This window comes from Pezoporus occidentalis, unplaced genomic scaffold, assembly GCF_034315485.1.
Source record: "Pezoporus occidentalis ecotype Australia unplaced genomic scaffold, CSIRO_AGI_Poc_V1 ctg225, whole genome shotgun sequence".
NCBI classification, from domain to species: Eukaryota; Metazoa; Chordata; class Aves; order Psittaciformes; family Psittacidae; genus Pezoporus; species Pezoporus occidentalis.
This window is the reverse complement of record NW_026914128.1, coordinates 371,237-656,553: the sequence shown is the minus strand read 5'-3', so window position 1 is coordinate 656,553 and position 285,317 is coordinate 371,237. Positions and strand designations below refer to the sequence as shown.

General features: G+C 47.0%; 1 protein-coding gene and 1 long non-coding RNA gene across 7 annotated transcripts; both read right to left on the bottom strand.

Annotated features, from left to right (window-relative positions):
• Nucleotides 1-55,047: 55,047 nt before the first annotated feature.
• Nucleotides 55,048-180,039, bottom strand: EML4 (EMAP like 4). Of its 6 annotated transcripts, none has more exons than XM_062620919.1 (24): nucleotides 179,889-180,039; nucleotides 114,986-115,168; nucleotides 107,423-107,552; nucleotides 103,283-103,456; nucleotides 101,125-101,253; nucleotides 97,987-98,012; nucleotides 97,559-97,591; nucleotides 87,804-87,927; nucleotides 84,578-84,727; nucleotides 83,066-83,135; nucleotides 81,639-81,749; nucleotides 79,341-79,436; nucleotides 77,303-77,437; nucleotides 76,966-77,101; nucleotides 75,013-75,164; nucleotides 73,348-73,473; nucleotides 73,098-73,229; nucleotides 72,447-72,514; nucleotides 68,854-68,942; nucleotides 67,680-67,777; nucleotides 64,185-64,272; nucleotides 62,838-62,936; nucleotides 58,565-58,695; nucleotides 55,048-57,893 (listed from the first exon to the last, which is right to left on the bottom strand). In XM_062620919.1, exons 1-24 carry the CDS (start codon nucleotides 179,911-179,913, stop codon nucleotides 57,429-57,431), a joined length of 2,970 nt encoding a protein of 989 aa, XP_062476903.1. In that variant the 5' UTR covers nucleotides 179,914-180,039; the 3' UTR covers nucleotides 55,048-57,428. The 6 variants fall into 6 exon arrangements, with proteins under 6 accessions (XP_062476903.1, XP_062476904.1, XP_062476901.1 ...); XM_062620920.1 differs by lacking the exon at nucleotides 179,889-180,039 and adding an exon at nucleotides 152,142-152,273; XM_062620917.1 differs by lacking the exon at nucleotides 179,889-180,039 and adding an exon at nucleotides 131,379-131,484.
• A 41,662-nt stretch (nucleotides 180,040-221,701) lies between these two features.
• Nucleotides 221,702-227,210, bottom strand: LOC134164791 (uncharacterized). Its single transcript, XR_009965267.1, has 2 exons — nucleotides 227,136-227,210; nucleotides 221,702-222,192 (listed from the first exon to the last, which is right to left on the bottom strand). It is a non-coding gene; the product is annotated as an uncharacterized LOC134164791 (long non-coding RNA).
• Nucleotides 227,211-285,317: the final 58,107 nt, after the last annotated feature.

Here is a 285,317-nt window from a genome sequence, read left to right as displayed (position 1 = left end):
TTCAGGGACAGGTACAACATTCCAGCACCACCGTCTCCCAGCATTTTAGGGCAACACCACCCCTGAATTTGCACTAGAAGCAGTAAATGAGACAAGCCAGCATGGTGAAAGCCATTCTGTCAGAAACCTGCCAGAGCAGGTCAGAGCCAAGGCTCACTCTGTCATCTGGTGAGCACTTCCAAGACCATCCTGAGGGAAGGAGCCCATGCAGGCGCCGTCCTGCAGGAGCCAAGCTCATTCGATGGGACAGTGCTGGACAGGTATATGTGAGAACTTCTGAGACACGAGGTGAAATCGTGCCACAGCATTCAGTCACGAGGTAAAGCTGCTTTGACCACAGGAAATGTTTCAGCTCCTGGCTGTGTCGGGTACAGGCTGTGCTATTTGGATCCCTCATGCATGTGCACGGGGAGGAAACTCCTTGTGGTTTAGCGAGGAGAAGAGATTTTGCAAAGCTAGAGACACAGCAAGGATAAGGGAAGGAATATTCTTAACATTCAAAATAGAATATAGAATTTACAACAGAATAAGAGGATTTATAGACTAATGAAGCTGCTAAGGGAATAGATAAGGGTGTTCAGTATTACAGCAATGGACAGGCTGAACCGGAGCTTCAGCTGTGGATTGGCAACTGCGGGATAAAGACGAGTCAGCTTAGTCAAATCAGCCTTTTTGAGGGACACATCTGTCAGAGGTCATAGATCCCAAGAGGATGATGGGACCGGGATACAGGACAACTAGTGAGCAAATGGGTTCTCCCTCTCCCAGCATTCAAGCGTACAGCCAGGTGCAGGTGTCCACTCGAAGGATTCCGAGCTCACAAAAAGGGAGACCTCAGGATGATTGATCATCAGTTTCCCTGGAGAAATGAATGCTGAGGAAAAGGCTGAGAGAAACGGCAATTGCCTCCGTTTCTGAGGGTCTTTTGTTCAAAATAAGCCTGTTTTCCTAGCAAAAAAGCTGACTCCCCATACTCCAGCCTACTCCACCCTCCAGTTTTCATCCTTGCTTTTCTTGATGCCAGGGTGGCTTTTATACACCATCAGCTACATTCAAGTAGCTGAACCAGCTGAAAAACACATGGGTCTTGTTGCCTCAGTTTTCATTTGAGTTTGGGAAAAGAACCATCTGACTCGAACAGGATTGCTGCTGCATAGGGAAGTCAGTGAGGGAAAATGTCTTCTGGTGATCTATAGCGAGGGACGGGAACAGAGCCACCCCATGAGCTGCTGCCAGATTTATGCAGGTTTGGAAACTGCAACCCCTGCTGTCTTGATGGGTGATCCTCAGACAGTTTTGACATCATAGCAGTGATGTTTAGGATGCTTTGCTTGGCAAAGCCTGGAGCATTGGCCCCAGGGGCTTTTATGAGCTCTCTTACGCAGCCATGCCTGCGTCTGACACAGCCAAGAGCTGAAATAGTCCAAGTGTGCACATCAACCATGGACCAGTGCAGGAGACGAGGCAGTGTGTTTGTTATAAAGACAGTAGACCACCCTCCTGAAAGGAGCATCTTTGTTAAACTGTAGTAAATATAGTCCCGAGTTTTCTTGCCTTACAAGACGATGGGGAAGTTGTGGCTGTTTGAAGATGTAAAGTTACATGTGTTAATGCCCCAGCTGTGCTCTGTCACTAGGAATGAGAGTATCTGTATACCATCATCTCAATTGCATTAATCAAGATAATTCACCCCTTCCATTACTGTTTGGCAACAGAGTGTAAAATACTAATTAAAGAATTGCACGCCGTGTTAGCATGAACACAACTGTGGCTCAGGTTTAAAGCAGAGTGATAGAGGAAATGAACCTGATGCATAATAAAGCATACGAACCTTCTGTTCCAAGTGTGTGCTCCTGCCACAGGTTAGGAGCAAACCAGAACGAGCTCAGGTTAAGAGACAGAAGCCCCAGGTTAAGATTCTCAGGTCCGAGCTGTTACTTGCAGGATTGTTTTCTGGTCAGAACATGCCAAAACATGCATGTGGTCATACGTGTGCTGGTCCTGCGCTTTTATCCTTTAGAGGAGTCAAAGAAAGTTGGATCCTAGGAGAAACGTCCTTCATGACTCCTATGATTGTAGCTCTCTGCCTTGGGAATGTATAATAAACAGACTTCAGTGTCTTGCAATTGCTTTCTCAACACAAGAACTCTTAGGTAAGGAAGAAGGCATCATAGAAGTATCGTTTGATGTTTCAAATATTTAAGCCTCACTTGATGATTAAGTCTCTCATTTTGGGACCTGAATGTTTCCAAACCCCTCAGGGAACTACACATGGATCTCCTTGTGCGGGGTTGTATTATTTTCATTCCGGATTGCTTGAATTTCTTCCTCTGACTAATTCTTGTAACCCATCGCTTACAAACACTCTTAGGGGAGCCTGGCCAGTGAGCTCAGTGCAGGGGCCAAACTGGGGCTTCAAGCTGATGGCTTCTGAAGCTCTCTGCGAAGAGCTATGAAATAAAAGCAAACTGACCGGGAGCCAGTGAGCTCCGAAGGTTAGTTCTAATGGAGGCTTTGGCTCCGTTACAGTGCCATGTGATTGTGCTTGAAAAGCATTATTTCCTTGTGTTCCCTTACAGGTTGTGCTCAGAGAGATGAGGGTGTAGGCAGGAGACAACGACTCCCTTTGGTAAACACCCCCCCCAAACTGCATTTGCAGCGTGATGAGTACATTAGTGTCTGCTACATCAGCTTGACCAGCCACGCTGGCTGTTACTCAGCTGGCACAGATTCCTGTATGGGGCCAGGCAGGTTGTCAGCTGTGGGGATGGGGTAGTTCAGTGCGCGTAGATATAGCCACAAATGCCTCATTCGAAAGCACTGGCGGAAAGGTGCTCCAGCTACTCTTGCTTGCTCAGGATACTAGCAAGATAGGAGCGATATTGTGCTCCTGTGTTTCTCATTCAGGCTATGAATCTCATTGGGGTAGTGCCAACTGGGCATAAATTACTGTTAACTATAACGGTCCCATTTAGCCTTTACCCTGAGCAAGTGACTGCACAGGCGCCAGGCTGTAAAGAAACATTGGATGCTTTTTGATGTTAATCTGTGGAGCAGTTACTGTGCTGTTAGAGCTACACAAATGATAAGGGAAGATAAAGACAAGAAGGAAAGTGAATCTGAGGCCGAACTGCAGCACTGCAGATACCTCATCTAAAAGGCAGTGGCTCAGATTTGTCCATAGAGAGGCAAACAGAGCTTTGGGATGCAATTCAAATGAGGCTTTTCTGAAAGTCACAGGAAACCCACTGTTTTCTAAAGGATTTTACGGTCACTATAGCTCAAAAAAGGATCTTTTTATAGTGACAGCGTGCTGGGAAATAGCTTTTAGTACAGGCCTGCACCTTCTGGGTTGTAGCTGTAATTGATTGCATTGGTGGAAGTTACAGTGAGATTGCCAACAGGATAAAACATAAAGGTGCTGAACGCTTAACCCCCCCCCAGCCAACTCAATTGTGCACTCAAACACGCTCTGCTGTGTCCTGGGGAAGGGGCAACCACTTCCAGCACAGCTCACCAGGCCTGTGGCACAGTGCCTCTGCGCTGAGTCAGCTCCTTTCAGCACCGTACAGGCTTGAGGCCGTGCACGGTGCGAGGGCATGCTGCAGAACAGCAGACAGTAAGGGAGGATTTGGGAGCCCGGATTCCCTGTGGACCCACAGATTGTCGCCCTCCACCAACAAAGGCAGCAGATAATTAATACCTCGGGTACACAGCCAGGGCAAATTGCCTCACAAGTCCTCATCATGCATAACCCCATCACTTGAATAGAGAGATGATCTCACAGTTGTCCTTTTCTCTGTAGAGACAACGAAAAGGATCGTAAGCAGAAGACTACAGTGTTTATATCGCATGCACATGCAAGCAGGAAATCCTGACTGCACGCCCTGGCTCCTTGCACACAGCATCTCCCCATGGATGCTGACAGGACAGGAGTATATGTGCCACAGAGGCTGGCAGGCACAGGACAACGTATGGTGGCGGATGAGATCTCAGAAGGGCCAAAGCTTACAGGTGTCAGGTGGCTCAAAGGAAAACACCTGAAATTCATGGATCATTTCACCAGCGGTTAAAGCTTTGCTATTGTTAGACCACAAGAGGTGCAGTTTTTCTACATTAGAGGGAGGAGCAATCTGTAACATAATCTGTGTCTGTCCTATTTCTCTCCTTGTATTCCTGAGGCTAAGACTGTTTTACCTTACACTGGAGCCTCTCCCAGCTGCTACCAGTCTGATAAACACACTGGAGGATATCAGAAGGCTTTGACTTCTCCTTTGCCCCCGTACAAGCCAAGCGCTGCTTCTGGGGAACAGAATTAAGAGAGCGTTAGGAAGAGTGCTGTAGGTGAGATATTTTGGTCACTGCCACCATTAATTATAATATTAAATTAAAACAAATACTGATGTGCAGCACAGGACAAAGTAACGCAACCGAAACGAGCAGTGGCTCAAAGCGAACGTGTGATTTTGCCTCTCAGCAGGCTTTGATAGAGTGATCAAAGTTAGTTTTAAATAGCTAACTAAAACAGTAGAGAGGAACCCCCAAACGGGGTGCTCTACACAAACCTGCGGCGAAGAACAAATCACTTCCAGCTTCAGAAACAAGAACCAGTGAAGATTATACAAGTGAGAGCAGTATTGCCAAGACTGGCAAAAATTCAGAAGACTTTAAGGGGATGATACATTCAGGTCCACAGAACAGTGCTCAGGAGAGCTGGGAAGGGCACTGGGGTCACCACACTCCCCAGAACCAATGTGACAGTTTGATGTAACATACAGCAAGACATCTATGAGAATTACTGTGCCATGTAATCAAAAGTCAATTATCCCGAGATATCCCTCCTAAATGACAGCTGTGTCATAAGACCTAGAAATAGTAACTGATGTGATGGTTAATCACTGGATTGCCTGTTGATTTCCATTATAAATTATCCCCAGGAAGTAACTACTTCAAACATGTAGCTATGTATTAGGTGCTTATGACTTTAATTTTTGGTTATATCTAAGTAAGAATCAAATGCTGTTGGATAAGGGCTGCTCATGGAGATAGAGCTCAGCTGCCTGTAGGCCTGGTGAGAAGCCGTATTTCTTCATTCAAAAGTCTATTCAAACGTTTGAACGGAGCTCACAGGTGTTTCCAACACCTTCACCAGAACAGGGTCCCGAAATGCTTCATTTTCTTCCAAGTTACACTCACAGTAACTTGGCACAGTTGAGGCACTGCATGCTTAGCGTTTATTCATTGGGAAGAGGTGGAATCCACACAGCTGAGAGAGCTCCTTGAAAAGAAATGAGCTCTCTCAAACAAAGGGCCAGGTTTGACACCGACTGAGTGGATGTATTTGTACTGCTTCTTATCTGAAGACGGGGAAGCTTTCATGTTCTGCCTACACGTAATGCAAACACAAATAACTTGTACTTCTTAGTCACATTACAAGCTCCTGCAGTATATTTGCCATGAAAATCATCTTCATAGTTGAAAGCAGAGGCCCGGAACGGAATCAGTGAGATATACGATGGCAATCAGAACAATCTAATCTAACTCCATGGAAATAAAACCTCTGTCAATGCATCCCAAACACTGTTAAAGAAAGTGGTGTGGAGATTCGGCCCCTGTGTGTGCTCCCAGCTCAGCTCCAATCCCACCCCGCTTCCAACAGGGTGCAAACACTGCACATGGTAGGAAAGCAGTATTTCCCCTTACCATAGCATCATCATAGAGACATGGGAGAAGAGACGTTTTACAGTCAGCCTCTGAGCAGAACCCATTCTGCACCCCCAGCATGCAAGCCTAGGAGAAAAAATGTCTTTGTGGTTTTCACTTTTTATGCCCCAAACTACAGTTTTCCTACTGAAATGGAGAAATGAACCATGGTCTTGCAAGTGAAATTCCAGAGTACTCACTGCTACACGTTAATCCGTAGTCAAAATGGCTGCATAAAGTGCACGAGTCCAGGATTTACCCTAAAAGCCTCTCTCAGTTTGGCAGACCAAAGCCTGCGTGTCTCACGTCACAGCCTGCCAGGCTGTTTTAGCTTAAATCTCTGCTTTCCTCAGTCATTTCCACAACGTCATTCAAGGAATGAGCAAACAAGGGCAAGAGGCTGGCGGTGAAGATGATGTCTTTGTGCTTTTTTCTCTGAAAAAGAAAAGAAACTGGAGGGAAAAGGAGGGTTTTACTCCTATGTGTGAGCTACATGCTGCTGGTTTCACAGTAGGGACTTGAAGGTCTTGCATGCTTGTTTGAGAGAATTATTGTGATGACCCTAAAGGTGGTTATGAAAGGCAAAGCATCACAGTAGGGATGCTCTCATACCTTTTGACATAGTTTTTGTTATTACAAACTACCTGAGGGGAAAGTCTCTAGTATTTCTCCCTGGGGTCAAACCTCAGGCCACTGTAAAGGACGAGGAATAGAGGAGACTGACAGAAACCCCAGCCTATTGCCATAAAAAACACCCATATGCTACGATGGAAATGCTGATCGTCTTTGCGATTAAGGACTAGGCAATCAGGGGCCAAACTCCTCCTTGTTCCCCAGGCTTTTTTCCCCTTCTTCTATCTCTCCACCAGCTGCCTTTCTGCATCTTACATTAATTTATCCTGTGCTCTGCTGCACTGACTGGTAAAGATGCATCCCTTTACCCTTCCATCCTTCTACACAGTGAGTTACTGTGCTGGTTATGCAGCCACCCACAAAGGTCTCCCGTCACATAAGAGCACGTGTTCACCAGACACTAGCATTAACTGTGTGAAATAGCGAAAAGATCTATTTTTCTGCCAGCACTGAGGTGAATTTGATGATTTCCTGTGTCACAATAGCACAAGAAATCACTCCTGTTCACTTTCTCTCCTCTGGTGGGCAAGGTACAGCCTTCATCTCGTATTTACAAACACCTCTTATTTCCAGGACATCTAAGAAGATAAGATTTATCCTTCCGTGTCTATGCCTTAGAGCGCAAGCTACAACAACGCCGAGAAACACAAGCGTAACTTCTAGCGCCTGAAATACCCTCTGACATCCTGAGCTGAAGCCGTGATTTATGAGCTGCTACAAAGCAGAAGGAAGGCAGAAGCGCAGCCAGTGGCAGCTGTGCACAGCTCACACTGCTCACGTCGCCTCACCCATCCATGCTCCTCTAGCAAAAGGAGCTTGCTTTATGCTCTTGGATCTTAGTAAAGGTGTTTATTCCCAGCATCTCCACAGCTGTATACACCTCTAGCTGTGGAAGCATGATAGAGGCAGCAGCCTTTGGGGTAATTACATGATGGCTTACAGCTCAAACAAACATCTTTTCATAAGAGCTGTCAAACAATCGCAGTTTATTTGCTTATAAATGAATGCTCCAACATTCAACATGCTCTTATACAACAACAGCATTTGAGCATCCTGTTCCATCACATGCCTATATTTACTCCTAGCAGTTTTGATCTTTATCTATCTGTTCAATGAATGAAGAAGATACGTAGGCAGGATAGTTACTGTTAGGAAGCAACGATGTCCCAGATTAATGCAAAGACAATGGCAAAACACAGTCAAAAATGTTACTGAATGAAGCCGAGTTGATTTACGTGGTGAAAGCAATCGAATGTTAATGCAGCTTTGTTTTAATTCTCTGCTTTCTTCATCTAATCCTTTTCTTGTCAATTGAAAACTGACGTTAAGTGCTCAGGGTGCGGAACTGGAACTGTCAGCATAGTGCAGGTACAAAGCCAAACCACCAGAATTTGTGGGAGCTCTTGTGTGTGGGGCTTTTTACTGGAGTATGACTGTAACTTGCCTTGCAGTTTAGAATAACAAGTAGTATGAGCTTTAGGTTTAGGACCTGGGCATCTAATTCTGCTGATGTCAATGTGTTTCACTGTCTGTACGATCAAAGTGATGAATTGGGAGCACACTTTGGGGTCTTTGAACGAAGAACCCCACATTGTTGCAAGTTTATCTTCATGGTCAGCGAATAACTTTATGCTCACTCTCCCACTAAAAGTAAATCCTCTACAACCTTGTAACTCTCAAGCACAGGGGTGCTGCTGCTCTTTCCGTTCCATGCTGAGAAATCAACAGGATTGACTGCAGGTATAAATCAATTTAACTGGAACTATACGTTGATTTTATAGTTCAGATGACTGACGGTTGCGCTCCTTACAGAGCGCTCTGTACGACACAGCAGCACATACTGCTGGCAGTAATCAACTACGATACCATTTGCAGGCCATTGTATGCTCCTTATTCTCTTGCTTATGTGTTTCTACCTGTTACTGACTGCATTTTAAGGCCTCTCGGCAGCCTCTTAGCTCTGCTAGAAGCTATGATGCTGTTTATGTGCTATGTTTTTCCCCCAAAGCACTTAAAAATAGATTAAAGACTGCCCTGCAGGACTTCAATTGACCTCGAAATTAATGAGTAGTAGCAGGAAGGGATTATTCTGATAAGAAAGCTTTATTGGAGTGGTTTAAATAGACTTCTCTGGCCCAGCACAGCATAATATGACATTGAATGTGTAGTGTACCAGAGCTGTATTAGCTGTTGTTTGTGTCTCCTCCGTCTTGATGCAAGGGTATATGGAGTTTGACACCTCTTCTTGTTTTGTTTAAACATGTTTTCCACACTGTATCTACTTATCACGGGAGAAGGCAAGCCCAGGAAACCTTTATCAGATGATCAGTCATAACACCCCGTTTTACGCTGCAGCGGAGCCTGGAAGATTGAGAAATCACTGCATATGTTACACCGCCGCTTTACATAAATCATACCGCCAGTGTCAGCTCCATCCCAGGCTTAGACAAGCAGCAGAAGCCTTTGTCTGAACCTCACACTAAATACAAGGAATGAGTTCATTTGCTTTTGTTGTGCAGTTTCCTCTGTGTGGATTTATCTGCACTGCTTAAGCCAGAGATTTTGTGTCGTAGAATACCGGCGTTTCTTGGTAGCTGACACATGCTCTTTAGAATTCACCCCTTGCTTTGAAGGCCCGATACAAAGCCACCTGAACTGGCACAAGCTCTCAAGCATTTGTTAATCCTGAGGCCCTTTCAAGCTTATCTTACTGCTGTTTCTATTCAAGGTATTAAAAGCGATTTAGTAGAGCACTGTAAACTATGGGAACATCCATCTGTGTAAGGGTATCTTTATGCAAAACTAACCCCCCCAAAACTGCTTGATGATACCAGCTGCTTTAAAAAATAACCCACAAGACAATTCTCTTAAGCCTGCTCTCTTTACTGCGACTGTTTAAAACCATCTCCTATCAGCTTTTCATTTTCACAGTAAAAACACCTTGTAAAAGCTTCCTGTCAGAAAGAAGCGGTTTCAGCAGGATACATACGGATCCCAATCCCTATTTAGCTGACTACCGATCCTGCTTCTGAGCCCTGCGCTCAGCAATAGTGATAGCAAAGTATCACTTGTTGCATAGTGAAATATGTTCTGGCACGATTTATCTTCACATCTGATTAGCCACTGTGGTACTCAGACCCTGACAGTCTTCAGTCCTCACCTACCTGAGCAAGAAACAGCATGTAATGCATTAGACATGGTATAAACGGTGGCATAAATGCCGCAGGTGGCATGAACGTCTCTGCTTATGAGGTGCTGAATTTAAGACTTTGGGATGAAAGATTTGATTAAGAATTATGTGCTTATCTAAAATTGAGTGGAAAAATGCAATTTTACAGGGGCTTTATTTGCCATGTTGCCATTCTGTCATTAATTCATTTATACATTTAGTAAAATAATAGCCTGTGTCAAAAGTTTAAGCCTGACTACAATAGATGATAACCTCAAGTCTGCCCTGGTAATGAATCAGAATGGCTTCCATGCATACAAATAAGACATAGGTAGCTGCTTGTGTTGCAAACACTGATTAAAACTGTAATTAAAGCTAGATGGAAAAGCCGAGATGGACTGATTCTTGTGTTGAAAAAAGCCTGAACAGACATCAGAGTGACAAAACAGGAACAAAAAGGGTGAGGAAGGTGAGAGTGCAGGCCAAGGAAAGCCACCTTCTCCTTCCTCCTCTTGCTAATACGCAAGGGAAGAGAGGGCGTCTTAGTCTTTAAAGGCTATTTCCAAGTTTCATACAGATGTATTCAGAAATGATGCTGATTATTGCTTATTACTGGTTGCTCAGCCTCGCCTTGAATGTCTCCCTGGGCAACCTGTTCTGATATTTCACCACCCTCATTGTAAAGGATTTCTTCCTCGCATCCAGTCTGAATCTCCCCCCTTTTAGTTTAAAACCATCACCCCTCACCTTGTTGCAACAGACCCCGCTACAAAGGCTTTCCTCATCCGTCTTACAGGCCTCTTTTAGGGTCCTCTCAGGAAACAGAGAGGGGCAGGTTTGGTCTCTCCTTTGTCAACAGACTGCATTCTGGTGGTCTTACTCCTAAAACAGCGTTAGCCTCCTCCAGGGCCTCTCAGTGCTCTCCACCATCTGCCGAGATTGCTCCAGTGAGCTTTATGTATGTGCTGAAAGAACGAGGTCAAAACTGCCGTCTTCACCACGAGGTTGGTGAGGCAAAAGCCTCCATGGGGGAGGCAACGTTCAGCATCGCTTGTGGAGCACAGCAGCGAAGTCTCTGTTTTCAGTAAACATTTGAGAAGAGCATCCTACGTGAGCCCCACAGTGACTTCCAGGGAGAGAGGAAGCGGGGCTGCTGGCTCTCGCTTCCGTTGGATTTCTCTTGTTACAAGGGGGAAATTTGGCCCTAACTATTGGGAAGCGATCTCTGCTGTAACTGAGGCTTTGCGCAAGCAAGAAGCTCAGGCAAAAAGCAGGCAGCCCTCCTCACAACTGCCTGCTGAGCTGTCAGGGTGAGGAGGAGCAGCATAGCAGGCAGCCACTTCATCCCTGCCATCCGGATCCCTACGCCTGGCCTGTCACTTGGAAGGGAGGAGACTTTTTCGACGGCTAGTGTTTGATCTGGCAATCAGTGCCCCAGGAAAGCCGAGACCCTTGTGAGCAGAAGGTAAAAGTACTTACCCAATGAGCATCTCTGTGGCGGAGAAGGCAGGTTCTGGCTGTTGGCTGATCCCAGAAGTTACGATGGAGTCTTCCCAATGTCCCCACGTCTCTCATTCACCTTTATAATGTACTCCTGCAGGGAGTACAACGGATCCTGGCCATGGCATCTCCACTCTGCGTAGCAGGTTGTGCTGCCTAGGGATCCATGCTGGAGTAGATTCCATTCATGCCGACCATCCTGGAAGCGGCAATGTTATTTTACCCTAAAAAGGTTTCTATAATACTATAACTTCTGTTAGACCCCAGTTTCCTCTATTCCCCCCCCCAACAATGATTTTCCCACAGTGGCCAAACACTCCCATCTTGTGGCAGAGCACTTCCCACCCAAACTGACCTTACTGCATCAACCTGCTCTGGGGGAAGCCAATAGCACTGCCCGATGTTGTGCCAGCAATGACTCTTCCCTCCCAGGGACTGGTTCTCACGCTTAGTTTAGATAGCCATGGGTAAAATATTTACTGCAGAGGGCTAGCATCAAGAATACAGGAGGCAGGAAGCAGCTTCACATCCCTGGGAACACATTTAAAGACTTGCAAAATATTCCATCTTATTATCCGATTTTATGAGGCCATGAATCCCAGCAAACACAGTGACACTTGAGTGATACCTTTGCTCTCTATGCCTCTCAGCACACCACAGTAATATTTGCTCTTTCCCAGAGATGAAGATATTGCATCGCTTGCCTTTGCATAAAACAAGAGGAAGCCTGCAATGATTTTCAACACTGTGGGATGCGGACCTCTCTTATCTGATTCTTCTTCAGGGACACATCCACTTCAATAAGAAGAGTAATGCAGTCTGCTATGTGCGGGCATGTCCTGGGTTCAGCAGTAGCTGTCATTTTACTTGCAAGAAGACCACAGACTCAAGAGCAGCGGCAAAGGAACGGGTCAGCTTGGTGGCTGAGCATACAACTTCTGGTATCACCTCAGATGGAAGACCTCAAATCATCCTTTCTTAAGTTCCTGTGTTGTCAACTTGTCTCCGTTCAGAAGCTGAGCAAGAAATAACGCCCAAAGAGCCCTTGCTGCTGCCCTTTCATCTATTTGCAGAACACCACTGAACAACAAAGCAAGAGTTAACTACAGCTGAAGTCTCGACGTTTGTGAGTGACGGTGCCAAAGTCTTCTTTGGCACCAGCTATCAGTCACAGCAGCTTCTGCTGGAAGAGAAGTCTTCCTCCACTGGTCCTTATGGCTTTTTGAAATCGTTAAGAATAAGGTATGGCATGGTCTTTCTTGACCCTAACACCCAGATTCCTCCAGGTAGCAAACAGTTCACAATGGAAGAGCTCCCATTAGTGTGCTGTTAGGATGGGTCTAAGGTTGCCATCTTTAGACATTGCTGCCCTCGTTCTTACCTTCCAGCCTGTTATCATCGTGTTTTCCAAGGCCTTTCCTCCTAGATTCTCTCCTGGATGATAACACTAGTATGAGGTATTTGCCGTGCTAACCAAGTTCGTTTGGTATTTGAGGATCTTGAGAGGTAAAGATCTATAGCACTTGCACAATTTGCCATCTATGAGAAAGTGTCAGAAAGTATTGCCAGATTTCAGGAAAGAATTCTTCTCTTTTTCCTTATATCGATTTGATTTTCCGGAGCCGTTTTCCAGCCTCCCCTCCTGACTTGGAAACGAGGAGAGTTAGCAGCCCTCTGCCAACATCACAGACTTTAGCAATACACTCACTAGATGAGGAGCTCAAATAGCTTTCCTTTGGTCCCCTGGATTTTACAGCTTTCATGCCTGAAGGAAAAAACACACCTGTCTGAAGAAGCTATTTCCATAACACCCTTCAACCCAGATAGGAGAGCGAGGATTTACAGCCCAGCAAAGGGAGACTTAAAGCTGGCCTTCCCTGCTGCTGACTCCAGAAACTCACCTTTACTTCAATAAAGCTCTACTCCTCTTGCTATTAGAACCCTCCCCTGGCAGGATGTAAAGACAGAACTTGCTTTCGCTGTCCCTGGGCATTGCCAGTCACTTGTCAAATCAAGGATTATCAGGTAATACGCCCATTAGGAGTAGTTCTGGCAGCAGCAACTGCTCTCAACTGCCTCGCCCCTAAATATTTTGTTCTATACGCTGTATCCCTGTTGTTCTCTGTGGGATGGGCCTTCTTTACAGAGCAAGTCATCTATGACATTTCAGCAGGATCCTCTTTACTGAAAGCCTTGCTACAGAGAAGGATCTTAAAAGCAGCTAAATAAAGTAGCCACCCCATTTTGTCTAATGCATGAATGATGTGACTCAGCTCTGCTGGCAACAACTGCCTTCTGAAGTCTGAGTCAGTTTATACCTTCATAAAGAGTGACTGATAATGACCAGTGCATATACATTCTGTTTCTCATAGCTTATTGATCAGCGTAGGTGTCTGAATGAGGATTTTCCACTGCCGGTTCCACTGAGTAATAGCTTAAGAATGCTTTAAAAACTAAATAGACCTGGAAGATTCCTTTTCCCCAAGCAGGGGAATCCTATTGTTTCAGCCTTTAGATGGTGATTGTGAATAATTGAAGAAGCTGAATTGAAAGGTTAAGGCTCCAAGCAAGCCTCTTACAGATCTGAGAAGAGCTGGTTGAAACAGGGGGGGGGGGGAAGAATCACCCAAAGTTTGGCTGTTTCTTACATTTGGAATTGCAGTTATTCTCTTCAGCATGCAATAAGCAGATCCTGAAAGCTGATCTGGAGACATGCCACGTACTGATGCCATCGAGATTTCCAACAGTCTGCTTAGTTCCCTTGGCACAAACCCTATGAACAGAAATAATTCTGATCATAAAGGGCAGGGCCATAGGCACAGGGAGACTGGTGAAGCAAGGCTTCATAAGGACACAAAATCCATCTCAGGGCAAGTCAGCTCTTCTGATGCGAACACTGAAATCAACTGGATTAGAAACAGAGAGTTCCAAACATTTCCCAGTTAATTTGTACCTGTTGGCTCCACGCTCGGATCTCTCCCCCCAGTCTCAAATACAAGCCTGTGCTCAGAATCATGCCACTGTAAACAAGGATGCGTTTATAACAGCTTGAAAGAAACGGATTTCACGTTTATCTGAAGAGAGACATGTTTATCTCAAGTAATTTTTCATGTAAGGAAACACTGAACTACCGAAGCATGGAAAATGGTAGGCATTGCCTCTGTTGTACCACACGGAAAATGGTTATGAAGTGGAGACCGCTGGTGGTTTGAGCTTGGCAATAGTTTGCTTCCCAACGCTAAAGCCTCCGAAAGTCCTCTCCTTATGGCAGAGACCAGGCAGTTTTAAACTTTGAATCAGTGCTAAGAAAGCAAACGCTTTGTGCTTGACTGTCATCTGCAAAAGAACCTTTGTGTCTTTCTACCAACACAATTTGTTCTTTAAAATTACAAAGACGGTTCCCATAATGTTCTCCATGTTGAAAAATCCTTGTAGAACTCACAGTAGGATGCGGTGATTTCAACTGCATGCAACTCCTGGTAAAATCCAGCAAACCCGAGAGGAACCAGAAAAGACCATCACACGCAGTTTGAGCTGAGGGAAACTAAACCAGGCAAATATCCCCTCTCCCCCCCTTTTTTTTTAATGTAACTAAAGAACAAAGAATAATGCTTTGGTACAAGACTGTTCCTGTCCATGGTGGGTTTATGAGCAGCACTGTGATTGCTGATCACTAACCCAGGCTGTCCTTCCTGGTTTCGTGGAATTAGCAGAGAAAACACAGTGAGAGATTAATAGCAGCTCAAACAGAATCATTCATCCACCACTCCTGGCCCTGTGGGGCAAGGCAGTCATCCTTCTTTTCCTATTTGGAAGCAAGGCTAGGTGGCTCTGCAGAATAATGAACCTGCATCTTATGGAACATCCCAGAACTGCTCTTCCACAGCCATCCTGTGTGTTTGATTCCCCCATACATTGGGCGATGGAGGGAAGCAGATGGGCTGCACCTCTGTTTTCCCCTGGGTAGACCCGAGATTCAGAGATTTAACATACCTCAGCAGATGAGCAACCCCAGGCCACAAGAGCAAATGAGCATTGCTGAATGCAACTCCATCAATTTCACTTAATATACTGAACTCATGCAAATAACCTGCTGGGATGCTGAGTGCGTAGCTCAGGCAGGGAACAATTCTGTTTGAATAACAACTGTCTTCTTTTCATCTTAATGCCTGAAAAAACAATGATGAAGTAGGCCCTGAAGGCAAAACCCATGGTGGGCTGCCCATGAGCCTGATAGGATGCCATTAAGCTAACTCTTTGCATTTGTGCTTTTGCTTAGTTGCATGAACTGTTTTTCAGCTGACAGCTGTTGGATGCTGGGATTAATTGACAGATGATTATGTGTCCTCACAGCTTTAAACTATTAACCTTGCGTAGCCTTCTACAGTTCATCCCAGCCGAAAAGGAGTACGATTGCATTGCAAATTGTGAGAAAACCAGGTTTTTTCTTCCTTTTCCTTATCAGACACTAAATTAGACAAGGATTACATTTAAAGGTACAAAACCCCTTCTCTTTCATAGAACCACAGAATGGTTTGGGTTGGAAAGGACCACTGGTTAGTGTTTTCTTCCACATGCTGGTCCCCAGCCTGGGAATATAACAAGGTCATGAAGGGCCCCTCACAAGAACAGCTACAGGAATGCAGCTTCTTTCGCTGTGCAGGTTACTGCAGAGTCACAAACAGCAGAAAAGCAAAACAAAGAGTTTCACTGTCAATTACAGGGGGAGGGAAACCACTTTGTGAGCTTAACGATCCCCTCTGGTCCATCGTTTTATCCAAAAGTGTAGCATGGAAAGGAAAGAGCTCGGAAGTACCCACTTGGAGCTTTCCTGTTTGTTTTGATATAGGGACTGAGCTATTGTAATGTTTTATTAACAACTTCCATACGAATTCTGGGAGTGGGACCTTAGGGTCTGTAAAAAGACCCTGTGTGTGTTTTTGTTGGTCTCGGGTGCTCCCCACCAGGGATGTAGGAGAGCGAGTGCTGCTAGGGGCAGGAGCAAGCCTCAGCATTGTGCTGCAGGGAGCTCCCCTGCTGCCAGCTTGGTGTTTGCTTTCTGTGCCTTTTCCCTGTGCTCTGCTTTGGAGTCACCCTCTGGAAAATCCTCCTGCCAGGAAGCCTTGATCCCTCCCTTTCTGCCTGGCCGGCTTGTAAGCATACCTACCGCATGTAACATGGTTTGTAGGGGAGAGCAGAAAAACGTGCTTTTAAAAAGCACGCTTTTAAACTGGATGAATAAATAGGGGAACAAGCTTTGAGCAGACTACCTTCCTCAAACATTCTGGGCGACAGTCTTCCACCAGGCCTTTCCTCCAGACACCATCTAAGTCAGACTGATACCGGGAAATAAAGGGTTAACGTTGTGCCTGCTTCCTTAAGCAGTCGCTGTCTGCTTTAAGATACATAAAACCAGCTTGTACCGAACCTGAGGTTTGGATAGGAGCCAAAACCCTATTGAGTCTGCGTGAAAGCAAGAGGTTACTCACGGTGATGAAGAGGAACTCCAGGCCTTCATCCTCACGACCCCCAACGACCACCACCAGGAGGCACTGCGCAGGCGCACCAATGGGACGAATGCCAGCAAACTAATTATAATCCTAGACGGGAATAGGTTTTGCATATGTATTAGGCGTGAAGCAATCTCATGTTTGGGTAATCATTATATGTAATATAAACTGAGTGGCAAGGGAAAGGTGCGCATGCTTTTGGAGGAGCAATCCCCATGCGCCTCAGTGCTGAATAAAAGCACACCCACTTTACAACTGTAATGAGTTGTGGAGCCTATCCGCGTATCAGGACAGTGCTAGACAAGGGCTGAACATTTCTTCCTAGACAATGTACTTTGTTGTTTTCCCAGTTAGACTGTTCCTTACCGTAATGAGACAGATTTTACTTACATAGGATTCTCAACGATAGCCTGCCTTCCTTTTATGGCTTCCTTTGAGCTGTGCATAGAATTGTGCATAGCATTCATCACAACCCTTCCTTCTTTCTCATGTCTCCCCTGCGAGCACAGTCTTTCTCTGCAGTCAGCCATTTCTTTTCTGGATGTGATTTCTTTCTCTGGACTCTTTACTGAGCTGTTTAACAGCACCACAAAACTCAGATACTCATAGTGACAACTCAGACTGCACATTATCTTTCTCAGTGGAATTACAGGCACCAAATCAAGCCAAAATACGCCCTCCTTCTGATGCTACAAAACTGCATGTGTGACTCTTAAAATAGACCTAGCTGCTATTTAAAGTTGGTACAAAATTTGCTTGGCTTTTGGTGCCCTGGGAAGACAGCAGACTGCAGGACAGAGCTGTCAGATGTGAGCTGATTAGGGATCCAGCTGAAGGCTTTCTTGCTGTTCTTCATGACTGTAGCTGCAGTCTTGCCCTTTTTAACACCTGATATTCCTATGAGACAAACCCCTGGAAAGCTGTCTACAACTGAAAATGCATCCTGCAGGAGAAACAATAGTTTAGGCAAACATTCCTATTGCCCAGTACCTCGAGAACAGAAAGAGAACCTCCTCGTAAAACTTGCGTCTAAGTTATATATGACCAGCAAGGGTGAGAAGACATAAAGAGGTGATATAGACGCAGCCTCATCTCCCTAGAAACTCTAAGCACCTCATAAAGAGAGGCAAGTACTATTTCAGAGTTGCAAAGCAAGAGAAGATGAAGTGTTTCGTCCACAATCTCATAAGGCAGTGATGGAAACACAAACGGCCCTTAGGTCTTCTAGGAATGCTTTCCTTGAGAAAGAGGCAGAGGACCGAGGGCTGTGGTCTCTAGGTGCTCTCCTACAATTGCCTCCATACCTTGTGATTACAACTTTACCCTCTGCTTACACTTCAGTGTTTCCTGTAAGCTTTTTCTTTATAAACGCATTCTATCGTTCAATGCTTTATCGGGGGTGAATGACTTCTGGTGCCTGCCCTTCTCCCTGTGAATTACAGAGAAGCCTCGTAGGCACAGGTGAAAAACGCACTGACAAGGAAACGCTGTCTATAAGGGTGTCTGGAAATTCAGCCAGGTACAATACACCCATCTGCAGGCTCAACCGAAGGAGACCCCGCTTATCCATACAGTCACACAAGTTGCCTGACCATTTGTTTGACAGTGAAGGATTCTGGGAATGACAGCTTAAAACCAGCAACAAGAGGAGAAAGGAGCAGAAATCACTTACAGTATTCCAAGAAAGAAGTGTCAAGATAGGGTACAGTACTGTGAGTACTTACTTGTCAGGCTGGTTTACTCATGGGCAGACTTCACTTTTAAGATGCCTAGCTTAGCAACCAGAGGTGTTTGTGACACCAGCGCTGCTGAACACCCTGCACATGGGGCACAGGGGCACTTTGAAAAGCAGAACATTTTTCTCTATTAGGAGCTACATTTTCTCTGAACTGGCAGCAAAGAGGAAAATGCATCTCTGAACTGATGCTGATGCAATCAGAGCCAGCTCCCATTCTGCATCCAGGCCGGCTTACAGCCTCATTTATGGGGTGCTGTTGACACTTTCAGCCAAGACTGAACACCCTGTGTACGAAAAACCCTGTTAGATAATATGAGAGAAATGCATACAGCGCCAGCATAACCTGTAAGAGTTTGTCTCTGCGGGAGCTAAGGGCACCAAAATTACTGACCAGGAAACGACGTCAGAATATACTCAAATGAAAAAGACTTCTCCACAGTCCCTTTTTTCCTGCTGATTTGAGAAAGCTGACAGGGTCTTTAACTGCTATTGTCTGAATGAGGTAAATCCATTAGAGAAATAGGTCTTTCTGGTTTTGTAAGATCCAGAGATAATGACTTGGCATCACTTTTCACATAGCCAGTTCCCGACACCAAGTTGCCATAATGCTCTCTGAATGCAATTCCTTTAACTTGTGACACGGAGGGGGGTGGATTAAACTCAAGGATCTGGTTAACTGGACACAACTTCCCTGCTGCAGCCACCCGGGTTGTGTCGTTTGCACCCAGCCAGCATGGAGAGGAGGTAGCTGTCTTTACTCACCTGTGCTCAGGTGCTTCCACCTACCCCTCTGTTCACGCTTCTGGGCTGCGAGTGACTTGAACCAAGTACTCCTCAGTGCTGGCCAACTACATGGCTTGAACACACGGATGGTTGATTCCAGAGATGATGGCAGCTTTCTCAGGTCTTCCTGAAGTGCAAAAGGTTGCTGAATTCGGGAGATGGGAAGCTCTGATGCAAAGGGGGTTATTCTGTTGGTTTTACAGAAGCATTTTGTTCCTGTGGACAAAAGAAATGCAGGAAACGTGTCCTGAGGACATTGCTACCAGCAGTACATCACTACTCCTTTTCCTTTGCTGCTATCAAGACGTACCCAGAACGCGCAAAGCAAAGCATGCTTACTTTCATGATGGCACACAGGGCTCTTGCACGAGGTAAATTGCAGCAGGTCTGATGAGCATTTCACAGCCTGCTGCTGCTGCTCCATTAAACCCATTTTATGCCCATGCAACGCCATTATTGGCAATAATGGACCGTAAATGGGCAAATCCGTTTGGAAACAACCTGTTGAAAATGATTACAAGTCCTGCAGTTAATAACCTCGTTACAAATAACACTACTTCGAAGGAAGGGCAGGAATCTATTAAAGAGTTCTGTTCATGCTCTCTATCACGGAGTTACCCTGCTAGATGCTATAGGTCTAAAACAATAACCCCTGCCTCTGGAAACATGCAGCCTAAGAAAGAGGAGGAAACTACGATCCAGGGCAGTGAGGTGACCTGACTGAAACTGCACTCACCGCTGAGCTACCAGAGGCGAGCAGGCAAAGGAAGGGAGCATGAGCAGCAAGCTTTCAAGTGCGGAGGTCTTAACTGTTTGCTCTTTAGCTGAAGCTTTTCAGTTTAATGGTAATGAGAAGGGGACAACTGTTCACTCACAGATGGGTGTAAAGTGCTAGGATCACTTAAAACTAAGAGGGTCATGAAGGACATACAGTTTGCTTTGATTTAATCAGCATAGCTGGAATTCCCTCGGTAAACATCCTAGTGCTGACACTTCTGTCTGCGACGATGTAAAAAAATGATGGCTTGATCAACAACGGAGAATGTGAAGTATGCCAGCACATAGCAAGTAATTAGATTTCTAGATGGGAGTCTGAAGCCCATTAGACAGGCTGCTAATGTATTTGCATTTATGTGAAGGACATTCATTATCTCTGGGCAGACAACAGTCAACTGCATTTAAGCTGATTTTTATTTCACAAGCGGTAAAATATTATGGGAAGATGATAAAATGTGATTTTTCATTCAGACCAATATTTCAGATAAGCCCCATAATGAGAATTTATAAAGCACTGTCTTTTGGCAAGAATCAAAGCTTAAGTTAAATTAATTAACTTGAATGCTTGAAAGGCAGCTGCATGAGCTCATCAGGAGGAGATCCGAGATAGGCAAGCGTCTCAAAACTGAGGAAAGAGCCCATGAGTCACATCTGCTCCTGTACAGTATTAGATTAAGTGCAAGAGGGGAGGGAACCCACGTACAGAGACACTTGAGAAGCTCAGCGGGATTCACCACCCCTCTTAGAGGAGAGGAGAAGACGAATGGCAGGTTTTGTTCCTATACCCTGTTCCATTCTGCTGCTGTATTCCCTTCTGCCCACAGCCACATGTCAGCAGCAAGAAGGGAAAAACCCCATTCCTTTGCCATCCATCTTCATCCAGGCTTCTGCTTTCTATTTCTGTTTATTATTTAAATTCTGCTGTTCCCCCACCATTCTAAATCTGCCGTTTATGTTCTGATTTGGTATCTCCGTGGCACATCTACTCTTTTGTGCAGTCCGTCTTTATACCCCATTCCCACTGGAACTGGGTGATCCTAGGGTCCTTTCCAGCACAAACCAGTCTGGGATTCTATGATTCCATGAGTTGACTTTCTAATTCCAAGAGGCCGCAACAGTGCTGTTTTAAATGTTATTTTGTAGGTGAATTAATGAAGCATTCTCTCACAACAAGATAACAGGAGGGAAGATAAACTAAGAGCATTTTTCTTTGTACCTTCCTAGTCCCTCAGAAACAATAACATGATATTAATTCTGCGAGCACAGTTAAACTCTATCATCACTGTGCTTCAAACATGACATTTTCCCTTCAGACAAAGAATAAAGACAAGGTACCCACTGAACTTCCTCCACGCTCTTCCCCTCCTGGTCCTCTTTTAGGCTATCATCTCCATCAAGCTTTCCTGAAAAGAAATAGACTATTAGCCTTTGGGGAAAGGAGAGAGGAGCACAGATGTTTCTTTCCTTTTTGCCAGTGTTTGTATGTGTTCTAGCCATTTTGAAAAGCAGGGCTCCTGCAGCAAAAGAGAGGTACCTGAGGAGCACCATCCAAACGGAGAGGAAGAAGCTGTATGCTGCCGAAATGACAATGCTTTGAATTCACCAGCGTTCATAATAGGATGTGGAAGGGCTGCTGGAAGAATCAATTACTGCCTGTGGCGCTCTCAGAGGAGCAGCTGCACAAAGAGACTGAACGTTATAGAGATCACAGGTGCTGAGATTTCAAGTCAATCCTCTGTGCAAGCATGAACATGGAAAGCCAGCGTCTCGCATAGCACCCTCTCAGCGTGGAAACAGGCTTCTCACAGCCATTTGAGCCATTTCTTACACCCACAGCCTATGCTCTCTAGAAACCTTACAGACAGAGCCAGACCGTAATGCTAACAAATCTCTCTCAAAATCACTTAGGTTAGATCCTGATGCTGTACAAACTATCCAGCTACGTTACGGCCCCTCCCTCAGCACGAAGAGCCCTCGCAGGCTTTTCAGATACACCTGAAACAAAGCTGTGCATCCTTCAGCTTTAAATTCAGCTCCTATGACCTACGTGCAATTGTGTCATTTCATACCAGTCCTGCTTCAGGCTCTGCCAGCTGGAGGTCTGGTCCAGCAAAAGCTCTTAAACATCATGCTACGAGAGGCCTTTCTCATGTATGCCAGCTGGCGCTCAGAACCAGACCTGGCCATTTATGCACTTTAATTTGAGGGCATATTAAAAATCACCTTGGGTACAGGGAAGATGAGCGTATATGAATGTATATGTATATATGTATATAACAAGATATATCTCTATTCGGTTACACAGGGTTTGGACTGAATTCAGTAGGAAGATGAGTTTGGAAAGGTGAAGTGTAATTTAAAGGAAACATAAGGATTCATTATGAAAAATAAAGGTTTGGGAATGCACTTTAAGGCTGGGCCGTGCTTGCTTTTTGCATGTTAGTTTTGCTGGAGGTTGCACGCTCCCTGCTGTGCTGTGATGGATGGCTGTTGACAACACTAAGTCTAGCTGTTAGAGTGCCAGTTAAAGCAAGGCTGTGGGAAACGTTTGTCATTGTGTGTCACAGGACAAACTGATATCAAGAAACCACTTGGGTGGTTTTGAGCTCGCAGTGGCTGGTGTGTCTTCTAAGGGGAAAGAAGCTCAGCTTGAATGCCATTCCTTTTGCCAGCGTGCACAAGGGTGCAACGTGAAGAACTGAATGCTCCAAAAGCTGATACAGTAAGGCAGCTGCAAAACCCCATAAGAAAAACTCCACAGAGAAGCAGGGAGACGAAGACAGATCGGCCGTACAACAGCATGTTCAGGGTTGGGAATCCAAACTCAGCTGCTCAGCCACAGTCAGCTCATTCAGGTTGAAGAAGAGGATTTTAAGGACTGAAAATCAAAGAACAAAAACCACCAGACATCTTTGCATCATAGAATGGTTTGGGTTGGAAAGGACCTTAAGATCATCCAGTTCCAACTCCCTGCCATGTGCATTGAAAACAAATCAGATACCAGCTCAACAAGTTGATTGCAAAGCACGTTTCTGTTTTATAACATCCTGTCTTTGAAATATTAAAAGGATTCAAGAGGATGCATTATAAAGTGCATCCAAAAGCTCTACAAGCTCATGGTTCTCTTGCTGAATCAGCCAGCAATAGCTTTTCAAATGTCATGTGTCAGAAAAAGCATATTTAACAGGGCAAAACCCTATCTCCTGGAAACGCTGCCCCAGGACCTGCGCTTACAACGGTGCCTGTCACTTCACCTTAATACAGAGATGTGCAACCCAGCAGAGAGGTTTCAGAGAACAGCAAGTTTTGAAAGGCTAGTTCTGCCCCTCCAGGGCCTTCACAGGGATGGGCTTTTTTGTCTTATGGTCAACTGTCAAGTTCAATCACAAGGAAACGATTTCAGTGCGAGTGGTATTCCTGCTCCACGAATCCCGGTTAAGACGTTAGTGACTTGCAGTCTGGCGCTACCTGAACCCACATTCAAGCCATCTTCTATAAAAGTAGCTAAAGACATTTGAAGTTTTTCAAAGTCTTTTGTCAACAGGAACCACAGGATTTAAAGCAGAGGCCAGCTAATGAGTTCGGAATGAGAAACACTGCACTTCAGTTTCCCTGACGATGAATGGCCAAACATCTTAGTGTTATACCTGAGTACTGCCAGGTAGGGCTTATATCTCTATCTGAGTAACAAGCAGAGATATGAAGGCACGTAGCTATTGCACATATGCATATCTTGATAGATTCAGTACCAGTTCTCACATTTATGATGTTCTGGTCCACACGTGAGCATTGTTGTGATGAATCCTTAGGGGAAATTGCTTGTGTCCCAGCCTTGATGCAATTGTAGCACAGGGATGGCAAAAAAACCCCCGTGCACTTGAGTATGGTAAGGTGATCCTGCCCCTCTGCTCTGCTCTGGTGAGACCCCACTTGCAGCACTGTGTGCAGGGCTGGTGCCCTCAGAAGGACACAGAGCTGCTGGAGCAAGCCCAGAAGAGGCCACGAGGATGCTCAGGGGCTGCAGCACCTCCCGTATGGAGACAGGCTGAGAACACTGGGGCTGCTCAGCCTGGAGAAGAGAAGCTGCGTGGAGAGGCTGGAACTGCTGCTGTGGCAGGGGGTTGGAACTGGGTGATCTTAAGGTCCTTTCCAAGACAAAGCAGTCTGGGATTCTATGATTAAAGCCATCAACGCTGGTGACACTTAACAGAAAATAGGAAATCTTTGCAAGGGTAGTGGAAGCGCCTGAATTGAAATAGTAAATAAATACTATGAACAAAGCATGGCTGTGGCATAGATACTGAGCTGCTTGAACGATTCCCAAGGCAGCATCTTGGACAATAAGACTGCTTTCTAGACTGAAGACACACAGTCTTCATGTCTGGAGCCAAAGAAGAGCATCTGAGTCTGAGGACCTTATTATTGAGCGGGGCTTCATCTGAGGGGAGAGAGATCAATAAACTGCAATTACGTTGAACATAAACTAAACTCAATATCCAGAAACAACAACAACAAAGAGCGAATACGCTGCTTGCAGCAAAGATACTACATAACCCCATGACAAATAAAGCAGTCCAACCGCCCCACCTCTTCAGGTTCAAGACACCTGGGAACCCTTCACATTTGGAGGTCGCAAGTAAGGGCAGTGAATGCCCATTCACCTGACCAACAGCTTTAACTGCAGAGCTGTGCTAGAGCATGTTGGTACTTTCATGCTGATTGCCTTACCCCCCCCCAACAGCAGTTTTACTCAGTTTTCAGTTTAGTAAAGGGCTTTTGGAGTCTTCCAGTCAGTATCCCAATACACTATTAGAATGGCAGGATGAAACCAGACCCCAGAACAACAACAGTGATTAATTACAATGGCTCTCCTGGTGCACATTCAGAAAGCAGCTCTTAAAGTGGCTTTAACTTACCAGTGTGTGAAATGCACCAGTAACACAGACCCAGGCTAACAATGCACTGTAACAGGGTACAGACCCTGCTACTTTCTCTGCGTTGGCCAAAACTGCTGCTCACAAATTCTAGCTCAACAACCTCATACATTTTCATCTTTAGGCACCAGTTTCATGCATCCACAGACGCCACCTTCCCACTTCAACCCTCCAGTTTAACCCCGTTCTTGGACAGATGCCCTTTCTTCACAAGACCAGTGCTGAAGCATCGCCAAAATGCAGCATTGTGTGTTTTGTTCCTATTTTATTTTCTTCGCTACGTGCTCCCTAATTTCAACTCTCCTGCAAGAATGAGTGGTTGGTGCTGAAAGAAATAAGGGATGAATTTATACTGTCACGAGACATCCTTTTCATTTCCTTTCAGCAGGACCATGAAGTAACTGATGCCTGTTAAGGCACCTCCTTTAGTCTTGAAATCATTATGACAGCAGCAAAACACTGCTGAAACACAAGAAAAGAATGTCCTGGTACTGTTTCTGATGATTAATGCCAGGACGGAGGAATGCAAATGAATGCTGAATTAAACCCCAAGGAAATGTTCATGTTCAAAAGAACCCATTGCAGCAGAAATAGAGGAAATAAACAGACACGAACGGGCCCAGGTGCACTTGCCAGTGAGATGAGAAGTTCTTTGCCTGCAGATGCAAAGGCTGCAGTACATCAAGTTATCTGCAAGAGAAACTCTATACCTTGTTGAAATATACACCTAAATCCATATTTAAGCAAGTTCGTCTTTAAGGTTGCTAATGAAATGCTGAGAGTTCACTAAACCCTCAGCTTGAATGGCCAATGGCTTGGGCTGTGCAGTCCCATAGGCATCTGAAGTATCCAGAAAACAACAGAAGCCCTGAAAATCTTCTGGGCAAAGTGTTTTCTCACTAAGGCTGTTTATATTAGCCTGTAACATGAGGGGAAGTTCTGAGGCTAATATATGAGCTCTTAGCGGTCTGCTGTTACAGTGAGTGTGATTAATTCAGTTATCTCTTCTTCATTAATTTATCCAGCCACATTAATCAACTTATTAATAGAGAAGGTAAGCAGGACTTTCTGGGATGTGTTTTCTTTTTTTTTCCTCAGGAAAAAGGTCATCTCGACTAAAGCCACAATCCTGCTTCCCAAGAAACTCTTGTGTTCCACAAAATACTTGGCTAGTTGAACCAAAATGCAGATTATACCCCTAGTGAGAAGAAAAGGCAGTCCTGAGCAGCTAAACGACCCAGAATTGCACAGACCTTGCTGCTAGCAGTCTTTTTTGGAGGATCTCACTCTTTAAAGTTCCATCTCATAAATCATGGATTACATTCCTACGCTTTTCACAAGGGCATCCGACGTCTGCAAGCAAACCGTCCCGAGGTTTCAGTGCTTGGCTGGCTGAACGCGCAGCCCCCAGAGTACTCCTATAGCTGCTGAGCACTGAACAACCTCCAGTTCTCTTGCTATTTCTCTGGTGATGGCCACAGCATACAAATGCAGTTAAATATGAGCACTTTTGTTACCCAGAAGCTGATTTCTTTCCTGCAAGAGGGCGAAGTGGTGTGTAACAGCCACAGAAGGCAGGTCACTACTTGTGACCCACACTTTGCAGGGGTAGCTTCACCACACCTTATGTTACTGACTGCACAAGTCCTCAATTTTTGCTTCCAGTTGGTGTCTGATCTGCCCCGTGTAACCAGACCGTGGCCTTGGCAACAGCTCAGTTCCCCCTGGGTCACAGGGTGTTTGCTTGTCATCCAGGTTCTCATCCATCAGCATTTTGCAGCAGCAGGATCTAGCCTTTTCCTGGGTTCCTGAAGTTGTCTCCCAGCCCCTCCTGCAGAATTAGTTCCACATGATTAATTGCAACATATTTCTCCTTTTTTCTGTATGCTTCTTCCCAAAGCAGACAAAGAGCTCGGGGAGGAAATGCATGTTTCCATGAAGGTCAGACACCCTTCTTCTTTTTCTCTCCAAGCCCTTCAGACTTTCAAATGCCTGAGAGGTGAGGTTATACTTGACAGCAGAGCAAGGTCTTTCTGGCTTCTGGGCTCTTTTGTTTTAGAACTGAGGGGAGCATGTTAGAAAGACAACTTGCCTGCCAAATCCACAATCAGAATAAGGTTAACTGCTAAGTCAAGCACCAAAGAGTAAAATCGCATTCCTCAAGCCCCATGCTTCTCCTCCTGTGGCATTTGAAGAGTAGAGAGGGGTTAAGGTTTGCCTCTGGACATCCTACAACGTGACAAGCCAGGGCAACAGAACTTGCAGCTCAATCTTAAGCTCTGCTGAGAACTATGGACTTGTTATTGCTCTGGCTCTTCTGTGAATCCTGATCTGATGGGCACGCTCATAGGACATCTGTTGGGCTGGGCCCTGCACTGAAGAGGAACAGAGTAGACTGCTTTTATAGGCTGTCTTCATTGCCAGCATCTCCTGCAGCTCCCTGCCTCTTCATCTGTGTTCCTTCATCTTTGCCATCTCTTTCTTCCCGTCTTGATTTCTCCCTTCAGATATCAGCCACACCTGTAACAGGTTTACTGCAACTCTCGGTCTCTTCTTTGGAAAGAGTTCAACATGTAAATGTGCCTTTGGACAGGCAGTGATCTTGAGCATGATTTAAAGTTGAGGGAGTTTTCCTTCTGTAGGGCCCTGTCTCCCTGTCACTGCTCCAGCTTCTACATAGGAGTTTTGTTAAGCGTACGTTGGAATTGGAATTAACTCCAGCCCTTCCCCTCCTTGGGCCCTCCAATTACCAAAATCTGTATTTACTCTCCCTAGGCTGCTAGAAAGTCAATCCACTTTTCCAAGTAAGTGGAACCGTGCAAGTGGAGCTTACCGAGCATCATCTCAAACAGACCAATAGCCTCGTAGCGGTCTCCATCTCACAGGAGCTGGGGTAAGAATCCACTCCGTTAGGAAGTCACTTCTGTACTACCAACTTCGCCTCCTAGCTGGGCAACACTTTGCAATGAACTCAACCTCCACTGAATTTCATGGTGACTCTTTGAAATCAATACATCTGGCCTGCATTCTGAGTGAGGATGACCGAGGTGCCGTTTTACTCCGGCAAGAGATTTTAGTTCACATAAAGACCCTAGATGGTACAGGAATATTGGCTTTATTACTTCTATGAATTCTGCTTACTCTGGTAGTTTCTGTAAGTAAAAACACGTTTCATTTGCTGGGTAACTGCATAGCCAACGTAACCTTAAACCACCATGGATTTCAGATTTCTCCAGGAAAAAAAAAGTAATCTTTTGCTTTTGCAAGATTGCTTGCAGCAAAAAAGTAGATTTTCATTAAAAAGAAGCAAAACCGATTGTAATGCTTTTTCACTTGTTTGCTGCAGCACCGAAAGGCTGAGGTTAAACCTGGCTACTTCTATCACAGCTATGCTTTGTGGCAATCCATCATCTCTAATGGGTTGTAAATGTAGTCACGCTTTGCGTTCTGCCCTTCTCTAGGCACGCATGGTTTAAACCTGGTCATTTGAAAAAGAAATCAGAAGATCCAAACTCTGAAACAAATCTGTGTTTCAAATAACGTGCGTCTGAAAGGAAGGAGAAAATCTTGTCTCTGGAGTTGCAAGTTCTTCTGACTCTCACTTCTTAGGAAACATCACTTAATTGTACTAAAAGGCACAAAGAGTCAATAGTTTACATAGACAGAAAATATTCCATGCCTGACACCTGGTTTGTTTAAGAACGAGATCTCTGTACCTCGTATCAGTCCCAAGGGATTCACATGAACTTTCCTACTTGCATCAATTGAACTTTGCTCAAGCTCACACAAAACCTGACTGTTCTATCACTGAAGAATCTTTGACCACAAGGATACCCCCTGTTTTTTTATTTTAGTAGTTAGTGTTTTGTATAAACCGTGTCGGATTCCAGAGAATAAAGGTGCTAGAAAAGAAACTGGAAACTAGATTCAAGTCAGAAGGTAATTCTGTAGCGTTTTTCCAACACCAGATGCAATGCAACACCAGTCAATTGCTGAGGTTCTCAGCTGCTACTATAGTGGCTCACGCACACAGAGTAATAATTCATCTCATTATACAGTTATGACTTTATTCATACCGTTCTGGATGTAGGCAGACATTCCCCAGGGCCCTGAGGACTAAGGCATCATGTGATGACGGTGATGTGAAGGCTTCAGATAGAGCATCCACAAGGAACAGCATGTGGGAAGAGTATCTGCAGTCACCATGGGGCACATATTCTCACCAACCACACGCTGAATGGTACAATGACCAGAAAGAAACCTGAGGGCAATATTCACACCTAAGACAATACCACTGACAAGGAGCAAAAGTCAGCAGGTACAGCCATCAGAACCAGTGTCTAGCTGTAAACCCACGCCCTGCGTGGTAGGAAAGGACATTTGGACTAAATCAGTGTAGTCTCCGAATGTTTTTGTGTATAGCAAACTGCTGGGTTTTAAGGCTGAGGACTGTTCCTTGCAAACTATACATTCTCCTATCACACACAGGATTTCCTCCCCAGTTTGTTCTTTAATGGCAGCAGAAGACCCACGTCTGTCCTAGCTGTAACATACAGGATTGTAAGGGACAGAAACTGGCCTTTTAAATGAAGATATTACTAATAATTCTGGGTTTAGTTTCAGGGAGGTTTGTTTCTCTGGCAGATCAAGCTAATTTCACTTGAAAGCAGTAGAAACTGAAAATGAAGTCCTAAATAGGAAGTGGCAGATGGAGTTGTAGGAAATGCTGACTGCACAGGAACCTGGAAATGATATTGGCACATGAAACACATTTTCCAGGTCTCCTCGGTGAAATATCACTTTTGTTAAAGGTTATTTATACAGAATTTGTAATAGTGCTGAAACTTTGCTTTACAACACAAAAACCCCAGGAAGGACAATTTAACCATAAACAGCAATATGGAAAACACAGAATTCAGCAATATTTTCTTTATTCTGAATTGACCTTATTCTTTTCCAGATGTAGAGCCCAAGAGGGGATTAAGTAGACTCCACCAGGGCTGACAAGCAAATGAACAAGCCTGTCTCAGCTGAAGTTAATGGCAGAACTGCTGCCACCTTCCAGTGAGAGCCAGGATTTCACTGGTAGCATTTTGCCAAGCTCCCTCTGCCTGAATTGCCAAGTGCAATTCACCTGGTTTGAGTTGGTCTAAACCAATACACAGGTTGATCTAAAGCCTCACAGCTCTGGGGGAGAAAAACAGCAGAGCCACCATCTCAAGGCAGAACATTTGACCATAAACCATTACAGGCCCCAGTTCTCCTCTGATTTACACAGATTTATTTCAGCTGTAAAGCCACAAGAGTGCTGCCTGATATAAACTACTAGCTGTGCTGGGAAGCCCAGCACGAGGTTGGGCTGCTTCGCACATGAGCTGGTTGAACCAACTCTGCACTTTGCTATCTAGACAAGCATAAGGACTCAAAAGGAAGGTAGGCTGGCAAATCAGAGCTAACTTTAAAGTAGCGCACCAGGATTTCCAGCAAGATGAATTCCTAATTCATTTTCAACCATAAGAATTGTTCTACCAAACAGTATTTGGTAGAACTGACCAAAGAGCTCAGCAAAGAAGTTTAAATGGACACTTCTCCTGTTTGGTTTAGAGCCTGGTAACAGCCAAGGTGCTGTTATAGGTCAGAATTCTGAACACAAATCACACTGTTGGCATCAATCAGCCTTTGTCTGCCTTGGAAAACTTGCAGGTGATAGCAGTGGTCTTTGCTGATATATATATATATATATGCTGATATATATATATGTGCTGATTGATATATATATGCTGATTTTTATATATATGTGCTGATTGATATATATATATGCTGATATATATAATATCTTTTGCGATATTGGTGGTCTTTCCTTCGCAGGAAGGGTGCCTAAAATGTGCCACCAGTTATGTCAAGTACTCCACGCTCATTGCAGAAGATGATCAGGTTATTTGTTGGATGTAATGTTTGTTGAGCTTTACCTCTCTGTGATCCAGCCTGCAAATGGCTTTCAGCAGCTTTGATTTCGTTGGTTTATGTTAACATTTGGTAAACCTTATTTATGTTGGTAAACCACACCAACTGCTTGTGAGCCCTCTGTTTGTCAGGTAGCGTTGAGTTACCTATGGCACCTGAACCCAGGTCTTGTCTTTCCTTTAATACTGCACACTGGGCCCCGAAACACTATTATTGTAAAAATCAGACAAAAGTATTTGTGATGTGACTTGCCCTAAAAATGAAAACCTTAATGCTGCAATACTGCTACCATCTCTCATAGAAGTTGCTCCTGGCAGTTACGCTTGTGCTTTCTTCTGTGTGGCTCCCTGGCCAAACCACACCACACCACAGATTCTTGCGTATCTCCTTTAAATATTGATTTTGTTCTTGTTGCTGCATTTAAGCCTTTTGGGCCAAGTGAGTGCTCAGGCACACTGATGCCCACTTTCTTCATCTCTCAGGCCTATTATACTGCCAGCGAGCAAAACCGTTTCAATACAGCACACCCATGATGGGAAAAGAAAAACAAGGAAGAAATTCCTCCAGCAATTCAAGTCCAGAAGAGAAAAAAAAAAACCCCACAACTTCCTAAATCAGAATTGTTCTCATTATTGCATTGCCTGTGTGATCTGTAGCATCCCAGTCTTCAGAACGGATGCATCCAGGGAACCCTGGGGCAGCCCCAGGACCACTGCCTGGGCAGTCAGAAATCAAGGTCATCCCACTGTACCTGAGGAGCCTCTTGATGAGCCAAATCTTTGCTTGTAAATTTGACTGTCTCATATACATACAGCAAGTCCTTTTTCCGTTCAACGTTTGCAAAGCTGTAGCCTCCCGAAGGCAGTTTTCTATTGATAGCCAGTTCTGAATGACTGTTCCTTCCAAGACTTAACAACTTCCTTTCATACTGCTTTCACACTTTCCGATTCATTAAAATACATACTCAGCCCTCAATATAGAAACTGCAGCTTCCCGAGGGAAACTTGTGAAGACCCTTAAAAATCTGGATGTGTTAAAGCTCCCATGCATAAGACCACTGGCAAGGCTCATCCTCAGTTCCCAAACACCCTCTTTAGCCCAGAACTTCTGATTTCAGAAAGTTCTGTTAGCACAAAATGAGCTCTCTGCAGAATAGGGAATGAAACATCGTATTTATGGAGACCACAGAGCAGAACACGCACCTTGGTTTATTCAGTGTTAGCTCTTCAAAGTTCAGATGAAAATGGGAAATGGCCCATTCTTCAGACCTCTGGGGAGGTTTCAGACCTGACCTGAGCAGTGTGTGATCACGGTGTCTGTGCCTCAAGCTCACTCACACCATCCCAAGGGGATTCCTGCACACTGCTTGTGCTGTGCTGCCCCACACTCCTCCTCCCTACAGCACAGCTGTGAACTGTCCCAGCACACACAGCAAGTAGTGGCCTGCTCCAGGTGAAGCCCATAGCTTGTGTTCTTGCCCTTGCTTACTTTCCTAATAACGACAGCAATAACAATGGAAAACCTCTCTCGCCTGGAACATTCCCATCTGATAAGTCAGTCATCCATTATAAAGAGAGAAATTTCTTTAAAAGAACCCCAACAACTTCTTTTCTTTGTCTTAGCAGCCTTCTAAAGCACAGCATAAGTTAAGCAGTTCCTCTGTCTGGACCCACATAAGTGCAAGTCAATTCCCTTTGTGTTTGTGGCAAGAGCCAACTCCTCAGTATGAGCTTTGGAAGAACAGCTCTGTCTGTTGTACTTTAAAGACGAACAGAAACTCCCAGCCGTGCTTTATAATCAGTATTACCAGCAGCAATAACACGTTGCTAAGAACAAGCTCAGCTGCTGATTGTATCTCAACTTGAAACTCAGTTTTGCAGCTCCAGTGAGAAAGGCAAAACTGGACTGCCACAATAATAAATTCTTCTCATAACCCCCACAATATTCCTGTGGATCCATAGCATTTTTATACAGATACATCACCGTAGTAGCTACTACTCCATTTGAACATGTAAATCTCCCACCAGGCATTAAGGCTTCTTTCCAAGCAGATGATGCATAGGTGCCTTCCAGGGCTGGTGCTGACTTAATTCATCATCTGGAGATGCTGCGCTATGCTTTGAGCTGAACCACAGCTCCTCGGCAGCTGGCATTGCCAAACCCGACACAGTAGGGCTGCGACAGAGGGAGCAAGGTCTCACGTACTAATAGCAAAGAGCTTAGACAAACAGATTTGGAGCCTCACCAAGTCCGTGACAACCAGCTCCTCATGGCCACGCAGTGCGAGCCATGGAGCAGCTTTCTAAAGCACCCCTGGTGATGGAGGTACCAGCTCACAGAGCCCTGCGTGCACGGGAAGGGGCACCTTGGTGCACGAGGAGTGTTCCCACACAGCTTTTGCTATGGCACATTCATCACGGGTAGGGACCTCGACAAGCTCACTGGAGGGTTGAAGGCGACTTCATTATACTGACGTGATGATTAATGCCTGTGCTGGCCAGAGCAGATTCACACCTGTGTAAACAGCCAGAGCTGTGGCCAGCAGGATCTGATCCTACTGGAGCGTAACCCCTTCGGCAGGTTTGCACTGATGCAGCGTTCAGGTCCTGGCTGCTTTAATAACAACTTCTCTAAGCCCCTGGAAAGTTTGCTTAAAAAAATACCCTAAAACCCCCCCCCAAAACCCCCAGAGATGCCTATCAGTTATTGAGACTGATACTGACACTGTCACTTACTGACACTGTGATATTCACTTAGCCACCTCCACAGAGGCTACAGCTGTATTTCAGCATAGAGAGAGAAATCCTTGCTATTTTATTCAACCTACCACAAACAGGTAACCTACAGGAGTCTGCTGCAATCTCAGCTCTGGTTCTGAACAGGTCCAAGACCCCACACTCCAGCAGCATACATCCAGATTGTGCCTGCGTCTTTCAAATACTCGCCTCTATGTTCTTCTGTGAAGCTGTGGCATTGCTTTTGTGCTTCTTCCTCCTTGTCCCTCATCTACCAGATCAATGCATTCGTTAAGGAAAGCTTCCTTTTACCATCCAGATGATGAACAGGCATCATAAAGCTGTTGTATTTGACAATTCTGATTGCAGGTTTTATATGGCTACATTCCTGTCACAGGAAAGCCTCAGACCTTTCCAACGAGACCAGTGAATGCAGTTAAAGTGAATGTTCTAGAAGTCTCTGCTTTGTTCAGAGACGGAAGCCAGACCTCATTCCTTGCGTTCCCTTGGTTTTATAGTAATTGTGGCAAAGGGAGGCGGGCTGCAAATAACTTTATGATTGTTTTATAGTACTTGGATAGATAATTAGCTGATTGTGCCAACAAATGCATGCTAGGCCTTCAAGCAGAGAAAGAGACGAAACTATTTCTAACCATAATGGTGTGCGGGTGAAAGAGCAAGGAGAAAGCTTAGAGAGCCAAAGTGAGCTCCCTTTGAAAATCGAGACTTTAACTCTTCTCACCCTGAAAGCAAGAAGTTTTGGGATGTTTTAACTGGAAGTTTTAGAATGAAATAAACAACTCTTCATTTCCTGTGTGATTCCAGAAAATTCTGTTTGAGACTAAGAACTAATTTCCCTTTCCTACTGAACAGGGCTCAAGGCTGTAGCTTAGTCCCGTGAAACCACTGCAGCTTCCCATGCCACGGTACAAGGATCACTGCTCTTCCCCACCTTAGAAATGTCAGCCAAGTTCCTGGGAAGTATGGAAAGACAAAAAGCCCCTGGAATGGCTGCTCTGCCTCAGCTGCTTCTGCAGCACTGATCCTCTGGAGCCTTGCCTGGGCCATCTGCATGTGGCATAGTTCTTGTCTATCTCATGGCTATCGTTGCGGTACGCTGATATTCAGCATACAGCGAAGCCCGGATGTCTTGGCTCTCCATACTTTCCAGGACTGCTGTCTCTGCACTGCAGGGGAGGGTACAAAAAGCTCCAAAATCCACAGTCTCTGATGTGCTAAATGTCAGCACACAGTTACAGTACCTCCTCAGCTGCTCATAGCTTACAAACTGGAAAGCACCTCCTATGGTCACCACGGTGGCACCAGAACAGGGCAATCCTAAATACTACTCATTACTGCCCTGGTGTACCACTGAATTACACCTATAGATGGATCTCTGCTTTATCTGTTCCTCCAGCTCCAGGGGACTTAGGTTCTCAGTTTGGTCATATACAACTACGCGACCCAATTGTCCCTTCCACTGCAGGAAAAGGCACTGTATGTCTTGAAACAACACTGGGCAAGGGTAGACCTTCTTTTTCTGTCTGAATAATCATCTCCATATCCACACAGAATCACAGAATGGTTAGGGAAGGACCTTAAGATCATGTAGTTCATGCTCATCTGTGTTTTCAATCATTAATAACAGGCATCTCTGTGTAGTTTCTTATGAAATTTCTTTAGTATGCTATTTCTAAAGAGAGACAACATCATCTCCTGCACTGTCCTGATGCTTCCTGGCTCTGGTAAGATGAGTAAGTGCCCCAACAGAAAAGAAAACTTAGCATAAAACCACTTCAGTGACCAAATCAAGCCTTAGGCAAGAGATGCTTCTCTCTAATGTCATGTGGATGTGGATACGGGTGCACAGATGCTATATGAATAAACAAACCATACTCAAATCTCATTTCCTGACCTGTTGCCCTAAAAAGCCACCCAAAATAGGTTTGTAAAGCAAAGTTTCATTGTACTCACAAAATCCAGTCTCTGAGATGGAGAGCAGGATGCAAAACATCCCAGCCCATGGTTTGTCCGTGGCGGTCAAAGAGCAGTTCTGGGTACCGCATTATCGGGTGTGAATCAGCAGGGTGAGACAGAGCTGGGGCTCATTAACGCCTCACCTGTGACAGGCACCACCTCGAGGCCTGACATCCCCAACTCCTCTGCACACAATCCTCTCCCCTGGCTCCCTGTCGCAGACATAAAGCACTCGCTTCCCTCCCACCCTAGGCAAAGGGCAGGTTTGCTGTACCATTTAGTCATCCCTTCCTCCCCTGGGTCTGCGCTTCATACACGTTGAAGGGAAGAGCTGATGCTGCACACAGGGCAGGTTTAGGACTAAAATTCACCTGCTTTGCTCCCAAGAATGGGACCTCCCATGTGGAGACAGGCTGAGAACACTGAGGCTGTTCAGCCTAGAGAGGAGAAGAGAAGCTGCTTGGAGACCTCAGAGCAGCTTCCAGAGCCTGAGGGTGTGTATGCAAACATGTATCAGTAATCATTGGTTTCAAGCTGTTTAAACTACTAAAATGCAGGATAATGGTACAAAGCATGAGTATGTTTCATGCAAAACAAAAGTACAACGTTCTTCAACAGCGTGTTGTGGTTCTTTTTAAAGATAATATAGCTTAATGGAGCTGTGGTTATGAAAGTAAATCACGGGTAGTCTTGAAATACTATATGTAATGGTATATAATATATAATGGAATACACAATGTTCTATTAGAGCACAAGACCAAGGCAAAGACTGAGCCTCACAGAATAATTAACAAACTCTGGTGTCACGAGGAATGCTTGAACAGCACAATCATCCAAACAGGAGGTTTCTTGCCCGTCCCTGCCTGCAGTCGGTTTAAATAGGATGATATTACAACTAGAAAACCACCAGACATTGTGCAATCCGGGCTTTCCTACTTAACCTGAGGAGTTTCTCAACGTGCTGTGGCTGCAAACGGGCATGTATGTACAGCCTTCACATTGCTCCGCTCACAGCAGTGATATTATGGCAAGGATGGATTTAGGCTAATATGTGCAATAGAAGAGAAAGTCCAAAGCATAGGAAAATATGAGGAATGTCCATCTTAGGAGAGATATTGTTTTACTTATTAAATCATCTCTGTTAAAGCAATACCATCGACATAATAAAAAGTTAGAGCTCAGGAGTCTTGCAAGGACTTCTCCTGATTCCTAATCATTGCTCTCTGCATCTGCGTGTAATAGATCGATTTTATCCCACGTTGGGAATCATCACCCTTTGACTGAATTTGCAGATCTGAATTTCAGAGCTAAATATTTCCATGAGGATTGCTGAGTCTGAGCAGTACTTTTTGTCACTGCATTATGAAACATAAAACATATGAGGAGCCTTTAATGCTCCACAGCACCGAATGCATCCCTTCGGGATTTACGGAGGCATCCCAGAACCTTTCATAGCCTTCCAATCACACAACACAGAATAGTCAGCCTTCCTGCTAAAAATACTATTCACAGCTGTGTTTGGACACACATTTTAGCACTCCTATAGGAAGGGTTGGCTGTAGGTGCCTGTGCCTGCGACGTGGGTGGGAGGCTGTGCAGTAACCAACCGTTGCTCATCCCAGCACTTCTGTGCGTAGCCACAAAGAGGAACTTCTCCCCTTCTCTTTCATTATGCACGTGGAGTACATGGAAGGTGCTCAAGTTAAAGCATCAAAACCCCAGCAGTACCAAGCGCATCCCCACCCCAGCTACCGCACTCAGTCTCTACTGTGCAGCACGACCTGCAGCAGCAGCAGTTTCCTCCTGTCTCCATGACCCTGGCACTTGGGCCCCCTCAGAAATGCAAACAACAGAACATAGCTGTCTAAGGCCCAGTGGTGAAATAATCTACTGTTAGAGCTCTGCTTGCTAGCTTCTGAACACTGCCAAAACGTCAGCGGATGCTCTGCAGAGGCCCCTGTGTCAAAACCTCCATAGCATTTTGTGCCTTTTATAAAGCAATTCATTCATGATTTACACTAGAATCCACCAGGACCATAAAGTTCTGAGGTCAAGCAGAGCAGCAAACTATGACCATATATTAGGTTAGCAATTAGTTGGAATTGGCTGATCTTTAAGCTCCTTTCCAACCCAAACTTTTCTGTGGTTCTGCTTACAGACCGCAGCATTATCAGTGGAGAGCTGATCTTTGGTATCAGTAAAACAGTTAGGGAAACCAAGACATCCACCCCTGACGCTTCAAACTCTCCCTACTGATGCATACTGGATTAAGAGAGAAAGGTTTTTCTGTGACAGGACAGCAGAAGGACGTCTTGACACAGGATGGCACAAGGTTTGCTCACTCTCATCAATGCAAGGTCTGTCTGCTGGTATGGTACAAGCTACCAGGAGTGCCAGGAGCAACTGTTACTGGAAACAAAAAACATCTACCCTCCTTCTCCCCCCCCCCGCACAAAAAAAGCCCCAGTGTAATAAGTAGTATCTATATTTCTCCCTTAAGAATAGCAAAAGGTCAGATTCCATTCAGCCTATGGTAAACAGTCTGTTGGGGATCTCTGACGTACTTACAAGAAGCTACAAAAGTTAACTAAGGAAAGGAAGTTCCTTGAGCATAAGCCTGCATCACTTGCACGGAGTCCTCACATCCACCTGAAAGCTTTAGGAAAAAGCTTTGGAAAACCCTGATTTCCGTAACAGCACCAGCTGGGATTTCTTTTCTTTGTGAAAAGAGCTATAAGACAAGCAAGGTAGGAGAAGCAAATGCCCAGCAGAATAAAAGCTGCTTGAGTTTTGCACGATGTGTCTTCTCAAGCATGGGAAACTTAAAGCCAGCTTTTTTAAAGGCACGAGTTTCTGGTCCCCACTAACTGGTCCCAGAAGCCATATATACACCTGTAATATGGGTTATATGCTGAAAAGAAGTTCTAGAGTCACTCCTTTCTGCAAGGAAGATGCTTTCCTTTCCTTCCAGTGTGAGAAAATACAATTGCGGTTCCTTCCTGAGCATCCGTTTTGACTTCTTTCTACTTAAATTTCCTAGTAGACCCCCCATGGAAGGTAAAGCACACGAAACACAGGCCTCAGTGCTGGCTGGCAGCAGAGAGGGGAGAGCAGAAACAAGCAGTGTGAGGTGGGGATGGGATGTGCGACAGGATTGGTTTGGCAGGATATAAGATAAGCAGAGGATTGAACAGTGTAGAGAGGGAAGGATCCAGGAGGACCGCTGAAAAAAGCATTTGAGTAGGAAAAAGAGAAAATGGACAGGACTATAAACCAGAAAAGAAAGACAAAGGGGGCTGTGAGGTACAGGAGACACTCTGAAGACCACAGAGAGACAGCAGCCTTCTTCGTTTCCTCTGCCCAGATGTCTGTGTTCCGCATTAAGAGCGGGAGAGCCTCATCTCCTTCAAGTCCCACCAAACCCTGTGCGTGTGCCCATGATTTTGTTTTGTTAACTTTAAGCCCCGTTGGCTCTGTGCTGATGGAGAGGCACATCCCACTGCAGCGCTGCTGAGAAAGCTAGAGCGAAAGAGCGGCTATCTTCTTTCTAATAGGAGTAAGCCCGAATCCTCTTGGAGCTCACTGCCTTTCAGGGCCTCCTTTATTCACCACCCATTGCTACGCAGAAATCACACACTTTATAAATCTTGTGAGCATCTCTTGAGGGAACCATACAAGGACTTGCACCCACAATTTCAATAGCCCTTGACCATACTCAAACGTGTCCTGGTGCGTACATCCTCTTGTTCTCTGATTTGAGTCAGAAATGCACTTACCACTCCTCCGTTTGCCAGCAAATTGCTTTAGTAGTAATTTGCCAGTGCAACCCTCAGCTCCTGGGACCTCTGTTGCAGTCGTTTGCTGAATTCCTCCCTTTGCCAGCACTTTAAGCCATAACCCTCTGTTCATTATTAAATCATTCTAAAAAACACATCATCAGCTAAAATTAATCTACGAGAGGCAGAAGAAATAGCCGCAGGATGCCATATGTTATCTGTCTTCATTTTAATCCCTCCCAGTCTCGTAAGCCTCCTTCCATTTGTCCCAGCAGTTCAGCTGAGTTATCAGCTCCCTGGGGGTACCTCAGACTAGTCCCATCTTATCTCTTTACCACACTACTTAAAGTACACGCTTGAACAATGATGTCAGTCACCGTGTTTTCCTCTCCCTTTCTTTGTTACTGCACAGTACTAACTCATCCCACTCTTTTGCACTTGATAGTCTCCGAAATCAACAGTTAACAAATGCAAGCTGTTTTCTGTGGATTTTCGGGAAAAAAACCATAAGTATCTCTCACTGAATCGTGAGGGATTTCAAACTACTTGACTATGGAAAACAAGCTAATATAGAAATGTTTGTTTAGCATCTTTCATGGTCAAACCAGCAGTTTACCAGTAAGCCTGAGAGCAAAGACTGACAGTTACAGGCAGAGCAACTTCTTGTCCCATGGGATTACTGGCAGGGCTTCTGGTGAAAATCACGTTAGAAAACACTCACACACTGAATATCTACCCAAGGATGCTAAACCAGAACACTCCGAAATAGACAAGATGCTTTCAGCTTGCAGGAAAAGGCTTGTAAGGCATCCTCAGTAAAGGACTGCAGCTCTGTGACTTCAAGGCCCAGATGGCAAATAAGAGCAACATATAAACCAGGACTATTCAGCATCAAAAATGATGACATGGGCATTTATGTGACCCACACATTTCGGTAACACATTTGTTCTGCAGCTTGCAAGGAAAATGAAAAGACTGGGCTAAGAGCATCTGTGAATGAAGAGCACATTGAAAAGAGCGGACCAAAGCCACGATTCGGAGAAGGCATGAGAAAAGATAAGGCTGTCTAAGGGAGGAATAGATCAAGAGGCATCAAGCATATGATGGCTGATGAGGAAAACAGGAAATCGAGGCCTTTTAGGGAAGCAGAAGAAGAGGAACCAAAAAGTACTGGTAGGGTCAAGCTGTAGGGCTGCTTTACCAGCAGAACACCAGTTAGACTCCAGTTATCAATGTAATGCAACCACATGGAGCTGAACATTGTGTAGGGTTTGGTTTGGTGTTTTTTTTTCCACTGATTTTCTTTTCTGAAATCTTTTTCCGATTTTTTTCTCTGAATTTCTTTCAGAAAATCCACAATTTAAGAGAGTTTAAAATCTTTCTGATCCTTTCCAATTGTCTTCGTGTGATTTGGTGACCAGGAGCTAACAACATCATTGCTTTCTAACTGCTACCAGTTGAACTCTGAGCTGCTTTACCTGCAGTTTCCTAGAAATCCTGCTTGTTTTGAGCCGTATGCTTACAGAGCAATAGGTAACCCTTGACAGACTGAATCCTTTATTACCTGCTACTTGACCAGTGTTTGCAGACCACCCATAGGAAAATAACTTCATTCCTTCAGCCGTGGTGAAACAAATCTGTGGGAGATGGGTCCTTGCTTAAGCAGTGCACCACTCCTGGAGCAAAGAACAGAAAACAGGTGGAAATGAAGACCCTGCACAGGGAGCACACCATAGGTTTTACTGGGGATAACATTTTATGGTGAGCCTTTTGATTCTTACCTTTTCTTGCGTCAGGGACAGAACCTCCTCTCTGTGCTTGTAGCAATCAGCACAAGCAATGTAATCGCCATCAAAACTGGGTTTGAGCACAATAATGTAAGAAAGTGTTTACTGGTATTGACAAGCCTGGAAAATACAGCCACCAAACAGTGAAATGCAATTACTGGGGGAGCAGGGGGGAAATTGCCTGCCTGCAATCGTTACATTCCTCCTCAGAAACGATCGGAGTTCTAATCAGCTCTTGAATACCGGCTGGAAACAAGTTCTCAGGTCAAAGATGTCAGCTTGTCCCGGGACGGGGATCCCATTTCCTCGGGGATGCTGGGTGCACCCTGCCCTTACCTTACTGACTCAAAGGTCCACCTAAAGTGATGGAAACGAAGGTCAATGGCAAACCTGGGGAGGCACTAAAATTTAGAGCTCCATGAGCCGCCCAAACGAGCCCAGGAGCTCTTCCATCTTTGAACTGGGATACAAACCACACAGCCTGTGTTTCCCAGCTCAGCGCAGCATTTACTCCCGATTTCATACCCGAATGTCCTTTTCCACATCTCCCTGAGCCACCAGAGATTTCTCTTCCTCTGTCAGCGCCATGCACCCCCTTACGGCACGCACGATTACTGACAGCTTGCTTTGTGGTCTGGGATGCTTTCATTCCCACCGTGAAAAGCAAGAGCAAGTCTTACCTGGCTGAGTGTACCCTATGAGCATCCCTTCCCAAACCATGATTAGCTGCTTCAGCTCATGGAGGGCACCTCTGACAAACCCGCAGTTAACCTGCTCGTTCTTAGTGCACGCTACAAAGTCTCTTCTGGCAAAGTCAGTCTGTACTTCAGCCTAACATACGTAGCATATTACGCAGGCTATTTTAATTCCTCGATTCCTTAATATTTAGTTCTTGAATATATTTAGGTCTGTTTTGTGGCGTTCTGGAATAACTATTTTATTTTAATACCAATATTAATGATTGTTAAATGCAACAATAATGTAAAGTTTGATTGAAAATGTACAAAAAGTATTAAATAGCTGAAATTACTGGTTTTGAACTGGAAGAGAGGTTAGAGTGATTCAAGTACATCCCCACAGCTTACCAATAGAGTACAAGCAACTGCCTCAGCTGTGTTTTCAACTTAGCCACTAGGATTATATCTGGCTGGACCAAATCCCAACTATAGCTCTGACATGGTCAAGTAAGGCGTACGTGTCCCTGCAGCTTAGTGAGCTGCGGACACTTAAACCTGACTGAAGCTTAAGCAGATCAGGAAGATGGTCAGCCTGTGATACATTCTCAAATGCCAAATATGCAAAGGGGGGAGAGAAGCCCTTAGATTTTGATGATTTAAACTGATTGACTACTCAGTCCAAACCCAAGTGGGACAGAATTGCGTGCTTCTTTTTCTTCAGGATGCTTTAATGCTTTTAATCCTTCATTACGCAAGAGGGCTTTAATCCAAAATAAATTGCAAGAGAGCAACAAACCCAAGGACCTCGAGGGTTTTGACTTTGAGGTCCAGTTTGGCCTAAAGGCACCAATGCTTTTAGAATCACAGAACCAACTGGGCTGGAAAAGCCCTTTGAGCTCACCCAGTCCAACCGTTCCCCAGCCCTGCCAAGGCCACCACTGACCCATGGCACTGAGGGCCTCGTCTGCAGGATGTGTGAACACTTGCAGAAATCATTACATCTCAGTAGAGATGACCTGCTTCAGAAAGATCCTTTCCAATTCACTTGGCCTCAGCTGAGACTGCAGCAAAGTGACAAGAAAATGTCACAGGCAGCAGACTACGAGTCATTCCTTTTCGGAATAGAATGGGAGGCACCACAGCACTGCTCTGTAATGAGACCTCCAGTCACTCGTCATTACGATGACAAATGTAAGGCACTATTCACCTGAGCTGAACGTAAATGGGTGGCTGCACTGTAATAAATCTTGGCTAAAATATTAAGCTCAATGGAATTACATGCATTAATTCAAGAAATAACTTATCCCTTGGCATATGGAAAGCTCTGTGCTGTTACCTGAGAGCAGCTGAAACCTTTGGGAATGGGTAATGGAGAACAACAGCGTCTTTTTCATGGAAGGGTGGAAAGTCTACGTAGAGAATATTCTCCCGGGACGCACCTGGAAATGGGAATAAATAGTTTTATATTCATAATTTACTGAACGGTTTTGGATACAAATAGGTTGTATTTCGTGAAGTTGTAGCTCCTCATAAAGAAGGGAGAGACATTTATTGAAAGAGCATGCTGACTCCCAGAGGATACTAACAGTACCCCCGGTAAAGACCGCAGCCCATTGTGAAGCCTGTCCTTAGCATGGGTTCTCCTGCACAGCCTCCTCTTTGAGTCCTTCTGCTTTCTGCCAGCTTTTGACCTTGCAAGCACTCAGGAAATGTCATGTTATGCACGGAGCTGGTGAGGAATTTTCCTCTGACGTTCCCTTACTCTCCAGTTCCTCACGTGCACCCCAGGATGCATGCACCTGCATCATTCCAGCAGTAAGCTTCCCGAGGCTTGCATTAGAACGCCCAGCTGAGGAGATTACATTTGGAGGGGTGTCCAGCTTTGATTTCTGCTCCTGAACCTTACCTATGTTTGACATGAAAAGGCAAGGAGGCAGCACCCACGGCTGGGAGAACCGACCCCAGCTCACTGCAACCTCCATTTACACAGCAGACATTATCCACTTCTTACTTTGGAAAGGCTCAGGAAGCTGGCCAAATCCAACCTGATTTCCACTGAAAGTCCCCACGGTCCTTCCCAGTGAAAGCTGTGACACCTGCCAAGCATCACTTCTCAGCTGTGTTATCCAAATATTAGTTCTGAAACCTGTCAGGGAGGACGGAACCACCGTTTGTTTTTCTTTCTGCACTTACAAACACAACACAGACGTTTCATCAACATTCAGTGACTGTCGAAGAAGGGCTGCCTTCCCAAGCAAGGTTTTAGCCACGGGCAGGGGCACCTTCCACTGGAGCAGCTTGCTCCAAGCCCCTGTGTCCAACCTGGCCTTGAGCACTGCCAGGGATGGGGCAGCCACAGCCCCTCTGGGCACCCTGTGCCAGTGCCTCAGCACCCTCACAGGGAAGAGCTTCTGCCTTAGATCTAACCTGAACTCGCCCTGTTTCAGTCTGAACCCATTGTATGATCACACTCCATTCTTGCAAGATCCTTGCAGCAAGCTCTTCATCAACAGCATTAATGCTGATTCCCTGACAGAGCAAGGTCACACCACCACATCGTACCTTGCCCAGAGCATCTGCCTGGGCGGGGGAAGCAGCAGCACTGGCACCCCAAGTGCTGATCCCACACTTCTGCTCAGCTTGGAAGACCTTATAAATTAAAGCAATAAGCTGCCAAATCACATCATAACTTAGCACTAGATCGTTCAGGAAAGGAGAAGCCCAGCAGAGTGCATCATGACTCATGCTCCGTTTTGTGTTTGTTTTTGCAGGCTCCCAGAAGCCTGCCAATAGTTTGCTGCACGTAGGAATACTCTCTACTGCCCACAAAGAGATGCACAAGCCACTTTATAATTCATCATTTTTACTGCTATGCTGACAAACCTTTATGAAGCCAGCAGAATAGATCTTGCGCTGCTCACGTTGGCTTTGCCGCAGTGAGGTACAAATCCCAGGTTCTCTCTTTTCACAAAGCTTAGGGTTTAGATTAGAAGAATTTAGTTTCAAGCTTATGTAGTGAATCTTTCTGCCAATCTCAGGGTAAGTTTCCTCTCACATGTTCTTTGAAGGATCTTCTGCTGGGAGAGGAACAAGATTAACTGCTGATATCCAGGGGGAGGAAAGGGGAAATGATCACGGTTAATTTCGTGCCTTGTTGTAAAATGGCTTGCTGTTATCTGCTGGCTTTATAGGCTTCACTAGAACGTACGAAGATGGAACCTCCACCATCACCCCTTCCTTGGTGAAAAAGCTCCCGACTGACCTGCTGCACTGCTGGTATCTCCAGGAGCCACAGGCACGTCATGGTCCTCACCGGCCCACTCCTAAGGCTGCAGTACCATGATCTGGAAGGTGGATCTTCCCTCTTCAGCAGGAAGCCATCTGTGGAGGATGGAAACACCACGCAGGAAGACAGAGCCAATTCTAATCTCAACCCCTTCGGCTTTCGCTGACTTTTTTACACACTGAGTAGGCAACATCTCAGTGTTGTCACCCCATTATCACCCTGCGGCTGAGTTTGGAATGTCCCTAATAAAAAGCCCTTGTATCTGCACTTCACTTCCACACTGACATGACGTTGCTGACTGTCAATCCTAAACCCAGGAGAAAAGTTATGTTCTGTCTTCGTTAAGACTACAGTCAGGGAAATCCAGATCAGCTAGCTGTTTAGCTACGGGATCACGGCCAACCTTAGAGATGTACTTGTGCAGCTTGGGCTGGAAAATGATAGGAGCTGGCATCAGACTTATTTCATAGGAGATTGTCTCTAAACATGCCCCGTCGTTGCAATCGCATGAGCCCACGGTCTCTTGAAGAGCTGACAAATTTGCTATGGGCAGGAAAACCAGCACCTTATAGACGATGTATTCCATTAATTACATCCTTTCCTACATGAAACAAAGTAAAGTAAAGGCTAGGGAAGCTAGGAGATAACTTCTGCTCCTAACTAAGCTGGAGGATGCGCCCTTTAATGCAAACACGAGATCCTCCCTCCCCAGGTACGTAAGTGTCATCCCCTTATCCCCTTTCCTCACTGCACCCGGCAGTCTGACATCCTGGATATCAAATCCTTTGACCACGTACAGGCAATTCTCCTCACTTGAATCTCCAAAACCCTGCAATACATGTTTCCAGCCTGTCAGAAATACCTCTAGTCTGGGAATGGCTGGGCTAACTAGTGCTCAGTCCATACTGAGAAGCATAATTATATCCAGTTGACCTCCCAAAACCTCAATAGATTCAACTGACTGCCATCCTCTCTATTTCTTCTCTGTTCCTTTCCCAGCAGACCAAACCCTAGGCGCAATAGATAGACAGAGGAATGTATGTGGAGTTCATTACAGGCACTGGAGAACAGCCAAGGAGATACACTGCTATGAAATATTTACTCACATTCCAGAAGTCACGTGAAAAAGTGTAATGGGATTCCCAGCTTGGAAATGAGAGTGGGGAGCTTCCCACAGGAATAGAAGAATGTAAGCTAAAAATGGCAAGTCAGACAACAGGGAAGGAAACTTCAGGACTTAACGCACTGTGCTGATGGGCAGCAAGTCCAGGGCATGAGGCTAGAGCACACGCTGCAGACACCAGGCTCCCCAGCATTGACTGTTGCACCTTACGGACCATCTCCTGCTGCAGAGCATCTGCTGTTAATACCAGCATAACCTTAGAGGAGCAGTTACCTCATCTCCACCAATCTGAAAAAGGAATCAGTGAGACCTGAACGGATTTATCCCGCATTCAGGGACATTATATATTCCTAATTCACCTTCCCTTGACTGTTTTCCAGCTACATCTCACCTACAAATACACCTACCTCTTTCTTTTATACCTCCCAGTGTTTGTTGTAGTCACAGTGAGTACCATGACTGCTATGAGAAGAGGTGGGTCTCGGCAGAAAGATGCTGTTGAGGGATGAAATCAAATCCTCACGTCCTTCTATACTTCAGAACTGCTTTACCAGCATGCACTCGGTAATCCACTGCAGACTACTCAAAGGCTGGTCAGCAGTCCTTCAGGAGAGGCAGGTTTGTTGAGATGACCACAGTTCAAGCTCCTCACTGCAGCTAGCACAGAACTTCCACATTAGAAAGAGAAGCCACAGAGATTTCATAACTCGATGTTGAAGTGCTAGAAACATATTTAACCAAGTTGCTATCAAGTTAGTGAGCTTGGATCACATCACCTGGTTTGAGTAGGCTCACTCTGTAGAACGTTCTCTGGTCCTTCGAAGCAGAAGTGAAGTGATGCATTCCACAGCGGGTGGAAGTTGCCTTCCTCTTCTCACTATCGTTCTGATGGGTGCTTGGCAGTTTACACATCCCCTTGTCCAGCTTCCTTTGCCTTATCACCGTGTTCTGGGAAATTGTTAGTCCCGCTCAAGGCTCTGCTGACACTCAGGTCATAGCTCATTTGCTCATGGTTTAGCTTCTATAGAATAACAGCAACAACAGCGACATGAAGAGATGCTTTATTTCACCGTTGTCTCCTCTCGGGGTCCTGTCCGTGGGCTCTGGGTATCGGTGGTCTCCTTGTTGGCGCTTCCCTTCAAGCCTCTTTCAGGAATCACCGACTCTCATCTCCTGGGGAGATTTTCACTCGGGTTTGAGGAGAAGTGTCTAGCCCAGGTTGCTGTAAGGGAAAGCTCCATCCTGCGATCCAGGAGCAGCAATTTGTGAGCCAGGAAAAAGATCAATCAAACATACTTATTATGGAAATATATTCTCCCTATGGCAAACTAAATGGGGGCACTGGGGGAGAAGGCAGGATGAAAAGGGACTAATGCTTAACCTGTGAATCCTTGCGGCTGACAACTCCATCGTCCAATCCCCAAGCTGACACAGCCCCATTACAGCATTTACGCACGGTGGGACCTGTCCCCTGCGTGTGCAAACCACAGAGCTCTCTCTAACCGCACAGAACTCAGAAGCTGACCAAGCATGCTTTCAAGAACCCCCAAAACCTCCTTACTGCAGGTGTATGGAAACCGCATCCCTTCTCAGACACCCCAGGCTGCAGAGCAGCCATGGGTTTCTCATCTTCTCAACTACAGCGTGAATTCGGGATGAGCTAAATTCTCCCCTGTGAGAACTAACAGCAGCTGGTGAGCACAGGGGCTTCTTGGGAGGTTCACAGCCCCATGGACAGAATCTCAGCAACACAAAAGCACTCTGTGCTTTGGTTCAGATAACGAAGAACGCAGAATCTCTTCACGTGCATTACAGCACAGTAACACCACTGACTGCAACAAAGCTGCTGCTGCTTCTGTGTGTGTGAGAGGGACGAACCTGGCCTCTCACTCTAGAATGCCTGGATCTTTCTTCTGTCATCAGCCAACAGCACTTTCAATTCGTCTTGCTGGCATCCCGTAGCCACAACGTCCATCCATGCCATACCGTGCTTTCCGATCGGACTTGTGTATGTGTGGGGTGCAACTATATCCCTAGTGCAGGCCTCCAAGAGAAACACAGACTATTAAAAGCATTCCTTCCAATTTTAAACAGGATTCTGCCAAAACATTTCACTATAGCTGGTCAGCAGACTGCACAGTGGTTACTGTGATGAAGTGAGACACCAGCTCAAGCTCTGTCTACGGCACAGATTTAACCAAGCTGCGAGCTGGTTAGCAGGGTAGTCTGTTGATCTGGGCTCGTCCTCACTACAATACATCCTCAGTCCTATTTGCTCCCATCAACAGAGCATCCCAAAGTGCCTGTGGGTCTAGGAAGGCATGTGGGGGTATGTGCGTGCTATTCACGGGTGCGATGCTATCGCCATGCAGCAGAAGGAATGGGTGAGGGTTGTTTAAACTCTGATTTAAGGCCAGGATTCTGAAGGTGAATAAAACGAAAGCCTGGCTCCCAGCACTGCTTTGTGAGGCGAGAGCAGGTGAGTTTGTCTCTGAAGGGCTGATGATTTACTTTCTGATGCAGATCCCTGGATACTCCTTCTCTCCTTTCTTTTTTCACAGCGCTGACGCAAAAGAGCACTAAACCAGCACCAGAGCCAAAGGATAATGAACACTTTCCATCACACTGCACTGACTATCAAGCAGTGGGTGGATTCACTGCCACGGTAGTGGCAGTGCGGCTCAGCATCGGTTCCATTCTTTAGACATGCAGTGCTGCTGGCACGCGTACAGGAACGCCTACAGCTCTTGGGAGAATATGAGAGTTGACCTAAAATATTTGTACACACTGGGTTATTCAAACAGTTTGCAAAATCCTCCTGAGATCGAGCCTTATTGCAGCTTGATCTCTGGCTCTGGGCTCCAGAAACAGCTTGCACTTCACATGGAATTTGCTGGGAATCTCAATTATATCCCAGCGCTGAATGCTTGGCCAAGGAGAGCTGGGGTCCCTGCCAGCAGAAATACACGCAGGGAGACAGGCTGCCTCGGTGTGTTTTACCAGTGCCCCAGCACTCACTGGGCTGATCTGAGACCATGGGCTGCAGCTGTATCCCACCACAAAGAACAGCTCCATCGGGCGCGTTTCCCCATGAACCACCTCAGAAGGATTTGCATCTATATGGAAATCTTTATCGCGTGACCTTTAAAGGGAGGGAAGGAAAGGAATAGATGAAAGGAAAGGAAACTAACCTTTACATAAGTGTGTCCAGGCAGCCACTCAACCTCATCTGGTTTCACCTCTCTTTGCACGCAAGCCTTCGGCTAGAGATGCAGAAGTGTTGAGATTTCCTTCCCCTTAGAAGAGATCTACAAAATACTGCCCTTTTTCGCCATTATAACAACCAAATACCTGCAATGGAACAGAAACCGGGGCGAACGATCTGCAAGTGTTTGAAGGTGAGCAAAGAACAAAGGCATTCCACAGCACAAAACAAGCCCTGGGCTAAAATTCAGGGGAAAGAAAACCACCAAGTAAACTGGAAGGAAAGCTGTGTGCCCAGGGAGATGAAGGAGACGACACCGGTCACTTGGGGTGGTAGGAACTGCTCTACACAGAGCACAAGAAAAGGTGTGTCAGGAGGAGCCTTTAACGCTGGGGAGAGGACTGAAACCACGAACGTCACAGACTAGCATGAAAACAGCAGTGTTCACCAGCAAGGGATACCCAGGCACCCCCTGCTTTGTAAGGGACACCCTTGCTCTGTTTGCTCTCATCGCTTACTGGCTGCAGAGCCTTAGCTCCCAGACTCTGTGGGTCAGGCTAAAGCAGCCGAGCCTTTGCCTGAATCCAGCCTTCACGTTCACGGTCGCATAGGAAGTCTGTACCATCGGACATCAAATATCAAAGCAGCAATCCCAGGGCTGGGTTTGTGTCCTGAGCAGTAGCTCACCCTTCCCCTCAAGTTGCCCAGAAACAACACTGACATCAGAGCAAGGGTTGACAGACATGTTCCAAACCCCTGCTTTTTCTTAACAGCGTTCCCAAGCTCAACGTTACTCACTCTATCCACTGCTCCTGATGAGCAGCAGATACACAAGCTCTGTTCCATGCAGGGATAAAAAGGATGTATGCAGAGAACGAACATAGCATCCATGCTACTGTGCCCAGGGCTGGCCACTGGCACCGACTGATGGTCTAGGACAGTGGTGTGAACTCACCTTCCAGTGCTTCCATCCCCTCCACGGGCGGCAGGAGGACTCCACTGCCGGATGCTGCCTGCCTCAGGGCACATTCTCACTGCCTCTATGCTTTTAAATTCGTTTCCTTCAGCCTGGATCAGGAGCCAACACTCAGAACACCTCTCCTGGCTGTCATCACCTCGGTGTGCTTTGGGTTCACAGCCCCGGGCAGCGGCACAGCGCGCAACCCACGCTTCCTCCCTCTGAAACCTGCTAAGAGGATGAGCTTGGATGGACCTCAGTGCCTCCCTCCAAAGTTCCTGGGTTATTCTTTGTCACTAGAAGCTGAGTCGCGGCGCTCAAGCCTTACATCCATCCTTTAATGGTGCGCTTTGCAAACATGCCCACACTGTTACCTGCTAGCAGGACCCTCCCCTCTCCTTGGACCCATAGCTGGCCCTGCAGCCTCCCAGGCAGTACCTGTCCCAGACACCTACCTCTTCACAAAGTCTTCACACCCCCCCCACACTGAGTCCACTGAACCAAAGCAACGCTGCAATGCAAATCCATGGAAATCACAAACAGCAATAGCAGAGCTTCCCTGCTCCCAGCCTCCAGGCCACGGTGGATGAGGCTTTGGGTAACCTGGGTCTAGTGGGAGTTGGAACTGGATGACCTTGTAGGTGTTTTCCAACCCAAACCAGTCTGGGATTCTATGATGGAAAACATACTAAGAACAAGTAGGGCCGAAGAGCCATTTTCTTGCAGTAGGCGTCCAGAGTCCACGTCCTTTTCTCTGCTGGTGTGGCCTTGAACGAGTTCAGATTGGAAGCCTTTCCCCAAAGGGCACCATGTTATTTACTGCACAAAACCCAATTGGATTCTCCGCAGCTAGTGCAATGAAAGGCACTACTGGAATAAGCACATGGATCTCATTTCCTCCCTGCTCTCTCATCCAGGGTGCATGAGAGAGGCCCGCAGAGCTCCACAACCTAGTTCGGATTCCCCTCATGTCGCATGTGTGCCTGTGCTGGTGACCTGTGGATCAATTTCACCTCTTTTCGTTGTTCCCATCGCTCAGATGTTTACCAACCTTCGCAGCGAAGGCAAACTGGTTTAGGTTATAGCAGAGTGCCACCTAGTGCCAGGCAGGCTTGGAGCCAAAGATGGGCTCTTCATCTGCAAGCAAGTACTGACCACACATCCACTCCTCACTTGCACTGGCAGCCCCCTCGGAACGGGTGCAAGGAAAGCCCATGAAGTGACAGCAGGAAGATTATAGCAGAGCCCGAACTGATTACGTTCTTTGTAACTCTGACTCTTCACCATCTGCCATTAACAAAGCTCGGCAGTCCAAGGTGAGGCCATTTAGACTGTTCCACGAGCTCCGGATCTTGGCACGTGGCATGATGGATGTGAGTGGAAGAAGAAAATGTGACCGAAATAGGTTCAAAGTGCTCTAGAAATGCCAAAGAATGGAGGGGATGGGGGGACGTGTGTGTGTATGTGTATACACACTTAAATATAAATATATGTGTGTATACACATACATACATACATAAAACATTGCTTTAGACCAGCTGAAGTGTTTGCCTTTAGCAAGGCAGAAAAACCAGTTCTCAATTTGCTGGTGAAAGAAGAGGGAGCAGGCAGAGGCGTGCAGTGATTGCCAATGGGAACAGTTACCTCTATGCCAGACTTGCTCTTACTGCTCTTCTCCTGGTGCGGGATGGGTATGAGCTGCACCCGTGCCGCGGGTGGGCACTCTCTGTCCTGCTGACACTGCGGATTCCACTGCGGGCAGAATTGATGCAGAAAACCTGGATTTTAGCACTGCACTGGTTAGAATTGTTCCTCAAGGAGCTGGGCAACGCAGAGCGAAGAGCGGACGGAGTCAGCATCCTGTGCACATACAGGCATTACTGCTAATGCTAAACAGAGACTTGCCGTGAGAGTTCCAGGGTGGATGGCTGTGCTGCAGACAGGGCTCTTAAAAGGATCCCCTTTGTCCCAGGTTTGGGAAATGGAGAATGGAATGTCAATGGAGCTCCCATGTCAGAAGGCAAGTGCATGCTCTGACTGATTCACAGAGCAGGGGATCTCCAGGCCTGTGGGTTTCACAAAGGGGGAACCCTCAGGAAGGGGGGGCTCGTACACACATCCCATTGAACAGGGATCAGGTGTTTTACAGAACAAGAAGCCTCAGCTAAAATGCTTCATGGCTACTGAAAGCCGTTCCCTCCCCTCCAGCTGATACAACTGGAACCAGTTTCCACCCGTCCCACTTCTGTCTGCTTCCCTTCAGTAAGGTCTGAGCAAAGCATTTCCGCTCCCTCGCCCTCCTTAAGCTTCAGGCTGCCTGATATCCCTCTGACCCATGATTCTGAAGCAGCAGCAAAAGCAAATGTCTTGCTTCCAGCCTGTGTGGTCAGCGACGCACAGAGCATGGGGTGTGCTCTGTGACAATGAGGATTCAGAGCAAGGCAAAACAAGAGAGGTGTGACACTAACAGCGGATGATGGAGCATACCACAAGAGGGGACAGGGTATTGCAAGAGCGACCTGGAGCACTTATCAGGCTCATCAGACAAAAGCATGTCCTAGAAATGGTAACTTTAAGGCATTTTATGAAAAACTAAAGCTGGGACAACGTGACTAACTCAGTCATTGAGAATGCACTAAGAAAGGGTGTTTTTACAGCTGTCCCCAAAACCAGCGGTCGAGGCCATGAGGATGCTCAGGGGCTGCAGCACCTCCCCTATGGAGACAGGCTGAGAACACTGGGGCTGTTCAGCCTGGAGGAGAGAAGCTGCGTGGAGACCTCAGAGCAGCTTCCAGGGTCTGAAGGGGGCTACAAGGATGCTGGAGAGGGACTCTTCATCAGGGACTGCAGTGGTAGAGCCAGACCTGCACAGGAGGGTACCAAGGAACCACTGTCCCTCCACCGCACCTCTCCCAGTCCTCCTGCCTCACCATCCCACTGGGAACGCTCCTAAACCTTCTTAACTCACCGTGGCCTGAAGTCATCCGTGTTTCCCTTCCAGACAAAAAGGCCCAAAGCTTTGAGCAGCCGCGTGTTTGCTGCTTGCACGCACACGCAGACACACCACGCACATGCACGACGTTACTGCCCAGTCTCCTGTGCTGTATAATCCTCCTGTAAGCAGTTCTTCAGCCTCAGCTGATTAAAGCATTAGTAGAAAACAGCTGTCAGAAACAGAGCTCAGGCAACGGGCTGAGGCTTGCGCGGGAGGAAAGCAAACACGCAGAGCAAACACCGCCTCGGGAATAGCCACCTCGTGTCACATTAATCCTTTCACTGCCAGCAACCACGGGCTTGCTGGCATGAGGCACCGGAAAGGAGAATTTGGTGTTTGTTTGGCTCAGCCGACCTTAAACTTCACTTACAGCCTCGTTCAGCCCAGGCACCGCGCCGAATTGAAGGGGTAAACGTAACACACCTGATGGGGTGAGGCAGAAAGTACAACGTATTTGACCAGTACAGACTGCGACCAATGTAACAACCAAACCCGAGTTGCTGCCGTGCTGTCAGAGTGCAGGCGCTGTGGGGATGACTGGAACAGAAAGAAGCTGGGATTGACTTGCAGCATAGGGAAACACTTGCTATTTATGAGAGTTACAGCAAAATCTCTTGGCTCATCCCTACCCATCCACATCCCAGCCTCCTCCTCACCCCCATTCATGTTACTTTGCATGGCACGTGCCCACCGTGGACGCTTACTTGAGCTTGGCGTTTCATAGCACTCAAGTGCATCACTGTGCGACCTAAAACGGCATCTTTTAAGGCAGGTGTCGAATGTAAACGTCCAGTGCCTTAAATGGGGTGCTGCGAGTCTGATGCCTTCAGTGAGGTTTCCACCCTCACCTTCAGCCCCACATGGCCGGCACTATCACTGCCACTACCTGAAGGGATGCTGCCCTCCCAAAGAGAGTGGGCTCTTGGAGCCCTAGCCCGCCTCTACCACACAGGAGGCCCCACAGAAGACCCCTTACCTCCTGCCTTACCGAGCATCCCAGGGGAAGGGGTGGCAAAAGCCTTGAGCTGATTCTGGAGAGCCTGGAAGAGCACAGCCCCACCTCAGGCCATCTGCTTGGTGCTCCGGCTGGAACAGCAGCATTCTCCTGGTGGGAAATGAAGAGCTGTTGAGGTTTCCATTCAAACGCAGGGGTGACGGTGATGGGGGTTTGTTGGGTTCTTCCCTCTAAGCAAGGAACACGAGGTCTTCATCTCCTGCGGGTTTCTTTCTTCTCTCCCCCACCCTCCCTCTTTGTGAAGGACAGAAACCAGCTGCAAGAAATGGAGATGATTCAAGGCCTTTCGAAAGACCGAGAACCTTTCACAGGGAGCCTCTGAAGCATGTTGCGACCTTTCGCATCTGCACTCGGACAGAGACTACCAGGAATGCGGAAGTATCCCGGTATTTAACATGTCACATCCAAAGTAAACTTGGCCTTTTTGCATGGCTTCCAGAAGGAAACTTCTGGCAGAACCCCGGGAGGCAGCCACAGAATCACAGCCTGGTTTGGGATAGAAGGGACCTTAAAGCTCTCCCAGTTCCAATCCCCCTGCCAGGGGCAGGGACACCTTCCACTAGAGCAGCTTGCTCCAAGCCCCTGTGTCCAACCTGGCCTTGAGCACTGAAAGCACATGAGATGAACCTCAGCACTGCCAGCATTAGTCCTGGTGCTGAATTAACTTAAGTTTTAGTCTGGGAGGCTATGAAAAAGGCACAAGGTCTGAAGGTTCTTCTAAAGCCATAGTCCCAGGCATGACGACCCGGGATCCCAGCACACGCTCTGCACACAGAAGGAACCAGAACAAAGACACCGCAACGTATTATTTTGATGATTTTATTATTTAATCTTCAAAACTTTCTGCCTTGAGACAGGAATGCATGATAGATAGAAATGGCTCAAACATCTTCACATGAAACACTCGGAATCAGAACTCATTCACAATTAGTTCTCTAGAACATCTACAGGTACGTAATCCCACCCATTTCCATCCATTATCACAGATTTCATTATTTGTTAAACAGTAGTTGCCAGCAATGGAAAGCTGTAAGGCTTTTTGCATATTAGTAGAGTCTTCTGCACTACAAACACAAGAGTATCACAACTATAACTCTCACTTTACGTGGCAACCCCAGGTGACGGATGTCCCAGAACGAAACGTGTTGCGTTATGTGGCGTTCATGAAACCAACAGAGAGAGCTCTGCGCCTCCTCAGCTCCACAACCCTTCCTTTCCTAAGGGCATTTCCTAGTCCTACAGCATATTCCTCACTCGGAACCAAGACCTCCGCTGAGTTGACCTTTCTCTCGAACTGCTGCTATTTGGCAAAGCTGCACGTCAGGCAAACTCGAGCTCTCCAATACAGCTCTATCTACAGAGCACAGTTTGAACAGATGGGTTGCTTGGAATCCACATCTCCCTCCATCTGAAGGGAATTACTTTGAGGTTTTCTGGAACTGTTGTAAACAAGAGGATAATTTTTTATATATATATATATGTGTGTATATATATATTTATATATTTTATATATAAATGTTCTAAATGTCCTTTGGGAGTCCATTTGTTTTTTTTTTTTTTCTTTCCAAATGATGACTAAATACCTGATCTGTAGCATTTCTCCTGAGAAGATACTAGTAAGGGAATGACAGTTTTGATGCACTTTGGAATGGCACAATCACGTAAACGCTTGCACAATTAAGACTTATGAACTCATCCAAAGTTTCTAAACATGATATCCTACCTAAGAACTAAAATACCACCAGCACGATGCAGCGAGTTAAAAAAGAAGAAGAGAATTCTATGTAATCAAAATATAAACAAGTACATAGGAAATGGCTATCTGTCAGTAAGTCTATAGCTCTTTTAAAGTAGGAAACGTATGTACTTAAGGGAAAACTGCAGCTATCTGACAAACTCGGTAAAAAAAAGGTACTTTCCAAATGCATAACAAATGCCAAGATATCCCATAACTGGCCAGGTATAGCCACGTGAGAGCTGCATGGCTTAGAGCAACCCAGGGAGGGGGTGGAAACAAACAAACGAACGAGCACAAAACCAAGAAATCAGCAAGTCTAGGGGAAAGGAAAAAAAAAAAAAAGAGAAAAAATCACATCATCATCCTCATCTAAATTCCTGTGTGCTTCTATTCCAACCGAAACGGAGCCAGCGGCGGGGGGGAACCAAAAGCAGAGATTGCAGTTTAATGACTCCTACGAGTTCTCTCTATGAACGCAGAAGAAAGAATTATCAACTGAATGCACTAATCCTAAGCACCAATTTAATAATTTAACTGTTACCTATAGTTCTCCTACTAGGGATGGAGCAAGTTCTGACTGAAGGCTTAACGTGTAAGGCTGGAGCCCATCTGACCTGCGTGTTCTTGTCCTGCTTCCTCTGCTGTTCACGTCAAAGTCACTATAAAGGTCCTCTCGAAGTCTCGAACTCTCCAGGCAAGCAATTCCTTGAAGAGACAAGGACACCCTGCAGTTTCAGGTCATGAAAAGTGAAACACAACAGCACTGCGTTAGCCTGTTATTAACCAGGCTGAAAACGGAACAGGCAGCGCCGTTCCCCGACAGGATTTGCCTTGGAACTAGCAGCACCCAGGGCAGACCAACTGCCAACACATCCAGACTCCACTAGGATTTAGTAGTGTTAGAAAACTGCATATGCGTTAGGTCAAGAAGGCATTGCCAGACACGTGGCATCACGACGGTGTTTTTCCTCTCTTTTTCTCATGAATTAAAACCAAAGGAAAATAGCCCCACCAAGGAGCTTTTTTTGGTTGTCTTTTTGTCACAGTGCTCCCCAGCTGGAGCAGCTCAGCGCTTCCCAGCAGCTTAGCTCTTTCAGAAAGCACGTTCACATAGTCGTAAGGTGGTCTACTTAAGCTAGTTCCCAGAGCTAACCTTTTTCTCCAGTATGTACTTCATGCCACTTCCCGACAGCAATTTCAGAACTGAAATGGATCTATGGTAATGTCCACTACTAACTGTGACCGGACCTTGACACAAGACCATCAAAAGCCAGGCCCTTGGGATGGTTCCACGCATCGAACTGAAGCTCAGGCTATAAAAATCTCACTGAAACTCAAAAAGCTGGAGTGGTCATGAATCTCAGCTACCTCTCCCTATTTGAACCCTCACCCTGTAACGAAAGCACGCACACCAAAAGAAACCACGACCGCCTGGGCTGGGAGCGTTAAGACACCGGTGAGTTCTCCTGCTGCTCTTCAGCGAGCGTGGACTCGCTGTGCTCCTCGCTCATCTCGTTGGAGGGCTCCTCATAGGCTGGCTCGGTGGGATCCAGGCTGCTCCCCTCGCTCTGCTCCTCGCTCTGCTCCTCGCTGGCCTCCGCAGACCGCTCCAAGTTGCTCTCCAAGGAAGCCGGGGAGCTGCCAGTTACGCTTTCGGTTTGGTTCATGTCACTGAAAGGCTGTGGCAGAGGAGCAGGGGACTGGGCAGCGCTGTCACCGGCCGGGATGGGCACTTTGGTGGCGCCGATGTCTACCACAATGTCATTTTGGGGCAGAGTGACCTTCTCCACGAGTTTCCACTGGATAATACTCGTGTCTTTCCCTCCGGTTGAGATCAAGTGACAGTCGCTATGGGTGAAGCTGACGTTTGTCACATGGCTGCTGTGAGCGCTGTATTTGTGACTTGGAGCCTGTTGGAAACAAGCAGAAATACAAATCATCAAATCCCAGACTGGTTTGGGTTGGAAGGGACCCTAAAGCTCACCCAGTTCCTACCCCTGCCACGGGCAGGGACCCCTTCCACTGGAGCAGCTTGCTCCAAGGCCCTGTGTCCAACCTGGCCTTGAGCACTGCCAGGGATGGGGCAGCCACAGCTTCTCTGGGCACCCTGTGCCAGTGCCTCAGCACCCTCACAGGGAAGAGCTTCTGCCTTAGATCTAACCTGAACTTGCTTTGTTTCAGTCTGAACCCATCACCCCTTGTCCTGTCACTGCAGTCCCTGATGAAGAGCCCCTCTCCAGCACCCCTGCAGCCCCCCTCATCTATTGCATTTGTATTAGGTTCAGCCAACAATATATCCTCTCTTCTTAAGGCTTGTAGCCTGGGACTGATTTAGACCCTTAATGCAAAAAAGCAATGGCCTTAACACCAAGGCCAGCAAACAGAACGTGTCAGGTCTCTGCTGCAGAACTTAAGGACAACTATTGTCAGTTCACTTTCAGGGACAGTATGTGATATTTTATATATTTTCTATATAAACCTAATGGGGAAAACCATGCTTCTGTCCCTCGCACTGCTCTCAGACATAAATGAGCTGTAAATTTGGCTGCCAGCTTCCGCAGCGACTGAGCTGGAGACTTACCTTTGGCTTGGAACAGGGATACTGAAAGAGATGGACCTTACAAAAATCATCAGCAACTGCTATCACTTTTCGGTTCCGGGACCTGACAAGGGCATTGATGTCTGTCCCATCTGATCCCTCAGGCCAAACTCCTAGGAGAGAGCAGAGCAGGTATTTAGTGATGGCAGTGTTAGAAAGCGGTGAGAAAAGGGAAGCTTAACAAAAGGCATTCAACTGAAAGCTGGAATACGCATTGCATTAAGTGGTATTAATCCTTTGCTAGCCTCATGCTGCTCCCCCAAACCCTCTCAGCCTTGGCCAGGAAATCCTCTTGGACTTACCCTAAGTTTCCTGTTCAAAACCTTAGTCTTGTCTAAAGCTTGTTTTAAGATTAAGTTTGCTGCTAAAACTGCGTAACACGGAGCATGCGGAGGTTTCTTTTGGCTGTCTTTTAGATCTTAGTATGTGCATGATTCAAAGGAGCCTGATGACACTCCGTGCAGAAAGCCAGCCTGCAGGAGTTTCCTGGATGTAAGTGCTGTCAAGTGCTTAAGCACAATTCAATATGCTTTCAAGTGAAAAGAATGACACAGATATGTCTAGACAAAAGAATAACAACAGGGCCTGGATGAAATGCACTGAACAGACTGGGGAGGGGGAAGGCTTTAAGGTTAACCGTAAATAAAGACCCTAGAGATCCCCACAGCAAAACTGCCGCTTCACAGCTGCAAATAAAGCTGAGCAAAAGGCAAGCAAGGGGTTGTAAGGCAGTAACTTGTGCCAAAGGTGCCATACTTTCACGGCTCAGATTTGGGCTTCTGAGGGGCTCAAGCATTAGAAGGAACTTTCCTCCCTCCGATTTCACACCCTGAATAATTGTGTCCCTGACTCACTGAGAGGGATGCTCCCTATCAAACAGGAAAACATCTTCTTCCTCCCTTATAATCACTGACTTTGGTTAAAGGAAACCCCATGTGCTGTCCATGTCACGCAGCACAAAACACCAGCTCAGAATTGCCTGATTCTTCTCAAACTCCCCCACTCTCTTGCCTTGTTTTTATGCAAAATGGCAAATATCCTTTAACTCGAAAGTTGGGTTTTTTCCCATTCTTCAGTGGGTGGAGCGAGACCTTGATTTTCTCTGCAGAATAACAAAGGCAGCTTGTTTCAATGCCAGTAAGCTACGCTGTGGCTAATGTACCAAGCAAAGACATGAAACGCTAAGGCACATATTTAGGATCATTGTAGTGCTCTCACCTCAGTGAAATCAATCTGAAAAACAGGTATTTAAGAACCTCCCCAATTAATGCATTTTAACTTTCTCCTGCATTCTATGTATAAAATACTGTCATCAGGTGGGAGTCATACACAAACTTCTAATCAGATTCCTGATTCCACCTACCACCGCTCGCACGCTGTGCCAAACAGCTACGCCATCGCCTCTTCTTTTTCATTTCAGATTAAAGAGACTAATATTCAAGCCTGCATTTAATCTTTTGGGTTCACCAAGTCCTTTACCAGCTCTAAAGGCAAGGCAGCCCTTTGTCATAAGACAGCAGGATTTGCTTTCAATGCAGCAGACAAATGTGGAAAACCTAAGCCGTTTATGCGACCAAGTTCTTGACTTGAAAAGCAATAAAACCCACAGGACTCTGTTATTAGGTACGAGGGCTATTTAGGGACTGCGCTGCCAGCAGCAAGCCTCTTGAAGGAATCTGCTCGGATGGAAGTGTGGGAAACGTGCAGTAAATGGGAGAGTGCCTTCAAGTGCTCGGGATGCAGATTAAGGAGACCGCTGAGCCAACGCAGTGATACCAAGCGCCAAAAAGGAGTGATGCTATTCTCATCTGAAGCAGGCATTTCAGTCCTTTCAACCCCAACGTCTGAGCCTACGGACGCACGATTCCCCAGAGCTAAATCAGTAAAACACACACCCCGAAAGCCCAAATCCCATAAACTGAACCCTCCTTCCTGAACATCAAAGTGAGCAGCAGCCCTGCCCCGTTTGGATCCCTGAGCCAGCCGACCCTCAGGTCAAAGCCAGACTTCTCCTTTGGGCAGCAGATTGGCTGAGCTGCACTGCCTGATTTAATGGGAAAAGCCTTGCCTTTGTCAGAGGCCGAGCAGCATTTGAAGTCTCTGCAAAGGGTGTCAGCCTCCCAGACAGTATAAAACTGAACACGACGAATTCTGGCTGGAAGGTTAAATACATTCTGTTCTGCCCCAGAATAACATCCATCACACTATCTGCTTTGTCTGCTTCGCTCCCAGCCCCTCTGGCACACGGACGATTCCAGAGCAGCTGAGATTGATTCAGAGTGGTTGAAGTCTGTATGAATCCAAAAGGGAATGCCGGCAGGATCAGCTCACCGAGCCACTCGTTGGAAACAAGTAGAAAGGCTTCTCCAAACAGTGCTTATGGGAGCTGCCCACCTCCAGCCTGGCTCCAGTTACCACTTAGCTTCTGTCCGAGAAGTGCTGAAGACACAAAGCCAATGGTCTCTGTGAAACCAGACTCCTTCTGCACTCCCACACCTCATCTCCTTAGGTCAGGAGTAAAGGACTGCTGGGAAACTGCTGGGATTCAAAGCAGCTCCCTGTCTGCTCTAGCACCAAATGTAATGGTAGAAGCTCAGTGGCAGCAGAGCCACTGTCTGCTTCTGGCAGATTTAAGGACTCTGCATGAAATGTAAAATGGCTTCAGCTCCAAGGCTATTCCAGAAGGAATATTCAGTCCTTACAAAGTTTCCTCATTGCCCTTGGAGAAAGGCACTATATTAGCATCAAGTTTGCTTTTCATTTTCCTCTAGCATCTCCTGAACCTTCTGATACTCCCTTTAAAGCAAGGCACTTGTGCTGCTCTATTATTTCAGTCTCAGAAGCAAAGGCAGTGAGGAAATAACTGCTGTAGACCAGTCCCCTGTCAGCCTAGGCTCACATCAGGAGGGAACAGCCATTCCCCTTCTACTTCAACCAGGCAGACTGAATAAAGGCAAACCAAGCACGTACACGACATGGTTCACAGTCCTCAGGCTAATGGGAGACGTATTTTTCATCAGTACACGACAGACAAGGAGCTGCTGGAGAGGGTCCAGAGGAGGCCACAAGGATGCTCAGGGGTCTGGAGCATCTCTTACTGCAGGAGCTGGGCCTGGTTAGTGCAGAGAAGAGCAGCCCGAGAGGGGATCTCATCCATGCAGATCTCAAAGGAGGTGCCCGGAGGATGGTGCCAGACCCCTTCCAGTGGTGCCCATCGACAGGACGAGGAGCAATGGCCATAAACTCAACAGGAGGAAGAGCTCCTTTATGTGAGGGTGGCAGAGCCCTGGCACAGGCTGCCCGGGGGGGCTGTGGAGTCTCCCTCTCTGGAGCCATCCCAAACCCACCTGGACACATTCCTGTGTGCCCTGCTCTGGGTGGCCCTGCCTTGGCAGGGCTTGGACGGGGTGAGCTCCAGAGGGCCCCTCCTGCACTGATGGTTCCAGGGTTCTGTGATCTAAGCAGCAATAAGCACATCAGGCCGCTTGCTCATGAAGCACAGGACAGTCCTAAAATCTGCATGATAGGTGTCAGAAAGCACTCGGACCTACGGATAGTGTTCTACCCTGCATATAACTGCTATTCGAAACTGAACTCCTAGCCAATGTGCAATAAAGAGATGTAGACCTAACCCTTACCTCTAAAGAATGCAATGATTTACCTGCTTTTGATGTTTCCAACACAAAGAGCAGCGGCAGGTATGTGATCTCTGCGATGGAAGCGAGACACTCCGCATCCTGCTCGCACAGCTTGGCTTTACAACACTGCCAGGCTGAATCCTACTTTGTAACTCCCAGGGGAGCTCCTCATTTATGGCCAACAGATGCCTTCAGCAGCGTGTATTACTCACCTCTGACTACAGGTACCAACGTGCTGTCGTGACTTTAAGTCATGAACTATAACCTACACTCACAGAGTCTTATCCCAAGATAAGGTAAGCAAAGGAGAAGGCACATGTGTCATACGAGCACCCTGAAATACCAGCTTTTTGCTTCAGTGCCTCCAAAGCTGGTAGCCTAAAATGACAGGGGGAAAATCAAATCCCAAACTTCAAGACTAAACAGAAATCAACTGTACATTTTCTGTAGCGCATCCAGCGCTCTGTGTCACAGACAATACTGTGGCCAGCCTCTTTGGTGTGTCATCTCAGCACCATCCTCAGCAATCATTAACTGGCTTTCTAATGACAAATTGAAGCAAAAGCAAACACAAAGCACAGCATGAATAGCTTAAAAGCAAGCTCGATGGTGCTTACCAAACACCTGGAAGCCTAGCACACAAGTGTATGTTGTCCAATCTATATCCTTACAGTCAGAACGATTCCTGATTAGCTTACAGCCACTTGGAATGTCCCCTGCAAAAGAAGTGAGTGATGAGTTATGCCATACAAAATCATAGTCGCACAAGTGCTCTTTGAAGGTGCTAAGACAGCAAATAAGTGCATCTTCAAATCAATCTGGAATCACATCGTAGAGGCAAAGACAGAGCAGAACCTTTATCACAGTGCAGCTACTTGAAGCTTTGCTTCATGCATGAGTCACATTTTACTTCCCACTTCCCTCTTCAGACCAGGGTGCCTCAAAACCTCTTCCCTACAGCCTGAGTCCCCTGCTACCTACTCTACAAACTGTTTTAATAGACACTGCAAAGGACAATGTCTCCTTCCTACCAGCTCCATGGATGTGCTAAAACTTAACCAACGATTCAGGAAGCTGTGCTTTGAAAACAGTGAGCAACTGCTGCCACAGGAGCCTCAGGCTGCTCTTCAGCTTCTAACCAGGATAAGAAAGGTTGTCCATCTTGTAATACCCCAACATCACTAACGGGTCACAGCTCTTTGCTTCCCCATACAGGCAACTGTAAGCACCAACACTCCCTTTTGGTACACTGCGATACTGCACTACCCAGATCTGAAACCTAAGTTGTGCCAGGCAGAAAGAACATGTTAAGCTGAGAGACAGTTGAACTGCTGCCTCTTCTTGCCTGTCCAGGAACAGAGCTACAATCCTCTTGGATCTACTTAAAGCCACAGGAAGACAAGAATACAAAAAACAATGGAAAACCAGAGTGATCTGCTCTGCGCAAGTCAAACACACTTTTGACATAACCACTATACGTTAAATTCATATTTCCACACATTAAAAAAGACAAACCCATTCTTCATACTAACCCATTAAAGGAGAATTGTGGCTTTGCTTCGTTTTCAACACCACCAGCTAGGAGAGGGCTTAAGAAAGGAGAGTCCAGAAGAGGACAGCGGCACTGATTTCTCCCCCCAGAATAACTGGTTACTGTTGACACTAATTAGACACCTGTATACATTATGTCCAATCTATGCAACTTCGGGCCAACATCAAAACACAGGGCCACTTGTTCTGGACATTCCATGCTGTGAAGCTGATTTATGACCTTGTAAAGAAGTAAGCTATATTTGGCATTGCCATTAGGTAATACACAGCTCTGAATAACACCGAGATATCTGGTTACACAAGTTCAGACTGGCTCCTTTGTCAGCAAGCATTTTGTACAGTCCTGGTGCAACACCCCCCTCTGGCAGCTAACACACGCTTTCTGTTTCCAGCGGATTTCATTTCATACTTACAGTATAGTATTTCATAGTCTCCTGAGTTTGACATTATATACTTGTTGTCCGGGGACCAGTCAAGGTGTGTAATATAGCTGGAATGTCCCTGCAGAGGAATGCAGCAACACCAATGTCAAACACCGCTCTCCATTCCAAGCGAAGCAGAAGCTGCACCCACAGCTGGGACAGCCAAAAAGCCTCCTCCCCACCCACCCCGGTCTGCTGCAGTTCACTTGTGCTCCTTTCAGGGCTCCTTACTGGGCAGTGCCACAAACAGCGACGTTCTGCACCGGTAAACCACGTCCTTCTCCGAGCCCAGCGTGATTTACTCCTAGCAGGCTGCTAAGATATGGATGAACCCGCATTTGTGCTTGAATTCAAGTGCACATTGCTACTAACTGAGAAAGGCACTAACAGAGATGGGACTCTGTTTCTTCAGCCATTCAACAGGATTTCCATCAAATACAGGCACATTCAAACAACCTTTGCTCACCCCCAAAACTTGGTTAACCACATTAACCACCACCATGGAAAACTACAAGATCAAGGACTGGTGTTACAAGAATACCCTCGCGAGGTATCCTCCTGTGCTTCTTCCACTGCACACATGTCAGTGCCAGCTTTGGAAGGAGCCTTCCCTATAGGCACAGGTAAGAATCAAACCACTTCAACCTCATTGTGAGTTCCAAGCATGGAGAGCACACTGACGGCTAAAACCCCGTCTTGGTTTTGAAGGGAGAAGCTAAATGCAGCTGGCCAGAACACAGTCCCCTGCATGAACTTTTCTGTAGTAGTAATAACAGTAATAATAAAACTATGCAGAGACTCCAGAGAAGCCACTGATTTGTGTAAGATTTGTACAGATTATTTCCCTGAGGAGGAAAGGGTAGGAAATAAACCAAAGTGACACCCCTGTCACACTATGCTTCCTCCATCCTCCCATTGCTTCTTACTGCTGCTCTAGCTCTTGTAAGACCACCCATTTCCTCCCCTTCCTCATTCTGCCAGGAAGCAAAATGCCCCTTTCTTGACTGGTGGATGTCAATTCATCCCTCTCTCAGTGGGTGTTATGAAGATCCTGTCCCTCAGCACCCCTCCAGGTCCCTCGGCCCTGCCTGCACCCACCATCCCAACTTCCTCTGTAGAGAGCTACGAGATGCTTTGGATTAAAACTAACCTTTAGGATTCATTTACTTCTGAACTAGTCTCTGCTTCAAGCAGAGGAACCGTGCATTGCCATAACTGCTCTGCAGCCATGGTGGAATATATACGATATCAAAGCTCCTCACGCTCGGTGTTTTGAAACAGCAAAACAATGCACAGCTGACCAGGATTCACCCTGCACTTCCCCGACTTCCCCAGTCTTTGCAAGCGAACTCCAACGTGGAAAAGAACTGGTGGGTCATTTCCTAAACCTGCCAGACATTCGGCAGCTGTCAGAATTCCTGAGGGTGGTGGGGAAGGGGCTCCAAAATCCCTTCAGGCAGCAACCACTGAATGATGAACTGCAACAGAACGTTGTCACTGCATTTGCAACAGGAGGACCCCGATTTCCATTTCCATCTTTCTTTGGGACCTGCCCACTGATAAGGCAACATTTCCCTCTTTCCTTTTCTGTACCTTTATATAGAATGAAGGTAATTACTCTTCCCTATCTGACTAAATGGACATCCTCTCCTTCACCGGCAGCGTTCATCTGTTCCAGACTTAGGCGGTGCAAGGACTGAAACGCCCGCAGCCTGTAAGACGGGCACATCACGCATTTCAGGTGAAGTTCAGTGCACTGAACACTTCAGCGTGGCTGCCCCTGGGGCTCTCACCCCACAGTGAACGCATGGCACTTGCTTCACCTTTGCTAACAACTCGCTCTGATGCGAGGCAAACGGAGGCAGCGCCAGCTACCATGCAGGGGCTGACATGCTGGAAGTCCCTACCCCGGCCCATACCTTCCCATTGCTGACTGCATAGCTGGAGCCCGCAGGAAACAGCTGCACCACCCAAAACGGTTGTTTCAGCTCATGTGAAATCCTTCCTGATCACAACCAACACTGTCCCTCACTGGAAGCACGCTCTCAGGTCGCAGCTCGCCTCTCTGGCGGCAGCAGCAAGCCTGCCTGTGACTGAAAGGGATTTACACGTAACAGTGGGCACAGAGCCCTCACGCACAAGCTGATGCTGCTGCGGCAGATCAAATCCTCCTGAAAGCATTCACACAACGCACTCAAGTTGGAAGAAACAACCAGAAGTTGACTCACCAGGAGGACTGAGTCATACTACTTGGAGGTCACCCGCGAGGCTACTGAACGGCAGCAGAACGCCAGCAGGATGCGGTGCCAGCACCAGGACAGCACTCCGGGTCCTGGGCATGCCTCCGTGTCTCCCTGCTTAGCATCAAGCTGGGATGGACCCAGTGTGCTGGCAGGCAGTGGCAGGGAGGGTACAGCCATAGGAAATGGGATCGTCATCCCAGTCAGCTAACCACACACCGATACCTTCTGCGCAAGCTGCCGTGGCCAGGGGAGCTCGGTCTCCACCAAAACCAGGCTCTCAATTCTGGCTTCTACATACAGGCACTCAGAATGACAAAAACAGTTAACAGAAACCTGCTTCAAAGCCTTAATGCTTCTGCCCGAGTGTAACAGTGCCTACTGCTCCCATCCCAGTTTTTACAAGCCCCTGGCAAACAGACATAGAGGTGCCGCTTTAAATCCAAATATGCTCTCTCCTGATACATACAGGATGTACAATATACAGAAAGAAATGGTCTCTTACGTCTTCAAAGAGCTCACAGAGGCCCTGAAGTACATAGCAAGCTAAATACTACATACATAGAACCGTAGAATGCTTTGGGTGGGAAAGGACCTTAAGCTCATCTAGTGCCATCCCCTGCCGCGGACACTGGACCATGTCACCCATCCAGCCTGGCCCTGAAGATGAGCCGTCTCTGAGTGATTTCATCTTTCATGGTTAAAGAGTAAGTGAGGGTGTGGAATGCTGTCCCGAGGCGCAGCCATCTGCTGCTGCGCCCACCAGCCCCACTGGGGCCCAGTCTGAGCTCCCTGTCGGCTCAGCCCCCTCCCCACTGCCTCAGCTCCCTTGGGAAGGATGCTGATCTGATCCCTTGTCTCACAAGGGCAGTGCTTTACTCCAAGGAGTACTTCACCTACTGGGGGAAAATACCCCCGGGCAGGTGTAATATTTTCCCCACATGAGTTTCAGCATTAGGTACAAGGCATCACTCCACCTCTCACTGCTAACTTCCCATTGCAAAGAAGTCGATAGCCTGAAAAATAAGCCACATGTGGTGCAGAAGCGTTCACCCAACACTGACAGTTGCAGCACCCATTACGCTCAAGTTTAAGTTCAACCACATGCCGAAAAAGCCTCAGAAAACATGAAGCAAAACCTAAAACCGGAACAGTGTCAGCCCATAGAGTTCCACTGCTCAACATCTCAGTGTCTGTAGAACACCCCAGTACAAGAACTGCTGACTGCGTTTGCTCCCAAACTTACAGTGCATTTTCCGTATCTGCTATACTTTCTTCCGTTTTCCGTTACTACGTAGAGGTAAATGAAGTTGTCGTGGGATCCAACTGCAAGTAAGGTGCCATCTACAACACAAGAGATTTGCTTCGAGTTAACAGCATGCCCGTTTTCCACATGTTAATGATTTCAGATGGATCGCTAAGGCGATCGTCTCAATGATAACAACTGCTTACAAACTTCACTTAAGGACACACAACCTCAAATCAGTTTTCAGTCACTATCTATCCACTTTGGGGGTGCGTTTTTGGAGCGAGTTCTTTCACTTCTGCTTTTTTTAAGGAAGCGTCCAATGGACAGGGGATAAGGCCTCGGATTGCACTGGAATTCCTGTCAACAGCAGGCAGCTTGAGTGTTCTGCATCACACAAATCACTCTATGCTGAGCTGGGGACTGCATGTGAATCAGCACTGACTAACGGCTAAAGATGACGTGGAGCATTCAGACATTATAAGCAGTTTTCTAACTGCGTTGTCCTCACTTAAAACCAGAGCACATGGACACAAGTTGCTCTGAATCATGATCAAATGCCTCTAGTGTCCGTGAACATCAGTGCTTTTAATCATGAACATCAGCGCTTTTAATAGGGAGGAGCCAGCCCCTGATGATCTGTCATGTCATGTCTGAAGAGGACACTCAGTCCTGGCCTCAACCCCCCATAATCCCATAGTGAATACTTAACAACCAGCTGAGCTTCAGAAAGACCCGAGCTCCGTTTTATGGCTTAGTATTAATAAACATGAAAATTAACTAAGAAGGATGTGAAATATCACAGCTTTTGACAGAGTTTTCTGTTAACCCATTAACTATTTAGCTGAGAACTTCTAATTTTTCTGGGAACAATAGCACTAACCTTGCTAATTTTACTTTTATTTACTTATATAAGCTAATATTATTGATACCAGCAGAGGGAAACGTGAAGGAAAAGCTGGAAAAGGCAACTGTAGAGTTTATAGCTGCAGGACTCCGAGATTTAGCATACACAAGCAAATCTTTAAGCAATATTCAGTTAAGGATTAAGCACCTTAAGGATCTTTTCCAAAGCTCTGCCTTTTCTAGTGACGCTGGGGTGCTGTTTAAGACGGGTTAACAGAACAGACATCACATTAATCAGCAATTATCATGACCAGAAAAGGCTGCCTACCTACTGAGTAGCGCATCACCGAGAGCTGCTCATTGCCATCAGTGTGTATTGAAACCAGATCCCTTGTTTCCGCATCCAGAACAAACCACCTAGAGAGGGAGAAAGAGAATTCCTGTGAGAATTTCACTAAACAAAGCAAGCAAAAGAGCAGTAATCACTGCCTGACTTCACCTTCTCATGCTAGCCCCTCAAGGGCAGCACAGCGAACATCTGGTTTTAATGGAAAGCTTTCCTGGTTCAGAAAGTGAGAGGAGTCTCACAGAATCCCAGCCTGGTTTGGGTTGGAAGGGACCTTAAAGCTCACCCAGTTCCAACCCCTGCCACGGGCAGGGACCCCTTCCACTGGAGCAGCTTGCTCCAAGCCCCTGTGTCCAACCTGGCCTTGAACACTGCCAGGGATGGGGCAGCCACAGCTTCTCTGGGCACCCTGTGCCAGAGCCTCAGCATCCCTCACAGGGGGGAAGAGCTTCTGCCTGATATGAAGAATACATCAAAGGTTCTAGATAGGGCCTGTTTTCCCTTGAACACTGCAGCTATCACCGTAATGTCTGCTGGATGATAAACATGCCACCGCACAGCTAACGACCGCCCCTCATCATCCTGAAGCCTTAAGGCTACAGCTGAATTTTCATCTCCCCGTTTTGAAGAACACCTCTGCTATAAAAGCCGATCTTTCAACTCGTATGAAGGGAAGTTAAAAACCCCTAAAAATCAGGAGCAGCAGCAGGGGGTGGAAAACATTTCCATGCTCCTTGTAAACACAAAACTTACTCTAAGCTGGCATTTCCCCCTTCAATCCTTTCCATTTCTGTGCATAATGTTATCAAAGAAGGAACAACCCTCTACTGATGTTCGACGGCTCACAACCATGCAAGCCTCCTGTATCTGACTGAAAGCACAGAGTTAGCACTGTGGTATCAAATCTGCTGCTGCTCTTTAGAGTGCCCACTGAACATCATCTGGCATTAGGAGACAGCCTTTTGTGGCACCAGTCCTCCTCCAGAACTTCCTCTGAACAGGAGACAGCAGCAGCAGTCTGAGCTGGGCATGGGAAGAGCCAGAGCACCGTGACAATCTTGGTAACAGAGCTTCAGAACGGGAGCACAGGTCACATCTAGTCTGATGCAGTGAGACCTGCTCTCTTCAATCTTCCAAGCTCTCCCAGGGCCGTGGCACCTCTCTTCTTCCCTTTAAAAACCACACCAGTAACCTAGCTAAAAACCAGGCCTTTAGAAACAAATACTTTCTGATTAAAACACCAGGGAAACAGATCCTAAAGTAGTTACTACAGTTGTGCACTTACACCTGCCATTCCCACCTTTAATACCGAACGCTGAACCATCAAGGGGTTTATGAGGGAGTGAACAAACCAACCCATCTGACAGCATAGGTTCCCTGGGATACTTAGGCTTCTTCAGCTCAAAACCACAACAGATGCTGAACTGGTGTAAACCTCAATAGCTCTGTTGACTGATTCAACCCCCTTACAGCTCTGGCTTATGCTGGTCTTGTCCTTCACCTTTCAGTTCTCTTAATAATGGTGTATTTAGTTCTTTCTGCAGTGCAGAAGAGAGGCAGAAAATGCTGTTCTCTTCAGAGGTCACAATATGACCCATCAAACCCAACCTTCCTAATGCTCCATTCCCTAGCCCTGTCTTACTGACCTCCACACACTGGAAGAAGAGCACCACTAGAACAGCAACAGATGGACACATCCAAGGGTTTGGTTTATTAGGTCCTAAAGAGATTAGACTCCTTTAATATTTGCTTTAAGCACTTTGGGCTATGAATCAGGTTATTAAATGACCGTTATGGGTCTGAGATTATTTTCTTATACATTAATCGAGATGTATCATGCAGCCCTTTTACTCTGGGAAATAACTCTCTTGGACCATTTGTTCTGGCACACAAAGTACTGTGTGCTGATCCTGGTCAGGCAGTAAATCTGAAACTGCTCTGTTTATCTTGATTCACAACTCCATTTATTCCTTGCCTACTTGTACATTTACCAGGCCTCGTTTCAATTCAGTTGCATTTGTGTATCTCAAACCTAGCACTAAATCACGCCATTTCAGAACTCAGTAAAACATAATAGCGAGAATGGAACTGCCTGGTCCCAAGAAGAACAGATTGAAATCCCAAACAAACCCAAACCCAAGGCCACCACCACAAACTCATCCAACACAGTATAAACTGCTTGCCTCAAGTAACTGAAAAGTAAGAATTGAAACTCAAAACGTGATGTTAAAACAGTCTGGGAAAGGGGTGCGTGCGAGTCAATCAGAAGCAAACAACAGCCTGAATGCTCCAGCCCCTCCATACACCTTGATTGTGCTTTGAGGTCATTTCAAACCTGCCTAGTAACTCATAAAACATGGAGCCTGACCTTCTTTTCCCTTCTCCCCGTTTCAAGCACTATTCAGCCAGGATCTTCTGCCCTGTTTAATCACTTGTTTAATTCAAGGCTGTAATTAGAAAGAGATGAAGAAGGGGAAAGGTACAATGTGGAACCCAAATACATGAGAGTTCAGCAAGATTTTTCTCAGGAAGGTGAAAACTAGGTTCCTAGCCTGCTGTTATAGCTAATGAACTTAGTGCAGACTGCACCTTCACTTTGTAGAATGCCATTCCCTATGAAACTACTTAACATCTTATGTTTCCAGGACAATCTAGGGATGCTGCACACGCTCAGCAGTTTCTAAGAACCAAACTTTCAATGGTTTTTAGGCATGAGGTTAGGTATGAAAGGATTGGGGGGGGATAAGCACACACAAACCACTCCCCATTTTCTTACATGCACTATTAATTGTTTTATCACCGAGTTGTTAACCATAAGGTGTAACTGAAGAACAGGATAAACATGCCAGTAGATTCAGTATGTGCTCTTCTCACTGTTCTAATGCTAGGAAAGCCTGTTACTCCTTTTAGTTACTACTTGCTAAAGAGACACTGCTTGGGACTCCGTTGGTGGGAGATGGTACCAAGCCAGAGCTGGACTCTGAAGTAACACAAGGTTTTTCCACCACTAAAAGGAGCTGGAATTCAAAGATTCGGCTTGTGTTTTGATAACTTTCCAATATGCAGTGATTTCAGGAAGAACAGGAACAGCTCAAGAGCTCTTCCTTGCAGCAATGTGCCATGTTGAACGCTGTCTTACACAAGTTCACTTGCCTCTCCACATCAGTATAGGAGGTTGCAGGTGTTGTTTGGTTTGGGAAAGAGAAAGATCTGAGCTTGACCTGTCTTATAAGATACTACAACATACACACACACTATTAAAATATGTGATACTTGGTGAAGGCAATAAGGGAGTGCTCATGGAACCCTCTACCAAAACAATAGTTCAGCTGAAATCAAGATCTGGGCTTTCATGAAAGAGTTAAAACCAAATCAGACTATCAACAGGCAAGTAACCTTCTGCCTTCATCTAACCCATGTAAGAAAGACCTGCCCTCTTCCCCCAAGCTTTTTAGGCTGCGTAACCTCAAGCACAAACAAAAAGCAAGTTAATTCATATATATACACACCATGCACAGTATCAACTTGTCTCCTTTAAACCTGCAATCATCACAAGTCACTTCAAAGGCGTTTACCTGCCCGAGTGCGTTCCTATCGCGACCACTGCTCCGCTGGGATGGAAGTCAGCACAGTGCCCTGGCTCCTGAGTGGGGAAGCACAGACACATCATTCACCCTTCTGCTTCTTACAGTTAAACAGCTCTCCTTGTAACAAAGCTACCCTGCAAGTCTGAGGTGAACAGACCGAGGCAAACCCAATCAGGTAGCAGCACGCTCACAATCCTCTCTTAGTGACATGCACTACATGAGCTTCCTCGAAGTAAAAAGCCTCAATTTCTGTGTAAAAACATACTTTTGCTTGGGTATTAGGACAGAACTAGGCCAAATGGACAACGACAATAAGGAAGGACAACCTTGCACAACGCTCTGATGCCCTGTTTCAACTGTCTGAGTAACCGGGAATAAAGTTAAACTGAACAAGGACAAAGGACTAAGTTTTATTCAGCTTGGACTGTCAGGATGCCATTGGAAGTGGTAACCAGATTACAGCCTATGCATTGTCTGATCAGCTTAGTTAAGTTTATCAAAGCTTCCAAACAGCTGTTTCCAAAGCCAGAACTACAGGATTTTTGCTCCTCTTGCAACCAGAAGGGACAACGGTGCTGCAGAAACCAATTTTGTTCTCCTATTTTTCAGCTTTCTGTTTAACACTGAAGGGTTACATACATCTAGCAGCCTGGTCCATTCCAGTGTGTGGTCCACAGAATTCCACATACAAACTTGCCTATCTTGGGCACATGTTAAGAACAGGTCTTTGAAAGGATGGGAAGCCAGTCCCCAGAGCTCATCTGTATGTCCCTGGAAAGAAAACACACAGCATTTAACAATGAACGGAATAAAGGCTCTCCTAAAGTAACCCACCGGCAGGGAGAGCCTTTCCACTGCTGGGTGGTAGCTTAAACCAAGTTGTGCTCACCTGTACCTCTACCAGGAAGCCATCGTTAAATGTGCCCCGCAAGACAAAGTTTCGTGAAGTACCCACTAAGAACTGATCTGCTTTTCCTTCTGCTACTGCTCTGATTGTTCCGTACTGGTCAGGAACCTAGGAGAAGAGACACGAGAAACCACATCGTGCATCCTGGGGGGTGCTTATTCCTGAAGGCCACGAACAGTGCAGCAACGACAGTACCAGAACCGCAGCTCTCCCCGTTGAAAGGAGCGATGTAATCACGTAACACTAGACCAGGACTCGACCCAAAACCTACCTCTTGCCTTTGCTCGGTACAAGCGTACAGGATCATCTCTCTCCAAGACAATCACCTCTATGCCATTTTAATGTGTCTCGCAAATTTAATTACATGGATTCTTAGGGGCCAAATACGCTGAACAAATGCACCCCACAACCTCCAGCTCGCAAGGGCAGGAACGACGTGCAACTATTGCTTCCTTTTCAATACATCTTGTGAAAACTAAGGAAGATCTTAGAGCCCACAGTAAATGCTTCCTGGTTTTCCTATTGCTTTCTGATTAGCCTCAAGTATACGCTCCTATGCTTTATGTCAGCAATGAACCTGATTTCTGCTGAGTTTGTTTATTGCATGCTTGAATTCTAAGGCACTGCTTTCTTTTACAGCGTGCATTTGTTTGGTTTTCTGAATCCTCTCTCTTTAGAGAATACACTTCTTTTAGCCACCCAGGACAGAGGAATCGATGCCAGCATTCAGGAAGTTGCCTGTCAGGGTTCTGATAATATTTCTCAACATAAAAAAATCAGCTTTAACATAACATTATTAACAAAAGGAAAAGAGTGGCCCCGATGTGAACAGAGTCTGTTACTTAAGCCTAAGAGCTGTATATGATAGTCACTTCTTAGTCATGTTTTTCTGAAGGTCAATATTGGATTTAAAGTAATAAACTCTAGATGGAACTTAACCTATGTATTAAGTCAAAAATGCTGCTATAAACGGACATGAGGTAAGTGGGGGGAACCATTATTAGGACAACTGCTTGAGAAGAATCTATTATTTCGAGAGCTCATCCTATTATCATGAAAAAAAAAAAGACTTTAAAATCCATAATGTCCATTATTGTTCCAGTCCATCCCCATTTACCTACCACTGCCATACAGCTATATCACAAAGCCAAACGTGTTCACTAACCTGGTTTAGCATAAAGTTAAAAGAAGCTCCTGACATAGCCTATGAATCATTCATTCTTACAGCATGCCCATATGTATTCCCTGGACTGTCTGCCTCATGTCAACCCCCCCTTGGTAACATATTCTTTCTCCAGACAGGCAAACCTAACAAAACCCCAGGCAATACTAAAAGCTGTCCTCAAAAAGGGATGAATTAAAACCAAACCAAAGCCCCAAAACCTAAGGAAGGGCTTGGAGGAAAGGAAAACCGTAACTTTTCTGTTCAAATTAAAGAGAGGAGAACTGTAGCCTCATACGGGCTCACCTACAGGCTGAAAATGTGAACACCTGTATATTGTACATAAGCATTGCCATCCACTTAAAAAGACAGCAATCAGAAGATATCCTATCATCCTACCTACTGATCCTCCGAAGTGTGGGGAGGATCTCTTGCCAGTCAATCCCCAGCTCCTGGCAATTCCCCTGTCACTCTGGCTTTCTTACCTCAATTTCCCTTTCAGGATTCAAATCATGATCCCACAGGATGATCTTCCGGTCTTTCCCACCTCCAGTTAGCAGCATCCCATTCCTCATTTGACAGAGCGTGAACACACTGCCGTCGTGGGCTTTGATCTGTCTGCTTATCTGATACACTCCTACATGCACAGAAAGAAAACACCAGAGAACACTACTTGGTTTTCCAGCTGGGCTTTACAAGAAGCGGTGCCTCCTGGCAGGACAAGGAAGTAACCGTGAGCAATAAATACTACCATTTGGACTGTCAGGCTATTAGTACTGCATTAGTATAGCAGACACAAGGTGGTAGTGTTTTCTTACAGGACAAAATGATCAAGCACATGCCTTTCGGAAGAGAAAGGTTTTTGTGAGCGATTGTCCTACAGGTTGTAAAGGCAAGAACAACCGTTTGCAAACTACTTTCATCTCTCTACCTTCTGAAAGAACACAGCTTTTCCAGACGCAAAAGAGACTGTCCTTTAGAGTTGAGAAATATTCAGCGAGTCATTAGGAGGGAAGAATTAAAGCTATTTTAGTAAAAGAAACTCAAAGACTTGTTGTCTATAATCTCACGGGAATAAAAAGTGTATTACTGATAGTAAAGTCTCCAGGATGTATGAACCTAATACCTAATGCTGGCTATTGCCATGCTTAAAAACAGTAGGACCAGCATTTGACATCCATCAACACAGCAGTCTATGCAAAGGAAAACATGGAAGAGAGATGAGAAACTCAAAACAGGCAGCAAAGGAAGCCTTTAGCGTCCGAAACAGGTCTTGATGCCAAAGGAGCTGCTGTAGGAAAGCGTATGTTTAGAAAAGAGAGAATCTGGTGCTTTGAGACTTGCGTATTTTCAAACTGCAACCACAGAAGCAGCCTAAACCACCCCCCAGATCCACCCCAGGTTAACTTTGCTGCCTCTGCCTATGGCTCAGGTCAGCTCAGGTCAGGTCAGCCTGCTCTCTCCCTGGGCAAGCAGTTTGAGACCAAGTCCTGTGACCAACCTAATGTGATAAAGCCATCAACAGATCCCAATTCATGAGCCCCACACTTAATTAAGGTAATGTAAATTCATGTTCTATTCAGTATCTGTTAAGATTATACTGGGAAAAGGTTACTTTGACACAGGAATGTCAGACAATGTGCTGAATTAGTTTTCCATTGCAGTCAGCTTCAAAGGCAAGAAAAAGATTTACCTACAAAACCAGATTTACCATTAAAAACCTACTTTTGACAGGACTGTTTTCCTGGCATACCCATTTAAACCAGAGTGTTTGAAATAGCCGCCAAGTGCAATAAATTGTCCTCGCATTTATAAGTTATCTTAGGGCTCAGCTGTGCCAGGTCTGCATTTGTTGGGTAACAAATCATTTTCCTCACTCTCTCGCAATAGCTTTGCCCTAAAGAGGATGTTTAACCCAAATTTCAAATCAGATGGATTTTAAAGTGTATTTTACAGCCAAGACCCGAGTATCTGCTAAACCAGACGCTGTTGCTTGTGTAAGTGGTACAACGACATACTGTGTTTTTCCTTTGCATACAAGCCCTGTTCACGTTCAACACCTGGTGGTATCCCTCCGAGGCTACGTGTGGCACAGCATCTGCCTTAAGAGGCAGAGGCAGCCTGCAGAATCCTCAGACTGATCCTACAGCCTCCGGATGAAAGCAAAGCTGATGAACTGCCCACCGTCTGAGATGGGAGACGTTCAAATGAAGCAGGTTTCCTTCCTTTCAGGCACAGCCTCACTAATGACTGACAAAGGAGATTGCTCCTAAGACAACAAACTCATGAGGCCTGAAGGACGTCAGGACCACCAGTCAGCAACAGGCAGTGTACACCCTTAGTCATGCCTGCGCCCCTGTTCCTTTTCTAATGCAATCCTTTATGTTTCTCTTCTACAGCCTAGCTAAAACCCGTGATTAACTGTGAACGGCTCCTACCTTTAGGTCCTTTTCCTGGAGTAGATTCTACAGTAGTTTTGCCCCATATAAGTATTATCCCACCTGAGTCTCCAGTGAGCACGTCACCGTTCCCCAAAAAAGCCAAACACTGAACAAATTTGGGTTTCTCATATTTCTGAAAAGCAAAAAGAAAAGGGATAACTGCTTGGACTCTTTCCATCAGTAGCATAATGTATATCCCCCCCCCATTTAACCTTTTCTGTTTCTTTACCCCCTCTTCTCCAACAGTACATGGGAACAACAGAGCAAATGCGTAGGAAGCATAAGCAGATCATTCTGCTGATTTAAAACTGACCCGCTGTCAAGACATTCTTACCCCAAATATCCCTTGCTTCCTTGATAACGAATTGCCACTCCAGGTCCAGAAAAATATATGAGATTTGCCACATGTTATGATGGTATTTGCATCGGTCGGATGGAATTCTACAGCAAGAACAACTTCATTTGTAGTCTGCAAGAATAACAGGAATAATGTTTATTCAGGTGGGACATTAACTACTGGAAACAGATACAAAATACAGAGGTTCAGAACAGAGATAGGAGGAACTAAACAGCCCATTGTATGCTTGAAAGAATCTAAGTGTTCTGTGCTAAGTCAACTGAATGACCACACGTAACTTTATATGCATGTTGATAGTTTACGTGCGTAACAGATCTTTATAAAACTTCAGTAGAAAAGTCAGGGTTTTGCATTCACTTTTTAAATCACAAAAGCTTCCACCCTCTGCAACAGCTCAGATTTCTGCAATGGAAAGCGAGCGATGTATACAAGATGCTTGCTTAGCCTTCACACAGACTGGTTTTCTCTCCGGGATAACAGAGGCATGCCAGGGGCAAGTGGGACAACGGTAACACAGAAGGATTTTATCTACCATTTTCTTCTACAGTTCCATCAAAAGTCCCTTTGGCTCTTTCCTCCTCTCAACGAGAAGCCTGCAGATCTCAAAACTCGGGAACACCGAGTGCTACCTTTGCATCTTTACTGGCTGCACACGCTGTTACTGAATTGCTAACACACCAGTGAGTGGTTTTCACCCTTTACAAACTGAGTATCTAACTTCTTATGCATATTCAACCAAACTGTCTTTGAAGACAGCCTCCTGGAGCCTCTACAGAACACCTGAAGTAATGCACCAGTGCATTTACTTCTATGGCACCTAAGCCCACGCTTTAGTGAAGTATACACAAAAGTGCTGCTGAACCAGCAGCTGTGGGAGGACCCCTTCCTAACTCAGCATTTCTTGGCTCACTTCAGAAAACAACCTTCATGTTTTGCTGATGGCCGTATCAAATGAATTGTGCTTCTCACACACAGCCTCCTCCACGCGAGCAGATCTGCTCTGGCCACAAATCAGATAGAAACTGAGGGCTGAGACATTTAATGGAGCTCAGCTGAGAACAGGCTTCTGTTCTGCACCTGAGCCCAAGGGAGGAAACTCTGCTTACACAGGAGGTGCTTAAGATATTGCAAGATCAGTCCTAAGAGGGAGGAAGGGCAAGCTGACCCTGCCCTACTCTTTTGATCCAACCTGAAATCCCAAGGAACCCCTGGAGAGTAAAAGAAGTCGAATCGGTGCCAGTAAAATAGGAAATATAACTAGTATGGGTCAAAGAAAATGGGTCAAACCAACATGATTCTGTTACGTGAAGTTGCAAGTTTGCGATCATACAGAGACATCTGCTTGTAGAGTATTCTGCTGCTGACGCATGATTAAGTACTTAGTTCTGCATTCAAGTACCGTCTCCTTGCTTGGTGTGGTGTAAGGTAAAGCAAGCCATCTCAAAATCCAGTCTTCAACAGGAGACTGTCCTTCTAATGGAATTAACTTTACCTGACCACTGAGCACACCACTATGGGCATGTCTCCTGATCGGAAACTGAGGTGGTTAGAAAGGAAACAGGAGAGCAGAGAGGACTGCAACCTGCAGAAGTACCAGTGGCCTTCAGACGAGGAGAGACATGTACCAAGAACCACTGCCTGCAACTGGAGGCAGACAAAGATGAGAAGTAAGGAATGTCTGTAAGTGTTTAGCTTGTTTTAAGCCACCACCTCCAGCCTGAGCCATCGCTGCAGCTTCTGAAAGCTCCCAGCATTCACTGATTTTTAAATCCAGAGCATATTAGGGAATGGATTTGAGCTGGCTCTTAGGGAGAGGCAAGACATCATTTGCAAGCGCTCCAGTACTCAAAACTCCCACTGCACAAGTTAAGCACACGTTTCTCCTGTGCCCTTACACAGCATTCCACAGTTGCTGTTTGCGAGCGAGGTTAAACGCGCCTCTCGCAACGTGCTGTACACACGGGGTTAAACCCACTTTTATTTCAGGGTAGGCAGGAACTTGTGCAAGGCTTACCTTGATTTCTGCTATTTTTGATTTCCGCTGCCAATCCCACACAGTGAGCATGTGCTCATTAGAGTCGTCGATCACACACAGGTGAGTACCAGAGTCCTAGAGGTGAAAGACAAAGAAAGAAGCACTGACACAGTCCTATCACACTGTTTAGAGACAGGGCAGGTCTCTATTGAAAAACCCTTAAAGGTACTAACATGAATTGAGCAAGTCCTTCTAAAGTAAGTGTACGGTTGATATGTGTGGTATGAAGTTAACGCTTTCTGAATACAGTGAGGCTTACAGAGCAGAAAGACTGGCACCTATGGACAAGCAGCAGTATGCAAATATACTTGTCAACGATGAAGGGGAATGAACTCAAAGGCAGTACTTGGTGCTGCATGGGTTGAGGGAACTGTGTGGGACACCTCTCTAGATACTGCATGTTCACTGTTTCATTCTAGTGAGGAACCATGCGAGACTGTAATAAGGTACCAAAATCGGGGTCAGCTGCATAAAGGAACTAATAAAACCCAAAATCCAGCCCTCAAAAATACCTTAGTGATTGTGTTTGTGATGGAACATGTGTTTATTCACCTTGAAAACAGCTGTATCCACAGTGTTACTGGTTTATTGGAGTGACGGGACTGACAGCCCTCCTTTCAAATCATTCTACTTGATTTATGCGACCCTTAACTGTAACACCCCCTTCCCTTCTCTTTACGTACTGAAAGACAAAACCGAGCTCTAACTAACCCAGCAACACCACAAGTGAAGCTGCTGCAAGAGAGAGGCAGGATTTAGTTTCAACAGGTCCCCCTGCTGAATCCCCATCCTTGGCAATCCCCAGAACCCACTGGACCACAGCCCTGAGCAGCGGCTCTGCTGAGCCTGCTAGGGGCAGGATGCTGGATGAGGTGTCCTCCAGACCTCCCTTCCACCTCGGCTCTCCTGGGAATCTCTTCCTCTCCCAGCAGCACCAGGTAAAACATTCTTTTTCTGCCTTTTGCACTTCTTCATGCGTACTACTGCTTCTTGCTGGGATGCAGGAATCAGAGCCTGGGCTTTCGGAAGGTGCGATGCGACCCGGGGCTTTGGCAGAAACACAAAGGCCCCTTAAAGATCAAACAGACACAGATTTTCCCAAAGCAAATAAGCCCCTTGCCAATCCCGAAATGAAATCTTTATCAATGCCAAGCAGAAACCTCCGTTTGCTGCTGGTGTTTCTGATAAATTCTGTTTCTTTTTGGCATATGCACAAGCAGGGCCACAAGTTGAACAAATTATATCTTGGGAAAAAACAACACAGCACCAGATAACATGGGGCTTTTTGTTTATTTCCCATTGGTGTATTGCTCCAGCTGGGCAAGCACAAAAGTCACCTTTCTTATCAGAACTCACTCAAATCTGTCTTCAGGAACCTCACTAACAAGCTTGGATTTAACACCCCAAGCGCCTCACAAACAAAACCAAACCACAAACCAGCCCAGACATCAATATCCAGTTAAGGCTTTTCTTGCCTGACAGGTATTCCAATTTTACATGTTGCTCCAAGCCCCTGTGTCCAACCTGGCCTTGAGCACTGCCAGGGATGGGGCAGCCACAGCTTCTCTGGGCACCCTGTGCCAGCGCCTCAGCACCCTCACAGGGAAGAGCTTCTGCCTTAGATCCAACCTGAACTTGCCCTGTTTCAGTCTGAACCCATCACCCCTTGTCCTGTCGCTGCAGTCCCTGATGAAGAGCCCCTCTCCAGCATCCTTGTCGCCCCCTTCAGACCCTGGAAGCTGCTCTGAGGTCTCCATGCAGCTTCTCTTCTCCAGGCTGAACAGCCCCAATGTTCTCAGCCTGTCTCCATACCGGAGGTGCTGCAGCCCCTGAGTATCCTCGTGGCCTCCTCTGGACCTGCTCCAGCAGCTCCGTGTCCTTCTTATACTAAGGACACCAGCCCTGCACACAGTGCTGCAAGTGGGGTCTCAGGAGAGCAGAGCAGAGGGGCAGGATCACCTCCTCCCACCTGCTGCTCACTCTCCTGTCGATGCAGCTCAGCACACGGGGGGTTTCTAGACTCAAGCACACACTGAAGGGGCTCACGTTCAGTTTCTCGTTGACCAACACCCCCAAGTCCTTCTCCTGAGGCTGCTCTGCATCACTGCTCTGCCCAGCCTGTACCCGTGCCTGGGAGCACCCCATGCAGTGCACACAAACGTCACTAACACACTTTAAATCCCCAAGCAGATCATCTGGACAGCCTCATGGACACACCCCAGAGATTGCCTTCCCATTCACAAGGGGGCCCCCAGCGAGTAACCGCAGCCACCTTACCGCTTTGGAAAAATCCAGACACCCCACTCCACGCTCAAAGGTGCCGAGGCCGATAACCTGCAGCGTCACCAGGCTCACCGAGTCCCATACCCTAACATGGGGCTGCAGAGGCTGCGTGAAAGAGCAAGGGGACAATCAGCGGCATCGACAGTGGAAGCATCATCTGCGGGTGTCACGTTTTGTCAAGCAGATGCTACCCGAGTTGCACGCTGCAGACCGAAATGCAGGATGAGCTGTGCCATGATGCTGCTGCTGGGCAGTTATCCTGAAGCTCGGAAGGCGAGAGTCAAGACAAACCTGCTCCCTGTGCCTGGGCTACAGGCATGGCAGCGGGGCTGCTGAGGCAGGATATAAAGCATCTGGTAGCTGTGAAGGCAAATCTTTGCCCAGTTTAAGTCACTGAACAAATAATGGGAGAGTCATCTTGCATTTCAGACCCCAGCCCTAGCAATCCGGAGCGACAACTGATAGTAATGATCGAACCTTGGGGTTTATACATAAAGTAGGAAAAGAAATACACCCTGGTGCAGCGAGTACCCTGACCATCACCAAGCAGCGAATGAGCATGTCCATGCTCGTGTTTCATACAGATCCCAAACCAGCTTAGCTTCAGAAACGGGAAACAGTCACAAATGAAGTGGGGATTAAGTTGCCTTAAGGACAGCGTTCACCATAGAAAGTGACAATAAATCATCCCACCGACAGAAAACAAACCAACCAGCCCTAAGAAGAGAGGCAGTGGAAATCGTAACATCTCTACAAAGCCCCTGCATTCATTGCTTACAAAACCTAAGAAATCAAGTTGAACACCTGAGTAAGGGTTGCATTTAACGTGCTTTCGCACCTCACAGGCTCTATCTTTTGGTTCCCCGCCCCGTTTTTTCCCTTCTAACTTCATGAAGATTATCCAATCATTCCAATTGTGACAGGTCAAAGACCCAGAGACAAGAGCATTTAAATGCACTTGCTCCCCAATGGACAAGTTTGCAGGAAGGCTTGACACACCCCCCGTGCATTCTCCAAGTTGGTTTCCTCTTCCACGAAGCCATAGGAGTGACCCATAGAACTGGGGACTTGTTCTCCTCTGGGATAAGACTTATTGAAAGGAACGTGACGGAAGTGATGTGGCCTTAGAAATCAATGAACAGCTTCCCGTCTGCTTGCAAATTAAAGCTGAGTTTCCTGCGTCCCAGGTAAAGGACGTTCTGAGCTTCAGCTCTTTAAGGTACGGATAGGTGAGCGCTCAGTTGCAACTGGCCTTTGCTAGAATACAGGCTGCCACCTTAGAAACAGCAGCACAGCTCAGGAAGTGCAGTGCATAAACTCAACTGCAAACAGAAGGTGAGGAGGAGATTATCACAACCAAAACCACACTTTTCCCTGGTGGTCAAAACAAGAGACTACTGCTCAACAGCTCTATTACTTACCCTTCCATCTTTATCCACTCCAGCTAACTGTCCTGTTGCAATTCTAATTTTGTCTGGATGAACTGCAAGACTAAGACAGACAGAAATATGACTTGCTTTTGCTGTCAGAGGTCTTCAAAACTGAGGTTTTTTTTGTAAAGTTTTCTTTCTCAACAGAAGCCCGTGAAGACACTTTAATGATCCTAAAGCCCACTTTCAATGAGACAGCTTGAATGGTTTTCATCAGGCTATTCCATTACACACGGGATGGATGGGGCTCTTGCGATGGGTGCTGGCACACAACCAGGAGCGCCAGAAGAGCCACCTCCACATGTGCTCTGACACATCTAAGGTCTGCACAACACCGGGGAGACCGCCTGTAACAAGATACACACTGACTCATGATGAACTTCCTACACGCAGTTCTGTTCCACATGTGTAAGCACCACAGCAGAGTTTACCCCTACACCTACAGACAGCATCAGTTTGGGGAAAAAAAACAGCTGAAAAGGTGGCTTGTGCACCCAGGAGTGAGGAATTACTGCCACTTGCAATGAGTTACTGCTGCAGCTGTAGTAACCGAGTTCCCCACGTGGTGCACTACAAGTGTAAGTAAAAACGTCTGCTTTCGCTTATTACATTTTGCTTTGGAGCTGATGTGAGAAACCCGATTTCCCAATACACACCCTCTTAGTACTAGTGGTTTTCTGACTGACCTTCTCATGTGCTTTCTCTATTAAGTCACAAAGGTGAAGAAAGCCACTGGGAGCAGGGGAAAGCCTGCAGTGGTCAGAATGCTGGACACCAAAACCCCTTAGGAGTCAGACTGGCTTTCGGAATGGAAGTGCAGAACACGAGACTGACAGTGTTCCTCCCACAGGAAGCAATTGCAGTCATCAAAGCACAGCCAGAAGAGGTTTAGATGGCAACTCTTCTGCACTGAGGTACAGCAGGGAGCTTGTATTCACCACTGCACCAAGTGCTCTACTCTTCAGACTCCATAAAGTCAACAGCTGCCCCCACAATAACATGGCCTTCAATTTCCCTGCTTCTCTGTGTTGTTTTACAAATGTCTTTCTGATTTCCCAGACAGTCTTAATACGTGGATGGGCATCTATTAAAAAGGGAGAAAATTAATGCTCGGTTTCCCCTTTGGTTTTCTCATCTTTAAGGGTACATCTTTGCCATACTGCTGGTAAATCACTGCTTTAGGATTAGGCTGACATTTGTTCATTTCTGGGATATCCATTTAGAATAATTTAACTCAAAGGTCTTTTCTCTCATCTGGCACTCTGACATCGTCCAAATATGCTGCTGGTTTACATTCAAGGCAGAAAGCCTAAGCTAGCATGGGCTGCTCTAGCACCATTCATCTGTGCAGTGTTTACTACAGTGATTTCTACCGGGACTGATGGAACAGAAAATAACTGCAATTATGATGACACTGAGCTCATACAGACAGCAGGGGAGCACAAACCCAATACATTTCCGCACGATTACACACATACTTACATGCAAATGTTCTATACTAACCATTTAACACAGTCTGTGTGACCCAAGTAGTGTCGCTGAGTTCTCTCCTCGTAGTTAAAGAGTACCACCACTGATGCTATGAAATACACGATTTCTCCGGTAGGGAGGAGGTAAACGTTGGCTCGACAGTCTCTTCCACGATACCCATATCTACACATGTATTTTTGCTCAAGTCAAGGTTCTCATAATCACTCTGCGGCAGGAGAATAAAACCAACACCAAACCACAGCCTTCCCCTTAAAGGCCTCCCTCCCTGGGAGCTCTCATGTCACCAAATGCATTTGACGCTTTCCCTCTGGACCTCCAGCGCAGTTTCAGGAGCACAATGGTAAAAACCAACCCCAACCCCATATAACTGGAGCTGAGGAAACCAAATCCCTTAAAAAGCAACGCTCAGTGAGGTAAGCAGTAAAAAAATATAAGTAGAACAAATACAGTGTTGGCACTGTGTGATAACCCTCACGTGACGTTTCACTGGGACTCACTGCTCTGGTTTAACGTTTCTTACAGCAACAGAGCGATGCGTCTTCACCCGGAGCACCAGAGCATTCCTCTCCTTTGGCCTCTTAGAAGAAGCACATGAACATTCCCAGTGTCCTTCACAGAAAGGCTTCTGCACTGCGGCTGCCAAGCGCAGGCAGCATTTCTTTACGCCGTTTTGGAGTGGTTTTAAAGCAAGCAAAACTCAAAAGGCACCAACGCAGCGAAAATTGCTCTAGTTGGGTCTCCCAGAGCTTTATGAAAGGGATGAACTGTGGAAGGAAACCCACTGCTAATGACATTCAGAGGCTTTACGCAGAGAACCAGCCTTGGTTAGCGCTGATCAAAGGTTATTACAAGTCATTATTTCTTTGAAAACGGGAATTTTCTTCCTCTAGACTGAATTTTCTTCCTCTAGGCCCCTTCCCAGGGTCACCAGCTACAACTTAACAGCTCGAGATTTTAACAGTTGCTCTGTAGCTTCAAAAAAGGCCATTTTCCTGTTACGTCCTGCACTTCAGAGAGCTCTGCACTCCCATGCCAAGTAATGCACCTGCAGCAGCAAGGAAAATATGGGGATTATATTAAGCAACTTAAGCTAAAGGGTTCCAGCCTGAGTTCCTCAGGAACACGTGCAAAATTAAACACATGCTGCAACTAAACAACAGGTCAGAGGGGGACACTGCATTCAGTCATCAGTTAAATCTCTGCACAGTATGGAAAGCCAAACAGATTTCTATCTCGCTGTCTTCCGTTTGTTTCAGAACACAACGGCTCTTCTGAAGCTGAGGTTATTCCCTTGCTCAGCAAATGGCATTGAGAAGAATGCTGATACAACACAATGCTGCAGGCAAGAAAAAAGAGGTTGCCTCTGTTTCTTCTCCATCACTGTTTACTTTCCCACTAAATTTTCCTCTTTCTTCTTCTTTTAAACACTGACAGAACAAAAAGAAACTCCAGAATGGCCTTTTATTAAAACCCAAAGCAACCAGACCACTGAGCTTCCAAAAACAATGGGCTGCAAAGCAGTGAACATCTTTTGTCTCTCCAGAAGCACGAAGAATGCTATCCTAAATCCCTTCTCAGAGAAGAAAGGCAGATCTCGTTAAAGTTCTGCGTACAATAGGGAGTGTGTTGGTAAGGATTTAGTAAGATTGACATCTTTGAACATCCAGCCTAGAAAAGTATTAGTGATTTAGGCAAACACGCCTTTCCACAGCAGAAGTCCCCCATGCAGAGCTAAGGCTAAAACCCAACACCGCTGAGGTTACGTGTTCTCAGTGCATCCCCTTTCCTTTCCCCTGCTCCGTAACAAATGGCAAAGAGCGGCTGCGTTTTCTAGGAGCGTGTTTTTAGGAGCGTGCAAAGGAACTGCTTTGTGGCAGAAAGTTTCTGCTTTCTTCATTCTCCAACCCAGCCTCGCTCGAGAGAAAGCACGTGGGGCTGCAGCTCCCCAGCAGTTCCTTCCTTCCTCACACGCTCAGAAGGAAGCGGCAGACGTGTTAATACAGTAACTGTCGATACAGTAACTCTCCAGAAGTAGGGGTGGCACAACGCTGATGTTTAATCTCCACTGAACTTCGCTGTTTATAGAATCACAGGATCCCAGCCTGGTTTGGGATGGAAGGGACCTTCAAGCTCATCCAGCTCCATCCCCTGCCACGGGCAGGGACACCTTCCACTGGAGCAGCTTGCTCCAAACCCCTGTGTCCAACCTGGCCTTGAGCACTGCCAGGGATGGGGCAGCCACAGCTTCTCCTTTATGGTCTAAGCTTCCACACCCTCACTGAGAAGTTCAGAGGACACGAGCTCCGCAGCGGCTCTTCAGAACCACGTACCCAACATCTTGTGCCAAGCACCCATCAGTTAATAAAAGCAGGAAAAATAACAGAGGAATCTTCTTTCCTAAAGCGAGCAACAAACGTCTGTGTGCCTTCGTGAGTAACGGGTGTGCTTAGAGGCACCGGCAGGCTCTGTCTGCACACATCCTGGCACAGGACAGCGTATCATCAACACTCCTGCTGATGCCTTCAGCAACATCGGAGGGATCAAACCTGGGATAATTCCATGAACCAGGTGCTGCTCAGACATGTTATTTCACTGAAGTACTGAGACACTTACACCATCACATCTCACTGGAAGAATGCACAGACGGGGCGGTCAGGAAGACCCAAACGTGTGCAAACCCACATCCCTTACAATGAACTTAACACCTCATCTACTAACCCTGGAGAGCCCTCACCAACCACACCCCAATTCCGCTCTTCAAATGATAAATGTGTTTAGTGTGTTTAATGTAAACTAGTCTCCAAGACATCAACCCCTTCAATTCAGAGCTGAAACACAGAAGCAGCGCAAGGAACGGCTGCTTCTGCAATCCTCGCTCCATAGGCGAGGACAATGAGAAATTCAAGATCCTCCATAGCTCTAAACCCCCCTCAAAAGGATGTTGAAAGCGTGCTCCTGAAAGCAACACCTCCATTAACAGGGCAGAGGGGGACATCTCTGAAGCTCTGTACCCTCCCAAAGACACTTCCTTTCACACTGAAACTAGACTGCAACTGGTTTAAACAGCAAAACAAAGCGTGGCTTTCCTGTGCCTATTTTGCAGCTTAAACCCCATTTCAATCACAGCTACAAACCATTTCAGTTGTTGTATTGCATTGAATACCAGAGTTGAAAGGGGGGGGGGGGGGGAAGGCAAGACCAAAAGGGACCAACAAGTAGCTCCTGATGTCAAGGATACACCCACTCCAGTTTTAACTTCTCAGGAGGCAGCTCTGTCCTAATATCGTCATAGTTTTCTACATCAGAAGGAATGAACATTGTGATTGGTCGGCCTCGCATGAACATCTTGATGTATTCTCCCTCTGTAGAGACAAAGAAGAGGATTAATCACACGGCAGGTTCACACAAGGAGCAAGCACAACAGGTACGAGCACAGAGATGCAAATAACACGTGTGATAGAGCAACTGCTTCCGAAAGGCGAGCTTGGGAAAGGCCCCGTTTTCTCTGGCACAGAAAACAACCCAGCACACTGAACACACACACACACATGCACAAGAAGCATTAGTTGGGTTTGAGATAGAACAGACTCAGCATGTAACGTTTTACACATGCAAATTCAATTGTAAAGGCAAATGTCAGATGCAAATTCAATCCGAAATGGAGTAAGTAGTCACACAATCACAGGGTAATGTATTTCAGGTTGAAGGGGGCCTCAGGAAGCCTTTAAGTCCAACCTCTGGCTCAAAGCAGCCTCAGCCATGAGGTCAGACGAGGGTTGCTCAGGGTTTTGCATACTCCAGCCTCAAAAACCTCCAACGATGGAGATGGGACCACCTCTCTTGGCACCCGCCAGCACCCCCTTTCCCGCAGAGCAGCCCCTCTGTCCTCAGGCCGTATCCCTGCCAGGGGCCCTTCCTTCCTTGCCATTTGTCCTTGCTTAATTCTGGGAGGTTCCTGCCCAGATACCCCTGGCTGGCAGCTCTGCTCTCCAGCACGAGAGCTGCTGTCATCTGCACACCTGAGCGTGCACTGCGCTGTCTGCTCCACGTCACTGCTGAAGATGCTGAACAGGACAGAGCCCTGCAGACACCACTTGTACCTACTGGCCACCAGGTAGAGTATGACCCTCCCAAAACACCATCCATCAAATGGGTTCCTTTACTCACCTACCCAAACCACAGCAGCCAAGCTGAGAGACAACGATGCTGCAGGAGTACTACCTGGAGTTACAGACCATCACAAAGGAATATACTAACTTGAGCTATTCGTTCACTGAAATCATTCACCATACGCTGCCGCATCTTGCATTATGTCCTTAGGAATGGAGAGAAGCAAGAGCTCCTTATAAAGACTCCAACGCTGTCATTATAACACTTAGTTATAATTACTTTTGTATTTCTCTCCAATGACAAACATGAGACAGACTCCCCTGTCAATATACAGTGTCTCCCAAGTATTTGCTCCTTTGATGCTGGACTTGAACAGCTCAACTCGCATTGCACTGATCTTCTAAATAAGGCAAAGCCTTTATGCATGCGTTACAGTGCTCCATTAGAGGAGATGGAAACAGTCACCCCACTGCTTTTCAAGAACAGATACAGCTCCTTTTAGTGAGAGCCCTGACAGCAGTGGAAAACTTGCTCAGATCAAGCACCAAAGAATGAAAAAAAATCACTTCCCAGCAGCTAATTTTGAGGTTTTTTTTTTTTACCAAAGGTGCATTGCTTCACTGCATGCTAAAGGCTGGTCTTGTCACCAATGTGTAGACAATTACCACAAACTGGTAACACATCTCATTTTCAACAGTATGTGTTTCACAACACTGGCCAAACTAAGAGTAAAGTATTAATAATGACCTTCTTATTCAAATCTGGCACTCACCCTCTTATAAATCAAAGCACAGCACAGCCTATGGGTGTTTAGTGAAGACCGGTCTTCTGTGCAAGTCAAATCCTTGATTTAACCCCAAGCTTGGCACTTCTGGTTCCACAAAATCAGTGCAAATTGGTACCACAAAGTTAGGATCCAGTTTCTTAGTGCTGCTGACAACAGTGGAGACAAGCTGCAAGTGAAATCCCTATGGATGGAGGCACCCGCTGGACTCTGCAGATGAGAGAGATGCAGAGTCCAAGGGGAATTCAGTCAGGGCTTTGGCTCTCCTGGAGCTCAGGGAAAAGATTCTCTGCTGGGCATTCAGATACAAATCAGCTCTTGGAACTTGCTCTGTTTTCTTTGCTTTGATTAGCTAGCTGCATGTTATTGAAGATTACCTTTGAAGATACATATCCAACAAGCTTGTTAGAGAGACACAGGCTAGGCATAACTTGATTAAGCCTCTCCTTACAGAAGGGGAAGGATTGAAAACGAAGAGACAACCTACTGAAAGATTTTTGCCTAAGACTCTGAATTTCCTTTCATCACATGAACCTGTAGGGCAGATATAATATTAATGTAAAAGTCTTTTGAAATACTGGAGAGGATGGCAGCATATCAACAAAACCATTCTCAAACAGCAACTAACTGCCTGAAGCCAAAGTCTTGTATTTGCAAGTGAAGAAAAGCAGCAATTTAACTCTTTCAGAGCATACTGGCTCAACTGAACGCTCCAGAGCATGAGACTCTGTTTCCTTCCTGCATTTCCTGACCTTCAGTGTTCAAGGCCAAGGCGGACGGACTGTGGGCAACACGGTCTAGTGTGAGGCATCCCTGCCCATGGCATGGGGTTGGGACTGGATGATGGAGGGAACTCAATCCATTCGATTCTCACTGTTTCCACGTACAAAGCAATACATCAAGATGTTTTCTTCCTCTCGCTTGATCTTTTAGAAGAGCCTTGGTCATCTCACAACAGATTTGTTGGTTGAGAGGGTATAGAGGAAATAAGGTCAGGAGGGTGAGTGTGCGTGAGGAAACAACAAAGAAAAGTCCTCACCAACACTGGTATCTACCAGCCTGAAAACACGAGGTATGAAAACAGAACTCCTCTACCCTCTATAAAAAGATGCTCAGGCCCACTAGCCGCTGTGCAGGAGTCCTGCGGGGTAGACAGGGGGAGCAAAGGACACACCTGAAAGGCCTTCAGCACTTGCTAAGCTAATCTGCAGCTGTAGGCATCCCATAAATCCTTTCCAAAATGAATCAAACCAACCTGAAAGCACAGCTCAAGCTCTGGAGATGGCACACCCAGGCACTGTGGATTACCCACACCACACCAGAAGGAATAGCTCAGGCCTGGGGATGCTATCAAGCGGATGCAGCGCTCTGGCTTCAGGGGCCGGCTCTGCACCAGCAGCAGCTGTAACTGCTTATCTGCAGCTCTGAGCTCAGATTCACAGCCCTTGCCAAACTCTGCTCGGCTCCACAATAATTCACCTCTGCAGCCTCAACAGTTCCTCTGCACAAGTGCCAGGGGACACAGGACCTGACTCAGGCTTATTCACCTCCCATGGGAGCCCTCCGGGTGTTCTGGACCCAAGCAAACTCCATGCAGGTCTCAAGCTCTCTGTGGGATCTATCACATCAGCTCCAAAGATGCAGAAACACTTGATCTTACTACGCCTTGGCCCCTGTCAGCTGAAGGGACATAAAGCATTGCTGAGGAAGAGTGACACAAGCACAGAGCCCATCGACTTGGCAAGGATGGATGTGAGCACTGATCAGTCACCAGGCTCTGCAACCCCATGTCACGAGCTGGAGGAACAGCCTGACAGATGCACACATGGCCCCTGGTGAAACTCTGGTTTCGACTCTGCCACTGCAGCACTCACTTTGGGCAGCAGAGACTGGGCTATTGGAATCAGAGATCACAGAATAGCTAGGGTTGGAAAGGACCTTAAGATCATCCAGTTCCAGCCCCCTGCCATGGGCAGGGACACCTCACACTGAACCGTGTCACCCAGTTTGTGTGTATCTGTTGTTGAGATACACACAAACACACTCTGCTGCTCTCAGAATGTCACCCAAAAGCCTCCTTCTCCCAAGAGCTGGGAACCTCTCCACCTCCAGACTGTCTGCTCTTTGTGCGTGTGACAGCGCGGCTGTTAACTTCAGCACACCTCTGCCCATCTGCTGCCTGCGAATGCATCGGGTGGGCATGAGAAAAGCAACCGTGCCCTTCCTCCTCCCAGCCTTCAGTCTGCCACAAGAAAACCATCCAGTTGGTTAAGTCCCTTTTTGCATGGCAAGGTCCCAGTCAGTCAGCACACCACCACAAAACTCACCTTTCGTGACTGTGGGTGCCTCTAACCGCAGTGTTAACAGAGGAGAACCTACCAGGGGTTTGATGCATTAATGTTTTCCATAAGGTTAGAATTCCTTCTGATACATCCTGGGATTGCACTGTGTTCTGAGAGCGAGTGAATGGTTCAATCTTAGTGTGATTAACTGCCATGTTAGAGCCCTTTTCCTCACCAGTTAATTGTGGTTTTACAGCTAAAACATTGCTAGCACCTCCTGCACGTGTGTCTTTCCCTTTGAAAGACTTCATTTTGGCTTATCCCTACACTCCAGGCCCCAGGAACATCTCAGGTTTACTGTATTAAAACGCCAGCTTCCACTGTACCAGCTGGGTCTCTCAGCTTCATGTCATCAGGGCTCCTACTTTCCTGTGTGAAGTTCATTAGTGCAAACACGAGGCCAAACAGGTCCCAAGAGGCTGGAGGCAGATGCTAGCAACCAGGGTATCTATTGTGGGTTCTTGGTATGTTTATAGTCTGCTAGAGAAGAGAGGAATAAAGAGGTCAGTAAAACAAGGTGCTGCTACTGAGAGGGAGCCCTAGCAGCCTGCCTGATCTGCAAGGAAACAAGTGCATCTTCTGCACTGGCACTCGCCATACGGCGGCACGCTTACCCTGCATGGAAGGACCCTTGCTAAAGCAACGCCAAGAAGACAGGACTGAAACTCAGGGCGAATGAAAACTTGGAGACGAGCAGCAATCAGTGGCAAAGCCTCCATCTAAAGGAGCTTCCCATTAAAACAAATGGGCTTTTAATCGGGCCTCATTCAAGGGAAAAAAAGAACAACCCACAAAGCCAGAAAAAGCAGCACAAAGGTACCAGTAAAATTTACCTTCAAGCAACACATCAATGCACATTAATTCACCCTTGGAAGAGAGCTTCAAACCCAGTGCTTCAGGGAAAGCAAGCTGGAAGGCAGGAGCAGTGAAAAGCACAGCAGGTGACAACAGACAGCAAAGACCTGGCAATACCAAACCATTGGGAAGGGTGAAATGAGTGCTTCCATGAAGGCAGCACAGGAAGGCTCGTGCACTGACACTTGAGCAATTTATGACTTTCTGTAAATCAGGCTCTTAGGGGTATATGGAAGGTTTCCAGGTGAAAATAACACAAATAATAGGAACTGAAAGGAGGACGAAAAGAAACAATCAAAGAAGTCTTTGTAGATGAACTCGCAAGAACCTACAGAGAAGAGCAATGCAGGAGACATGAAAGCTACTGCTCAGATCCGTCAGGAATGTGAAGACAGGACATAACGAAGCCGAAATCCTCCTGCTTTCCAGAAAACCATCCTCCAAATGGGATCGCCAAGGAAGACACAGCAGTCTCCAGCAGGATGTGAGAAGCCCTCACCTACTGGTTTCTTCATCAAAACTGGACAGAGTACTAGGAGAACCCATTTTATATCACATTTATATCATTACTGAGACAGACCCTGAGGTCTGTGCTGTAAGGAACTGCTCTTTAGCTAGCACGTATATGCATAGGCAGTCTAATGAGCATACAGTCGATTACACATATGTATATACACACACACTCTCAGAGTAGGTAACAGTGAATAAATACCCAAATTATCTGTTTTCTGCATGGTTAGAAGTTCAATTCTTAATGCACCATTACAATAATCTTCTATTGCAAATTATTAGTGACTGCTTTCCAGTAGGATTCCCCCATCTAGTCTGGAAGAGCAACACGGACTGACGCATCAAACCCTCGGCTCAGTTCTACTTGCGTTTAGCATCTCAATCTGACCCTTGAAGTGAATTACAAGCAAGTGAAAAACCCCTGAAGGCTCCAGCTAGCTTGGCCAAGCAGAACTCTCCAGTAATATACAATCAACTACCACATCCAGAGTACATTTATTAATCTGTCTCCACCTTCCAGTGGCTTGACCAGTGAAGTTATGCTTTTTAATACTACAAAGAGCTTCTTTCCCACTAGCTTTCTGCTTTCAGGCCTGTGTCCAAGAACTCTGCAGGACCACGAACCTGGGAGACAAAGGCTTAGAAGCCTGTTTCTAATTTAAGCAAGTGCTAGCAGCAGAGATGAACACAACCAACCGCGGCCACCATGCCCAGACCATTACATCTTCAGTTACAGTGGAATGAAAATGCAGCTGCGGGTCTGCCCCGTCTCACCCCGAGCTCTGTGTCCGGGCTTGCTGAGCCTCACAAGTGGACGTGCGCTGTGGCTACTGAGGGCTGGTGCAATGCAAATCGAACAGCCAAAGAATAGCAGATGAGAGGAGAGATTTGGAATGATTTTACAGCTTTGCCTTGTGATTTCTTAACAGATCTTTGGTTATTAATTTTATACAGTAAGTAAATCACAGTTTAACTCCTGGTTTTGCATGCATCAGGTGATATTAAGAATCTAGGTATTAACAGTTACCATTTGAATTGAAATAACTCAAGGACTCAGAAAGGGGCACTGGACACTGGCTTCCTGCTTGAATTACAAAATCCCGACCTCAGGAAGCATCAGTGATAAAAGCTCACAAATACAGATTTGTTTTCCTGACGGTGCCCATGGTTTCCAGTAACATCCCTGAAGGAGAGCAAGCAGCCCACTAATAATCACTGGAAGCTGCTCTGCTCTGAGGTCTCCACGCAGCTTCTCTTCTCCAGGCTGAGCAGCCCCAATGCTCTCAGCCTGGCTCCACACGGGAGGTGCTGCAGCCCCTGAGCATCCTCGTGGCCTCCTCCGGGCCACAGACCATGCCTCCATGGGAGCTCAGGTACATAAGCACCTTCAGTGAGCATCAGACAGAAATCTGTGCCTAGAGCAAACCTCACCCGAGGCAGTTACTGCACGCAGCACTCTCAGTGGACATGGCACACTCACGCTTCACAACTGACCTGTTCTGTGAAGCTACGACTCTAGCACAGTTAAACTAAGAGAAGAAGGAGGGCTGGAAACTAATAAAGCACCATCTAAAAAGAAACAAACTTTGGAATGCAGTGAATGGTTTTCATTAATTCTTTCACATATGGTTTTTATTGCCAGCCCAAACCAGCTAAGTGCCTCTTATTGCTTTATAATAAGTAACAAGTGATTCCTATACTGAACTGCTATCACTGAAACCCAAACTCCAACATGGGATCTCAGTGCAAAGACATTACCTTTCATCTTCAAATAAGCTGTGTCTTCTGTCTGTGCTGAAGTGAAAAGCAAGATGGCTTTTACAGGCAATTCTAAACACCTGCTGGTAAGGAATAATCTGAGCTAGTGTCCTGGTAAGGCTGTAATAAGCACCTGCTCATTTCACACACAGCTTTATTGGGTTTCCATGGAATTTTAATACCTCCTTAATATCGGACTCAATTGTAAAACGTTGTCCTGGGTTATAAGGACAAACAAACAGATGGCTGAAAATAAGCTGAAAAACCTAAACCTGAAAAAAAAATAAAAAAATCACATCAGCAAAGGGATGGAAGTACATAGATCACTTCCCTCGTTGGACTGGCATCACCGAGTGCTCCTGGCTATATTACCTCTGCTGCAGCACGTACTCAGCTGCATAAAGCTAAGGACTAACCTCCACGTGGCAAGAGATCCAACTCAACCCCTCTGAGAGAGGCAAGGGTAGAAGGCAGGTGATGAACAGTGGTACCATGCATGGTGCATACTGCAGGGACCTCAAGTGACTGCCCCAAGGCGGCTCAGGGCTCGGCTCCCCATGCTGCTGCTGCTGCAGCAGAGGACAGTACATACCAGCAGCACAAATCACAGTGAACATGCACAGCTGGACACAACACAGGTAACACTACAGTAACTTCTGCTGCTGGAATAAACACGATCCCAAGAACCAAACGTGCAAACCTGTATTTCTCTCTATTTTGTGGTACTCTACCATAACAACACATTTCAAAGCAAGTAAACAGCCGCATCGAAACAAACCCATTCCAGGACGTTGAAAGCTGCACAGAACTGGATCTTCTACCCTATTACCCCATGCAAACACCTTCTGCGAGGATAATTTGCAAGTTCACTCCATTTCCAAGCTTATTTTATGGGTATGTAAAGACACTGGAGTGTTTTTAGGTAGATTTTCTCTGACGCTTGACAGTTTGCACTGCAAGAGAATTGGCTCAGTGTTGCTAAGCTTATACTGGAAAGGATGGCAGGACCCTATGCAACTGCAGTAGCTAAGAGGTGGTTACCCCCGTGGCAGTAAATACAATACAAAACCTAACACAGCCTTACACAAAGCACACACTCAAAGCTGTCAAAAATACACCCCCTGCTCCATATAAAAACATAATCTTTGGAGGCTGAATCCTGCTAATTGCAACTGCACCCATGGCAAAGGCACCGCACATGTTTCAGCAAACACATTTTCCACGACGAGACTTTCTCTCCATCTCCCATACACGTGGGGCCACTGTTGTCTGCATCACATTTCTCTTTCATTCCCGCTGGGCTGAGAACAGCCTGTGGCACGACACACATGGTGGACACCCATTCACCCGTCTGTGAAAGCTCACACCTGCAGAGTAACCCAACAGACAGCAGGGTACAGACACATCAAGGCCACGTAAGTTATAGGTACCAGGATGAGAGAACTGAAGGATGCTGGGCAGAACACAGACAATTGTAGAAGCACGCTGGCAAGAATTAGGACTGAAGGTATTGAGCTGTATGTGTTTGATAGAGAGGGGTTTATTTAATTCTTGCGGAGCCACACTGCAGCTGGACGCTGAACCATTAGTTTGCTTTTTCCAGGAACATACAGGACCACCACTGGTGTTAAGCAACCTGGCAAAAAGAAACATCTCTCCTTTGTACCTGATGCTCATGCACCTTCTATCACCCCTCTAGTCTCTGAAGGATGCTTTTGGCAGTCATCAATTTAGAGTATTTTTAAATCTGCAACCGAATCTATGAATTAGAAAGGATGACACCAATTGAACTGATGCTGATCTTGCTTTCACTACGATTTATGTATTGACTTCCAAAACAATTTAGGGGTTTATCTTTTAAAAAGAAAATCCAGAGGAGACCCGAAGTAATCAAAGCGTATATAACGTCATCTTGCTTACAGCACAGGATTTGGAGACTGCAGATTGGTTAATGAGCAGCCAGAAAGCATGAGACAGAACCTCTGCACACAGATCTACGTTGTGTACAGCATGCACTTGGGTTACATGCTTCAGCTTGAAAACTGCATGCTCCACTAGACTGTGCAGGACGTTAAAGCAGAGTAGGTTTGCAACACAAGAAGTGGATTTCCTCTGTTGTTATGTCCCACCAGGTTCACAGACGGCTCCTTTTCCTGTCGGAACAAGCCAGCAGCAGCAGGCAGCCACAGAACGCAAGGTTCATCAGTCAAAGGCATACGCTTTACAAGCCACTCATTTGTCATTTGAGGAGCCTATATGGAAGCTTTCAGCCTCCGTTCGTGTCTGATCAGGGTGTGCATGTTATAGTATGTTATAATATTGGCAAGACAGAAAGCTGAGATAAAACAAATCTTTTAGTTGGCAGTTCTTTGTAGTCTGACATCTCAGGCAACAGTGCAGGAATTCACACGATGTGTGGAGCAATTTAGTTAAGACTACCCCCGAATAACCCCCACATATGCAATGCACATAAGTACACGAGCTTCCACAGGAAGAAAGTTGAAGCATTTACTCCAGGGCTCAAAGTCGGGAAGAGATCATGCACTGATGCTCTGTGTGACAGCGAAAAGCCAAGTAAAAGACCTGTGCGAGCGCTCAGTTAGGAAGCGACCAGAGGCGTAGCTCAGTTCTTACCTTGGCTGTTTTTTTCTCGAGTTGACATTTTTGCTGGTTATGGGACAGAAATAAAATGTCTTAAAACTATTTCTAAGGCCCCACTCACTCATTCAGCTTGGGCGAAGACGGGCACATAGGTCAAACCCTTACACTGCTGCTTGCAGAACCTCTCCCTATGCACACGCACACGGAGAAAGGGGGAATTCTTGTTTCACAGAAGTAAAAGGAATCCTCCCCCCCACCCCATCCTTCCTAAAGCTCCAATGGGATGAGGCACTCCTCCAGCATTTCAAAGACCCTTATGCAGGTCTTGAGGAGTGTTTGTAAGCAAGTACAAATGCTATTTTAGCTCTCTAGCCCTGGTTCACGAGCATTCGTCCCCATCTCAGTCCAAAGCAAAGCACTTCAACTTCAGCCAGCATTTAGAAAGGAACGTTTGTATTTACCTTGGCTGACGATGACATCTTTGTGCCTGGGGAAAAATACAAAGTCATACTGTTAGGAAGATGGGACACGCTTAGCAAGCCAACAGCATCCAGTCCTTACCCACTATCGCATTTGGCAAGCTCATCAAACTCTGTGCATAGTGTAACTGGAGTACAGGATGCTAAGGAACTATTCTTGCTGCATTTTTACCCAGAGATTACTTTATGCACTTCACTGTCTCTTTTGAGTAACCTCCAGTCCTTGGCCCTCTGGCCAGGGCTCCTAAGAAGTGCTGGGGTAACACCGCAGTACAAAAAGATGTTCAAGATACATTATGCAGGGCATATTCCTTGTGCATGGAAAATTCCACGTGGAGAGAGCAGACGTGGAACACCCAACTGTTTTAAGCTGCCAAGCACCCTGAGGCCTGCATGCAAAGCATTTAACACCTGTCAAAAAGAAGCTGTCAGCACACACCACCACAGATTTTTCTAGGAATTAACCCTAACGGATACATGGATTAAATGTAAGCAAGTTGTAGCTCCAGTCAAACCAGACCCATGGGGAATTACTGGGTGTACAGCACGAAGGAGTGCAGCCGCGATGTCTCTCTTCACCAGAACTACTCACAAAGCTCCTCCACCTCTTCCTCGCAGAGGGAAGAAATCTTCATTTCCAGCAGTAGCTGCTTCTCCCCAGAAAAGCACCCCTTGACAGCAGCGTGTATTGCATCAACCCCCTCCTGAGCTCATCTGAAATCCAGCAGGGAGCTATGAGTGGCATCCAGTATTTTTAGCTGGATGGAGGTCACATTTTTGTAACAGCCACAAAGGTCAAGCATATGCCTGAGGAAAGTCATCCCTGGCTGCTGGGAGAACCAGCCTGCACCACGCTGCCAAGGGCAAAATGGAAGCTGGCTTCCCAGGCTTGCCTGCAGGACCCCGGATGATGGGCTGCTGTGCGCACCCGCTTACTAATGGCTTCATCAGGCTGATTCACAGCTCAGTGCTGGGCTTACTCAACAAAGTTCATATCCTGGGCTGGAAGCACAAAGCACGTGTAAAACAGTTCTGCCCTGGGCCCGTGTTAGGGGCTGAATTCTATTCCCTTGCACCAGACTTGGGTAACTTCAGGCACATGAGGCCAACGTTACTCGACTGGGAACGATAAATGCAATATAACAATATGCCTCAGCGCAATACCAACCAATTCTGTTAGAAACGGGCCACACAGGATGGAAGAAATGAGTATTCAGGTGTGCTCCTGAACGCAAGGAGTGCTTTTATCCTAAATCGGAGCAGAACACGGCACACAAACAATGCAACACCCAGTCTTCAATCAGATGACAGTCCACAAGGGGTAACGCTTGAAGCTTTGTTTTCTCTCAAATACTTTTAAGATACAACAGCTTCAAGTTATGAGGAGACAACTTTATAATTACTATATTATAATACTAATAATTAACCCTAATCTTTCCTTGCCCAGTCTTCTGTTAGATACCCGATTTTTTCTCTATATTGGATATTGCAGAAGGGCAGCACTTAAAGTCTTTTAGAAGATAAGCAGCCTCCCAGGGGACTGAAAGAAGATGCCTCTATTCTGACCATGCCTGAACCAACAGACCAAAGAAAAAGGTCAATGAAAGTAAAATTCATATTTTATTCTTAGGAAATGTGAAGCATATACCACATTGTGAAAGGTATTTTAGCAGCATAATAAACCCCAAGGAAAGAATCTTGGTAAGTAGAAATCGAGACAGAGGGCTTTTCGTTTCCAAGCATTACCCTCGCAAGTCTCCTGCTCTAACCTGAATTGCCACAGGGCTTTGAAATTCCAACAGTGAAAACCAATGATAAAAGGAAAAGAAATGCTTGCAAGACACGTGAGCCATAATCCCTCACGCAGCACTTCCCTGCTCTGCACAACTCTTCAGGCCAAGCAGAAAGCTTTCGTGCTGATATCCACGCCCAAGATTAACCTAAGGTGGTTTTGTCCTTCCCATTCCTAAGAAAGAAGGAACGCGCTTACACTGCTCTTGACTTTGAGTATGTATTTGACTGTCTTAGATGCCAGCTAAGGAGAGCACTACAGACACGGTCAGAAAGAGACTGGAAATCACTCTGAAAGATCCGGAGGGTTTTATTTGTCATAGTGGGAGGGTTTTCAGGGAGCTCAGCCCTGGACCAGTTAATGGCTACTGGAAGGAGGATGAATGAGCACAGGTGTGAAGCTGCAGATGACTTAAAGCTGGGAGAAGCTCCCAGCACACTGGGGGGGGGGATCTCAGCAAACTGAAGAGGGCTCAGTCAGAAAGCCAACACAGCAAGTTCATCAAATCCAGCAAGATTACAACAAGGTCAAAGGGAGAAACTACCTGTGGGACCGTGAAGTGCGAAACCCAACTGGCAAAGAGGGTTAAGAACGAGAAGCCAGTCACAACAGGGGTCAGCAACGCAGAGTTATAGCAAAGAGCAAACTCTTGGCCTTGTGCTGACGGGAGCAGAAGTAACTTATTTGGTGCTTCTCATGGCCAGTGAAGCCTCCACTGATCAAACCTGCTGCTGAAGAAGGGCACGAGAGGAACGATGGGCTACAGCACATCACCTGCTGAAGGGGGACCTGAAGAGAAGATCCCTGCCTGATACCTATAGAGCATGCAGTCAGGAGCCCATTAAACAGTTAACTTGAGAGACCTACGTGAAGTCTTACAAGTAGTTTCACAGTTAACTTCAGAAACGCACACACTGTGTCAAATCCAGCAAATGAACTTCAAGGAAGTACACTTGCCTTTTCAAATCGGTTTTCATGAGGGGGAAAAAGTATGGTCTGCAGCATCACTACAGTGGCATTAAGCTGTATAAATCTTACCTCCTTGTTCATCATTTCACTAACCCAAAGGGGCAACATTACAATATATTTACCCCAAAATCCTGCATTCGCAGTTAGTAACGACTGTTAAGATTCCACAGGCACGTGGAGTGCCACACGGGCAGGTTACGCGAGTAGTTACTCCCGATTAAAACAAAAGATGCAAAAGGTTCTGGCACAGGCATAGGCAGGTTCACTAAAATGAAGCTATTTTATATGTATAGCAATTTATATCTATAACATTTTGACTCTCAAGTTCACTTGCTTTTCCCTACCAAGCTGGTACATACTTATCCGCATTCTTTGCCACTTTTGCTATTAATTTAGATGTCGATGCTACTCTCAGCAGCTTGTTCCGGCTGTCGTCTGAGCTCTCCCACGCACTGTGAGGTTTCTCAGCAGTCAGGGATTTCTTTATGCTGCAAGAAACAGAAAACCATGTAAAAATGACAAGCGAGGTAAGACAAGAGCAAGCGGAACTGGTATGCAACGGACAGATGAAGCAGCAGGAGACAAAAGCAGAGCGAGGTCTTCCTTCAGCTGAAGCGTGAAACAGGGGAAAAAAGATTAGTCAAAAAGTTCTAACCGGATGAATGCGAACAACTGAGCAAGACAGTTGCCAAATGTTTTACCCATTCCTTTCCATTTTCAACTGCTCTTACGTACAGCCTTGAACAATCTCTGCGCTTCATTACGACATCGCTAAGAAATTACTGAAGGAGAAAAAAAAAAATGGGGCTAATTTAAAGAATAAATCGGGAACAAAGTCACTTCAGAAGGTAACAGAGGGAAGGAGAAGTTTTTTCCCCTGCTCAACTGTCCACCCGCTTCAACACACTGATTTCTGAGGCAGAACAGTTCCATCAGCTCAGTCTCCTCAGGCTGTTTTGCAGATCCTACGTTCTACGCCACATTACTGGCTTTAAGCTTTTTGAAGCAACTATCTGCAAACTTCCTGCATGAATCAGGTTTGGCCCAAGGCTACAGATGACTGAACCCATGAATGTGGATTCCTACGTTCAGCAGTCTTAGTGTAGCCAATTGACACGAATGGGAGCCTGGGGGTTTTGTAGGGACTGAATTTCACACCCATTCTAATGAGGGGAAGCATGGTCAAAAGTGAGCAAGCCCAAATGATTCCTCCAATCTGCGTACGCCCTGCTAGCAGTATCCTACTTCATCCCGTCAGAAATGCTTTTTGCAGGAGTAAGTCCCGAGCTGCAGCCTCAGGAACGGCAAGCTCCTTCCACAGCACCGCCAGAGGCTGAACGGTCCTGCGACAAACCGGTTAATCACATCAAGTTAAACCAGGAGGAGACTGAACAAGGCGTTTACTTCCTTCCCCACGCTGCAAAAGATTAGTAAGCAAGGCTCCAGACAAACATCTTCACAGGGAGATACCAGGCAGGAGAGCAACAGGCCGTGAGTTCAGCTTCAGACAACTCGAGAGCGTGGGCAAGACACGCGGACAGAGCCTTTACGGAGTGTTACAACATGCACCAGTCAAGGGAAGGCTTCGATACCGATTAGAGCTGTGAATTTGAGCAATGCAAGACAACAATCTTGTGAACTACAGCAAGTTTCAGAAGAAGAAATGGCCTTTGTTTAAGAGCTTGAGGCTCCTACAAGCAAGACAGCGCAAGAGAATGTCACACCTTCCATAAAGTTGACCATGAGCCAAAAGAAGAAACACAGAGTGATCTGTAGAGTCCTGAAGCTCAGAAGGAATCACCCAAATCTTAAAATCAGTTTCCTTGACTTTAGAAAGCCTCTAAAAAGAATCATTTTTCAGCACCCACTGAAATGAGTGGGAACTTGGAGGCAACTCCAAATATACTTCTATGGTCACTCAAGTATATCTATGATTTGGGTGTGAAAGCAGAACTTCAGTCATGTAAAGAATGAGAACCCAAGTGAGCCACCCTGCAACCCAGCAGGGACTGAAAAAGGAAGTGCTGCAATCAAAAAGCCAAACGCAGCCACTTCATTGAGCAATCTGAGAAGAGCAGCTCCCAGACCGCTGCAGTGATCCCAGTATTTAACAACCCCTGTTACGAGAGGTAGCAAACGGGCATGTGCAAAATACACTCCACGATTTAGCTATGCCAGCCAGAAGCTAGGAAGTGTATTTTGTAAAGGATCGAGCTGTCATTCAGTATTTTATAGTTTATAGTAATGCCCGATTACAGTGTTTCAATCACAGAAAAACACCACCCCCCCACCCCACCCCCCCCCCGCAGTAATCTCACAAGATTTACTCATGACTTCATTTGTATGCAATTGCTCTGATGCAATGCATGTCGAATGCGTCTCCTTTAGCCCCCAAAATCCCAGTCATTCACCACTTGCTCATCAGGTTGGACTAATCTCACATGACTTGTTGTCAGATACGAGCTCAGCATCACTACAATCACTTTCTCATTCTGTACGGTGGTACTGTGTGGAAACCTTTTAGCTGGAGCAGAACTCTTGCTTTCCTGGGTTTGCCTGTGTGTTTGGAGAGGCTGGGAGGAGGGCTGGGGAGAAGGTGATGCTTGAGTTTGTGGACTTTGATCATTAGAATGAGATTCCTCTTTTTTTTCTTTCTGTCCTGGTGCTTTGTCCTTCTTTTTTTCTGTACCGCTGTAAAATAAAGTATAACAGAGGGGGGAGGAAAAAACAAAACAAGCAAATGAATTAAAAAGGCGAGAGAAAAAGCTGACTGAAAAGAAGGGAGAAGCACGTAACAACTTACTATATATCATCACCGAAAGCACACCTCGATTACTTCCTCCCTCTCTCCAGGCTAAGTGTTTGCTGAAATGAGATTTACTCACAATAACGAAGGGGAGGGAGGCATGGAAGGGCACATCCTGATTTTTCCTGTGCAGTTGTACTAAGTTGACTTGGATTTTAAAAGAGGTACAGCTTTGATCTGAATACCCAGGTTCTTCTTAAGAAGAACTTCTTTAAGGCCAGGCTGGATGTGGTTCTAGGCAACCTGATCCAGGTGAAGATGTCCCTGCTCGCTGCAGGGGGTTGGACTGGATGAGCTTTGAAGGTCCCTTCCAACCCAAACTACTCTGTGCTTCGGTGTCCTTCATTTGCAGGTGCTTCCACGCAAGCTGATGCACCACAAGGCTGCCATCCCTCAGAGAAAACCCATCCCCTGGTTTAGCTCAGGAAGAACCTTTCCTTGCTGCCAGCCAAGGCTTAGCACAAGCTAAGGAAGGGCGGTGACCTGCACTCTCTCTGATGAGCTGAAGCCTGCCATGAACCTATACCTCTCTTTGTGTTTCTGGATCCGCTTGGTACCACTTCTCTCTGCCCTGTCACCAAAGAGGGAAGGAAGGAAATGCTGCTGCTGGTCCCTGGCTGTACCAGAGTTCAAAGGAAAACATCGCTGTTTGGATTGGTATCCGATTAACATCACATTGTCCTGCCAATGCCTTTGGGAAATGACAGCTAAGGATACGTCTTCAGTTTCATAGTGCTGTGTTTATTAAGTTACCACTTTAAGAACATGTCATTAACAACCTGAAACCCATTAAGAATCTAACCAAAGGGCCCCATAGCGAACAGAAAGATTCACTAAAAGGTTCCTCTATGCAACAGCATGCTTCGCGATACACTGAAGCACACAAACCTGCAAGAGAACACTATTCTGTACACATGGCCTAATTCTTTTATTTAAGATTAAAACCCCATCTTTCAATAAGTATCTCAGTGAACACATAAAGCAAGATACAAACACTGGCTAAAAGGGAAAATACCAAACAAGAATTAACCTGCAAAGTAAAGAAATACTCTCTTTCTGATGGGGAAAAGCCAGATTTCTATTCCCTTGCGCTAAATCCCTGCTGAGCCATTGTACAACCAGCATTGTATGTGTTCCCCCCCAAACACCCAATACCAGGAAGATAATATTCAAATTAACTAAATAAAAATGGACCCCAAATTTCAATGCAACATTCACAGCACCCTCTTTTTGTTATTTCACTTAGAGCTTATCATCTACCACCACCGAGAAAGAGCCCTCAATGCGTACTTGAGCTCAACTTGCCTAAATGCTTCCAAAGCAGCGCTGCAGAGCAGGCCAAAACATGCAAAGCAATATGAACCTCAACAGGCATCTGTAAAGGATCACTCAGGGTTTCCTCTGTAAGCCTGTGAAAAATGGCAATATAACCCAGTGAAGTTCAATTTGCCTTTCAGACCTACAGATGAACACAAATCAGAGTTTCCTTGTGGATATCTATTAGGATCAAGCAGAGAAAAGCTTGAAGACCCGTGGGGTTTTGGTTAGTAACCCATAGCCAGTAGTCCCTTCTTAACTAGAAACATTCAAACGATTCTTCTTTCATCAGAAGACTTCGCTTGCATTGCAAGCGCACAATGCAGCACAAGGCATAGCTTGGGCTCCAACACAGCACTTTTATCTACCACCAGGCTGCAAGTGGGCTGCTTCTCCTGACTGCTGTTTTAACTTGAAAGTAAATGATGTAGATGTGTGCCAGCCTGAGTATCTCTGTGCTGAATTGCTTCGGTTTGCTCACTTCTGCTGAAATCTTCAGCTTAACTGTAGTAGGACTGACTATTACACAGCGGCTCTCCCACTCACACCTCTTTAACTAGGTCTTGTGCAACAAACGAAACCAAATCAAACCCAGCACCTTTTCTTGGGGGTTTCTAAACAGCAGTAGCTCTGGGAAGCAACCGTTCAATGCACCCAAAAGCTCTTTCCAAATCCCAGCTGGATGAGGGATTTCTTCAGTCCACATGTGAGGAGTTGTCAGCTATTACTACCCATCTTAATTTTGCAGCATCCCACGACCAGCTGATGTTCTCCTTTGGCCTCCCTCCTCTTCACTGTGGCAAGTGTTAGAAATAGGCACGTTCACCCTAACTGTGTTAAGGGAAGGAGACCGCTCCTGACATTCGCCTCCGTTTCTCCCAGGAACACTGTATTTGGTAGTGGACAGTCCTGCTGCTATTAAAACCCTACATGCACAAAGCCAGAGATGAAGCGTTTCCTTTCACCTTTCTTCACCTGGTAATTTTACGAAAGGGCAAGTTTATTTTCTTCCAAATAGCAAACAAATTCCATGGAAGAATGTATAAAGACAGGCGAGTGAAAGGAACTGCAGGAAAGATAAGTAGAGATTTAGACCTTCCTGAAACAAGAGAAGAAGAAGGGAGTCGTGTATCTTCAGCTTCACTGGAAGCACCAAAACATGCCCTGGACAGTGATCTGGGGACCCAGGGAGAGCTGCCCTCTGCATGTTAAGGTTTTCCTCATTTGGCCTCTGCAGGCCTCTAAAAGTAGAGACCATAACTCAGACGAAGGGGATGCTGGCCACTCCGCTCTGCTTTCCTTCTGTCGCTAAGTGCTGAGCAGCCAATGAATCAAGGCGATTCAGCACAAAGGCAAGCTGAACACCACGGGAACTGGCCTGGCTCTCATCAACGTGCCAAGAGCCACAGGGCTAAGATTAATGGAAAAGGGCTAAGTAAGGAATCCCTGTCGTGAGAGTGCCTTTTGTCCCAGTGCCTGTCACACTAGCAACAGAGACACAGAGGGACCACTTCCTGATTCACTGCTGAAAAGTAAACAGAAAGAGTCAATAAAGAGATGCAACGAGACACAGCGAAGAGTGAAGAGCAAGGCATTACCCTTGCTTTCCACATTCCAAAGGGCACTCAAGCTGCTTCTGGCCTGCCCTCATGCGCTTTCTATTTGCATGCAGCATTTTTATTCCCTGAAGTATATCACTTGCCTGCCTGGTTGTACAGCACAGTATTTACATCCACACTAGAAGATAAAGCAGCCACTGGAGTTACCAGAGCACTCCACAGAGGCCAAGAATTTGTTCCCATAATTCACCACAGTTACACAGTAGGGTATTCTCTGCCCTGTGGCTACATCTGGCAGCCTGCTCTTCCCAGCAAGTAGGAGTAAGTGCAAAACCTACTGATGAAAGAAGGCATGCGCTCACTGTCTGACAGGCCCACAGAAGAAAGCAGTTATACAAACACTGTGTTTACCACGTGCAACTGAAAACATGACACAGCGGGGGGGAAAGGCTATTGTTTGGTTCTTAACCCAAGCAGTGTTATTTCTATACATCTGAAATCCAATACAGACACCCTTCATAAAGCTTAAGTAGCCATATTTTGGGTTAAGATGTCTACGCAAGGTGGCAAACTTTTACCTTAACACAATTCACTATTGTTTCACAGCTCTTTTGCTACCGCCTACTATTTACCCTGCAGGCAACGAAGTCAGTTTTGCCCTTTCATTCCTGGATAGAAGAATAAAGATGCAGATGAATACCAGAAGCAAAACTGTTCCGTTTGTACTGGAAATACCTTTGCCTGCTCCGTCCCTTGTGCATTTTGGATTCTGGACCCTACAGAAATACTCTCCAGTTAGGAATTGTTTTTAGAACCCTGCTGTAAGCTGCCTGAGAGCATGGTGCAAGTCCAAAGGGTAGTTTGTGCCTTACCAGACTTGAGGAAGCTCTGCTGAGGGTCACGCAGGGGCAACACTCGAACCCTTACTCTGTCTGTTTAAAGACAATGATTTAAGCGTTAAGAAGAAGCCAGTACCTTTTTGCAGCAGACGAAAGAGTTTCTTTTCTGGCAACAGAAACAGATGAACTGTGGCTTGTTTTCCTGCTCCCTGTACTCCCATTGGTTATACAGGACATGGAGATCGCTTCTCGGAGGCTTGGCTGACCTAGGGAAGAAAAGAGTGAAGAACACAGGGTTTTACAGCCGTATCCAAGGATCCACCTGAACAACCAAAGCTTTCAGATGTGGACCCAATATCACAACGGCAGCAGCCCCAGCACTCAGGACAGCTATCCAGCCTGCATCCAGTGAAGATGGGAGAGCTGCGGTACTAAGACAGGCAAGAACCCATTTTGAGAGGGTTCAGTTTCTTTACTGCCATGCTGCCAGAAAGGACTTCAATGCAGTGAGGTAGCACATCTCTTTCCCGTTGTGATCCACAGAGATTCTAGACTATGGCTTAGCCTTGGGAAGTTGGATAGCTCCAGCAGCTGTGGGGCAGCAGGTCTGGTTACTCCAACTCTGTTGTTCAAACCCACCACAGCTCAGACAACACCACGTGAGGTTTCTTGCTCTCAGTTTGGTCTTTTTCTCTTTAGTAAAGAGGAAGGCAGCTGCAGGCAGAAGCCCTCTCTGTACTTAAAGCATCAGTAAGTTATTTCAGGGTTGTGATCCTAAGGATTCAGAAATCAAGCTTTTTGGATGCCTCTTCCATCTTGAAGAGGTATCGCCCCACGGTACAGGTCGGTACAGAACGATGGCATGAAGCTGCTGATAGAGCTCACTGCGGAACATCTGCCACATGCAGTGACACGACAGACTCCCTTGGGGGATGAATCAAGGCTGTGTGTGTGTGTGTGTGTGTGAAGGAGGCTGTTGTCTGTCAGATGCCCACTTCACTCATTGCAGAAGTTTGGAACTATGCAGTGAATGTGGGAGGGGACTGCAAGGAAGACTGCGGGAGCGAAGGCTCTTCTATTTAAAGAGCTGAATGCTCGTCTGGCAATTGGTCCCAGACCTGCCTCTGCCCCAGCCCATCAGGGAAATACAAGGCACTTAAACCTGACATTCCACCCTTTCCCACTGCCTCCAGCCTTGTGCTTTTCCCCTCTGAAGCATTACATCCTGGGCTAATCTCACATTAAGTATTCAGAAATCAACAGTCGCTTCAGACCCCATCTCCGTGCCACATCCCCATTTAACAAACAAGTTGTTACTGCATCTCATGGGGTCATGGTGTCCAGTCCCTGACTTCAGCAACGAGTACGAAGGGCAGGAGAGACAGGGAAATACCAGGTCTGTGTTCATGGCAGGCTTGGAATAGCGTGACATAGATAAGGCATGAGGCCACACATTAAAGAGAGGAATAAAAAGCCAGTGGGGGAGAACTGACTGCTCTGCACACAGGGAGCAAACTCACACCGATGTTTCATTTGAGCAACACCAGCATCCGGTCCATTTACCGCATCCCATTGGAGCAAGCAGGCTGAGAGGCAAGCGCTTTCCATACGAGATGCACCCGTTAAGGGTACATCAGATTTCAGTACCATGTGATGAAGGCAGAACCAGGCTGACCTGCACTAACCTACAGTGCTTCAAACGCACCAGGCAGCACGTGAGCACATCTGGGAGGAAAGCCAAAGGAGCATGCGGAATACACCAGGCAGGAATGAGAATAAAGGAACCCTGAATAAAAAAAACCCCACGCTTAGAATCCCAGACTGGTCTGGGTTGGAAAGGACCTTAAAGCTCCTCCAGCTTCAACCCCTGCCACGGGCAGGGACACCTCACACTAGAGCAGCTTGCTCCAAGCCCCTGCATCCAACCTGGCCTTGAGCACTGCCAGGGATGGGGCAGCCACAGCTTCTCTGGGCACCCTGTGCCAGCGCCTCAGCACCCTCACAGGGAAGAGCTTCTGCCTTAGATCTAACCTGAACTCCCCCTGTTTCAGTCTGAACCCATCACCCCTTGCCCTGTCGCTGCAGTCCCTGATGAAGAGTCCCTCTCCAGCATCCTTGTAGCCCCCTTCAGACCCTGGAAGCTGCTCTGAGGTCTCCACGCAGCTTCTCTTCTCCAGGCTGAACAGCCCCAATGTTCTCAGCCTGCCGCTTAAATACAGGAAGACTGCAAAGGTTCTTCCTAAACTCTGCATAAACCAACCCAGCACCATCCCTTCCAACCACTGACACTTCGAGACCCTTTTGTTTGTAACATGCACGTCTGGAACACAGACTTGACTTTAAAAATGAAGATACTGCACAAAACCTTGAAAGCTGAAGTGATTTTTACCCCTCTAACTCAGATGCAAGAACAAAAGTGCTTAAGCTTAGAAAGCACTTTTAGTATTAGAAGCCTATAAATAAGCTTCTTTTCAGTGTCAGAAGAAATCATCTTCTTTGTGGAGATGTGTAATATCAATGCCTATGATTCACTCCTGAACTGTGGATGACCTTAACATCTGTCTGCTCATCATAACAGATCAATGCCTCTCCAACCAGCACTAGCACAGCTTTCCAGAAACACGGATCAGGACACGCAGTGGCAGCAGTTCCCAGTACAGTGGGGAAGGCATTCAGCGGGGAGTGTAAAGAACACCGATGCTACAGGCACGCTGTGAGGAGTTAAGAAGATGGGGAACAAACTGCTCGGTTCTGTCAAGCACGGAACGCTGCTATTTTCTTCACTGACAACATCCAGAATAACTCCCCCTACCAGCTATGACGAGCGTCAGTTCCTGCTTTACGTCCAAGGGCACAGCACCTCGTGGGTAACACCGTACATCCCTGCATGCTCACGGCAGGAACGGGCGCTGCTCCACGCAACGAGGAACGCAAGGATGATAAGGGATGCGTGCGGTGGCTTTGGGGTTAGTTGATTTTCTCTGGACGCAGAGCAACATCAGGATCTAGGACAAACTGCACGGGCAGACTTCTCCCGCATGTCAAACACACACCAGGCTTTCCTACACCCCAGAACCAAATCCTGGTCAGTCACAGCTGAGCTATGCCACGCTCTGTGCGCAATGAGACGTAAAAAACAACTGACAGGTTGGTTTTAGTATCACGGGTAAGAGCCTATACCCTACCTCTGACCACAAGCATTTTCCTGCCTGCGCTTGTATTTCCTGCTTAGACAACCTAACCGTGTGCACAGTTATTAGAGCAATTCTGCATATGAAAGCATGCTGACCACCACTGCAAGGGCAAGCCTATTTTATGCTTTCAGTGATGAAGCTTGCATCAATGAAACTGAAGTCAGCTCTTGTTAACACAAACCCAAATGCCTTAACGGTAGTGATGTGAAACCAGTGCAATGAACATGCCACCTGAAGTGCTGCGCTTCCATTAACGCAGGAAGGTGGAGTTCGATGCAAAATGCTACTTAGGATTTCTACACTGCTTCCCAAGAGAGAAGGGAGCAGGAAAGGAAGACTCTCCAGATTCCCATTATGAAAACACACTGCGCTTCAGTACAGAGCTGCTTCTGCCCGTCCCAAACATCCCCGCTTTAACTAAGCTGCCTCTTGGTCTGCCAGCCTGCGCTCTGGGGCAGCCTCTCTGGAAACTGCCACCCACTGCTTCAGTTTTCCTCTGTGAGCTGAATTTGTGTAGGGGCCATCTGATAGCTATTCTTGCCCAAGCAATGGGGAATGCTCCTCCAAAGGTTTAACCTGGGACAAGGCTCCCCATCCCTTCCGGGTCCAGAAAAAGGACATGAACTCCGCTTCTCTACAGGCGGACATCAGAGGTGCTTTAGGTGGATGGGCACTTCTTCAGGCAGGAGCTCATGCCCCACTGATATCATTAGTCTGAGACATTTCACTGGTGCTATTGTGTGCCACGAACTTGCCTCCACACCCAGAGCCCGAGGGATGGATTCTCCTGTTACACGCATTTTGACACCCTGGAAGACTGCAATAGGTTTTCCATTCACCAGCTGTGAGCCAATCCATCTTGCTGGCAGCCACAAGTACCAGAGTGCTTTATGCTTTCCTTTCCTCTGGGGTCCAGGTAATCTTTGGGTTTGGAGCTTTCTGTGAGCGTTAACAGCATCAATCATGCAGCAAGAACAGAGACATGTGGCAACACGAGCACAGAGCAGCCAAAAGCAAAGACCTTCCCACCAGAGAAATCCTCCTTACCAAGCCATCTACTGGAAGAAAAGAAAGAGAGAAAGATAGAAAGGAAAAAGGAATCCAACCAAGCCAACCCCAGACACTACACCCCCCCCCCCCCCTCCCAACCCTGTAGCTGCTGGGAACCTGTTTCCTAATCAAGCTCTTCCCCATTTGCAGTCCTCAGGTCCTGTTAGTTTCTCCTCAACTGTGTGCAGAGATGGAGAAGCACCACCGTGGCCTTTTTAGCCCCAAAAGATTTTCTCCTTTTAGAATGACTTTGAGAAATACTAAACAGGGAAACAAGCCCCAGATGAACACTCCCAGCCTGCTTTCCACTACGCAGTAACAGACAAGTGCCGATTCTGTTGCAACCCCTACTAAAGGTATTTCCCTCACAGAGTATCTCCACTTCATGCTTTACTATGGAGCACTGAAGGGGCTAAAAATTCTCACCCTTTACATCTCATACAGTTTGCAAATCACCTCTCCCTGTACAGAGAGCAGCTTGCTTCTGAGACAGGGCTCCAGAGAGAACAGAGGTAGGAACCTCCTGCCTGGCAGCCCCTGGGTTTGAACAGAAATGTACCCATGCCCGTGTGAGTTTTTCCACTGAAGACACGACTAAGCTCAAAATAGGCATGCAACAGGAACACAGGAGAAAAGACAAACGCAGACAGACTACAAGGATAATGCAAACAAGTTCTCTTCATCTATAGCTGCGTCAACCTATCAATCTAAACTAAAGGGACAGGTAAACTCGGAACAGAATGAGCTCTCCAGATACGCACTGCAGACAAACTAACACAAGGGATGAAGAGATGTCTTTTTGCACTAAGTTGAGCCATAAGCTGTGTGAGAAAAACGAGGGGACTTCATCCCTTTCATCACAACTCCTGGTCTGTTCACAAGCCTTACTTTCAGCTTACGGAAACGCTCTCTTCAAAGGCACTGCTGGAGTGGCAACAAGAAACAAAACAGAGGTGTCACTACACCCTTTTCGGCAGCAAGCAGGAAAGACTTGTTCAGACTGGGTTAGATATTGCCCCTCACTCCAACTAAAACCCTTCTGGCTGATGGGAAGATTCAAGATGGCTTTTTCTGGTACTACGATTCCTGTGAGCTCAGGCTATTTCAGAAGTATCTATCTCACTGTGTTGCCAACCTTCAAATGAAACATCTTTGGTGTTCAGAGACAGCCACAGCTATTCTCTTTACTCCTTATGTATTTAAGGGCTGCTGGAGAGACAAACACTGCCGTGAATCTAAGCCTCAGCAGCTCTTCCTCTTAAGGAAACCTACCTATAGTATTTACCAGGAACCTGCAATCGCTGTAATGCAGGTTCTTAACAGGATCGTGAACACCAAAAAGAGACTGGGAGGAATACAGTTACCTCTGCAGCAGCCACGACGTGACCAGGAGAGCCCGTTACGTACCTGTACGTTACTCCAAAGTAACAACTACTTCCTTGAGGATTATTTTTGCCTGACAATTCAGCTCTCCTGCCAGCCCTGGTCGCTCATGAAGAGAATCCCTTTCCTTTGTCAAAGCACTTCAACAGCTCTTCCTCTACTGAATGAACATAACAGAAATCAAAAGTACAGCCTAAGGTATCTCAAGAAGCTATGTGCGAGCTCGGTTTGAAATATTCATTAATGTATCGATGCTTAAATCAATGCTCACCTCAAACTTCTTCATCAAGCCTCATTTTAGACTTGTAAAAACAGCAGTGACTGTGAAACATTTTCCTTTGTGACCAACTACACGGAGCTGATTTCGTTATTAGTGAATTAGTATCAATTTATTAACAGTGAAGTTAACGTGCTGCCTGTTGCTAACTGAACGCAACGGGGACACATCCACCACAATGGAGATACAGTGCCAATTAGTTAGAACTCACTGAAGTTCAATATATATATATACACACGTGTACATCTCTGAGCCTGCCCCCATCTCTTTCCTCACGGTTCCATGTTACTGTCATTAACTGGTAGAGATGGAATAGCCCAAAGCTGAAGATATTTAGACACTCCTCCCCCCAGTAAATAATTCAGTTAATTTTCACTGAATAAATCCACCTGGAGAACCTGGCATGGCCAAAGACCCCCAGAGGCCCAGGGAGGAGATAGCTCCAAGGCATTCTGCAGAAGATGCCGAGTTTGCACTGCTGGTGCATGGAGTTTGCTGCGTACGAGACAGCTCCAAGCCAAAGGTCTTTAGCCATGTGTGCATATCCCAGCTCTTCTGCATTTAAATGGGAGGAAGAGGGTCCTATGTCACATGTCTTTTGTCCAGAGTTTTCCACTTGGATATCTTCTTCTTGTCATAACGGACAGCAAACAGCAAAGAACGATTTAGTCACAACCCTTGCTAGAGCTCTATTTCACACCGAGTTAGAGAAGGAAGTCTCAATCTCAATGAGACTGCAACTGCATACTGAGTAGATAAAAGCAGTATTTGTAAGCAAGGATGACAACAGCCTACCATTTAGCAAGCAAGAGAGAATGGCAGGATTCAGAGCCCAAGCATCACTTCCTTTCCTTCCATCTGGCAGAGAGACTGCAGAAACACTTCATTAAGGAATCTGACCTCTCTGCCACATCTAAGATAATTCAAACTGCCAGCATTCGCATCTCTTGCGCTTTCAGCCTGCACAACGCAGCCACCCAGAGGAGCACAGGCTTTGATGTGCTCAGTGTTACACTGCTGGTGGTGGCATGGGTGTACTTCAAGGCTGAATGTAGGGATGGAGCCCAGAGAACTCCACGCTGCGTGACTTGGTAGGGATATACAAGCACTTATGGTGAATTACAGCCGTGAATTATCTGAAATATGACCTAGCCTTGTATCTGATCATCTGGCTTCTTTACTTTTAAACAACCCTGTATGTTTCCGAGTTGCAACGCACAACTCACTAGCCACTCAGCAAAAGAGATATTGCTCAGTGGCTACAGGGCTGCTTCTTCCAAGGAACCAACTGGTGATGATGAACAGCAGATGAACAAAAACTAACCATAGTCAGAAAGCTTCCTCATTTGGTAGCAGTGTGTTCTGGGCTATTTGCTTTGGTCTTCTTTTAGGAGCAGAGGGAAACGTAGCCTCTAACATGCCCCTTCAAGTGAGTAACTTGTAGGTGAAGTCAAAAGTTGAGACTCGGAAGGGCCCGTAAGCCCCAGAGCCCCTGCGGCAGATTAAAGGCTGCAGCTGTAAAGCCTTCCACCATTTCAATTAAACCAGGAACCTTTCAACAAGAAGGAAGGTAGATGTTCAGAGGTGTCAAGTACACATGTTGGCAAACGGTCAGATTAATACGGGATTTCAGAGATCAGAGCCATACACCATGAAGCCACTCTAAAAACCCCAAGTCCTTCAGCCCCAAACATACCTACCTTTGCAAAGGAGACAGAAGAGGGGAAAAAAGAAGTGACCAAGGGAGAACATTCTAAATGACAACATTCTAACCCTATAGAGAACTCAGCCTTACCTTTGCTTGGTGCCGACTTCCTCACAGAAGCTACATGATCTTCCGAGATGGCGAGACGCCTCAGCACATCAGCCAGCGCTGCCTTCAGCACAGTGATTTCATCTTCCTGTTGCTGGACTCTCAGCTCCAGGGCTGAAAGGCGGTCCTGGACATCAGACGTGCTCGCAGCGGAGATGCTGTCATCTGTACAGAGGGAAAACAGAGTAGGAAGAGGCATTTACCTGGTGTGCTCTAAACGAAAAGCCACCTAAAGCGTGATGTGCTGCTGCACGAGTACGCGCGTCCCACCGTTCTGCAATACTGAAGGCGTTCAAGCAAACGTGTTCAGGCAAAGAAGGAATGGGTACCCAGATAAACTCGTCAAATTAATGCTTCAAGACAAAAACTGGCTAAGATAGAAGGCTTACGGAGCGTGGCTCTATTACAGTCACCAAAGGCAATGTGCTTTCTGTTCAAACAGTGCTTACCATTAGAGGGAAGACCAGGATGAAGCTTATTTCAACAGCCAAGTGAATGAACTAAACCTGTCCAACTGTGGTAAAGTTTCACTATATATTCTGTGGGATCTGTTGAAGATTTTTCATTATGATGGCTTACTATTAAAGCAAGCTGTAAAGTGAAACAAATAACTATATAAAGCCACAGTTTGACCACACAAGTACTGCAGGCCATGACCTAACTGCGTCAAGTGGCAACCTCAGTTTCAGTGGTCTGGATTCAGAGCTCTTAACTTCAACTTCTTCCCTTTAGCTTTTTTCACATCACCACCCTGGACGTGCCAGAAGAACCATGACCTTAGAACAGCAAATAAGCAGGCTACAGAAAGGTTCCAGAAATCTGTCTGGCCACACAGAGCTAGGCTAGCATGGAAGACACAATCCAGCCAAATCGGTTCTTCAGTGGTAAAAGGGAAATTACAGCTTCTGCATACCCTTTGCCTTCTGCCAAGCCAAAACAACACAGAACAGATCCTTTTTATTTGGCTGTTCCAATCCGTTCCAGGCCAACCACTAAAAGAGCCTCGTAAAAGACTCTGTTGCTCAATCACAAGGGACTGAGTTCCTCCCCCAGCCTCATTTAGGGCTTGCTAAATACTCCGGAAGGAACTTTCTGTTGCAGGTTTACAAAGTTTACCTGTGCTACCCTCCTACAGACAACACGAGCTCATGGCCCATGAAATACAGACAGGCAGGGAATTTACACTGAAGGGTAAATAGCTGGTGTTATTACTGTGATCATACGCAAGCTAAACTTTGAGCTCGCTGATCTTATGAGCAACCACCAAGGGGTGGGGGAAAGAAGTTAATGCAAGCAACAATCCTAAAAGTCTATTTTTCACTTTAAAAAGCCTTACTCGTTGACACAGCACTCTTAAATAGATGTAAGTAAAAGAACCACTGAGCCAAAGCCCCCCCCAGTGAATTAAATATGAAGGAGGTTAAGCAGTTCAATGCCACCTTCCATCGAGGTAAAACACGACACTCGCTACTCCAGGACCAAGAACTGAGCCGACCAAACTGAAAAGTCACAGCCATGTTTTCACAGTGCTAGCAAAAGGGATTGGTAAAACCCCCTGCTGTGAGCAGTGCAACGTATTCACAGTTATTACTAACCTGGAAGGGACAGTTAAGTTGTCATTGGTAAAACAACTGCTACAAGGAAGCAGTTTTGCGTATGAATTTTAAGGAGGTAGCACAAGGACTGATGGAGCACATAAAAAGGAACTTGGGTAAAGGTACCTTAATTGATGAAGGAAACCTTTGCCTTCAGGGGAGTAAACGGAATGTAGGAAGTGCCATACAATTCATACTTTTGCTATCCTTACAACATGAACGTACGCAGCGGACCAGTCAAAATGGATGCTGCAGACAACAAGGACAGTTCTTTCACAACTGCTGTAACATTTAATCCTTATAACTCATCTGACAGCCTTGGCAGTGCTGGGCAACAGATGGACTGGATGAGCTTCAAGGTCTTTCCCAAACTCGTTGATTCTAAGATACTTTGAAGCCTGCACTACGCAGAAGTCCACTTTTCTCACAGAAGCTTTCCAAATCCCTTCCCTTTAAAGACCTACCCCTAAGCAGTTTAAACACAAAGCTCCCTTCGAGGGCATGCCCTTCCCTCCTCAGCAGGGAAAGAGCTCTTATGCAAGTATGAAGTCACTCACTCACTGAGAAGTGGGAGAAGAGCAAGGGAGGAGATGGACTTCTGCTTCATACCCGGTCTTTCCCTCGCGCTGTCTCGCACCTATCCAGGCCTTCCACGAGCCACTCTCAGTTCACTGCGTTACAAGGAGGTTTATTTATGTAAAGACAGGAAACTAGTCAAGGGAATACAGCAGGAACTTTGCCAGCGCAGGTGACCGCTGATCAGCCATTCACTTTACAAAGACCTTTTCCCTTATCTGGGTATTTTTATGATAAACGAATAGCATCATTTAGAGTGGTTCAGGGTAAGAGCACTGGTACTCAAATGACAGCAGAAACACAGTTAAGTGTACACATATGGTACTGTCATTCTCAAAACAAGACCTCCCACCAGAGCAGCTTGCTCCAAGCCCCTGTGTCCAACCTGGCCTTGAGCACTGCCAGGGATGGGGCAGCCACAGCTTCTCTGGGCACCCTGTGCCAGCGCCTCAGCACCCTCACAGGGAAGAGCTTCTGCCTTAGATCCGACCTGAGCTTCCCCTGTTTAAGTATTCCGTGCTCCTGAGACATCTGCATGACCCCAAAACCAGGGTCCATTTCTCACAGCCAGTGAACAGCATTAAACAGCAGCTCTAACCATCCCTTAGGCTCTCACTCGGAGCTTCAGCAGGGGTATCCCATACATAGCGATGGCACTTAACAGACCTCCCAGCCCACGTACCGCCCCTCACGTGTCACCAGCCAGGCACGTGAGCGTAACAGCATTTGAGAAGGATAACCTTTCATCACTCACTGACTAGGAGAAACTGGCTGCAGTTCTTCCCACTGAACCATCTATTCTGGGGCCCCTCACCAATTCCAGAGCATCCATTATCCCGTCTCTGACTCAGTTCCTCCCAGTCCCGACTAAACTGAAGGGCTCCATGTGAGACATAAGCAACAGTTCAGAAAAACAAATCCTACAAACTCCAGCAGATGGAAATTTCAACCACAGGGTGGAAAATCCTGCACTTGATCCAATACAGCCACACAAACCACAGGTATTTTTAAAGCCCTGTCTGCGAAGGCACCCACACGGTGCTCTGTTTTCTCCACATTGGCAGGAGTCTTTTATTACAGAAAAGCAATAGAAACTACTTGGGCTGGTATAAAGATGGGGCTGAAAGCGTCAGGAGGTAACTGACCCCAAAGAACCCTCTGTCACTGGGGCTGTGATCTATCCTCGTGCGCACGGACAGCGTATTTGTACAACTTGGCATTTGTATGGACTCACAGAATTATTTGGGCTGAAGGGACCCTAAAGCTCATCCAGTTCCAGCCCCTGCCACGGCCAGGGACACCTCACACTGGAGCAGCTTGCTCCAAGCCCCTGTGTCCAACCTGGCCTTGAACACTGCCAGCAATGGGGCAGCCACAGCTTCTCCGGGCACCCTGTGCCAGCGCCTCAGCACCCTCACAGGGAAGAGCTTCTGCCTTAGATCTAACCTGAACTCCCCCTGTTTCAGTCTGAACCCATCACCCCTTGTCCTGTCGCTGCAGTCCCTGATGGAGAGCCCCTCTCCAGCATCCTTGCAGCCCCCTTCAGACACTGGAAGCTGCTCTGAGGTCTCCACGCAGCTTCTCTTCTCCAGGCTGAGCAGCCCCAATGTTCTCAGCCTGTCTCCATAGGGGAGGTGCTGCAGCCCCTGAGCATCCTCGTGGCCTCCTCTGGACCTGCTCCAGCAGCTCCATGTGCTTCTTACACTGAGGACACCAGCCCTGCACACAGTGCTGCAAGTGAGATGTCAAGTTGGTCACTACTCTCAAGAGCAGTGAATAACCTGACTCTGGTTGATGCTTTCATTTCCAGGGAGATAACCGACACCTCTGTTTTTCCTACCACACTGAGAGAAAGAACAATGCCATTTTCTGCAGCTCAGTTAAGACAAGCTTCTAAAAAGTGCAAAGGTCAGGAACTCTGCTCCATCTCTCCAATACACAGTTGAGTAAGTAGAACTGGACTCCACACTTTGGCCCACAGCATCTCCTTCCCCTCCTCCGAATGCCAACATACATTATCTGGGTTTTGGAAAGGACGTGGCAACAGGAACTAAACCACACAACACAAATGTGGAAGATTAAAAAAGCTCCTTATCCCCAACTAATTCTGTATTAAGCTCTAACGTGCTCCCAGAAGCTAGATCTGGTGGCATGGAAGCCGAGTGGGAAGTTCTCCCTTCCAGCAGTTGCAAGACTCCCCTTTAACACTCTCAATTACTCCAAGTATCCCTGACAGCCTTTGCTACCTGCTCATTCTCTCTCCCTCATCTCCCAACTTTCCCATTCAGAATCAAAACCAACGCACAGACTTCCCTTTAGGCTTCCAGGAAGAACACGCCGTCACACACCACTCTGCTCAAGGCTGATGCTCAACATCCAAAGCGATCACCCCGATGGCTTCCCTGCATTTTAATCATAAACCATGTAAAAAGGCTGCTTATTATTCCCTGTAAAGAACTCACGCAGGACTTGAATACGTGCCCACCTAGCACAGATCCATACAGATCAGCTCATCGCACACCCCAAACCTCAGTTAAAAACCAGGGGGGCACAAAGTCTAACTTTAAATCCTGACAACACTGCATTACTGCATTGCATTTTGACAGAACACCACCACTACGGCACTGCTTTGGCCAAAGCTTCCTTAGGACTTCCCAACTGAGCACGGCATCCATGCACTATCTGACTGCAGTACTGTGTCTGCACACGATCCACGAGATGGTTTTCCCACAGCACATGGCTGTTCTGCAATGCAGTAGTTGCTCCTGCTCTTTGCTATTTGCAGGCTGCTTTAGGGTTTATGTGAAGCAAGTTCAGGTCCCCACCATTACCTCGTAAAGAACAGCACCCATGTTTCCAGGCCATCTCATTTCAAACGGCTGGCGTGGCACAGAAGAGGACCTACTTCACCCCTAAGAATTCACAGCTCTATTTGTTCATGCTACACAGACATGTGCACACAGGCTCCTTTCCTGGATGCAACCAACCTGTGCTGTACTTGACCAACACAAGTGTTCTGCTTGCCTAGCCTTCCAGTAAGTGCATTCTTTACAGGGTGAACGCTTTAAGAAGGAACAGGTCAGATTCTAAGCCTGCCAATACTAGTTTTGATAGCTAGACTGAGAAAACACAGCACCTACACACACTGCTCGTATCTGACACTGGCATCCATGCAGCCACTGAAGAGGCAGATAATTACGTGGGTGCTCTCATATATCCTTCCCCAGCTGCACGCTTCCCATCAGCTCGATGCATCTCAACAGTAAGGCCTTTGATGGGATTTTCACCACCCACTACTTAGAAAGCCTTGTGGTTTTCAAGTACGTTTCTTCCCCTAATGTTGCTCAGCTCTTGATGCTCCTGACAGGGTTCCACAGCTCCAGACTCCTGGACGCTTGGCCTTCAACCAGCGGGACAAGCCTTTCCCTTCCAAAGAGGTGTTTCTGCTAAACACAAGTGACCCCTACACCCCATGGACAGAATTCACCTCCCTGGCATGCCCCCGTAACTCCCTCAGCAGCAATCCCAGTCACCCCAAGCTCTTTTTAAAACCTGATGCCACCCTGTTTTCGTATCACAGTAAGAGAGAGGGGGGCAGAGAGCACCCTTTACTCACACCTAGATCTGGAAGTTCCCATTGCAGCTCTCCTGCACTCCCCCAAGGCACATGGAAGAACCTGCATGTTCAGCCTAACCTGAAACCTCGGGATGGGGAAGCGCTGGGCTCCCGCAGGTACCTCGCACCAGATGTGCCCAGGGCTGCAGGGTGACGGGCAAGTCTCCCAAGCTTTAAACTGGGCAATTCCTTCATGAGAAAAATCAGGTATTTAGCTGATGCTTTTGATCTTAACCTCTCTTCAACTTCGCTCTTCATCTGCTACACGCAAGCACCATCCCACGCAGCAGAAAGGTGCGTGGCTACTGAGGCACTATTGCAAGAGCTGCAGCAAAGCAGCACTTTCAGTTCACCCGTTCCTTCAAAAAGCAAGACTCAAAGCTTTGCGTAAAGACAATACAGGGAGACACAGAAAGAAACTGAGAGCAACTCAAACCCCTGAACGAGTGCTTTTGAGGCAGAATCGCCCTCTCCAAGTTCCGAGTTAGGGGAGACTATGACCAAGCAAAGGCTGCATTTTAATACCTGTATGGTCCAGAAGAATAAATACAGGCTTGAAGCATTCACCCGACCCTGACTTTTATGTCCAGCCTTTGACTTCCCACCGGGAACGCTTGTCTTCAGCCGTATGTCATGACTGCACCAAGGTACAAATGACAGCAGCACTGACTGTCACGGACCCGCTCAACACAGCGAGCGACAGTAACGCCCGCATTCAGACCCAGCTACCCAAAACATCACCAAGTCCAGCAGAAGCTGACTGCACAGAGAACAACGGGACCATGGGGAACACCGGTTTTGCTGGAGTATTTTATAATGGGCAAGAAACAACACAGGAGAGAAGAGTACTCTCAGTAAGCTCAGACTGCCCACGTCTCCCTGGGGCCAATGATGTCCCAGCTGCTTGTGTCGGTGATGGGGGTAATTCCAGCTCACAGACAGGGGAAAGCTGTTTCTACTCTTTCAGCTTGCCACATTCCCATCTATTCTAGGCTATCATTTCAGCAGCAGGACAGAAAAGCACTGCACTCACTAAGAAATAAAGCAGGCAAAGCAACACCCCTTCTTCTTTCATGGATGCAGTTCATCTTGCACCACGCCACGTTTACTGGCCGATTTCGCTGCTCTCAAACCCTGAAACACGAATGAATGATCTCCAGCTCCTGTTATCTACCATCAAGTGAGACGTTACTGCTGTAAATCCAAGCGTTGGAACAGCTCTACGATCTGTTGGACTGACTGCTGCATTGTGCTGCTGTCTCTGCCTTCCCCCAGGCCCCGTAAGTACCTAATCTGTACCATCAAAAACACCACTGTGCAAACTGAGTTTCTTTGATGTCATTCCGTGCTATTCTAAGCCAATCCATCAGGAATGCCAGTAAACACAACTCCATCAAGGCAGGAAAACGACAGTCCTGGCCCATTTCATTCATTTCCTTTCCCAAAGGAACGTGGTCTGTGTCCATGCTGCCCAGGCTGTACAGGCTGTGCAGGTGGCAGTGGCTGCTTGTGTTTAACAGGCAACAAACAGGATGTTATCTTGCAGATTTAGCACTGTGTTTACTCAGCAAGAATAGTCTCCTATCGAAATAATGGGCACGCATATAAAAACAGCTGCAGGAGTGCACTGCCACATTAAAGAGATTCACTTCCTGATACTGCTATCAAACACCGAGCACAGTGTCTGCTGTTCTTGCCCATCTTCATCCTCCTTCATGCTTGAGAGAACCTGCTCAAGCCTGTCCTCTGCAGCATCATTTCAGGCCCCAAATGCAGGCACCCTTGTTCATTAGCACGACCCAAAATCCACAGCGAACCCCTCATGGGTGCCTACACAGCAGGGCAGGATGCCACGCTCCCCCCACAGCCCCTTCCCAGGGAGGCTGGGGAAGCACAGCCCCACTGGAATTTGGTTTCACGGTGCTGGCATCCCCATGGGCGCTCAAAGCTCCCCCTCCCCAGCCACTCCTCTACCCTGTGAGGGCATCACAGCATCAACCAGGCTGGAAAAGCCCTTTAAGCTCACCCAGCCCAACCATTCCCCAGCACTGCCAAGGCCACCGCTGACCCATGGTGCCTGCAGCCCTGCCCTGGGCAGCCTGTTCCAATGCCTGAGCACCCTCTGGGGCAGGAATTGTTCCTCGGCTCCATCTGAACCTGCCCTGGTGCAGCTCGAGGCCGTTTCCTCTTGTCCCATCCCTTGCTCCTTGGAAGGAGAGCAGCGTTCGTGGGGTGGTTGTGCTCAGCAGAAACACGCTTACACAGAGGAGGCACCAGAGCTGGAGTCACTGCGGGGTATTTGAGCTCTTATCTCTCCAAGCCACAGGACACAGTGATTCCAGATAAAGCCAAATCTGTTTGGAAAGAGACTAAACAACTCTGCTGCCTTATCTTCGCTTTCTGGTATTACAGGTATAGGAGTTCCTTCCACTTACTCACAGCCCTATGTGGCCAATGCTTCGTCACCTCCCCATACCAAAGCCCACTCAGTAAAATGCCAACTTGCTCTCCAACAAGCTAAAGTGACCCTGAAAAGTTGCCGTCTTCCTTTGCGCTTTCTTACCCAAAAGCTAAGGATGGCAATAAGCTCTATCAGGAGAGAAGCCTTCTAGAGGGAGCACTAACTCCAGGGTGAAGATTCCTCCTGCGACCAGTGCCACAGCAGGAGCAGGATGGTTGTGCTGTACCAGGATGGATGCCCACCGCGCTCCACCCCAGCAGCATCTACTGCAGCAGGCACCCCTTATGCCAGCTCTGCACCGAGATGTTGCACTCACTGGTGCAACAGGGGATATTAAACCTCTCCTGGTCGTGTAGGTGAGAACAGACACGGGGTTCGCTTGTGGTGTTTGTTAAAATCCACCTCTCCAACAGCCAGTGCTTACTCCAGGTGGAACGAAATCAACAGCAGATTTGGGTTTTACCTAGAAGAGAACTAAAACCTCTCCGTACAGGCCAGTCAGAGTACAGATGCAGCTAAGCTGTCTGCTTAGGGTCCCGGATAAAGCACGAGCTGCTGACTCCCACGCAGCCACAGGTGGTTATCTGCAACCACTCGCTGCGCATTAGTCGTCATCTCCATTTCAGTTACTATAGAGCAGCAAGCACTGGGAAACGAAGAGAGTATCTGTGTCATAGGAAACGCTGTTCAGACCAGACAGCGAGCAGAAACGTCTGTGCGGGTGCAAGTCAATAGCCACCCTCAAAAAGGGGAGCCACGCATAAAGACAACTAAGAAAATGCCTAGCTCTTTAGTTCAGCTCCTTTTGGTTTCTTCTGTTGGCAATTAAACAGCTCCAGCCAAGCCTGGAAGTTCCCACCTCTAAACAAGGGGTGGGTGGAAGGCATTGCTCACACCTTCCCTGCTGCTGCCTGACTTGCTGTGTGCGTACCAAGTATTAACCTTGATGATCCTACACTAAGCTACACTTAGGCTGCTTCCACAGAGCTGAACACAGTACAAATGAAGCCAGTTTCAACGACCATTTCCATCGTCAATCCTGGCGCTGTTATGCCTCAAATGGAAAGCTCCACTGAAAAGGAAGGAATTAGGTCTCATCTTTAGGCTAATCCACAGAGCAGGTTTCAGCATTGATTCCCCTACAAGCAAACACAAGCCCCCAGGAACAGCGTTAGGCGATGCTACAACTTCCCAGAGAAAGAGCAATCCCTGAACAGAACACTTGAGATGTGGAAATCCTACACGAAATTGAAGTCCCACAGCTGCTATTGGTAAATCACATGAAACAGCCATGAATGCCTGTATGGAATCTGCCTGCATGGGAAAAGCACACGCCTTTTCCCAGGGATAGCTTAAGCCATAAGCTGCATTTCTCCCCCCGTTTTCTTCTTCCCCAGAATCATGGTGCTCATTCATCAAGAGCTGACATCAACCAAAGCCTCCTCAGAAAGGGGATTCTGTATGGGCTGAAGTACCCCCAAATAAAGCAGGGATGTTTTGCTGCCCGTGCCCACCAGCACCAACGCAACCACCCAGGCTCTGCATTGCCACCCAACCGGCCACTCGCAGAGCCACACTGGGTGTAGCACTTCCAGCTTTCCAGACCAGATCAGGAACAGCCATGCTAGATAAAACCTGCCTGTATCCATGAAGCTTACAGTTTCATACCAATACACTCCAAACTCATGAAGTGGCAAATAAACTTGGAAAAGCTATATATTGTTTCAAGTTCAGTTCTCTCTCGTTTAAAATCCTGGAGATTGCTACAACTTTGGGGGGAGGAACAACCTAAAGCCAAAAAAATAGACTAGTTACTCTGAAAGCAGCTATCATGGGATGCCACAGATTACCCAGTTTATTCCTTTAATGCTTACGTTTTAAGATTGATTAATTCCACATACACTTATTAAGCATTCACATTACTAATCGAGCTATTTCTACGTATTAAGGAACCACCCAGGAGCATGCTATTTCTGTGGCCTACTGCCAGCCAAAGTAACAGGACCCTTCATGCACGAGAAGAATCCACCACCGCCACAGCAAAACACATCAATAAGAACAAAACTGGTTTATGTGTTTTCTGCCTCTTCTAACCTTTTTCTGCTTGCCTCATTTCCAGTGTTAGCGGGAAAGAACTAAACCCGAGTTAGGATGCGCACGTTCTCTGGGCGATGACCCAGGGTACGGACACATCAACTAGCAGGGAGCGAGCCCGAGATGGAGCTCACAACATCACAGCTTGCACGCAGTAGCCACTCAAACGGACGCTTACTCCAGACTAATTGCCAGGCTGTTTAACCCACTAATCCACATTTCCTGACCTAGCGTGGCAACATGCTCCAAGCTTCCACCTCCCCTCAGCTCCTTGCAACTCAAGTGTCACCGTAACCCCAACGTAGAAATTGCACTCCATCAGCACAGCTCTTTTACCCTTTATCAGCTAAGAAAACCAACCCCCCAAGCCCCAAACCATTGAGCAACTGAGTAAAAGCAATGGCAGCAGATGCACGGAGAAACCTGTGGGGCCAATTCAGTCGGCTTCTCGCTCATTTCAGGGATGGCTGTGGGTATCCTCATGGTTTTAAACGCTTCTGAGCATCACAGACAAACAGGGGCAAACCCCAGCAACTTCATGCAATTTTAGAGCATCTGAAGAACAAGAAAGGTGCCGGGAGAGAAGAGAAAAGGCACCTAAATTCCACCTGGGTTTTATGCCTGTATCAGAGCATCTTCTCATTGCCCAATAAGCAACTGTGACTAACGACCATCCTTGTCTGGTCATTCCCTCTCCTCCGCAGCGGCTGCCCGGGGGTTTTCCTGTGTTTCTTTGCAAGTTCTGCTCTCAGAGCTGCTCTGGCTCAGTGCAGAGGGAGCAGGCTGGAGCAACACTTCAGTTGTGCATGCTGCAGGAGGGAGGTCTCCAACGCTGCTGCTTTCCTGACTCATTGTAAATGTGCCTGTGCGAAGCAGAGGTGCGGCGTAGGGTTCATAAGGACTCTTTCTTAGGTTTCTTAATCTGGGCATTACTCAGAATTGGAGAGCAAAGACTCAGTGCTGAGAAAGTACGTGCAGTCCGACCCCTTTTAGCTGACCTTTAATGCCAAGTCTGCTGCACCAACCAGACCTTTGGTATTTCGTTAACTTTGACATTCAGCAGCTTCAGCTGTGCCTTGCAGTTACTCCACCTTGCAAATACTTACTGCAACTGCTAAGAAACTGCTAATCGCTGCCCTGCACAAGGCATTATCTTCTCAACCCCCTTTCGATGAGTAGTAAGTGTTCCTAGAACTGTGAGCAGCGAGGCAGAGCCCTGGCCAGGCCGAGCAGGAGAAACACTACTAGAAAGGTTAGGTACCCCTGTTAAAAGTGTGGTTACAAGTTAGAGGAATGAGACTTTGCCATTGAGTCAGGGGAAGCATTAACCTTGTAAACAGCAGGAGAGGAAACCCCTCGGGACCTTTACGGTATCTGTAATTCCATGTTGTGTCTAACCAGCGCTGCTGTTGCAGTGCAATCCTGCAGGTATTTAGTTCCATACTATAGGGTAATAATGCAGCTATTTACCAAAGCACGGTATTTACCAAAGACTTCTTGTTTCGTTTCTCAGCAGAGGCATACACCCAATTCCACATAATGAAGCCTGGCAACAGCTAACCCATCTAGCTCACAGCTCACTGCATTAAGCACCGACTCAGCTAACTCACAAAGCAAGCAAACACTACTTAGTCCACCTGTGCTTATAGTGACTCAATACAACCACCCCATCAAAGCTTGATTTAACTCTGGTGGCGAGCAAAATTACACTAACCTCATAAGGAAGCAGAACTTGACAACAAGTGTACATTATCCTGCAAGTGATGGTAGACTTCTGGGTGCATAAGCAGCAGCAACAGTACTTTCACAGGCTGTAAGGAGATGGGATTTCACCTCTCGATGCAAGACAAGGATCCTAGCTGAAGATGTGGAAAATGATGCCGGTAAAGAGTAGTGGCTGTCACCATTTCCTTCTGTCAAGTACAGTGTGAGCAACAAAGCACACAAAAGGAGATTAATATTACCCCATCTGTCCCTACATTCAGAAAACCCCATTTCCAGGCATTTAAGCCCTTCAGTTACAAGCATGAATGGCCACATACACAAAACCACAACCCTTTCATATTCATTTCTTGGTGACTAATGTTCCTCCTGCTACTGCTAGGGCCCAGTTTGTCCTACTGCTTGGGGATCGATAGGAGGCAGAGAGAATTTTCCCCAAATCCAGGCTAAAGCATCTGGATTACCTTGGGGAGAGGAGCCCCGGCTCTTACGGAATAGCTGGGGTGCACTTCATTAGACCTAGAAAACAAAACACACCACCTCCTTTCCTCGGGAAACTCACTGTGGCTCTTTAGGCACGCTACTGACGAACAGGGTTTTGCCTGGAAAACGGGAAAGCAAGCTCAGAGAAAGCAGTAACACATTCCTAGCCCAGGACTCTGGCCAATCCTATTCCAAACCTGCTTTTAATTCTTCAAACCTCCTCAGTAACACAACTTCCCAACAGCAGAAATGCTGAGATGAATCTCGGGCCACTTTGATGCAAAGGGTTACCCAATGCACAGACTCCTTTGCTTCACCTTGAGACCCTCGCCCACGACCACCAGAAGGCACTGCGCAGGAGCAAAGGACGTCTTAGTTCATTATAATACGAAGCAGGGATAGGACATGAATATGTATAGGTGCGTTGTACAACCTCATGCATACGTATAACTTTAGAAGATAAATATAAAGGGGAAACGACGCTGAGGTGTGCATGCTTTTGGAGGAGCTATCCCCCATGCGCCTCAGCGCTGAATGAAGCGTACCTACTTTACAGCTTTAATGAGCTGTGGAGTCTGTCTGCGCATCAAGCTCAGCATTCCTGACCCTCATTCCCCAGGGCAACTGCTGCTCACCGAGCACTGGATTCAGACACACACTGTATGCCAAAAGCCCTCGCTGGTCTTGCCACTTGGAATTCTCTTCCAGGTCACGCAGCGCAGGTTTATAAGCAGGCGGGTGGGAATTCTCCCCTCCTATCAGCTGAAGGGAAGAGCTTGCTCAGAGGCTGATACATTTGGGAGATGGGAATGATAATGTGGTTGATTACTTAACAACTACTCGGAAGGAGTCCTTTAAAGCAGCTTTAAAACTGGCTCCGATCGCACTGACTCCCACACAGTCAAACCGTGGGTCAAATCCACTGAAACCTACAGCAGGGAACCCTGATTACTGTAACATGTCAGGTGATACGGGCTTTTTCAGGCTGCTTCTTAAATGTGATTTCTTCAGAAGCATTAAGACACCGAGATTCATGCTTATCACCATCACTGGCAGTGTGCCTGGAATGCCAGCTCAAAAACTTCCAAAGCAACTACACCAGAACTTGTCTCATTTCAAAAGGCTTCACTCCACCAACACAAACACTGCAGCCGGGGCAGTGCAAGGCTCCAAGAAAAAACCCTGTTCAGGGAGAGGTAATCTCCTGAATGGGCTGATCGTTGGTTTATTTAACTCGTCCCCATTCAGTCCCTAACAATTTTAGCTAAAATATCAAGCTGAAAGTAGGAGTTTTATGTCAAATTTGCCTGGCTTTGCCTACATAACAGGCGCTAGGAAGAAGAAAGCTGTTTTAACATCTAAATCCTTAAAGCAGAGCTTCCCACTTGGGAGAACCAAGCCCAAGGGGGGCCCAGTCTCACCCCTACAGAGCCACTGTAACACCACTACCTCTAACACCACCGCCTCCAGTGACTGGCAAATCCCCACCTACGCATCCTCTCTGCTGGTCTTAACACTTCTGTACCGAGTTGTGTCACCAAAGCTATATTCTAGTCCAGATCTAAACTGATAGCCAAGATCTTCCCGAAGAACACATTATGACACAAGCCCTTGCCTTAGCTTTGTTATTTGACTAATGAAATACAAGTAGTAAATGACCAGTTATCCCTACTGACACCAAGCAAGCCCCTCTAAAAACATGGTTAAGCTGCTCATCAGCACTGATACCCCACCTGCCAAAAGGGAGGGCTAGTTCTTTACGCTGAATTGGGGATTCATTCTTCGCTTTGGCAAGAAAAGAGCAATTGGACATATGGACACCTGCATGCATACATGCACACAAAACAAACCACAAGGTAAGGCAGAGAAGTTCCTATAGGAGGGTGTTATCACTGTAGGGTACAAAACCTCACCTGAAATGCCCAGCTGTTAGTACAGAGCCTTCATCTCCTTCCAATACAGCAAGGATGAGCACGTATGCCCTCCCAGCCCCCAAAATCAATTGTTTCTACAGCTCATTCTCAGGCTTCTTCCTACTTGTTACCACTGCAAAGCTGCTACAAAGCCCTCACGGCAAGGAGCTCTCAAGGATGAGGTCAGAGGTCTCATGTGAAGGAAGCACTTGTTGATTCTCCAGCACACCAGTTTCTTATCACTGATTTGCCAGCCAATGCGTTCCTCAGAGTTTCATATGAAGGTACATTAGGTTTAATGCCATAAGTAGGAATCAAGTTTTCAAGCAGCAGAATACTGATTTAAATCAGCAGAATTCTTAGCAATACACTGCTAAGAACATGCAAAGCCGCATCTGCTTTGAGTTGGAAGTGCACCTTAACGAGAAATGCTCTTTTATTCAGCAAAATCCTCAGCCCTGTATCCAGATTTTAGTAAAACTTCTAAGATGAAGGGAAAAATCAAACCAACCAAAGAAGAACACGTGCATTGGGAAAGAATGGGTTTGCGTCCACCTCCTTCTGCTGGAGTTACAGGCAAATCCCGAAGGGAAGTCCATCATGCCGCACTCACTGCTGCGACTCGAGATATGCATCAAGCTCAAGCCTGAGACACTACTACATTCTTTTACAATCACAGAAACTCTTGCTATGCTTCAGCGCCAACGGAAACGTCTGTAACATAAACCTCTCCTGACGAGTAACAAAGCTGCAAGTTACAACCGCCAGAGACACGGCTGTTCTTCGGGATTCCGAGGGTAAAAAGCCCAGCATTCACCTTTCTTTTCGACCCTAAAAATCCCTGCAAACGGCTGCATGCAGGACTCGTAGTTTCACAGCTTCCAACTCGCCCTACCTCTTCCCCGGGGTTGCAACATCTCGGATTCTAAACCGAATGCTTCGAATTCTGAAGCAGATAAAGCGCAGCGCATTGCCTGCTTTCAGAAAGCACGCTGTAGCAAGGTCATTCCTTTCCCCCAGCAAACACACACAGAAACCCGTGCATTAAGAAACGCCTTTTGCACCATTCTTTTCAACCAAACCTTCCCGTTTCAGGCCAGAAGTGCAAGTTTCCTATGCAAGATGCTGTATGCACACCAAAGCCGCACGGCATGACCCAGCAAACAAAGCCGAGCCGCTCGGCGAGGCTCGTTTCCTTCCTCCGCCGCACACAAGAGCAACCCCACATTTAACCTCTGATGCCTTTTGTTGGGGGGTTATTTGTTTGATGGGCCTTCGGCAGCTTTAACTCGTATACTTTGGGCTGATACGGCCAGGACGCTGCATTAATTACGTGATTTACGCGGATTTGATAGCAGCCGTCTAAAGAAAGGAAACGGGTGTAAATTAGCTCATTCTCCCCACAGCACTGGTAAGAACAAAGCGGGGCGAAGCAAACCAGCTCAGTCCCGAGGGGCACACGCATGTTCGACGCACACACAAGCACAGCTGCAGCAACAGTTATGAACGAGGCTTTGCTGCCTCCTGCCCGCACGTCCTGCGGCGCCTTCCTCCAGCTTTTCCTTTGTAAAACTCAAAGGAGAGGTGGGGATTGAACGACAGAACCCCTTCCCAAGGGTCCCTACGCGCAGGGCAGGAGCACCCACACCAGGAGCCTTCCATGCATTAACTCCGTCACTGCCGCCCCGTATCACAGACATTAAAACACCGGTTAACGTTGTTACTCTGTCTCCCCGGGCTTAGGGTGCTGCTGAGAGCGCCGCAGCGCGCCTTGCCGCTGGAAGCCAGGGCTCAGAGTCAGCTTCCCCGCACCAAGGGGTCCCGACCGCCGCGTTCCCATCCCCACTTCCCCTCCCGTCCCCGCAGGGACGGGCACCGCCGAACGCGAAGGCGGCCGCGGGCGGGGGTACTTTACCCGCGCAGCAGCTGAGCGCGGCGGGCTCGCAGCCCGCGCCCAGGCACGACAGCCCGTCCTCCATCGCTCTCACCGACGGCGAGCCGGCCCCTCCGCGGGCCCCTACCCCGGCCCGGCCCGCATGGCCAAGGGAGAGTCCCTCCGGGCCACAGAGCACGGCCGGAGCCGCCGGTCCCCGCAGCACAGCGCGGCCCGAGGGGGCGGGATGGGGCCGAGCCGCGGCGGCTGCGGCAGGGAGGGGCCAGCGCCGGGCCTCCGCCGCCCGCAGCACGGCGGTACCCCCGGACACCGCGGGCCCCGTGGCCCTGCCCGCAGGAGCCCGCTGCTCCCAGCGCCAGGCACCGCCGGTTGGCTCCGGAGCCCCGGCGTTGACCGTATGACGCCAACCGGAATCAATTCGCCCTCGGACCGGGCGCAAGGACACGCTAAGGAGAGGGGTTCTGTACTTCACATAGACCATCAGTGTGTCGGGAAGAGCACGGCTCTACTGAAAACAACGCGGCGTGAGCAGTTCACACGGGGGGAGGAGGGGAGAGGAAGGCGGAGGGTGTTTGTTTAGCGTTATATCCGAATGCTTTTCGTCTGACATCGCTCGAGACGAAAAAGCAATGACATCACTGGCAATGTACTCACAGCCGCTATGTTAAACCCGAGCGAAGTACCGCGGCTCCGCAAAGCGGGCGTCCTGTTCAGCGGGAGGCAACTCCTGCGACAAACGCACTGCAATCCATCTAATGTGGCCGTGATTTCGCCTGTCTTGCGAGATGAAGCGCAGCCAGATGAGAACTGATGAATGCAACATGTGTTCATTCTTTTGGTAGCCGTGCCTGAAGCCAATTGGCAGGACGACTGCAGCGAGATGAATGTCAAAACAAAACTATTTGTGAGTACGTAGTGCGCGGCGTTTGCCTCTCCTCTCTAGCATACTTCACATAGCTCATGATTTGCAAGCTTTGCAAGCATGTTAAATAACTCTGAACCAAAGTTTTGATTCCCAGACAACAGCGAGATAGTAAGAGGAAAAAAAGCACAGGGAAGCCCATGTGTTCATTGAGAAAACAAGGAGGGGCAGGGCTTTTTTCCACTGTCACACATGGTTGATGAGCAGGTCCGTAACGACAACATACGCAGTTAAGAGCGCATACAACGGGGTTTGTGTGTTTTCCCCAGGATTATCAGCCTACATCATCTCAGAGCTCTGCGGTGATTTAAGGGAAGAGAAAGGCAGCCAGGTGAACACAGCTCTGCAGCCACACAACTACCACCGTCGAGAAAAGGAAGGGACTAAGAGCCTGAATGGTGGAGGATAATACAGGGTGTAAAAGGGAAGGGCACACCATTAAGGAAAGGGGCCTAATGAAGCCGTACGCCTCAACACGCAGCGGTGGCATTCGGACTGACCAAGACCCCATGCTCCCAGCTTCTCCCAGTCTCTACTTGCATCACACTGTCAGATTAAACGCTCTTGACTGCAAGCTGAAACACCGAGTCTTACCTTGGGTGGGCTGGACACAGGGAACTATCAAGCATGCACAGACATACATCACGGTATCCCTTCAAACTCAACATCCTCCCTAACACAACCATGAAGCCCTGAAAGATACTGCTGGCAAAAACGCTCCCCGAGGCCAGGCAGGCATTGTACAATCTGATAAAGACCAGCACAGAGAGCAGAAAGAGGCTTGATTTGCCGTTTTAAGTGGTCTTTAGTGCTCTAAACAATGAGAGAGTACATAAAACTGGCAAAGCAGCCAAAGCAGTTCAAACTAATGAATGTTTTTAGAATGCCTCATTTTCAGAGCAAGTAAAACATTCTGTATTTAAAAGAGTTAGGATCTCCTTAAAAGGCTGTGAAATACTGGTATTCCCAGGTAGCTAGGACCCTAATTTTTAGCTGTAATATAATGGATTACCTCAGCATGGAGAAATAGAGTAAAGCTGCATTACAGCACAATTTTAAACGCAGCTTAATGCCTGCTGAATAAAGAACATGCAGGGGGAGGCAGAAGGAACCCAAGCAAATGTCGGAGCACCTTCAGAATGATGCTCTTACATCTGAAGTAGGACTTCAGGAGGCCCACCTTATACAGCTCACCCTGAAAACAGCAGAACCGGGCTCAGCCCTGTTCCCTGCTGGGCGAAAGGCTTGCATCCAAATTCATGGATCTGCCTTTAAACCTCTCTTTGAAAGCCTGAACTCCTCATCAGAATTTGCCACTCTTCCAGCTCTGGCCCATACCCACCCTTCTAAGCAATCTTCCCATCTTCAAGAGCTGTCTACCTCTAACCTTAACCACCACCTCAGGTTCCTCCTCTTCCCCTTAACATGAATGGTGGGGGGATGACGAGATACTCTTCTTACATATTTCAGACGGGCACAAATGATGAAACAAGTACTTAAAATAGGGCTCAGGCCAAAATAAAACACATATGACACAGGCAAGTAACCTTTGCTTAGAAAAAAAAAACACCCTCTTGGAATGTTAGCAGTACAAAGTACGTTACACCAGCAAAAAACCAGCCCTCTTCAACCTAACATAATAAAGCCAGTTAAAGATCAGGGACAGAGCTCTGCATGTTGCCCAGGTATGTATGCATCCGTTGTTTGTGTGCCCCCAGCCTACGGGTACTCAGGAACATCAGCCATCTGGTAAGAACAGTGGATGTCTCACAGACCACAGCAGCAGCCATGTTATGGACCTACGAAAGGAATCATTTCAGACACACCTCAGGTTTCCATGCACCCAAACCCACTTGAACCCACCTTCTCTTCAGAGGTGGGAGCAAACAGTAAGCGCTCTGGAGTCATCGCTTCCATACGGAGAGGAGCAAGGGGGTCCCCTACCCCACGTCCCAAGTTAAGGTGGTTCCAGTGACCCAGAGCTGGCTAAAGAAACTGGGGGTGCCCGTGCCAAAGCCATCACACACACACCAGCAAAACAGATTCCATATCCCCAGGACACCTTTAGTGTCCAGAACTGTGCCTGAACGATGTGAAGTCCTGAAGCTAGTTTACTGGCTGCCTTGCTGTTGCACTGCAAGAGGGCAGCACTAGTTAGTTTTGTTTCTTCACAAGTCTAAAACTAATTGTCTTTCCATTGGCAAACAATCCTTCAACTACCTGCCTTTTCTCTTCCTGAAGAGAAACTGCAGCCCTGTTTCAGTTAGCAATTAACCTCGTGGCCAAACAGGATCACCTTTCAGCAGTCGCACGCATCTGTGATCCAAGTATTATCCATACCCCATGGAAAAGAGAGAATAACAATGACTGCTACCCAGTTTCTAAAGACTTCAAACCTTTTACTCCTTTTTCCTCGGTGGGGAAAAAAGCCAAACCCAAATCCTTTCCGATATCAACAGTGTTTTTAAGGCCATGTTTTCCCCGCAAGCACCTAACTGGTACAACCAACCTCACCACATCAGACAGAAATACACACTTTGGTTAGGGCCGCTCATCGCATCAGGCCTGTTTCCACTTGTGAGGTGCACAGAGGTTAGTAAGCTACGGAGGACAAGGAGAGCCCCAAGGGATCCAGGGCTCCCATTAACTGCAGGATGCAGCAGCCTCAGCTCACTCCTCCTCTTCACTCCAGCTGCTGGCACTGTGATAAAACCTATTAAAGTCCCATTCTCTGGAACAGTAATACCAAGAGTGACGGAAGATGGGACCTTTGGCTACGATTAAGGTCGCTTACAGTTGGCATATGGCAGCGCTACTGCTAAAATAAGCATCCCTGCCCTTCTCCTGCATCCCTCCCATCCTCATCCTGCTCCTGCCATTGGCAGGACAGCTCGCGGGGCTGCACGGGGAAGCACGCTGGGAGCCTGAACAGCATGAAAACTAACCCTTCACACCAGAACAGGAAAACTCACCTGGCCAGTCGTATGGCATATGGCACAATGAGCAGTGTTGCAGCACCCTCTGGGAAGCGTGGTGGGAACCATGCCCGTCCCCGGCAGCTCTGCCCGTGGATGACGGAGGGCGATTGTGAAACAGCTACACTTGTAAATCACGTTTCATTGCCAGAAACCGGGTGAAACAACTGATAGAGACGAGCGTGAAGTCCCCCACTGAGCAGTGCCAGGCCAAGACACGGCAGAGAACACAGGGCTGTGCCAGCGGCTGTTCCCTTACCACCCCTTGCAAACTCTACACCGAGCTCCTTCGTCCTACAGGCGTTTTGCTCAGTCACAGACAGCACGCAGAAAAGTTGATGAACAATCAGATCCATGGAATGGTTTGGGTTGGAAGGGACCTTAAAGCTCCTCCAGCTCCAACCCCGAGCCACAGGCAGGGACACCTCACACTGGAGCAGCTTGCTCCAAGCCCCTGTGTCCAACCTGCCCTTGAACACTGCCAGGGATGGGGCAGCCACAGCTTCCCTGGGCACCCTGTGCCAGCGCCTCAGCACCCTCACAGGGAAGAGCTTCTGCCTTAGATCTAACCTGAACTTGCCCTGTTTCAGTGTGAACCCATCACCCCTTGTCCTGTGGCTGCAGTCCCTGATGATGAGTCCCTCCCCAGCATCCTTGTATGTTCCAGGCCACAGCCCAGACCGTGTATCCCTACATGGTGGCCCATGAGAACATGCAGCTTCATCCCTGAGAAAAGGCAGAGCCTGAAGAGCAGCATCCTTGCTGTTTTCTGTGATGTTTTGCATCATTTCTGTGGAGAGAGCCACAGTTTTGTCTCTCTTCAAGCACCTGCACAGCTTCAAGCACAGGAGCTTTGCACAAGTGCTATGTTTAAAACTACAGGTCAGTCATACAATGGTTGTTTCTGTTTCCTGAAAGTGATCAGCAGAAGTTTAAGTCCTATTAAAGACAACTGCTTGGGATCTTAGTTTTATCAAGGCTATGGTTATGGAGTAGCTGTGATTAAGTGACTGCTGTCTAGTCATTTAGCCCATGCCAATAGAAAGAAAAACGTTGCTTTTGCCATGCAGAAGCGGGGAAAGAGCAGGGGAAAGCCCAACTGCAAACATGTTTTCAGAATAAAGTATCTGCTTCTAGAAACACGACACTGCTCAGGAGCAGCGTATTCCTTCAAAACAGGATTAAACGTCCTTCTTGCGTCTCAAAACATCTCTGAATGTTGCCCATTTCCACCACCAGACTGCTCTGACGGTGACTACTTTCACTCCTCTCAGGAGCATTAAAAAATAAACCCAGTTAAGGGCAAAACCCAACAGAATCTGAGAGCCCGCTACTTCTGAGAGAGACCAGAGAGCTGCTCATTTACCATCCGCTTTGAGATGCTGAGGAAGTGGAAAAGCCTTTACAGAAACATCCCCAAGAAGAAGGGCAGTCCCTCACACAGCACTGCTCTGCATTACAGATGTATTGGTACCGAGGGTCTACTGGTACCGAGATAACTGCCCCACCTGAGGAGCGAGGTGATCATCTCCATTTGTGACCACACAGCATAAACACAGTACCTCTGGTTTAAATATTACTTAGTGCACACCAATGTGATGTAGGTGTCAGGCCTTCAGCTCTTACAACACTTGAGGGTTTGACCTTATCAAAGGATCATTTATAGCGACACAGTTGTGACATTACACATAACAGCTGTACAGTCCCTAAATCAATCGCCCTTCTGATGGCAGGCTCCTAAACAAAGTGGGTTAAAAGGAATCTATCGCAGAGAGACCGTTTCATACCCTTGTCACTCCCCTTTAAGCTGAGCTGATGGCAGATGCTGCACTGCCAGTAAAATGGGTCACTATAATAAACATCATGGCTTATTTACAACTATAGGGTTGAAGTATTGCGAAATCCTCTGGCAGGGCTGATGAGCTACGCTGTTGTAAGAATATAACAGATACACACAGCTATTTTCTTTCCAAGACAAAGACGGAAACCTCTGCTTACTTTTCTTGTTTCTCTGTAGTGTTCTCAACATCCTATTTCAGCTTCACTTGAAAACTCAGTGCACATAAAATGGGGAGAAGAAGGCCCCACTGTTTCCATGACAGGTTTGACAAAGAACTGGCAGGAGGAGGAACGAGCTTGGTTCACATGCAGAAGCCAAGAGACCTTTCAGCTATGTCAACAAATGCAACCTGCCACACTAGAAGTCACACCTACTCGAAAGCCTGGATAACATTTATTGATCCAAAACTAGGTACTGATTTCCAATTCATCCTTCCTGTAGGAACAGTAACATTACTAACAACTGGCATACCTGCCACCTTTGCCAGCCCCTCTGGAGTAAAACCAAAGGGCAGCAAGAGACAACAAGCAGCCCGCTGTTCTAACTGGTAGCTCTTTCACATGGCAAGACCAAGGGCAACGTCTGCCTACAGAAAAGTCTGTTGATATTACCAGGAGAAAAATCATTCCATAGGTCAGGAAAAAGACCTCTTTCCTCTGGCTCATCAATCCTGTTATGAAGCTAAAGGTCACAGCCAAGAACGAAATAGCTGCTTAGGGAAAGGGAGAAGGAGAGGCAGGAAACAGCGGTGTGCAGCGGTAGAGTCCAAGTGAACTGGCAGCTTAAACGGCTGTGGTGTCACCGAGGACACGTCGTGCTAGGGGGGAAAACCACCCCACAACAAGGAAAATGGAGAAGGTCCTGGGTGGCTTTAAGAAACGCAGTTGTATTTCCCAAGAATCCAGCTTACCAAAGCTTCCCAGACCTACTAAAGGTCAGAAGCGGCAGGAATCCGATGGTATCCTATTACCTAAAGGGGCATTTTCATACACTGCAAAACCCCCACCCCGCGGAGCTGGGGATGGTTAGGGCAGTGTATGGATCAAGCTCACTATGTCCTGACTTCGCCACAAGACGCTTCTGCACTCCAGATCAACCCAGTCATCTTAAGTAGTAAGAGAACACAATCCATAACATATCGAAGGCACAACTTCAACAGGAAGTAAATCAAGCCTCGAGTGAAATTTACCCATCTCTCCTTTGATAAGGATGACAGTCCATGACCTAAGGGAATAACTAAGAGGCTACTTCTTCCCTTGCAGAGGAGACGAGAGCACTGACTGCTCTAAGCTCCCGAGGCCTTGGGACAAGGAATAATCTATGTATGCATTTGCACAGGAAATGAACTACAAGAATAAAATCTATTTCCAGCCCAGCCCTGCACCTTTCCTTGAAACACAGACTATGGCAGCATCTGTATTTTAATTAACAGAAGAGGGCATCCCCAACCCATGCTCAGCAGGCTCCACGTAACTGCAGCTGCTTGCGTGCAAATTGTCACCATCAAGACAACTCCACCACAGGATTTGCATAGGATCCCAGCCTGGTTTGGGTTGGAAAGGACCTTAAACCTCATCCAGTTCTAACCCCCTGCCACGGGCAGGGGCACCTCACACTCGAGCAGCTTGCTCCAAGCCCCTGTTTTCCAGCCTGGCCTTGAGCACTGCCAGGGATGGGGCAGCCACAGCTTCTCTGGGCACCCTGTGCCAGCGCCTCAGCACCCTCACAGGGAAGAGCTTCTGCCTTAGATCTAACCTGAACTTGCCCTGTTTCAGTCTGAACCCATCACCCCTTGTCCTGTGGCTGCAGTCCCTGATGAAGAGCCCCTCTCCAGCACCCATCTTCCCTGGGCACCGCTTGAGGATGCAGTCAGTTTGCAAGGTAACAGATCTGAAGCAATCTTAAGTGTCACCGCCCCATCAAAACCTCTGTTTTTCACTCTTCTGTCAAACTGCTCAATAGTCTGCCACCCCTTGGGAAAAGAAAGTGTAAAATTACACTACAGCAATCAGGAACTGAGGAATTGGGCAGCTTTCCTGCCCTTGAATCCCTGGGATATTCACATTTTAACACCAAACACGCTCCTATCGCAAAATTTACCCTCAAAATAGCTGCTCTGCCCTTTCTTCCTTGTCATACACCACCTTCTCGACAAGCGTGCATCACTGCGAGAAGGATCACTAGGACACAGCTTCCCCCAGCCCCTTTCAAAGTCAAGAGAGAGCAGTTGCGGACTGCACTGTACTTCACAGCTTGCCAGCTTTTCTTAATGGAGGATTTAGACCTCAGTATTTTTCTTTGCTAGTCTTCTGAAAGAGATCAAATCACTCACTTTGTTTCCCCAAGGGAGGATTATTTGATTTAATCAGTAACGCACTTGATGGGTACTCAGGCACCTGATTTTATCTGCTTTGTGGTCAGCCTCACCTTCCATTAAGGCGAATTACCCGTTTGAAAGCATACCTGCAACCAGAGGAGATCAGTTTGTTCCTGCAGCGTCTTCCAAACGCATGGAGGATACGTGCGGCACTGGGGGAGTGGGAAGTAGTGCAGAGGAGAGGATTAAATTAAGCTACAATTCGGAGGAGGCAGCTTTCTGTCTCCACTGATAAAATCAGGTCTGTGGCATTAAAACCAACGGGAGAGAACACTGCCGATCTGCACTGCCTCCTTCCTTTTCTCATTTAGGAGTCAACTGCTCTCCTTAGGCAGCACACGCACTGGAAGGAGCAAGCCAGCAAAGCTGCATTTGCAGCTCGATCCTGATCTCCCACCCCAAAAACCAGACAAGAGATGGGCTGCATCCGAGACCACCGAGCACAAGCTTCACGTGTCAGTGTGCGACCAACATCTGCTCTACAGAAGACCAACAATCACAGCAGCACAGAACGCTCTGGGTTGCAAGGGACCTTCAGAGCTCATCCAGTCCAGCCCCCCTGCAATGAGCAGGGACATCTTGGGCTGTCTGTACCACATGCAGGCGTAGGTGGTGTGGAGCACTTTGATGCCGGTGGGAAGAGCACGGTGGCTTTTCAGAGCAGGTCCCCTTTCCTGCAGACAGGATGGAGCCAGGCTGTGGGAATGAGTCAGCCATCCCTGAAAACACACCATAAACCACTCGTAGGTAATTGCTTTCAAGGTGCCACTCTTCACTAATAGGGATTAGAGTGGAAATAGCCTGTACTTGGCAGGAGCCTCCTGGGTGAGGAGTTTGGTTGAGACCATTAGCGAGTGAGCAGCTCGAACTAGATTCCCTGTTGGAAGGATTTGATGGGGTAAGGAATTGTTGGCTGCTGCTGCCCAGCTCTGCAGGAGGAGATGCTGGGCAGCTGTGGCGCCGGGTGGGAGAGGACACAGCTCTGAGCACACTCCCAAGTGAGGTGAGGCTAAAATCAGTGAGGAACCCCAGCAAAGGGAACCGGGACTCGCCTCAAGGTTGCTGTGCCCTTCACACTGATATCCTTTAACGGAACACGGGAGTTCTGACAAGTTATTAAAACAAGGCAGCCGTGCAGGTACAAAAGCACTCTGAAAAACAGCACTCTAATAGAACTATTCATAAATGGCATTTGGACAACTTGGGCTATAGTAAATACATGATACCGTCATTCCTCCTTTTGTGGCATCAAGTTCCAAAAGATTACCAGGGGTACCTTTGTAAAAGGAGCGGCTAGTAATGCCGTTACTCCATCAGGTAACACCAAAATTGCTTCTGCAAATTATTCAAGTGCTTCGATTTGCATCCTTGCGTTTTTAATACATCTATAAAGACGACAAAACCAGACAGAAGGCCATTGAAGCAACTGCTTTAGAGCACCCCATGGAGTAGGACCAGCACAGGTATCACCGACTTGCTTCTCCACCAGATGACTTTCACTGCTGTTCATTAAGAGCGAGTCTATGGACTATGATTCTGTATAACACAGTGCTATGTTAAGTACAGTTTTGCCTCCCAGGAGGCTGCAAACCTGAAAATTAGCCCACACCATTAATCACTATTAAAATCTGGAACACCAGTTACTACCACAGACGTTCTCCTTAGAGGAAAAGCGGCACTGATTTGTCATTTATGTTTTAGCTCTATCTTAAAAGCAAGGCGGTGTTAACTGAAGTCTGAAAAGTAACTCTCTCTGCAGTTAACAATGGAAAGCCATCTTTTCCCCTCTAGGCTGCTGCCCTGGTACTGCTGCAGATACCACCCCTCATGGTATGGAACAGTATAAACTACCTCCCCAAGCAAGGCATGCATTATTCAATCCATTCTATTTTCCAGATGTTCTACTGCTTTGGGGTTCTTTACAATCTAACCTAAGCAGGCAGAGCACCGTCCTGCACACAGCATTAACGTGCTCAGAGCCATCTGCTGGCTTCACAACACACAAAAGGGATGGATGCGGGGGAACAGACAGCAGGATGGGTTAGTGAGATAGCAGCTCGCTGTAAACAGTGCCAGTTCAGATTCAATGTTTGTTCAAACCAGGTGTTGTATGACAGCTATCTGCCATTTCTGAGCCTTTGCAGTTCACGAAGCAGAGCTGAATTACAAGGCCAGCCTCAGAGCGCTGAATGACAGCCGGGGGCAATGCTTTATCAGACTAGGTATTTATTCCCTTTGTGCTGCACACCTGATCTTCATGCTTTTTCCTCCTGCAGCCTTGAGGGCCGCTGACTTCCCACTGTGCACAAAGGGGGTAACTCCATAGCCCTGGGAACAGAGATGTGAAACGGGCATGTTTGACACTAAGCACCAACCAGGAAACTGTATATAGGGGAAGCTGGCAGTGAGGGGAGAACAGAGGGCCAAAGTACTTGAATTGCCTTTAAGCATTTCCTTTTAGCCTGTTTTTGCTTTTCTTGCCTATTTAAGCAAGAGTTGTTGACGACAGGAACTGCCCAAAGGCTCCCATTATGCTGGGAGAGGTGCTCAAGTGTATTATGAAAGGATGTTTTCTTAACGTCTCAATTTGTTTCTCTTAGGACTGCTTCTGCTTAGAAACACACACCCTCCCTCAGTGCAGGATTCCTCGCAAACACACACAACTCCAGCCCCCTCTGCGCATCAAGAGGGCAGGCAGAAAGCAGAGATTTACCAGTTACACTTCATTCCATTCCCCAGAAGGACCCTGACAAAAATGAGACCTACAAGTAGCACCTAACAGCCTTCCCCATTCAAGTAAGAGTTGAATGCAGCCTGAAGACGCCCCTTCTTGACAGAGTGGGACTCGGTTCTAACAATCCCCAGACCTCAACATGCAGTCTTCTTAAAAATAACCTGCTTATGGGGTGAAGCAGGTCCCTTAGTGATAGCAGCAAACAATATCCCACCTACAGAGAGGACAAATGAAAGTGGCCTTTGAAATGTGGCTATTCTAAGAACACTAATATGTATATATTATACATATGTATATGATGTGGCTATAACGTGGCTATTCTAAGAACACTATATATGTATATAACACATACTGTTTAAGAAACAGAACGTATTTTATTCCCCCACTACGGTTACGGGCACCCTCCCTGAGCAGCACCAACAGCGAGCAATGCGCTGTGCTCAGTACAATCTCAAACCACCACAGCTCTGGAGCAACCTGACACCAAATACAGTTAAAGCAGCAAGTCCCCAGTGCATATCTACGTGTGTATGCATGCATCTGTGACCCACAAAGCCTACCTGGCCCCGCAGAGCGGCTCGTAAAGGACAGACCTAGAACCAAGGTAGGGAGTGCTTGCTCCAGAATGCGCCTCAGTGATCATTAAGGAGAGGAAGGAAGCTCTGTGTTAACTGAGAAAACAAAATGGTGTTTATAAATGAGCTGGTGTGGGGTTCAAAGCTGTCGAGATCCTTTTCCTGGTACAAGTCACTCCATGACACCCCTGGAGAGCTCTACAAAGACCTTGTCTCACCCTGCCCCTTCTGACCCGCTCAGCATCCTTCCCTGGGTGTGCTGGCATTAACAGACAACATGCTCCTATAGAGCAGCAGCAGCAAGATGCCTGAGGCTAATTGACTGCAAAGGTTTCTTCTTCTGCAAAGAAGAATCAAGCCTGGAACTGTCCCCTAGCACAGAGAACACGAGGCAGAGATCTCCACAGCTGACAGTACAGAACGTTTTCATCCTCATCTGAACAGTACCGCTGCAAATACACATCACAGAGCATCACAAGCAGCCGTTAGGCAGGATGTGCCCCGCTTCCGCTTCCTCCTCATCAAAACCTGAACAACATAAATCATAACTGGTGCTTTCAACTATAACCAAACCCTGCCGGGTATCGCAGGATGCTAATGCTTTCCCTCTACTATTAGAGGAGCTGGAGTCGATCACTGGTGTAGTCAGACATTTCATACCTCTTCCCATTCCTAAACCTTCTCATATACTAGAACTGCAACTAAAGGTAAAGGGATCATGTCTGGGAAAGATCCCATACAACTCCTTGGGCTCAGACAGCCCCATTTCTTGTCCAGCAGCTAAAAACCTGCCCCAATTTCCCCTCTAAACGTGTTTCCAGTGATTTCAGCTCTCCCACCCAGCCTCTGCTCCCAGAGCAACAGTCTCCTGCAGAAAAGCGGGGTTCCTTTAAACACACGCACATACAAAATAATACAGGCACTCATTTCTCTTGCTTGCTGAATCGTTTTCCACATGAAGATGACAATGGCAGCACTGGAGTGCCCTGCCACAGAAGAGGGAGAACACTACACATTAGGCTTAAGAGGTTGCGTAGGAGAAAGTAAGCAGGCACAGTTTCAGTAGAGAATAAAATGCTGCACTGAAGATGAGCGTAGGATAATGTTTATTACCACATGCAGTGTGGAAACAAAATGAGACCATTTACAATAAAGGAATGAGGGGATCTGGATAATCTCCAGCCCACAATGCTGAAATAATTGGCACGCGGAGCCAGAGAGACACCCAAAATCATTACAAGAGGGAGGGGGAAAGGAAGTGGCTTGGGAGAGAAGGAAAAGCGATCTCGGTGCTAAGAGCACATAAGCATGACCTTGATAATGCAAGACCTGGACAAAAGAAATCAAGTAAATGTAACTGAACAGTGAAATGAAGGCAAGGCAAATCTGATTCTACCTGGCTAGTTTATTCCTCAGAAAAGGATAATCCAATGAAGGATGATGCAATGAACTTGATCCAGAGCTAAAGCAAGAACCCGTGTGGTGCCTCATGGATAACATCTAAGGCAGAGACCTACAACATTTCACAGATGAACAAAGCAGTGGGTAAGGACCATGATGGATACAGACTTGTGCTGTGATCTGGGACCCATTCGCAGGAGATGAAGGGGAGAGGGGATCTGTCAGAACATCAAAAGGCCACAGGATCCTATTAGCCCTTTCAACCGCTGTGTGTTAGCAATGATTTGCAATAGCTCTACACACACGCACAAAAGGCTTTTTCAGCAGAAAACCAGAATCCACCTGTTATACAAGTGTTGGCAAGGCACTATTTGCAATTTTGTGTATCTAGCTGTGGCTACTCAGAAGGCTCAGGGTAGAGAAAACCTATTCTATAAGGGCATTTACACGAGGCTGATGCATGAGAACCAAAGGCAACCCAAGAGCTCCGGCTTCACTTGGACTGGTTTCCCAAGAGGCAGCTCAAGGCAGGTTCATTGACACATCACAGACTGTATGACAACAGTTTAAACTCCAGCAACCCACAGCCTGGCTCAGGAGCGGAAGGTCTCCCACTGCCCCAGCGCAACAGGCATCACTCCGGGTGGAAAGACTTCAGCACCTTACTCCTATTGGTACTGCTGTGTGAGCGAGTCCTTCTCGGGCCAGATTCCTGCAGCTTAGGTAGGATGTGTTCCCTCCCTCGGCTACTCACTTAAATTCAGTACATTCCCTGCTATAGCAGGGATGTAGGAAAAACGCCTCTGATCTTTCCTGCTGTCTCCTGGGGCACAGCACAGTTTATTCACCCTTAGTCTTTTTATTGAGGCTTTAAATCTGTCTGAGCACACGGAGCCAGGGAGCAACAAGCCCACCTAGATTTAACCTCTCCTGCTTTTACACGACTGCTAGGGGGAAACTGTCCCCTTCAGCCCTCCACTCCCAACCCGGCTGTACTTTAATAGCCCATTACAAGGCGAGAAACAAAGCTCAATATTTACTTTTTGTGGAACTATCAGATAAACGCTGGGGCTATTTCTGTCCTGTTCACATTCTCCCACAATTTCCATGACAAGGTATGCACCGAGCGCTTCGACAAGCTCTCCCCTGCTAAAAACCTCGGCGCTAGAAGAAAAAGGAACTACTGATTTAGGGTTTGCTTTCAAACTGCAACGAAAGGCCTCGCGATGGAAACGCCTACCCCAGCGCAAAGCGGCTCGCACCCTCGCCGTGCTGCGAGGTGAACGTGAAGCCCATTGTAGTGGCAACACCCTTGGTTCCTTTAACTGTCCTGGATGACCAACGAAACCTACACCTCTTCCAGATTCAGGCAGAAATGCCTCACGGTACCTCTTGTTCCCTTGCCAAGTTTGCATGGCAACCCGCAAACAGGGCTACCTGCTCTGGGTGTCGCATGCAAACTGCAGGAGCATCTCTAATGCGTTCTTAGCCATTAAAACATAAAGACACACATACACACGTTGTTTTCACATCCTTGGTGGGGCAGACATACAGCCTAAAAAGGACATCTGCCCGAGACTTCAATAGAGAGCAAATACACACCTCAGAATCACTGGTTTGTAGCAAGTACATCCCACTTTGCATGTCTCACCCTTACTTGAAAGCATGACAGTGCAAGTTCCCTTCAGCAGGCAAACATCTCTGCACCCTACTTAAAAAAGAATCCAGCTCTCCGTCCTTAGTTGTTTCGAGATGACCAATGTTTCTGACCTCAGAGCAGCTTCCAGGGTCTGAAGGGGGTACAAGGATGCTGGAGAGGGACCTTTCATCAGGGACTGCAGCGACAGGACAAGGGGTGATGGGTTCAGACTGAAACAGGGCAAGTTCAGGTTAGATCTAAGGCAGAAGCTCTTCCCTGTGAGGGTGCTGAGGCGCTGGCACAGGGTGCCCAGAGAAGCTGTGGCTGCCCCATCCCTGGCAGTGCTCAAGGCCAGGTTGGACCCAGGGGCTTGGAGCAAGCTGCTCTAGTGGAAGGTGTCCCTGCCCATGGCAGGGGTTGGAGCTGGATGAGCTTTAAGGTCCCTTCCAACCCAAACCAGGCTGGGATTCTATGGAATTATTTGGGGTGAGGGGTGCAGGGAGCAGCCCTGCGTGCTTGGGGTGTTTTAAACAAACAATGTCATGCACGGTAAGCTGTGGAAAATGCTCCGTTAGCTGTGCAGGAGCAGCAGACTGCTGTCGAGTCCAAAGCAGTAAGATGGACTAGGAAAGGAGGAAAGTGCACTGATTTGCGTAACCGACGATGATTTTATCCCTGCTCAGTGACGACTTCACAGTCAATAAAAGAAATGCAAAATGAACAAGATAACTGACAGGAAGTCTAAAGGGCACAGCTCTATGGGGCCTCTTCAGCATTATTTCATTTTCTCAATCTTTCCCCGTGTATAAACGAAGAGGTGCGAACCCCACTGAAAACCCCCGTTGGGACTGGTGCGTAAGAACAGGTACCACAGGCACAATCGCATCACTTGGCTCCTGGCACACAAAGCCACATCACAGCTAAAGCCAAAGCAAAACCAAAACCTAAATCAAACCAAACCAACAAAACCCCCCACAGATGAACAAAAGCAACAAAGAAGGAAACTCCGCTGGAGCCCTCGTGTGCCACCTCGGAAAGCCAAGTGACGCAGGAAGCCCCCACTCGCTGGCCTTGGGAGACAGTATCAACAGAGGAGTGCGTGTGCTGTTACTGCACTTGCTGAGCATCCACCCTCTCAGTTTGATTCCACCACATTTGTAACCCCATCGTTTTCTGCAGGAAGGTTTTCTGGCCAGGCCCATGAACCAAGGACCCGATGGCCATTAGGAACACCACCTTCTCACAACTGATGTAAGCAGCAGCGATTCCATCAGTCATGGCTGGAAGAAACCCATCATGCTTTCTCTGCCCTTTTATTCCCTAACCCCTTTTTAAATACATAAAAGAGCAGTTTTCCCGCTTTTACGTATTCGGGACATACCAGCCTTTTACTGCGCTAAACAGAGTGCTTCCTCACGCATAAAGCATCTCTTTTCTCCTCCTTGTGCTCGCCTGAGCTCTATCCAAACAACCTGAAGAGACAGGATGTTTAAACTCAAGAACTGCTCTCTGCAAGGGATAAAAGAACAGCCTTTTGCAGAGCACTGTCTGTTCCTGAAAAGCAACCCAAAGCGCTGTGCAAGCACTGCCTCCCCTTCACATCTCAGTACAGCACCCAGCCCCAAGCAGGTTTAACTTGGGGCTGCGGTGACAGCCCTGTCATCCCTCAAAACCATTCCTTTAGGAAGTGCTCCAGGCAGAAACAAAGCATCAAGGTATCCAAGAAGCACAGAGCTGTAGCTTTGCACACACTGCAGTCTGTGCTGGACCTGTGCTTCTCCCCAGGGGCCGAGGGCAAAGCTCCCATTGACTCCAAAAGGAGCAGAACCTCTCTTGTTAGCCCCCCAAAGCTGCTTCAACTGAGGCAACCCTAAGGCTCCATCTCTTTAAGTTATGCAGCAGAGAGCTACTCACCTGCCACGTGAATTCATGCAAGTCAGCTTATCGTGGTCGGGGCTCTCCTCTTCCTCTGCCATCCTCACCTTCCAACTACAACTATGATGAAGAGATGCTGCTCCTCCAGATGCGACATTCAAGCCTCAGCCAGGATTTTAAGCTTAGGAAAGAACATTTTGCATCTTGAGCAGTGTAATGCCAGCAGATAAAGGTCCCTCAGCGGCCGTCTGCCACAACACCTCCTTCTCTAGAGCACTCCAGGCTATGGTAAGTTACAGCCACTTCTACCAAGTCTGTAATAGAAGCCCATTCCTTTACTAACACATCTTCACACAGAGCTTCTTGAACAGCCCCAAACTGCATGAAGATCTCTGCAGTCTCTTAAAAGTCACAAACTTAAGAGCTATTAACCAAAACATCAGTAATTCCCATTAGAGAGCATACAAACGTACATCAAGTATTTCTTTAGCATGAAGTCTTTTGCATGCTTGAGCGAGCCCCAATGAATCCTGCCACAGAGCAGGCTTCTTGTCCACGTGCTCTCAAGCAGCCTGCATTCCCCGCTAGAACAGGCTGACAAGATGCTCCTAAACACGTCGTATCTTCATCTTCAGTTTTACACATAGGTAACACGTAGGTGCTGAAGTAAAGGCCTTTTTCTTTGGGGAAATGGAGAACAGTTGTGCTTATTAATTCAGGGCCCTCAGAAATCTGTTCGCTAACAGCAAGCCAGAACAAAATGAGGGCTTCGTCCTGGATCAGGAAGTGAAAAAAACCTTTATTTAAAGGCCAGGTGCATTGTTCCAGCGAAGTGCAAGCCACAAGACTTGAACTGACATTTACTTTGGCAGCCTCACACAACTCAAGATCACCCATTCTGCCTTCAGAAGGGGATCTTGACTTGCCCGCATTAACAGGACATTGTTCATTTCCAAGCACGCCGGTTCACACAGACTTGGGTTTCAATAGGGAATGTCACAGATGAAAACCATTTCAATTCCCCTTGGAAGCCAAGCAGCTTTCTGGGAAAGCCGGCAATGTGCTTTGCCTTTTCTCCAGTTAAGGGAGCAAAGACGCTGCAGGAGAGGTGGAACCAGCTACACAAGAAACACCGTGAGAGCACACACAATCTTTCTGTCACCTCTAACTCCAAGGACCAGCCAACCCTTGTGGCACAATGACACGGGCAAAGCAACAAATACAAAGCGAGGGTGTCTACGTGCAAGGCAGAAAACACAAAAGAAAACTAAAAAGCTCCCAATTCCCCGACCCCAGAGATAACAAGGGGGAAGGCTGTACACAGAGTATACAGAAAACTGCTGCTAAGGAGGAAAAGCAACAAATACCAGCGCTGCTCTTCCACCCAGAAGAGAAAAGACCGAGTTAAGGCATGGAGCTCTTGGAGCAAGCCCAGAGGAGGCCATGGGGATGCTCAGGGGCTGCAGCACCTCCCGTATGGAGACAGGCTGAGAACACTGGGGCTGTTCAGAATGGAGGAGCGCAGCTGCGTGGAGACCTCAGAGCAGCTTCCAGGATCTGAAGGGGGCTACAAGGATGCTGGAGAGGGGCTCTTCATCAGGGACTGCAGCGACAGGACAAGGGGTGATGGGTTCAAACTGAAACAGGGCAAGTTCAGGTTAGATCTAAGGCAGAAGCTCTTCCCTGTGAGGGTGCTGAGGCGCTGGCACAGGGTGCCCAGAGAAGCTGTGGCTGCCCCATCCCTGGCAGTGCTCAAGGCCAGGTTGGACACAGGGGCTTGGAGCAAGCTGCTCCAGTGGAAGGGGTCCCTGCCTGTGGCAGGGGTTGGAACTGGATGAGCTTTAAGGTCCCTTCAACCCAAACCACTCTGGGATTCTGTGATTTTAGGATGAGTGAGGCAACAACCTTGCCTTGCCGTGGTGCCTGACGTGTCCTGGCACCCTGCAGCAGTGACCCACCAGCTGCAGCATGCATCGGACCTGCCACGGATGCCCAGCTGCTCTCTGAAACCTTTTCTGCTTGCCAAGCCAAAAACCATATTTTGCTGCACTTCCCCGTTTCTTAGGAGCTATCCCACAACTGGTCACAGCCCCGAACCTCAGGATTAGAAACACTTCAGAGGCAGTTGTGTCAAGTCTTCCTACCCTCTCCTATGGAATAATCGGCACTAATCACTGCTTATGCAGAGTAAGCTTCATGCAAACGTATTTGGGTGTTCAAGTCTCAGGGCAGGTAACAGAGATGGATGTTCTTCCCATGACTAGAGAGTTTTCCTTGAGCTAATTGAAAACAGGCACACTTTGAGTAACGTCTTCTACTGCCAATAGGCTTGCTTGCAGGGAGGCAATGCAGGAGTGATTTATGGGCTGCGAAGATCACGTAAATCTGTCTTCAAGTAAAACGGATCATCTCTGCGTAGAATAAAGTCAAGTACTCAATTAGCAGCACTCTCCACTTCCCCCAGTCCCTAGCTAAGCAAGCAGCACCCACAGCATACCCAGGCCCTTCTCAGAGCTTGTCACACGCCAAACGAATGGGTATCATTTCTATTGAAATGCAGCCAGAAAACCAACGCTCAATTGAAACATTCGTCAAGGAGATGATTTCATGCTTTTCCCAAGTCTTTTGCCATCCCATTTTCACATCACCTTAGCAGTCACCACTTACTTTGTGGCCCAAGGGGAAGGCAATAGTCAAGTCAATGTCCTGGAAACTAGAAGAGCTTTTTCCTCCCTAACAGCTGTTGTAAACCGCCTCTTTTGCCTCTTCCAGCAAGCAGGCTGAATTCAAGTAAAGTTGTAGTTAGTCTCTCTGGAGCCTGTCTCCTAGACAGATACAAGCTCTGAGCACACTGGATCCCTATTTGCACTGCAGCAAGCAAATCAGCATGTGTCAGTGCCTGGGAATACATTCAATAAGGAAATTGTTTGGGGTGTTCCCCCCCTCAATGGCAAATTACACTAAATACTTTGGTAACCATATTAAAATCTTAACATCTTTACATTAAAATCTCAAAGACATTAGAAAAAGACACTTTCTGAATCTGGTCACCATGTGCCAGTCAGACAGCGCTGCCCATGAAGAAAACCTGGCATTAGAAGTCCATTTGCCTACTCCATGCCTAGTGGAAATGGCTGTTTAGTCTTTCAAGGTACATAATATGCCTATATCCTTCAGCAGTTCCTCCCAGGGCCTTAGGGAAGGAGTAGCATTGATGAGCCCTGGAAGAAGTCAAGTCAGAAAGCAGAAACGTAAGAGGAACGTTGCATTCTTGGCAAGTTAGAGGGAAAACATGTCTGTGTTTGTAGAGGGAGAATTCTGCATGCCCATTTTAACTTGCCAACAGTGGACCATGGTGATGAACATCACGCTGTGCACAGCATGGTCCAATGAGGGTCTTTGTCAGCTGCCCCATCATTTGGTAGTAAATCAGTACAAAGACAAGGCATAGCTGAACACAGAAACAGAAAACCTACAGTCTGCACACACTGCTCCTGTCACTTCTTCACAAGTTGTCTGCAGAAAGATTGCTTTGTTTACTCCTGCTGTAAGCAAGGGTTCAAGCCCTGGCATCACATCTGGTTGGAGAGGAGTAGTAACAACGCACTGAACGCTCCCCAAGCCCGCAGCTCTCCACTTCAGCCCTCTACAGTCAGCAAGCTTTCCAGAAGGGTGCTTAGAGCACTTCTTGGCTTGAGCTACATTAGCGCTCGCATCTGAACAGCAAGCTTCAGAAGTCTCAGTACCAAACTTTGACGGTTAAGAGCCGCATGTGCAGAAACAGGGGTGGCTCCAGGCAGAAATGGAGGGTCTGCTTTTGAAACCCTGATCCTGCAGGACTTGAGTTCAGAACTCTGGGCTGTCCCCGGCGCAGTCAGAACAGCTGATGTGCAACGACACGCTCGCTTTCAGTCTGATAGCGGCGAGAATTCACGCTCACCAGAAACCCGGCCTGCGCGCTCCCCCGAGCACGTGCAGCATGGGAACAGAGGTCAACATCCGCAGCAGGAACAGGACAGGGAAGGGGACCAACCCCAACATGAGCGCTGAGATACGCTGCACAACTGTAATTGCTGTCCAAAAGCTATTCATTTTGAAGGGGTTCTTACAAATCCATAATCACAGAAAAGCAAATCCTCATCATAAAGCAGTGGAAACCAGCTTTACACAGTCCTAGAGGGAGCACTTGCAGCAGCATGGCTCATTAGGAAGGTATTCTTGCATTAAACACCATTACCAAAGACAAATGTTAACACAATGCCCCAGAGGCACACTGAAAACCATATTATGCCATTAATGATGTACCTACTTAAATTGATCCAGTATCCCTGTGCAGTTGGAGCCAAATGATGGCATTCTGCATGGTTTTCCCGGTTGCAAGCATTATGAAATCCTATTCCACAAAGCCCACGTTCAACGCTTCCGAACACTGAACCCTATCCTTACCACAATGATTAGGAAGAGGATCCATTTATCCTGCTGCCATCCAGTCCCTTTGACACAGGGCTACTGCAGACCTCAACAGGACTTGCTGCTGCCTTTCCTTCGGAAGCTCTGCCTCTAGCAGGAGAAAGCAAACCAGCTCGGATGCTTTGCTGGAAAAGGAACAGAGCTGTGAACAAAGGTTGAGACTGAGCACCCAAACTGCTCCACAGAGGTGTGGCTGCTGCAAGCTGAGTTGCGCCACCAAGACCTGACTTCAGCAAACACTGCTTCCTGAACTCAAACAAGCCTTAGACAGAACCAGCTTTTGTTCCAGCAAGAAGCACTTGGGCACAGCCGTGCTCTCAAGGTCACGGGCAGGAAGAGCCATAAGCAAAGCTTTCATGTTCACACCAAGCAAATAGGTATTTCAAGCCCTCCATGCTTAGCTGGAGGCAAAGTGCTCGCTTCCAACTGACCACGAAGCAACGTGAACAGATACTACAGAGCTCCACGTTCTGCTCTATCACACCTCATTTTTAACGTTCTTTACAACCAAATTTGTTCTTTCTTTCATAAAACGAAATTAAATGTCTTATTTGAATGATTTTGGTAGAAGGAAATGTTGCCTTCAACACAATTTTAAGAGAGAAAATGTATTAACCAGGGACTTTGCTCTCCTCTACGTTAGGAACTCTAATGCTGATGTATATTTGGAAAAGAAGCATTTTTGTATTTGTTAACATTAGGCTACACAACTGACATCATTATGCTCCCTAAAAACAGTAAAGCACTCTAATTACAAGCACTGCTGTATTTACAGTAATAAGAACAAACGCAAAGTCAAAGGGTACAACCATTCCTACAAATGTCACTTACTCTTTTCAGGAGGGCAACAAATTACTATTGACCAAAGCAGGCATAAAACCCCATAAACAAACAGAAACCACAAGGAAAAGCCAGTTTTAACACCAGACGTGATAGGCAAGAGTATATAAAAACCCAAACACAAGTGCTTTAGAAGAGATGCAAAGCATCCTTCTTCGGGATGTAAAGCAAGTTCTGTTAAGGAGGAAGACCATCCCACATCTGCCTGGCAGGGAGGTTTTACACCTCTCTTGACATCAGCTGCCGATGCCTGAAGTTCAATACATGAGACAGGAGGTAAAGTGTTAAAAACAGTAGTTTCTTTCCATTCACCTGTGTATTTGTCCTTCATTACCATACAATGAATATTGATAAGGAAACACCATTTGCAATTGCTGCAATTATTTTTGCCTCTGAGAAACGTACGAGTCGCCACGTCTAATGGCTTGGCAGATTTAACTGCATTTCAGGGTGCACAGTTCTACTTCAGAATACACAACACTACACAAGCATTACAAGAGCAGCTTTGGTAAGACACGGTTCACCGGTGGCTCCTGCATTTGAAAATGCTTTCAAAGCACCTAACACAGGAAAATCACCTTCCTGAGCACACGGAGATGAAGAAACCAGTGCCAGATTTACTGCCTTCAGAGAGCACGTTCTCCCTCCATGCACACACACACACACGGGCAATGATTAACTCCTGTAATTCAATGCAAACAGTAATAAAAGGTGGTTTCCCACCCCCTCCAAGCAGAGAAGTGGAGCACCTTCCTTTCGCAAGCCTCAGAAAGGTGTATTGAGATAGCACTTTAACAGGAGGCCTCCCCATGCCCAAGAGAGGTTTTCGCATCCATTAGACAGACTCTGAAGTGTGGGGTTGCTCCTTGCACACACCTGCACAGGCAGGTTTACACACACACACAAACACACACACACACCCCCGAGTGAAAACTGACTCCAACAAACCTAGTATAAACGCAACAGGCACATAAACTGCTTTGCAGATGTGCTCTGTAAACTCACAGTGAATGAGAAAGGAGCTCTCGCCAAGCGCATTATTAAGTTCAAAGCCCTTCTGAAAACCCCTTTCATTCCACAAGGGCAACTGGTCAGGATTTAACCTGCCCATCAAAAGCAAAGCTTATTTCATAATCACAACTCATGGAGCATCCTGTGCCCCAAGAGAGGGGCATGGCCACCAGGCACCACCTGCACTGTGTTAGAAGGGTCTCCAATGTGAATTGCCAAAACGAGATGTCAGCAGTCTCAAGGGGCGACAAGGAGTTCCAACCGCACATCAACTGACTTTGGAATTTCTCTTTACTAAGAGAAGAAAGAAGTCAAGAGCTGTACTGGAGAACTTCAAGACTGGTTCTACTGCACCAGCCTTTGCTTCAGACTTGTCACTGCATACCCAAGGTGGGAATTCATGGGCTACAGGGCAGACCTCAGCTCCTCACACAGCTCTTCTCTTGGGAAGCCAATGGCTATTAGGAAGCTGGAATCGGGCAGGTGAAGGCAGCGTGGCTCCAGCAGTCACTAATGCCTGGAAGCACTTCAACTATTACTGCCGTTCAGTTTCCAGCCAGCCAGAGCAATTTCTCTTTAATTCTGTTGCTATCCACGGAGCTAAGGGCCCACAACACCTCCACTCGTACTACAGCCTCGTGCCAACTTCTTAAAAGTGGAAGATACTCATATGCTCTTAAGACAAGTGGCTCCTGATGATTTGCCCAAGCAAGAGCTGAGCAACATATAAAAACAAAGGGTTTGGGGGTTTTGTTTTCACAGAATCAACCAGGTTGGAAAAGACCCTTATGCCCATCAAGCATTTGCTTCTCCCTTTCTGGCATCTGGAGGGATTTAAAACTAAAACCCAATCCAAACCAACAGAATGACTTTGAAATGCACTTGATGCCCCAAAGCACGGGAATTCTGCACTTTCCGAAGCCCAGCATATTTACTGTAACACTTCCTACTTCCACTCACACAAATGCCTAAGTCATCTCAACCCTCGGGAGAGTTCCCAGCCTCAGCAGCCTCCCAAGGAGATGCTAATTCTGTGAGAAAAAGGATAAGGAAAGAAGAGTGGGTGGGAGTATTTCCTTTTCCTTGGATTTAGCTGTGCCGAGTGTTCATTGTTCACCGGACATGTTCTACCTTTCCATTGCCTCATACGCTTCCCCCACCCCTTTTTTCTTCCTGGATCCCTTGGAGACGAGCACGAAGATAAAGCAATCTATTTTCTTCCACGTACTTGAAGCATTGCCCAATTCTGGATTTAGATTCTCTATCAAGGTCCTCTTTTTATCTACAAACTCATGTCTGTCCTGCCCCCTTCCTTCACGAATTAAGACACTAACTAAGCCTCTGTTAATCCTCTTAGCGCCACGTCCTTGTCTCCTTGCTGCTCCCTCGTGCTGCTTTATCAATCAGGCTGCTCTGCATGTCCTTATAAACCTGCCTGGTCTTAACCAAACCAAGTAACTGCCTATTCCCAAACGGCTTCTGCCATCTCAGCACATCGCTCACGCTGACAGTAACACACACACACACACACCTGGAACAGAGCAACCCCGTTACCCTTAAACCCTACCAGAATCCCTTGGCAAGCCGGTCACAACACTTTGCTGTGCTGCAGTGCACCAGCCTGAGCATCTTTTTACTCAACATCCCAGCGCCTGACAGCAACTCATTCTTGTAAGTCCAAAACCCCCCATTCCCCTGCAGAACCAGAGCACCTACCCCCACAGCCCCACCTGATTTTTTTCCTTTATCTACTGAAAAAGGAGTTCTTTCACTTACTTGCTATTTTTGCGAGGTGACGCATTACTGAGTAGACCATCTGCTCCACAGTCTTACCACCCCTCTGATTTCCTTCCCATACGTTTGTCTGAGCTATTTTAGGGCTTGCTGTATTGCTTTCACTAGGGTTGAATTCCCCTTTCCTGAAGAGCCTTGGTGTTGCAGCCCATCTTCCTGCTTCCCTTCTGTCCTTCCCTCTAGCCATATATATCCTTTCTGAGACCGGATGGTACTTCAACTTTTGTGACCTACATTTAACCATCCAGGTTTCTTTGCTTCCCACGTCAAATCGCTGATGGCACACTTGTGTCTGAATGGGGAGGAGGGCAGGAATTACATCCTTCCTCCACAGATTCACAGGGCCTGTTTGGGCACGGCATTAGTCACCACTTCAGCAGTACTCCTGTACATTACAGTTAGGAAAACAGCTAAAAAAAACCTCTCCTATGTAAAAAAAAAAAGACAAATATCAGGGCTTGGCTTCTTTGTCTATCACAAAGATTTTCCACTGCGAGCTAATCTGCTCCCACTTTAAATACAGGAGGGGGAGATGGAAGAGGAAGAGCTTTCTAAAGATGTTCACCGAGTTCCATTGTTTTTCCCGGGATAGCTGGTACATCCGAGTTGAAATAATTACCACTGGTGCAGCAGGACTTGGCCAGCCCCAGTCGGCTGCCTCTGTACTGACAGCACCCGAAAGGCAGGCGCTCAGGACTGCAGAACCTGTTAGAGCATGTTGTGCAGCTCTGCTCATCTTTCCGGCTTGGGAAGTGCTTCCAAAATCCAGTAAACGCCTTTTAATGCAGAACTGTATGAAACAGTTCTTATACTGGCAAAAAAAAAGACCCCAAACCTTCCTCCTTCATACTCAGAGGAGTAGGAAACACAGAGCAGTGTGACACAGAAAGGAAATGTGCTGTTCAAAAGTAGAGGATTTATGACCTTACGGCTAACTGGGATTATGGATGAGAAACGGCTCCATCTCCTAGAAGCAAAACCAAATCAAACATCAAAAAAAAAAGGCAGAAACCCAATTATGCCTCTGATACTCTTGTTATCAGTAATTAGTTAAGGCAGGGAACATTCACTGTGTGGACAGAGGCTATTTATTTAGTTTTAAAAGAGTCTGTACCCTACATAGAAAAGATGGAGGTGACACAGTCCTGTGGTGGGGGTTGGAACTGGATGATCTTGAGGTCCTTTCAAGCCCAAACCATTCTGTGATTCTATGATTCAAGAGCAATGGGCTCACAATTAAGTCCCTTATAACCTGATGTAAAATTGAAGCCACAGAAAAAAAACCCAGATGTTGATTTATATGTATTTAATTTAACTGTAGATTAGTAAAGATCAACAGCGTATCAAATGCTCATCAGGTACAGCATCGTTTCTATGGGTTTGGGGTTTTCAATACAGCAGGATTTTAATATAGTTTAACAGAGTATTAACTGTAACTTCAGACCCTGGATCTGAAATCCTTTCATTCTTTAGGGACAAAGAGCAATTTTGCACTTTTAAGCCTACTGTGTGAACTGCACTCCAGTTCCCATTTTGATTCAAGTAGAGAAAACAGTACCACAAGATAACCTCACTACTGCCTGCTGATCCCCTACTACAACACAGTATTTGCAGTGGGTTTCCAACAGACCGGCCTCTCGAGTCGGATGAGTTTGGGTATTCGTACACATTGGTTTTCCCATGCTCTCACCCCAAGAAATGCCCGACACGGATCAGAGCAATAAGCACCGGACAGACAGAAGGAGCTGGGGAGTTTACACACAAGGTTTACAGCCAGCTGACACCTGGTTGAAGAGAAACGGGAGAAGCACCAGCATGGAGCAGTGATGGACCACACAAAGTGAGGTCCAGCCGAGCTGATGGATGCCTCAGAAGCACAGTACCTGCTTGGAAACAGCACACCCAAACTTGTGTGTGTGTGTGTGTGTGTGTGTGCAAGTGCCTCTCTTCACAGATAGGAATGACCTTTCCATTGCTTTCTGGTCTCAACAACACCACTATTTTTACTCTGCACCTAAAAGACCACAATGAGAAAGGGAGCAGAAGCTAAATGAGTCTCCGACATTGGAGCTGACAGTTCATTTATGGACTGATACTTTAAAGCCAAGCTTTAAATGTTCAGGGTCAACAGCCATTTAGCCTGCTGGAGCAACCATTTATGCTCCTTTTTTAACTACACTGAAGCAAACCACAAACCTGACCAAAGCAGAGAACAAAAATATTATCCTACAACTAAAGCAAAACAGAGAAGAGGAACGTGCAGTTATTTTTAGGCACCTCTACAGAAGTCGTACAAGAGATTTCATACTGCAGTCCCTCTAGTCAGCTTGCAAGTACATGCAATAATGCGTAATCACTATTTGAAGGATGCATTTATTGCTGCATGTCCAGGAGCTGCAATCAAGGCTCTAGGAAGAGAATTAAGATATGATTTCAGATCAGTCCTGTTACAGCAAGTCAAAAGGAACCTCGCACTGAGTCTTACCACGAAGCAGGTTCATTTTGCTCCACTGCCAACATAAAAGGATATTAGCAGCCGTATTTCATTGTCTCAAACATCAACAAGCACAATAACCCATTCACCTTGGAAAAGCTACAAGAACACCTTCTTTACAAGCCTTCTCCTCCCTCAACAGCGAGCTGAGGGCTAGGATCGCTGGAGTGTCAGTGATCTCCTGCATCTTGTATGCAATTCCCGAGCTGCTTTTTGTCCTGCCCTGTAAACAAGCAGCAAGACTCCGCCATACCCAAAACAAGCAACATAATAAAGCCCAGGCTTCCAAAAGTGCCAGGACACTCCCATATGATAGCACTTGTCAAAAAAACAAGCCAACAGAAACCCCCCATCAGCCCCAAATTCCCAGCCTGCTCCACAATCAGCTTCATGCATTATACATCCATTCTGCCGTTCCCTTCCCTGGGGAGCAAAGAAACTCAAGTAAGCACAAGGACACCTCGACAGTCTTTCCAGAAGGCACTTATTTAATTCTTCCAGGGCTCATGGCAAAACAGTCCAACTCAAAACACTGTATTTGAGTTAGAATCACAGAACCAACCAGGTTGGAAAAGCTCTTTAAGCTCATGCAGTCCAACCATTCCCCAACACTGCCAATGCCACCACTCACCCATAGCACCGAGGGCCTTGTCTATATGGCCTGTGAACACTATTTGGTGCTGATACAGGCCAGGATGCTGGGGGCTTCTTGGCTGCCTGGGCACACAGGGCTCACGTTCTGCTCTGTGAATCAGCATCCCCAGGTACTTTCCCATAAGCAGCTTCCAGTCTCTCTTCCCCAAGCCTGGAGCGCTGCATGGGGTAAGGAGTTAGATAAAGCTAACACTGCTCCTTTTCCACACGGACAAACCATCAGCCTTTTCATTCAGCAAGAAACTGCTGACAAACCTCTTCTGCCTGGAGGCATCTGAAGCCACCCCTCACCTGCACCATTTGCTAACATTCACAGAGTCTTTCCTAACTGCACTGTAATCTGCCCCTCAAGTGCAGATCCTCCTGGGTTTAAAACACTACCTGAAAACAGGCAAGTTCTTCTGCTACACGAACGCAGCCTTCTCCTATGAGCTACGAACACAACAGGAACTATTTCCGTGGATGTGCAGCAGGGGCGTTTGTTGAAAGAAGAGAAACTTGTCAATAGTCTTTAGAGAACGCAGGACACACGTTCTTGCCCAACGCGTTATTTTAAACTGGCTGAAAGCTGATGCAACACACAAATGCACCTCTTCCTGTTTCATTTGTAGCATAGGGATCCAGCTCCCTGCAGCCCCAAGCTATACCAAGGGAGTATTAGGATAATCTTCCAGTAAGGAAGAATTCCGCATGCTTAACAGACAGGGTAATTACCACTGCCCTCACAGTACATGTAATTGTACTTGGCTACAGATGGTTAAACATGGATGCATTCACGCACTCACCCTCTGACTTTCAAGCCCCATACAGAGAAATCCGTATGTTATAACTAGGTTACTGGTAGCATAAATGGTAAAGGCTTATTTGTGTCTCGGCTTCATGCAGCTGAATCATTAACAGCAGAAACCCGTAAGACAATGCAAGGAATTCCCATGTTTGTAATTCCTCACAGAAACCTGCCTGGAACAGAACAGAACGCAATGCAATTTCCTAGCTCCGGGAGCAAGGAAAGCCTGTGTGTTGAGGTGGGATGCTGTGACCCCAACACATCCCACCAGCAAAGAGGAAGATGCTGCCTGCTGCTGCCAGCAAGATGCTTTAAGCACCTGCCAGTCTGAATTTCACCTGCAGGCACACAGAGCGCAGATCAGGCTTCAGCCAGCGTTTTAAATCTGCAAGAGGAAAAAGCGTTCCAGACGGTAGCAGGAACTTCTGCATTTCTCTTCTGCTTTCAACCACAGCTAGGCGAGCTCCAGGCAACATGCAGAGAGGGACGGGAGGGAACCAAACCAAAAAACCCCTCCCTTTCCACTCTGAAGAACATTACATTTCACCATAACACCACCAGCACACATCCTCCATCAGGCAAATGGGGTGCAAGTGGACAGCTCCCCCTTCTTCCCAGCATTTAACAGCAAATAGTTTTAGGAGAGCAACTGCTCCTCAAGGTGTGGAGAACAGGCTCCTCCTACTCAAAGGCATTCTCTTTGTTGTAAGTCCTGCTGCTGGCATCAGTCAATACATCCGACACCTTGAATAATGGTGCTTCATAATCCTGGATTTGTGGAAGGAAGAAGAGGGGAAGGAGGAGGGACCATTTAAATGGTGGCTATGAAGGTGGAGACTCCCTTTTCAGAGAGCGTCCCATGGAAAAGACAAGGGGTGACAGGCACAGGTCACTCCTGGGGAGATTCCCACTGGATGCACGAGAAAAGAGTTCACACTGAGAACAACCAGCCATTGGAGTAATGTTCCCAGGGGAGCGGTGACTCCCTAGCATTGGACACTGCTAAGATCTGGCTGGACAAGGTGCTGGGACATGGAGTCTAGCCCATGCTTTGCCTGGAAAGGTTGGACCCAATGATCCTTGGGGTTCCTTCCAACCTGGGATTCTACTATTTTATGATCCTGTTCAATGCTTCCAGCTAGCTCAAGTGTTCAAGAGTAAAAGGTTGGTGCATCCCCAGCCTCCTTTCCGGACACAAGCGTCTCTAGTACCATGCCCAGCTGTGTAAACTCATTCATTCATGTAAATCCATAGGAATCTCAGGATTTCCAAGCCCACTGCAAGAACTCCTCTAAGACTTTGGGTTTGGTTTGCTTTTCACAAGAGCTGTTTGGAGACCGGGCTTCACACTGGTTTACTGCGACCTTCAAACTAACTGAACCAACAGCTGGGACAAAACCAAATCACATGCACATTTGCAATAACCAGTTTTTATTCACTTCCATTAACACCAACTCAGATCTCTGCCACCTAATGTTCCTTTGTGGGTGATGTTCTGACCACTACACTCAATATAGAAAGCCCTTTCCCTCCCTGGGCATGCAGAACTCAGCTGGAGCAAGACCCTGAGTAACACGGCCGGTGCTCCAGGGCTGGACCAGATGACCTCCAGCGGGTCCAACCTACGTTTTTCAGTGATTCTCTGATCTATTCTAGGAGGGCACGCATGGTATAGGGTTACAAATGTAATAGACCAGCAAGCCAAAACACACTGCCGGCCAAAAAGCAAGAATAGCAAATACTACTCTACAGTCTTCTGACATGCCCTCGTCAGCCAATGCTCCAAAATGCCAGGTCAAAACCCATGGGCAAGGGGAAGGAAAGGAAGAGGAAACCAGAAATGCAGATACACAGCTTTTCTGACACATCTCTACAAAAGAGCTGCTACCTTAAACACAGCAGATGATGGCCTTTTGTGGCTCAACAGACACAGGTAGCACAGATGCATGACTTGGCTTGCAGGGGAACAAACAACTGGGACAAAAGGCAGTCGTTCTGAAGTGGAAATCCTCTTTTTAAGATGCTGTCTGCTGGCTTATTCCCACTAGAACCTCCTCTGAAGGTGTAATTCAATGAGCAGAGATTGCGGGAGCTGGGCCTGGTTAGCACAGAGAGACCAGACCGAGGGGGGATCTCATCAATGCAGGTGCCAGGAGGATGGATGAAAGACACTGGGGAAGAAACGTGCTCACAGAGAAGCATCTCCTAGCACCAAAGGCACCACAAACACCCGTAATAAACAGCCCAGTGAAAAGAGACTTCCTGCAACAAACTGTCCTCCACTATAAACGTCCCCGAGAGCCATGTTTGGGAGCTGAGAGCACTGGGACAGAAATTCATCTGCTGTTCACCAACAGAGTCCCAGCAAGCAGAGCTGATATGGCTGGCTGGGCTCTGGGTGCACGCGGTGAAAAGGCTTCAGTGAAGCCTGCTGTGATGACTTTGACTGATGTTAGCAGGCAGTGCTCACCACAGAGAGCCTGCTGAGGGGAACAGGGTAAGAGATGGGTCATGCCCATGCCCGAGTTTAACTCGGGAGCGCACAGCAGTATTCCACCTTTTTGAGGAATATGAAACCAGTCTGCTCTATACACAGAATATAGGAATAATTATTGCTTTTTTGTTAATAAGCATTATTTAAGATTCTGTGTGTAAAGCGCACATTCACTTTATCACAGAGTCAACCAGGCTGGAAAAGCCCTTTAAGCTCATCCAGCCCAACCATTCCCAGCGCTGCCAAGGCCACCACTGACCCATGTCCCCAAGTGCCACATCTATATGTTTTCTGAATACTTCCAAGGACGGTGCCTGCAGCCCTGCCCTGGGCAGCCTGTTCCAATGCCTGAGCACCCTCTGGGGCAGGAATTGTTCCTCAGCTCCATCTAAACCTGCCCTGGGGCAGCTTGAGGCCGGTTCCTCTTGTCCCATCCCTTGCTCCTCGGGAGCAGAGCCCAGCCCCTCCTGGCTCCATCCTCCTCTCAGGCAGTTGTAGGGAGTGATCAGGTCCCCCCTGAGCCTTCTCTTCTCCAGACTGAACCCCCCCAGTGCAGGCTCACCAGTGCCCAGCACAGGGGCACAGTCACTGGAGTTCACTGCGCAGACTGGAACCCGGCCATAGCTCAGGCTGCCTGCAGGTAGAAACAAGAGGAACCCACGCTGCTGAAAGGTTTAGGTGCCAGCAGAACCTGGAGACTCGATGGGAGCCAGGAATAAGCTGGCTCTCACACCCCCTTATCTTCCAGCTTCCTGTAAGTCCAAGGACACACCTCATCTCCTCTCTTGAAAACGCTGTTTTCATTTGAAAACAGCTCTTCTGAAGAGTTTTGTTCTCACTGATAGCCTGGGGGGAAAAGGAAGGGAGATAGGAGAAAACAGGCTTCTCCAGCATTATACACATTCACTCACTCCATGCTGCTTTAAGCTGTGAGCATTTGGAAACAAGGAGTCCACAGTCAAAGCAAGGAGACTGCGGTGACCAGGCTTGGGTGAAAGCAACTTCACAAGTTAAAATACTGGAGAGCTTAGCACTAAAAGGTCTGTATGTAGGAAGTCGAGGTGGAGAGACACTGCAGAGCAGGCACCCAACCACTAATGTCATCTGGAAAACATAGCCTCCATCATAAGGGGTTTTGCATGAGCTGCACAGTTACTGGCATGGTGCATTGATCCATGTGAGAACCAAAAAAAAAATCACAAGAAAAGAATGGAAAAAGAGGGGGGAAATTCAGAAGGTTCCTCATTTTGCTGGCCAAAACACTGTGCTCTGAGACATTCACTACTCAGAGCAGCCTGAGGAGAAGGGCTTGGGCATGCTGGTCAATGAGAAACTGAACATGAGCCCCTTCAATGTGTGCTGGGCTGCATCAACAGCAGCATGAGCAGCAGGTCAGGGAGGTGAGGCTGCCCCTCTGCTCTGCTGGGACCTCACTTACAGCACTGCGTGCAGTGCTGGCATCCTCAGCATACGGAGCTGTTGGAGCAGCAGTGATGCAGAGAAACTGCTCCATGAAGAAGCTCGCTGTATCACAAGGTTGTGTCAGTCAACAACACTTGAGATTTTTGTGCAATGCATCATCTGATCTTTCAACACATGCTGCTTACTGCAATCGCCTGTGGCGACCCAGGCTCTGAAGACAGACTGCGCACTATTTGCATAGCACAAAGAACTACCATGTATTAAAAACCTCACTTTGGTAACCAGTTCTGCTCTGCAGGAAAGGCCGGCGTGGATCTCACCTGGAATAACGGGTGGTATTTCCACAGTTAATCTTTACTTCTTCAAGTGGAGAAAAGCCACCTCTGCCACCTCCCCTCAGGAACGCATTGACAGCGGTCTGGAACAGCTCCCAGCACACCCTCTCCTCCATGCACCTTCATTTTTACCCGGGTTAATGCCATATATTAATTAAGGTTTAAGTGTTTACCTAGAGACACGGTGCTGCCTTTTGCCTCGCATTTCCCCTGAAGAAACACCGTTTCTTTGGTGGAAGCATACACTGGGCAACCGCACCTCCTGTTTTGCTCCCATCTAATCCTGGCCTCTTTCCTCGTGGTACTGCAGAAATAGCCCTGGGCAGGAGGTTCTGTACTGCAGAAGCTATTTCACTTGAGCTGCACTTTTCCACAAAGATGCTGCTTTTTTGGGAGATCAAGCCGATTCCTCTGCAAGCAGATATAGTTACAGCATCGGCTAAAATGGATGGGTTTAGAACGTTCAGATCTCATTCCTGTTCACATTTGCTGTACAAAGGACGTGCCACAGAACTCTTCTTTCTTACATTGCGTAAAGAAAACCCCGTTCTGCAAGCACAACCAGCTAGCAATTCACTAAGGCACATGAAGAAGCTCTTTACTCGCTGACCATTTGGAAGTCACTGGGGCAAGCTTAGAAAGTCCTAAATGCCACAAGGCTCCGAAAGACCTATTTATACTTCACATGACTCCTGAATAATCAATTAAAAAAAAAAAAAACACTTTTAGCCCCCAGAAGTAGTAAAAGAAGGATAAAGGTCTCTCAAGCCTGTTATCTGTGTTGTTAATAGGGCACGCAAGGCCCCTGTGTGATGTTCTGATAGAACTTAAAAACAGAGGCTCTATTGTTACGGGTACAGTTATTATTTCCTACAACACAGACTTTTGAAACACTGTTATAACTGTGTGAGGAAGAAGCAAATGAAAAGTAATAGTACCAAAACGCAAGGAAAACACCAATCGACATGGATAGTTAAGAACTGCACTGATTGTCCTGAGCTACCTTCAGATATCCTAGTGCTTTATCATAAAGAATAGGCAAACAAAAACTAGTAAGGACCTGAAGCATGATTCAGGCACTGCCCATGGGGATCAAGATCCTGCCCAGGACAGGAGGGTGACAGCACCAGAGGATTCCTACAAACCATGGCTGAAGCAAGAGTTCCAAGAGACCACAGATACAGGAACAGTGAAGACACCACTAACTATAATGATACCCCACTTGCAGCACTGTGTGCAGTGCTGGTGTTACCAACATAAGAAGGACTTGGAGCTGTTGTAGCAAGCACAGAGGAGGCCATGAGGATGCTCAGGGGCTGCAGCACCTCCCATATGGAGACAGGCTGAGAACATTGGGGCTGCTCAGCCTGGAGAAGAGAAGCTGCGTGGAGACCTCAGAGCAGCTTCCAGGGTCTGAAGGGGGCTACAAGGATGCTGGAGAGGGGCTCTTCATCAGGGACTGCAGCGACAGGACAAGGGGTGATGGGTTCAGACTGAAACAGAGCAAGTTCAGGTTGGATCTAAGGCAGAAGCTCTTCCCTGGGAGGGTGCTGAGGTGCTGGCACAGGGTGCCCAGAGAAGCTGTGGCTGCCCCATTGCTGGCAGTGCTCAAGGCCAGGTTGGCCACAGGGGCTTGGAGCAAGCTGCTCTAGTGGAAGGGGTCCCTGCCTGGGGAAGAGGTTGTAACTGGATGAGCTTTAGGGTCCTTTCCAACCCAGACCAGTCTGGGATTCTATAACCTAAAGCTGCATCTCTCTTACCTTACTGTGAAAATGCAGCTGCAGTTACTGAGGCAGGATATTTAACAGCTGCCAAAGGACTACAAACCAAAACCGAGCTGGGAGGTAGAAAGCAGCTGAACTCACAGCTCAACACACAGCTCCTCTTTAAGGTTTACTCAAAAGGGAGCAGAAAGAGAAACACAGTACGACCGCACAAGATGACACACAGCAACAACAAGAGCATGCCATCTAGCAGCAGAGCTGCACTATCCCATTGCAATTACATCTAGGCTATATGGCTACTACAGGTCACTTCCTAAACCAGCAGCAGCACCAGAAAGCACTCAAGTACAACCAAAGAGAAGTTTCCTACTAGTTGTGTTGATGCGTGTGGGTTCAAAGAACTCCCTCAGTGATAGAGCAGACACAATATACACACCCCGCATGTGAAACAGGCAAGGAATCATTCACTTGAGCACCACAGAACAGAAACATCATCTGTAAGAGAGCGGATCTGATGCTCTGCTTCCTCCTGGGCTTCCTGTCGTAGGTGGGTGATGGCTGCAGTAAAAGCCCTTGGAGAAAAGAGACACGTCAGACAAAACCAAAGCACGGTGATGAGCAGAAGTGGAACGCACCCGAGAGTGTCAAAACTCACCACCACATGCTCTACATCAAGCAAGCACAGCTCTGTTCTGCAAATCCAAGCTGTGGCCTATTTCCACAGTTAAAATGCATGAACCACTCTGCAAGGCAAAGAGGCCAAAACTGACCCACCACATGCAAGAGCCTGTGGGAACTCATGGAGCCCACTTCACAAACATCCCCAAAGCATTTTCCTAATTCACTAAACCATGAGCGCACACACACTGTGCCCAACAACAAACAGAAACTTACCTACCATCAGTGTTAACACCAGCGTGGAAATGGTCCTCCTGGTGCTGTCAGTACATAAGCACACATGCAAACTTAAAGGCAAGGGGGAAGGAAGAAAGCCATATGGCAGCTACCACCTCTATCTAAGCTGTAAAAAGGATGGCTCTTGTCAGACAAGAACCAGAGGTGCTTGTTGGACTGACCAAGCAGCACCCTCCTGCTCTAAGCTCCCAGGACATGCCCCAGCAACACATCAAGCTCCCAGAGCATCGTCGTGCTGCAGTCTTCCATTTGGAGAATGCACAGCACAGAAGTGAAACGGCCGAACCCTATCCTGACAGCTGCCTCAGGAGAGACAATGCCTTCTGCAACGCTGAAACCGTTCCCAGGCAGTGCCCAAGGAGGACACAGGTTACAAAAGGACTCACACAACATAAAATAGCCCATGGCAACCAAGAGCACAATGGGAGAACACAGGGTGCACACTGTGCACCTCTAGATTTGGACAAACACAGCTGTTAGCAGAGCAGGGCTATGCCAGCCCTGCTGCTTGCACGCGTGCCACAGCGACTCCCAGGCTTGAGGTGCCTTCGTTCTGTCATCACCATGAGGCTGGGGACACGCTGTCAGGGATCCCAAACCAAATCTTGTTGATCCCAAAGCCACCAACAGGAGTGCAGCCACTGGCTGGGGCTAAGGGATCCACAAGGAATCAGTCAGAGACAGGAAAGCCTCCCCCTTTCCAGTTTCTGTATTTTACTGCATAAAAAGCAATGTAAAGAGCACATCACCTCCACCATTGCCCCTAGCACAGCAGCACCGTGCAGGAAGACCACAGCACCATCTCCCTCTGCCATCGGACAGGGATGGTCATCACCTTCCCTGCCTCCTGCCGCAGGATGAGCATGCAGCCTTGCAGCTACAGCAGAAACACTCGGGACCCACCTCAATGGGTTTTCAGGAACCAAAAGTAACTTAAATGGCAGACAGCAAGAAGCAGAAAACACTACCCAAGGGGCAGATATGTAACACACCCCGCCCCACAACACAGCATCCCTACAGATAATATGGAGGGGAGGGCAGCATTATGTGGTGTTGGACACACGAGTTCACAGCGAGGAGCACGTGTTATAGCAGCCGAACACAAGAGGAAGGCACAGGATGGTTTCCATCCATTGTGAGCAACTCCTCAAGGGCTTTCCCCCTGGATGAGCTACACCAAACCCCAGCGGGGACCCAGCTCCGCCTCCCAGCACGATGGTGCCCATGGGTAGCATGTGGTTTAAGGCTCATGGAGCTCAGCTACAGCACATACTATGCACTGCACAGGAGAGAGGACATTAACACACACACACACATCAAAGCCAGCAATGCAGATGACAAAAGTCACTGCAGAATGGTTATTTCTGCACTCCTACTTCCCAAAGGAGAACGATGCAGATCAAAAGCAGAAGCCAGTCCCCAGGGCTGTTCTGCCTGTGCTGCCACTCAGGAGTCTGTAACAGCCCAGTGTAATTAAGCTGATGAAGAAGAGTTAAGAGCAAACAGGCCAACCCTACCCCTTTTCCTTCTACAAATACATCCACAAAGACCATATGATAGTAGTACAGAGGAGCTCTTTGCCAAAATAGAGCTTCTTGCGCATCTTAAGCAAGTCGCTTCTTTCTGGTAAAGATTTCCATCTTCTTTTATATGCCCAGGAGTTGAGCTTTGGTGCTATGTGGGTTTTAAACCATACATTATCTGCAAAAGACTTGTACACAGCATTATGGCAAAGGGGAAAAAAGCGACTTCAAAGTTAGCTTAAAGCTTTGCAAACCCAAACACGTACTGCAGTGCGTAAGATAATCAAAACCCAGGGACATGGAAGAGAAACTGCAATCCATATTAATCACACATAGAAGTAGTACCTGAAAGCAGGGCTGTATAATGCAACTGCAACGTTTCAACCGAAGAACGCATATATACTTTAATGAGACTACAGGAGCACTGTGCAATGCTTCCATGCAGTGTTTTGTACAAGTCAAAAAGCCCTGTTGTAATCAAATGATGCTGTAAATGGACGATATCACCAGGTCCTGAGCAAAACTGTAATGGCAGCCCTTGAAATGCTCAGTTATGCACTAAAAATAGCCAGAACTGAGTCCCTTTACACACACACACACCAGGGTCTGGGCTCACACACACACACACACACACAGCTGAAAGGCAGACGTAAGTGACCCTTAAACCCAAATCCACGCACCACAGTCAGCACCAGCTTCATGCTGCAGACATGCTAGGCCTGTTTCTTGTCCGTCCCCTTTTGCTTTCTTGCGATGCCCCTTGCCATTCTTTCTGTGGCTTTGACAAAACATCCCTTTGTGGTCTATGAAGAGGAAAGAGCAAACATCACCATCAGCGCACGGCACCGGCAGCCAGGTGCGAGCCCTTTTGCTCAGCTATAGGAACAGGAAACTGAAATGTCTACTGTAAACAGCCACGACGGAAATGCAGATGAAGCAAACTCGTGGTGGTGTGAAGCCCTACAGCCATCCCTGTGTGGCTGAGCAGGGCAACAACTGAACCAGGATCAGAGGGCACACAAGTTTCCAACCACCAGATTTAGATATCCCCGGGAGGTTGATCAGGTAAGTCAAGCCCCACCTGGGATTCCAATCTCAGCAGCACACATCACTCACCTCCCCTCTTTGTGTTTGCCCTGCCCTTATCCCAGACTCGTAAGGCTTAGGGCAAGCGAGCTGCTGCTGTGGGGGACAACAGAATCCACGCATGGAGGCAGGAACAGTCAGAGACCTGGACCAGGACAAGGGCAGCAGCACCAAAATGATGCCCAGCAGGGCAAAGATGGGGATCCTGCCCCTCTGTCTGGGAGACCCCCCCTGAAGCCCTGGTCCAGCAGCACAAGAGGGACATGGAGCTGTTGGAGAGGGTCTGGAGGAGGCCATGGAGATGCTGCAAGGGCTGGAGCAGCTCTGCTCTGGAGCCAGGCTGAGAGAGCTGGGCTGGGGCAGCCTGGAGAAAAGGCTCCTGAAGGGGAGACCTGAGAGCAGCTCCAGTGCCTGAAGGGGCTACAAGAAACATGGAGAGGGGCTTGGGACAAGGGCCTGTAGGGACAGGCCAAGGGGAATGGCTTTAACCTGCCTGAGGGGAGACTGAGATGAGCTCTTAGGCAGAAGCTCTTCCCTGTGAGGGTGCCCAGAGAAGCTGTGGCTGCCCCATCCCTGGCAGTGTTCAAGGGCAGGTTGGACACAGGGGCTTGGAGCAAGCTGCTCCAGTGGAAGGGGTCCCTGCCTGTGGTAGGGGTTGGAGCTGGATGGGCTTTAAGGTCCTTTCCAACCCAAACCAGGCTGGGGTTCTATGATTAAAGAATAACCTACAGTATGCATCTGCACATCACCAATAAGGCTGCACTGTTTTTCTGTTCTCAGTTGTTCTAAACATCAGTTTGTAAGTTTCCAGACTGCAAGCCGAGATCTGTTCTCTTTGCATCTAAACCAGGTAGCATGGAAAAGCTTGAGGGCTGCTGTTCATCTCACACAAAAATCACCCATATTCTCTGCACTTTGAGATCCATTAAAACATATATCAATTTGTAGTACTGCATGTGGGGGTCAGCCATCATCCCCTCCCAAAGCCACTACAGGACAGGGAGAGCAGCTCCAGCCTTCTCACACACACACACAGACACACACACACACACACACACCATTCACCTCAAGGCAGCTGAGATTATTCATTTCTGTATCTGTGCTCCTCCAAGGCACACTGCTGCACTCCTTGGATTACGATCCCCAGAGCATCCCGGTCACCCAGCTGTACTGGTCCCAGTTGGCGAGCACCAGTCAGGTTAGCTGCACCAGCAAACAGGACAGAACAGTGCCAGGCTGGAGCATCACTTCTAATGAAGCACATAAACCAGATGAAGTGCTCAAGAATGTGAATCATTCACCGTTTTCTACTACTACACCTAATACCCATTTTCCTCTGTGTTCAACAGGAAAACAAGCCATTTCCTTCTGAAATCTAATCTGAGTAGATCTCAAATCCCTCTTTGTTGATAGAGCCACTAAACACTTGATAGCTATAGTTTCCATTAACTTCACAGCACCGATAATGACTGAATGCTCCCAGGATTTGAAAACTCAAACAGGACTGAAATACGAAGCAGAAATCAAAGTTAAACACGTTACCTAAACCAAGCCAACAATGCAAACTGGGAGAAGCCAGCCCCATGAGCTGACTGGAGTCAGGAAACACAGCTTTAGGAATAGAATTTATTATGCTACCATACAGAACTCAAAGTCACAAGGAAGTACATAATCACCTCTATTACCCTGCCTTGCTGGATCTGCCCTCATCACCACTGGGCACTGCCGCTCCAGTCCACCACACTACACCAACCAGTGCCCTGCAGAATAGTTTCTTTTGGGTTAAAGATCTGCAAATGCAGAAAACGTGGATCAACTGGAGGAAACGTCTGCTGCTGTTTCACTGGGGTGATCTGGCAGCCAGGTGTGCGGTGCGTGGGACCAGATCCCAGCATCCTATTTTGTGAAGCGGGATGAGACAGGCTATAGTTCCTATTCCCTCTAACCTGACCTCTCGGAAACCGAGTCCTCAGCCACACCAGCTACACCAGACTTCTGCTGCGGGGTGAGAAACGAGAGGAAAACAACCCAAAAGGGCTGCTCCAGAAAAGGCACATACCCTCCAGGAAGCTCTGCCTGGCAAACACGCACACATACCAAACCCAGAACAAGATCTCAGGTATTTCTTAGCTTCAGGCTGAATACCTGCCCAAGCTCCAGTGGTTTGGCATACCCAGCCTATTAAAAGGAAGTTAAAACAATTTAGGAGTGTCAACAGACAGAAAGAGCATCTCCCCTCATGCATTTTTAAGACAGAAAGTAATACCTTAAAAAAAAAAAACAAACCCCACACATTTACATCAGGAGCATCACCATCGAGTCTGTACTGGCTAAATGAATGGCCTTACTACTCCAGTTCTTCAGTGTGAAGAATGAACTCAAAGAAACTGAGCATTTCCCCGTATCTACCTCCAAAAGCAACTTACATATTCATGGTAATGACACATCCATAGAGGTAGAGGTAGCAAGGATTCAGCCTTTTGTGCAGACTGTTAGCATGGTCACAGCCTAACTGCTCCTTAGCTATGCTAACCAACACTTCTGAGCACCTTCCATCAAGTAACTACGGTCAGAGGTTATAGACAATACAGCAAAACCAACCCAAACCCAGGTTATTAAACATTCACATTAAACATGTCACATCATTTTGATGGAGAAAGGCCACGCCACGTGCTAAGTGTTTTAGGGAACAGCCATGCAGCAGTCATCCCCACCACCAATCCCAATGCACACGAGTCTAAAACCATCCCAAAGCAGGGCTTATTCCAGCTATTACAAACCTGCCAAGAGGGACTTGGAGCTCTTTCACGCTTATCCCATGGGGAAAAAGAAGGCAAAGAGTTTGGACTTCTTGCTCTTGCTGTCCCCTCTGCCTCATGACTTTCACGGACACATTCAGAGCTCAGGCAGCGAGCACCCCAGCCACACAAAGCACCGGTTTCCTGTTCCATCTCTCCGATGGCGTTTGCACAGTCCACGTTGGAAGAGGAGGGACAGCCGCTCAATGCAGGGTTTCACAGCTAAACAAAGGTGTAATTTTCTCCTTGTTAGAGCTCTTGTTTACACGAGCTAAGTGATGCTGTGCAGTTGTGAGCACTGCCAGGGCCCCGAACCCTGCAGCTCCAGCACTTTAATTGATGGCCCCTACTGCCGGAGGTTCCTCCCTTCCACACCACCCCTTGGAAATACCAAGAAGCCTGTTTACAGGAATGCTCTCCTGAAACCCAGTTCAATCACACAGCACGCAGAGAAACCCCGAACTGCTGTAATGCACGGCAATACACCCAAACTGGCCTTTGCTCCCAGGGAAGCCCAGATGCATGCACATCTGCAGCAGTCATCTCGGAAGCGCTCGGGCTCCAAGCGTGATTTCACCACAGCGACATCCATCCGGAGATGTGCGAGAAAGTCTCTAACAGCAACACTTTTCCTTCCATTCCACACAGTCAGGTTGCCAGTATCTACTGCTGCTGGAAAGGAACCCAGGCAGCCGTGCCCTCCCCAAAGGGTTACATCTACACTTGAAAGCCACTCCAAAGTCTGTTGGTTATAAAAGCCAGAGGCACTGCAAGATGTTTATTCTACAGTAACAGAGCTGGTGCAGGGCCTGGAGCACAAGTGTGATGGGCAACGGCTGAGGGACCTGGGGGGCTCAGTCTGGAGAAGAGAAGGCTCGTGGGGACCTGATGGCTCCCTACAAGTGCCCGCCAGGAGGATGGAGCCAGGAGGGGCTGGGCTCTGCTCCTGAGGAACAAGGGATGGGACAAGAGGAAACGGCCTCAAGCTGCCCCAGGTCAGGTTTAGATGGAGCTGAGGAACAATTCCTGCCCCAGAGGGTGCTCAGGCATTGGAACAGGCTGCCCAGGGCAGGGCTGCAGGCACCGTCCCTGCAAGTGTTCACACAGCATGGAGATGAGGCCTCAGTGCCACAGGTTAGGGGTGGCCTTGGCAGTGCTGGGAATGGTAAGGGTTGGACTGGATGAGCTTCAAGGGCTTTTCCAGCCTGGCTGATGCTGTGACTCTATACCGTAAGCCCCAGTTAGTTCGGGGAGGTGACATCCACTCTCCAAAACCTGCAGGACTGGGCTTCATTCTGCCCTTTTAAACAGGGCTTGCCAATGAAACTCACGAGTCTGATTAACCAAAGACAATGCACGCAACGGGGCCTCTTCACAACACGGCATGGGCTGCTGGTGACCGTGAAGAAGGGGGAAGGAAACAAACTGAAGCCCCCCTCCTGCTGCTGCTGCTCTGCACGGTGATGGGTGCAAACCTCATCAGAACCCTGACGTGTTCTCTGAAGAGGGGGAAACGAAACATACAGCAAAACACGAGCAAAGCGATGGCTCTACCGTTCATCTTGTACATTTGGGATTACAAGTATAGTTACACATGCGAGGGCTTGCTCACCTCAGCCCCTGAGTGACACGAAGCATTTGTACGCTATTTCTATGTCATAATGCCATGAACCGGTGGCAACATCATCCCCTCTTGGGGTTGGACAGCAAATAAAAGCTATTAACAAGAGAAGCTTCTTTCTTGCCTTTGTGCCCTCAACTCAAAAGAAAGAAATCCAACTCTGGTCTTTATAATTATGAGGTTCTTATGCAAAAGCCCTTACTTTAATTAGACCGCATTTCTAGGCCTAAGTAATTTAAAGCATCCCTTTAGAGAACTAAATCTGGGGCTTAGAAGCTTTTGTGACTGTGATTTATCCACTGGGCTCCAGTCTCCCAATTTTCCCAGGGGATTACAACAGCTTGCCAACCGAGCTCGATGCATTAAAACTGTTTACACGACCCCAAACCCCATTCCAACACAAAACAGGGCCCCTCCACTTCCCCTCTTTTTTGTAAGCCCAAAGGAACTGGCAGGAGAAGTGGGAACCAGCTCCAGGCTGGAGCACTGCACTCACAGCTACGGGCTGGGTCTCATCGAAGCAAGACTGACTTCATGCAAAAGCCAACAGGGAGTGGTTTTCCTTCATTGAATCCATCTGAAACCCAAGGTGGCTGTACCTCTCCAGCATATATAGCTGTTCATAGAACACAGCCATGCTGCTTCCACTCTTGCCCGTTCCATTGAACTTCTGTTATGAGTAAGAGTCACCTACATGTGCAAACAGCTCCAGAGAGCTAAAGAAACGTATTTAAACATGGAACTACTACGAATACTACAGTAAAGCAGATCTGCACTGAAAATTATCTTGCCTGAAAGCTGCAAGAGCATGCAAAGCACATTGTGAGGTGGGGCGCAAAGGCGGCGTGGACCACCAGCCAAAGAAAGAACCTGGACGCTCCAACCCTTGCTGAAAAAGCAGCTGTCTTTCCTGATGAACAGCGCTGCTGTGCAAAGCAGAGCTGCACAGCCATCCAAAAGTCAGAGCAGTAGATGAGAAACAAGCAGTTGAAGAACATAAAGACACGGCTATATTTAGCAGAAACTGTTGAGGATGCGCATAGAGGCGACCCACTGAGAGGCAAAACAATACAAACAATAATAAACAACTAGTTCAGCCAACCCAGCAAGAAGTCTCAGGGCAGAAAGCTGACTGTAATATACTCACTGAAGGTATGCAGCACGAATACGTACAGCACGGGGCAAAAAGAAACACAAATATTGAACAGAAGTAATTAGCAAAGGGGAACAGGAAGGAGGAAGAACAAAAACCACGATGAAAAATAGAAACAGCAAAACCAGAAGAGGAAAACATTTTGTATGTTCCAAGACTCAGCCACAAGCTCAGGCCTTACTGACTCTGGTGTCTCTCCTCACATCCCACCCGTGAAGATGACTCAACCCTCTCAGAAGAGCTCGCACATCACCACACGGTGCCCAGGTACCCGTCCTGCAGCGCCCAGGGAAAGACAAGCCTGGCAACCCAGAGCCCTGCTTCGCAAGCAAGATTTCCTGCCCTCAGTAAAGCAGATTAAAGGTTGTTTATCGGGGGAGTCTCATCTCTTTAAACAGAAGAACGTCCCTGTTTGAAATGCCCAACACCAGCAAGCGCAGAGACACTTGTGCTGTCATCCTACATGCCATGTTCTTAGAAGACTAATCACCCTCTAACCCCCTTCCTATTGCATTAGGCGGGAGCAAAACAGGAACTACAGTCTTGGCCTTAAAACTGCATTCATAAAGATTAGATTTAGCAAGGGCCTAAAGAGAGAAGGGGAAAATAAACCTCCACAGCTCACAGAAACAACACGAAGAAGGGAAGCAGCTACTCTGAAGGGCAAGGAGTGATTTACAGATTTCCCTGTTTAGCGAGTTGTTATGAGCTGTGCAATCACCCATATAATGCTCCTAAGAGCACTGCTCTTGACCAATCTTTTCCTTCTATCGTATCTTTACACCCTGCACCATAGAAAGCACAGAAATATCCTTCCAGACTAGCCTCTTCAGGCAAGAGAGAATCCTGTCAGGTAACTACAGTCCTCCTATCAAAAGTGATTCAGTTAAAGAGTATGAAAACCACACTGTGAGGCCAAAAATTCTTCCCAGCATCCCAGGCATTCAAAGCCTTTCTGAAGGCGAGAGGAGAGAGTCTTTCTAATGGAGACTCCTGTGTTTGGGATTCCATTTCTTCTTTTGCTTTTAAAAGCCAGCATGTTACTCACAACCAGGCCAAATACTGGCAACTGCCCTGTGCAGAGAAAGGGCCCTTCTTTAAACACACCATCCTTTGCTTCCCGGCTGGCTACAGAGCAAAACGTTCCCCCTCGCTGCCCATCAACTAGAGACCCTTCTAGCAAAAGCTGGCCCACCACTGGTTCCTAAAGCAGAGAGCCTGTTCTCACCGCTCCGGCTGAATCACCGCTGGCGCACCCGAGGCCATCCTCCTGGGGCAGGACAGACTGATGTCCTGCCAAAGCTCTTCGGCATCGCGCAGCAATCCCACGGGCAGGGCGCTGGGAATGAAGGTGAACTCGCTGTAGCTGTGAGCAGTTGCACTGCAGCACCACGGCCGCTTGCACAGTCTAGATGGGCAACCACCAAACTGCATGTCCTAGCCCAAATAAAGCAACACACACACACCCCCAAGCTGTCACCACCACTCATTCCACACTCTCCTTCAGCTCCGTACCGAGCCCAGCCAGAGATGAATCACGATGCACGCACACTCCCCAGGCTCCGAGCTCAAGGGCTCTCTGCTCGAGCTCTCAGCGTACCTGCCTCACATCACTTCCTGGGTCCTAGCAAAGCCACGGGATCCAGACACGCTGGTGGCTCTCCCAGTGCAGAGGAGCAGCACATTCACCCCTGCCTGACCAACCTGCAAGGCAGGAATGTGTTCCAACAGCTTTCATACAGTACCCACTAGAAGAAATGGCAGCGGGGGGAATTAGGAACCGACCTACATGCCACCCCTCCAGTACGTAGCTAGGGCATATACAGCAGTTACCAGCTTACGTGTACAGTGACGGAACAATATATAGAGACTACATAAAATGAACCTTGCTATTTTTCCTGTTCTCCCTCCTACAACAGAGAAGAGCAAAAGCTGGCCTCCACTTAGTCATTACACCTCTCCTTTGCCTTCTGTTTCTCTATAAAAATGCACAAGCTCAAATACTCTTTAAAGAAAAACCCTAAATTATTCCCCCTGATTGAGCCTTCATGAGAGGACTGGGTTTGATTCCTCTGTGGAAATACTGCCCCGGCCCTCATCGCTGGAGAGATGCTGTTGAAACGCTTTACACCACATCGCTGCCATTTGCTGGTGACAAGCACGCAACCAGCTGCAGCTATTTGTCTAACACGGTGTGATGAATGCTTCCACATCTTTCTTTACAATAAGTTACTGTCACAGAGCTCGACTAGCAGAAGCTGTCTCAGAAGGGAAAACAATGAGGCGGCTACAAGCAGTGGACATAATCCACGGTGATACACAAAAATCAAAGTTATTGATGGCCACAAAACTGGCAGCCTTCTACAGCTCCCTATGGGCTCACGGGCACCAGTGCAAGAATGGAAGGGACACAGGGCAGTAGCGCAGCACGAAGGGCAGAGGGGGCTAAAGCAGGGTGACCCCCACTGTCCTATTTCCCACATGGGCTCTCTGCTTTGTCCGCCTTTTTTTGGCAGAACTCTCCTCGCTTCCTTTGATGGCACTAACAGGGCTTTCCCCTAAAGACACCATCTGTGGGTTGCTTTGAGTGGCACCTAAGAGAGAACTTTGCTGAGTCAGAGCACATACCCATGCTGTGCTCTTGTCCCGGTGAGGGCACAAAGCAGCAGCCCAGCCCTCACGCCATGTTCGCGGGCTTCTTATTCCCACTCAGAAGCACATTCCTCCACTGCAAGGGATGCAGCTGAAAAAGCGGATGGCCAAAACCCACCGAGCCCTCTGACCCGTTGCAAATGGTCAGATGTGCAGTGTGAGCGTCCTATTTGAGACAATAAACGGGATCCGACAACCACTTTGCTGCTGGTTATGTTCAAAAGGTACCAAAGCCCCAGCAAATGTGAAATAACTCAAGTGCTTTATCAAGAGAGTAAACCAATACCCACTTCAGCTAACTCAGAACACAGATTATTTCTCCTTACTGTACACAGTAACTGTATACTCTTAAACCGAGCGCTACATAAGCATTTACTAAACCAATAACCAAACCCATTTTCTAAATTACATCTAAAATGGTTTCTTTCATCTGTTTATTCTCATGAAAATTGCCAAGTGGGAGCCAGAAGAAAACAGCTGTGCATTTTCAACTGCGAGACACGTAAGGAGGTATTTCTGCCTGTGCTGGAGGGCACAATCTGTAATAACAGTTTGCCTTCCAGATAATGCCAGGAGGAGGCATTAAAAGGACAACTTGCTCTCAAATAAGCTCGCCTGACCGCGTGAGCACGCACATACATCGACAGCACAGTTCTGCCACCAATAATTCTTAATTAATCTTTACGTTTCAGTCAAAATTACATTAATTTATGGCCTTCCTAAAAGCCATTTTCCAGGCAGCTGATTAAACTCAGGCCATTTGATTTTAATTAGAGATGTTGAAGAAAAGCCCATCAAGAACAATTCACACATCTTTGTGTACCCTACACGCTCGTTAGCGGCTAGAGCAAGCAACGAGGGATTAGAACGACAGGAGAGGGCTACGTAGTACGATCCAAACCTGAAAACAAGGCAGCCACGTAGAGTTTTGCACTTTAAACTAAGGGTTCTGGGAACGGCCCCTCCTCAGCCCACATCCAACCAAGCACCCTGCTCACTACAACAGCAGCAAAATCACAGGGCAACTGACAGCCTACATCATGACACACAGTCGTACAGACTGAGCCGGGTTTAAGCCTCATTACACCCCAATAAAATCACAGCACCTTCCTGACCAGACAGTGAAACAAACGAAGGTGCAGATGGAGCCCATCACCCCTCCAGCCAGCCTGCACCCAACTTCCAGGAAAACGATGCTTTAGCGCTGCAAAATAAGGGGTGTGTGTGTGTGTGTGTGTCTGTTTCCAACAGAAAACGGTTATTTCTAACTACCAGCATCAGTGGGGCCAATACTCCATGAGTTACAGCGACATCGGTGCCTTTTGATATGGTGATCAGCTCCACCGCTGGGTAACGACGCGCATAAATATTAACCGGACATATCTGCATCATTTACGTGTGTCACCCACAGGCACAGCACCCGCACCGCTCCTCCGCCTGTCGCTTTTTGATCCTCCTCGGCTATAAAACGACCACGGCAGTTAACTTGAGCGAGGAGAGAGCATCAGGCAAAGAGCCAGCCTACCAACGTGCACTGTTAAATTACGGTGCACCAGTTTGGCTTGGACCGGCGCCCAAAACGCAGGAGTTGCCATTTCCAAACCTGAAAGGTTCGGGACACGCTCCGGAGGGCTTAAATGAATCAGTTTTTCCAGAAAACGGGAGACCTGTTCGCTATTATTGCGGATCTCACAGGAGCGCCGTAAAAAAAAAAAAACAAATTAATCTGATCTGGGGAGGCAGAGATTTATTCCTCCGCAAGAGGCGGAGGGGGGCTGAAAGCAAAGAGAAGGCGCAGGAGAGCACAAGCAGGTAGGACCACAAGCAGTGTCAGCACGGAGCAAACACTCAGCCCCACGGTGCCCTTGGAACTTCCAAGAAGCACCCAGGAATGTCCACGCTCTATAACCCTGGCGTTTGGAGGCGTTTTTAGCTCACACTTTGAATCAGGACGACTTCTCACGAGGTGCAACCTGCCCTCCGCACCGTTCGCGGAGCGGGCTGCTTTTCCCTCCAAAGAAGCCGCTGCCAACCTGCCGCAGCCTCCGCGGAACCGAAGAGACCGCAGCCCGGCCGCTTTCTGGGAACACCGGGAGAAGGCACCGAGTACTCCCGAGCACAGCAGCGGAGCACGGCACCCAAGGAGCCAGGGGGGCTCCGCGAGCAACACGGGGATGCGGGAGGAGGATATAAAACAATCGCACGGAAAGCAAACAGTAACGAAGGCACAATCACAACTTCACCCAAACCGCACGGCCCAGGCGAGGGAAGAACAAAGGAGCCAAGTGCAGCCGGAGCGCTCGCAACAGATGGTTTGAAGCTGAACAGATTTCGCGACGGCATCGCCCCCCCCCCCCCATTCCTCCCTCCCTCCTCGTTCCCCTTCCCCTCCGCAGCCCCAATCCCATCCCGTCGCTCACCCAAACTCCCGGCGAACCCGTCCATCTTGCGCGCGCGGCGAGGCCGGTGCCGCAGCCCGAGACGAAGCCGCCGCTGCCGGCCGGGACAGGTTCATTCACCCGCAGCAGCAGCGGCGGCGGCTCCGCGGCCCGGGGCTCATGGGCTGCCCGCGCCCGGTGGTGGTGGTGGTGGCGGCGGCGCCTCCTCCTCCTCCTCCTGGTGCTGCGGCTGCTGCGGGGCCGGCGCTGCCCGGCTCCGTCCCTGCGCCGCGACCCCAGCGCGGCAGCCAGCGCCGAGCTCCTCCCGCCGCCGGCAGCGCCGCCCCAGCGCCCCGTGCTGTCGTGCTTCCGACTCCGCCCGCGCTGGCAGGCGCCGCTTCCCCTGCGGCCGGGGCTCTTGCGTCTGTCCGGCCCGCTCACCCCATCGGGCAGCGTCCTCGCCTCTCGCACTAACCTCAGGTTACAGCTCCCCGTGGCTCCGCGTCCCAGCCGCGGGACCACGGCAACACGGAGCAGAAAGCGCGGATCCGGTCGCGTAGCCGCCAGGTTTTCCTCTGTTCAGCAGCATCCAGCGGCGCGATGCGCCGGTTGCTTCTCGGTCAGGAAGAGCTGCGTACCCGCTGCAACATCCCGGTTTGCTGCCAGCAGAGAGAAAGGGACGGATCGGTGCCTTGTGAGCCGGGCCCTCCCGAGCTAGGGAGTAACGCAGTGGGGTACCAGCGTATGTTTCTCAGCCCCTCCCCTCTACCCAGGTGAGGGCATCGCCCCTTGCTTATATATAAATAAACCCAGGCGGGCTCTGCTTGCTCACATGGGAGGAAAACACCTTGAAATCTTTAATCAAAGCCTAATCTCCATCAGGTTTTCCTAAGCAGCTGCCACTGCCATGTGTGTGTGAGTGTGGCTGCCTGCAAACTACATCAGTAATCCGCCCTCGTGTGTCCTTGTCGAAAGAGATGCCTTTCAGTGGGTCTGCTGTAAATGGGGCATCGTTAGCCTTAATTAGTAGCAAACTTCCTACGTGACCCTGGGCTCTGTTGCTCTGGAAGGGCTCTGTATAAGCTGCTTCCAGAGCCTTGTACCCGCGTTCAAACGAGTGCTGCGGTCAGTCCAGCCACCATTCCAGTTGCAGTGATTCATTTTACAGACAAAAGCAAGAAGGCGGCACAACAGCTCCGGTGCCGCCTCTCCACCCCCGTTTATTCCTTGCCTCAGGCCAGGTTTTCAAGATGCTTAGAGCATTGGGAGTACAGAGAGAGGAATCTCCTCTAGCTAGGAAAAGTGCCCCGGGAATTCAGAGCCTGTGGGCAGTTTCCTTCCGAGAATGGCTCCTTCCCCCCTGCAGCAGAGCCGTGTGTGGGTTCTTTGGGTGGGATTTGGGCGCTAGGTTGCCTGTTTAACCAAACAGCACAAACCCTACCTAACCAACCGAAGAGAGAGCGTGCCCCGCTGCTGCCTTGGGCAGGACCGTCCTTCAGACACAGCGACTGAGTGACTGCAAACATCCTTAGGGTTGTACGTAAAGAAGTTTCACCTCTGTTCCACAGGCTGGGAGCTGAGGCACAGAGGTGAAGACGACAGCGGGGATCCTTAGGCAGATGTTTAATTCCTTCTGAAATCAGGGAGGGGCATGAATGGATATTCACCTTCAATTACCTGGGTGGTGCAGAGCTTGCATAGAAGTACATAAAAAGTTGGAGAGCTCCAAAGAAATCTTGCTCTCCGTAATCATAGAACAGATTGGGTCGGAAGGGACCTTCAGATCTCATCTCGTTCCAACGGCCTGCAATGAGCAGGGACATCTTCAGGCAGATCAGGTTGCTCAGAACCACATCCAGCCCGGCCTGGAACATCTCCAGGGATGCTGCAGAACTTAAAGTCCCAAGCGTTTCAACATTGCCAAGACGGGCAGAGATTGCTGAAGCCCTGGTGTGCACAATATTCTGGGTGCTTTTCACCTGAGGGGAAAGGCTCAGCTTTGGAACTAGGAAATGAGTTCACAATTGCATCAGACTTCTGTTAGACGAGGAAATCTGAAATTCCAGAAAGCTGGAAAACCAGAACCTTCTCTTCCTTCACGTCTCCCCAGTGGGTAAGTGCTCTGGTTTGTCCCCCCACAGAGCACACTGAGTCGCCTTCTCAAATTAGCGAGCTCCTGATGAAGTTCAGACCTTGGCCCAAGCCCTATCAAAGTCTCATGTCTGACATAAGTGCTAAGGATTTGGCAGAGGCAGAAATCGGTGCATTGGCTTTGTGTCAGCCATTTACCTTAGGGTGCAGTTTATTCTCTGCCTCAGGGAAAAATGTGCTTCAGCTTGTACTTGGGAGCACTATGATGAGCTCTGGAGCAGTCCCTTTGCTGTTCTCCTTGAACAGGAAAACTAGGGAGGCTCGTGTGCTTAACTGGGGGTGCTAACTAGGAAGAGGTACAACTGCTGGAAGAGGAGCTGATGAGCTTATGGAGACGACCCTTGGGGACAGAAGAAACGGGCATGATGTGGAATTGCTATTCTTCCCCCCCCCCCCCCAACTATTAAAGTATCTCCTGTAGCTTTGCATTTTATACAGGTCATTATCCACACTAAGGAGCTGGTCCACCCAACAGCCCGTGTGCATGTGTGTGTATCTGTAAATACACACATTCACATCAGTGAGTGTATTTATCCCCCATCAGTGCCATTCACCCTCTGTGCACTTCTGGTTAAGCTATTACTGTGCTCGAGGCATTTCTCAGGGGAAGGAAGTGCCTGCACAGAAGTGATCCATTACTGTATAGCTTCTTGCTGGGAAGTGTTGATTTTAAAACAGGCTGGGAGCCTGCAGCCGACCCCATAATAAGAACGAACAGACGTGGTTTAGCAGGTTTGGCTTTTCCTTTGTCCTGTTATGCCCTGTTCAAGGACTCTCTTCTCGTCTTTCAGCTGTGCCATGCTCTGTCATAAATTGCTCTCCTGTTTGGTCTTTTCCCCTCTGTGAGTTGGGGATTCTTTTCCATTTCCATTTCTACACGTTTAATCTGTGACCACCATGTACTGAATGGTTATTAGCTAGCAGGGCAGCTGTGCCACGTGTCCTCGCGAAAGGATAAATGTTAGCACACGAATGCAATGAGCAGCACGGTGATCATCCTCCTTTTTACAGACTGGGAACGCCAACGAGGGTGCTATTGTAGGACCAGAGACTGGAGAATTAATAAAGCACATTTGGTTTCATTTCCTTTACCTGCCCTACGCTTATTCATGATAGTTCCTAATTAATGACATCAGGAGTGGAACTTTGGCTTTTAAAGCACATTTACATTCCATCTATGCAAGTCACCCAATTAAAATTTACTCTAGCAAATATATAGTACACCAGAATGAATGCATCATTTCCCCTCTTCACCTGCCGCCTCCGCTTCCCAGCAGGAATGAACAACCTTCCTCTTGGCCCAAATGGGAATTCGTGTAAAAACAGCCCACCCTGAAATAGGCAACAGAAGTAAAGAGAAACGTCTGGGGTCAGATGAGTAAATGATAGCTCTTAAATGAAGACCTGGGGAGGTGAGAGCTTGCCCTGGGATTTTACTTCCATGACTGCATTTAAACACTGAAAGCCTGGTCTGATCCTACACAAACCCAATTCCCCCTCGCATCAGGAGGAAAGTGTGACAGGATTGAGCTGTCTCTGTCACGGGAAGGGCCACATCTCAGGGAAGGCAGTCATGCAACGTAAGAAGGACACGGAGCCGTTGGAGCAAGTCCAGAGGAGGCCACGAGGATGCTCAGGGGCTGCAGCACCCCCTGCATGGAGCCAGGCTGAGAACACTGGGGCTGTTCAGCCTGGAGAAGAGAAGCTGCGTGGAGACCTCAGCGCAGCTTCCAGGGTCTGAAGGGGGCTACAAGGATGCTGGAGAGGGGCGCCTCATGCTGCTGAAAACGTGCTCTGTAATTTAGGCAGCGGGTGAAAAGCTGCATTTGAATCATCCCTGAACATAGCCAAGAAAAGGACTCGGGGGCATTTCGAGCGCTGCTGCCTTTCCACAAGGTGCACGGAGGAGCTGGTGGGCAGGTACCAGTTCCTCACTCTGTTCATCTGTCCAGTGCATGGACAGTTGCACAAAGCAAAACCAGGGCTCCATCCTACGCCAGCAGCAGTGCTCTGTGCCCATTCCTGCTCAACTGGCTGTCAAATAAACGTGGGATAGTGAAAATCCTGACTGAGGAATATGCATCTCACAAATGGAGGAAAACTACATGACACATAAAGGGGCTTGCACCAAAACTGTGGTATTTTCCATGCAAAGTCGTTTGCTTTTATTAAAACCACCTTGTTTGCTTTTTTTTTTCTTCTATTTAAATACAAGCTGTTATCTGTAAATGTTACTGAAACCACATCATAGCTGGGATGTGGGGGGCTGCAGGAAGCACAGTTTGGATGTAATACGAACATACGATGCGCATAAAAAGCTTCTGGTGCACCTGGAATTGGCTGTGGTTTATGTTTTCTCAGCATTCTTCCTGTGTTCTGGTTTTGTATTGTTTATACTGGTTATTTAAGCAGTGCTGGTCAGGATTTCATCCGAAAAGGAAAGCAAGGGAGACCATATATACCATTTAAGATAAAATTCACATTTCCTTTTCAGTATCCCTACTGTTTGCTCTATGATTGCAGGTACAGTTTATCCTCTAAGTTCATTTTGGCAAAAGAATTTGAATCGCCACTGGAATGCATGTGGCAAGCAGAGAAACTCTACCAGTAATGAAGCCCCTCATCAAACAGAGCTCCTGCTAGTATTAAGCCTGCATCATGGCTCGGACTGATTTTGCGGTGACTTTGGTTTGGTTTCTTGCCATTGTTCCAGAAAAACACAAAGATCAAAGAAAGCAAGTCCTAGTGATTGGCTTGGGGCTGCTCAGGAACTAGGTTGGTGTCTTCTAATGTAACTCACATTTCACAGATGGCTTGGTCCATGCTGAAGCGCAGGATGCATTAGCAGATTGAACTGTCACAGGATTAGAAACAGCTGCATTTACTTTGAAAGTATTTTTGTGCATATTCTGTCCAGCAAAATGCCCAGAGCAGACTCTGCTGTGTGAATTCCACCGAATTCATGACCCCACTTGCAGCACTGTGTGCACTACTGGTGCCCTCAGCATAAGAAGGACACGGAGCTGTTGGAGCAAGCCCAGAGGAGGCCACCAAAATGCTCAGGGGCTGCAGCACCTCCCGTATGGAGACAGGCTGAGAACACTGGGGCTGTTCAGCCTGGAGAAGAGAAGCTGCGTGGAGACCTCAGAGCAGCTTCCAGGGTCTGAAGGGGGCTACAAGGATGCTGGAGAGGGACTCTTCATCAGGGACTGCAGCCATAGGACAAGGGGTGATGGGTTCAGACTGAAACAGGGGGAGTTCAGGTTAGATCTAAGGCAGAAGCTCTTCCCTGTGAGGGTGCTGAGGCGCTGGCACAGGGTGCCCAGAGAAGCTGTGGCTGCCCCATCCCTGGCAGTGCTGAAGGCCAGGTTGGACACAGGGGCTTGGAGCAAGCTGCTCTAGTGTGAGGTGTCCCTGCCCGTGGCAGGGGGTTGGAACTTTCCAACCCAAAGCAGTCTGGGATTCTGTGGTTCTAAATGCCTAAAACCCTCCATGGAGATTAATTGAGGGTCTTCCCCTGTTTACAGCCAGTTAGCTTTTCTTCAAAGGAACTTCACTGCAGATGGTTGAACTCACGAGTTCAGGTCCATAAATCTCCTCTTTGACTGTGAATTAATGGCAAACAGAATCATATCTGAAGATTCACTTGAGTAACTCTAGAACCCAGCCCAGCACCTGTAGAAGATCCAGAAGACACTGGGAGTGCCTTTCCAGTTTCCTGCCTTACATTTTGTGCACCTTCATGAAGGGATTTGGAACAATCTGATTCTAATTTTGTAACATTTTGCACTGACCCCGCACACCTCGAAAGGACTACCCCAGGTGCAAAATGAGGAAGAATAAGCACCAGTGAAGAGTGGATTCTCACTGTTAAACCAGATTTACCCCGAGTTATTGTATTGATTTCAAGCTCTCTGAAGACAGGGATAAAAGAAGACTTACATTAGAAAAGTATTCCAAAGATACTTTTTCTTCCCAGCGTATCAGCATCCACACTTGCATCTGTGTTACACCGTAACTAGGTACAACAGAACTCGTTTTCTTACCATTAGTACTATGCGGCTTGTTCTGTCCCAGGTTCTTAAGCTCATTACGGATGAAAAGCAAGGATATATTCTTGCTTAGTGCCCATGAAGCCTTCTGTTACTGATGTCCACTTGCACTGAAGTTATTCTGGATGCTCATCTGCAAGGAAAACAATCAGCTGCAAAATCCAGACTTCTTTTCCTCAATTAATCTCTCTTTGCATATGTATCTTAGACTTAAAATACATAATTAGCGATGCTTAACTAAGGGTTGGTTCTGGTGAAATCTAATGCATGAGATAACCTCGCCACAAGAGGTTCAGGCTTACTAGGAATAGGCTTTGCCTTGGATAAAGAGCCAAATAAATCAGTAACTTCCCATACATGAAGTTTATGACGCAGGCCAGGCCTCTAAAGCCAAGTGTGATTTTGCATCAGGTATCATAGCTGCATGATTGTACTAAAGCTGCAGCTTTAATCTTGCGTGCGTGTATTTGTGCATCAAAGGAGAACACAAAGAGAAGCCTTAAGTCCCTTTTCATCTTGTCTTGGCAGTCGCTGTGGGTTGCCTCAGAGCTGTACAGGTTCCCCTGGTTAGACATCTCTGCCTGCGCCTTGCTCATAACCTCTTTAATTCCCAGCAGCAGTGGGTGCAGCCTGTCCTGCTGCAGGCAGTCCCAGTGGAAGGCACATTATCCAACACACAGGAGATTCTTCTCTGGAAATTTCTATTTTACGTTCTGCTGCTGAATTTTAGTTTCAAAGGGAAAGGTGGCTCTTACAATTTCTCTGCCTTAGCAGAGGAGGTTGAAGGCATTGGGGCCAAACTGCAGCCACGCTTGTGCAAAGAGTTATTTCAGGTTGTGTTTGCTAGCAATTTTTACTGGTTTTAATCAGATTTCTAACCAGCTTCTACTCACAGGATGCACCCAGCTTACAGAAGGCTTTAGTAAATGTGTGTAGTTTGCTTCTCTTTCAGCTCAGTTTGCTTTCAGATGAGGGTTTTGAGCCTTCCTCACACCAGGGGATATGGAAGTTGCTGTTAACTCGCACCTGAAATTCTCTTGTAATTGGATTTCATCTTTTCAGGATGTCAGAGAAGACTTCTAATTCCATCATCAATTTTACAATATTAAGAGTTTATGTCAAGAATAATGATATGATAGATACATAATAATGCATTGACTATTGCATTTTAATGCCACGTTTCTCCCACCCCGGTTTCAAGGCCTGCCAACATCTCCAATGGAAATACCAGACAGTAATAAAAGGAGATAAGTCTGATGTTGATTAACTAGAGGCTCTGTTATGAAATAAGGCATGAGACTGAATGATTCGGAGTAGCTACGTTCAACAAGTTGCCTCGCTGATTGTTCCACTATAAGGGAAAATGGAGTCTAAAGATGGCCAGGTTACATGGTAAGATGGCTTACCTCGTTAAATGTATTATTAAGTGATATATAGCATATTATGTGATGCAGTTCCAGAGCTATAAAACAGATCCTGGAACTCGCTTGAAACTGGTAACGCTTCATATTTTGTACATCTGGTTATCGGCAGAGTTGTGGAATTATGGGAACTTACCTCTAGGTATTCCCCTTTCTGCTGCTGCTCACTATTTGGTGAATCTCCACACCTATACATGAAGTTTTCTGGAGCATCCATGGATTATAGATACTCTCCTGATTAGTTTCTGTTTCTGAAGGCTGTTATTGCTCCCGGGGAGTCACTGTGCCTGTGGGACACCCTGTGGCCTTACTTGGGTACAAAGGCAAAAGGGATAAAATCATCAGACATAAACTGGTAAGATGAGAGTCAAAGAGAAGGTGGAAAGCAATAAGCATCAGAAGGATCAATGGGGAGCAGTGTGGTGGTCTGAAGGAGGAAATGTCCTCATTTCTGTGGCAGCCAAGCTTCACCTGCCTTACGGGCAATGTGCTGCAGATGAAGCAGCTCTGCAGAGAGTGCGAAAGCTGAGCTGGGGAGGTCTGAAGTCTGAGCTGAGATGGGAGCCATGGAATCATAGAATCCCAGACTGGTTTGGGTTGAAGGGACCTTAAAACTCACCCAGCTCCAACCCCTGCCATGGGCAGGGACACCTTCCACTAGAGCAGCTTGCTCCAAGCCCCTGTGTCCAGCCTGGCCTTGAGCACTGCCAGGGATGGGGCAGCCACAGCTTCTCTGGACACCCTGTGCCAGCGCCTCAGCACCCTCACAGGGAAGAACTTCTGCCTTAGATCTAACCTGAACTTGCTCTGTTTCAGTCTGAACCCATCACCCCTTGTCCTGTCGCTGCAGTCCCTGAGGAAGAGTCCCTCTCCAGCATCCTTGTAGCCCCCCCCCCTTCTCTGCTGGCTGGGGCTGCAGCTCTGAACCCTCCACTGACTTACTGGTTATGCAAAGATTTCTGTTGGAATAATTTAACAGAAGCACGGGTTTATTTTTAAAACCCTCTTGGAAAAAAGAGGAGCACAGAATGTGTAAGTCCCTTGCAAAAAGAATCAGTGTCTTTTTTCTCTATATGCCTTGCTCTTGTAAGGTCGAACTTGAGAACCTGTAATATAAATATGCAGTGAAACTGCTCCATATGGCTTGATCCCAGTTCCCTGAGATCAGTGACAACTTCTTTTGTCTCACTTAAATGGACTTTGGAAAGGACCTGGTAATAATTAGAGTACAAAACGTCTGGCACTCGCAGGGAAACGGGTGGAGGAATTCATAACTAAGCAAAAAATGAACTTATGCATATTTATCGTGGACAGCTGCAGGCAAAACCCCAATGTTTTAACCCTGTCCTGACCTTGTTATGTGCTCAGATTCCTTTGCACGAACCACCTGTTATTTATCCCTCGCACCACACCAGCATCGCCTTATGAGGAGGAACTGGCTGCGGTTGATACGGACACCATCCCGGCACATTGCCTTGCCCAAGGGGCTCTGGGGAAGTCAGGCTCACACATCCAGTGTGAGAACGGCTGTTGGGTGCAGCCCTTGAGTCTGGATCTTTCTGGGGGTAAATACAGGCAGCTCTTTGTCACCTCTGTGAAAAGAAGGACAAATTCTCCTGGTAAGGGCGAGCAAAGCAAGGATACCAAACCTGGTCCCGCACCCTCCACCCGGGAATGCGTCCAGCCTCTTTTGAGCCAATTAAAACTATCAGTTTAATGTCAAATGAAATGTGTCTTAATATTATTTATCAATAATCTTGTCAGAGAGAAGGAGATTCGGTGATAAACTCCATACACAAGGAACAAGGCACACACAGAAACCATTCTCATTTAAAAACCTGCCTTAGCCAGACTGTGGCACTGATTCACCTCACGCTCTGCTCTGCTTTGCTGCTCTGGAAGGGACTGGAGCTGCTTCCAAAAGAAATGAGAGACAAAGATTCACTTGCTGCAAAAGCAGAGTTTAAAACACTCCTGTCATTTCACCCACACTTCCTGATACATGCTGAATAACCAGTACACTGCACAGGACCTGAGGATGGCATTTTAGCAGGTCTGGGTAATATTCTCATGTATTTTCAGTAGTTCCTTCACACAGTGTTAATTTACTTCCTACCGCCACTAAATCCACTGACATTCTTTTGTTGTTAGCTTCCAAACGCTTGGCACGAGTCCCTGTAATTTCACTTGGAAAACAGAATTAAGGATCAAATCCTTATTTCTTTGAATTCAACGACCAACCTTCAATGGTTTTTAACGGCTGCAGCCGGTGATTGCAGAGAGAGCCTTCCGCCAGGACTCGGTTCAATTCAATTTCTGTAATTGCATTTTCATGCATGCAGTAACTAATGTTTTCCCATTATTGTCTAAAAGGGATTTCAAAGTCTGTGCAGCTCCATTTTCTTGCCTGCAGAAGAGACAAACACTTGAGAGCAGCCTCCCAGGACACTGCATGTCTCAGTGATTCATTTTGTCCTTTCACTGGTTAAAAGCAGCTCTGTCTTTTTTGCTGCTTTAAGTTGTTCTTTTCCTGACAGTGCCAGGGCAATGCTGGGGTGACCAGCGGTTGTCAGGATGATCTGGGGCTGGTGAACATGCGAAAGAATACCAGGAAAAGGCTGTGTAAAATCCACCTCCTAGTGTGTGTCTGCTTAGTTCAGTGCTGTGGGTGCTGGCCTGTGCTGGAAAAGCACCACGACTGAGCCTCTGCCCTTTCCCTGTTTGCAGATGACTTGGTAGAAGCTCTTCCTTCCTTCTTTTCACTACAAAAATCCTCTGCCTATATGCAATAACAGCTTTCTGCTTGGCCGTATCTTACCTCCTAAGGCTCCCATTCCCAAGATTGCCTTTTAAATAACCCTCCTAAATACAGCTGTTACTGTTAATCTCATTTTAAGGCAGGTCTGCCTATGATGAAAACAATGCAATCCAGTTATAAAGAGACAAAGAGATAATGTTACTTGGCAGACAAAGCAGAGGAGATAATGGTGAGATCAAAATCTCTCTTTCTCATTTGCCATTGTAAGCCTTAATCACAGCAATGGGTTGCCTGCAAAGGAGAATTCCCTGCTGTCCACCCTGACAGCAGCCTGATCTTTATTCCTAATCCACTGCAGGAAGTGTGGCTCTACAATAAGAGATCCCCTGTGGTTGCCCCACATGGGCAAATCAATGGGAACACAGTTGGATCTGCTGTGCCCGGTAACATCAAGCAGCGTTAAAAACCTGGATCCACCCCTGAGCGCATGCAAATCTGAGCGTGTTGCCCCAGCACATAGTGTCAAACCAGAGCTATGTGTTTCTTTGTACTTCGAATGCAGTTCCCGTTTTCCTCATAGGCTGTGAATGCCTGGATTGTCCTAATTATCTATGAGGAACATATTTTGCAAGAACTATTTCTGTGCTAGCAAAATAACCGCAGCTCTTATTCAAACCGTGTGATCTGGAGTTCTGATCTGGGTGCACCACTCGCACCATTCATTCCTGTGCCCTGCTTCATTGGGTACAATTCTTGGAATTTTTTTCTTATTTCAGTGCCTGCTTAAATTGTCCCATTATGATGGTTTTAAAATCTGATGTTTGGGTTTCATGAGCGTCCTAGGAAATAAACCGCAGTCCTGCCTGCTTCCATAGAGTCATAGAACCATGGAATCAACCAGGCTGGAAAAGCCCTTTAAGCTCCTCCAGTCCAACCGTTCCCCAGCCCTGCCAAGGCCACCACTCACCCATGGCACTGAGGGCCTCGTCTCCATGCTGTGTGAACGCTTGCAGGGACGGGGACTGCAACACTGCCTGAGCACCCTCTGGGGCAGGAATTGTTCCTCAGCTCCATCTAAACCTGCCCTGGTGCAGCTTGAGGCCGCTTCCTCTTGTCCCGTGCCTTGTTCCTTGAGAGTTCAGTATTCTCTCCTGCAGACACTCAGAGAACAGAGCAATGTGTTCAGCAAGACAGAGGGGTTTCCTTTCTCCGTGCTCTGCTTGTCAACAGCACCTTACCTCTGACTTCCCACATCTCCTACCTGTTCCTCAAGCATACTGCAGATGTAATTCAGTGCTGTCCCCTCTTTAGTGTCATGCTGAGTAGGTAACAAATCCTCCCCTCCACACAAACCACCTCTCTTGACAGTCTTTCATGGTGTTGCTGGGAGCCTGGAAGGACTGTTAGTGAACCTGGGAGACAAGAGTTAGTTACTGATGTTCAGCTCAGCCTCTTCATTTTACATGCAGTCACCCTGGGGTTTATTCACTGCAGGTGCAGGAGATGGACTATGCGGAAGTCCATCTCCATCACAGACCCGCAGTGAAAGAGGGACACCCGGGCACCAGCTCCTGGTGGTCCCTTTTCAGCACTGTTCTGTCTCAGGCTACCCCTTCATCTACGCAGATCTGCAGTGACAAACCCCCACGTTAGTCCCATTATGAGTTTCTGCAGCATTTGCTCTTTCAAGATGAGCAGTCTCCAAAAGAAGATGTTTTCAGCAGGATGCTTTCAGAAAGAGGAGCCAAAAAGGATGTGAATAGAAATTAAGCAAATTTGATTACTGTTTGGAAAGGACATGTCAGTGCAGTTTGCGGCTGTTCTTATCCAGCAGTGCCATGCACAGATGGAGGGAAATCAGATGTATTTACAGAGAGAGAAAAGCGTTTGGCAGTCTCCAGTGCCTTCAGCTGACTCTTAGATGTATCAGCTAAGCGTGTGTTATATTCAATTCATACCCAACTGAGCAGTTATTTAAAAACACCTCTGTGCACCATAACTACCACTTCCTCACCTTTTCTTCCTGTGGGCAGGAGGCCCCCATTCCCACTGCTGCCTGTGAAGCTGGTGGTAGTGGTGGCATCAGGGGGACCCTGTTCCCATTGCTGCCTGTGGAGGTGGTGGTGGCATCAGGGGGTCTCCAGGCACTTGGGGAAGCAGGATGCTGGTGGGGAAGCCCATGGCACCCCGGGGCTCCCCTCTCTGCCTGCACTCCCCTGGGTGCTCCCATGCCCCTCGGCTATGACAAGTGCTGTCGCCGTCATGCCCATTGCCTCTGGATCCCTCGTCTCTTGGGCCAAAATGTGCACTGGAGGAGCATGGTTCAACACACCGCTGAGATGAGAGGGACACTTCCCACTCCTCCAGCCCGGAGCTTTTATAATCAGGCTTTGCTCATACAAGCAAGCTGGTGTTTTCTACTGTTTTTATTTCCCTGTGGCCCTGATGTCCATTGGAGCTGAAGCATTAGGCCTGGACCTCAGGATGTGGACCCTGCAGCCTCTCAACCCCACCGCTTTTCAGAGCCTTCATCTCCCTCACAAGAGACGCACAAACAGAGGAAATGGTCCTTATTCCTTTCCTCCACAGCACACACATGCTCCGGAGCAGTCAGACTGTGGCCTTCTGGTTTTCATTATGACTAAATGCTGGAAACGTGGTGTGCATTTTCCAGAAGGGGCACGCTGTTTATTTAATTTAGGAAAGTCAAGAAGGGAGGCAGAGTCTTCTGGATTCCTTTGGGTTCAGTGCTTTGCACAGGCGTGAGCACTGGGGTAGCCTTGTGCTATGTCTTCCAATGCTTATTAGCCAGAAGTCTGTGTTCATGCAGTCAGAAAATACAGTATTATAAAAGAGATGTGTTTCTGCTGTCTTTGTAATGTGGTTGTGCTCAGAGTCTCATTAACATCTCTCGATAAGAAGGACATACACCTAGAGGTGAAAAAGCCTGCATCATGTGGAGGCTATTTCAGTTCTGAAGCCTGGATATTTTTAGCACCTTCATTTTTGGAATCGCTTCTACCCTAGCTGTATGAAACAGAGATACACGATACGTGCAGAGAATGCAGAGAAAAGACTCATTTTGCTTCAACTATGCATATGTACTGGGCTGCATAGTACAGCGTGTGTATTGGGAACTGGCTTAGAGCTGAGGCTTGGCAGTACTCGGGTGGCCACGGGACAGACAAATGAGCAGCTAGTGCTGACGGACCCTGGTTTGTGCCCATGGAGTTGTAACAAGACCTCACTTGTCAAAAACCACCTCAGGAGAAAGACAGGATGTCATAAACCTGATTCCCTGATTCGCCTCTGCTTTGGAAAGCTGTAAATCAGGAGTAAGGTATCCTTGATGCAGTAAGGGTGACATCTGCATTGAAGACAGAGGCTGTCCTTGTCTGATGAGGGAACACTCCTGTCCACCCTGAGCAATTCCTGAGCAAGTTAATAACCAAAACTCCACCTTTTATTACTGATGGAAAATCAAAGAAGCACAGAATCAACCAGGTTGGAAAAGCCCTTTAAGCTCCTCCAGTCCAACCGTTCCCCAGCACTGCCAAGGTCACCACTGACCCATGGCACTGATGGCCTCAAAGAGAACATCTCCCTTCTTTCAGCTGGAGCTGCTGTTGCCCAGTGTTTGATCCTTTCTTTATGGGACAGGGGCAGCACCCTGACCTCGATGACAGAGTTACGTAGTGAGGGAAGGTTTCTTCCCTAAGAGGTGCCCTCATTTCAGCATGTGAACAGCATGTCTCCTCTGCACAACAGGCACTGAAGCAGAAGCACCAGCCCCACGCATTCAAAAGTCAAAAGGCAGATCACAGGCTTTACTAAACTGGTCTAAAAATCATGAGATGGAGACACAGCCATTGTGCAACTCCTGCCATTTGCTTTGGGCTGTTGGAAGTTTTCAATTTCAACTTTTTTCTCCAGTCCTGGGGGCAAATTAGGTTTGAAATGGAATCTACAGGACTCTAGAAACCAGAGTTAAAAAAACCACCCCAAACCAAAACAAACAACAAAGCAAAGCTTCAAATGGTAAGAGTTAGAAATATTACACTCAAAATATGACCTGAGTAGCTGTGAAGGATTGGTTTATTACAATTAGAATGAAGAAAGAGGACATCAAATTAATTCCAGAACTCGATACTGCTGACATGATGAGGGAAGGTAAAGGACAATATAACTTACTAATCCAATGCATATGTTTGCAGTGAATCTCTTGTAGCGATGGGAGGTTGCCAAAGCCTTTAAAAAAGCATCTCACATCCACACAAAAGCCCTTCTATGAGAAGAGAGCTCAGCATCTCCCTACAGATTCTGGAACTAATCATGAAGACTGTGCTTCTTTCTTCCTCCATCTCACAGCGAAGCAGATTGGGTGTTAGCTTGGGAAGGAAAGCCTTCCTGCCACCATGAAATAGTCTTGGGCTTCCCTTAGTCCTTTACCTCCCTCTTGCCCTTCCATTCAAGCAGCCATAGATACAGACGGTGTGTTTTCTTTCTCATTCGTTCTTCCTATGGCTTTGCTCTTCATTTTGGGATGCTGAAGGGATGTTTTGAGATGGAAGGGATGGAAGCTTGTGAATGCTGAGGGCAGGGCAGATATGGGTGGGAGTCCGTAACATCTGCTACGTATTGGAGGACAGGAGGGAGGGCCAAGTGGGTTTACCTCTAGTCCATGCTCCCATGAATCCTACCTGCTTGTCATTTTAATGATGAAAACAATTAAATACGTTCAAGCTGGGGTATCATAAAGAAGTGCTGGCACTGAGGAGCAGGATAGCCATAGATTCACTCCTCCAGGAGTACCTGGTGTTGCTCCTCAGCCAGCAGGGCTGGGCGGGAGGTAACGTACATGGATACAGACCCTGCAAGGGGCTGCTGCAGCCGCTCTTTTCCTGTGTACGAGCCCGTGGATGGCTCCGCAGGATCCCACATCTCCTCCTCCTTTAGAGAGAGCAGAAAACAAAGATATTTTCACAGCAGGGAGGAAAAGAGAAAGAAGAGGAGCGTGGCACTAAACAAGGAAGAAAATCTGGTGGGGGAAAAGCAAAGCTGGCAGCAGGGAAAGCCAAGTCCAAGTATGAGCCCGTGGGTTGCACAAATTAGCTGTGCAATTAGGATAATAGCTTCCAGGGCAGTTCCTGTCGAAGCCCCATAAGACTCCAAGAGAAATTGTTTACAAAAACACCCCAACTCCGAAGCAGAAACCCCAAATGCTACCCACATGGGGGATCTCACTCTGTGTCCTTCAACAAAACATGCCCTAGAATAGGCAACGGTTCTTTACGTGTTCAGTATTCGTCTTTCCCCTTCAGATTGAGAGGGTTTTTGTCAGCTTTTTGGTTTGGTTTTGTTTTTGGTTCTCTGTGCATAAATCTTCATGGCTGGCACCTTCTTGTTGACCTCATCCGCACTAAGGAGTCTCGTGCAAAGCAGCTCATGATGTGGTGGCAACATCTGAAGCACATTTCACATGAATGCTCATATATCATTGTTTGCAGCACGCCTAAGTGAGCGATTGCTGGAGACAAGTACAAATTACCCCGTTGGAAGGATAGCTGGTGAGATTTATGTCGTATTGTTGCCTATCCTTCCAATAGGAAGTTCTCTTTACTGCTACAAATATGACCCCTCCGTTGAGCAACGTATTACACGGCCAGACATATGGAGTCTGGCCTTTCTGTCTTTATGGTGCAATACCAAATCATGCTACAACACCTGACATAACTCCAACTGAACCACCTCCAGAACTGGAAACAGTTTAGCTGCATCAGCACAGTGGTATGCCCAGGCAAATGAAAACAGGGCAGAGGCTGCAGGGATACAGCTATATTGTTCTTCAAACTAAGATACTATCTCAGCAAAGAGCTGCACTGTGCAGTACAGAGGTGCTCTTTAAGACAGATGAGAGACATATGGATCCATCCTTCAAGATTCAGAGACAAGCACCCGTGTCAGAGTTTACATCTTACCTACCTGCTCTAAACACTGGCACAATCCCACATGATTTTCATCCCTAGTCCAAGGTTTTCCCCTGTATTCCAAGAGCTGCGGAAGGAAAACAAAACCCCACAACCAAAAATGCCTCAAGGAGGTTGTTCAGGAAAGACCCCAGCCAGGTCCTGTAGAATTCTTGAGTAGAAACTGTCCAGCCCTTCCCCCTTACAGCACTCTGGTTTGTTTAGTACTGCTGAAAACCTGGCCATCCTCTCAGAGCTGACCGTTTGTTCCAGTGCACGCACCGAAGTACTTGGTCCTTTCACTCCTAATCTTCTAAAGATGTCTTCTCACTGTTCTGAGCTGTGCTGGCCTTCACTTCTGCGTCTGCTTCCCTTTTCCATTTTTCACCAGGAAACGCATTTCTGATGAAGCTTTATCAGAAACTTCCTTTTTTCATTCCACTTGCTACGTTTAAAATGTCAAGCCTGCTTCCTACGTTCTCTGTGCTCCTGATGCTGCTTCAGCCTCGTACCTATGCCAAATTTTACCCAGTTCTTCTCTCTTTCATGGTCATGGCTTGGTGGCCATTTTCTGCCTTCCACCATATGAAAAGCAGGCTCATCCTCTTCCATGTCCTAGATGTAATGGTTGAGCCTCCCAGCCGATTTCCTGTTGGCTAGTTTTATCCGCACCGAGCTGAAGCAAGTGATGCTTCAGGCTGAGAACACTGAAGCTGTTCAGCCTGGAGAAGAGAAGCTGCGTGGAGACCTCAGAGCAGCTTCCAGTGTCTGAAGGGGGCTACAAGGATGCTGGAGAGGGGCTCTTCATCAGGGACTGCAGCCATAGGACAGGGGGTGATGGGTTCAAACTGAAACAGGGGGAGTTCAGGTTGGATCTAAGGCAGAAGCTCTTCCCTGTGAGGGTGCTGAGGCGCTGGCACAGGGTGCCCAGAGGAGCTGTGGCTGCCCCATCCCTGGCGGTGTTCAAGGCCAGGCTGGACACAGGGGCTTGGAGCAACTGGGTTGGAACTGGGTGATTTTAACCTCCTTTTCAACCCAGACCATTCCATGATTCCATGCATTCTGAATATGTTTGCTCAAGACCCCCCTCAGTTTCTCTGTTGGTCTCTGTTAGTGTTGGAGCTTTCCTGTGGATCCAGGCTCAGCAGACTCAGCAGAACCACCAAGAGGGAAGAAAACACGACAGGCCAATAGCATTATTATGAGCCATCGTGAGACTGCGTATGGGAGTCACCTGGGGAATTTAAAGTGAATTAAAATACCTGTAGAGCCTTCCTATTTGTTGCATCTGTTGATACGAAGACAAGGGATAGAGAAAGATTGTGCAGCCTCCCTCTCTTATCCTCCCACAGTGACCAATAGCAGTTCCTGGGGAGAAGCTTGGGAACTTCCCTAGATTATCTCCTCCAACACCAGAGAAGTGTGGCTTGGAGCCCTCCTGTTCTACAGGTAATGCTTTTGCCTTTTACAGCCCCAAATGCTTACTTACTCCTTCATGAAATCATGTCCTGCATTAGGAATGGCAGAGCCGTGTAGCTCAGCAATCCCTCCAGCACTGCAGCGTGTACCTGTTGCTCTGCAGATGATGGGTAAAAATGAGCTTGACATAACAGCAGAGGGTGAGTGAAAGAGCAAGAGAGAGATGCCCTCAACTAGGTTACATGGGTCAAGTCATGCAAGTGCTTTTATTACTGCTGATTAATTCTGTCAGCTGTTATGTTAATGCGCTGCGTGGCATGAGCAGGCACCCAGCAAAAGCACAAGGGAGCCGAGACTATTCCCTAAATAAGGATGTGGTCCAGACTGCTTGCAATGGTGTGTGTGTCGTGCCTGGCAGAGTGACAGTGGCTGATAACAGGGTAAGAATGAAATCTCTGTTGCTGTGCTTTTGCAATGCAGACACATCTGTCTCCAGACTCAAGGAATTAGAGGCAGGTCTTGCATTGCCAACCCCAAGGCTTCAGAAATCTGGAGGCAGTCTGACATCATGTATTTTGGCACATAATAACGACGGGGTTTGGTTTTGGTTGCCCTTTATTTTCTGGATTGACAGCACTTCATTTTCAAACCTCCTCCTTCCGCAAGGGCCAGAACCGTACTGACTGAAACAGAAAGCCAAAACCATGCTGCGTGCTGAGAGCTGGGGCACTGGGAAAATTACATACTGCGTGAGCTTCTGATAACGTTATGCAAGCTAAACTGTCTGTATGGCCAGAGCTCGGGATGGGAAGTGCAGCGAGAAAGATGCGTGCAAGCCGCGACAGGCTTCGTTTGTGAAGATTCAGCAGTCGGAAAAGAGCACCTGAAGGGCCTTGGGAGGTGGTTGCAACACGAGCCTGGTGTTTAAACCAAGGAGGTGTTGAAGAGAGGGTGAGGGCTATTAAAGGCATAGGTAGAGCACTGCACAGTGTGCTGGAGGCGTCTGCCAGCTCCCTGCGAGACGCACTGTGAGCCACATTCCTAACTGGAAGCTGGGCTGGGACTGCCCCATCCCTGGCAGTGCTCGAGGCCAGGCTGGATGAAGCCTTGGGCCAGTCTGTGATTCTATACTGGGTGTTATCAGGAGATGGAATGAGTTACTCGTCTTGGTCTTCTCCTCCACCTCTGCTCCTCTGTCTGTGCTTGACGTGCCTCTAAATTCAGCTGTGCAAACTTTCAGCCTTTTTGTGCCCAATGAAGGCCCCGTGAGGAGGATGAGGAAGGAGCACATCTGCCCAGATGCGGGGGAAAGAGAAACTGCCACTGGTTCCCCTGTGCTGTCCTGTCCTTGGTCCTCTCCTCCCTTCCAGAGGAGGGTAGCCATGAACCTGGATATGCGATAGCATGAGAACCCTCTTTAATAGACACCATGCTATTCCTGGGTACCCAGCCCCTTTCTTCTGGCAGATTACTCCAATCTGCACCCTTGGTAGCCCCACTTTTAAGGCAACAAGGCTCAGCCAACCTCTGATCTCACACGTGCAGGAGAAAAGCCTTGGAATGCGATCTGCTGAAAGAAAACACATCCAAACTCTGGGAATTCACCTCAGAATAGGGAGTTTGGGGCCTGCTGGCGAAAGAAGAACAGAAGGAGAAGGGAAAACGCATGTATTACAATGACAGCGTGTATATTTTATCCCTAATGCAAAAAGACAAATTGCTACATGGGTGAGCAGGAACCAGAATGTGATTAAATCAAAACCCAGTGGCCTCACCTGCTTCCCAGAAGAGACCTGCACAGAGCTCTTCTCTAGGTATTTCTGTCTGTTTGTGTTAAATGTAGGTGGTATCTTGTTCTGACACTTGGTCTGCTCAAGGAGAAACTCTTTCAGGTTTACCCAAATGGGATTTGTTATCTCATGCAAAGGAAAATAAGACTTTGGATATCACTGATGAAAACTGTGAGAGGGGATGCTGAGCACAATGGATTTTGGCAGGGTTCACTTTAGATGCATGGTCATGTAACAAAGTACAATTTGGCTCACTCACTGTCAACAAAAGGCTTCCAGTTTCTGCCTGAAGCAATACAAACAGTATTATATGATACAACCAGATAAACCAAATAACTAGACTTGTTCAAAAGGAACACTAGTGTGAACAGGAGCAGAATCTGGCACAAAAAGAGAGAGACAGACATTTCCCTCTGCAGACAAAGAGCATCATAAAACCCCCATACAACAACATAAAAGAGCATACTTAAAAAATCAGGATTTAGAACTCTTTCACTATTCATCATTATAAGGATGCATAAGGGCAATTCAGTAAGGACTATTTAGTGATGTACAGCTTCTACAATGTGAATCACAGAATCCCAGACTGGTTTGGGTTGAAGGGACCTTAAAGCTCATCCAGTTCCACCCTGTGCCAGCACCTCAGCACCCTGACAGGGAAGAGCTTCTGCCTTAGATCTAACCTGAACTTGCCCTGTTTCAGTTTGAACCCATCACCCCTTGTCCTGTCGCTACTGCCCCTGAGGAAGAGTCCCTCTCCAGCATCCAGTGTATGTGCAGAAGGAAGCTGAATTAGACAACTGCAAACCTTGGAAGTCCACTGGAGCTAATGCACACATTGGACAGACGCTCTATTTGTGGGAATGGCTATTAACAGGATGAGCCCATAAACCTGAAACTAACATTATCTCTCACTGGAAAGTCACTGTTTCGCACACTGCTGCAGAGCAGGACCACGCAAGTTCCTCTCTCTGACAGCTACGGTAGCTCAGCTGAATAAAAACCGAAGCCTAAACCACATAAGGCAAAGGGAGAAAGTGCAGTAAGTGGGTCCAGTTTCTCGTTCTGTGTGAGGGCTCCTGTCTTGCTTGATCCCTTACCCGTAACTCAGTGAATCTCCGTGTGACAGGAGCTGCCAGGGAAAATCCCGGGTGCTGCAGGAGGCAGAGGGTGGCACGTTTCCCTCTGAGTCAGCCACACCTCCAGGGCCTGGCAGGGTTCCTCATAGCCCCATCTTCCCACCAGTGCTGACCCAAAGCATCACTCCAACCACGGGGACCGGGTCCTGGCTCACTGCTGATGCTGGCGGATGCCCTTCTCCATGCCTGCATCCCTGGAGGGGGTGAGGCTCTGGTGCTCTGCTGGATGAAGCCACGGGATGGTTAATGCTGGTGCACTGGCAGAAGCTCTGATTCACCCACTGTGGAGCACTTTTGCTCAAGATGTAAATTACAGTTCAGTGATCACCGTGATTGTCTGCAGTGCCTTCTGCTGCCCTTTCAAAGGAGTAGGAGAAGTGCCTTCCTCAGCTGCCCTAGATAATGGTGATGATGGCTGTTGTTATTAGTACTCATCATCATTATTATTACTGTTATTATTATTATTATTATTTGGTGCTGAACTGGCTTTTAAATAAACAATTGCCAGGTGAGAATTTCCATCTATTATTTTTCCACATCCTTCAAGTTTCCTAGGTATTAGCAAAGCAAAGGTTTTGGCCAAAGCTGAAAGCAGTCATGTGAGATGCAGTTACCACTCCGTTTGGGTATCATGAAATAATTCCTCTCCTTTTACATCTGTGCTTGCACGTGTTCCAGAAACAGAGTTAGAGAAACAATCCAGACTTGCAGATTGATCCCAAACAGGCATCTAAATGTTTCACCTTTGTGAGTACCGTTCTGGTTTTCCGCAGTTGTAATGCTTTGGAGAACAGATCTTTTCCAAGATACACACAGTGCCACAAGGTGTGCATGGGGAGAAACAGAACAAGCAGGAAAGGATCTGCTTGCTGCATGTGTGGCACAAACAGACGGGTTGGCAGGAGCTTCTCAGTGACTCTGTTATACCAAAAGTTAAAGCAGCAAGTCAGAAATATGGGCTAGGCCATATTCCAGGTGTTAAGACCTAAGGCTGGGTAAGTTTACTAAGGCTGAGTAAATGGACTCTGCCTGAATCCAGGATTTTACTTAACATCTTAACATTTGAAAATGTACATTATTTATGTTGGAAGCAACTTTGTGTTCTTATTGTTGCCTGCTGTTCCTTTAACGTACCTCTGTTACGTGCCTTAAGAAAGGCATGTTTTGGGCAGAGGGAAAAGTAAACCAGACACTCAGAAGACATTACAGACCTTGCCTCATCACGCTGCTCTCTAAATACCCCACTCTGCGCCCTGTTAACACACTTTTTAAGGCTGGCCTTGGCACCCCCGTGTGTTTTTGCAGTACTTTATGCAGACGAACCTCAGCCCTGTCAAGGTGCCACGGGAGGATGAGTAAGGTGAGATGCTGCAATCGGTCCCACCCAGGAAGGGACAGTTTCCCATCTCACAGCTAGCTGCCAAGGCACGGCCCGCCCTGCGCTGCTCTGCATGGACACACACAGTGCTCACCTCCTGCTGAGCACAACCAACCCGGGTCAGAGCCCTGGAGCAGAAAAAGGATTTCATCACTGGTCTGTGTTATCGTATTGCCTAAGGTTGCCAAACAAGACATAGTGCGAGTGCTGCTGGGTTGGTACCCGTCTGGAAACCGGCTTAATCTTGTGTGGGGTCTGTGAATGGGATCTTGCACCAGTGTAGAAGGTGATGACTGCTAATGCCCACTTCCCTCTGCTTGAGGGCTTGAGAGAAAAGGCTTTGAACAATCATCCTTCAAGGGTTTACTTTCTTAGCCCTTTGGAGGATGGTGCCTTCTGCCATCCTTCTCTCTTTCCAGAGAGGAAATACACTTGACACACGCCATAACTGTGGCTACAAATCTACCTCATAAACCCGTTGTCACTAGACAGGGCTTTTTCAAAAAGTAGCAGGAATCAATTTCTCTCTGTGTTTAAGCGTGAGGGATTTTTGTGGTCAGTGGGATCTTATGGGAACCGAAATTTCCTGGATGTGATTACTGGAATGCTGCAGCTGTGCTTTTAACTCTTAGTGGGCTGGAAGCCCTTTGTTTCCCTGCTCCTCACCAAGTAGCTTTCACATGGGACTTGGTAACCAAGGAGCTGCAGAGCCCTCTGGTTTAAGCATCCAGCAGAGCTCTGAAGCTCGGTACTGAAGGGCTTTGTTGCATTAGATGATGTCTAATAACACCTTGGAGAACCATATCTTCCCTGCCCAAAGTACCTCAGCTAATAACCAGCAATTGCAGGAAGTGAAGATTTCCACACAGCATCTGCCTTTTACTAAGACTTTGGAAGGCTGCTGTGCACCAGTGTATGCCTGCATCCTGCAAGTACCACAGGGAGAGGGGTTAGATCAGAAGCAAGGGTACCGTAAATGCACCGTTAATTGCATCTAGAACTCTTCCTTAGAAACCTGAAGCAGGAATAGAAGAGTGATCTGAAATGTCATAGAAAGGCATAGAAACAAGAGGTTAGTCTGAACCTAAATGATGTTGGGACATTTCTCCTGTAGTGACTGGCTAACTGGGCTGATACCCCGGTTCACTCTGAGCCCCCTTTTGAAGGCTTTTTAGCCTTCCTGTAATACTCGTTCCTTCCTCCCTTTCAGCTAGTCCTTATTCTAGCCACTGAGATGGGGGAAATGAAGCCAGTTGTCATGGTTCAGGAGTAGAAAGGGAGCAGGAGTTACTCCTAGGGAAGGGTTTGCTGCAGAAGTATGCTTCAGCAGGGAATTTGACAGGGGCAAGGAAGAAAGGGCACAGATTTTAACCCTTGGGTACAGAAAGGCTCATTCAAACAGATTTCTCTTTTCCTTCCTTGTCGTGTACTATCTTCACTTGAAGAAGACTCCCCTGTTGTGGGACAGTTCTCCCACTGTTTGAATCTGGCCCTTTCCAACAGGGAGAAAGCCTGTTCCTCTGTAATCTGTGAGCCATCAGGGAAGAATGAAAGGGAGTTTCAGAATAGCCTCGATTTAAATAAAAACCATATTTTGGCAAAGCGAGGTGAAATGGAAACCCTTGTGCTTGACCATTATTGACATGCTCATCAAACCACTCGACAGACTGCAAATATCCATGTGGATCCAGTGCCAAAAGCTGGAGCAGGCAACCAGATGTGGAGCAGACTGTGGCTGAGCCTGTCTGCTCCCAGGCAGGGATGGAGAGAAGCTGCTCCTTGGGGCTGCAATCCATCAGTTCCCCTCTGGACATCCGCAGCAGCAGAGGCACCAGCATCCCTTCTCCTTGTGGGATGTTCTGATGGAGAGGTTTTCTCCTGCTGGGGAACCGGCTGATGGAAAGCCCAGGTGTAGTGGGAGCACCAGGAATTTTAGGATGGGGAGTGGTGCTACAACATATCAGTTCTCTGCCATCATTTATTATCTTTCAAGAGCATGAAGCTGAACACGTTTGCTGGGTGAGAGTGTTCCAGCACATTCCTTGATCAGATGTCTATACCTCAGGGAATTGGGATCCTACTAAGATTTTACACAATACCAATTCGAACTACAAGAGCCACTTCAGACTTGTTTTAACTCATGAGTATTTGTGCCAACAAACTCGCTTGCTAAGATACTGCCAGGAAGCAATAGCTAGTCCAGTCCTGAGCAGCCTAAAAATCTCCTCTGTATGTATTTGTACAAAGTCTGCATGCAGGTGCCAAGACATAGCTCAGGGCTCACAAGTTCCACCAGCATGGGGCTAATGTACATGATTGCTGTAAACACACTGCAAGCAAACATGCTGAGAAACCTTCAGAGGAACACTACAAAGGCCCCATTCTTCACTGTGCTTTCTGCACATAGCAGATGTTGGGAACTGAGAGCTGTGATGCAGATCACCAGGTATCCAAGACCCACAATGGGTGTGTTATTAATCACTGGCTGCACTTGTTCAGCGCTGAGTAATGATGAAATGCTACAAGAAACACTTCAATCATCCAGTTAGAGTAAAATAGAGGCTGATGGCAAGACAAAGGGACTGTCGAGAAGTAATCATTTCTTGAGACTGTGGTGACATAACCTGCTTAATTCTGAGCAACTAATCATGTGTAATAATGTCATCTATCTCTGAAACAGCTCATAGCCTGAGCCAGAGCTCTGGGGAAGCTGCAGCATCAGCCAGGCAGTCAGACCCCTCTACCTGCCCCGTATCTTAAAACCCACAAAGCTGCCAATCAGTTTATATGAGAGCTGTGCTTGGAAAAGACCTTTAAGATCAAGTCCAACCATTGCCCAGCCCTGCCAAGGCCACCACTGAGGAGCTCGTGTCCACCCTGTGTGAACACTTGCAGGGATGGTGACTGCAGCCCTGCCCTGGGCAGCCTGTTCCAATGCCTGAGCACGCTCTGGGGTAGGAATTGTTCCTCAGCTCCATCTAAACCTGCCCTGGGGCAGCTTGAGGCCGTTTCCTCTTGTCCCATCCCTGACTCCCAAATAGGATGGGTTTGAAAGGTAAAGGGAAGGCAAGAAGGACCAGGGGAAAGGGGAAAAAAGACCTCCAAGTGATGATTCTGAGGGGAAAAGCAACCATTTTGAGTAAGAAGGATTTTGTACTGAAGAGAAGTGTAAATAGTGTTCTGTCAATTTTAGTAAGCACTGAAACTGACTTCCGTGCTGAAACACAGAGTCGTGTGAATATCCTGTGTTTAAGGAATCAGAAATGCCCATCTGTCCTAGCACACACTTAAGGGGGGGGATGTTTGAGCCAAACAATGAAACTAAGTTGGAGAATTGCTATGTGTGAACTTCTGAGCCATTTAAGAGCAGCAGAGGGAACCGTGACACATGGTTTATAGCTAGAGAAAAGGAGTGAGATTCAAGCTGTTCGGCTCTCAGCAGCACCTTCTGCGATGCTGAGTGAGGTCTGTGCTCTCCTTATGGTCTCACTGTCTCGCCCTTCTTAGAATCATAGAATCATACAATGGTTTGTGTTGGAAAGGACCTTAAGATCATCCAGTTCCAACTCCTGTCATGGGCAGACACCTCACACTCTTGTCTGCTTATGCTGAAAACTCTTCTGTGGGATCGGTATCTTTCCATGTATCTTATATTAACCTTTTCCTTTACTGTATTTAACTGCTGCTTGGAATCATTTGGGTTTGATTACTCTTAAAATTGCATAATAATAGAAAATATCCCAATGGAAACAAAAGGAGAGAGCTTTTTGGGCTACAGCTGCTGTTCTGCTTCAACCTTTTCCTAAGCACAGAAGTGCTTTGCCCTGTCTCAGACCAGAAGCAACTGCACATGTTAGCTAGACATTCCCATCATAAACTGGGATTTACTCACCCTGTAGGCAGCAAGCTGAGTCAGGGACAGGGCACAGGGCACACCAGCAGCACAGGGACAGTGTTAATACATTTAGCTGCAAACAGAAGGTCATTCTGTGATGGGTCAGGGATGGAGCTGACCCATCGCACACACGCTGCATCCCCCTCCCTCACACATCAGTGCTCCTCTGGTACCCACAGGCAAGTGTGGGCTCCCCGAGGAGCTGGGTTTTAGTGCTCAGGCACTCCCCGAGCCACCTCATCACCCCCAGGAGATGACCTTCTGCATTAACAAACCCACCAGGCTTTGAAGTCTGAGTCCTGGTAATCCGAATGAGAATAAAAGTTTGCCCCAGCACTGCAGACAGGTGGGGGTGAGGCCCAGGCGAAGGGAGCAAAAAGCACTCTTTCAGAGAGCTTCCTCCTGGCCTCTGAAATCACCCAGCTCTGAAGGAACCCAACGCAAAGGATGCGTTTTCTTGCACTATACAGGGACAGCTGAGTGTGCGGATTTCACAGTGAACAAAGCGATGCCCTGCTGTACCGCAGAGCTCCTGCTGCTCTTTGCTCTCTGCCCAAGAGCTCTCCTACGCTATCACTGTTCGAGGCACTTCGGAAAAACACTGTAATGAGGAAATGCTGCTTGCTCACACACAGATTGTCTGTGTGTGGAGGTGGGGGCTGACGTTTTACAGTCACAACTGGGTTGCTCACCTCCCGATTTGCAGTGGGAGGTAGGCAGTTGCCAGATAACACACTTTTCCCCTCTGCTTCCAAACTGTTTTACCTACATCCTTTGTGTTTGAACAACCTGACCCTGGGCTCCAGTGTGCTGTTTAGACTTTGCAAAAGACACAAACAACACACAAGAGCTACATCTGCCTTTTGCAAAGCAATCCTAGTGTTTCTCAGCTTGAATCCTTGGAATCCTTTGCCCCGCACAGGATCCACGCTGTTTACTCTGACTTTTGCAACTGCCTTTTTCTTCCTCTCCAACCATTCTTATCTGTTGTACCAAAAAATCCGTTTCACTTCAGTCTCACCCCAGTGGGCACATCTGCATAAATGTTGCTGCAAACATACTGTAGGCATCTCTGCAAGGAAACGGGATTGCAGAGAGTGGTTTGTTTCAGAAGTCATGAGAGATTTGGCATCCCTTGCAAATGTGTCAACTGTATCATTCACAAAGCAGTGTTCTCCATGCAGCAAGCAGTTAAGGCAAGGAAAATCAGTCCTTAGAATCCTTTCCCCCCTTTGCATTGAAGGCATTCGGTATTAAAATAGATTAAAATGAAAATACAGAGGCATCCTCTCAGTATGTATGTTTGCATGGGCTGCTCAAAGCTTCTCTCAAGTGAGTGTAATTCCATTTTTCAAACACTCGCCACAAAATGTCAAGCACTGATCATCAAAAAGTCTATCAAACAGTCTAACAAACTTGTCAGGTGAAAGCAGACAAAAGAAAGACACCCCAGGGCTAAGCAATTGTAAGAAATACACCATTTCTGCATCACACTCTGCCTCTTCTTCAGTTTTCCATCCTACTGTTCCCCCATAAATTCTAAGTGGTAAAAGGCAGCGTCTGCAATTGCCATAATTCATCATATGGTCATATAATGTCCAACAGGGAATATTCTAACACCTCCTCCGGTCATCTTTTTCTGAGCACTGCGTAATAAAGACCACGAGGTGACCTGTTTTCTTTGCAGATTCAAGTCGAGCTTGGAGGCAGAGGAGGTCAGAACTCCCCTCCTTTGTTCCTGTTGAGAATTCCCTGGGGAAACCTCTTTCCAAAAGACTCAAGTAAAAGGAAAACGGAGTTCTTTACAGCTTGCCTTTTTAAAGCAGAACGTTGTGTTATGAAATGACAATGTTCAAACTGAGATGCGTTTTGAGAACGCGAAGCGAAACATCTGGTTTGACTTAATGCCATTGGATTTTGGCATTTGGAAATCTAAAGATTTCCACTTTTGGATTCCCATGTTTTTTCAGACAAACAGGCCCCTCCTTTCCCTCCCCCCACCCCAAAACCTCAAATCTGGAAAATATTGAAAGCAGCATGCAAATATTCTCTTCCCCCCCTGCTTCCCTCCCACCCCCATTTTCCTGCTGGTTTCTAACCATTTCCAGTTGTCTGGAAGATGTGCTGGGAAAACAGCATGGAAAGAAAAATCATGCTATATCCTCAGGCCCAAAGAACATACAGGTGTTTGGGCCTGTGTGTCTGTGAGGAAGATCTTCTCTAATCTTCATATGTCCTCTAGAGATACAGACTTTGAAATGAAATGCTTCAAGCCATGTGTTTGTCTCTCCTGTGCGTGCTGGTGCAGATGCACCACTGGGCTGGATCTCTTTATAGCCAGACCTTGCACCTAGGAAGCATAACTGCTGTTTGAGGGGATGGTAACTCTTATCCGTGAAACAGGAACCATCCACTTGGAGTAGGAATACCGATATTTCTTTTCCTTTGTAAAGTACTTTGACACTGATGGAGGAATCAGAGCCGTAGAGCATGATTACATGAGATGTTTGCTTTGCAATTACTGATGCTTGCAATACAGAAGGGTGTAGCACTCATCATAAGAGTGCTAAGGTAAAGGATGAGTGAAAAGCATGGGTTTTTCTAAGGGCAGTTTCTGAAGCAGTCCCATCACTGTTCCTTATACAGCCCGTGTTAACCTGTTGCCTTGTGTCTGAGAGCGACTCCATTTGAAACTATGTGTTGGGTTGGGATAGTCCAAAGTCACCAGTAACCGGCAGTGGTCACTTGGAAAGTACCAGCCTTGGAATGTTCTGCCTCCTCTCTGCTGCCTTGAGTATGTTCACCTGAGGAGCTTTCTCTTTCCCCAAAGGAAAGCACTGCTGGGTGCTCAGTGGACATGGACGTGTGCGCAGGTACCACGGTGTCAGCAGCCTTTGGGTGTTTCTGGCACCACTGAAGTGCCCATGTGGGTAGGAGCCACAGCTTCATGTCATGCCCGCTTCTGGAGCAGTCTCACAGGACGTCTGAAATGAGCTTGGCCAGAATGCATGACGGGAGTACGGTAAAAGGCAACTTCTTCCATTACCATCTCATTGCATAAATGACTGATGACAGGTCTATGAGCAATCACTTCTGGTTTTTCTTAGTCCTCTGGTTATCTTAGTCTCTGTACACCAGGAAACCTGTTGCCAGTTGTCTATGCTGGCGTCAGAGCTCCGAAGAGACACTTTGTGCTAGATGTGGATAGATACTGACTCTGTGTCTCCCGTTCTGCATCCCTAGAGAAGTCAGGTCTGAAGCTGGGAGAACTGGTAGGTCAATGGGAGTCTGCCCTCTGAACTACTTGCAGGAAATTGCTGCCATGTGTCTTTTGGCCGAAGAAACCACCAATGCCTTCTTCCAGGAGAGAGCTCCCTCTTGGTAGCAGCAATACTGTAAATGTAAATGTGTTGTGTTAAACGTTTCCTAATGAGAAAAGAGCTTGAAAAGTTAGTCTCTTCCTTAGCTTCCTGGTGGTTACCACGTGAGTCTTCATACTACGTATGGATTTAGAGCTACGGAATGCCATGTGCCCCCCTGGAGAATCATTTTGGTAGTAATACTCCTGGGCTTTTTGTATGCCTTGAGCTACGCTCTGTATATTCATTGCACATTTTGCTTCAAATAAAGCATTCTTCTGCACTGTGTGTTCTGTTAGTATTGAACTCTTCTTGATGAAGAAGGACCAGGGGAGGATGAGCAGAGATTGTGCAGACTGCAGTGTTCCTTCCTCCAGTGGGATGGTTCTTTTCCTTACAGTGTAGCTGAGATTACCATGACTTTGGTTCCAGCCTGTGCTAGCAACCAACAGGCACAGAAGGACAATCTGGTACCTAGCAACTGGTGGACTGCAGAGGGGCATTAATCGTGTTTTCTTTCTTTTCCATGGGTCCACAGGGCTGACAGGGAGGAAAATACGTGGCATGGCTCACAGTGATAGCCTAAGCTCCTTGCCAGTAGGTTCTGTTTGTTTGCTTTACTATTATGCAGACTTCACGGTTGCTTTCTGCTGGAGTGCTGTTTAGAAGTTAATTGTTTCTTATTCAAAGGGACTTTACTGTGCTGTGACAGCCATTCATGAGCTGTCTAAGATGGATTGGTATACATGAATGATATCCTGTTCCAGGGCAGCTTGTGTTTCACACTTCAATTCAATGAGTCAAGCTTCAATCCACTATTGTATGAGGATTCCTAATGGTGTGGGCTGCAAACGCACTCAAGGAAAATGCCACCCTAACAGCAGCTGAGTACAGAATCCTGTGGAAATTGCAGTTTTCCCTGCAAGTTAGTGGCAGTTAGCAGTGACTTTCACTGGCTGCAACGTGCCTTTGAACACCAAAATGCAGCCTGCTGCCGGTTGACAGCAGCATCTAAAGCAAAAGTGTCTACTTTGCTGTTGAAGAGCTCTGAAATATGAATATTTTCTCTAAATAACAATTAGATTCCAATTGTCTCTTGCCCTCTGTCCACTGGAGTCAATGGCATTCCAGAGAGAGAGGCTGAGGTTGGGATTTTGCCCACAGTTATGATCTACCTTAAAAAGGCACCTACTGCGCCTGGTGAGTGTCCTTAAAGGCTGATGTTGAACTTGCTCTGCATTTAATAAGCCTTGCTACAGTAGATAAGGACAAATTAGTCCAGAAAGAGGGGTTAAACTGTGCTCCTGTGGTTTTACGGTTGCATGGTGCAGTCGTTGTCTGACCAGCATTTCTCCAGTTGTCAGTTCTGTAGGTGCATTCCAGGTGAAAAGACTGAATATATTCCATTGCATGTACATCTCTGGATCTGAATAGGTAATCCTGCTGAGTTAACAGCATGATGTAGACGAAAGCAGAGTGTTTTCCTGTAATGATCTAGCTGATGGTGAAACAAATGTGGTAGAACTGCTCTGCGGAGATTCCAGGGTTTTTCCAAGCCCGTTGTCATGGACAGACACGGCAAGAAAAGATGGTTTTAATTTTAGATTGTAAAATACAAAACATGGAATTCCATATTTAGCACCTCCTAAACCTTGCTACAGCCATATACATGCCATTGGTGGAAATGCACGGGCTGATGCATGACACACGGGCCATGGTATATGCTGTGTATGTTCAATCTTCACAATATCTGAGTGCCTGCTTTGCAAAAGCCAGAAGTGGGTACTGAGGACATGCAGAGCCTGTACTTTCTACTGATAAGGTCTTTTAAGGTGGAGTGCTTGGAAACCTTGGAAAGCTGCAGCTTGGAATCTCAGGTATGCCTTTTTGTGCAAATGCTAGCTCCCAGGCTGTGCAAGCAGCTGGGGGGTTTTGTATTTCCCCATTGCAGATTAAACTTTGTGCGTGTATTAAAACTGTGTGAAATGACTTGTTTCTAATGGAATATTCAACCAACTTACTGAAAAATAACCCCCCCCGGCTTAATTCCAGATAATCTGAAATCACATGTAAAGCTTGTAGCAGATAGCTGCAGAATCACTACTGCAATGAAGAGACCAGAAATTGGATTATCATTAAAATCAAAAGATAGAATCACAGAGTGGTTTGGGTGGGAAAGGACCTTAAGGTCACCTAGATCCAGCCCCCTGCCATGGGAAGGGACACCTTCCACTAAATCAAAGTAATCAACAAGTTTGACTTAACCTGTTGAATATCTTTGTTTCAATATTCCAAATGTTAAGACCAACCTAGCATACATTCCTAAGTTTGCTTTACTTTCATTATTCTTTGTGTCAGTGACCGAATGGAACTACTCCTTGTGGTAAAATCAGGCAGTCCTACGAGGGCCTGTAGAAGCCTGTAGGGTCAGAGTCTTAAATCTGAGGTACTGTATTTCATTTCAGTGACAGCTGAGTGGACAAATCCTAATAATGCAGTTAATTCGCTTGGCTTGTAAGCAAGGACCTCGGTATTTCTCAGTTCTTGCTTACTGAGAGTTGTTACAAGCTTTGGAGGAGGTAGATGGTCTCGAAAGAGGCATGGAGAGCTGCAGCTGGTGGTGAGCCCTTGGGCTGGAAACAGCAAAAGTGCTAGGAATGTGTTTGGAAATAGTCAAGTGTTTACTCACATGTCAGTAACACGGCACTGAGATTTATCTGTTGTGTTATCAGCATTGATCCTGAATGTACAGTTCAGTGAGCACTGGTTAACTACACACCATTAATAGCTACCAACCACTTCAACCCTGATATGCTCCAAACCACGTGAGCCGAGTAGCTTTTTCCCTGTGATGTGATGCACTTGTTCAGCCAACAGCATAGTATGGTTTGCACTTGATTAAAAAGGCAGCCTCTTTGTTCCTTTACTCTATGTAGTACATCTCCTATCTGTTTTAAATGCACTGTAGGCAGTGATAACTTATGATGAAAGCCCAATCACTCTCACATAAAAGAAAAAGGGAGAAGACACCAAAACTAACTTTCTCCCCCTGCGGCTCCATTTTCCCCTATTCGCAAGTGAAAAGGGCTCGGTAATGAACTGTGCTGCAGAAAATCAGAATGAAAACCAGCATGAACACAATAGAAAAAACACTTGCAGATTATTAGTGACATTTCACAAGTGATCACTGACTTAAAAGATCTGTGCACTGATTCTTTAACCCCCTGTGAACTCCTTAGGGCTGCTTTCTAGTCTATACCATGTACCAGAGAATAAAGTCACTTCTGAGAGCAATCTGCAGGGTTTCCATACATGTCAGTGATAAAGAACTTTGCTGCCCTGTATTCACCTAAAAACCTTTACAGCGGCACTACTGGAATAGAAACAACACAGGAAATTAATAAACCCCATGAAAATCTTTTCAGGGTATATTACTTAAGCTGTGAATCAGATGAGGAACTTGTCTAAACAGATTAAATTCAACGGCACATAGCTTGTACAAAGCCATTATGATGTACACATACCTTAACACAGCCAAAGTACTTTTGTGCTTTGAAAGGCTCTATTAGAGGTAAAAATCTGCAGAGACAAGTTGGTAAGCAGCCCCTCAGCGCCCGGGAGATTGCAAACACCACACGTGTCCATCCTGGCTGGCCACAGGCATAGCCTCCTCTCAAAACATCCCGTCTGAGAGGGGAAAGCACTCATTGCTGCTGCTTCTGATGGAGATTTGCATGATTCAAACTCCAGACATTTGAAGAAAATAAAAATGTTTGAATGCCTCGGGAATGAGTCACGACGCAGTTTTGGATCAGGCTCTTGGCACCACAAAGCAGCCATTGTAGAGCAAGGATTTCCTGGTCTCAAAAATGCTACTGAATCATTGGCTTGAAAGAGCAACCTTTCTGCAAAAGCCCTGCCATTAGACAAATGTCTTTTTCAGCTCTCCATTGGAGAGACAGCTTGTTTGTCTGTCAAGCGTTCTCAGGAGTATTTACTCTGCATTTTCACTGCTGTAAGTTGCTATTGTCAGGCTGCTTGGAAAGCAGAAAGAAACAACAACTAACTTTTCACAGAGGGCAGGCAGAAAGACTTGGAATTTGCTACCTGGGGACCATTACTCTAACCCTCTTGAGCTTCACCCTTAAACCAGCCTGCATTTCCTTTCACATACAAAAGCCGCAAAAGCAAACAACAACAACCAAGGAAGGAGACTGAACATTCATGAGATGTTGTTCATTAAGATAAACTGGAAAACATCAGGGATCTTGATGTCCTTCCCCCTAAAATTGCCCAGAGGTTGCATGTCACACATTACCTTTGCACTCTGTTTTTACATTTAAGAACATCCACATATGCATGTAGGTATGCATGCATGCATGGTATGTTCAAAACATCAGCACTGGATAGTTAAATTGGGGCTGTTCAGCCTGGAGGAGAGAAGCTGCGTGGAGCCCTCAGAGCAGCTTCCAGGGTCTGAAGGGGGCTACAAGGATGCTGGAGAGGGGCTCTTCATCAGGGACTGCAGCGACAGGACAAGGGGTGATGGGTTCAGACTGAAACAGGGGGAGTTCAGGTTAGATCTAAGGCAGAAGCTCTTCCCTGTGAGGGTGCCCAGAGAAGCTGTGGCTGCCCCATCCCTGGCAGTGTTCAAGGCCAGGTTGGACACAGGGGCTTGGAGCAAGCTGCTCCAGTGTGAGGTGTCCCTGCCCGTGGCAGGGGGTTGGAACTGGATGAGCTTTAAGGTCCCTTCCAACCCAAACCAGGCTGGGATTCTCTGTTTCTTGTTGCCCATTCTGCATTCTCAAGATAGGGTATGGGAAAAAAAAACAAGAAAATAATTCTACCTTGGCGGGCAACACTCTGCAATATTGTTATTAAGAGGCTGGCCAGTGCTCTCCTGAGACACCTGACACAGGTTTTCTGTCTGTCTTGTCCACCACAAAACTCACTGCTGTCTGCTCAAACGAGATCTGCAGTATACTCTGCCCCTAGTCTCCTGCCTTAAAAGACAAACCATGTCCAGTGTTTCAGCTAAACATCAGCTGAACTACATAGCTGTGATCAGTTGAAGCACAGTTACCTGTTTTTTCTTGATACTCTTATGCTGCTTAATTACACCTTTTCTTTTTAAGTTCTATGATCTGCCTTTATATATTGAATATCAAATAATTATTTGATTTATTTGTGACACAGGAAATCAGTCTTATGGGGTCATGACGTAGGCTCTGGGGGAATCTGAGTTGCAAGCACACTCATAGTTGTCAGCAGAAATTTACTGCCTCATTGCAAGACATGAGGCAGCTGAACATTGCTTCTTGAGTAAGAAAATAGCGAGCAGCATGTGAACCTTGAGAGGTCATTGCAGAGAGCTGTGCTTACTATCTACAAACAGTAGGTATCATACAGCTGTATCTAAGTGTTTCCTATTTTGGACTAATTTCCAGATTCCAGACTATGGGAAAAATAGCTTTGAGAGCTCTATGTCTCGCGGTGTATTTTTGGTTCAGCAAGTGTCTTCACAGACCATCTTTTCAAATACACAGGAGACAGTGAGCAAGTCATGTTTACTTTAGCTCACACTTTTAGTTGTAAAAAAGGTCTGTGCCACAAACTCAGGCATTTTAATAAGGCCAATGTTGTCATTTCATTGCAAAATTAACTGGTGAGGCAAGGAAGGAGAAATGTTTGTTCCTGACACGAATTCAGTATATATTACATTCACGCATGAAAAGACTTCAAGTATGATGCTTCCTTTCTTTCCTACATCAAAGGAAGAATATTCAAGGCAAAGCCAGGTTTTCTTTAGTTAAAATAAAGGTAAGGTTTTCTTTAAATCAATGCAAACATGATATAAAAGTATTTCATCTTCCCCCCCCCAAATTGTTGTAATTCTGAGCGTCTTAAGGGCGTGGAGGAGCCATAGCAATTCTTCACAAAGGGAAAAGAAACACGACTCTCATCCAGGCTCAGGGACATTCTGTATCTAAAGTAATCTTGTATTTACTTTATCTTGTCCCTACAGTACTGGTGGCATGGACAGAGCTCAGGGGGTTGGAACTGAATGATCTGAAGATCCTTTCCAACCCAAACCATTCTATGATTCTATGAAGTCAGAACAACAGAATTCACTCTGGGGCAAGCGAAGCGCTAGGCACAGCTCGTGTTCCCTGCCAGTACTGATGCTGGCAATGCTCTCTGGAAGCCAGTGTGGTTTACTCAGTGTTTACCCTTCTACACATCAAAGAAGTAGACACTAGACTTGTTTTCAGTGAAGGTGGAATATAATATTTCATGCTCTGTTTTTCTTTTAAAAAGCATTTTCCTTGTTTATGTTTTTTCTTTCCCATTTGCTTGAGCTCTATCCTTTCACTGCATTTTTCCTGAACTTTTCTTTCTCCTATCCTTTCCCACTGCACCCTTTAACTAAAGCTTCATTTACTTTTGAGTATTTCAGTTTGCTCTCCTTACCTTGGCCATTGTATTTTGCTGCTGCCAAACCTTATCATTTTGGGGCAGAGTTAGCTATATTTTTTATTCACATAAAGACTCTCTGCCTTCAGTTAGTTCTTGATTCAGTTGGATATAATTAAGTAACTGTGGGCTTTAATAGAGGAGTATTAGAAAGAAGGGTGAACTGTTAGGATGTGAAATTCATGTATTTATTGACATTTCTTTTTCTTACTAGGCCTTTTCTCCACCCATGGTACTTGAAATACATGGATTTATAATGCTGTGCTGACAATCCTGAACCTCACAGTCATTTTTTTTTAGTGCTCCAATCTGTCCTTTTCAAACAGCAGTATTATCCTGATATATTCAGACTGGCTCCTGAGAGAGATGAATGAGCATCTTCCACCCTTCCCAAATCCAGCTTCCCTCCTGCAGCACTCTGACATTCCTAAGTTGCCTAGCAGATATTAAGAGTATTGCAGTGATGATAAAATAGAAATGCTCCTAATGAACATGTTTGAATTTCCATAGTAATTCTTACAAAATAATAGGCTTCTGGGCCTTCAGATTGCTCCTGAGATATGCTCCCCTAGTCTATATCCCCTGGGGTTCCGTTAATCAGGACATTTGGTGTCGCATGTTACAAAAGCCATTCAAAGGCCTTTTTTATTGGTTCAAGAGAGAAAACAGCACTTTCAGTGTGTTGCTGCTTCAAGAAACATTTGAAAGCATTTCTAGCCAAGTTCTCCAAACTTACTATACTAAAAAGGTGTATGTAAGATGTTACAGAAAACAGGCAGAAGATGGTGTTGAACCATACTATCATTGGTTTTCTGTTAAATGGCTAAACCCCCCAAACAGCATAATGAATTTTAATACTGCAAGCGTCCTGCTCACCACTGAGCTATCCCAGGGTTATGTTTCCAATGGTCCCAAGTGGACTTTCCCCTTCCAGCCAGTGCTTTTGCGTCCAGCACCGTGTCTGCATAAGTCATGCGTACTGTTCCTTGCTCCAGCTTTTGTCCCCTGCATCAGTTGGATTGTTCCTAGGTGATGCTCATTGGTTTGTTGATCTTGCTTCGTAAATATTTTCTTTCCCTATGCTGTTATTCAGCAATGTTATGACAGAAAAACCAGATTGGTTTTGCCTGACACCCCCCCCCCCCCGTTCCTGATGTGTAGTACAAAGTTGAATAGCACTGGGGAGTCAGGGGAATGATTGTTTAAATGCTGACACAATCGCTGCAGTTTACTTTGGAAATAAACCCCTGAGAAGGAGGCTGTAAAGAAGATCTTTGTTGATGCTGCATATAGCTTCTACAAAACTTGACCTTGTATTTCCTACAACACCCGACCTTTCCTTGTGCTTTATAGCAAACTTGTGAAGTAAGCTTGCGTTATCTGCTGGCAAATTCCAAACTCAAGAAAACATACAGAAAAGGCAGATAAATTTGTGCTGTTGCCCTAATTCCTGTCAGGGCTCTGCACAGTATTTCCCATGAAATGGACACTCGAAAAGAATGAAGTGCATGCTTCCCTCCAACAGCTCTGCCAAAGCACCACTGCCCAGAGCATGCAGACTGAGTGGGCAGCCCTGAGGTCTGCACTATCCATCTCGGTGGGGAAACAAAACACTGCAGGGATGGGAAGGGTAGATGAAGTTTTTAAAGTAAGTTATTGAGCAATGTAGGGTGAGCTAAAGTACTGCCCATTGCCTTGGAGTGAACTACTTCTAATCTGTAAATATTGCATCTTTTTCTTGACCTTGAGGGACCACAGAATGTTCTGAAGCATGATTTCCAAGCCTTTATTAATCAAGAGAAAAGAAACTGTGTTCCTTGGCCTGTATCCTCTGCTGCAATGTACTTTAGGCTAAATGATGCATTGAGTTTACAGCGAGCATTTTGACAGTCCAAAAAGATGAATTAGTCATTCTGCATTAACTCAGTTTCTAGGGGAGTGGGAAAATGCGCTATCTGTTCTTACGCTATGGGAAAATATGCCTACGCTGTCCACATGATAGGGGAAGAATTCATTTTCCAAGGCACTCTTCCAAAACACTGAATGAACTTGATTTGGAAAAATCACTGCAAGGTTTGCAAAGACAAGGTCCAGGTGACTCACCTGGAGCTTCTGATTGTTAAATCCATGCTGTGATGAGGATTTCCCTTTGAACGCTTTCTCTCTAGATTATATGGTGATGTTTGGCTTAGACAAATCCCTTTGTTAAACCTGAGAAAACAGTTTTGTGAAACTAATCACTACAGGCACTTGTGAGACTCTGGTGCAATGGCACAGGACATGAAATGCAGGGGCCCCGATGTGTCAGTTCAGTCCCTGGGCTGCCGTAGAGGATCCACAACCATCCCACAGTGGGCAGAATGGAGAGGTTATACAACCATTTGACTAGCCTGGGAATGTATCACCATAATTGCACTTTGGTGGGATTGAACTACACCCAGTAAAGCTGGATGTTGCCTTTTGTGACATGCATTGGGCCTGATGGGCAGGTCTCTGAAGTTTTCATACAATCATGCTTTACACAGTAGGTGAGCAAAAGAGGAAAACCAATAAAGTAATGCCCTTTCCCTGGATTCTAATGCACCAAAAATCTATTTGATTTAGCCTTTATCTGAGCATTCCCCCTTGGATAAGACTAAAAGATTTGGTTCTAACTTGGTCCTAGAGAAGGCTGAAATTGTCTCGCTTTTGATAAGACATTTCATAGAGAAAACAATGTGGAAAAATGGATATGTGGAATGTTTCCTGGAATCCTCTCAGCTCTTTTAACTGCTTAGACTGCACCTCGCTGTCACGACAGAAATGAAAATGCTAAAAGAAAATGAGCACCCACAAGCTGAGGGGTTTATTTGCTTTAAAAAGAAAGCCTGCTGTTTGAGGGGTTTGACGTCTTTGACCTGCCAATGCCCCTGACGAACAAAATGAATCCTAAGCCATCTGTTTTCAGTTCTCTGGCACTAGTACGAATTTCTTGTAGTTTAATCTCTGATTAAGCTAAGAAGGGAAATGAATAATTTAATTGACTTGCATTCCTATTTGGAAGATTGATTCGCAGGACTAGAAGCTGTCCCAGGTCACAAGCGTAGATGAACCCTGTGCCCTCAGTCTAATCCTCGGCGGACGTTTGCCTGCATCACGAAGGATGTGCATCGTCTGGTACCCCTGATGCCATTACAGCAGAGCAAGGATCAGGGCTGGGAAAGCTTTGAGAGCAAAACGTGCTCAGAGCTGCATGGGATACTCAAAGATAACTTGCTTGCAGTTCAGCCTGGCTCTAGCCGAGCAGGATTACTTCTCTTTCTCAAGCTCACTCAATTTTTAGCTAAATTGGAGAATAAAATCCCCTCTTTTCTTTCCTTGTAACCTTTCTACTGCTGGAACAGTGCAGAGTTGTCTCAGATAACCACGTCCACATGAGAAATGCTGTGCATGCCAAAACCCCCTCTCCAAAAGGAAATTATTTGAGATTCCTCTAGAGATAACACTGATAATTTAAAATGTAGTTGGATTTGCTCACTCTCGCTGCAAGGTAATTGCAAATGGTCTCTAGGTCATGGATAAACCTTTGGGCATTACAGCTTTTTCTTCTTCCTAGCACATGATGGAAGAATTTCTCTGGAAACGCTCCAGATCACTCAAACACTGCCATTTCCCCAGCTTCCAGGGCAAGAACAGCAGAAAATTGTTTTAATCTTTCCAGGTAATAGTTACACAACCTCGGATTTTATGAACCTGCATTCCTTCCAGCTAAAAGTACCGTTTAATTAAACCTGGGAGAGGGCTGCAAACATTAATCAAGGCTACACGAAAATTACTCCTCCGCCTCTGTTTCTTGAGCAGTAACTCGCATGAACAGATGAAGAATGCCACCTACAGTTAAGGTCAGGAATCTTGGTCTCTCCCGAGGTACCCGTTTTGAGTTTCTACCCTGCGACCAGAATATGAATGAACAGTTGCTAAGTCACAGGAACCGCATCACACCGAGCAGGGTAATTAACTGCTGAAGCTGGGTTATATGGCTATAAAGAAAATGAAAACGTTTAGAAAGTGATTGCCCTGGAGGCAGGGGCATTCAGCTCATTTCTCCCATCAAAAGCACATGAAACTTCTTCTGTGAGCAGATATGACACTGAAAAAAAACCCAGTACTCAGTGTGAGTCGACATGGAACTTTACAGTAAGGATGGTAAGTTGAAATACCAAGAGGTGCTTTGCAGCCTTTTCCACCATCACACTACGATGCAGTAAAAGACAGTTAAGAGGAATGCAATTTAAGTTGAATGAAGCATGGTAGGAAAGGAGGAATTATTTTCCTAGCCAAAGAATTATTAGACTGTGCAAAGTGTCTTCCACAAAGCATTCAAAACTTTGAGGCACTTTGCAATAGTGACAATAGCCGAATGCACAGGTTTGAGTGTTGAGGCTGCGGGGGTTATAAGAGACACCAGAGCCAAGTGAAATCTGAAGTGTTTTACTCATCTCTCTTGCCTGTTCTGAAGAGCTCCTGGAAGGAGAGCAGCCCTGCTGGCTGCTTCAATTTGATTACCCAAGCACAGGGGGTGTGATTTGGTTGTTCAGACACTGATTCCTTGCCCTTCAGACACTGTCCAGCTCCCAGCCCCCTGTGTGTGACTCTGCTGGGCTTTCCAGGAAGAATGATGTCTATGTTCCTTCAAAAAGATGGATCGCACGAAGACTATCCAAGACTCTGCTGTGGCCAATTAAACAGTGCCTGAAGTTTCTGTCCATAGGATAACTCCCAACTTTTGACAGCAAAACACTTTGTACAGAGGCTGCACAAACAACAGCCCCTTAAATTCTAAACCTGACCAAGCTACAGGCATCTTTAAAGTGACTGAACTTGTTTTATATGCTAGCACCAGGTTGATGCTGTCTTTTGGAAACAGCTGAGGTTCATGCAATTGCAATTTTACTCTTCATTTGGGTTATTACTTTAACTGTTGGCAAACTACACCCTTCCTCCCAGTTGTGTGGAGAACTGCACCTTCCTTGAGCACAGTTATATACACTTAGCTTGGCATTGTAGTGACAGGACAAGGAGTAATGGGTAAAAAACTGAAGCAGGGTGAGTTCAGGTTAGACCTAAGGCAGAAGCTCTTCCCTGGGAGGGTGCTGAGGCGCTGGCACAGGGTGCCCAGAGAAGCTGTGGCTGCCCCATCCCTGGCAGTGCTCAAGGCCAGGTTGGGCACAGGGGCTTGGAGCAAGCTGCTCTAGTGGAGGGTGTCCCTGCCTGTGGCAGGGGTTGGAACTGGGTGAGCTTTAAGCTCCCTTCCAACCCAGACAATTCTATGGTTCTATGATTCCTGCAGCTTCCAGCTGAATCCCCTCTGGACCTGCAGTGATGGACCCCTGTCCACCAGACTATCCTGGCCTGGGGCTGAACGACAGGGTCCTAATCATGACTCAGACATTATCTCCTGGCCTTGGCTGGGGCAGCCTGATTTACTTCCCTTTCTCTAAAACTGCTGTGAGAGCATCATGAGGTTTCAGGTTTATAAAGGGAGATGCGTAAGAACAAGGAAGCGTAATGTAATGATTTAACAGACTTTCCCATAGCCCATAACTCTCTGAGAGTTTTAAATAATAAAAATATAATAAAACCGAGACATTACGCATAAAGAATAAGAAAAATCAGTAATGATTTTTTTTTTGGTCATTCATACTTTTTGTGAGAGGCCCTTCAGTGACTGGGTGGTGAGCAGCACCACCGGTGCCACCGGTTTCATTGCCACGGGTCAGGGAACCAGCGCAGAGAGCTGGCTTCCTGGTGTGCTTTGAAAGGTTGGCTTTCTGTAACGTAGGGGTTGCTAAACCAGTTCTTTTCTCTGTGCTCTTTACGTGATAACACAGCAGAGACTGAAAGACTACCGCAGGATATGCAGCGCTCTCAGGCTTATCAAAGCTCCTTAACAGTTGTGACTTTTGTTTTTCTGGACTCCTGGCATTACATTTCTTTCTCTTTCTTTTACTCCAACAGAAACGCTCACATTAGCTTAAATGTCTCTAGGGGAAGGATGAAAATAACGCCAACAGTTTCAAGATCAAGGGCAAACAGAGCCCAAGATGTATTTCATAGTTTGACAACAAAACGCTCCTGAGCAGAGCTTGCCCAAACCACACATTTGTAATGCTGATCTGACTATCAATTCCACAGAGAAACTGAGAAAACCCACGCATTTGCATCTGCTCCCTTTGGAGTACAAGGGAAGAGACAGGACAAAAACCAAGGCTGCCTACATACAAAGAGACAAGGAAATAAGCTTATGTTGTAAACTGGGCACCTCTTGCTGGCTGGTATCAGCCAGCAGGTGAGTGTATTTGTTGCCTGCCAAGCTGCAGTTGGACAGCCAGCTCTGTCTGTCCTTCCACTACTTACGGTACACCAGTTACACGCCAAAGTCAAGCCCCTTGTGTTCATAATTTCATCCAAGCTGTCAGGAGCTGCGCAGAAGCTTGAACCGTGAGAATGACTTCACTGCAAGCCAAGATACTCCTCTAACCCTGTCTGGCTTCTGTTCCCTTCACTGCAAGAATCAAGAGGAGACCTCAGCAGCGCACTCAGTACTTCCTCTCCTAACTGCAGGGCTGGTTTGTCTGTGACCCTGTCGTGTCCCGTCCCTCCCCCCCGGGGCAAGGCAATTTCCTTCCTCAAAAAGCCAACCGTGCTAACGGCTGCTTGCATGAGACAGGCTTGGGGAAGGAGCCGTCTGAAGTGGGGCTTCCTGGAATCTTGAGGAGCTGAGCATCCCCTACCACGCTATCAGCGAGGCTGTGCCTGTGTTATCTTGATGAGAACCGAGTCATTTTTCAGTGGGCAATTCTAATGCTAAAGCATCAGGATTTCCCCTCTCACACTTCCCTATCTCAAAATCTGTGTTTTGCTTTAGGCAAGGCAAAGGATTCTGAGGAAAGGTAACAACATCTGGGGGACTTTTTCGTCTCACTGCAAGCCAGCAGCAAAACACCCATGCTCTGGAAGTCAGCCTGAGAGCAGGCACTAAAGATTGCTCTGTGGTTCTTGGGAAGGGGAGAGAGATGAGGGCAGCTGGAATAGGGAGAAAACCAACCCTGCCTTTTGGCAAAACCTGAGGTTGTCATCAGAGATATGTGTTTGTGATTGGTGGAAAAACCAGAAAAGAGTATACATTTATCTATATCAACACAGGAAATACAGGTTAACATTTCTTATACTGATTTTCACCCTATGTCAGTTTTCATTTAGTCAGGGTTGTGGTCTAACAGGTATGAGAAGGCACCTTCAAGGGATATTTCTCAAAGTGAAATTATTTTCTTGTTTGATCTGGTTTTGGTTGGTTGGGTTTAGAATTGGTGCTTATTATTCCCAAACCTTTTGACCTGGTGAATGAATGCATTCAGTTTGGATGGCCGTAACCCTCTTCTGAAAAGCAGGGAGCTTACACAGAGAAAAAGAAGAGTTTAATGTGGAAGTGATTAGTATAAGACCATAGGAGCACTCATGTCTTCAGGAAACCATGTGGCCATTTGCATTTACGTCCCCTCTAACACATTCATTGCTGGAGCCTAGAATCTGTCAGCAGCAGAAATCAATCCCCAGCACATATCACCAAGTTCAAGTTTATTACGCCATCAAGGTGGAGCTCAGCTATCCCTGCTGTCATGCTGCTTTAAATAAGCGAAGAGATGAAGCTAATTTAAATATCATCTGGTTTGGGAGAGGACTGTGCTCTGTGCTCGCTTCTATCACAAGGAATTTGGGTTGGATTGGAAAGAGCAGATTTGAGTGGGGAATTTTTTAAGTGAGGCAGAAGTGAAGGGGAGTGAAAACTGATCCTGAGTTTTTATATAACGCATCAAAGCTTTGGCATGCGTATTTGCTTTATGAGCATGTAACTCTATCTCCTAATGTGAGTTCATTTCATCCGCATGACAGAGAGCAAGTATTCTGCTGCACAGCTAGCCATTGTCTCTTGGATGCAATGAGCCCAAGCTGGTATGACAGACATACCCCAACTGCTGCCTTTGCTTATTCTTTCCCTAGAAGAGAGAGTGGGCCAGGTATTCATCTCCCGGTGAGACTGTATGAGATGAATGCGACAATTCAACTAGGGATAAAACTACTGCTATTTCATGAAGACAGCTTTAGTACAGTTCATACTCCCCTCTGCCTTCTAGAAACCGCTGTAGTTCTTCCCCGCGTTCGCTAAGAGTTCTCCTGAAATGCCAGGTGGATGTGAATGCTTGACCTACAAGATGCTGCACTTCTGAACTCAGCAATAGTTTTGATTTCTTTTTCATTTTCGGCGGATCACTTTCCCAACATTCCTGCTAGGCAGATGGAAAACTTTCCATCCCTTTTTAGAAACACTGTGAAACAACAGAACTAAGGAAAAGAGAAATGGTATGATTCTATTTTACCAATTCAATATTAATTTACACGGCAGACCTGCCTTTAAGTGACCCAGATCAAAGTCTGTGATTACAGTTTAGTTCTCTGTGTTTTTTTCCTTCAATTTAAGTTGAAAAATACCTTTAACCACCTTCATCCTGTTGTTCTTGGCCTCTGGCGAGTAATTCTGTCCCTCTTGGCTGCTTATGTATCTCAGCTGCTCATGGTAAGGTCTGATGGCAGATCCTCGGTACAGTTAACTATTTACATTGAATGGCAGCGAGTCCATAACCCCTGCCCATCCTCTGATTTGTAGCTAAAATACGTCTACAAACCAAAAACTACTCAGCAAAGTCTAACAGTGGCTCGCTAAAGATGACTTGATGCAGACAAGAGGGAGAGGCATTTCACTGAAATAGGAGATGGAAGTTTACTGTCCTGTTCTGAAAGAGCGGGTGGAAGAGGGATTCTAGCTGAGACCTCCCACAGTTTATCTGATTGCTTCTCACCAGGGTGTATATGGTGTTCACTGGCTATTCTTACAATATGCATAACAAGGAAATAGGCATAATTGGTGGGAAATCCCCAAAGTATTTGGATATGTAACATGGCTTTAGCAACCTTAAAGACTTGGGCCTCAGGTTGGACACTGCAGCCAGAAACAGAAACTGGTGCTGAGAGAATGAGGGTGTTTGTAGAGTCTGGGAGGCAGAAGAATCAGCAACGTGGGGCTTGGGCACTTGAAATCAAAGCCACATGGCTGAGTGCCCATAGTGACTACTGCAGCTATTCTGTGGCAGTGACGCTGTCCTCACCATCAACAAACCCAAATGTGCCGCGCTGCGTTCAGTGCCTGACCACTTCCAAAACCCTGGAATAAGAAAAGCTCACCATAAGCACTAATAACAAGTATAATGACAGGCTGCGGGTGGGGGAGCTGAGCGGATGGATGCACAATGATGCAGGCTTCAGTTTTGTTTTCATTGCACATCTTCAGCCGTAGCCTGTGCCAGTAGCACCAGGAAGTTGTATGGGTGAATCTGCTGCTGCAGACATCTGTGCTCAGCAGAGCTCCCCATCAGCAATGGCATCAGTTAGCAGCTGGGCAGCCCCAAAGAGTGAGCAATCAGCAGTGCAGCAGCTGGGCTCTGTGGGGCTGCCCCATGGCTTACATGGGGCTCAGGGAGGCAGGGCACACACCAGCTGCCTGCCTCTCAGCCCCAGGCTGCTGGTGCTTGCTGTGGGAAAGCCTCCAGCTGCACCCAGGCATGCACACAGCACAACAACTGCCTGCCTGGGCTATTCATCACTCGCTAATGCGGGGTGTGTGACTTAAAATGGTACCAAAATTAAAGACAATGACTGATTAGAAAAGGATTTTCTTTGTCCCTAATGGGCCGCGTGGAAGAAAACCCCCTGAATAATTTATCAACTGGCTAACAGCTGGATGGAGCTGTTATCATGCTGAAGAAATGGTGCTAAATTAATCCCTGATATACTCTGTGGAATTGCAGGGAGTAATTCGAGGCATTTTTAACTGGTTCAGCATCAAAGGGACAGTGAGTAGGTAGCAGCAATAGATAAGAGTTTGAAGGGCTCTCCAGACTGTTTCATCCAAGTGAGGGCTGTTTATCATTTGTGATGCTGGTGCTACAGCTGTTACTAGAAAACCCTGCAGGTAGTCCTTTACTTCACGTAAATCTCAGTCAGAGGGAATAAATAAGCAATATATCTACAAATACAACCAAGAAACTGCCCATGGTGTTGACGTATAGTTCTTTCCTTTTGAACTATAGCCTAGTTACTTCTTGTCATTTCCCTTTCAAGCACAGGGAATGCAACTTGCCATCTATCAGAAACTGTTCCTTTCCTTGCTTACAAAGTTTCAAGGAAAGATACGAACCTTCAGTGATAAGAATACAAGGAAATGAAGTTAAGAAGCAAAACCGCTTCTTAATTTTTATCCCCCTCAAGATCCCAGCCCAAATCTTGTGGGGTTTGGGTTTGTTGTTTTGTTTGTTTTTTTTTTTAATGAAGAAAAAAAAATGCTTTTGAAGAAAGTAAAGGACCCTAAGAAAAAAGCATTGAGGTAATCCTCCTGCTGCTCTTCACCAGTGTAGGAAAAGGAGACAGACAGGACTTAGGGTGGAAAATGGGGATTTGACCACACAAAAGAAATGGCAATGGCAAAGAGAGCTCTTTTCCTAGGAGGGCAACAGTGAGAAGTCTAAACGGGGCTTGCAGCGATGGGCACTGAATGCACAGTAACTTCCAACCTACAACTGATTTCCCAGTAGTCTGTTCTTAGCAAATACAAAAGTCACAGCATGGGGGGGAGGGAGGAAGAGAGGCCAAGCTTCATCTTCGGAGTACCTGGGATGTTTCCACTCCTCCTGCATCACCTGTGTCCTGAAGCATCGCCATGGACCGAGTACAACCCCTAGAAATGAGCTGAGTGCTTTGGGAGGCGATGGACGGCTCTGCCGCAAGCTGTAACTGCCTGGTTATCAGCACAGAGGTGATACCAAACAGAGAGAGGCCAGACTCCGTGCAAAGCCACGGCTGTGTTGCAGAGCTCTTCAAGCACCCTGGAACTGGCATTTATGGGCTCAGAGCTGATGCTCAGCACGTAAATGCAGCGTGACAGAGCGCAGGGCTGCCTCACCAAGCAGGTCTCTGAGGAAAGCCCCAGACCCTCCGCGCTTACAAGGATAGTGAATGCCTAAACCACACCAGTTACCAAGCCCAAGAATCAGACGTTTACACCTTAGGTTTCCCCATGGATATCCATTCTCCACAACTTCAATCCTGGCGCCGCTTCCCCCACGGGAACCCTTTCTCGCTCAGATGCACGAGCAAACACAACCCAACAGTGGCTTTAACACACCCATACCCCTTCCAAACACCACACGTGTGACTTAAGCAGACCCCCACTGACTTCGGCTACCGCACGGCTTCTGCTTTCAGGGAGAACAGCGCGGGTTTTCAGCTCCCCGCTTGAACCGGCGGCTCCGGTTTCACACCCCTCCCTCCTGAGGGGACAACCCCACTGCCCCCCTCCCGCCCTTGTTCCCGCGCTCGCTCCCGTTTCCTTATTACCTTATTTGAAGCAAGGCACCAAGCAGGAGCCCACAGCCCGACAGGAACTTGTGTGTCCGAGGACGGCGGCGGGCGGCCACGGCCGCTCCCTCACACCCGGGGCCTCGCACCCTGCTCTGAGGTACCTCGCGCACACGCTCGGCGCGGTGCTGCCCCCTGGCGGCCCCGCTGGCGGTGGCGGGCGCTAGGACCCGGCTGCGGTGGGTGCTGAGCCGCGCTCCCACCGGGAACAAGATGCGTTTGCTTCCGGGGAGGCCGGTCCGCCCCGGTGCTCTATTGGCGGTTTGAGGTATAAAAGGGCGCCTGGACGCGCTTAAGAGGCGGTTGTGGGAGCTTTGTGAAGCCGCCTCTGGGTCGGGGCAGGTTGTGCAGAGCAGCCGGAGGAGAATGATTTGGGGGTGCTGGTTGATGAGAAACTGAACACGAGCCCCTTCGGTGCCCAGAAACCACCTTCGTGCTGGGCTGCGTCGACAGGAGCGTGAGCAGCAGGCGGAAGGAGGTGATTCTCTGTGTGTATTTATCATTGTTGTCCTCTGGTGTGGGTGCCCTGGCAGCGCTGCTGTGCTCTCAGGGGTGCTGCTTGCGGCGGGTCCTGGGTTTTCTGTGGTGTGGGTGCACTGGGTGACTGGAGGTGAGGGACGGGGTTCAGACACCCGCAGCCAGGCCTTTGAGGCCAAAAGGGACCATTAGATTATCCAGCCTGCTCTTTTGTATCGCACAGGCTGGGGGGTTCCCCTCAGACCTGCGCTGAGCTGCTGATTTGCTTGAAATCATACCTCCCCAGAAAAGCACCTGTCTTCATGCTGAGACAAATAGCAAGGGGTGGGGAACTCAGGCTTCCTTGGAAGTTTTGCCACAATGGTGTTAAAATGTGTGCCTGCAATCTCATTTCACTTTGCTCTGGCTGCGGTCGTTGTTCACAGGTCTTAATCGTTCTGTCCCTTAAAGTAAAGAGTCCTTAGTCACTGGTGGTGTCTTTTCTGATGGCTTTTATGTGGCAGTCAGCCTGTCTTTCGCTTCTCTGATAACCTGCACAGGTTGAGCTCGCCAGCTGTGTTTTCCCCAGCCCTCCCATCACGTTTGCAGCCTCTCCGGTTTATTAGCATGCTTGTGGAATTCCCCCGCTAAGCAGCGACTCTACAGACCCCAGAGGACAGCCGTGCGTGGTGTCTTAGCAAGGTACCCTCGTGGAGCTGGGTTTGGTGACCAGATGCTGTGCTCCATGGTAGGTAGCATCGGCTGTGAGTGGGCTGGTAGTAGCTTTCTGAGCTTGAATTCCGAAGCTTGCATGTTTAAAAGCTGACGTAGGAGGAGAGAGCTTCCCTCCCCGGCTTGGGCTGCCTGTGCCAGGGCCCTGCAGGTGTCTGACTGAGGGGCTTGCAGGCAAAGAGCTGTTCCTCAGGGCCCGCAGCCATCGGCCTGCATTTCAGACCTGCTGCTTGTGCCTGGAATAGCTCGAAGCAGATCTTTGTTGTGCTCGGCAAGGGTTTTCTAGGGCTGAAGAGAACCAGCAAGCTGGGGGCTTGGAGTCAGGAGTTCCCCGTTGCTGTCTGGTCCAGGGGAGCTCTCTGGTTGAGTTCATGGGGAGGTGTTTAAAGTCGCTTCAAGCGCCAGCAGTGCGCAGGGCCAGGGTTTGTCTTACAGTTCACTGGGGTCCAAGACCACGGTTTGCTGTGTAAGCTTTAAAGATTCAGTTTGCTTGCTTTCCCTGGTGCCTGCTGACCCGCTTTTTCTTCAGCCCTCCCCTGGCCAGGGTTAGGTTGCTCTGGGAGCATGTTAACCGCCTCTCGTCCTTGATTTCCGTCTCTCTGTTGTGTATCAGCAATTTGCCCTCCTTGCTCATCCGTGGATGCTCCTCCTTCACCCATTGCTCTGTGTACATCGTTCTCTTTCTTTCTCGTTGCCCATCTTCTTTCCTATTTAGCTGTGGTGCTTACTGGGCTCAGCCTGAGATGTCTGCCCAAGCTTATTCGTTCTTCCTGTTTAAGGTCATGTACTTTGCTTGCTCTTGCATGAAATTTCATTCATCCCTTTAAAGCAGCATCTCCAGATACTCTCTGGCTCCAGGACATGAACTGGACAGTGGGCCATTGAGGCACCTGGATGCCAACAGCAGACTTGGTATCCGCAAGCCATCAGGAATAGAAAAGCATGGATACAAAAGTTGTGGCAGTTGAGTAGTTGTGGGACTGTGCTGGAAACCTCAAGAGGCTGAGTAGCGATTTCAGATCATATTTTTGGAGCACTTCATTGTTGAAAACTGCCGCATCTGTGCTCAGATCAATGAAAGCAATGCAGCACCTGGGCATGTTTGACTGACTGCATTAAGCAACTTGTCTCTGAGCTGTTTTGGTCAGTGTATTAAGGATGAAACATCTGGGAACCTGCTCATGGCTGGGTCTCATTCAGTCACAGCCAAAGATTTGTAAAGAAATCGCCCCCCTCCCTTATGCAGCCTGAGAAGTCAGGTGGTAATGTGATTCCAGCTCAAATACCTGCCTAGATAACTGCCTGATAACACGGCACTGTTGGTTTCAGCCAGAGCTGACTTGTTGGTTTCAGCAGTGCTCCCTGGCACTATCTGTGTTCTGATTACACGTTGGCTTGTGGCTGGAGTCCAGGCTCTCCCACTGTCCTCGTTCCTGTTCTTGGCTCATCCTTCGGCTTGGCTGCAGGCAAATCAGCTCTGTTTTGTCAGGCAGGAAGAATCAAGCCCCACATGGGGAGCAGCTTGACCTTGAACCATTCCCTCAAGGCAGGTTGGGCTGATGACTTGAGCCCACCTTTGGCTGTGGCTGATGAAGGCAGGTGGCTTCCGTGTGGAGCCATCTCCTAGCCAGGCAATTTCCTGAGCTGTTTCATGGCTATTTACTGGGGCCGTCTCTTTCCACAAGAATTTCCAAAGTTCGGGCACTCCCTTCTACCCAGGAAAAACGCAGTGGAGCAGGAGAGAAAAGCCGTGCTTTCCTAGCTGCCTTATGCTTCGTGCTCTGCTGCTTGCTGTATCCTGACGGAATCCTCTCACTCTGGCATTTCAGCAAAGCATAGAAAGTAATATTTATTTTTACATAATAATATCTAAATTTATATGCAGCATCAGTTTCTATAAGATCATTTGTAACATCCCTGTGATTAGCATCAGTGCTTTACATTTTCAGGTATCTTACACCCTAATACAAATGATCTATAGATTGCTCTCACGCCAGCAGACTTACAGTACTCTGTGCCTGCCAGTTAGCTAGTAACTCCTCAGCCTGTGCATAGAATTCATATGATTGATAGAATTGCAGGTCCAGCTTCTGATTATGTGAAAGGCAGGGACAAACTCTAAAGCTCTTGTGTATGTGGGCTCTGCCATGGGGAACAGGCAAAAGAGGTTATAAAGGGCTGCTGTGCGGCTCTCACGTGGAGATGGGTAGGAGGGGTCCTGTGTTTGCTGGGTACGCAGCAGCTGCATCCTGCTGCTGGGGAGCAGGCACTGAACAGGACAGGAGCCTGTTGCTGGGTCTTCCCACTTCAACCCTGCTTTTCCGCTAAGGAGATGGGAATCACGATGGCAGCACGCCAGCATTACAGATGAGGTGTGCCTCAGGTAAGAAGCACAGCCCCAGTTAGTGGTAAACTGGTTTTAGTGGGGCTCTCCACGGTTTGGGAGCAGCAGCAAGCCCCCTGAGGGCTGAGAGGGGTGCAGAGCAGTGGCAGGAAACTGACTGTAGCTTGGGTAGGTCTTCAGTGTGTCTTTTGTCTCCTCACCTTCTCCATGCACTCCCACCACGTGTGGTGACTGGGAGGTCTTCAATGTGAGCACAGTGCTGCGAGTCGTGCTCTGTGCTGGGTGCTCAGCATCAGGAGGATGCTGCTATTCTTGGTAACTTGGTTTTGATTGGATCAAGAGGAGATGAATCGGATAAATATACACACAAGGCTACTTGTGTTTGCAGGACACAGGAGAACCTTTCCAGAAGGTCAAGCAATCCAGTCCCATAAATATAAAATGGGTGATTATTTGAACAGAAAGAACATACTTTAAAAAGGAGCCTGACAGTGGTGCCGCATCAGTGGAAACCCAAGCAACAACTGCAGAAAGGGAAAGTACCAAACCCAAATGAGCTGGCAGAGGGGCCCAAGGCAAGCTGGGATTGCTTCCCCTTTTCTGGAGATAGAAATACCTTTGTCTCAAAGGAAATCGAGCAGACATTCTTTGGAGCTGATTTCCTTCTGACTTCCTCTGTGCTGGAGATGCGTGTGTTCCTAGGGCTTTTTTAGAAACCAGAGCTTTCTGCTGTGATTTCGCACTCCAGCAGCTTAGGTCCAGCTAGTGTTCAGTGATATCAAATTTTGCCTATGTTAGCAAACCCCTCCCCTTAACCTAAACTTCATTTTGCTTTCCCTCGCAGACCATTTCACCCACTCCAGAATATTCCTGTGCTCCAGCTTGTGCCTTCCTTTATGCTCAAGCTGAGTACTTAGGCTGCTGGTGGCAAAGTTCATGTTTGCATTGTTTGCTCCACTGTTTAGTCTGGCATCGGTTTCAGTATCACTGCTTTGTGTTAGAATTAGCAGGGGTGAAAAAAAGAAGCAAGCAGCATATTTATGCGGCACAATAAGTTTTTGTAATCATTTCCAGATGGCAGATCCCATCCTTCCTTTGCGTATGATTCACTGGAACTCGGAACTCCACGTACAGTGTTCTGAAGGTAAAGAAATAGGAGTACAAGTCACTGCAGGGGAAGGTTGGCATCGCTTGCTTTTTGTGAAAACCTGTCGAAAGAAAAGAGTATGTTAAATATAAAATAGGAGGTGAATTGGTGGTCACTGAGGGAGGAAATTCCTCATCAAACTGGGAGCAGAAAATGGCCTAGGAAAAGGTATGATGATAAAGGTCATCATCACAACATCATGAAAAGGGGCCCTATCCAGGCTTCAGACCTTGCCCAGGTGAACCATCTAAAATCCAATGTATTCCCATGCTTGTCCAACGGAACTGCCTCTCTCTGTTCAGGGAAATCTGGAGTTTGTGCAGCTTATGGCAGCAGGTTTGCCAGGGCTGCCTTTACTGGGGCTTGGAGCAGCTCCTGCTCCAAGATCCAGGGAGATGGGCTCTGCTCCTGTGTGTGAGGACTCATCCACCACGTCCTGTTGTTGTGTGGATGGTGGCTTTTCACTAAGCTCAAAGCTGCCTCACTGAGGAGCTGGTAAAAATCCCCTTCCAGGCATGGGGAATGCTGGGATTCCCAGCTGCCTGCCAAGGGACTGCATGGCAACCTTTGGTTTTAACCCTGTCTTTGCCTCTTTTAAGGATGAGCTGGCTGCCTCTTGCCTTGTTGAGGGTGGGGAGATGTGAGCCCTTCGTAGACATGAGATTAGAAAGCTTTGTAAGATAGAGGCGTTCAGCAGAGTGGGACATCTGGGTGGGAAGAGGAGCACAAGTGACAGTTTTGTCCTTACCTCCAGATGTTAAAGAAATACTGTCTGTCTCTTGGCTATTCTTGTTGCTCTTGGCCTCTGACTTTTGAGCATTGACACCATAAGTTCACTTGTATTGCCTAATTTAACACCAAGAAATCAAGCTGAAAGAGGCTTTATGACAACGGTGATTTATTTTTCCAGTTGACATCATCTCCATCGCCTTCAGAGCTGATAAAATGACATGTGGTTGCCACCCTGCTTTCCAGAGCTTGGCAAGGGCTCTTTTCCTGATGCTGTGAAGAGGGCAAATGTCTTTATTTCTGCACAGGAGATTGATTTATTCCCTTTCACTTCCATCTCCCGTTCATTTATCATCAGGAGCATATCAGTTTCAAACAAAGTACCGGAGTCGTGGGTGGCTCCAGACCCGCTGCAGGTCCCTACAGAAGCTTCCGTTGTGAAATAGGCCTGGTTGGATGTGGTAGAAGCTGGGAGTTTTGTGGGTTTCTGCTCCCCTCCGTTAGGGTGAGGATGCTGTACTCTGATTGACCAGCATGATTCAGTACGGTTTGGTTTCTGCCTGGCTTCTTTTCATGCCTCCCATACCCTCTGTAGCGCTGTCCTCTTTTGGTCTAAAAGTACCTCCCATTTAGCCTGCAGATGTATTTTTCCACACCATTAGTGGAACATCCAGAGAGATGAATGGCCTGGGTGCTATAACTCTTTCATAGCCTCACTTTTGCACAAGGCGCATCCTAAAGAAGAGCTCTGCGTACATAGTCTAGTCTGCTTGATCAGTAGAGACAAACAAACTGGGTTAGCAAAGCCCCATTTGGTGACTTTGGGGATGCTTGTGCCCTGTGCACGTTTACAGGCCCGGAAGGAAAGGAAGAATGAAGAGAGATGCAAATTCTTCCTCGCGTTTGGTTGTGGAAGAGGTGATTTGTAACACAGACACGGTTGTTGCCCCAGAAAGACTCCCTCTTCCTGACTTCTTGACACAGGCTTTTGCCGACTGTGTGTGGGCTCTGGATTTCTCTTTCCTGGCACAGATCCTGCTAAATACACAGAGGGTCAAATGCTTCTCTTGGTCTTCCTTCCTGGAGGCCAGATGGAGAGCTTTAGCCTGAAAAAGCACTCTTTCCCCTTCTGCCATTTAGCTCTGTGTGGACTGACAGTGGGCACGTGAGACCTGGTCTTGTTCTCACTCACTGCAGAGCATCTCCCTCTCCTTCAGCAGGCTGCCAAAGGGAGGCCTTTGAGCGAGGGAAGGGGTCTGTTGTTGAACATGTCTCTCTTTGCTGTAGTAGACTTACTTTCATGTCTGTGATAGAAGGCACTGCTGTGTTTTGATGTTACTTTAAGGAATTTACTTTGGGGTATTTCGAGGAGATGAGCTAGCAGAGCAATGTAGTGAAAGGAAGCCTTCCCTGAAAGCAGATGGGGACAAGGCGCCCAGAAGTTAGCAGCTGGATGCTCTGGAGTTCTATGTAGGGGTATCGGAGAGTAAAGGGAAAGATGAAGGCGGAAGAAAGGGTGAGAGACGGTCAACTGGGAAGGATGCTGCTGCCTGGTTTGAGGGTCCTACTGTCACTGGGCACGACTCAAGGGTAACTTGAGGGTGTAGCTGGTGTTTATCAGTATTTAATCCATTATAAATTCCGTGAGAAGTGCATCTTTCTGTGCCTGCACTCTGCTAGCAGCTCTGAATTCACCTCAGGAATGCAAAATATGTACTGAAAGGAGGACAAAGAGTTTAAGTAAAATGGTAAAAAAGAACTGTTCCCGCAGATACTGAGGCTTCTGCTGTGCCTTCCTATCTTGCATGAGCACGCACCGTTCTATTTCAGATGCTTGTAAAGAATGGCTGCCCATTGACAGGTACCCAGGTTCTATCTTTCAACCGAAAAATGGCTTCAGGAACGACAGACGTCTCCCTCGAAGGTATTCGTTGCAGCTCACGCTGTTTTTAACAGCTTTGACAAAGAAAGGGGGATCATCTCTTAGCGGTGCATGTACAGACACATCCCAAAACGCAGTTGTATCCTTGCTCCTCGGGGTATGCCAGGGGTGAAGTGTCTTGAAACTGAAGAATCTGAGACCTTTTGCTGCAGCAGATTGCTGTTCCTTTTGTAGCAGGCAGATCTCTGAACCCCAGATTTAAAACTGCAGTGATGGAAGGCAGAAGAAATGTAAATATTCCCTGTTAAAGAAGTAATTCCCTGCAGCCTGCTGTGAATACCAGTCGTGTGGGAAGAGGCTATCAAAGCGTGAGAGGAGTGAGTGCTCCTGAGGAAACCAGAAGGCTTTATGGTTTGAGACTGCTTCAACAATAAATATGCAATCAGTGCAAATTATATGGCAAGCTCTTAAATAACGTCAGTGTGTTTTGGCACGCTGGCCGAGTTTAAATGCATTAAGCTTTTCAATGAGTAGTAATAATATGGCATTAGAGCATTAAGAAAGCGACGAGCGGTGCCAAATCTTTGCTTTAGCTCTGTGCCCGAAGGCATGTTTAAAAGGTAATTTCAGTGTGGTTTTAACTGGCTGCAGTACTAACCCAGGAAGGGTGAGGGAAAACCTGGCAAGGGCTGCTGAAGTTTTGAGGTCTTAGATTTTTGGATTACTGTCAGAGTGGGTTGCAGCTGGATTATTCTGGGAGCAGAGCTTTGTTGCAGCTTGCACGGCTGTAAAGCGAAGGGAGTCTCACAAGCAGAGGGAAGGCAACAAAGCGAGAGTACTGGTGTAGGTATGCAAGGGCCAGAACCTATTCTAGCAGCAAAAGAGAGCCCCTGTGCTCCGGTACCTGCTAATGCTCCAGGCTGTGACTCTGCCACATGAGGTCCTCTTCAGTTTTAGAAAATACCCTCTTAGCCATTAGTTGCAGGCAGGATCCCGCTAACCTCTGGATGTGATAGTGGGGTAAAAGCTGTTGCTCATCAGATGGTTATACATCTGTATTCTCCACTGGATAGAGTCAGAAAGAGATGAAAAAGAGGGCTGTGGGGCGGAAGGAGATCTGGCCTCCGTGGCACCGAGAACATTTTTTGTTCTCTTTGTCCCCCCAGTTTTGTTCAAGCTGTGTGCATTGTGCTGGGGGACACCTCCAGAAGTTACTGAACAGCAAGTGGTGCATCAGTACCACTAAATCTAGAGATACACAAATCTGGAGACCCAAAAGGCAAGGCCGCAGTTGTATGGTTCCATGACATTTGGGTAGTGCTCTGTGGTGTGTAACAGGTAGGAAATCCAAACAGACACTAAGGAGGTTTCAGCAACACTCGGACTCGAGCATCTGGAGTAGTGACTGCAGCAAGCGGCCAAGCGCGAGGCGAGGGAGAAAGCTGAGGAGCGACCTGGTGGTGAAGTCGGTGTGATGCCAATTTACAATCATGTGCTCTTATAGAGATCAGAATAAGTAACAAAACAAACCTGAAAAGCAGAAACCACAGCGAGATATTGAAATACTCTCTGCAAATGCCCCAGTTCTCTTTCTGGAGCTTCAGTGCTCCCGTTATAGGTGATAACATTTGTAAGTCCTGTTGTAGGTGGTGATGAGGATTGCAAAACAGCAGAAGAGCAAGAAAACTTTGACTCCTGTTCGGTATTGCTCTGCTCTGCTTCGTCCTCACGCCACTTCCAATGCCAAAGAGGCCAATTCCCCTTCTGAATATGCTGGCAGAAGTTTTTTCCTCCCATTCCTTCCAGTATGAATCTTCTCTGCACACAAGAGGAGAGAGACAGATAAAAATGCACATTTGGAAAATTCCTCACCGTTTTCATGAGGTTATCCTTAACGAAAGCACAGAGCAGTGAAAGGTAAGAGGGTGAGAACCCTGAAGCGAGCAGCACTCTCCTCTATTCCTGGGAGGAACTGCAGCGTGGATGTTGAAGCGCTGCATGACACAGGGGATATCTGCAAGTGATTTGATACCTAGTGTGCAGGATGGAGCTTCAATGCACTCGGTGATGTATGGGTAAGGACACCTGGCCAATGTCTGGAAAAACTTAAAGGAGGAGAGGCTCTGGTGCATTCTTTTGGATAGGTTTGTTTTTTTTTTTTTGCCTATTACTGTTTCCCCAGGAATTGCTTCCTGCTTGTGCTTCACTTTCAAGTGCATAAAAATAGCAGTTCACTTTCCAGGCCTCCCTTTTGACAGTCCAGAGGGAGGAAAAAGGTGTACAAGAGCAGATGAACAATAGACCAACGCTGAATCTGCCCTTCACAGTTTCTCAAGTGCCAGGCAAAGCGCAGTGACACGAACTGATAGGAGGGCTTGGATGAAGGCAGGATGCTGGCACTCACAGCACCAGCCTAACTGTCAAGATTAGAGGTAGTTCTCTTAACTGAGAGTATCTGTGTGTCCTACTTACAGAGGAAGAAGTCTTCTTTAACATTGAGGTTTGCAAGGGATGAGGCTTGTCTGTTCTTCACCTGACTGAACTAGGTGGGCATGTGCAGCCAGGCTGAGACACAGAGGTGGGTTTTGTGTTAGCCCTGAGCTTGACAGCAATTACATGGGGTTTAAGAGTAAAAAGGGTGCTGTAGAACAAGAACTTTCTTTAATGGGTGTGTTTGGTCTCTGAAGCAACTGTTTTGTGATAGCCTGGCAAGGACATCGCTTCCCACTGGAAGGCAGGAACGTCTCTCATGCACGTTCCCTCTGGTAAGACTTGCGTTTTGCTCAGTTTTTTAGGGATCCTGTGCTTTTTTCTAAGTAAGGCAATCTGTCTTTAATAATGTTATGACACAAAGAAGTGCTGGGAACAAAATCATCTTCATTTTCTGGCCATAATAACCTAACATGGGCCTGAGGTTTACAGCCAGTTACACTTTATCCAGTGGCTCTTATGGTTATTGTTATAAAGCTTTATCCTTGTTATCATCAGGATGGTCTTCATTTTTTCCTGTTCTCCCAGGGTTGCAGCCAACAAGGCCCATAGCACTGTGTGAGACTCGTTGTGATTGTCTTGTGTGGTTTAAAGCGGATTCTGGGAGAAACTTCAGCCCACATAGAAAATACTTTGACAGCTTAGACTTATTCCAGCCTAAACTAACTAGTCCAGTGAAGCATTATTCCAGCCTAAACTGAAACCAGTGTTTAAATAAACCCCAGAGCAGTGAGCGTGCAGCTGCCTGTTTGCAAACTGAGCACAGTGTACACGTGTTTAAAACCCCATCACGTCTATTTTACTAGGCTCTATTTACAAGCCACCAGGCGCTTTCCTCTCTCTTGGGAGTTTGGAGGTAGTCTTCAAATGATCCTTAGCTTTACAAGGCATGAAACCGAAGTTGGAGCTAAACCAGGCAGATTCTTGGCCGGGTTTTCACTCTGCCCTGTGCAACTATCGCTGCAAACCAGGGCCAATGCCTTTGGCTGCTAAAAGGAGCGAGCTTATAAAAACAGTATCACAATGTTTTGTGCAGGGTGTGTGGCCGTAGTCACGGTGAAAGAATAGCACAAGTACTGTCATATTGAGCTGTCTCTGTGATTTGCTGAAGTTGAATGATCGAGAGTGAACATTTGCAATTGGACTGGCCCCTGTGTTCAATAACTGTTGCACTGGATGAGAAGATGAAAGGTCAGAAAGAAGGGTTTCTGGAATGTTCTGGTCCCATCCCCATCTCTGGGTATGAACTGGCTCTGATGAAGGAGAGCAAGACAAGATCTCTCTTTTTGCAGATACAGGGCAACAGCAGAGCTGCTTCCTGCAGAGCAGGGCATTATCCCACCTGCGGATGCTGGAATCTCTGAGCATCAGGGCTCACCGAGCACATCCTTGCAGGCACACGTGTCAGTCCTCTTCCCCAAGGGCCTGCTGCAGTAAGGTGGTGCAAAGCCATCCCTGAGTTGCACCCTTTCTGAAAGCAGCGAGAGGAGAACTGAGAAGGGAAAGATCCCATCTTGCCCCACGGGATTCTGACAGTGCATTTATCTTCAGAGCCACCTTCAGATGTTGGCAGTTTAAGCAGGTAACTTGCAGTTCCACAGTGAACCCAGTCCTGTAAACAACTGATGTGAAACCAGGTGGATTACTCTTATTGTATAACTTCAGACTAGACAGAGAAATTGGGTTACAAGATTAAGTGTAACAGTAGTATTGAGAGCGAGAATGAGCAACTGGAATGTGGCCCACTGTATCCTGCATTGATCAGTAGTGAATAACAGAGTTTGTTCTCTGTCACAATGATATTCCGCACCAGAAACGCTGTCTCATGAACTGACAATGAGCTATAGTGGGGTAAAACTTGTGCATCCATTTCAAGAGCTCTCCCAGTGGTTTGCACTGAATTATTTGTGAGGGTGGGTGATAAAACATCCTGCTACTTCTCATCCTGTCTGAACACTTCTTGTCCTGTCTGAACAGATGTTTCTGTTCTTCTTGGAAACATCTACGTTTTATTCAAGAGGATTCCTTTGTTATCCACCGTAAGGCCTTCTGGCACTACACATTTATCTTAAAGAATGATGAATAAGGCTGAAGGTTCCAATTCTTCTGCACAGCAGAAGGCAATACTCAAATTTGCTTTGAGGTGCCCAGGAAAAGATGGTGGGGAAGAACTGGCCGAGAGCAAGGATGGGGAGCAGCAGCTCTTCTGGGTGCTTGGAGGCAGGGAGGACATGAGGGGGCAGCCAGGGACGCTGGCTCAAGCTGGGCTTCCCTCCAGCAGGACTGCCCCCAGCTTCCTTCAGCAGTGGCACCTTACAAGCGGTCGGTGTTGGGACGGATGCAGTTCAGCATCTTTGTGAGCAACGTGGACAGATCAAAACTGCATTTTCATTGTGTGTGTGTGTGTGTGTTTTAAAGGAAACGTTAATGAAATGGATTACAAGCCTAAGGCCTACCTCTGCTTGGGCTTTTCCTGTCAGCGTGGAGCTGTTCCAGAGCTGCTCAAGTCAATGGGAGGAGTATCACAGTGACAAGACTCGTCTGGACCCACAGGAAAATAAAGCGAGTGCTGGCAAGGTGACAGAGGAACTGTGCTTGCTAAGATCACTTGTCACCTCTCCATGATGTGAGCAGCTGTGTAGTAGCTCTGTTGCAGAATCAGATCTATAAACCAAGTATTACAACTACAATATGCTGTTAGGCTGTTGCTGGGAGACTGTATTGACTGGATTTTATCAAATTCATTGATTTCTGGATTTGCTCATTTGGAATGCTTTATTTTACAAAAAGAAATGCCCCAAACTCTAAAATTGCAAACAATATTAGTTATTCTCATGTTTCCTGTAGCTGTTCTTATGGTTGCTTGACATAGCCATGACGCAAAGGAGCGTTTAGAGACGTAGTTTAGTGCCTGCCTATTTAAACTCACTCTTCAGTGGTGTTGTTTGTAATTAGAGATGCAGATATGAATTAGGGCCGATGGGCTGAGTCCAGTGCTGTTGAATTCAGAAGTCAGACTCTGACTTCAGGGGCTGTTAAATCAGTCCCTTTGGCCAAACGCTGACATTGCTACGCTTTCAAACAGCTTCTGTTGCAGACCCAGGGTTTTTTGTCGCCTCCGGCGCGAGCGGGGTTGGCTCATTCCTGAGGAGGTGGTGGTACGAACAGTCTAGAAGATGAAACTCAGCAGTGAGTACAAAAACAAGCACGCACACACACACCCTGAAGTAGGGTCGGCAACGCTTAATAAATGCTGCTGTTTAGATGGGGAGCATCATGCTTTGGGTGAATTTCCTTTAGTCCTAAACGATGCTATTTCTAATGAGCTTTCAGGAAGTCAAGGGTTAAAAGTGTTGATTAACTGTAATCTTTTTTTCCTTCCTTTTCATTCTTTTTTTTTTTTCCCTGCAGAACGAGCTTTGATTGCCTGATTCTCACTCATGGACAGATTAAGGAGAGGGGGGAAGAAAAGCCCTTTTAATGACAAGTCTTTTGTGGCACAACAAATATTCACACAATGGAAGTATCAGCTGAGAGCTGGGGGTTTGACCCATAGATCTGCTGAGAGGTAAGCAATAGTAACCAACTAGCACATTATGTGGGAAGTAAATCATGCATCCAGCCAGACTGCCTGTGCTAAAATGAGTGGCAGGAGAAGATGTCAAGATTTCTTTCTCTCTGACCTCCATTGGTATGCGTTGATTTTCTTTGGCACTGCCCCAGGCCCCAAGTGTATGCAGTCAAACAAGGGGAAAAGGCAGCAGATTTTATTGGTTCATAATACAGCTTGCTGTAATGTTCTGAGGGAAAACAAAGGGCTTATGTTAGCTAGAAGGTACTGCAATATATATTTAACTGGCATAAACTAGAGGGTTGTCTCTCCTTAAGAGTATAAAATATAAGGTGGTTTCAGAGAGAGTCTGGAGTCAAAGAATGATTAAATCACTGTCCAAAGCAGACAAATTCATCAAACAAGCTCAGTTATTAAAAGAGCACAAAGTTCTGGATGAATTATTTGCTCCTGCTCAGTTTTACCAAAGCCTGCTAACCATTCCCAGCCCAAGATGAAGGGTAATTTTGTACTGAAGACAGCACATGGCATGTGATGGATGGCAGAATGGATCAGAGAACTTGACTCAGTTTCTCACTTCAGTACTGTTTCCAGCCAGACTTCCAAAGAGTGGGAAACATAGTTTTCTCTAAAAGCTGGGTTCCTTTTGACTTAATGCAGTGTGGGATTTCTACAGATCCAGATAACTCCTAGAGATCCCTGCCTTTCTCTCCATGTGCTGTCCTGAAGTGTATCTATTGGTGTCCTTGAGCAGAGCTCAGTGCAGTGGATGCACTGAACTGTCACGGCGCCTGACAAGGTTTGTGTATGGGCAGGTCGCTGGGGCAGATCTGTGTTTGACCTTGCTCAAAATGTGAAGTCATTGTCAGAGGGAAGCTGCAGCATCGCTTCTGGGTGTAAAAGGGCCTTTACGCTGCATTCAGAAGAAGGCTGGAGTGGATGGTGCCGTGTGGCACCCAGGGTCTCAGCACAGAAGCATAGGATCATAGAATACTTTGGGTTGGAAGGGACCTTCAGAGCTCGTCCAGTCCAGCCCCCTGCAATGGGCAGGGACATCTTCACCTAGATCAGGTTGCTCAGAACCACATCCACGCCTGGCCTGGAATGTCAGGGAGTCACTGCACGCGGACAGTAAGGGGTCTCCTTTGGGGCAGGCGTAGGGCAATATAGTCCGTGACAGAAGCCCTTGGTTGAGTGAAGTTCATTATAAGCTTGGAGTATCAACACCTTCAACAGTTTGTGACCATCCCAAGTGCTATGTTGCCTCCCCTGAGCACCAAGAGGATGGTATTTCTCAGGAAAAACTGTGTTTTGTCACATGCACTAGTACTTTTGAGGCTGGAATTGATCTGTAAGCAAAGTAAAAGGGCTCCAAACCCAACCAACTGGGTATAAATCCTGAAGTCCTACACCCAGCATGAGGCGCTGCAGAATTTGCCAAACCAGCTATCTAAAACGTAGCTAACAAGGGTTATGAATATCTAGGGTAAAATTCCGGCTCGCTGGGAAGAGTGGGAATTCTGCCGTTGGTCTGAGCAAGATTACAGCTTCTCTCCCCTGCATCTCTTCAGTTTATTAGCCATCCCACTTGCTGTTTGCATGCATTTCCATTTTACATGGAGAGATGATGTTATGTCAGAATATACTATTTCACAATTGGCAAGACCCCCTGGTCCTGCAACTGCAGTTGTAGCTGCCTGTAGGCAAGCGGCGAGTGGCTAATGGCCAGCAAAGCACAGTGCTGAGGAGGGGGTTGCAGGGAAAGCAGAGCAGCGATGGAGCAGAGGAGGAAAGGGGGCCCCTGCCTCGCATTCTTGTGTGTGAGAGTCAGGGAGAAGCTGCAGCCATCTGTGCTCTCAAATGCTTCCTTTATGTGCTCTGCAGTGGTACAACTCGTGGTTCAGGCTCTTTCTCTCCCCATCGTTTCCAGCCCGAGATGCAGCACTTGGGACGTTCCACCAGCTCACCCATAGCATGTGCTGAGAGTGGACCTAGAGCCTGTGCCTAAAGCGGAGAGGTGAGTGACCAGTGCTCCTGCTGCTGCTGCCAGCTTCTACCCCGGGGTGTTTCATGCAGGGTGTGTGACACTGCACTGCTGACGGGGGAAGCACGGGGAGCAGCCGCACACGGGACACTTTGTGCACCCCTTCCCTCGCAGCTGTGGTCCCAACAAAGCTGCGGCCCGCAGTGGCACTGCGCTGGATCGTGTTCTGTTTGCAGTCCTTCTGGAATGCTGCTTTTCCGTGTACTTTATCCCGGGTTTGGCCATATATTATCTGCCTGACAACTCGACACCTATAAAAATTTATGAATTTGTATTAAAACCAATACTTGATTATGTCCGTGTTTATGAGGCTTCCCATGAGCCCTATATTCTTCAGTTGAATCTAGCTCTAGCCCCTCATAATAATAATCACCCAGGCCATATTTCACCATTTCTCTGTTAACACGACTCACTGCTAGCAATTACAGTGGCTACCAGCTCGCACTCGTGTTGATTTTAAGGATTTGCTGCCTTGTAAGGGTCTTTGCTGATCTAAACACGCATAGGCATGTATTCTGTCTGCCTCCTTAACTGGGCTAGAAACAACTGTGGGTGCGTTATTCAGCTTTCAGAGGAGAGCGTTTATCTACAGCTCTTCCTGCAGAGGTGGGTAGTGAGTCATCATGAAAGTGTAATTGTGGGGGCTATGTGCCGATAAGAAAGAATTGACACCACCAGGTCCTTTCTGTTTGCAAATATGAATATGGAGTCTGACAGAAAATAAAGAAGAAAAAAACAGCTAAGCCTCTTCCTCCTGCAGTAACCCTCTTCTTATTTCCATCCCTTACTTGTCTGGACCAGCCTTAAGTACTTCATTCTGGGGCCTGATGGAGAACTTGTGTGAAGTGCCAGCTGCAGCCCATTACTTAAGCAATCTATGAGTTGTCTTTTGGCTTTTCTAACCTAAAGTTAGTATCCTACGGTCTGGTTTGGGCATTGTGCAGTTCTATCTTCCTTACCCAGTCTGTAAAGTCAAACCAATGTCTACAGAAAGGCCATAAAAGAGAAGTAAGAATCCAGCATTTTAAATTAGAAGTGAGTGTGTCTGAGGGATTTCTTATCTTTAACACTAGCAGTGGTAACACGCTGCTATTTAGGGTCAGCGTAAGCTGCGTGACATGCTGGCCATAGAAAGAGTCTGACATCCTAAGAATGATGAAGCTGTTTTGAAAACTGAATCAGGGAAATAACTGTTTGTGTAGATAAATATATACATAGACTATGAAGCATCCACGCCATCATTGTTCGGGGTAGCCTAATTACTACACAAGAGGAACGTGGAGGGGCACAAATAGTATATGTGAAACACAGGAGCAAATTAGCTGTAATTTCCATTTCTTTACTTCCCATGGCACATGGCAAGAATATTTCTGTCATATGAGAACTCCACAGGGATTATTTTTACTGGTTTAAAGGATGAGCTTGAGAGAAGCTATCGCTGTACACGAATGTACAACTCTTAGCCATGAATATGTAGCATATACACCACATTTAACCAACAGTTACACAGCATTATCACGTATTTTATGGAGATGTAGAACTGTGATGATTCTTGAACTCTCTAGTTCCTTCTGTATCAGATTGTATCTCCCGGAAGAGAACAGATGGCTTGCGCCTAAGTGTAAATGATTCTGGAGTGCTGCATTTGAACAGATGTAGGTAACACCAGTACTACTCCCCAGAGATGTTTTTCATGTCTGAACATATCTCATACAACTGAATGGTCTCAAGGTAGTGGTGTAAGAACCCTTCAGGATGACAGGTCACGCTGTTCCCGGTCAGGTTAAGTTCCACTCCTCTTGCAAGCATCTACTGCATCTGCAAAACTTGAGATTTCTGGCAACAGGAGTATGCTGCATTTTTGAAAGCCCTGCAGGGGCAGGGTGCTGGAACTGCATGATCTTAAGGTCCTTTCCAACCTAAACCAGTCTGGGATTCTAGGATTCTGTATTCCCACAGCCTGTACAAAAAGCAGGGGGTTAGAAAACCGAGTGAAAAGGGAGAGAAATCAGTAGACTGTTCTCTGGGTACAGAAAACCCCATCATTCCTAGAAACTCCTGTGTTTTGGAGCAGTCTTATAAACCTGGTATTTGTACTGTACAATGAAAAACCAGTGGTTTTAAAAATCGTGAAGGTGAATAACTGAAAAGTTGGGATCTAGACTCACAAGAGCACTTAAAAATCCTGTAGGTCGGGAGAAGGTGTTGGTTGCTCCTTTGTACCTATTCCAGTAGGACAATTGGACAAGCTTCTTTTTTATCCAAAGCAGAGTGTGGAATCCATCACTTCCATTTTGCAGGAATATTTCCTGACGGTTCAGGTGGTCAGGATGTTGTAGTCAAATTTCTACTGTAAAGTTTTCAGGGGAGGAGCTGGATGCACATTTGCCTTGCCTACATGGCGTTCTGACTGTAGAGAATATACATAGATGCCAGGATTCTTCCTTACTCTTTCTTATCTTTACAGGTGTGATCGATTGGCAGTCTTGCCTTTTACTTCCTTTGAAGGTTTCCTGAGCTTGATGCAACTCTTACCTGCAGTTCCTGTGGTGTGGATATGGCAAGAGGAGGTGGCATTCGCTCATACGGAGGTACAGATCAGACCTGGAATGCAGCACACTCCGGCCTGTGCTCTCTCTGTGCTATTCTCCCTCCTGTAGCTTAAAGTCAAGATAGTTTCTGCATGGCTGTGTGTGTAAAGGTCTTAAGGGGTATTTGGATGACTGTGCCTTCCTTTTAATTATTGTGCTATTACCAGCTTCCTTGCCTTTTATTGCACTGTAATTGCTAACTAGAGGTAATTGTCATTTGAAAGACGATCCTATTTCCCTAGATAAGATCTGGGAAAATCAGCATCAGCCACTATGCTTGGTATTTGCTCCGAAGAGCTTGTAACATCTCCACCTTGTGGTGTTTCACTGAGTAACGAGCCTTGGCTGCTGCAGCTCGAATGGGAAAGTCATTTTGATGCTGGGGCTCCAGGTTCTTTGAACATGGATATCGTTAAGGGACTTTAGCTAAGAGATTCTTCTATAAAAAAAAAACCGCCTCTTTAGAGTCACATCGGTTCTTTTTTCCGTGCTTTTATCAGGTATGATTAAAATGTAATGTTTCAAACAGCAGCACTAAAGTCAGGGATAAGTGACTACAGAAGCAGCACGCATACAGGATAACTGAAACTGTCTCATTTGAAAAGAAGGGTTTCTTACCTAAAAAAATGCCATCAGATCCCATCATAAGATGACCCAAGAGTTGGGTCAAGAAGATTAAGTATTTTTTACCCTCTGTTTTCCAGTCCCTGGCACTTTACTGTTCAGTCATCACCCTCAGCTCACAGGTATGAACTCGGCACAAGCTGCAGCAGTGGAGCTGCTTTTCTTTAGACTTTTTCAGTGTGCAAATGGAAGGCAAAGGTCCCACGATATTTCTGGCATTTCCCTGATCGCAATCAGGCAGCAAAATTCAGAAAGCAGCTCTTTTGTGGTACTGGGTCACTTCCTGCGCGCGGCAGAGATTTTAACTGCAGGATAGGCAAATGGCATGAATACTTTGGCTTGATAGTTCAGATGCAGGTGTCCCCGCCGCATGTTTCCAAGGCCCAGCTTCCATTGTAAGCATGATTTTCTTTTCTCTTGATTTATTATTTACGGCTATTTCGCCTTATTTCCTGGGTTTATTGTAGTCACTGGAACTTCCTCTGTAGTGTCTCATTTGCGAAAAGCTACTCAGCAGCCTTTTGGAATGCATCGTCTAAAGGAAGTATGATAAAGTCTTTTGGCACAATGGCATGAATATAAGCAGCACCATTCCTTCTCTCTTTGTAGAGATCCCTGACAGCCAGAAAAGCTGTATTAGCTCTGGTCACTGATCTTTTAGGGTTTTTTTTGTCCTTCACCCCACTAAAAGAGTGGTGCGTGATTTAGGCTAGAGAAACCATGACCTGCACAACTGATCTCCATAGGATCCAAATTAGGCTCTCTTCACACCCGTGAAGAGGACTTAGAACTTGCTGAAGGACTTCAGCTCCAGAGCTGAGGTGCCACCCACCCTGACCACCCTTGTCCCCAGGTGTAGCACGGTGTAACCCCAATTCCGGTGTCAGGGCTGTCCAGACCATTCAGTAACCTTGAGATTAGGTCCTGGTGATAGGAGACTGAGCTCAATGGGATGCTTTGATTTTTGGAACAGGATAACCCAAGTAGGAAATGTGGTTGTGGTGTGTGTGTTCCTTCATGTGCAGTTTTAATCACCATGTGGTGACTCAGCCGTACTGCCCTGCTTCTGGTTTCAGAATGCTACTGCGTTAAATAGAATCCTTGGAGCTTTGAAGAGCAGATGAGTTGAAGGTGGGCAAGCTTTGAAAGGCTAAAAGAGTTTGTTCAAGTAACACATTCAGATGCTTATTGGGAAATAACTGGCCTGGAAATTGAGCTTCAGTGCCTCTTTGTCTCAGACATTTGCAATGCTGAAGGAAAACCACACCTTTCCAACTTGCTCTGCCGAAGCTCAGTGAGGCTCCAACGAGGTTTTGGAATGTTAAACTTCCAGCATTTTTCCAAAAGGGAAAATTCCCCCCCCCCCATTCTGTTTGAAGAAGTCTGCCTCTAACTCACGTAAAGCAGCATGTAGCACACGTTGTGACAGTGCTGTTGTCACCAAGCCCCCTCGGTGGTCGCAAAGACCAGAGTCATTTGCCCTCTGTGGGCTCCAGTGGGCAGGGGGTAGCGTCAATGCTCTCATCAACAAGAACACCCCAGCAGCCCTGACTCAAGCAATGCTGCTGATGGAGCCAGCTGGAGCCGTGCCTCAGCGAGGGCTGCAGGGTTTGGCCCTGAACACTTCCAAACAGGATGATGCTTCAGCCCAGGGAACGCTCTGCACAACAGGCTGTGTCCCCCCCCGCCGATCGGCTTAATGTTAGTGGTATGCGGATGCCGTGGTTACCTACTGCCACGGGGTAAAGTTGTTAGTGCCAGCTTGCTTAGCCAAACCCTGCTCAAGCCTTACTCATTCTGTAGGCTGAGAAATGCTTATTATGGTTAAAGCCTGAAGTGTTTCTTTTTAATCAGTGAAAGCATCTTAATGAGGTTTTAGGGGGGTGTGGGCACACAATCCCACTACCCAGCGTGTGAGTTAAGGAAATAAGGAAAGCCAGCTCTGTGGTGTTCAATAGGATCTGACTGAAAGCATAAAGGGATATAACTGTTCTCTCGTTGTTCAGCTGACTGTAAAGCAGCAATTCCCTTCCAAGCTGTTCTAAGGTTTAGCTGGTCACCCTCTATAGCGGCACTTCCAGTGGTTGCGGTGGGCAGTATAAACTGGGATAGAGCTCTATCGGGACCAAGATTTGAAATCAGGCTTTTTCTTTGGGGTTAAAGGGAAGTTCCACTTCAGGCAATCGCTGGCATGACATGCAACCATGCTGCTGATGGAGACTGAGATCTGTTATCCTAGGTTTTGGTGAAGGGCACTCCCTACAGCAAAGAAAACATCAGTAGTGGGGGTTTTGGCGTTTGTCTTAAATGTGTACTTCATCTGGTAGAATATGTATTTGGAAGTGTGTAAATGAGCATATAAAGTTGTGAATTTGGAATTTCATACTGATGATTGTAGGAGCCTAAAAACAAACAAGGTTCCTTCTGTAATTAAGCAGAGCAGCTATTTATCTGGCCAGCTGCTGGCTGCATTCCAGTCCAAAGTGCACTCATGGCATCAATTTAAAGGGCACATGTTGGAGGCAAACCCACAAAAGAGGTATGGCGTAAGGATGTCTGAAGTGCCTACGTCTTCTCAAGGAGTGAGGCTTCAAGGACGCTCAGTTGACTTTGAAAATCTGACCCAGGCTTACCAGAAATATGACAAATCTGGCTGCAATCCTCCGTAGCCACAGAAAATTCCACACTTTTGGGGGTAGTCTTTATTCCAGTTACTCCAGATGTGCTTGCCCTTATTCCCGTGTTAGAAGGAATGCGACTGAAAGGATTTGCTTTGACTTCGGCAGCAGCAGGATTAAACCCTGAGGCATTTGTTGGTAGCTTTCCCCCTAATGTGAACGTTTTCCTTTCGGTTGTAGCTTCCATACCCACTCCTCTTTAGGTAGGTAAGGTGCATAGGTAAAGAAGCCTATGCTTAGGAAAGCAAAGCATTTCTTCTCTGCTGTTTCCAGTTTCCATCAGCCTGAAATGGGAAAGGCTGAAGTCTGCCCTTGCGTGTGCACGTTTTACTGCATAGCTGAAACCAGATTCTGCATGGAAGCATTTTATCAAGTACCTTGTTTTCCTCCGCATTCCTGGAGGGACCTGCAGAGGAGGAGCCTGCCAGCCAAATTGAAAACATACTAATAAAGTTAAAAAGTTAATGGGAGACATTTGCAGTTTCCCAACGATTTTCCTGGTGACTTCAGCCCGCAGTAACTGTGTATGCTTCTGCTACCGTTTTCCTTACATCTTTGTATCAAGTGACACGCACAAGAATTAATGCCGGATATCTACCATTTGTCGCACACCTATCAAATTATAGCTTTGCTAGGCACACTTGCAGTTCAGGTGGCCAGGCCTCTGTTTGTCTGGGAGGCTATTTTCAATTACTCCTAAGTAATAATGTGTGTTTTATAACTCAAACCACTTGTATAAATAGGGCTTAAAACCTTGTGACTGAGGCAGTAAAATAGAAGCAAAGGTTTAGCTGTTGTAACCTCCTATGCAGTCCATTTAAGGGCAGGGGCTGAAATAGACTTCCAGACTCTGGGCCGCTTTTGTGCTAGCTAGACAATATAAAAATGCTTGGGTTTTCCTATAATTAGGATGATTATTATCCTAATAAAGCAGCTGGAATGATTGCTGCTGCTTTCAGTGAGCCTTGGTTAGTTATTGTGAGCCAAGCCACTTCCACGTGTACGCAGAAGGATGAATCTGCAGGCTTGGTTAATTCTGTCAGATGTGCTCCTGCTGGCCTGTTCACCTCTCTGTTTACTACGACTAGACTGTTGTATCCCATGGCCAGTCATGTGTTTATGCCAGCTACTGCTGCACGTCACTGCCATCCTGACTGGGAGGTCAAAGAGGAATAGTTCTGATGACTGATGGGTTTCTTTTTCATTCCCTTCACACTAAAACTTTCTCTTCTGGCACCTCTTCTGTAAACCCAGTGCATTTGCTAAACCTTTTTTATCTCAGAGAACAAGAGTTAGAATCAGGTGACATCTTGCTCTTTTTATCTGCCTTAAGCCTTCCGGACCATTCCTCTGCAGTCTCGCCTCTACTGATAACATCTTTTCTAGCTGCTACAGGGCTGACAGCATGTTCCAGGGGCTGCACCATACTGAACCCTTCTCGTTTGGGTTTGAGTTTCTGAATGCCGGAAATGTTGACCTTTTCTGTATGGAATACAGCTTAGAAGAGGCATCTTTCCAAGTCTTAGTGTAATCTACTGCTGATCCTTCTCACCCTCTTCCACGTTGATCTCTAGCACTCCTAGTTCAGTGCATGGGATACGGACACCCTACGTTGCCTGGCATATCCTTTTACATACGCCTAGGGAATTCAGGAATCCTTTTGAATCCCTTGAGCGCTGCTGTATTTGTACTAGTGGTCAGATTCTTTCATCAGTTTCTGCTGTCAGTCTCTGTTTAAGGTCTGTTAGTGCGAGTGGCTCCTTTCTCTCCCCCACAGCCCTTTTCTTACCTGTTGTCTTTTGGCCATCAGCTCTTGTGAGAGAGGTTTTTGAATGAAGACTTGGCTTTCTCGTAAACCACACAGAATAGCGACAGGAGCATCCAGTATCATTTGCCTTTTTAATGTGTTCTTTGTAATCTCTTTGTAATGAATGGCTTCATTAGCAGCTAATAATAAAGGCCAACTACCTTCCTTCTGCTACGTCTAGTTAAAGTATTTCATAGAAGAGTGATCAAAGCAGGACAAATTCAGTTTTGTGATCTGGATTGTTTCTGAAGCAGTGCAAAGACAAACACTTTAAACAACTGCCTTGGGATTTGGTCAGATTTTGCAGTTCTACTCAATGATCGTCGTAGGTAGGTCCATTCCTCTCCTCTCCTGTTCTAGATATGGCCATGTTATCACGTTTGGCTGCATGCAAGGTAAATGGCACGCTGTTGGCTTGCTAAGCCCGTTTTTTGTTCCAAGCTATGAAACCAAATTACAGTCAAGAGAGTTCTAGAGAGTTCTGGAAGTTGGCATGTACCATAGAAGTGTTTGTAACCGGTCTCCATCATTTAGCACGTGACTCTGCCTTCACAGCTGCAGTGTGTTCACAATGATGTCTGCTGCTCGTGTGAATGCCAAACTGACACCTACTTTGGAAGTAGAATCTGGTTTTCAGCTTGAAGCACAGCTCCTATAACATTCCTTTATACAATTCCAGCTCACGGTGGATCAGATGTTACAGCTTTTACAGGTTTTATCCCACGGTCTTCTACCTGATTTGCCACCCATCCCGGGTACTGGGGAGAGTGGTTTTGTCAGCCAGCAAAACAGAACTGCATCCTGGGCCAGCTTGCTTCCAGCAGCTGTCTCCTGTGAAAAAGAAGCACTTGGATAATGCCTCCAGATGTACTTTTCCAAAGGAAAAGATACAGTTCCCGAAAGTCAGTCCCATTAAGGCTCATTCTTTTTACCTTTAGAGTAACAGCCAAGAAATGTGTAAGCACTCACGGATGAGCCCACGTGTGGTGACTCAACATTGGCCACTCGTTTCAGATGTGCTTTTCTGTCAGGTAGCATCAGGGCCTGTTCTTCCTAAACAGGGAGAGCAGGGAGGGCAAACCCAGTTCTAGCTCTAAATTCTGCCTTTCTAGTCCCACTGACCCATGATTACTCTTTCCTGCTGGGCACATCTGTGACCTTTGAATTGGGCCCATCGTACGATTAAATTCTATGGAAGGCCTGTTGCAGTCCAAACACACTGACAAAAAAAGACAATAGAAATTTCCACTGCCTTTACACCAAAAAGCAAGGTCTTGCGCTAGTTAAACCCTGATGCAATGCTTGGATTTAATTGCAGTAGGCCAAATTCTGCCCTCAGATACACCAGTCAACTTGGGTAAGACTTGGCTGGAGGGGACATTTTCAAAGCTTAAGACCATGTTATTTTTGCAATACCATGCCAAATAGGGCAGAATATATTTTTAGAAACTTTCTCATTTATAATAATAAAATGCTCTTCAAGATGATTCATATTAGAAGAAACAATTATTTTGGCTTACAGGACGTATTTGTAACTATGTGTAGACACTTATTTGGATGCAGTTCAGCAGCATGTAAATTCCGAATGTGGATGTATGCCAGTGGCAGGGAAGAATAAAACCATCCTGGTGAACTGAGCTGTTACTCAGTAGCTGTTGCTGTTTCCTTTGCCTGCTACCTCCCAGCTCCCTATAACTTCACAGAGATGAAGAACTGGAAGGGACCTCTAGAGGTCATCTGGTCCATACGTCTGCAGAAGGACAATTTCAAATGGACGAGGACAGCCATTCACGAGTGATGGTTTCGTACTGCTGTGATTTAAGCCCAGGTGAATCCAGGGCAAATACCCACTGAAAACATCATAAAAAGGGGGAAATTCCACACCTTCCCCTAGTCCCCAGTATTTTTGCAGATGGGCAAGCCGCTCCCAATGGCTGATTTGAATGGCTTTTGATGAAAACCAAGCGGATTCCTTGTGTTTCTTTCCACTGTGGTCAGGAGGAACAGCTGAGCATGTGCTGTCCCTCCACGCAAAGTTGTCAGTTTACTTCCTTTCAATCTCCTTGCTTAAAAGAGATGTGGTAGAGAACATTCAGCTTGCCCACTTCATTCATATACACATTAAACCCTCTCTATACTCGCTGCTGTCCTTGGGGTCCTTCCCCAGTTACGTCCGTCTCTTTCAGTTATGGTGCCGAAAGTACCAGCTCAGATCTGGCCAGCAGTGAGTACAATAATCACCTCCTACACATTGGATAGAACATGCCTCAGTTTGCAGTAGCCTCCCGTTGTTGACTCACAATTAATCCACCATCCACCGTGAGCTTCCTGTGCATCTGCCTGTACTAATTGTTGCCTTTGCATTTTAGACCGCTTCTCCGGCTTGCCGAGTTCCTTTGAATTCTGCTTTAGGCCTTGAAGAGGGTTTGTGGCACCTTTCACGTTATGGTACTCCAGTCCCTTACCCAAAACATTCACTTTTGCAGAAAACCGGGTAGATAGTGCTTCAACATTTCCCTGTTTTTAAGAGTGAGCAGTCACTGTTTAAAGTAATAGTTCTCTCATCTATGCACCCTATGAGAATTTCGCTATGGCATTATCATTTATTTAATACAGCAGCCAGGCCTTTCTAAGGGCATAGTTATTCTGTGCTTTTCTTCTGACCAGCTAAAGATCAAATTCTTTCTTTCCTTGTCCAGATGCATAATTTCCAAGGCAGGGTTATAAAAGCTCTATACTTAAGGTGCATGCTCCTAAGAAATAACATTGTTAAATCCAAGCTATTACTGCTCATACTATGTGAACTTGAATACAGGCAGTCTATTTATTAACATGGATGGAAAACCGTTGCAGTTATTAAGCTGTAAATCACTGGTATAATATGGTATTCCAATCATTCTCTGGGAGCGCAGGGGAACGTGAACTCTGTTTTGTAACTTATTTTGCAATGCAACTCGTGATCTTTCTGTCAAAGAAAGGGATCCTTAAAGACACCAGTTCCCATTTATTCCATTTGATCCCTTTTTCCCCCACCTGAAAGCAGGGAGCACTCATTATGCGCTGGGCAGAAAAAGTTGTTCTGCCTCAGGCTCTGTTATCTCCCCTTCTGCCTTCTCCCGGCGCTCCTAACAAAGAAGCATTTTTAAGCCGTGTTGGAAGGAAAGCTGCTCCAGTGTTATCCTGTGGAGAACATGGTCTGATGGAGCCCAGAAGGTCACAGAGCTACCGGATCAGCAAATGGTCTCTGTTTGATCCTATAAAGCTTCTGTCTGAGCTTCTCTGACTTCTCTGTCGTCCCCGCCCCACTTCATGCATCCAGCTTAAACTGTGTTTGCTGAGGGGTTGAGGGGTTTCTTGCAATGATTAGCTCTGTATTATTCAAAACCAGCTGATATTTTAATGCAGCAATACTGAAATGAGGCACCATGAAGTGTCTCTGGCATACTAGACAATGTAATCGGGGGGTTTATGCGTTCAGATGTGACTAGAATGTTTTGTTACTGTGCTGGGGATTTTGTATAAGAGGATGCTCTGTCTTCTCCTGGATGAAGTCTCTCAGCAATTAATAGCACAAAGCCATTTCTGCAGTGATTTCTGGGGACAGTAATTCCTCAGATGCAGGCCTCAGAGAATTAGAAGTCAGAAGTGTATCAAAGAATAACTCCTTTTACTCAAAGTCTAAACTCTGGAGGATGGATCCTCCCTCTTGATAACCCGTTAATGTCTGCAGGCATCCCCCGTTGTGCCTCAGCAAAGTGGATGTAGCATCCATGGATGTCATTTCAGACCAGACTCCAGCTTAGGTTACTGCATGAAAACCTCAGCAGAGGTTAGTATCAGAAATGTAATTCAAAATGAGGAGGAACCACAGAGAAAACACCCAAACAATGGTTTTTAATGAAGAATATTTCTTTAAATGGGCTAAGTTATCATTTTCTTCAAAAAAACACATGTTCTTTACACGTTTTCTTCCCTCTGCAGTGTTTCAAGCATACCATTGGGCTGGATGAGGGAGTCATTTCACTGAATTTATGATGCCTTTGCAGTTTGAACTCAGCAGGTCTTTGCCTTCAAGTGAAAGGGCTAAAAACCTTTTCCTGCTTTTCCTGAAGAGAAAAAAGAGAACCTTGTAGTTGGACCACATCATTACACCATGTGGTCAGTGTTCGTTGTCTGCCGTGCGTCGTCATCTGGCCAAGGGGAGCGAGCATCCTGGTGGCTCAGAGGATGTGGTGTTCCTCACAGGAAGCCGACGGTCTCAGGATGCTGGGGTGGTTTCAGGGGATGCACGATTCGCAGAAAGCCCTAAACCGAAGCGTGCAGTGTACACTGTAAGCGTTGGTGTGTGCAGCACTGACTGCCAGGTGGGTGTGCAGATACAGCCTTCCCTTCGAGAGCCCTCGAGAGGAGGAAGCACAGAGGGGAGTTCATATTGTTGCCTGTCCTGATGTTCTGGCTGTGGAAGCCAACAGCGGAAGGGCCCTAGTAGGGGTTTAGTAAAGAATAAAGGATAACATTCTGTGCATCATTAACCTTTTAAAGCACAAGTCAGTGGGTTGAGCTACCAGCAGCAGGTTTGCTAAGGAGCCCTGGGGCTCTGCTGGCCCCAGGGAGCTCACAGGGCCTGTGGTACCCACCGACCAAGGAGGGTGGATGCACAAGCAGCTCACCGTGCCCTTCCCTGCCATTCCTGCTCTGCCATCACCCCATCCTACTGCACTCTCCCTGCGGCCACAGGCTGATGGGGGAAGTACAGCCTCCCCAACCAGCTGCAGCTTTCCCTGTGGCTCCCAGTCTCAGAGAGAGGGCCTGAAACCTGACGTGAAATGTGGGATTCTGCTTTGAATAGGGCTTTATTGATAACCGCCGTATAATAATAGGGCCCTGGAGTTTTCCCCTTCGTTTGCCTTTTGGAAGATCCCACAAGACCGCGAGTGATGCTGCTGTGGTGCAGGGGCTTGCTGGAGCCACTTGCAGCGTGACTTGGCGCCGATCGCTCAGGATATGCGGAGGGCTCGGCACCCCAAGTTTAGAGTTACTCAACCAAAATGCTGCGTGCTGGAGTCTGCCAATGCCTTGTGTAATCCTAACAAATTCCAGCACTGCTGTGGACTGCTACGGGACGTTCAAGAATTTCCTGGAAGTTTTACAGGTTTCTCTTATAGCCAGCTTCGGTTTCCTATAAACCACCTGGCAGTTCTTATGTGTATGTTTGTGTTACCTGCCACCTTGCGTTTTAAGTGGAAATCAGTTAAATCACTCAGTGTAAGTCACAGATTCGTGTCTTGTGTGATCGCATTAGGCAGAGATAACTCTCCTTGATGTCCTGAGGGCCAGCAAACGGCTTGGATAGAGAGCACTTGAGTTGTTACCTGTTTCTGGCACTTGACCCCTCTCTGGAATAACACCCGGGCTCATTGCTAGGCAATACTTGTTACTGTGCGGCTTTCAGAGTGAGCAAGTAGCCTCTAAGGATGACCTTCATCAGGCCACGGCTATAGAGGAGAATAAACCAAGTACATTAGCACTAAAAGGAGGGCTAAGAAGAGCCCACATCCTCTCCTGGGTACTGCGGAATCCTAGCGACCGAGGGTGAGGAAAAGGCTGAGGTCCCTGATGCTGCCTTTGCCTCAGCCGTCCATAGCCACGCCAGCCCCCCGCCGGCGCCCGTGTGTGTTTCCACCCTCCGCCGTTAGATGGCAGCAGCTCCCCGGCTAAACCGCACCCCGGCGCCGAGCCCTTTCGGCTCCGGAGCGTCCCGAACCCCTTCCGGGGTCTGCTGCGGGAGCGGGGAGCCCGGAGCGACCCTGAGCCCTCAGCCGCCGGACTTCCTCTACACGGGGGGACGGCCCGCAGCCCCTCATTGCCCCCCCAGACAGGGGAGGGACGGGCTGCTGTCGTCTCGGGTCGTCAGTGCGGCTGGGTTACTCTGCGTCCTCAGAGGATGCTTCTCCAGCCTGGTCTTTAAAGGCGTGAAGGCTCCATCACCTCCGGAGTCAGAATCGCACAATCCCAGAGCCATCAGTGCTGGAAGGGCCCTCTGGAGCTCATCCCGTCCAGCCCCTGCCAAGACAGGGCCACCAAGAGCAGGGGACACAGGAACGTGTCCAGGCGGGGTTGGGATGGCTCCAGAGAGGGAGACTCCACAACCCCCCCAGGCAGCCTGTGCCAGTGCTCTGCCACCCTCACATAAAGAAGTTCTTCCCCGTGTTGAGCTTATGGCCATTGCTCCTCATCCTGTCCCTAGACACCACTGGAAGGAGTCTGTCCCCATCCTCCGGTCCCCACCTTTGAGATACTGATCTGCATGGATGAGATGCTCCAGACCCCTGAGCATCCAGTGACTTCAGGAGCTCTTAAAGCGTTATTTCTCAGGGAAAGATCAAGATCTGTAGGTGAAACATGCAGCCAAGTTTGAGTTTCCAGCCTCAGTGCTCTGGTTATTCAAAATGCCTGAAGATGTAAAGATGCTTGAGCGTCTCAAAGCATGTTACTGTCAACGCACCTGAGAAGTGACTGAGTGCCAGCAGTTATACCTTGAAGTATACCGAAATCTTCACTGCGCTTCTGCTTTGCTTTTTGCCTTTGGTTCAAAGTAGTGATACGTGTGGTCAAAACAAACTAATGCCCCAAATGACTTGGTTTCCAGTAGTAAGATATGGAGATGCATACAGTGAATTTTAAGCCTGTACCTCAAGAGTGTTTTCCATTGAGGCTGCATGTCTGACCTTGATAAAACAATGAGCATAAGGTTCTCCAAGGTTCCTAATTTACAGAGCTTAGGAACTGTATCTGCTTTTCTATGCTATGTTAGGTGATTTTGTTCATTTCCAGGCTAGCTGCGTCATTTTCCTCTCTCTTGTTAACTCGTGAAATTATAGAATCAACTAGGTTGGGAAAGACCTTTGAGATCATGGCAGGGGGTTTGGAACTGGATGATCTTAAGGTCCTTTCCCGCCCTAACTACTCTATGATGATTCTAAGATCATTCCCCCATTCCCCTGTTTGTGTTTCAAGGCTGTACTAGGACTTCATTCCCTTGATGTTCAGAGACATGTTGCTGCTCCCCAGGCAAACAGGTTGTGTTTGCGAGCACTGCCTGTCACTTCTAGGACTTTCTGAACCATGAGGTCTTTTGGAAGGGTGATTATTCACCTCACTTAATGGGGTCTGTGAAATCATCAAGCAGAAGTGCCAAGTGACTGCACAATCCCTATGTGCTTACTTCTGCTGGTCCAGAAATTCAGGGCTTCCTGCGGAGGGAAATACTTCCATTGGAATTTTAACACACAGGTTACACCTTCTGTCCTTCCTCTTTTAACTTCCTCTTGGAGCCGAGGGAGCCAAGCAGAGAGTTGATGGTCTGAATACCACTTTGATCATCACAAACTGGCTATGTATTTCAGCTGCATTCATTGCTTGGGTGCGCTTCAGCTCTTTGTGCATGAGCTTCGCCTGCACCACCTGGGTGTTGGGTTGACCAGCTCCCTTCTGTAGCACCAGCTGCCCCAGCCCAAGAGCAAAACACAGCAGGGACAGCAATGACAGAGCGGGCTGTCCCCCAGATGGGATGTAAATGTTGAGCCTCAGTCATAGCAAGGAGGGTAAGAGGAAAGTGCCTTTGAGAACTGGTAAGTCACACTGCTTACCTCTGAGCAGGACCTGCTCCATTTATAGGAGTTAATCATTAGGTCAGTTCTAATTGATAATAACCACCCAGTCAGGCTTTTCTCTGCATTTCAAATGGCACTCGCATTCCCTAGTAAATTAAAGTATTTATTTTAATGTACTCCACAAGGTTTTGGCAGCCCCTTTCAATTTGCCTGTTGTCCAGAAGCCGCCTTGCTTCCTGGGCATGCTACAGAATGGCTTTTATGTACTAATTTACATCTAGTTCCTCCCACAACTGATTATTGTTGTGGGATTGATGTAATAATGGTAGTAAAACGTTCTTTCGGTAACAGCAGTTGTTAACTGACCAGAACAGTCGCCACAACAAATACAAAGAGAGCATGGAGTGTAAGAACATCCCCCATCCGCCTCAGAACCGAAGAGATGCTGTGCAGAGACAGCCCTTGACCAGACCAGGTAGAGGAGTTGCATCGCAGAATGATGAGGTTTGGAAAGGACCTTAAGATTGTCTGGTTCCAGCATCGTTCAGGTGATGCTGGTTCACAGGATGCGGCTAATTCTGAGCAAACCTGCCTCATGAAGAGCAGGTTGTCACACATGTGAACGATATGTGAAGTGATGGCCCGTTGTTTAGGGTGTTAGGTCTTTCCTCTGTGTGTTCCTACAGACAAGCTGTGGAAACAACAGAAGTCCTGCAGTGTATCCTGCCTTATTTTTCCAGTCTCGCTCACAGTCACCACCGTAACTGTATGAATGACGCTAAATCCCGCGGCAGCCGCTGCATTGATTTTGCCCTCTTTTTGTTGTAGCAGTTTTTGTTGGCTGTTTGAAGCGTGCTTTCAATTTGCTTCTCACCAAATAAACATGAAATCTTGTCAACACGTTCCTCCTCCTCTACCCTGAGATCTGATGTAGAGAGAAAGCAAGAATATCCCATCTTCCCTCCTGTCTTCTGCTTCGTAGACGGCAGAAAGCTGAACAACGGACTTGCGGGGTTTGCAGTGGATTGTGATGTCCATGGGGAATTGTCCATAGAAAGCCTGTGGTTTGTGGGATGCATTTGTCTTTGATTTAATATCCTCCAAATTAGCTTGGCCAGTGATCTGGTTACCTGGAAGACGTGTGGTAAACGAGGGCTTACAGACAGCAAATAGAGCAGTGTTTCAGGGAATGCCTGCGGGACACGGTGTAGGTGTGCATGTGGGACCAGCACAAAGTCCTTCACAAAGAAGACTGGCCGCTGGGTCGCAGCCCTTCCTGCAAGGCAGGTGAGCGGGGAGTGTTATCTGTGGTCCTCCCGTTGTGATCTGGGGGCACTTCCTCCTCCTGTGTACCCCTCAGCTGCCTCATGGTGGACTTGGCCACCACCAGCCTGTGGGCAGCACCTCCTCTTTCTTCTGCTGTCTCTGCCGCTGCTTGGCAGCAGATGGAGCAGGCTGAGGAGCACGAGTGGCAGAAGGAAAGGTGGTAATGTCATAAAGTGCATCACCGTTTGCTGCAGCAGGCAGGAATCAGGGGTTTCTGTCGGTTTAGCAGAGGGCACATGTTTGTGAGTAGCCTGAATTCTCCAAAGGGTCGTGGTGTAGTAAACCCATTACTGCTAGCACTGAACAAAGGTACCACAGCCATGCGGTGCAAGTTGCTGATCCCCTGTAAACTCACTTTGCTGTTTCAAATTGGTTCAGTATCTTCTGACAGGTTAACTTTGCAGTAGCAGATTACAGTGGTCACATACTCCATGTCCTTGTACAGCAGAAAGCTCTTGTTACTGCAGGAGAGATGCGGTCATTTGCCTGCTTCTGATGTAAATCAGAGCTGTCATGCTGCGATCAAACAGTGCCCAGTATCCAGCATCAGCAGGTGTGGAGCCACAGCCAGGGATGCTGGTGGGAGCATCTCCAAGGCCGTGTTCTCTAGGCAGCATTTTCCATCTGCTCTTGCTTTTGGGTTGCTCGTATGCAGAGTGAGTTTGTGGTTCTTATCCTCGTGGAGAGATTTCATAGGCTTTGAAACAGCTTTAATTAGATAGTAAACTGGTTTCTAGAAGAAATGACTTCAGAATCTGACTCCTCACACAAAGTCATCTGAGAAGGACCAAATCAGGCACATCTTCTTCCTGGCTCCTTCATTTGTGCAGCAAAACTCATCATTCCTGTGCATCCACTTTCAGCACTATTGCAGTGGGACTCGGGGGGGGGTGGGGGGGTGGGGTGTTCTAAGTTACTGTTTTCAAACCAGAGTAAACGTGGCATTTTCAGTAATGCCATCACGCTGTGTGCAGCACTGTCAGCAGTAATCATGCCTTTATTGCTTTTCAGCCGGATTTCTGCCTTAGCAAACATTAAGGAGTAGATGTGTACAGTGGAGCAACAGATATGAAGAGCTTGACATCCAAGCTATACGTGGTGCAAGGAGCTTCATTTCGCACTGACTCCAGCCTGCTCCCATTGACTAAAAGAGCAGTCTTGGCTGGAGAAAATTAGATGCACTCCTACAGCACATCCTTGAAAGGAAACTGAGGAAACCCAGTTCCTGCATGCTGAGTTCTGTCCTAGGATGGGAACAACATCACAGGAACTGGGGCAGCTCTTCCCTTCAAAGAGAGCCCTGATTAGAACTGAGCTACTAATGTAGAGGTACCAGCTGATGCCATGGTGTGGGGCTCTGAAAGCAACATTTATAGCACTCTGAAAGGTTCTGTTGGGGTCATTTGCTTGACATGCAATGAAGTATTGCTGCCGTTCAGTTACTTTAGGCCAGCCTAATTCCTCCCCAAGCTTTACTTGCACATCTGTATGCTTGCTCCTAGACAAAGGGTGACTTTCTCCCCATATTTAAGTCAGGAAAGGTTGAATAGCCTATAGGTTAGGAAAAGTGATTAAGGAAAATTTATGATTTAAGTGATTTTAAGATTTTAATGGTTCTAGCACCTCTGCAAAAGGTAATGGAAACTTGAAATTTGGCAGGAGGATCACTCCTGTGCTGGGAATGGGCTTTGTTCAGCCTGCAAGATAACTGTACCTTTTTATGCAGCACCTTTGCCATCTAGTTTTTACTTACAGGATCACGAGGTATCTTTCGCACTGTCTCACTCACTCCATGGCAGAGCCCCCCATTTGCTGTAAACATGCGCCATGGGGATGATCCCCTTTCCTCAGCCAGTGCTGCACACCCAGCGCAGCTTCTGCTGTCTTCATAACCACAGCAGGCTTCGTTAACCTGACTCATTGCAGCTTGTGTGGTGCTGGAAAACGCCTTTATGCAAGGCAGGCTCTGGCTGCTGTGCATGGATCATGCTTTGAGCAGGGAAAATAAAATGAGGAGATGTCCTTTGAAAAAGCATCCTCTGTGTGCGATCAGCACGGCCAAGGTTTGCAGGAGCACCTGTAGAGCAATCTGCTTGGAGGTGTGGTAGCCCTTTATCTGTGCTTATAACACTCCAAAGCTGCATCGCACACCTCTGTGAGGGGGACTGTTATTCTAGGGCCGTCGGGTACTTCAGGGGATTAAGCTGTGTTCTGAAAGGAGCAGAAGTTTGCCCACTTCAGCGGTTGCATCAGCACAGCTGCCTTGGGAAAACATTGATTTCCTCAATCAGAACAATCGGATCAGTATCGGGCAGAAGGATTCTTTCCAGGGGCTTCCATGTCAGCAGATGATGCTCAGAGCACAGCTGCTTCCCCTTTAGCGTTGCTAACGCATCCTGTTCTACCCCGAAGGAACCTGATACCTAAAACCTCATCTCTTGAACAGGGTGAAAGAGTTGTCCAGAATGTGACACCTGATGGTGGGTGACTGCCTTGTTTCTTGAGCCTTGCAGTGCTGAGTGTCACGATGCTGAAGTGCATTGATGGAGCTGCAGTTTGACTTCGGAAGTGCTTCATCCTGCAGCCTGCCTGGCAGCTACATTTTGGTGTCATAGGACATAAACTGCGCTGAAAATCGCATCACAGAATAGCGTAGGTGGGAATAGACCTCTGACGCCTGTAATCCAGTCTTCCTACATGAAGTTAGCATGCTCAGGACTGTATTTCTAGCTGACTTTCATGTATCCAGAAAGCTTGCCAACCAATCTGAACTCCTGTCCCAGTGTCCAGTGATCCTCATGGTAAATAATCTTTTCCTTACATCTAAGGAGAAATTCTCATGTTCCAGCTTCAGTTCTGGATATTGAACTTAAGACTTATTTCATACCTTTATGAGGACTACTTCAAATGAACTTTATGTTTTTAACAGGTCTCACAACTCACCATTATCTTCAATAAGTGCCACTACTGGCAGCAAATGGAAAACCCTCTAGGAAACAGTAATGGAGACAGAAGGTGTGCTTTGTCCATTAGAGATTTCAGGTCACAGGTGAGGCATACTGTCCGGACAGAGTGCAAAACTGGTGCAGAGGGTGTGAAAGTTTAAGGCCTGTCTCCGTGCGGGAGGTGCTGCAGCCCCTGGGCATCCTCATGGCTTCCTCTGGACTTGCTCCAACAGCTCCATGCCCTTCCTATGCTGAGGAATCCGGTTCTTAAAAGTGAAGCAGTTGAAGTTTTGAATCAGAGAGGCTTGGTATATCCATGTCCCCACTTAACTGCCCCTTCTGAAGTTTGGGATGTCTCCTCATGGCTCAGATAAGTTTCCTGTGACACCCATCTCCTTCCCATCTGGCTGCATCCATATACCAGGTGAAGTTGACTTTCTGAGTTAAACGTCACTTGGAGAGTGATGGACCAAACCAGAGAACGTGATGCTCACGTTTGGAATAGGGAGGAACCAGTTTTATGCAGAGCAGGTGGAAACCAGATGGACTTGAAACTAGGATGAGAAGAAGCAGAAGTGTCCTGACAATTGGCAGTGATCGTTTCCATCAGGTTACGCAGCTCTGTGTTTCCTAGACCGCATACCTGGGCTTCATTAGGGCTTTCCAGAAAGAACATTGCTCCTTTTATTCTAATTTTGTTAAGATTAGCTTGGTCAGAAGACTTTATCAGAAAATGAAGTGTGATATTTCTTCATGGAAATGACTGGGAAATGTATGGGTTTCCACGGATTCCTGCTGAAGCTCTGCCTGTTGATTAGCGTGTGGATCTGTGCCTTAAGGGAGAGCCAGAGCTCCACTGTAGTGTAAAAAACCTCTTTAAAGGGCATTTTTCCCTGGAGGCGTTTTTTCAGCTTGTTTTGAAGTCTGCTGGCTTGGAGATGGGCCTGGTCCCAAGGTGACAATCTCAAGGCAGCGGTCCCAAGGCAACAGTCCTGGCATTCAAACTCCTCCTAAGGTCGACAGTTGTGAGAGTGTTTGGCAGGACCCTGTGAGCCAAGCTCAGTTTGGGGCCAGCCCTGAGCTGAGCGCTGAGCTGGGGCTCAGCATGATAGCTGTGGGCTGGCCAAGGAGTGGGTTGGATGCTGCCACCCATCCAAGCCATACTTCCCTCCCCATGGGAAATGAATAAGCCTGTCCCAGGGCACAGAGTGGGCAGAGGAAATCAAAGCTGCCCTTTGTTTCCCCTGGCTGTGCCCAAATCTGGGAAAACCAGGTGTCTTCATGTGTTTTCATCTTCCCTCTGTCTGAAGTGACACTGGGACATAAGCTGCTTACTGCCTTTTGGTGGTGGCGTTTCTGTTCTTTGGGAGAAAACGTGATGGAGGTGGAGGTGGACAGGTGGAAGGGACTGAGTTGGGGCTGAGCTCTGAGGACAGGAAGAAGGCAAAAGTGACCGCCGGGGCAAAGATGTGCTTGAGGAATGCTTGAGGCTTTGGTAGGTCTTTGCTGAACTTTAGTGTATAGTCCCATAGTGTATAGTCAGTCACTTTGCATGTCTGCAACCAGGCACTTTAGATTTTGTGAGATCCAAGAGTTGCCTCTTGTTGCCCATCCCCGTAACAGTCTGTAGTCCCTAAACAAGGGTGTTTTGTAACTTACTAGTTCAGGTTCTGCTTTCATTCTTACCATCAAGTTTGCCATAGTTGCTTGAAAGGAGCCACCTCGCGTTAATAAAAGCTTAATATTATAGAATCATAGAATAGTTAGGGTTGGAAAGGACCTTAAGATCATCTAGTTCCAACCCTCCTAGAAATATCCTTCCATTGCATTTCTGGAGCAAGACCCACAGGGAAGGATGGGACTGAAGCATCTGGAGAGAGCTTTAGTGCTCTGCTGGGTGAGAAGAGTCCCCTTTACACTGCAAATGTGGAAGAGAGGGGCAGGAGGAGAGAGTGGAAAGAGAAAGGCAGAGGAAATGCAGAGTTAATGCTAAAACACTCTAACTAGCCGTTGGAGAGATCGTATTGTCCTTATGTCGTGGAGTCATTTGTGACCTGAGGAACCACCACCACTACAGTTATGAGGAGGAAGAAAAGAATTCCTTTATTGTCAAAGCACTGGGAAAACAGGGATGGAAAAACCAGAGGGTGCTTTTCTAACTGACGATAAATCAACCCAAACTGCGTGTGTGTATTTAGCCACACGTACTCTTCAGTTTCTCCTTTTGACCACAGGTGGTGATTGCCATTGTTATTGGAGCTCTACAGTAGGTTCACCCCGAAAAGCAGTGTTAGCCTATGGGAAATGGGAAGCAGCACTCATCACAGCACTGGGCTGCCTTGCAAAAGGTGCAACACTGGGGATGTTCTGGAGCTGGACCACCCATGGGGAGACAGCAACAGATGTGCTGTGATTATACATCACGAATTGCTGTATTCCTGGCACCCATTATTCCATGCTAAAGCCTGTTCCTTCATTACGTGCATGACTGGCTTTCTGCTAAATATGAAATGAGGACACGCTTTCTCATTCACTTACACAAAGGAGGTTGCCAGGCACGTAACTGGGTAAAGCTGGGGCTTCCCAGTAACCATTCATTGAGCAAAAGTAATGAATCAAAACACAGTTGGTAAATGTGTCAGAATCTTCTGCTATTAGCACATGTCCTTATGGAATCATGGCATCAACGAGGTTGGGGAAGGCCTTGAAGTTCATGCAGTCCAACCCTTCCCCAGCACTGCCAAGGCCACCACTAAGCCACGGTGACTGCAGCCCTGCCCTGGGCAACCTGTTCCAATGCCTGAGCCCGCTCTGGGGCAGGAATTGTTCCTCAGCTCCATCTAAACCTGCCCTGGGGCAGCTTGAGGCCGTTTCCTCTTGTCCCATCCCTTGTTCCTTGGGAGCAGAGCCCAGCCCCTCCTGGCTCCATCCTCCTGTCAGGCACTTGTAGGGAGCCATCAGGTCCCCCTGAGCCTTCTCTTCTCCAGACTGACCCCCCAGGTCCCTCAGCTTTTCATAGTCATCGAATCATAGAATCATTGGAGTACAGAGTTGCTCTCTGTGCTACCCAAAGGGCAGATGTCAGCAATGCCCTGCTCTTCTCAGTAAGTGTCCTGGTGACTGCGGTCATTAAACCCTGCTTCTGGCCGTCACTCGGGAATTCTGAGTGAAGATCAGGAGATGAGTCTCGGTAAATTGTGCTGGTTGGCAGACGGAAGATAGAAAATCAAGGCAACGATTTCTTTCCAGTTCTGGAACACCTCTTAAATCTCTAAGATTACCCCGGGGACTCTCGCGTCTTGTGCAGCTGAATGCATCCCTCCCAACAAAGCTGATTGTTCTCGTGATGCTCTGCAACCACATGGCCAAAGGTTTCGGCAGTTGCTCTTTTGTTAGTACACAATAAACCTCATGAATTTCATGACGGATCATCTCGCTGGCAGCTTGGAGTCCATATTTGTTGACACAGCCTGTTGAGATCTCAGCTCTTCAATTTGCAATCGTAGCATGTAATTTGGGGGAAATAAAGCGCAATTCAGTCACAGGACATTCAGAATCACTCAGTTCTAATCTGTAATGTCAGCAAGCCCATTTCACTGACATTATTGTTTTGACACTGAGTGTAATAGGAATGATTAAGCCAGGAAGAGAGCAGCACTTACTTGACTGCTGTCAGCTACTGAACCACAATAGCCCAGCACACAGACTCTATTCAGCTGATGAAACGTGAAACTTGATCTGCTGCTGCAGCATGTTAGTAACCACAATGCTATATTTCAATCCCTACTTGATTCTATAAATGTTTAGTCTCACTCTCGTGCTCATACAAAAGCAATTCCTGTTTCACAACTGGAAGGAATAGCAACCAAACTTCTTTTTTCTTTCTTGGAAACTCCCTGTATCCAGGCATGTGTCAAAGCCTTTTTACTATTATTTTTTCGAATGGAAGAGTGTGTTTTCAGATGGGGGCTGAAAGTGGAAAGGATCTGAACAATAGCAGCCCTTGTGACTTTAACGTGAAGATTAAGATTCATGATGGTAGGCATGTAATGCGATAGAAATATACATCAGGGCCCTTCCACTCTCGCAGGAGAATGTGTACTTTGTTCTCCAGTAATCTGTTATTGCTGAGCTGGGAGATGCAGGCGCTCGAGCTGAGTGCTAAGTGGGCATTTCTTCAAAATAGGTGTTTGCTTTCCTTTACATTTCACGTAATTTCCTATCATTATGCTGTCAAGTGTCCTGTGGTATAAGGCTAACAAACTGGGCACAGGGAAGGCCGTGTAATGGTCTAAGTGAATGCCTCCATCTCTCTCTTGTGTCTGAAGAGAAAGCCCCCTTTCCCTCGCCTATGTGCACAGAAGATCCATAGTGTTGCTCCAGGAGATTTCAAATTGTCCTGATAAAGCTCCGTAAATAGCTTTGTAAGTTTACCTCTTAAATAAAATATCACCTCAGGGAAGAGTCTGATTTGTTCCACTGCTTCCTAAACAGGAATGTCTTTGTATGAGTTAGATCACATATATAGCAGCACTTATGGTTGTTCTGTCTCCGCATGCAGCAAGATGTTCAATATCACAAGTATACAAAGATGAGAGTGTAAGGGAGACACACATACAAGGGGACAGTGGATTATATATGTTGGGATGTATAATACTTGCCTCAATTTGTATGCTGAAGAAAGTAGAAATAACTGGTTAAAGCAAGGAAGCACTATGGGTGAGGCGTGAGTTCATGTTTTGGAGCAGGGAATTTTGGGTTTCATCACTGGATGTTGCTATCATTCTTGACATGCCAAAAAGGGAAAACTCGGTTTTCCCTTCTGAGAAATGGTCATGATCCTACGCAATTTCCAGGGCTGTAATGAGACTAAAGAAAGTGATAGTTATAAGATGATAGAAATTCTTCACGGCAAAGCTCACTGAGGACGGATCTTTCCTTCCATGACAAGTGATTATAGCAGGGCACAGGAGAGCTGGACTTCCATCAGAGGAGGAGCACATGCGAGGGGACAGCCACGGCAATGACTTGGTAAACTCTGCTGAGAGCCAGCCCCTGTGGCTTTGCTCCCATCCTGACTGCACGTACCTGGGCAGAGAAGGGAGAGTGCAGCGAGGCAAGGGGCTGAGCCGAGCTCGGCAGGAAACCATCTCTTCTTCTCCTTCTCTCATCTTGCAGTAATTTTTGAGGTTGAAAACCCCAACAACGTATTGTGAATGAAAAGCAGGAACTTCTCCTGCGGCAGGCATAGCTACGAGAAGGCAGCTACGCTTCTCCTTAGGAGCCTGCATCAAATTCCTGGCTGAGAACATGCCGGTACCTGTGTCACTGACACGCTTGTGTTCTGTGCATGCTTCAGTTCCCAGCCGTAATCTACGGCTAGGAAAGGCTTGGGGTTTAGTGCTTTGGGCTGGCCGAGCGAGGAGTGGAGAAAGGGAGCCTTTCTCTGTGGTTTCACAACTGGCTAAACCCATGGAGCTGTGGGCACTGTTCCTGCTCTTCCGCACTGTGGGAGCAGGTTGCTTTGCAGCCAGCTCCACGAGCAGGCTGGGCCCTGGGCTTGCAGGATCTGCCTTTTCTCAGGCAACAGATGGGATCTATAGGTCTTTGGTAGGGATGAAGCGCTGCTCGAGCTGGGAATCGGCAGGATCAGCATTGGCCACGGGTATGGCACATTCTGGAGGGATGCAAACAGGCGCCAAAACCATCACAAAAGCAGGCGGCTTTTGCTTCTTGCCCTGGGCAGATTGGTTTTTACTGGTGGTAGAGGCCTGAAGTCTCAGGACAGCTTTGCCTGCATGTGTATTGCTAACACCAGGGATTTTACCCTATGGGGAAAGCGCAGGCTTTGAAGTCGGTATTAAGTCTATTTGGGCAAAGTCAGATGCAGGAATCGTCAGTGCAAACCAATTCTGGAAAACACTGTGTGACAATACAGCTGTGATGGACCCGGAAGTATTTCTAATGTATGTATTTATAAGCTGTATTCCTAATGTCGCTTTTGCAGTTATAGTGCTTTTGCTGCCTGGTTTCCTTGGGCTTAGGTGTAGGATATTGTGTGTGTCATGTCTGTTTTCAGAATTGGTCTTTTATCTCTGGTTTTCAGCTTCAGGCCATTACGTTACATAGCTTTTTGACAAAGGCCGACTTCCCGTGGTCTTAAAATGTAATGGTGTGTTACAGGGGAAATGTCAGACAATTCTGCTTCTTATTTTTATTTTCCCTTGTGCTTTCCGTATGTCTCCCTTTAATCTTGCTGCGAATAAAACGCAGGGATGGGATTTTCATCTAAACTTGCAAAGCTGCCATCAGCACAACTGAGGCTGTGGTCAACAAGCCAGGCTCAGCAGTGAGTGAACATGCCCGGTAGACTCATAGGATCCCAGCCTGGTTTGGGTTGGAAAAGACCTTAAAGCTCATCCAGTTCCAACCCCTGCCGTGGGCAGGGACCCCTTCCACTAGAGCAGCTTGCTCCAAGCCCCTGTGTCCAACCTGGCCTTGAACACTGCCAGGGATGGGGCATTTGCCACTTGCAAAAAGCTCTCGGCCTCTTGCAAAATGTGTTGTGTCTCTCAATACCACATAGAATATGTAAGGCCTGGTGTTAAAAAGGGGATGTGGATTTCACAAAGCCTTATGAAATGCTCTGTGAAATCCAAAGTCCAGCAGACTGTGACATCTAACAAAAAGAACACTGTAGAATTTCTTAAGTACAAAAACTGAATATAAATGCTCTTCTCCAGTTATTTCCACACTCATGATGCTTGTAGCTATTTCCTTGCAATTATCTGTATGAGGCAGTGTATAAATTCCTTCCTTTCTTCCTGTCTTCCTGCCTTCCTGCCTTCCTTCCCACCTTCCTTCCTGCCTTCTTTCCTTCCTTCCCTGAAACAGGAGCAGACTAAAAGGCCAATGAGTGTGTTCAAATACAGCAACCCTTGCAGACTCCTTCAGTAATGCTCTTTGAGACTCACTCATAGCTAAGTCAGATCGCAGATTCCTCTTCTGTATCTAAAGGCTCAGTATCATTTCCTAATTATAATAGGAGTGCCTCCGGGACAGTGGTCACATCTGTGCTCCCTTAACAAATTCAGACCTCAAAACAGGTTGATACACTTCAAAGGTAAAAAGGTACTTGCCAGGACTTTACTTTCTGGTTTGGGGGAAGCCAGTGACAAATGCAGTGCCGGATGAAGCTAAAGGAATTGCTGTCAAAAACACTGTAATGACTCATCTCACTGAATACAAAACTGTTTTCCCTCTTCAGTGCAATTTTCACTTCAGCAGTCAGACAAAACCCTGTCCTGTGGAGACTCAGGGGGACTACGTCAAGAATACAGTGTCAGTACAGTACATCTGCAGCCTTTTTGCACTGTCACAGGTTGGGAGAGGCTGGTTCTAGGGTGAAGAGTTCTTTTTGGTTCTCTGAATGTTTGAAGGCAACAGATAAAATACTGATGCTTCATCACCATAAAACCAGTGACCATGGTCATTAGTAGGGCCTCTGTGTTTTTAGATACACACTTGTGCACAGATCTCTGATGCTTTCCTGAACTGTGTCAGTGGAAACAAATTTTGCAGCAACAGCTTTTCTGCCTGAATGGTGCAAATTCAGCAAATTCATACGTATTTAAACACTGGTCCTTCTAGCGGCAGCTCTGGGGGAACTTGGGCTCCTCTTGCCTCAACAAGCTCTGCCTGAAGAGCTGGTGCTGTCAGTCACTGTGGTTGCGTGCGTTCATTTGGGGGATTCCACTTCTGATTAAGGTGTACAGTTATCACGAGCAGATGTACTGCATTTTGGCATTGATATTGTAGTGGGGGGGGGTCAATTTTAGACCTGGTTTAACCAAGTCTAAAGTCACGCTAGACTCCCTTATGCCATCCCTGAATTGGCTGAAGCAGCTGGAACCACAGATTCCTTCCTCAGTCTGCACATTTAGGCCGCTGTCTTAGCAGCCAAGAGGGTAATTTCTGGCTTGGTGCTGGCCAAAGCGTGGTTAACCTCACAGAAACGGACCATTCCAGCAGCAAGAGTTCAGTTGTACCCGCTGCTGCCGCTAACCAAACGCTAGCATTTTGCTTTGGAGAGCACAGTGTTATTCCGGCTGTCTTGCAATACTCTGAATGTTTGTACCACTACAAACTGATGACAAACTGATTTGTTCATTACATCTTCAATGGTACCACCAACTCTTCTCTCCCCAGTGTAAACGCTCTGTTTTGAGGATAAGCTAATCCAGCCTGCGTCTATAGGTGGGCAGCCAGAAACAAGCACAGAAGTCTGGCTTCATTGGGCACAAAACCTGCTCTTTTTCTTACAGCTCTGTATGAAAGGAGAAATGCTTTTCCTGAATGGCTGCAGTCTTTCAGAGCGGGCAGGGATTTGTCTCTGGTCAAGGCTCTCAGGCTCCCGTTGGAAGGGTGCAGAACCGGCCGTACTCTGGGAAAAGGCAGTGCAGTTCTCGGAGGCACAAAAGGGATATTGATTCTCTTCTCCTTTCTCAGAGGTGGTCCCTTCTAGCCAGCACTGAAAATACCAAACCATCCCTGGAGCTACCAGGGCTACGCGAGGTGAGAGACCCGCAGCAGTGAAATACTTGAGCAGGGGTGGATCACGGGGGAGGAAAGAGCCCATTCTCTCTTATCTGATGGAAGAGCAGCAGCAAACCTACCAAAGCAAGAGGGGTGCTTTATTAGCAGTCCCTGAGAAGCCTTCTTTTAGCAGTGTTCCCTCTGGCACACATGATGTGTCTAGACACCATTTGTTTCCTACTCTTAACAACAGGGAAATCAGTTTCTGTGGACTGGAATTTGGCCTTTTAATGGGAGTGGGTTTGGATCTCAGCTAACCCTGCCAGGCGTTTCAAACATCTTTTCACCCAGGAAAAACAGCTTCATTCAGCAATTGTCCGACTCCTTTGAACTTTGCACAGGAAACCACCTGGAAATGGATGATAAAATACACAGTTTAAGCAGTGGAGAAAGCAAAGCACATCACACAGCCTAATATAGCCTGGTATCAACAGAGCGTTCCCTCCACGGACAGTCAATATGTCTCTCTTTTCTCAGGGGGTTAGAGTCAGTTCAGACCGGCGCGCTTGTGATTTCACCTTTCGCTCGTGAGCATAGGAAACTGCTTTAGCTTTCTCCATACAGACCTGCCATGTATTTAATAACACACATGCATTTCTGTTTTAAAATCGATCTGGATAAAGTTGAGACCTAGCAAGGTTCTGACTTACAAAGCTTGTGTTCAGAGCTCCCATTCAAGCACTCTCCACTCCGTACTTAACTTCTTTGTGTGGTTCCAGTCACCCTGCTCTCCCAGGTTGTCCTACAAGCTGGGGAGTCATCCTGCGCAGGCCCTTTGGGAACATTTTGTGTTAGCAGTCTTAGCAGCTCAAGGCTGCTCCACTGAAGTCAACAGCCAGACTCCCACTGGGTTTGGGCTCTACCTCAGCCGTAAGGAACACAGCGACTGTCCTTGAAGATGTTTTCTCCTCTTCAACACATAAAGATTTCTCGTGTTTTGGGGTTTTTGCTTTATCCTCGACCTGAGAAGAAGGTAAAAAGCGTGCTGAGGTATCGCTCTGCGTTAGGGCTGGCTGAACAGCGAGCACACATCCACAGCTTTTCACGCTTGAACTTCTGCGCTGGGGCCACGTTAAGAGACCAGCAACAAGGTGCTGCTGAGACAAAATGTGCCAGAGCATCTGAGTGCCAGCTGCTGGCAAACAGAGGCCATGGGGGCTGCCAGCGCCAGCACCAGACTCTGCTGGGCTGGAGCCAAGGAACTCCTGCAGACCCACTGCTATTGCCACCCCTGAACCCTTTTTATCCCCTCTGAGGTATGTGCTATGTGTTCCGGGGCTTTCAGCCATGCGAGGGTTTGGTATGTAGTTTATAGGCTCCCTTAAAGGTTGGGATTTCTTGAGCTATAATCTAGTTGCATGCTGTTTCTTTTAAGTATCCTCCTTCTGGAACATGCCAGGTTTATCACCGCATGCTTTTCCAGCCCCGTTGTGTAGACAACACCCAAGCACAACACATCTGAATGTTGGCAAAGGGGATGTGCCAGCCTGGACGACCCTCCGTGCAGACAAGCCAGACCCGGGTGCCTGCTCTGCCGAATGCCGCCGCATCTGCTTTGGCTGCACTAACAGCCCAAGTTTTCACAGCTGCCAGGCTGGGCTCCATTTACTCTGATTTTACATGCCTTTTAGGAGCTGGCCTAGCTTGCAACAGCACATAACTTTAACATTAGACTTATAAAACGAGCCTTTGATGCTTTGGAGCTCCATGTGTGTACTCTCTCCTCAACAAGGAAGCGCTGAATAGGAAGCCGATGGGCAGTATTACTGAGAGAGGAATGTTAGTTGCTCTGTCCGTTTCAGAATGTTTCTGAATGAAAGAAACAAACTCTTTGCCATTCACAGCAGCAAACTGAAGCAACGGACAGGTATCTCGTGTAAAAACCAGAGCTAAGCCTTGCTTTCCCATAGGTAGAGACATTTGCCCACCCGTAGGTTTGCTCTGCTCAGAACAATTCAGGGTTACCAGGTAGAATATGAACACGGTACTTCCACTTCTGTAGGGCAGAGCTATCGTGGTGAACGTAGCAATATCTTACTTGAGAGTAGCTTCGGAACTCGTACAGCTAACGTTACAATCCTTTCCTTTTTGTGAGACTCTGTTCGAGTGGACACCAAAGATGCCGTGACTAATCGTGTGCTTACCATCTGTTAGCAATATCTCCATGAGAATTAATTAGCAAGGGCCTGAGAGCCCTGTGTCTGCAGCCTTCCATGAAAGCAATACTGATTGGCGCTGACACGGTATTAAATTGCTTCCCCTTGTAAGATGGCCCTTTTGACAGAAGCTTAGCCCTGCCACCTGTCCCCTTGGCTGCCCGTTCCTTTCCTCCAATATTCCTCTTGTGAGCTGGAGCTTAATAAGCACAAGAGCGTTTTAGCAGTCTAATTGTTTCTTGATACTAAGAGCATGAAGATGGTCCTTGCTGTTCTTGGTGTCTCACTCCCAGACTACTATTCTCTTAAGGAGAACTGAAGATAGGGAGCACTTTCAAGTAGGACATTAATGCTCCTGCCGGCCTGTTTTGGATGCGTCTCCTACACTGGAGCTGCTTATTGCTGTATCTGCGAGGCAAAGAGCAAAGTTCAGCGCTGAAACTTGCTTTGAGCAGGCACCTGCAATCTCCTGCTTTCTGGATGAGCCTCATTGCTCTGAGTAGTTTCACATGCGAGCACTTGCGGGCCTGAATCCGATGCTCTGCAAATGTCCTGTGATACTGATTTACAGCCTCCTGCTCTGCTAACTGCTGCTGCAAGACACTGCCAGAGAATGGGGAAAGGTCAAACCCACAGCCAAGGCGGGTTCATTCGCCCTCCCAGCGCTTCCCCCAGGCTCTCCCCTCAGTTGGAATCTTTAGATGACTTTCAGCAAATGTTTTTGGAAGTTTTCCTTCACCTCTAATCAGGTGGCAAAAGTGTTGGTTTCATTTCATCGTGGCCGCGGAACTGAGCCTTTATGGGGTTTTTTATCTTCCTTCTTTTCTGTCCTCCTTCTGTTTGATTTGCCTCTCTCTTCAGGACCACATGAGATTTGGCTGGTGATGAAAAGGCCAAATGGGCCCCACTGCAAGCTTTGGGAACGTGCAGCGTTCCGCTCAGGGGGCTGGCAGGTCTCTGGAGGAGCTGCACACTGACCACTGCTCAACTGGTATGCAGAAATCACGCTCATTTCAGTATCTGCAGTCACCTACGGCGTGCAAAGACAGAGAATCCCTGCCTGTGTCGGGTGGGGAGTCAGTACGGTCACGGGGCTCACGACGTGGAGCTCGGGACAAGACCATTTGTCATTGCAAAGTCTGACTTCTGGAAACTGCTTTTGCAGAAAGAGAGGTCACGGTCCTGAATGGAGCCTGGGAGCAGAGCAAGGCTGGGGAGAGCTGTTAACATGAAAAGTCTACCTCCTGAGTGCTCTCTGCAGGAGACACCTGGTTTGGGGTCCCAGCTGAGCTGCTGCTTAATAGCTCGTCTGGGTGCCAAAAAGCTGTTTCATGACATTCTTGGCTTAAGCATTGCAAAAGCAGTGGAACATTTTTGCTAAACAGAGCCTTTAGTCTTTAAATCATTGCTTTCTGGATGAAAACCCAAGCAAATTGAGAGCAATGTCAAAATGCTGAAACCTTAGTGTTCAGTCAGACATAGTTTTGTGCTGAATCTCAATGGCTGGCTCCAAGGTTTCCTGATGTGTATGTTAGCAAATAGTCGCCCTTTTGTGTGGCTAGTAATCTGCCATGTCCTCTGAGCATCATGGATGAGCTCGTGTTCCATCAAGTGCACCTCTGAAAACTACTTTAAGCTCAGCTAATGAATCTTGTGTTACTTCTAACATTAATACTTGGGAGATTTAAAAACATTCACGAAATGGAACTTGCCCAACCTGCAGCTGGAAAAACCAGGACATTTTCTTCTGGAAAAATAATAAAGCCTTGGACACTTTTCAGCTCCGTTTCTGTGCAGGATGTATCAACTGCTCTGTGCTCAGTTAAGAATTCTAGAAATGCTAATGAAGTCATTCCCGATAAGAGGAACATAAACTATTTCTTTGGCTAAACAACAGTTTGCTTACAGGCCAGGCCAGTGACCTGTGATTTATTACATGTATGTGTCCAAGACTCTTTCTAGTAGTAAATCTTTTCCCACTTCCCTTCATAATTCCTTATGAATGCTTGGACTATAAGATTCGGTGCAACTAATGATGAGGACAGGGAGAAGGCATGCAGCCTCTGTGGGTCCTGGGGGGGGGGGGGGGGGGGGGGAATGGACCAAGAAATGCACATACAGCATTGGATCACTTCATAAATTAACCAGATGGATAGAAGTGACTTTCCCAGGATGACCCGTAGCAGGGAGGTGCCGAATTAACTCTTTACCAGCATTTTGCGTATCGCCTTTGCATCTTTCACACTGAAGTTGTGCTCATAGAAGAGCAACTGCGCAGCAGTATTGGAACGATTTCACCTTGATTGTGGGTTAAAACTTTGCAATTAGCCAGCCACAATGTGCTATCAGTTTAGCTTCATTTCCCAGCTGCGCTCCCCTGCCATTCCTCATTAGTGTTTTCAGGATCCCGGTGATGATGTCACCCCCCGAAATTTCCCCAGAGCTCCCCAGTGCTCATTCCCAATGATTAATGGAGGTATGAAAACTATGAGCGCTTCCAAATCAAATACGTGCGTAAAGGTAAGCGGCGCACAGGAAAAGATGATTAAAATAAAGGATGGTGTGTTTCCTTGAAGCTCAGCAGCCCGGCGGCCCTGCAGCAGTGCAGAGCTCAGTGGAACTTTTGTGCAACCCACCAAATACTTTTTCTGGGGGCAGAAAGTACCTAGACAAGCTTGACTGTTAGACCTGTTTGAATTCCATTTTATGGCCCTGGGTTTCACATACCTGGGACATTAAAGGGACAAAAATGGGCTCTGTGCTGCAAGCGATAGGTCTGGCAAATCCATGCATCAATTGTCTTGAAAAGTGTGGGTCCCGAGGCTTATTTCATTCTGAATGTGGGCTCTTAATGAAGGCAAATCATCGGTGGGTATTGTGAAGTTTTGGCCCGCGTTAGGGGAGCTCAGAGGTGAGTTGTGGCCACGCTGTGTGCTCGGGAGTCAGATTTGTCAGGAGAGAAAGTGCAGCCCTTTTTATGAACTGAATGAGCATTGTGTTTAGCTGGGCTTTGCCAAGGCCTCTGGAAATGTCTCATTCATGTGGAAGCAGGCTCAGATGCTTACCCGCTGAAGCAGCGTACTGTTTTCCATTCTAACACAGCACCCTCTTAAAACACTCACTCCCACTCCAAACTTCGTGTCTATCTCCTCAGTGTATGAACGCCAAATGAATCTGAGTTGTTTAAGCCACAGTGAGGACATTGGTATTCCTTTAGCAGAAGGTGAAACGACAGATGGCTCCACAATTTCTATCAAACATAGCATACAGTTTATATGCCATTTTATTCATATATATATATAAAAAAAACAGTTTATATGCCATTTTATTCATATCGCACAATGTTTGTCAACAAGGTCCGCAAAAGCAGGGTCCAGGAAAAGACTTGAGTGGTAAAAGCATCATTTTTGTTAGAATCAGATGATCTAAATCCAAAACCTATCACTCAAAAGGGCCTGTTCAGCTGCTGTCGAGCAGTAAAGCACATCCAGTCCTCCTTGTGTCTGGGGAGGGTTTAATCAGAACATATCGATGCCTAAACTGGGGATAATACATCCAAGCCAGATTGTTGTCAGCCAGTGGAAAGGAATGAAGTTTTTTTAGGGCATGATTCATTTCCTAAAGTAGGTGCTAAAGGAGTACATGATACAATGAAAAACCTCCCAATGAAATCAGGTAAATACAGTGGATAATATATCATCCTAAAGTACGGAATGCCTAAGAATGTCTGTCCCTCAGCAATAGCCTTCAAGGGTGCAAGACATTTATTCTGCTGGCAAAAGAACAGTTGTCCCTTGAGGTTTGTGCAGGCCTAAACTGGCCTGATTTGACCAGCTAAGTAATTGTGTCCCTGCTGTACTTGACATCCCCAGACCGGTGTTTGTTCTACCTGAAGCCCTTGAGGCACTTTGTCTTGTAGGTGTTTCCAGAGACTGGTGCAGCAAAATACTCTAATCCCTCACAAAGCCGTCATCGTGGTCATGTTCTCTTGTAGATGGTCACGGAGATGGTAAGTGGTGTTTGTATGTGACTGAGTGCTGTGGTGAAAGCTCTTGCTCAGTCAGAGGTTCAAACCCACATCTTTTCACTTCTAAGTGTGCCTAACCACAAAGACCATTTTCCATGGGGAAATGAGTGGTATATAGTTTTCTCAAAGACACTGAGTGCTTTTTCAAAACAAAGGAATTAGAGAGTTGATGATCCAGAGATGTGAAAGGATAAAGAACATAGAATCATAGAATCACAGAGTGGTTTGGGTTGGAAAAGACCTTAAAGCTCATCCAGTTCCAGCCCCCTGCCGTGGGCAGGGACACCTTCAGTAGAGCAGCTTGCTCCAAGCCCCTGTATTCAACCTGGCCTTGAGCACTGCCAGGGATGGGGCAGCCACAGCTTCTCTGGGCACCCTGTGCCAGCGCCTCAGCACCCTCCCAGGGAAGAGCTTCTGCCTTAGATCTAATCTGAACTTGCCCTGTTTCAGTCTGAACCCATCACCCCTTGTCCTGTCGCTGCAGTCCCTGATGAAGAGTCCCCCTCTAGCATCCTTGCAGCCCCCTTCAGACACTGGAAGCAGCTCTGAGGTCTCCACGCAGCTTCTCTTCTTCAGGCTCAACAGCCCCAGTGTTCTCAGCCTGTCCCCATATGGGAAGTGCTGCAGCCCCTGAGCATCCTTGTGGCCTCCTCTGGACTTGCTCCAACAGCTCCGTGTCCTTCTTATGCTGAGGTCTATAGCTCAGGTTCCTTAGAAGGCAGGGTGAGGACCAGTCCTTATTCTAAGCAATGTTTATGGTATTTATGGTCACTGATTAAAATGTGCAAAGAGGTGTTGGAGCAGGGCCCTCCTCTTGGTGAATTTCCTTAACACGAGGTTTTCCCTGGGGGAGTACTTTTGCACATTTCCTCAGCACCACTTGAAGAGTCAATTGCAAAACAGAGGCTCAGGCTCACTCTTTCAAGTGCAGCAACCACCTGCTTACTGAGGCTGAGGGAAGGTGAGCCAAAGATGTACTTGTTGTGCTTTATTTAGGCATGCTGTTTGCTGAGTTAGCCTTGGCTAGTGGATGAACACCCACCCAGCCACTCACTCACACCTCAGTTCCCTTCATGTAAATGTGAAGTGATGCTGCTGCCTTCACTGGAGCTTCTCTGTTAACCAGAGCTAGAAGTCTGCCCTACTGATAATATGTTGATGATGGCTTATTTAATAGGACTGCATGTTTCTAAACTATGATAATGCAAGAGAAAAAGAGCAATCAAAACTGATTGGAGCTTAAATACTGGGTAGTACAGGGTCGCTAAGCAAAGATGTTGGAGCTTGTAAGATCTGGACCAGGCTCTGAGAGGAAGGAGAAGACAAGTTAAAGGGGAAAGGCATACTCCCTTCTTCTGCTTTAAATGGGAAGAATCGGGAGGAGCTGTACCCCCAACATCTCAACTGATCTTGTTTTCCTGGTGGAAAACATCATCTTTTCCTGATCTTGTTATTGGTGGACAATAGCTTTGTCTGAAGGGTAAGACTGGGACCTCTGCTGGGCTTCTTGCTTAACAGTAGCTACACAGGCACTCGCCTGCAACGCCAGCCCATAGTGAGTGAATACTTTCTAGCAAAGAATGTGTTGGAGGAAAACAGAACATAAGAAGAAGGTAAACTCACTGAGTAAATGATTAATTGTGAATTATCCACGCAGTTTTACTGAGAGTCATCTGGAAAAAGTTAACAAATGAAGGGGAATGACTGAAGTGTGTGGTATATATAAATCGATCCAGGAGACATGAAGGGTGGCTTGTTGGTTGGGGGGAAGGATGGGATTGATTGAGCAATACAGTGAAAAAAGCAGAAAATGAGAATGAGATAAGCAAAGAAGGGGTGCGCACTTGGCTGGACGATGTTCTCCTGTTCCAAAATACCTCACGGCTGCACTGGTGGCAGTTCATTCAGTAAAGTTTTGCTGATGGTTACTGTTTTACACGCACGGTGTGAAGCTGGAAGAGTGGCCTCTATCACTCTGCTTCTCCTTGACATGGACTGCTTTAATTTAGAAGTCAATAAACACCATGCGTACTCACAGCATCCCAGCTATTGGAAATTGGCAGACGTGAACTTCCTCCCACCGGGAAACCCAGGCTTGGTTTTCAAAATTCATATTTTTATGTCCTTGCTAGTTCTATTTTATTAAAATATGTGATATTTTTTTTTCCCCTCACTAAAACATGTGCTTTTATCGAGGGAAAGTTAATGTTAAAAGGGAGCTTGTCTCCCATTCTGAAGGCTTGATGATAGGAGCTGAAGATGTGTTAAATAAAGTGCTGCTTTTCCTTTATCTTCAACGTTACATTAACCTTACCTCCAGCTCATGCAGGCTCGAGATGGTTTCACTTGGGCGTTTGGCCATCTTCTGGGTTTCGTTTTATTAGTTCCACTTAAATATTTATGGCTTGAGCCCAAGCCCATGAAACTCCATGGTAACACTCCTGTGGAGTCTCATAGACTTTCCAGCCTTGGAGTAGAGCCTTGCTCTGAAAGAAACCAAGCAAGCCAAACTCAAAGAGACAAAAATGAGCTTGTGGGTTTGTGTGATTGTTCTCTTCCCGAGATTTACATGCAACACACTAGGAGCAGGAGTCTCTTAGCTGCCACTTTGACAAATGTATGTCACTGAGGTTACGTGGCCTTCTCCCCCCTCAGTCATCTTGAACTGCAATCAAGTGCCTGCAGGCCAAAACCTGCCCTCTGACACCTGTAAGCTCTGGAGTCTCCTGGATTGAAATCTAGCAAGCAGTTCTTTCTAAGACTTTGCAAGGAAGACTATAACCCATCTCATTGATTCTGCAGGGCTGAGGGGAATTAGGAGCTGTAACAGCATCTTGGTTACTACAGTTTCCAAGTGCAACCCAAGAAATATATAAATGAGTGAGTTTTGGGTCACTTTGAGCTCCCTCCAGACACTTTCACGCCGTTCAGGTTATATTTATCTCAAGAGTCATTCTGCTAACAGTCACTCATGCTAATAGCATTGCCATCTGCAGAAGGTACCATTGTTATCAGGGTGTGCTAGTGCTGGTTTGCATTTTGCATCTTTGAGCTTTATTTTGGGGGAAGCATGATATTTAATTGAAATAGAGAAGGAAATGATTAAAAAAGGAGGCGCTATGCCACACAATAGCAATGGATTCGGTATAATGCTTTCTTCAGGGAAGGTACATACCCATCTTAGCTGTTAAGCTTCGAAGCACGAGTACCGCTCTTGCCTTTTAAACCCAAGTAGGTTGGAAAGCTTTGCAAGAAGTAGGAAAGAAAGCCCTTGGATCATTTATATTCCCATTAATTAACAGGTTGCTAACACTTTCAGCACATGGATACATTTTGTACACAGGGAGAGGTGCATTTTCTGTAGTCAGTTTTACTTCAGTGATTGTTGTATGAAGATGCAACACACTCTAGCGCTGAGGAAAGACTGAAATCTCTTTCCTCTCTTTAGTCAGGCAGTATGTGTCAAAAACCCACGAAGGTAATTTCCCATGAGCAAAATCCTGCTCTTTGGCTCCAGTTGTAAATCAAACAAGAAGCCAATTCAGACGTTAAATTCTTAGATAGGTCAAATTAACCATCCCCGTGCTAAGCTGTGCCCATCTCTAGCGGAAGGAGGCAGAGTTCCGCAGCAGTCTCAGCAGCAAGATTTCTTCATGCTCTTACAGCACCTTCAGCTGCCTCAAAATAGTCACAAGGGCCATGACAGATCGTAGGGCGTTTTGGGAAGCTGCAGGCCACCAAAGTTACGCTGGAGGTCACTTGGGCAAGGATTGCAGGAGAAAGACAGGAACGTTTGCCCATGTCCAATTCGAATCAGGTACAGTCTTTGGAGCAGAGACTGTCTTTCTGGTGCTTTACAATAAGGTCAGTGTTCTTGCCGTTACAGCTGGAGCTCTTTGATTAGTACCAGCCTGCAAGTGATCAGGAGAAAGATAGTACAACTATTGGAAATACAGCGTATATGTGATGTTTAATCAGGTGTGATGACAGAAGGCAGAAGGAATTTCATACGCTTACTTAGTCGACGCAAGCGTGCACCCTGGTAAAAGAAACGCTTGGTTGGAGGTCATTTTGCTAGAACATCCCCCCCCCCACAAGTAGATGAATTAGTTGATTGGTGTTCCGCTGGTTATTTCTATGAAGGGCCGTGCTGCAGCAATCTGAGCGAACACAAGCAGGGGTGGGGGAATCTGGGATGGTTCTGCTCAGAGCACCCGGCAGTAATAAAAGGCTGGGAGGGAGGGATCAGAAGAATCAATAAATTACTTCTCCTCTTTTCTGTCTGGCCTCCTCTGCTTGTGGCTGCTCCCTTCTCAGCTACTCTCTGGGTAACAGTCATTGGAGCCAGGGGATTGTTTGGTTCAAGGCTGAAAACAGGTTTTAGCAGCTATAAATACCGATTAGTAGCTGACCCGTCAAAAATCTAAGGGGCATGTTAGATTCTTTTGTTTTTGTAAAAGAAATGTTTTCTTAAAAGAAATCCTTTTTATATGTATGTGTGTGCGTGTGTGTGTGCATGTTGAGTTTTTCATACAGTGGTCTGTTTTGGTGAGTGTAACTGGTTTTGATGAATGAAGCGTTTGAAGCTTCACTTGTCAGATACTTGCCCCAGTCGAGCCTGGAAACTATATTCATAGTCCAAGGTAAACTTGCCCTGGGAAAAGCGGCTAAACCCACGGCACCAGGCCGCAGACACTGTGTCCAAGGTGCTCTGCTGTGTACACAGCTCCTCCGGGGGAAGGTGAAAAAAGAAACGACACGTAAGGGATATATGAAGTCACAGTGCTTAATGAGTATTGGAAGGCACTCAAAGACAGCAGAAATTACCGTGGTAGAAGCACCAGCGAGTATGAGGCAGGGTCAACAGTTACACTCTTTAGAACAGACAAAGGGTGCCACAGACATTAAGAAGATGTTGGTGTAATCCTAGTTACGAAAGCCGGGTAATGCGTTGGGGCACACACGGAGCTCAGACCGCGGTCCCCGAGGCACGGAGTTGGGATCGCACGTAGACGTGCAGTCCGTGAAGCAGGCAGATGAAATCAGGGACTCCGGTCGCTGCTCATGGTAGCTCAGCACATTCCCCGCTGACCTGGCTGAAAGAGAGCTTTTATGAAACACAACTGATTAAAGAAACAAGTGATGTAAAATGAAATGTCATCATGGATACAGGGCTTAGGGCTTGTGTAAGCAACTGGGGACTGAAATCATTAGACTCTCTCTGCTCTGGAATGGTTCAATATTTTTAAAGGATTAGAATGCCTTTTCTAGCCTTTGGTCTCCTGTACTTATTTGTATGTCAACATAAGTATTTGTCAGTGTTTTTCATGCTTTCCTAAGTTCAGGAAATCTGTAAATTCATCATATAAAGGCACTGAGTCTTAATTCCTGGGCCTGCTAGTCCTGGATCAAAGGTTTTGATATATTATTCCTAACTTCTTTTATTTGGAAAAATGTAGCCAATACCTCTAGCAGACAGCATGGACCTGATCCAGAATCCACTGAAGTTATTTAAAATACTCTGATCAAATTCCACGAGTTTTGGTTCAGGTCCTGTGGCTTCAGCCCAGCACAGCACTTGAGTTCACATGTAATTGCTCAGGAGCTTAACTTTACATACAAGTATCAGTGCTCTGCCAGACTGACATGTTCGTATCAGCTGGTACAAGTAGGCTGGCTCTGCGTAACTGCTCGGATGGCATCCACCGGGCAGTATTCTCAGTTGCAAAGCTGAAAAGGATTTTCCACGTGTCAGGTTAGTAAGTAGCCCTCTAGCTAATAAATCCCAGCAAGTCTTTCCTAGAATAAGCCGTGTAGCATTGTCACAACAACATAAAGTATGCTGGTAAGGAATGCTTCCCTTTGAGGGCTAGGACACTAGGAAAAAGCCATGAAAATAAACAGAAGGTTACATAGTAAGGCAAAAAAAGCGTTTGCTGTTAAAAGTAATACAACTTCAGGAAGCGAGCACAATTTTTACTGTCTTTGTGGACAGTGGCGAGGTGGTGTTCTGTCAAATAGCAGTCCTGGCTGAGTTTCTTCCCTCTTGTTTTCCCCGTTAGGTTTTGATCCTGACTGAAAATGAACTGTATTTGAAGACAAAAGGCCTTTTTGGTACCTCCAATAAAAATTACAATAGCTGCCTCACTCACTGTAACGATCCATTGCCATCTTGTGTAGGATGTAGGAAAGGAGATTACGAACTCATGCTGAGCATAAGATATCATCAAATAGTAATCAGAGAGAATTTCAGCCTAGTGGCTGAATGGCTCACAGTCGCTACTCACTCTAGTACTCCGCTGTATTTTTCTACAGGAGACTGCCATCGGACCTCAGGAGCCGCAGTTGTCCATAGTTACTCAGGAAGTTGCTCTTGCAGTGTCACGCCTGGGTTGGGCGCTAGGGATGAACTCAGGACTGCCGGCCTGTGATTCGTTAGCGGCTGAGGGAGGGGGTTTCAAAACACACATTCCTGGCAGCGTCAGACATCTGTTTCTCTTTAAGTCTACCTGAAGGTGCCATTTCTGTTTCCCAACCAGATGAGTGTGACACAGAGAGCCCGATGAGACAGCAACCAAAGCCGATGCTCTGGCTGATGTTGGCAGGTGCCCACCTCCGGGATGCAGTTACGGCATCGGTGCGTCTTAGCACACAGAGGTGTCAGCAGCTGGTCTGCTAGATGGGTTATTCTGTTCTGTAGAGGACTGTAAAGTCTTTGGAGAACTTCAGGTTGGGGTGTTGTAGAAATACGAGTTCATGCCAATTGGAAGCATATGATATATTGTATTCCTGTGTTTTTCCTAGTTCTCGGTGTAGTTTAGCAAGGGACCGACTTCAGTCTTCAGGAAACTTCATTGCTTTTAATGAGGTTACTCAAGAGGTGCATTTGATCTTCTGCTGACAATTCTTAGCCTTGAGAAAACCCTTTATGCTCTGAGGCAGAGGGCTTAAAACAGTAATAGCAACATCTAATAGCATAATTACTCCACATTATTTTGCATTCTCTGACTTCGCTTAAATGAAACACATTGCATGCTGAAGCAATCTTGTAGGGAGGATTATTCAAACAAGATAAAGTCCCTGCTGAACGTAATGTCAGTTCTTTTTATGCACGCTGAGTAACCTGCTGTGCTGTGGCAGCTTTAAGACCGAGCCGTATCGTGCTCATACTGGAAGCATGCAAACATCTGAGCTGGCAGTTTGAAATGTGGCCGAACAGTTATTACTTCGGGAATGTTAATTATTACTTTTATGTGGATAAACTCACTGGAGCTGCAGCCATTCAAAAGTCAACCGCAGACACGGCGTACAAGTTTGATTCAGGCTCCGTGTTATAATTTCTCTTTGTTTATATATTGGTAATGGTACCATGCTGGTGTCAACAGGCGAAGACCTTCTGAAGTGAATGTAGAAATAAATATTATTGTTAAGGAAAGGATGAATCATTTGCAGTAAAGCGAAACCGAAGTTCCGTCGAGCTGCAGAAAACCCTGGCTTGAGGCCCTGAGTAAAACAGAAATCACATCAAAATGTGAAATCAGTGTGAATTAACATTAATGCAAGTGTGCAAGCGCTATATTCTTAAAGAAGGGAAAGCCAGCAGAGAGCCAGAGGGCAGAGCCTAAGCTGCACAAGAACATGTGCCAGTCCAGCAGGTTTCCTCAGGGACACTACAGTTTCAGGTCCCCGAGGCTTCATGCTGGGAGGTGGTTTGTGCTTGCACCTCATGTGGAGGTTTCCATAACCGAAAGGCTTGTGCTACTGCATCAGTGCCCATGTTCTCAAAGATGGGTTTTACCCGTGTGGCTTAGGAGTGATTTGAGATGGGAAGAAAGAGGTCGTTCGAAACAGTTTGCATTCAAACCTGGTGTCTCACTTTTGTGTATTGTGCACGGTGTCTGGACGTGCGTTCAGTGTGAGGTGTTACTGCTGGTGGGTTAAAAACAGCTCTTTCACCGACTCTGGTCAAGTCTTGGAAGGCGTTAGCGATGACCTGACGATAAGCAGGCAAACTGTATAGGAAAAGGAAAAGAAAAGGGGAGCTAAGGAGAAGGAAGAAAACCAGCTTGACATACATTGGTAGGAGTCCATGGAAGGGTTTCTTATAACTGTTTTATCAGCTTGGGATTTCCATACATATCTCCAGGTCGGCTGCATGTGTGTGCTCAATAGGAATTGCTTCTGACTTTGTGCTGCCATTCAGCTGGAAAGAAAACCAGGACACTGAAGCCAGAGAGGAAGCAGCACAGATCAGTGCTGGCACAGCTGCAGTGAAAAAAGGCTGTTCTGAACTCATGCAAAAAGGTTGATTCCAGAAGGAGCTGAGAACAGCACGGACACAAAACGTTTCTGTGTCTATGGGGCCTAAATAAAGGTGACAGTAATATTCCCAAACAATTTCCAG

What these genes read in the sequence shown, in the direction of transcription:
- EML4 (XM_062620917.1), bottom strand. Translation starts at nt 131,442, where the DNA reads ATGGAGGACGGGCTGTCGTGCCTGGGCGCGGGCTGCGAGCCCGCCGCG. An exon ending in CAAAAATAGCAGAAATCAAG is followed by an intron (nt 77,438 to 79,340) that starts GTAAGCCTTGCA and finishes TTATTCTTGCAG; the next exon opens with ACTACAAATGAAGTTGTTCT. An exon ending in TCCAGGAAAAGGACCTAAAG is followed by an intron (nt 75,165 to 76,965) that starts GTAGGAGCCGTT and finishes CTGTGCATGTAG; the next exon opens with GAGTGTATCAGATAAGCAGA.